General features: G+C 43.6%; 6 protein-coding genes across 8 annotated transcripts; 3 read left to right on the top strand and 3 right to left on the bottom strand.

Annotated features, from left to right (window-relative positions):
* The first annotated feature begins 33,017 nt into the window (after positions 1-33,017).
* On the top strand, positions 33,018-61,901 carry LOC311238361 (integral membrane protein 2B-like). Its single transcript, XM_084326394.1, has 6 exons — positions 33,018-33,221; positions 55,004-55,138; positions 56,353-56,565; positions 57,510-57,620; positions 59,005-59,155; positions 60,860-61,901. The coding sequence occupies exons 1-6, from the start codon at positions 33,135-33,137 to the stop codon at positions 60,946-60,948; spliced, it is 786 nt and encodes a 261-aa protein (XP_084182520.1). The 5' UTR covers positions 33,018-33,134; the 3' UTR covers positions 60,949-61,901.
* A 1,059-nt stretch (positions 61,902-62,960) lies between these two features.
* On the bottom strand, positions 62,961-119,256 carry abi2b (abl-interactor 2b). Of its 3 annotated transcripts, none has more exons than XM_084326368.1 (10): positions 119,120-119,256; positions 102,482-102,649; positions 101,012-101,188; positions 100,169-100,272; positions 91,141-91,287; positions 84,864-84,988; positions 72,118-72,273; positions 69,257-69,343; positions 65,903-66,094; positions 62,961-64,701 (listed from the first exon to the last, which is right to left on the bottom strand). In XM_084326368.1, the coding sequence occupies exons 1-10, from the start codon at positions 119,234-119,236 to the stop codon at positions 64,526-64,528; spliced, it is 1,449 nt and encodes a 482-aa protein (XP_084182494.1). In that variant the 5' UTR covers positions 119,237-119,256; the 3' UTR covers positions 62,961-64,525. The 3 variants fall into 3 exon arrangements, with proteins under 3 accessions (XP_084182494.1, XP_084182495.1, XP_084182496.1); XM_084326369.1 differs by having other exon boundaries at positions 69,257-69,340; XM_084326370.1 differs by lacking the exon at positions 69,257-69,343.
* Positions 119,257-119,404: 148 nt separating this feature from the next.
* On the bottom strand, positions 119,405-170,373 carry cyp20a1 (cytochrome P450, family 20, subfamily A, polypeptide 1). Its single transcript, XM_084317605.1, has 13 exons — positions 170,198-170,373; positions 166,227-166,276; positions 138,304-138,470; positions 136,974-137,119; positions 133,925-134,092; positions 133,140-133,218; positions 132,036-132,148; positions 130,625-130,679; positions 128,906-129,026; positions 125,740-125,851; positions 125,237-125,301; positions 123,032-123,121; positions 119,405-120,213 (listed from the first exon to the last, which is right to left on the bottom strand). The coding sequence occupies exons 1-13, from the start codon at positions 170,267-170,269 to the stop codon at positions 120,063-120,065; spliced, it is 1,389 nt and encodes a 462-aa protein (XP_084173731.1). The 5' UTR covers positions 170,270-170,373; the 3' UTR covers positions 119,405-120,062.
* Positions 170,374-177,093: 6,720 nt separating this feature from the next.
* On the bottom strand, positions 177,094-202,969 carry LOC311230088 (transmembrane protein 237A-like). The gene is made up of 14 exons (XM_084316243.1): positions 202,808-202,969; positions 202,678-202,716; positions 197,266-197,294; positions 196,076-196,089; positions 195,899-195,970; positions 191,846-191,968; positions 191,535-191,628; positions 191,120-191,280; positions 190,013-190,145; positions 187,140-187,331; positions 184,568-184,641; positions 179,645-179,732; positions 178,237-178,358; positions 177,094-177,471 (listed from the first exon to the last, which is right to left on the bottom strand). The coding sequence occupies exons 1-14, from the start codon at positions 202,820-202,822 to the stop codon at positions 177,389-177,391; spliced, it is 1,239 nt and encodes a 412-aa protein (XP_084172369.1). The 5' UTR covers positions 202,823-202,969; the 3' UTR covers positions 177,094-177,388.
* Positions 202,970-205,538: 2,569 nt separating this feature from the next.
* On the top strand, positions 205,539-210,882 carry LOC311230081 (uncharacterized protein). The gene has a single exon (XM_084316231.1). It carries the CDS (start codon positions 205,693-205,695, stop codon positions 207,457-207,459), a length of 1,767 nt encoding a protein of 588 aa, XP_084172357.1. The 5' UTR covers positions 205,539-205,692; the 3' UTR covers positions 207,460-210,882.
* Positions 210,883-224,192: 13,310 nt separating this feature from the next.
* On the top strand, positions 224,193-225,570 carry LOC311227764 (ankyrin repeat domain-containing protein SOWAHC-like; the record flags this gene model as incomplete). Its single annotated transcript, XM_084313549.1, has 2 exons — positions 224,193-224,767; positions 225,414-225,570. 2 exons carry the CDS (start codon positions 224,193-224,195, stop codon positions 225,568-225,570), a joined length of 732 nt encoding a protein of 243 aa, XP_084169675.1.
* Between the last annotated feature and the right edge of the window lie 7,695 nt (positions 225,571-233,265).

Below are 233,265 nucleotides of genomic sequence, written 5' to 3'. Positions count from 1 at the left end.
GACATGTACATGGGTACCTTGGTCGTGTAGTGTATCTTGTAGACCAGGCCCATTGCAAGTTGCTGTACTCTACTCTAAGCCATCCTAGGTTGTCAAAGTGGGCAGTACCATACTGTACTTTTACTGTAAACAGATACTATACTGTACTTCTACTGTAAACAGATACTGTACTTCTACTGTAAACCGATATTATACTGTACTTCTACTGCAAACATATACTATACTGTACTTCTACTGTAAACAGATAATATACTGTACTTATACTGTAAAAAGATACTATAATGCACTTCTACTGTAAACAGATACTATACTGTACTTCTACTGTAAACAGATACTATACTGTACTTCTACTGTAAACAGATACTATACTGTACTTCTACTGTAAAAAGATACTATACTTCTACTGTGCTAAGACCCTATCTTCTACAGTGAAAATATATTACTACTAGGGCTGTCCCCGACTAAGGATTTGGATAGTCAACTATGATTGGCCAAAATGTGCCATTAGTCGACTATTAGTCGGCTATCTAAAAAAAAAAAAAGTATAATATATTTTTGTATCATTCCATTTGGGCTGTGGGGGGGTGCTTAATGTCTGAAGGAGTCGACTGAAGGCTTCTTGTCCTCTGCAAAAGCATGCAATTGGTCCACTGATGGACACATCTTGATATTTGTCTAGTCTAGTGTGTTCATTAGATGGGTGAAATCCTCTTTCAGTGCCTCTGTGCCTGTTTTCTTAGGCAGTTGGCCTCTGGTGTGCGTGCCATTAGCGTTAGCCACGCTTCTAAGAGGTTGGCAGTCGACTACGGCTCCTTTCGACCGATTAGTCGACTATTCGACTAATAGGGGTCAGCCCTAATTACTACCGCTCTTCACTCTAGACGTCTGGTTCCGCTCTCATTTGCTCATGTTGCCCCCCCCCCCCCCAAGTCGCTCTCCGCTCGCTCACCGCTCACCTTCATTTGCGCATCAAGCGTTCCCCGCTCCACAGCCCGCTCAGCATAATTTTTTTGGAGCATGATGTAAATTACCTTGATTTGACAAAACTACAATAGTCTGCACCCCCTGGGCCCCTTAACAATTGTTTGTATTGAACCGTATTGTCTTGTATCCCATTCACGTTAGCATGTAAGCTAACAACAACAGCGTTAGCTTTAGTCTCTCGCTTTTTGTGAGACTAAACTCCGCTCTTGGTGGTACATTGTGTTGATGACTCTGCACCCCCTGGGCCCCTTAACAACTGTTTGTATTGAGCCGTATTGTATCGTACCCATTCTGCAATGTTAAATAACGTTTATCCATTCAACTAGCTGTACTATGCTATGGTAGCTAGCCTAGCCGCAATGCTATGGCCGATCCCATTCACGTTAGCATGTAAGCTAACAACAACAGCGTTAGCTTAGGTCTCTCGCTTTCTTGAGAGACTAAACTCTCTGCTCTTGGTGGTACATTGTGTTGATGTTGGTTTCGTTTCATCAATAAATGAGGCAGAACACAGTGAATGTATCCTTTTTTTTATTGCACTTTGTTTGTTTCTCACTGAAAATAAATGTTGTGTTCGCCCGAGGTCCCGAGGTGATTTAAAGATGGCGGAATCTACTTTGGACTTAGCAGGATGTGTAGTGACGGTTCACCCTTCTCATTGGTTGAAAATGGCCTTCATGCTTGTACATCGCCACCTATTGCTTTGGCATTGTACTACATGTATATTACATCAGTTTCTGGGAGCGGCTCGGAGCGGAGGAGAGCTCTCACTCCGGAGTCGCTCTGACCCATTTTAAAGCCCACTCCATGCTCACTTCAAAATCCACCGCTCCGCTCACATGCTCTGATTACTACACAGGACAGAATGTTGCTTACTGTTTACTCATCAGATATCTCTATACTCTGCGTCCCACAGAGCCCTCTTCACTCGCTGGAGCGACTCAGAGAAAGCAGTCTACACTATCCCTGGGGTGTCCCCGGGTATGATGCAGCTCATCATAGAGTACGCCTACACACGCTTTGTGCTGGTGACAGCAGAGAACGTGGAAGAGCTTCTGGTGGCTGCAGACGAGCTTCTTGTCACTGGCATAGTAGGAGCGTGCTCTGACTTCCTAGAAGGCCAGCTGTCTCTGGAAAACTGTGTTGGCATCTGGATGTTTGCGGACATCTACTACTGCCCTGACCTGAGGCGCAAGGCCCATCTCTTCATCGTGTGCCACTTTGAGGAGATGTTGCATGTCTCACAGGAGTTTGTGAGGCTGTCCCCGCAGCAACTGGTGGACATCATCGAGAGGGATGACCTGAACGTGAAGAGTGAGGAGACGGTGTTCGAGGCCATCCTCCGTTGGATCGACCACTCCCAAGAGGAGCGTAAAGCAGACATCCCTTTGCTGCTGCCCAAGGTAACTAATTGTATTACGGATACACAAACATGGTTGCTAGTGCCTGAGCCACATTATTTTTAATTAAATTTTTATTATTTTACTTTTTCTTGTTTGTCTGTCTCTTGTCAAGGTCATTATGATTCATGTTACTGTTATTATTGTTGTCGTCGCTGTTGTCATTGTTATTATTATTATTATTATTATTATTATTATTATTATTATTATTATTATTATTATTATTATTATTATTATTATTATTATTATTATTATTATTATTATTATTATTATTATTGTACTGTTATGTTCTGTTTTATGTATGAAAATAAAATATAAGAAAAACATTTATAAAAAAAATAAAAAAAAATAATTGTATTAGTGTGCATTACATTAAAACAACACTAGGTTCCCTAGTACAGTGGTTCTCAAACATTTGGGTCCAAACTGTTCCCTAGCAACAGAAACCGTCTACAACCGATGTCTAAGTTGTACCCGCTGTCTGCTTGTCTCTTCCCAGGTTCGCATGGGCTTGATGAGGCCTGACTACTTGCTGAACAACGTCCAGAACAACCCTGTGGTGAGGGACAGCCACGACTGCAGGGCCCTCATCCTCAGCGTCCTGAACCCCCCTGGCTCCGACAGGCTCCCAAACCCCCTGACCCGCCCACGCCGGCCCCAGGAGGTCCTATTGGCCATCGGAGGCCGGGGTAGCATGGAGGCTTACAACATCCGAGCCGGTGGATGGATGGACGTGAGCGTTGAGGGGGAGAGTCCCCGGGCCGCCCACGCCACCGCTTTTCTCCACGGTCTGGTCTACTGTGTCGGCGGCTGTGGCGGTGGGCAGCATCTCAGCAGTGTGCGCAGGTTCAACCCTGTCACTCGCAGCTGGCTGCAGGCGGCTCCCATGCACTCACGCCGCTGTCACCTCAGCATGGTCACGTTGGACGGCTGTATCTATGCCATGGGAGGGGAGGACGGACACGCGCTGAACACCGCCGAGCGCTACGAGCCTGAAACCGACCAGTGGACACTGATCTCACCCATGCTGGAGCGCAGGAGCGGCGCCGGGGCAGCAGCCCTCCAGGGCAAGGTGGGTGGAACTGAGGGACACAGGGTGCTAGATGAACACAAGGAACGTTAGATCAGAAATCATAAATGTCTTTATTGCCAAGTAAGCTTGCACATACAAAAGATGTGTCTGGGTCCTTTGGTGCATCAACATTAACAGACAATTAAAGTAGAATGAAATCAAATGGAATATATAAACTAAATTAGAATATTCTTTCTTATTACAGGTTTACATCTGTGGTGGCTTCAACGGGGAGGAGTGTCTGTTCACAGCTGAGTGCTACAGCCCAGACACCGACCAGTGGACTCTGATCGCCCCCATGAGCAGCAGGCGTGGCGCAGTGGGAGTCGCTGCGTATAGAGGACAAGTCTATGCGGTAGGTGCACACAGAGACAAATGCTTTATACTAGATATTTCTATAGATATGTGTTCTGAAGGTCCAGATTAATACATAGAGTCTGCGTTTATTATTTTGTATAACTTATATATTGTTTATATATATAAGATATATATTTCACGTCATCTGTTTACCTACCAGTATTCATCATTCGCTTATTTGTACATGTTCCATTCTTAACGCCGTAGACAGCGTGAGCGCATGCGCAGGGTTCTTGAAACATGCCTGGGCAAAGTGAGAGAGAGAGCATATTGATCTGTGGGGATGAACAGACTCATTCCACAGGTAACTAAGACAGAGTGTGTGTTATAGAAGAAACGTTTGGTAGCAGTAACAGGACGACAAGCAACGTATCTTGACAGAGAGCTGTACAGCTAATTAGATACCCCATAATATTGTCGAGCCACTATTGGCAAAGTATAGTGACTTGTGCGAGCGAAGTAACGTTGAGAGACTTATACAGTAGTTGAACCCAGCGGCGTTCTGGATTTAACTACCTATTGAAGACTCCATGCGGGTTAGCCTAAGTACACAAGGGCTAACTAGCTATCAACCATGCCAACGGGCTTTTGGACTAATAGCTATTAATCCTGCCATCGGGCGCTAGGAATACAGGAACCCGGTCCGTACGAGACCCTCCTCACCAGCGACGACAGGATTATCCCAAGTTTGTCTGCAGCTCTCTGGAGTAGGAGCTCCAGAGAATTACCGTCTCCACCCGCCATCTTGCTTTCCCCGTGCTGCTCGCTTCTTCTCCCTCCATTCCAAGCATCAATGGTCGAGTACTCGTAGTTCAGGACTATCGTTACCTCTGACATTGTTGCATTGACATTAACGTATTAAAGGAAATCGGTGTTATATAATATGTATGCTTTCTATTACTATTAAAGTGATTGTTCAACTTGTATCACTGTCCCCTCGCAGTTAATAGAGTGTCTGCCATTTTGTGTACCTATAATGTCTGGCTAATTAATATTCTTTCGTAGTGGTTTAATCTAACATTTAAATACAGTCAGGGTTGTGTAGCCCCTTAGCTACAATATGTATCATTTGACTTGCAATGCTTCTGTGATGCCCTCATTTCCCTAAGTGGATTAATACAGTGTCTGCCTACCTGCCTGCCTGCCTGAGCCACACACTAAAACATTCCTCTCATGTGTCCTGTCCTCAGGTGGGAGGGTGCAGGGACCCTGGAAATGCCCTGCGTAGCGCGGAGGCCTACAGCCCCTTGACTGACTCCTGGAGCGCCCTGCCCGTCATGATCACCCCCCACTGCTTCTTTGGCATCGCGGTGCTGGACGACCTGCTCTTCGTGGTCGGAGGCTACAATGACATCAGCAAGGTGGAGCACTACGACCAGAGCAGCGACAGGTGGACTGCAGCCGAGGACATTAAGCTCCAGCGCTGTGGCGTAAGCTGCTGCATAATGCATGGCCTGCCATTTAACATGAGCCAGTACGCTGCCAGAGGAGGAGGAGGAGGAGGAGGAGGAGGAGGAGGAGGAGGAGGAGGAGGAGGAGGAGCAGGAGGAGCAGGAGGAGGATTAGGAGGAGGAGGAGGAGGAGGAAGAGTAGGAGGAGGAGGAGGAGGATTAGGAGGAGGAGGGGGAAGATGAGGAAGAGTTGGAGGAGGAGGAGGAGGAAGAGGAGGAAGATGAGGAGGAGGAGGAGGAGGAGGATGAGGAAGATGAGGAAGAGGAGGAGGGGGAGGAAGAGGAATATGAGGAAGAGGATGAGGAAGAGGAGGAGGAGGCAGCAGGGGATCCATCTAAGAACCTTAAACATTTATTAGACCAAAAGAAATCCTAAGAAATTAATAAATTACTATCAGCCAAAGGTGGTGCATTTCTTTCTTCTAGTAATTCAGACAATATCGGTTTTTAGTTTGTGTAATGTAATGTAATGTAATATCTGTTTTTAGTTTGTGTAATGTAATGTATCTGTTTTTAGTTTGTGTAATGTAATGTAATATCTGTTTTTAGTTTGTGTAATGTAATGTAATATCTGTTTTTAGTTTGTGTAATGTAATGTAATATCTGTTTTTAGTTTGTGTAATGTAATGTAATGTAATATCTGTTTTTAGTTTGTGTAATGTAATATAATACAGGCACGTTGGAACTTTAAATCGGCAGGGGGTGCGGCCTATCTGAGATTTGTTTTTCAGAACGCCGTGTGAGGAACGTTTGTTGTTTAGAATGGCTTTGAAATAAGTTATTTCTAATGACCCTTTAACTGAAAATTACGTGAGACGTGAGGCAAACGAGAAGAACATAATAATTGTTTTATTTTGACTTTTCAAGCCTGAAGAAATAAAAACAAACACACCTCACTTGAACTTCTGAATACCTCACTTGGCTCCATCTCCAAGTCTGTATGACACATTTCTATATATTGGTTAGCTTCAATGTTAGATTGAATGCATCTCCTACAACGACACTGTCGTGCCTAAATTAAGACATTACACAGCTGATACCAATTGTATTACCAATGCACGGCTAATTAAGTGTTTTATATTACATCGGTCCGCGACCCGATGGTTGGGGACCTCTGCTCCGTTATGCACAAGTTTATAGACTTTCGGAGTGCGTATATTATTCAATGAGACTGCCAGCCAGCTTTTGCTCGACGGAGAAATACAATTTCAATTGTGACGAGAGAAGATCATCTCCCGAGTCAGATACAATTGAACACAAACGGTTCCAAAGATATTAATGTTTTGCGGCAAATTTTCACCCCGCAATGGATTTTGGTGCGTCTATGAATTGAAAATGGGGGACCCTGATGTAAACAAGACAAACGTCTTTCTCTGGTCTGCATCCCCTTAATTGTGTGTATTGAGCCGTACTGTATTGTACCCATTCTGCAATCTGTTAAATAAAGTTTTCATTCATTCATTCTCATCTCTCTCATCTGTGCGTCTCCTCTCCGACACCCGAGACAGCAGGGAGCACTGTCAGCCAGCGGCCACTCCCCTCAGACGCAACTGTATTCCACACAGCGAGGAAAATAATACAGTCGGGCAATCTAACAAGAATTAACGTATTTACAAGTGTGTCAGTGTAATGGTGAAGTCAAGTGCTTTGAGCAGGATCAACTTATAACTTATATTGTTACAGTCAGGGGTGCAGTGCTGGGCATACGCGGTCAAACGACGTTTGGGCTTCGTCACTGAGGCAGAAGGGCGGACCTTCCTACAGGCGATATAGGCGGTCGCCTAGAGCGCCACCCAGAGGGGGGCGCCCCCAAAAAAAAAAAAAAAAAAAAAAGTTTATTTATTTTTTATTTATTTATTTTTGTATTTTTTTCTGTGCAGTTTTGGCGCCCCGCTCTAGATCTGCAACCATTATTTTTACATTAAAAAAATTCTAACATAAGGGAAAATGAGCCAAAAATCTAAAACGGTCGGTCGGTCTGAGCCTCAGCTTTAGGTGTTCACAGTCAAAACATGCTAGAGAGCGCTGTGCATTGATGGGTATCGGTCAAGTGTTTATAGAATTGAGCGTTGAGGAAAGAAAGACTAACGTTAGAGAACTATGAAGAGGCAAAAGCCATCCGGCCATCCAGTTTAAAAAGAGAAGAAAAGAAGAAGACGAGAAACGTGCCAAAGTGAAAGGTATGCAATTTTGTACAACTTCCAAGACCTGCCACACCAATAGCTGATGAAGCAAGCAGAGGCACTTGTACACACATTAAACCATGGAGGGCAATCTGATTTGGATGGGAAGGAGCTGGCTCAGGAGTTGGACATTTTGATGTGATTGATGACTTTGCAGCGAGGAAGGCCAGAAGGATTGCACTGTAAATGGAAACCAGTAGGAGCTACAGGCTAACCTTGAAGTGTGATGATAGGGAGTGGAATGTAAATAGTTCTTTAGACAAAGTGAATTTGTAATTTTTTTTTATTTGTTTGTTTATTTAGCATATTATATTTTGATTATATATGTGTAACATATTTTACAATACATAATTTTCTTGTAAAGCAAATTTGCACGTTATTTTATTGTTTGTTATTATTATTATTATTATTATTATTATTATTATTATTATTATTATTATTATTATTATTATTATTATTATTATTATTATTATTATTATTATTATTATTGTGTGTTAGCTAAGTTGTTTATTTGTTTTAATTCTTTAGTGTGCATTTTACATTTATTCTTAGCTCTTGTTCTTGTTTGTAAAAATTATAGGTGCAGTACTTTACTGTATAACTGTTAACCCTTTCACTGCCACACGACGGAGGGTTAACCCTTTACTATCACACAACCGACGGTCGTGAAAGGGTTAACCTTCGGTGTATTGTCGCAGTGAAAAGGGTTAACTGGTTGGTAGCGCGGCGATGTTTTGATTTTGGGGGGGGGGGGGGGGGCGTGAATATTAAAGGCAACCAACTTGTGTTCAGCTTTTCGTTCAGCGTTTCTCTGATTGGCCACACGGCCAATCAATCAATCCACTAGCACACGCCCTTGCGGCAAGAGAGACGCGCGGCAGAAGCGCTGGTCGAACCAGCGGTGTTCTGTTGTGTGACTGTACTAAACTCTTCCACCACATGACCGACATTTGACATACAGTACACCTCCTATCTATGTTGGGATTATGTTTGGTCATGACAAAACAATACAAATCGCTACTGTTAGTAATGCTGCCACCACCCACTTCAATGACAGAGCTCTCATATTTGTGAATGCATAAACTATATCTTAAATTATGGCGATGTGTCTAATATGGCTGTCGCGAAGTCATTGATAAGCGACAGCCATATTAGACACATAGCCATAATTTAAGATATAGTTTATGCATTCGCAAAATATGAGAGCTCTGTCATTGAAGGGCTTCGTTCTACAACGGAGCACGGTCGCTGCTGCTGGAGCTGGACCGAGTAGAGCCGGCGGCGGTGCACGGAAGCCGGGGACAAACCACTGCATCGCCCCGCTGACGTTAAAAACGCGAAATAACGTTACAGCTTACAGTTCCACACTGATGTACAGTGACACCCAGAGTTTCTAGTTACAGTAGTGACGCGTGAATCGAGATAGTCCTAACACTGTAACAGTGTTTATTATTAAGAGTCAGACCATATAGTCCTAACAGTGTTTATAGTCCTAACACAATATGGGCTTTGTTTATACATGTACAGTGACGAGTGAATCTACCGTTGGTTGTTAAAAACGTGAAACATAATAATCAGTCAGCAGCGCTCCACTGCTACCGCAGCCCAACACAAGTGCGTTGGAACAGCAGCCCAACACAACACAAGTTGGTTGCCCGCGCTGCCGCGCTTGCTCCTTGGATTTCATTTGGGATGTGGGACGGCTGCGCTTGCCTGCGCGTGGGGGCGCGGCCAATCAGAGAAAAGCCGAACACAAGTTGGTTGCCTTTAATATTCACGCGGGGGGGGGGGGGGGGGGGGGAGCTCAGACTGACCGACCGTTTTAGATTTTTGGCTCATTTTCCCTCATGTTAGATTTTTTTTTATGTAAAAATAATGGTTGCAGATATAGAGGGGTGCGCCAAAACTGTGCAGAGCAAAAAAAAATATATATATATAAAAAAAATAAAAATAAAATAGAGCGCAGTGGTGAATCTCGCCTAGGGCGCCAAATGTGCTAGGTCCGCCCCTGGCGCATCCTATTATTATGCAAAGTCTATGTGATAAGTGCCGGCCGCGGTATACGGCGCGACAACACAGAAATGACTCATCGGCCCGTATACCCTGGCCGCCGGCACTTATCACCTAGAGACTTTGCATAATAATAGGATACCGACAACCAAATACAAGCCCTGTAGGTGGGGGGTTGCTTGATCTCCCGACTGGAAGGATGAGACAAGTTGTATCATCTGTTCTGTGCGCAACCGAGGGAACATGTATGCGCGTGCGCGGGAGCGCGCGTGCGCGTGGCGTTTGGCCTTGGCCCATATTACGACTGCACCACTGGTTACAGTATATAAAAATACAGTTTTTACTTTTGTGCAGTAACTGAAGCTGCCACTAGGGGGTGCTGCCGCACCCGCCGCACCCCCTGTTCCAACTTGCCTGATGTAATATCTGTTTTTAGTTTGTGTAATGTAATGTAATATCTGTTTTTAGTTTGTGTAATGTAATGTAATATCTGTTTTTAGTTTGTGCAATGCACATAATATGGGAACTTTTATCCATATGGTTGAGCCTGTTAGGAATTGCACCCCCAACCCAAGCAGATTGCAGATCACTCTCTCTATCTATATGGAGGTAAAAAAGAAAATATGGTAAAAATAATTGGCATAAAAAGGGCACTTTTTTATGAGGCACAAAAGGGCAGGTGCTTGTGCACCCATTGGGCTCTATGTGTGCACGTGCTTGCTTGCTGTGCCCTTGAGCAAGGCACCTCAGCTTTAACCGCTCCAGTGTTAGCTGCTCAGGGGCCAGTAGTAGAGTGCCTGACCATAGTGTCTTTATACCATCCTCCTGGAGCGCCTCCACAACACTGTTGGACTGTCGAGCCATGCACTACAGTGGTTCCAGTCCTACCTCTTAGGCAGGACAGAATATGTCTCACTGGGAGGACACAAGTCCAGGCTGCTCGAGGTCACCTGTGGTGTTCCGCAGGGGTCGGTTCTTGGTCCCATTCTATTCATCACCTACATGCTCCCCCTCGGTCGTGTCATCGGCAGACATGGAATGTCTTTCCACTGTTATGCCGATGACACACAACTCTACATAAAAATGGCCCCAAACCCCTCTGCAGCTCTGTCATGCCTCACGACCTGTCTTGGGGAGATAAAGGCATGGATGAACAGCAACTTCCGCCAACTAAACAGCAAGAAAACCGAGGCACTCCTAATTGGCACCCCCCACCAGGTTCAGTCTTCATCCATATCCCATCTCACCTTTGACGGCCAGGTAATCCCCCTCTCCCCCTCAGTCACAAATCTGGGGGTTCGATTTGACCCCCACCTGACCTTCAACACCCACATAAAACACCTCTGCAAGACCTCATTCTATCACCTAAAAAACATATCAAAACTCCGTCCCATTCTAACCCTGTCAGATGCAGAGAAGCTTGTCCATGCCTTTATCTCCTCAAGACTGGACTACTGTAACGGACTCTTCATCGGGATTCCTGGCAAGAGCATCCAAAAGCTGCAATACATCCAGAACAGCGCTGCCAGGATCCTGATGAGAGTCCGTAAACACGATCACATAACCCCCATCCTTCACTCACTACACTGGCTCCCCGTCTCATCCCGGATCAACTACAAAATCCTTACGATCACCCATAACTGCATAAACGGACACGCACCCCTCTACCTTCAGGAACTCATCACTCCACAATCCTTCACCCGCACCCTCAGATAGGTAGCCTGCTCCTTCAGGTCCCCAATACCCGGCTCTGCACCATGGGTGACCGAGCCTTCTGCACGGCTGCACCACGCCTGTGGAACAGCCTCCCCATCCAGCTGAGGGCACCACAGAGCCTGGACTCTTTCAAAGCAGGCCTGAAAACCTATCTGTTCAAAAAGGCCTTTGACTGTTAGCTTTTTATTTAAATTTTATTGCGCTTTGTTTTTAAATTGTCTGTTTATACTATGTTTTTAATTAACTATGTTCTATTTTTATTCTGTATTTTATTTTATTTGTTTTACTAATAACTATTTTATTCTATTTTTTTAACTGTTTTAACCATGTAGTGTAGCACTTTGGGATCCCAGCGAACAAAAAGTGCATTACAAATCCAATCTATTATTATTATTTATTATACCTGTATCACTAGACATATAAATGCATATTAAATCAAATCAAATTGATTTGTGAAGCCCGAAATCACAAGTTAATGTCCCCATGGGCCGGACAAGTCTTCTTTAAACTATTCAAGATGAAACATCCCAATAAATCAAGAACAAAAAACCCACCATGAAATCCAAAATAAATGTAAAGTAATAAATGCAATACTCCCAGACATACCACAGCAAAGGTAAGGAAAAACCTATAGCAATAGGAAAAAAGCACCACAGGCGAGGAGAGAAACCTTAGAAGGGCAGTTCAAAGGGGGATCCCCCTTCTTGGATGTCGGTGATAATAGTGTTGCTATGGATGGGTGGAGAATAAAACAGGCGAATAGTTGGTATGTATGTACATATACGTGTAATAAAACACAAATATGTGCATGCAATAGCAACTGGGGTACATAAGAACATTTTTGAAACATTTAAATATATTACAACTCTGTACATACATGTGATTAGCATTATACTCAGTAGAACAAATGTATATATCTTATACCCAGCTTAATCACTATATTAATATTACTATTGCACTTTCCTGTTACATTTGCACTCAGGTTGGATGCCCCACCTATTTTCATTGTAATATACTTATGCTGTATGATGACAATACATTTCAATGTAATCTAATCTAACTGGTACTATGACCTGAATGATGGTCCTAGAGGTCAGTGATTTGATGCTCTTTTGGTGTTTTGGCGATGGTGGCGTAAGAGAGTCCTGTCTTAACGTAAGAGAGTGCCGTCTTAACAGGTCGTCGGAAATCTCCCATATAGGCAAACTGTGGAGACCTGGTGACTGCATGCGAATGCCCTGTGTATGGGGACATGTCACCCATATAGAAACACACCTCTTCAATCAATATCTGAAATGCAAATAAATAAATAACCTTCTTAATAAATATAATATTTATATTGTAGTGGGTATAGAGACATAATTCTTCCCCATGGTATTGTTTTCATGTGTTGATGGGGCACTGTCACTTTAAGGAGGTTGGTTTTGGGGTTGGGCTGAGAGGAGACGCCCTGTGTGGGGTTTCATTGATAAATGTTTGATTACTACGAGCTGTCAGAAGCTAGCCCGGCATAGTTCTGACAGCTGTCACTTGTGCTACTGCGAAATAAATGACACATCATGAATTCTTTAAAAACGTCTTAATGTTCACACAATTGCTGTGTAATATAATTTTGTATTGCTATTTTAAGTTAATACTGTGTGAGGAATCAACTGGAGTTAAAATATTGATGTTTTGAATATTCTGGTATGGCAAAAATCAAAGATGGCTGCAATTTCTGTATTTATTTCGAATTACGCTTCATAACTTTTATTTTATTGAACCTAGAATGGTGATGTTGGTGCCTGTACCTAGGTTTTCATGAATGAGTAATTGAATACAAATAAAAGAAACATGATTGGAGCATATCTTATATGATATTTCACACAATGAGACAATAAATATGTGGAGAACTAGAGTTAGATATGAGAACTGTAAACAACAGTTGATTGTGAAGAACAAACGATGATTGTGAAGAACGTCCTCATCACAAGAAAGGATCTGTATCTCAGCACCAATGTCAACGCCATGCCAAAGACCCAGTGGCGGCCCGTACATTCTTCTCCATGGGGGGCGCTATACCAAACATTTTGCAAACATGTACCACGCATTGGCGAATATTTAATTAGGTACAACTATCACCATTGCCATCAATCAATATATGATCACAGTCAGTCAAATGCAGCCAATATGCCCTACACAATCAGAGAGAGAGTGAGAGAGAGAGAGAGAGAGAGAGAGAGAGAGAGAGAGAGAGAGAGAGAGAGAGAGAGAGAGAGAGAGAGAGAGAGAGAGAGAGAGAGAGAGAGAGATATCGCAACTCTACCTTGTTGTTAATGTAGCAGGGTGGATTATCCCTGCTTCGTGGGAACGGGTATGCACAGTCACTGGGTAGCGAGACACAGTAGAACTCTGGCTAGCTGCACCTCCGTCTTTGGGTCGGGAGCGTCAACTGGAGGCTGGCAGTGGGAGTGGATGGGGCCTGGGATTTACGAACCTGGTCCGGTACTCTGGTCTTCCTCTCTCTTTCAGGGCGGTCAGCAGTACTCCCCAACACGCTCTCACTTCCCCCAATTACTCCTCTAGCACCCTCCCACACCTAGTGACTGAATTGTAAATAAATAACTTGGTTCCCCCCGCAAGCAGTACCCTCCCTCGTTGACACTAGAAACCTTACAGTGGGAAAGGGAAGGTTGAATAGGAAAGGATTAATAGTATGTACTGTATGTTACCCACACCAAAAGGGTTAATACGGCTCATGAATGGACACACACACAGAATCCCCATCCAATTCTTTACTGTTATTATACTGGTCAGTTACAATGATTTAATGATAATGACTACATAGACCGAAGTCCCACTATAATTCCGTTTGTGAATCAACACCTCCTAAACCCGTATTTTATACACCCACCTCTGGGTTAGTATCAGGGGTAATATACTGCAAGGTGTTTGACTCCTCACCCACGTCTGGGTCGCCCTGTATAATACCTCGGTCAGGCTTTAATTATAAGGCAAGAATAATACCTCCAAAAGGCTTGATCTATAATGCACCCGGTCTGTAACTTCCCCACAGGGAAAGGGTTCATTTGGATGGGAAAAAATTATTAAACACACACACATTATCACACTCAAAGAAAATGAAAAGAAATCAAAAGGGTGGGCCCACAAATACCTTACAAAAGTCCTATCTTAATGCCGGCATATATTGTTTGGGGTTCCCCTTATGAACTGTAGTAGCAACGTTAACTTCGCCCGCAGGCTGCACCACACTGGGTACGGTGTAATAGCCCCGGAGCATATATGCTCATTTGTACTCATCCAAAATGGCGGCCTCGCCGCACCACCGTCGTTCTGAAGGCAAGATGGCTTAGAACGCTCTCGTCGGGGTTGGAGCAGAGGGCAGTGTTGGGCTGAGAGCGTGTGCTGGGTGGTAGCGACCTCTGTCGGTCTCCGAAGGCAGCCGGGTGCAGGTCTGGTTGCCGACAGCCGGAGCGGACGGGTTGTAGAGCTGGTGCTGGGTCGACACGCGGATCTAGCTTGCCTTCACTCACACTGCAGCTAAACTCTGGGTCTCAAACAGCCCTTCTGCTAAACGGGATATATGATAACGCAGGGTGTTTCTAAAACACCGGTCCTCTTCATGCCATGCTGGCGGGACACCTCGCTGGAGGGAATAACTTTAACTTAAGCCCAACTCGGCTATACCGTTCTTGTTCTAGGATAACTCGTGGTATATCACTAGGGATATTCAGGGGAGAAACATGCAAGGCTCCACTACGAGTACATTCATAGGATAACCCGTAATATACTCAAGTTCAATACGGGGCTCTTCCAGACACGACCGAACCGATCCAAGTCCAATGTCGAAGAGGCTGCTTCCTCGCACTTCCGCCCACTTCCTTCTCCGTCTCTCTCGTACGCTCTCTGCCTGCCACCGCCCCCTGCTGGTGCCGCCAACTAGTCACAAGGAAGAGGCTGATATAGTAGGGTCCAGTAATCCTGTTCATAATCCATATTCCAGTGAGTAGAACAAGGAGGGGCGAGCATCATTGTTCGAGAGAATATTAGCGGATACTAATTAGAATGTCTTGGTGTATCAGAGGAGATAAAAAGGCAAGTCAGCACATCTGGACAATAGGCATATTTTCCAGGTTGCTACATTTCCCCCCACTTTGAACTTGCTAAGTCCTCTGCAAGTTAACACCACCAAACACCAACCAACACATGCATGAAAACGGTCCTGAGACCAACAGTTTCACGCATAGATCAACAATCACACACTATGCTAACAGTCTCACACACTCCTTCATGAGTTGGACACACTGTTCGACAAACACACCCTTGAGCACGTAGTCCTGGCGATACCGGGCGGGTAGCCGACCTCTGGTGCTCCTCTGTGGCCGGGTGGGTTCCACCCGGGGAGATTCCACTTCCCCCACCTCCGACTCCGTGTCGAATTCTTCCGTGTCCGTGGGCGGGTCATGGACCACGGCCTCGCCCTCCAGGGCCATCGGTGGACCGCCAGCAGCCTCCTCTTCGACTCAATCTCCGCCGTCTTCCCCATCCTCTCCTGAGGGGGTCGACTCCGCGTCTGACCCGGCGTTCGCTGCCTCTTCAGGGGCGTCCCGCACGGGCCTGGGGTGGTTACACGCCCTAGGATGCGGTTCCCGACGGCAGGGACGTGCACAGGACTTTAGAGGGGCAGGTGCTCAAAGGCTGAAAAGGGCACTACACCTGTGTGTATATATTAACCGAGCGCGCGTAGCGCGCAAGCACAATTTTTAAGGGCCCTTTTCGGGCGGGGGCCCCCTTTTTATGCTTTTTGGGGGGTTTTGGTGATCAAATATTGAATATTAATAATAATCAGTGCAGGAGCTCACTTATCCTTGAAAGACACTTTTATCACTGACCTAAAAGGCCCATACATCTCCATAAATGTTCAGGGGGGAGGGAATAAGTGCTTACCCTACAGACCCCAAGAAGTGCTGTATATTCTGTATTGTTTAATATAAATGCATTTTTTATTCCAATTCCGATTTGTATTTGAGATTCCCAAATCCCATCGGACTTGACTTCTTCGTGTCCCTCAATGAGTGTAATACCAGCATTCAACAGCAGTTTCTATCATCATCATCATCATCACCACCCACGCTATGCATAAAATATATAGGTCCGCGGAGAGGCACGCTGAGGAGGCCGTGCAAACTGCAATGGAATATGGGGCATCTCTCTCTCTTTACCTAATATTTTGATTCTATCCTGACATTTTTCAGTTGGAAGGGCAGTCTATATGCTTAATGGTATAAAAAAAAAAAAAAAAAAAGGGCACTTTTTTGATGAGGCTCAAAAAGGCAGGTGCTCAGGCACCCCTTGGCCTCTATGTGTGCACGTGCCTGACCAGCAGCTCTATAGTATAGGGCTGGTCGGTCAGTCTGTTCACAAAATTGTCTCCACTCTCAAACAGCCACAGGTTTCACACTACGGGGGCTGACATTTGGTATGGAGGGTTGAAGTGTGTATGCGTGTGTGTTAGGGCTGGGCGATTAATTGATTTGATCGATTAATTCGAATGAATGATTTAGGACATATTAAAAAAAAATGAAAATCGGTTTAAAAGGTTAACCCTTTACCATCATCGTGAACCTTCTGTAGTGTGGTAGTGAAGGGGTTAAATAAAGGTTTGAACTGACGGGCTGCGTCCCCTCCAGCAGCGCGCCGGTCAGCCTAAATATTAAAGGCAACCAACTTGTGTCTAGCCACGCCCAATTTGCGTCTAGCCACGCCCCCGCGGCAGCAGCAGAGCGGAGCGGCAGCGGAGCTCTGTCGCGGCAGCATTATGTAGCAGTAATCCCCCCTTTTTTAACATCGACATATCTTGCTGTGGATCCTGCGGTCCGTTGGTGACAAGTTCGATTCCCTTCAATTTTTTTCGAATCGATAGGTAGAATGATGTATCGAAGTTGAACCTAATTCCTTTATTCAACAGCAGCATAACAACAATGTCAACGTAGTCGAATCGATAGGTAGAATGAATGCTCGAGGCAGGAAGTGCTACAGCTACACACAATATCGTCCGGGGGGAACTACTATTCCCAACAACAGTTCTGTGTGAATTATGTACAGTCACTACACAATCAATCAATCAATCATGTACCTCTTGCACGGCTGCGGCGCGGCGGCTGGCGTGGCTGAATAACAGTAGCAGTGATCGCCTGCTGCGTCCATCGCGTGTATATATATACCGTATTAGTATTAGCAATAGCATATAGTATTAATGTGATTGACCAGCGTTAATGTGTGCTAATATGGCTTTAATATGGCGCGTTAATATGAACCAAAGGCATCATCTGTGATTAGTGTTGAATGGGGGTCTACTCTGAACCGCGTCGAACCAAGCGGCGACCGCATGCGCGGTGAGCGCCTGGGCGAAGGAAAAGGAAATGCGCATTACCGTACTGGCGTATGGCGAAGAATGCGGAAGCGCTCTTGCACTCTTCGGCTGGGATTAATATAGACGCGGCCAGGCAGGGCAGCCCCGCCTCTGGATCTCCCGCAAGCGCACCTCATCCGTCATCAGGGTCTGCGGGGAGGGGGAGGGGCGGAGAAGGATGGGGAGGGGCGTGGGGGGGGGGAGAAGGGGGGGGGGGCGGTCTTTTCATGCACTGGTATGCCAACTCTGTCAGTTACCTAACAAGGCAGAAGGGTTAAAAAATTCAATTCAAGGGCGGCTAGGTGGCGCAGTGGGCAAGGCGCTCGCCACCAACGCCGGAGATGCTGGGTTTCGAGCCCAGCTCTCGGCATTGCTACCAGCTTGGCTGGTCGTTCATACTAATACAATTGGCAGTATTAGGGGTGGGAAGCTGGTGGGTGGGGATGGGACGTTGTGGACAGTGACTCCTACAGGTCGGTTGGTGCGCCTGCGCAGTAGAATCAGGAAGCGACGAGGGCGCCGTGTCCCTCCCACGCAGACCCTTGCCGCTGAGAGATCGCGCTGTACAGGTGAAAAGATGCGACGGCTGCCTCCTCGAGTACCGGAGGGGACACGTGATGCAAGGCTTCGTCCACATTGCAGCCGGCTTGTGGGAGGCATGGCCTAACAACGTTCGAGACAGGGGAGGGTAGAATTGGACAATGCGAAATTGGGGACGGGAGAAAAATAGAAAAATGGGGAGAAAAAGTAGATTCAATTCAATTCAATTAACTTTTAAATGCTGTTTTTCATAGAAAAAAAATCGGATCCAATATGTATGGCTTAAAACCAATTTCCGACAATTAGTTAGACTTTAAATAAAAATGTCTTAGGAGCGGCTGGGTGGCGCAACGGACATTGCGCTCATTACCAAAGCAAGAGACACCGGGTTCAAATCCGGCTGTCGGCGTTGCCGCCAGCTTGGGCCAGCCGTCATACTGGCTTAATTGGCAGAGTCAGCGGGTGGAAGTCGATGGGTGGTAATCTGGACGTTGTGGACAGCGACAGAAATCTCCCTTATTTTCAAATCCCAATGTTGACAGCTGTTCTGATCGGCTCCCATTTCTGCGCATATGGAGAAAATGCGATTCTAGGGAGGGGTGTTTTGTTTCAGGTGTTTCTTACACTGGGCTCTGCATATATATAGCCAACCTTTCTCTGCAGATGACCCTGCAACTAATTAATTGTTCCCCCGTGCCTGCTGCGTGTTGCTTAATAACAGCGGAACAGTGCAAAAATGCTTCCGCTTTCGTCACCGCACGCCACTACGGTAAAGCGCCTTTCTTTTCACGCCGCTTAGACAAATGCTATGGCATTTCCGCGTACATTGCAACGAATCACTTGGAACCTCGGCTGTCTTTAACTATGAGTGAACACAACTGTCTTTAACTATGAGTGAACACAACGCAACATTGTAACGTTAACGTGTAATTTACTATGGAATATAGTATATTATCGCGACGATTGTAACGTTAACGTGTACTTCGTGAATATAGTATATTATCGCGACGCGTCGTCAGACTAAACGCTGTTGTGAACACAACACATTGTAACGTTAACGTGTACTTCGCGACGCGTCGTCAGACTAAACAGTGTTGTGAACACAACACATTGTAACGTTAACGTGTACTTTACTATGGAATATCAGAAGAAACTACTCAACCTCGGCTGTCTTTAACTAAACAGTGTTGTGAACACAACACATTGTAACGTTAACGTGTACTTCGCGACGCGTCGTCAGACTAAACAGTGTTGTGAACACAACACATTGTAACGTTAACGTGTACTTTACTATGGAATATCAGAAGAAACTACTCAACCTCGGCTGTCTTTAACTAAACAGTGTTGCGAACACAACACATTGTAACGTTAACGTGTACTTTACTATGGAATATCAGAAGAAACTACTCAACCTCGGCTGTCTTTAACTATGAATGAACACAACACTCTAACTCACCATGTTTAGATAATAAAGTACTCAACCTCTACTTGTCTACTGTCTGACTGAACACAACACTCTAACTAACTTACCATGTTTAGATCAGGGGTTCCCAAACTTTTCAGGCCGGGGCCCAGAAAATAAGGCATCAGAGAGCCGCGGCCCAATGCACATCGTCTGGCTTTTTTTTTTTTTTTTTTTTTGCCAGGCGACCGATTTTTTAAGCCAAATATCACTTCAATCCTATTAAGTTAGTTCAAGTTAGTTATTCATTTATATGTGCTATTTATGAGAGGGCTAACCTGTTGCAAAATAATAATGATAATAATAATAGCCTCATTAAAATACTATTGTTGCTTCGGTTGTTTTCAGCGTTTTATGTGCATAATCTGTTATTTAGTTTGAAATGTTCGTTGAAATAAGTAGATTTTTCGTTTTTGTTTATTTATTAAGTTAATATAAAACCATATAGTCACATTTTAGAATACAATAGAATATAATTTTAGAATACAACTAGAAACACTGTCCTGGCCTGCTTCTAAGTTCAGTGGCCTGACAAAAAAAAGAAAAAAAAAAAAAAAAAAAAAAAAAAAATTTAAATCATCTCGCGGCCCACCCGTGGCTGCTCGCGGCCCACCTTTGGGTCGCGACCCCGACTTTGGGAACCACTGGTTTAGATAATGAAGTACTCAACCTCTACAGCAGGGGTGGCCAACCTTTTTTGAACCAAGATCTACTTTTTTATTTACCACCTAGCCCGAGAGCTACCAGCCAAAATTGTATATTGTAAGCCGTCATTTGAGGCTTTATAAAAGCAGCATAATGAACACAAATCTGTCAGTGCCGAGTCCGACCTCATCTTAAATAACAAACAGCATTGCTTGTTGTAGTTAACAAGGAGAGGAAGAGTTGATTTAGCAATTTTTTTTTTTTTTTTAATAATCAAATTTTATTAATCAAGATCTACTTGAAATCAGCCCGCGATCTACCTGTCGATCGCGATCGACTGGTTGGGCACCACTGCTCTACAGTCTTTAACTATGAGTGAACACAACACTCTAACTTACCATCTTTAGATAATGAAGTATGCAACCTCTACGGTATTTAACTATGAAGGAATTACAACCTTTATTTAATGGTTAATATTTTGATAAAAAGTAATTTACTATATTTGTATGGCATTTACACTTAAAGTAGAAAAACAAAAGTAATCTGTAAAATAATAGTGAATTTCCTGTGAAAAAACATTTATTTTTTACAGTGTACGTTACACACACAAATGCTACAGTCATTATGACACATTTTACAAAGAAAGTCTTGTATGAACTACCAGTAATATAAATAATATTAACAACAAAAATGTGTTCCATCTTCATGTCAGATGATTTTCAAAAAGGAAAATGTACTACGCCTCTGTCGTCTACTCTAAGCCATCCTAGGTTGTCAAAGTGGGCAGGGGTGAGGTGGGTTCTAGACCCATGTTACTGACCAGACACTCTATATCAGTGATGTCTGTTTACTGCAGAGTGGAGGGACTGGGAGACTATGAGCAGTTAGCTCATGTTAGCTCAGTAGTTAGCTTCATGTTAGCTCCATGTTCAATCAATCAATCAATCAATCATGTACAGTTAGCTGCATGTTAGCTCCATGTTAGCTCAGCAGTTAGCTCATGTTGCTCAATCAACCTCGGCGCAGCTGAATAACAATAGGAGTGATCGCCTGCTGCGTCCATCACGTGTATGGTGATTAACCAAATTGAACCAAAGCGCCAAAGCGTGTTAATATGTAACCAAATTGAACCAATAATGTGTTATATGTGTCGAACCAAGGCGGGATCTCATGCGCATGCGCGGGCACCTCACGAGCACGCCGGCGCATGCACCTGAGCGAGCACGCCGCCGGTGCACGCACCTGGGCGAAGGAAAATGAAAGGCGCATTACCGTAGTGGCGTGCGGTGACGAATGCGGAAGCATTTTTGCACTGTTCCGCTGTTATTAAGCAACAGGCGTACCTGCTAGCTAGTATCGAATCGAACTGATCATGTGAACCAAGGACACATTCAGAGATATATGTATATTTGTATGTTGTAGTGATTGTTAATGGTACATAATTCACCCACGGAACTATTGTTAGGAACAAGAGTTCCGCCCGAACATTATAGGAGGTGGCACTTCCTGCCACCACAAGTCAGTCGACTGCACGCAACGTAGCAGTAGCATGTTGTATTTGTGTACCCAATAAATGCTGTTCGCTCTACCTCGAGCTACCGTCTCCGACTCCCCTCTCTCGGCACTACACTGGTGACCCCGACATTGGTCTCGCTGAAGTATCAGGGACCGAACCGAACATGGCAAACGATGCCGTTATTATTCGATTGCCGGAGTTTTGGGAGCATTCTGCGGCGGCGTGGTTCGCTCAAGCAGAGGCGCAGTTCGCCCTACGAGGGGTTGACGACGACGCCGCGAGATATTACCACGTCGTCTCGAGCCTCGGGAGCACTACAGCGGCGAGGACGGTAGGCTTCATAACAGCTCCGCCTGCACGGAATAAATATGAGGCGTTTAAGACGCACCTACTCAGAATATTCGAGTTCTCACAGTCAGAGCGGGCCCGACGCTTGCTGGCTTTACGAGGCTTGGGGGACAGCAAGCCTTCGGAGCACATGGAGATGATGTTAAACCTGCTGGGTGCAGAACGGCCTGATTTCCTGTTTATCGAACTGTTTCTCAGGCACATGCCGCCACACGTGCAGACGGCACTTGCCAATACAGCGGCTACGGATCCCCGTGCTTTGGCAGGAGAGGCAGACCGCTTCTACCTGGCCACTCAACACTTTGCCCCAGGGCTAATAGCCTCGACATGCGGTTACACGCCGCAGGGGGGAGGGGCGAGGAAGATCAGGAGCAGCGCTGCCGCAGGCCTGTGTTATTACCACGCATGTTTCGGCGCGAGGGCGACAAGATGCCGTTCCCCTTGCACTTTCGGCATAACACATAAACGCAGACACCTGCGCCCAGTAGCAGCGGTGAGCGCAGGTATGTCGAACCGGCTGCTTTTCATTAGAGACACACTCTCCGGTTGCAAATTCCTCTGCGACACCGGAGCTCAGAGGAGCGTCCTGCCAGCTACAAAAGAGGACACCGCCGGCGATGATAGCGGTCCACGCCTGACGACCGCCAACGATACCCCTATCCGCACCTACGGTACAAGGACCGTGGAACTGTGTTTTGGGGGCCAGCGGTTCACGTGGGACTGCATCACGGCCGACATTTCGTTCCCACTACTGGGGGCAGATTTCCTGGGTGCACACGGTCTCCTCGTGGACATTAGACATGGCCGCCTAATAAACGCACAGACACGGGCTTCGTTGGCATGTGTCCGCGATGAGGCGACATACGGCGGCCTTCTTACAGCTTTCACCGACCACGAACCCCTCACGTTTTCCGAGTCAAGGGTAGCGGAGCCATGGTCGGCACGACAAGAGCTCACGTACGATTCCGAGTGCGCCGCGAGACACGTCGCCGAGAAGCCCAACGTCGTCATCGGAGCTGTACAGCCGGACCACGACATCACAGGGGCTCGGAACAGGCCTCCGACCACGACATCCAGGCCCTCGGGACTGCAGATTCCAGTCTACGCCTGGAGGACGTCGCGATTGGTCACTCGGGTCCGACGCTGCTGGATGACCTATCCACCGGACACCCTAGCCCACAGGCCCCTGAGGACTGGCGAAGGCTCGCCTTTGAGGTGGGGTACAACCACCACAAGATTGAACCCGCCCACGTAGACATTTCCCAGCCCTTAGAGCTGGCCCTCTCCCCCCGCCGAGGCCGTCCGCCGCTACCCCGGGACCCGCCAACGACGGAGCAAAATAAATAAATTTACAAATAAATTTGATTTGATTTAACCCTGCCAGGCCTCTCTGATCATCCGATTCAGGTCTTTGTGTAGTTCCCAGGGTGCAGTAGAGTTGAACAATTAATCAAAATGTTATTAAAATCACATTATAGTCTAGTGCAATATCCAAATCACAGGAGGTGCAAGCCCTAGCCATATTTTCAGAAAACCCATTTGCATGTTCTTGGTATCTAGGGACATCTATGGACCTCACCTCAGGGAATGTATTACCAGTGTCGGAAATATTGTGTAAATGCTTGAGTAAATTCAATTGTAATGAACCAAAAGAGAATATCAATTATTATTATTCTGTTTTTCTTTCCATCTTTGACAGTGAATAACACCATGCTAACATTGACCAAAAGTGAGAAATTGCCACTGAGCTCATTCAGCACCTTCCTGAAATTAAGTGTACTAATAATCTAAGCAAATTAACAAAGGGTAGATGATTTACAGGTTTTTTTGTAGATACAGTACTGAATTTTTCCATCCGGACACATGCTATTTGAAATATGAATATAGAATAATAATAAACTTTATTTGCACTTTTCTTTTGATCTACTTTTTCTCCCCATTTTTCAATTTTTCTCCCGTCCCCAATTTCGTATTGTCCAATTCTACCCTCCCCTGTCTCGAATGCTGTTAGGCCATGCCTCCCACAAGCCGGCTGCAATGTGGACGAAGCCTTGCATCACGTGTCCCCTCCGGTACACGAGGAGGCAGTCGTCGCATCTTTTTATCTGCACAGCGCGATCTCTCAGCGGCGAGGGTCTGCGTGGGAGGGACATGCCGCCCTCGTCTCTTCCTGATTCTACTGCGCAGGCGCACCAACCGACCTGTAGGAGTCGCTGTCCACAACGTCCCATCCCCATCCACCAGCTTCCCACCCCCTAATACTGCCAATTGTATTAGTATAAACGACCAGCCAAGCTGGTAGCAACGCAGAGAGCTGGGCTCGAACCCAGCATCTCCTGCGTTGGTGGCGAGCGCCTTGCCCACTGCGCCACCTAGCCGCCTGTATAGCACTTTTCATACAGAAGTTGCAGTTCAAAGTGCTTCACAACAGTAAAAAATACAGGCATAAGCGAGCATAAAAAAAAAGATAGAGAGGTAGCAAGCAGGGCTCCAGAGTGCACCCATTTTGGGCAAATATCTTTGGAGTGCGACTTAATATTTTCCCTTGTCGCACTGGTGCACCTCACATTCCAGCAGGTCCGTCTGTCTGTGTGTAGCGTCTCACCCTCCCCCCCCACGGCCATGTGCGCCATGTGCATTCAAATACCCGCTCCGCTCTGACTGGGTAAACAATGATTGATTGGCTCTGACTGGGTAAACAAAGCCATGTTGTGAAACCGGAAACCACGCAGTGCGTGTGTCCTTGTGTGTGTGTTTGTGTGTGTGTGTCCATGCCACACCGCTCACTTCACTTACTTAATACTTACTCAGATGAGGATCCTCTTCCATAATGCACGCGCAATAGCGAATAAATCAAGACCCTACAAGGACTTCGCTTGGATGTGCGAGTAAGCCGATTGTGTTTTTGTTATAACGTTAGTTCCGCATGTTTATATAGGTGTGTCGGCTTTCACTTTCAGTACGTTATGTTTGTAAGCCTGGATGCTAACGTTAGCTAGCTAGTGCAGAACAATGCTCGAGAAGTCGAGGAGCCTTTGCTGTGTGTGTGTGTGTAAGTGTAGGTGTGTGTAGGTGTAGGTGTGTGTGTGTGTCCCGACCCGACTTCTCCTAGTCTCATAAAACGGTGATTCATACTCGTTAGGAAACACCAAGTAGTATTCAAAGTAGGGGTGGACAGTATACGGTATAAACGGTATGAATTTGCGTTACGGTATGGATTTTGACTATACCTTGTAACCGGTAGGCGTGTATCACTTCCGCAACGGATTTAGTCGGATTTCGGTTTCCGGGTTCGCCTGATTGGCCACTAAGCCCACGTGACCCTACGCTAGCACGCCCCCCTTGCCCCGCTTACGCCTGAGAGTCACACACAGCTAGCGGCAGGCAGAGAGCCTTGCTACTACTAGCCGAGTGATGAATGAAGCTGTATCTGTTTCACCTAACAGCACTATTGCTCCGTGATCATAGCTATCCATCTCTAAAGCTAACCACTATTTGTAAAAGCCACAACCACGTTACCATATGTAATAATGTAAATCATTGTGTCGTTGTACATATTGTGTATACACCGTTAGAAGCTAACGTAGCTAACAACATCCCGACACCCAGCTTGTTAGCCAGCATGAATGCCCGATGTAGAAGGCATAGACGCAGGTCGCTTGTTGGCCGGCATGAGTGCCCGATTTGGGGTGGTTCTCTCCTCTTTGTGTGCCTTTGTCCTTGCGGGTGTTCTGCCGGGGGAGCTTGTGGACGCGACAATAGTGGTGGTTGTAGGGTGTTTGAGCTTGTAGCGCTAGTTAGCTCATAGCTACCCAGCTTGTTAGCCAGCATGAATACCCGATTTAAAATGGTTCTCTCCTCCTTGTATACCCTTGTCCTCACAAGTATTCTGCCAGGGAACTTATGGACATGACAATAGTATTTATAAGGTGTTTGATCATTGTGTCATTGTACATATTGTGTATACACCGTTGCGTTAGAAGCTAACGATAGCTATGAGCTAACTAGCGCTACAAGCTCAAACACCCTACAACCACCACTATTGTCGCGTCCACAAGCTCCCCCGGCAGAACACCCGCAAGGACAAAGGCACACAAAGAGGAGAGAACCACCCCAAATCGGGCACTCATGCCGGCCAACAAGCGACCTGCGTCTATGCCTTCTACATCGGGCATTCATGCTGGCTAACAAGCTGGGTGTCGGGATGTTGTTAGCACAACAATAGCTACCAAGCTAAGCTACGTTAGCTTCTAACGGTGTATACACAATATGTACAATGACACAATGATTTACATTATTACATATGGTAACGTGGTTGTGGCTTTTACAAATAGTGGTTAGCTTTAGAGATGGATGGCTATGATCACGGAGCAATAGTGCTGTTAGGTGAAACAGATACAGCTTCATTCATCACTCGGCTAGTAGTAGCAAGGCTCTCTGCCTGCCGCTAGCTGTGTGTGACTCTCAGGCGTAAGCGGGGTAAGGGGGGCGCGCTAGCGTAGGGTCACGTGGGCTTAGTGGCCAATCAGGCGAACCCGGAAACCGAAATCCGACTAAATCCGTTGCGGAAGTGATACTCTAAAATAGCGATGACGTCATGTAACCACAGCGCGACTATTTCACTTGCATTTGCCCCTAAAAATAGATCGAATTAGTCATAGATAATAGATATGTGGGAACTTGAAAAAGTTATTTAGGAGCACAGAGGCTTCGCGCAGTGGGCGTGTCAACACGCAATTGTCATTTCATAATAAACACAAGCAAACTAGCTCTTCCGCCCTGCGTTTGAAGGCTGTATGACAACTTCTCTCGCGAGTCGCACAGTTTCTATGTGTAATGTAAACTCTGCGACGAGTCCAATGGTCTAACATGCTTTGCATCCTCACCATTCTGGAATGCCCACGTCACGCTAAAACCTTATGTAATGTTAACTGTCGATGTAGTAGTAGCCTCAGCAAGCTAACGTTAGCTGGCTCCAGTCCACTTGCAGCTTGTCGATGTAGTAGTAGCCTCAGCAAGCTAACGTTAGCTGGCTCCAGTCCACTAGCAGCATGTCGAAGTAGTAGTAGCATCAGCAAGCTAACGTTAGCCAAAAGGGGATATCTGCAGAGCCACAGAGCCCAGGCGTGGACGGGTTTGAGGCGGGGCTTCGTGGCGTAGACAAGTATTAGTGGCCTGGACAAGTATTTGCACTACTGCGCATGCGGATGAGGGGGAGGGGGGGGCTCTCTCGCTCGCTCCCTCTCTCGTTTACATAGACAGTAATGTTACATCTAGACATTTATGACATACCAGATCTACAAATATACAGCACTGTTTGTGATACAAAAATATAGTAATAATAGAGTATATACATTTGAGGGGGAATACATTTACATTTAGTCATTTAGCTGACGCTTTTATCCAAAGCGACTTACAAGTTCTGTACGACAAGTCATCAGGAAGGGCACAACTCTATCAGCTGAGTAACAATGTTCATAAAGTGTTGAGTGCTACAGTGTAGGTTAGTTTATTAGGACAAGTGCATGACAGTAAGGTTAGTTAGGGTTAGATTTTTTTTATTTTTATTTTTTTATTCAGATAATGGTTGAAGAAGTGCGTCTTTAGTCGACGGCGAAAGATTGGACGGGTTTCGGCTGTCCTAACTGGGGTGGGTAGTTCATTCCACCTTTGTGGGGCAAGGACTGAGAATAGGCGACTTCTCTTTGATGACCCTCCCGGAGCTTGGATAGGAGTAGGAATAAACTGTACATATACAGCACTGTTTAAACCTGGCACACAACATACTTCACATGTCATTTTTCTTTTTGTGGAGACGAAGATGATGAGTACCAGTCTTCTCCTCAGACATATAAAATCAGTTTTTCAATACAAGTACGACTCAAGACACAGAACATTAGTATGCAAAATAAAAAATGAACACAGATTTTGAGTGTGAATGAAAACTTGTAATGAAAAATGTAAATGTATTCCCCCTCAAATGTATATACTCTATTATTACTATATTTTTGTATCACAAACAGTGCTGTATATTTGTAGATCTGGTATGTCATAAATGTCTAGATGTAATGTCGTATATTCCTAATGAATATCTACGGTTAATTACAGCACAATGAGGTTGCTATCTGGAAGGAGGGAAAGATCACAGAGTGATAGAATGGTCTCCTCACCTGACTTAGTCAGATGAGAAATAAGCTTGTATTAGCCAGACAACCAGGAGCTAAGGTCCAAACTCATTTATTTGCAGCGCGGCCAAGAGTTAATGCATTGGTTACATACAGGAAATGTTTTCAGCATAATACATGATTGTACAAAAGGATTTGATGAGGTAAATCCCAATAGCCCAGACACGGTGGCTCTCTACATCAAGACAGTTTTGCACATTAATAGTATTCATGTTATGTTATGAAAATAGACCAATCGTACTCTTTGCCACCACATGACTAAACCTGGGTCTAAGATAAGCATCTTATTCTAGTTATCACAAACCGTGATTATTCCATATACAGTTTACTCACATAGGGACAAAGTTGAAACCATGGTCGGTGGAGAGGTGGAGGCGCAGCCATCAGACCCCCTGGGGACGGTCGTGGCGGGTCTGAGCTGGCCTCCTCTCTTTCTCACCAATACCTTATTTTATACCCCATTATTTCCCCTTGCTTCCATACATGGCGTTTCTCCTTAGATGACCGTGTGGGGGAGGCTGGTCCGCCCCCCCTGACTTCCTTGTTGGTGTCTCCTTCCAGTTTCAACAGCGAGGAGGTCTGATGACTTCAGACCTTTTAAACTTCCCTTAATAGGGCTTGTGTAATCAGGGGTGTAGCTCCAGATTCTGGGCCCCATGAAAGAATGTATTTGTAGGCCCCCAGTGAATGCGAGCGTGCCAGTGGAAATTTTTTGGCAATTTTTTTATTGATGAAAACGCATAATATGGTTTTTTTACCTATACATTCGGATCAGCAGTTCAGCACCTGCACTGTTGGTGGGTGAGCCTAGTAAAGGGTGTCGCATTGCGTTCATCTTCAATGAATGGACCAATGCAATAGTCTACCAAAGCCCCCCCTCTCTCTCTATATATCTCACACACACACACACACACACACACACACACACACACACACACACACACACACACACACACACACACACACACACACACACACTTCAGAAACAAACATAGTATCAATGAGAGCATCAATAATACACCTGAAAGAAAAATAAAAAAAAATGTTGGGCCCCCCCTCAGTGCTGGGCCCTTGGAATCATCCTAAGCTACCCCCCCCCCCCCCAGCTACGCCCCTGTGTGTAATGATCTACTGTAGCATTAACCCAGTACAGTCATTGCTTCTTAGGTTAATACCATTCAGTCTAGGGCTGCACGATTAATCGTTTTTTAATCGAAATCGCGATTTGGAATGATGCAATTATCAAATCGCCAAGCCTGCAATTAAAAAATAAAAATTAAAATTAAAATTATTTTTTTAACCAGGAAGTCCCATTGAGATACAAGATCTCCTTTGCAAGGTAGACCTGGCCAAGATGACAGCAATAACATTTGCAATACATCACACAGCAATAAAATGTGCGATACATCACACAAGAACATAATAAATGTGCATGTATACTACATCACATGTAAACACAAAGCAGAATAGTCTACATGATACTGTAGTAAAAGTGTATAATACAGGGTAATACAGTAATTTTGCAGTTGGGACCCGACTACAGAAAGCAGCAACATTCTTCTTGTAAAAAAAATCTAAAATATGTTATAATCGCATCGCAAATCGCAATCGCAATATCTGTCAGAATAATCGCAATTAGATTATTTCCCAAAATCGTGCAGCCCTAATTCAGTCCACAAGAGCCAGCACCAAACCCCATCTACCAAACTGACACTTTGTATTACTCTATGAAAGGAACCAGCTTTGGCATTCCTAAAATGGTAATCTATTATTGTATAGATTCAACCACATTGGTCTTGTCTCACAGAGGCATCTCCGCTTTCAGCCTCTTGTGCTGTGCTCAACCGTCACATGTCTAGAAGGTGTTTGGTTCCTGGGGGTTTGGAATGGCGCTTCTACAACTGTGTAAACAACCTTATCATTAGAGAGGTTTTGCCTGAAGGTTCCTCCAGAATGTACTCTGAGAGTCCATGTAATGCATGAATTACTATTACCACAGATATTTTCAGTTTTCAGGGTTGATCTAACATTTTGATTATGAAATCTCAGTCAAGGGTACCACAGTAACATTACTGTCTATGTAAACGAGACGAAAGTTAAGTTGAAAATGGGGGACCCTGATGTAAACGAGACGAAAGTTAAGTTGTGTATGTGTGTCGTAAACGAGAGAGGGAGGGAGCGAGAGAGCCCCCCCCCCCCCCCCCCCTCATCCGCATGCGCAGTAGTGCAAATACTTGTCCAGGCCGCGTCTCTACTTTTCGTAGCTCCATTTCTGCAGACCCCTCTCTGATTGGTTGAGCCCATTTCTGCAGACCCCTCTCTGATTGGTTGAGCCCATTTCTGCAGACCCCTCTCTGATTGGCCGAGCGCGCGCATGCGCATGAGCCACGACAAGCTCCTCTAGCTTCGAAACTCCGTTAAGCTCCAGAGAGAGAGGCTGAAAACCCACAGTTCTTGGCCGACGGATGAGAGCCGAATCCCGGATCCGAGTTTTCTGATGAATACCCTAAAACATGGATGTCGCGAACGCAATTTATACGCATGGAAGTATTGATTACGCCATAACGAATCATTAAAAAAATATACCGTTAACTGGAATATGTTGTGTGTGCCTTTACACATATGTTGGATTATGTAATTGGTTTGTCATTAAAAACCAATAATAATCGCTCGCATCGCCGGCTTCGCTGACCAGAGCTCTCTCAGATTCAAAGTTTTAATTGCAGCCTGTGTGAGGATTCGCCTGTCCCTGGACCTTTTTCCTGTGTTTTCCCTGTCTACTCTCTTCACCAGCCCCCACCCTTGGACATCCTTGATCCTCTACCTTCACGCACCTGTTGGGAGTTTGCAATCACCTCGGGAGAGTACATAGGTTGCAGACTCCCCTCCAGTCCTTGTCGGGTCGTTCTGTGTTCTGCATTCTGTGTTCTGGACTCTGTGTTCGTTCTGTATCCTGTATCTATGTTCACTCTGTGTTCTTGGAGTTCTGTACGGTTACCATCCTGTACGTTACCATCTCCTGCCGCGTCTCCGGCGTGAGACGACGTGCCAGCCATCACCACCTGTCGCCGTTTGCCTGGAGTGGGACACCGTCTTCGCTCTCTAATTCTCTACGGGAGGTTTTCCAGTGTTCCCACTCCAGACGTCAAGCCGGCGCGCATCGCTCCCTATTTCCACGGGAGGATGCGTCTCTTCGCCCCGGTCCCCTGGGACCCCTGTGTTCTGCGCTGCCCGTCTGCAGCATCCGAGGAGGATCTCCGTGCCAGGCCCCGCTGTCGGGCCCCTGTTCCCGTGCCAGGCCCCCGCCGTCGGGCCCCTGTCCCCGTGCCAGGCCTCCGCCGTCTGGCCCCTGTTCCCGTGCCAGGCCTCCGCCGTCGGGCCCCTGTCCCCGTGCCAGGCCTCCGCCGTCGGAACCCTGTCCTCATCCCTGTAAGCAGCTCTGGCCCTCGCCCTGTCCAAGGCCTTAACCCTGTTCTCTGTCCCTGTCTCCAGCCCGCCTCTCCGGGCCTCTGTCCCTGTCCCCCTCTCCAGTGCCCCTGGTCCTGACACTTAGCCCTGGTCCTTAGCCCTGGCCCTTAGCCTTAGTCCCTTAGCCTGTTCGCCTCTTAAAGGCACAGTGCCGCATTTTCCATATTTCCTTGACTCTAGTGTTTTTGTGTTCTCCCTTAAAGGGACTGTGCCGCTTTTTGTTTTGTAATAAATAAATGCCCTGTTTTGGCTTACTCTCATACCGGTCTTGTGTTGTGCGATTGGGGTCGGTTACAAACCATAACAGCCTGGAACATACATGTTTCGGAACCAATGTGTAACTAGACAGTTACAATATAACATTTATATTAATTAACCCAGTTAATGCCTTAAGAGTAAGAGTCTGGTGGTCAATGTCACCTCGGATTGCTACGGAAATGTTGTGTCTTACTAATAATAACTAATTCCTTGGTCAATAGAAGTCTCTGTGATACTTTCTGAATATGATTTGGGAACATCAAATGGGCAGGGTTATAATAGAAGAAAGACAGTGTAAACAATATAATTAACTCTGAATATAATGAGGAAAAATAAACAGGATACACAACAAGGTGCATGAGATGAGGTTATATGTAGAACATGGTACAGTAAGTGGGGAGTGCGTCATGGTACAGTTACAGTAAGTGGGGAGTGTAAACACTAAACAGTGATCTAAACAGTTTCTGACAGCTGGGCTGTGTTGAACTTGTCAAGTGAAATAACGTTATGTGAATAAACCGCAAAATAACATAACGTGTTATAATAATATAATGTTATATAACGTTACAATGTACAGTTTCTGACAGCTGGCTGTGTTGTGAAATGTGCATAACATTATGAATAAACCGCGAAGTCACGCGAAATAACGTTATACGCGAATCTGGTAGTACATTTCTTTTTATCTTCTTGATATGATAACATTACATCCGCCTTTTACCGCGTGACGAGCTAAACCAATCAGAGAGGGACTTCGCTCAACCAATCAGAGAGGGGCTTCGCTCAAATGGGCTCAACCAATCAGAGAGGGGTCTGCGGAAATGGAGCTACGAAAAGTAGAGATGCGTCCAGGCCACTAATACTTGTCTACGCCACGAAGCCCCGCCTCAAACCCATCCACGCCTGGTCTCTGCAGATATCCCCTACTCTCTGGCTCTGCAGATATATGCTATTGTGCGGCTCTGCAGATATACCCTACTCCCTCTACGACGTGATCTACCCAGTGAACCACGTGACCCGCCAAAGGTTGTGTTTATCTGCGTCACTGTAATCAGACACTGTCCAAAGGGGGATCTGGTCGCAACAACTGTGATATAACGCCCCGAGGAGATACATTCCGATTAAACACAATGGTGAAAGTCACATTTAACTCGTCGTTCGGTCAAAAGGAGCCGAGTAAGCCATGCACAGACGAGGCTCTCATCCCTACAGAAACGGTGAGTTTTTTTTTGTCAAACTGCTTTTTTGCATCGGACGGATAGGCTACGTGTGAATGTTACAATGATGCACGGAAAGTCCCGTAACCAAGTAACGAAACAAGTGTTAACAACAATAATAATACGTTCTCGCGGACGTCGTGCACCGATTCTTTAAAAAGGATTCCCTCGTTTGTTACCGAGGCCCGACTCATAACATCGGACTTTTACCCTTGTCTCATGCGACGTTCGTTTATGGTCGGAGGTGGGAAGTTGGAAGTGGGGGAAACCTACTTTCTCTCTCGAGCTGCAAGTCGGAAAAACATGGACGCTCACGCTAAACGTTTGTGACGTTTTTCTTACTACAACAACACAAAGACAGTTTACAACTATGTACGATGCAAATGTACTTAATAATAATAATATACGCATAGAACGACTAATAACAACAACATTAACATGTTTTCTTATTGTATAAATGTACACACTCCCTGGTGGTCTAGTCGTGGTTAGGATTCGGCGCTCTCACCGCCGCGGCCCGGGTTCGATCCCCGGTCAGGGAACACGTATTTTTTTTATGATGAATTGAAAATGGGGGACCCTGATCATGATGTAAACAAGACGAAAGTCTTTTTCTGGTCTGCAGCATCCCCGTAGCAATTGTATTTATTGAGCTGTACTGTGCCCATTCTGCAACCTGTTAATAAAGTTTTCAAACAGTCAGTCAAGTTTCTAGTTTCTTTATTAGTTGTCATACAGAAGTACAGAATACTTTTATACAAAATGCTTCTTTCTGTTACGCTCCAGAGAATGTGCTAGACAAGAGGATAAGTATAAAATAAGTATAGCAAGTATAAAACAGAAGTCACGTATGTAGACACAAGTGTTCAGTATGTACATATGTACAATGTTCAATGCAGATGTAATGGAGGTACCGCAGTCTATCCACAGTCACGAGGTACAAGTCGTGAAGTGGCTGTGGATGTTAAGCGGTACTGCAAGTAAACTCACTCCCCAGAGGCATCCAGACCCCCGGAAGTGAATTCACTTCTTGCTTAGTGGTCTGTGATGCCGCCCGCGATGCGGGCGTCCGGGGTTCAACTCCCACTCAGGGCGATCCCTTAACAGGGGTCGAATCGACTAAAAAACACAACGCAGACAAGATCACACCGGCTACATGTGGTGCCGTGACCCGGATGCCCTGGGTGGAGTGAGTTTAGGGGGGTGAGTGTAACGGAGGTACCGCAGTCTATCCACAGTCACGAGGTACAAGTCGTGAAGTGGCTGTGGATGTTAAGCGGTACTGCAAGTAAACTCACTCCCCAGAGGCATCCAGACCCGGAAGCAAGAAGTGAATTCACTTCTTGCTTAGTGGTCTGTGATGCTGCCCACGACGCGGGCGTCCGGGGTTCAACTCCCACTCAGGGCGATCCCTTAACAGGGGTCGAATCGACTAAAAAAACACAACGCAGACAAGATCACACCGGCTACACAGAGTAGAAGTAGAGTAACCATACATTATACTATATAGTGCAAAGCAGAAATGGGATGAGGTACAATTTACAGTAAGGTGTACTGAGGTATGGGTTGTAGTGCAAATTCTTTGCCAATAAATATAAAGTGTGTTTAGGTGTCTAAAGTGTGTAGAGTGGGTGCTGCAGTGAGTTGTTTGTTTAAAGTGAGTGTGTGTCATATCATATCAGACAAGAAACAAAACAAACATTAATGTGGGTGGCCATGTTGAGATTACGTCAAATGACGCTGAGGCTTGAACTGGGGGGAGGGGGGGGGGGGTTGAGAAATCACACCCGAGTTTGATAGGAACCCCGAGATGCGCCGTTTTATTAGACTGTTCTCCTAATAGGAAGTCGGAATTTCCGACCTCACAAGTTGTAATGGAATGCAGCATCGCCCTCGTCTTCCTGCACAGGGACAGGAGGACCGCGACCAGACGCCATTATTGTATATGAGCTTGTTCGTTGTTTCCCCTCTATTTGGAAAACGATACGGTTGTTTTATAAGAAGTCTGCAGTGCTTTTTCTACAAGTTTGCAAATTCAGTCAAAACACATCGAGCTGCAATATTTGCAAAATGGCTGACTGACGCGCTGAACAGAAACAAGGCACTATCAGTGTGTGTGTGTGTTGCCCACATGACTTGGCTACAGTCGACTGATAAGCAGCTGGCCCGTGTTAGGTCTGCGATACAGCGAACACACGTCAAGAACACATCAGCCTTGTATATTAATAAGGCATGAATAAAAGGTAGAAACTGTGAAGCCGTCAAACGGAAACCTCTGGAAAAAGAACCCCGCTTGATATTGCGCTTAGTTTATATATATATATTTCTTGGTCTGATGTATTGGGGTTGGAGTTTAGCATTTCTCCAGACCTCTCTTGGCTGCAGAGCCTGAGGTGTGGTCAGCAGTAGCAACTCCTCCTTCATCCACACTCAACTCCAACAAACAAAATGTAAACAAAGTGCAATACCAAGCAGTGCTCTTTTACCTAGAGGTCTCTGTTTGACGGCATTTAGGCTTGGGCAATATTGAAATCCCCCCTACTAACTATTTTGCTTTTAAGTAAAACAACAATGATATTATAGTCTACAAATGCTTAAATGACTCGTATGTTGCACCTTTCCGGGAGTTTTATTGTTGTTGCTAGCTTGACAGCCCTTTACTACAGAGAGCTAATGTTACAATCTCGGAAGATTCAATCATTTTGATTCCACCTTCCAATCAGAATTGATAAGGTGAGCGGTGATGGACATATAGTGATGTAAAATAACACTTGACCACATGTCTCTGGTCAGTGCATAGAACTATCCTACATGTCTGGTCAGTGTATAGAACTATCCTACATGTCTGGTCAGTGTAGAACTATCCTACATGTCTGGTCAGTGTATAGAACTATCCTACATGTCTGGTCAGTGCATAGAACTATCCTACATCTCTGGTCAGTGTATAGAACTGTCCTACATGTCTGGTCAGTGTAGAACTATCCTACATGTCTGGTCAGTGTATAGAACTATCCTACATGTCTGGTCAGTGCATAGAACTATCCTACATGTCTGGTCAGTGTATAGAACTATCCTACATCTCTGGTCAGTGTATATAACTGTCCTACATGTCTGGTCAGTGTAGAACTATCCTACATGTCTGGTCAGTGCATAGAACTATCCTACATGTCTGGTCAGTGTAGAACTATCCTACATGTCTGGTCAGTGTATAGAACTATCCTACATGTCTGGTCAGTGTAGAACTATCCTACATGTCTGGTCGGTGTATAGAACTATCCTACATGTCTGGTCAGTGCATAGAACTATCCTACATGTCTGGTCAGTGTATAGAACTATCCTACATGTCTGGTCAGTGCATAGAACTATCCTACATGTCTGGTCAGTGCATAGAACTATCCTACATGTCTGGTCAGTGTATAGAACTATCCTACATGTCTGGTCAGTGCATAGAACTATCCTACATGTCTGGTCAGTGCATAGAACTATCCTACATCTCTGGTCAGTGTATAGAACTGTCCTACATGTCTGGTCAGTGTAGAACTATCCTACATGTCTGGTCAGTGTATAGAACTATCCTACATGTCTGGTCAGTGCATAGAACTATCCTACATGTCTGGTCAGTGCATAGAACTATCCTACATCTCTGGTCAGTGTATAGAACTGTCCTACATGTCTGGTCAGTGTAGAACTATCCTACATGTCTGGTCAGTGCATAGAACTATCCTACATCTCTGGTCAGTGTATAGAACTGTCCTACATGTCTGGTCAGTGTAGAACTGTCCTACATGTCTGGTCAGTGTATAGAACTATCCTACATGTCTGGTCAGTGTATAGAACTATCCTACATGTCTGGTCAGTGTATAGAACTATCCCTGTCAGGAACGATGTAACGTTATCTGCGGCTTGGTAAATCGAATCCAGTGTCTTGTGTTTGCTTAAAGGAACACGCCAACCTTTTGGGAAATTAGCTTATTTGCCGTATTCCCCAGAGTCAGACAAGAAGATTAGGTAGGTATCCCTCATCTCTGTACGTGCAGTACAGTGAGAGACTCAGCGTGCTTGCCAGCTTACACGTTATGACTGGAAATGGATACAGACCATTAGCTTACTGTCAAAAATAACAAAATACACTTTCCAACAACTCAAACTGTCTTATTTACATGTTGTGACGTGTGTATTTACAATGTGTTGAAATAACAATATAATACGGGCAGGGGAGGAAACTAACTTTTTGGCTTACCAGCCAACTGGCGAGGATATGATTTTTTTTTTTTTACCAGCCAAACCGATTTTTTGCCAGCCATAAATAAATCGCTAATTGTGATAATTACTTCTTTGTATGTCTTCGTCTAAATTGATTTTCAATCATAGTAATAATCACACCGTGTCTCTACTCTTTAAAATATTATAAGTGTCTCTACTCTTCACAATATTAGCATAAAACATATATTAATCACACCGTCTCTACTCTTCAAAATATTAGGATATCACATATTAACATGAAAGAGGGAACTATTCTGGACTGGGTTGGGCTGAACTGGGCAGTGAAAGATGCTGGGTTGGGCAGGGAAAGTTGGGCTGGTCTAGGTTGGACTGGGCAGTGAAAGAACCAAGCATTTCACTGTAATGTAATAGCTAAATAAAACAACTTGAACTTGACTTGTTACATTTGGACTCTGGTTGGATGCCAAACGTATTCTGGTTAGTGTTGTCACGATACTGGAATTTCGAACTTCGATACGATACCTTGAAAAGTATCGATATTCGATACCATTTTCGATACCACAGGGAAAAAGGTTCAATATTTTTTTTTTTATATATATATAAATGTTGCTTTTGTTGCTGGTTGATTCTCCTCAGCTTCTCTCTGGTACTATAAGAGAAGATAAATATAACACTTTTAAAACCCTTTGTTTATCTTTAGATCACACATTTACAAATAACTGTTCATCTCACTTCAATAATTTTTATTGCAGAACATGGTATTTTCTCAAGCAGACAGATGTAAACACTGTAATCTGTGTTGCATGTACCTGACAAACTGAACTGTTTGTATTACAGTCATATTCAGACTTAACTGAATGCACATGCGTGTGTGTGGACTACTGTACTGTATTTTTGACAACACTAATTCTGGTTGTACTTGTGCTGTACGATGACAATACATTGGAATCGAATCTCATGACAACGCTAGGGGTTCAGCAGGTGTATTCTGAATGACAAGTATGACAACATCACCGTTGTGAAGGGCATATGGGCGAGTGGTGATATGGGGGGAAACCCGGTAATAATTCGGTAATAATAAAATGTTACTCTGCTGCATTTAAGCAAAGCCGCTCAGTATAGTCGTCCACTATGTTGAACGTGCGTTATGGTTAGGGATGGGTACCTTTCACATTTGAACCGGTACCGGTACCTGTGAATCGATACCGGTACCCAACGGTACCTTTTTTCGGTACTTTAGAAAAAAAAAAAAAAAAATTGATAAATTTTTTTTTTTTACTTTTTTCTTTTCATGTCAACGTTCACACGCACAATATATGCTTACCTAGGATTTGACTTGATTCAACAACAAAGCAGTCGGAGCAATGACGAGCCGAAAACTGTCGAAATTTAATTTACCTACCTCAGTCGTAAAAAAAAATCCAAACTTCAAATAACTACAATTTCGACAGTTTTCGGCTTGTCATTGCTCTGACTGCTTTGTTGTTGAATCAAGTCAAATCCTAGGTAAGCATATATTGTGCGTGTGAACGTTGACATGAAAAGAGAAAAGTAAAAAAGTTAAAAAAATTTTTTTTTTTTTTTTTTTTTTTTTTTTTTTTCCGGTTTCTCACTTGATTCGATACTCGGTAGTACCGACGTGTTTCGGTTCGGTACCTCAAAAGTACCGAATTCGGTACCCATCCCTAGTTATGGTAGCTTGTTACATGCTAGGTAGCTAGCCGGCTAATGCTGGTTGACTTGAGTGAGCCTCATGCCCACTTGTCATTCTCATCCGACTCGAAGGAGTAATCTGTCACAGTACCAACGCATGAAAAAGGACACACACTTGATCTCGTTCTGTCATTTGGGCTATCTGTCAATATAATTGACATATGTGCTGCTGCTTTTTCTGACCACTCACCTATTGTTTTCTCCATTAAAATCCCCTGCTCTGCTATTTCCCCTCATGTACCTACAAAACAATCCCGCACGTTTACCTCTGACACTACTGCCCACTTTTCTGAAGCCTTCTCCAGCTCCCCAATTTGTGTCCTAAATGCAAACAGTGTCCCAAATATCGATGACTATCTCTCCATGTTCAATGAGTCATGCACCGATATTTTAAATACTGTAGCACCTTTTAAAACTAAACGCATAAAACCCCTCCCCACACCCTGGCTAAATGAATCCACGCGTACTCTCAGATGTGCATGTAGACGTGCCGAGAGGAAGTGGAGGAAGGACAGGTTGCATGTATCCCTCCAAATCCTACATAGCGCTCTGTCCATCTACCAAACGGCTGTCAAAACTGCAAAAACAGCTTACATTTCCAACTTAGTCATAGCAAATTCAAACAAACCCCAGGCCCTGTTCAAAGTCCTAAACTCCCTCACCAACCCCTGTGCCACCCCCTCTATTGTACCTTCATTAGCCCTATGCGAAGGCTTCCAACACTTCTTCATCAGCAAAGTCTCTGCCCTTAGATCTCTCTCCCCCTTGCCCCCCTTGTCCCCCCTACCCCCCCTCCTCCCCCCCCACCCACTGCCTGCTGTTTTTGACCAGTTTGCCCCGGTCTCCCTCTCCTCCCTCTCTGATGCCATTAAACACCTGCGACCAACAAATTGCCCCTCAGACGCACTCCCCTCACGCATTCTAAAGGAATTACCTGACCCTGTCCTCCTCACATTACTACCACTACTAAACGCTTGCCTCAGCACTGGATGTGTCCCGGCTGCCTTTAACCCTTAGGGGTCACGCTGGAGCTTTGAACCCGTCGGCGGACAACAAAAGAAATTAGAATCCCTCTTAAATGCTCAAAAAGGACATCTTTTCAGAAATCGATAAAAATAGAAAAATTGCCATTTCTAGTGCTTTGACATGTAAGGTATACGTCCCCCAACTTGCTAAACCTAATACGAATTGTAAATACGTTTAATTCTTGCTAGATGGCATGATTGTAATAATCTCCATTTGCGATAAGAACTACAATCGCGTCACGAAACGCACATACATGGACGCGCGCACACACACAATAGCGGCGTGTGCGCTGTGAATAGGTGTTACACTTACACCCCCGCAGAGGCGTGAGACTGGTATCAGAGCCTACCCCCCCATCCAAATTCTAAACATAATAATGTATGAATTATCTGTTGCAATAATATCCACGGGACTCGACTTTTTGCAGTCGTTTCTCCTCTCCTGCGTGAGGAGTCTGAGGACATTCGCGGACATTCTCTCAGATAAAAAAAAAAAGCTTACATACACATACACACACTCTCGCTCTCTCTCAATTCAAATGGGCTTTATTTAACATTAACTACTGTATGGCAGAGTGCGTCTGTGTATACGAGGTATGAATGATCACTGGCTGCTGTGTGACGAGTTTGCTCATCCGCGCTGTCGCGCTATATAAATCCAAGTCATTATTATTATTATTATTAAACACGGACCGCTTTAGTTGACAAAATTACATACATTTCGGGTCATTTCATAATAGCAGTGTGGACCAGCTCTGTAACCAGCTCTGTAACAAGTACAACGCATCTCGCTAGTTGACAGCTTACGCATGCACCCGCGCTGTAGTAAACACGGTGCTTTAGTTGACAGCGTTCGATGCGCTTTGTGAAGGAAAGATGACGTCGCCTCTCTCTCTCTCTCTCTCTCTCTCTCTCTCTCTCTGTCTGTCTGTCTGTCTGTCTGTCTGTCTGTCTGTCTGTCTGTCTGTCTGTCTGTCTGTCTGTCTGTCTGTCTGTCTGTCTGTCTGAGAACCCAGGTTGCTTTCTAACCTATATATATCTCTCTCCCTCTCTCTCTATCTATATCTCCCTATCTCCCTCTCTCTCCCTCCATCTCTCCTCTGTATCTCCCTCTCTGAGACTACTCCCGGTCTGAGTCATGTAAATCACAAATCATGTAAAACCCAGATTCGGCTCAAACAAGGGACTAAACACGTTTCGCAATTATGCCACAACAATGTGGAACGCCCTACCCAAAGCTGTAAAGGAATGTAAATCACTACCCACCTTCAAAAACACTCTCAAAGAACACCTACGGGAGACTGCAATTCAAAACTGGCCCCTACAAATGTCCTAACCCAGTTGTACAATAAAGACCAAGCATGGCTATTCCAATGTACAGCCCCACCCAACCCCACCCCACCTACCCAACCTCCTCCAATGTACAGTTTCCATGTCAAATGTATGTCAGTACTCCAATGTACAGTGTCCCCCCCCCCCCTACCCAACCCCCCCACCTCCAATGTACAGCCCCACCCCACCTACCCAACCTCCCCCAATGCACAGTTTCTATGGCAAATTTGTAATGACTGTACCAGAATGTTTGATAGGACATTGATTGAAAACTATCGTCTCAAATTTGACAATTGATGGCTTATTTTGAAGGTATGAATCTGTAATTTTATATTATGTAACAAAAAAAGGGGGAAATTCTCAGGAGGAGGAGCTATTTAGGTTAGACTATTTGTTGGGGTGTTGCTAATTGGGCAATTCAGTTAATTCTCCTCAGATCATTCATGATGGAACATAACGTGATGAAATCATGATATTGTGATACACAATTATATCTGAATTGGTAATAACAAGCACATAACTCGCATTTCTCAAAATATCTGATATATTGGAGGCTGTCGTGTCACAAGTGTTAATAATCTGGTAGATCCTGATGCCCATTTGGCCCAGTGCAGTTTCTAACAACCCACATGTCTGTTTCCATCAAGGCAGCCTACCTTCTGTAAGAGAATCGGCTGGGTTTTCATGGAAAAGCCATCCATTCTGGCTGCTCAGTCCTGATCCAGCTATAAAGACCACAACATATCTAAAGGCTCACTGTGCATTACACCTCATAGTCCACTGTCCATGTGCCTGACATTTAAGGTGTGTATGTGTGTGTGTTTTGTGTGTGTGTGTGTGTGTGTGTGTGTGTGTGTGTGTGTGTGTGTGTGTGTGTGTGTGTGTGTGTGTGTGTGTGTGTGTGTGTGTGTGTGTGTGTGTGTGTGTGTGTGTGTGTGTGTGTGTGTGTGTGTGTGTGTGTGTGTGTGTGTGTGTGTGTGTGTGTGTGTGTGTGTGTGTGTGTGTGTGTGTGTGTGTGTGTGTGTGTGTGTGTGTGTGTGTGTGTGTGTGTGTGTGTGTGTGTTTTCAAAATATATATCATTTGAATATTCATATAATATGTACACTTAAGTAAACACATTTAGATGGTAAATCAGACTACAGCTTTGCTATTATGGAACGAAATGTAAAATATTGTAATGTAATATATCAACAAGCTTAACAAAATAACTAATACTGTCTCATTCGCTAAATGCATCATGTAAAAGAGTTCAGTTTTATCAAAAGCCTTCTCACTATCTTTTTTTACCCCAGGAGGTGAAGAAATTCAAGCTATTGCGATGCTATAGCAATATAATAGTGCTAGCAATTGTTTTATCATTATAATACTTTTTAAACCGATGTAATACAGTTCTTAGCATAGCTATTGTGTTATTTTGTTAGATGATAGTTTACTTTCTCAGAAATCTAACATTAGCTACTAGCTAGGCTTAGTCTATTCAAAATCATTAGATGTCTGTGGGGGGCGTATTACCCCAAAACAGGAGAGGCATCTTCCCTCAAAGGTCCTATTCTTACACTTTCATGGATGACAGTATGTCGGTTAGTATGTTGGGAGTTGGATGTGTGTCTGAAATCTTATACACCAGAAGGTCTTACAAGAGGGTACTACCAAAGTCTGTCTAGAGAGAAGATGGTTCACTCTGCTTCATTGTTGATAACAGGGACTAACAAGATGAACAAGATCTGTGCCCTATCTCTTTGAATGGGGAGTACTCCATATTTAGTGATAGAAAAATGCCTTTTCCCCCAAAGTAGACCAGCTTCTATGCATGCGCCACCTTCCTTGTGTGATATTCTATTCCAGTTGTCTTTGGTCTTGTTTTCTCTGGTTATGATCATGTTATTAGTGTGTGTGTGTAAAAAAACTAATAATATAATTATTATAAATGTCGCTCTCTCTCTCTCTCTCTCTCTCTTGAAATCTACAGTTACACATTTAGTATGTATTTAGTGAGGTAAATGAGTACAAGACATGTTTCACAGACACACACACACACATACACACACACACATACACAGACAGACAGACACACACACACATTTACATTTACACATTTACACATTACATTTACATCTAGTCTAGTTTGCTTATTTTTTTTTGATATGGTACAGTACTGTAGATACAGACACAGACACACACACACACACACAGAAACACACACAGGCTAGGCCTCCTGCTGGGTCCATTCACTGGAATAACAAAGGAATGACTGGGCCTTTGCTCAGGTGTGAAATGGTGCTAGTGACAATGATCACATTGAATTCTGGGAGTGTAGTTCTCTCATCAGATATCTGAATGAACTTGGATCTAGTTCAAAGTCCTATACTGAAAAGGTGTTAGGATTTTACCAGAATGTTTGATAGGACATTGATTGAAAACTATCGTCTCAAATTTGACAATTGATGGCTTATTTTGAAGGTATGAATCTGTAATTTTATATTATGTAACAAAAAAAAAGGGGGAAATTCTCAGGAGGAGGAGCTATTTAGGTTAGACTTCTAAGGGTTAAGCACGCTGTGGTCCAGCCCCGGATAAAGAAGCCCAACCTCGATCCCTCTGTCTTCGCCAATTTTAGACCCATCTCACAACTACCATTCTTATCAAAAATCCTGGAGCGCATAGTCTACATACAGTTACAATCATTCCTTGAACACAACAACATCCATGACAAATTCCAATCTGGCTTCAAACCACGACACAGCACTGAAACTGCTCTCCTCCGTGTCTTAAATGACCTGATTACAGCTGCTGATGCAGGAAACTCATCCCTACTATTACTCCTTGACCTCTCAGCCGCCTTTGACACGGTAGACCACCACATCCTTATAGCTCGCCTCGAGCATTACGTAGGCCTTAGGGGCCCCGTCTTAGACTGGTTCCGGTCCTACCTGAGTAATAGGACCTTCTCTGTCCAACTCGGTGATCTCACTTCCTCTGTGGCCCCCCTCACCTGCGGGGTGCCCCAAGGCTCGATATTGGGTCCCACTCTCTTCCTCCTATACATACTCCCCCTAGGCCAGATCTTGGCAAAACACAAGATCTCATTCCACTGCTTCGCCGATGACGTGCAGGTTTACCTCCCCTTAAAGCCCACCCAAGGGAAGACATCAATAGAACCACTGCTTGACTGCCTGGCAGAAATCAAGTGCTGGATGTCCGAAAACTCCCTGACATTGAATGAAGGGAAAACCGAGGTCATTGTTTTTAATAGTGCCCCCCCGCCCCCCCTCATTGACGCACTTGGTCCCCTGGGCCCAAACCTCTCCACCTCTGTCAGGAACCTCGGGGTCATCTTCGACAGTAATTTTAAATTCGATAGACAGGTCAGCGCCGTAGTGAAAAATAGCTTTTATCACCTTAGACTCCTGGCGAAGACAAAGGCATACCTCTCCCAAAGTAACCTAGAGACGGTGATACATGCCTTTGTCACAACCCGCCTCGACTACTGCAATGCTCTGTACACTGGCATTGACAAGTCCCTCCTCCGCCGCCTACAACTGGTGCAGAACGCAGCCGCGCGCCTCCTCACCAAAACAAGAAAATACGAACACATCAGCCCAGTTCTGGCCTCGCTCCACTGGCTGCCTATTAGCTTCAGGATCGATTTTAAATTGGCACTAAACGTTTTTAAATCATTAAATGGCACGGCTCCCTCCTATCTGTCCGAGCTCCTGCACCGCCACACCCCCCACCGATCCCTCAGATCAGCTGACCAGATGCTATTGGTGGTACCCAGAACCAGGCTCAAAACTAGGGGAGACAGAGCTTTCTCCACCGCAGCGCCTAGACTGTGGAACAGCCTCCCCCTCAGCGTACGGACTGCCCAGACCGTACAGGCTTTTAAATCACTCTTGAAAACCTACCTGTTCTCCTTGGCCTTCCCCCCTACTTAACTACCACTAGACCCCTGATCCTTCTATCCTCTTTGTTTTACTGTGTCCTACCAGTTTTTATTACTTTCATTGCTTTATTATGTTTTTAATCTTATATCTTGCACCATATTGTTTGTTTTGTTGCTTTCATTGCTTTGCCATGTTTTTTTTATTTCTTTCTTTTAATCTTATACCTTGCCTCACACTAATTTGTTTTTATCAACCTGCTTGTGAAGCACTTTGGTGTCAGCTACCGCTGCCTGGAAATGTGCTATACAAATAAAACTGACTTGACTTGACTTGTTGTTCACCCCCATGTCAGACAGGCCGCACTTATATCCGAAAGCGACGACTCTACATGCAATAATTTTCATCCACTGATGTGTTTTTGTCTAAGTTTGTCTACGTTGTCAAGCTGAAGCCGGTGACAGGAGTCTGTAGGTCCGCGCGCAGTGATCTGTCCACTTCCCCTAGATGGGCGCCATCTTCTAGAAAACGCGTGTTCATTGGAGGAGCTTAGAGCGCAACGATGATGTTAATTGGTTATGGATTATTATGAGGCGCAAATGGGAGGAATCATAAGGGGGGAGTCAGAATTCGGCTTGTGCCAGTGAGCGAATCAGCAGATTGCAGAATGATTTTTTTGGTTTTGTTTACTACTCGCCAGTGTGGCGAGTGCTCTTCATGAATCACTCGCCAAACGTAAAGAATACTCATTTGGCGAGTCAAATGGCCTAATTTCCTCCCCTGAATATGGGGTGTTGTAATTTTCAAGCAGATGCATAGTCTGTTAGTAACTGCCCTCATACAGTCTCGCCACCGCTGACTGTCACGTTAGGTGCAGCCATTTGCATTCTTTTGCTAACGAGTAATAAGAGCTGATAAGTTAGGCTACATGCAGTAACGCTCAGAACGTAGGCTCGCATAATGTTACCTTTTCTGATAGGCTACGACAATGCGGCAAAGCAAGAGAGAAAAGGGATAGACTGACTAGGCTTGGGCGGTATGACTTTTTTCATACCGTTATACCATGATTGCCTAATACCGCGGTGCACGGTATATGACGGTATGACTTTCATTCATCAGCGGGGGGGGGGGGGGGCCGAGCTTCGATTTTAATTCGAAGCTTTGAGGAAAAAAAAGAGAAAAACGTTAGTTTTTTAAATGTGCTCTATAAATAAAGTGGATTGGATTAATTAATTAAGTAGCCCCTTTCGACAAGGTTTCACTCGGCTGCGCTGCCTGGGTGCAGTGGGGCTGCTCTCACAGCCAACGACATGACATTACATAATTATGTTGCAACCTTCGTCTATCAAGCAAACAATTATATTATATTTATATATAATTTATAATTATATCAGACAATGCACCTACAAAAGCAGATGATTACAATTAAATTAGCCAACTTGGTAACACATTAGTCATAGCAGCATAGGCATAGCCTTATTAATGTTTTGTGTGGCGTCGCCGTCGTGTACAACAATACTTAAGTTTTTTAGGTGATTTGACAAAGTTGTTGTAGAGTTGTTATGTGCCATTTTCTTCTGGCATATCTGGCACTCTGCTTTTTGGGCATTGTCTTTGTATATTTTAAAGTGTAACCACACGTCTGATGACTTCGTCGACATGTCTGCTGCACATGTCCTTGTTGTTTTCAACACAGATAATCTCCATGTGCTTGTTGTAGAGGTGGAGTCGAGGTGCCGCTTACTTTCGTTTCATTGGAATGGAGGCGGGAAGGCGCCGCTTTCGTTTCATTGGAATGGAGGCGCAAGATTTGAGGCATTTTTTTTTTTTTTTTTTTTACTTCACTTTTTTTCCCCGAAGCTTGTGCCATATTTTTCAAATAATATTGTGACAAAATAAAAATACACAATTCAAGTGTAAACAATAGATACAGCTAGCTACTTTTATCACAATGTCAGTAGCCTAGCTATATCTATTCTATTGTGATGGAATATAGTAATGCATAATTTATGCACATTTAGTTTATTTCATTTATAAAGGACAGTGTGTAGGCCTACTGACAATCATTTGCAAATGGATGGGTGCACCAGATTTAGCAAGAAGCTATCATTTCCATCTAGTCCTATGTACTGTAACGTTACATAGCTATTTAAATCACAATAGTGTCAGTGATTAGCCTCGCCCTCTAGCTGTATCTATTGTGATCACCAGAGATCATTGTTAGAGAGCTGGTGTGTTTTGGGAAGCACAGTCCTTGTTCCTGACATGGCTTTTGAAGTGATCTTTGCACGTGTTTTTTGCAGGTCCAGTCCACTGGGTATGTTGACAGAATTAGCAAAACACCTTATCGACTGAAGCATAAAAGTCATTAGGATACTGCTCTGCTCTGAATTTAGGGCTTTAATAGTGCGGAATTTCTTCTGACGTTGACGTTAACGTTAACGACGCACCGAAGCAGCCAGACGCTTGGATATTTCTCCGTGTTGTGTGTAACATGCTGTAGCGTCCCCGGTCATGTTCCCGTTGCACCAACGTTCCATATTCTCCCGAACACGGAATTTCAGTCCAGATTAGGGCAAATTCTGCAGCCCAATGTGCTTCACAGTAGTAAAGATGGACATAAAACACAAACTGCTGTGTTGAATGAGTATTATGACCAAGATATATAAAAGAATATCGGCAGATATATTGATATCGGCATATTTCATATTTTACTTCCTAATATCGGTGTCGGCATCACTCCCAAAAATCCACTATCGGTCAGCACAGCTGTATGATATGAGGGGATGTATGCAGGGAACAAAATAAGCACCCGCCAAGCGCCAATGGCGTGTAGATTTAAGGTTTGGCGAGTAAAAATGAGAGGTCTGCCCGCCACCTGGCGTGTAGTTCATATCGATACTCTTATTTTGAAAATCCTGTGCGGGTCTCATTTCCGCCCCAAGCGCAGCTCCAGTCATAATATCTATGACTCCGTCAGCTAGCAACGTTCGGTTCATATGATACTCTTATTTTGAAAAAAACCTGTGGCAACTCGACGAGTCATATCCGCCCAGTCCGTGCTATTGTCTGCGGCGCAGGTCGGTCAAGCAGAGGAGCAGCGCTACACAGCAGTGAGGCTATTTTGCGATCCGAAATAAGTCTGTGGTGTTTTTTTTTCTCTCACAACGGGTTAAATGCATCTAACACGCTTTGCATCGTCGCCATTCCTTTATGCCCACATCGCCCGAAATGAACGTTAAGTTAGCGTAAGCTAACAAGCTAATCCTGATCAGAGGCAGAGCCAGACTGGGGAAAGGGTGTGTGTGCGTGCGTTTGGAAAGACGATGAAGTCAGTCAGGAGTATATTATAGTAAACTGAGGATTACTGAGGATGGACAGATAATGTTGATATTCAAATATAAAAAAGTTTCGAGAGGAGTGGAAGTTTGAAGATGGACTAGACTGTCAATATGATGCAGGGGTGGTGAGTTGAAACAGTGTGAATGAATGAGAACTTTATTTAACAGATTGCAGAATGGGTAAATACAGTACGGCTTCTAATTATTACTTCTAAATTACATGCTATACTATGTTATTTGATACTATCTTGTCTAGCACAGTCTCTGGAGCGTAACAGTAAGAAGCATTTTGTATGAAAGTATTCTGTACTTCTGTATGACAACTATTAAAGAAACTTGAAACTTGAACTTGTTAAGGGGATGCAGTGCAGACCAGAGAAAGACGTTTGTCTTGTTTACATCAGGGTCCCCCATTGTGTGTGTCCCAACCGACCCCACTTCTATGTTTCAATAAATTATTTGCATTTAAAACTATTAACGCTGACTCATTCCTTCAGTCCACTCAAAATTATGCTTATATTCCTTATGTTGTTTATGATATTAATTGAAAATAGCATATGAGAGTATTATAGTAATAATAACGCATGGTGATATACTAAAAAGCTATTTATAATTTTTGGCTGGTAAAAAAGTTTACATCAGGGTCCCCCATTGTGTGTGTGTGTGTCCCAACCGACCCCACTTCTATGTTTCAATAAATTATTTGCATTTAAAACTATTAACGCTGACTCATTCCTTCAGTCCACTCAAAATTATGCTTATATTCCTTATGTTGTTTATGATATTAATTGAAAATAGCATATGAGAGTATTATAGTAATAATAACACATGGCGATATACTAAAAAGCTATTTAGAATTTTTGGCTGGTAAAAAATCTGCCTGGCTGGTAGTTTTTCAAATCTACCAGCCAAATGGCTGGTAAGTCAAAAAGTTAAGTTTGTTCCCTGGATGTATGAACGTATTCCTGTTTACAAACAAAGGTCTCTGACTGTTGACTAGGAGGGAAGGCCATCGCTGGCCAGTTCCTGCCGAGTCTTTCTGATTTGTGGCTCCCTTTGTGGCTCCTCCTGAAACCAGTAAGATCTGTCATCATCAGGAAGAAACTGGCTACAAATTACAACAATATGCCTGAAACAAGTCTAGCAAAACAGGAAAGTGAGATGACAGTAAGGCAGTATAAATGACAGTAAGGGAGTATAGATGACAGTAAGGCACGGGGCGCCCCGGTGGCGCACCACGTATATATATGCTTGTAGCGTTGTAATGTTTTTTGTATTGGATTCTATTATATGTTGTACCACTGTATTGCACATCGTTGCGGGCAAGACCACCCGCATTTCGTTGTATACTCGTATGCCGCGACAAATAAAACTCTTGACTTGACTTGACTTGAGCGTTGCAACATCCTGGGTTCGAATCCGGCCCAGGACATGGACCCAGGACACTCCAATTTACAAACTGTCCTGTCAATAAAATGCACTTAAAAATGCCCTAAAAATATCTTAAAAAAAAAGAAAAAGGCAGTAAGAAGGAAAGTGAGGTGACAGTAAGGCATTATAAAAGAGTGATGTAACGGTAAGGCAGTATAAAGGAAAGTGTGATGACGGTAAGGCAGTATAAAGGACAGTGAGATGGCAGTATAAAGGACAGTGAGATGGCAGTATAAAGGACGGTGAGATGGCAGTATAAAGGAGAGATGGCAGTATCAGGGCTCTACAGTGTGACCATTTTACTCTCATTTGGCCCTAAGAATATGTGTGTGCGAGTGAAGATTACAACCTCAGTCGTGCTTTTTTCTCTCCTCTGCTAATCGTTCAAAAACTACAAGTCCCACATTGCACTCAAGCCAACGGTTGAATATAACAAAAGCAGGATAGCCGGACCAGCACTCTCATGTTCAATAGTTTTAATGGCAGCCTGAATTGGAAACAGACATGTTTCGGAACTAGCCATATCACTGAAGAAGGACATAGTTCCGAAACATGTCTGTTTCCAATTCAGGCTGCCATTAAAACTATTGAACCTGAGAGTGCTGGTCCGGCTATCCTGCTTTTGTTATATTCAACTTTATGGGATTACAGCACCCAGTGTCAGAACTTGAGAGCGCGGTCTAACTTGACAATTTGACTCAAGCCAACGGTCCAATCACAGTAGAGTGACGTGGCTGGTTTCAAGGGAAAGAAAGGAAATGACCAATCGGAAGCTCATTTGCTTTTTACTTTCGGAAAGTCCGCCATTGCGCTACGCGAGACTTTTCCGAGACAGCAACATTAAGTTAATGTAACTTATTCAAGTCTTACCAATGGCAATAGATTTTAGAACACCTAGATTTATCGATAGTAATAGTAATATAACGTTAATGCAACAAAACGAATGCCTTGCTTTGTTAATCATAACGTTGATGCAGTAGCGTATGTCGTTGTGTTGGCTGTAACAGACATGAGAATAACATAACACTGTGTACACATTAAAATTGCGATTATAATCGATTCTCTTAACATTTTCAAATCGATGCAGTTGAATTTCCCCTTAGGATCGATGCATTGCGATGCATTGATTGTTACACCCCTACACCAAAGTCACTGGCCCACTGTGTGTGTGTGTATGTGTGTGTGCTAACTTGGCTAGCGGTTATCAACAGCAGAGGTGGGTGCAAGCGGTGTGACGTAATTGGCAGAATCGACTGTCAATCAATGGTCTACCTGACACGCAAACTCATAAACAATGTTTCTGTACTGGAGGTAGAGCTGCCGCGATTACCGCATTACCGCGGTATTGCTGTTACATCACGGCCACCGCAGAGTAGGCTGAATACCGCATCACCGCTGTTTTTTATAATAATAATAATAATAAAGTACCCTCCTCTCGTTGGGCTTGCGGCTCTGCAGATATACCCTACTCTATCGAGGTTCCAAGCGACCCTATTGGGTACCAGAAAAGTCACGTGAAACATCGCAGACCACTGATTGGTCAGAAGAGAGACGCGTCACACGTTGGGAGCGTCCTGCAGTTTTTTACGTCCTGAATGTCAGCCATTGATCAGAGCTCATCACAATACGGCTAATAACGTTAGCTTTAGCTCCCCGCCGGAGTGGACTACCATCGCTCCTCAGGAGTACTAAACGAGACATAATGATTTTACTGTCTGCAACGAATGTTATAATAAAAGCCCTTCGTTCTATACACTTGTCTGATTGAAAACTTTATTAACAGACCGCAGAATGGGACAACTCAGCACGCTCTGAGCAAAGAAAGGAACTGAGATGGTCCGGTAAATACGCTGATGTTATTGAACGTATAACTATATAATGTTAATGCCACAAAACGAATGCCTTTATTATAAAGTAGTAACTTTATAGTAATAAGAAAGGGTCGGGGGGGGGTAACCACCCCTGCCCGCGACACCGAGTGAACGGCGCACGACCAGAGGGGAAACTTCGAATCCGTGTTTCACTTTCAATAACTAATGCATGCTTGCCGAATCCCAAACAATATTCATGCTGCAAAGTCATCCTCTAAAGATAGACATTTAGACTAGAGGCAGGCTATATGCTATAAAGAGTAGACTACTACTACTAAAAAAAAAAAATGCATTCAAACTTTTATTTTGTATTTTTTGTGTGCGTGCGGTAATAACCGCGGCGGTAGGAAATGTTTTGCAAATTTGTGCGGTAAGGAAAACATCAATACCGCGGCAGCTCTAACTGGAGGTGTACAGTATTTCAATAGGCAACCCTGAAAGGATTATTTTCTAGAAGAGCAACACTAGCCAAAACATAGGCATTGTATGCATAAAGCTAAAGTTAAGTGACTTACTTTTGTAGCAGTAGTTCAATGTCACTGCCTTTTTTATTAGGCCTAGTTGTTGGCTACAACTTTGCCACAGTAGGCATTAATCACTTAATAGTTCAAATGTCTGTCCCATTCCCGTTTGCACATGCAGATACACACACACGCACACAGTGGGCCAGTGACTTTGGTGGTATGTGCTATTGCACAGACGTGTGTCCCGTTCCCATTTGCACACGCACGCACAGTACAAATATACATTTATATATTAAAAAAAAAAATCTTGTTACTTGAAATATTTTCTGTGTGCTCCTAAATGTTTTCATTTAGGAGCACATGTGCTCCTTGGCAAAAAGGTTAGCGTAGAGCCCTGAGTATAGTTAGAGCCATATGAAATCCGTTATATTTCTTTCCAAATTACATTACATTTTTTCCCAAATTCCGTTTTCCGTTTTTAATCTTTCAGATTTCTGTATTTAGCTTTTTATGCTCATTTTACCATCAAATAGTGTCTAATAAGTGGGAATGAATAAATGTCCACACCTTTTTCTTTTTTTTCTATTATGTTTTTGGTAGATTTTTATTTGTACTAACGGGCATTCCGGTAGAGAGAGAGAGGAAGAACGGGAGACAGAGCGGGGGGAAGACATTCGGCAAAGGACGCCGGGTCCGGGAATCGAACCCCGCTGGGCCGCTTCGCAACGCAGCGCGTTACATGGGTCGCCACTTGGGTGTCCAAATGTCCACAATTTAATAAGATATAACAGTCCATTTAATGTTTAAGTGCTGCAACCCAGAAATACAGTTACACAATATTTTTCAAATAATATTGTGACAAAATAAAAATGCACACAAAATAAAAGTAGACATTTCAAGTGTAAACAATAGATACAGCTAGCAGCTACTACTGACCTATTCTATTGTGATGAAATATAGTAATGCATAATTTATGCACCTTTAGTTTATTTCGTTTATAAAGGACAGTGTGTACTGACAAACGTTTGCATTAAACAAATGGATGGGTGCACCAGATTTAGCAAGAAGCTATCATTTCCATCTATAGTCCTATGTATAGCTATTTAATCACAATAGTGTCAGTGATTAGCCTCGCCCTCTAGCTGTATCTATTGTGATCACCAGAGATCATCGTTGGAGAGCTGGTGTGTTTTGGGAAGCACAGTGTTTTGGCTTTTGGAGACTAAGTGATCTTCGCATGTGTTTTTGCGGGTCCAGTCCACAGTATGTTGACAGAATTAGCAAAACACCTTAGTGTGGAATGTCTTAGCTTTTTTGACGACGACACCGAAGCAGCCAGGTGCTTGGACATTGCGGCGTGTTGTGTGTAACATGCTGTAGCTTCCCTGGTCATGTTTGCTTTGCACCATACGTTCCATCTTCTCTCGCAAACGGAATTTCAGTCCAGATTAGGGCAAATTCTGCAATATTCCACGTTTTTACAGTTTATTCCATTTTCATTGGTCAATTCCGCGAATCCGTCCGCGATTCAGTGAACGCCATCTACATAAATACTGCCTGTCCAAATAACCCCTATATTTAAATCTTATTCCTGTGGAAAATTTCTGTCTTTTGAATACATTTTGCAAGCCTAGTACTAGTCCTTATTTCCCAGCCCTGGACAAGTCCATAGACTTGTGAGTGAGTGGCTTGAGAACTGTGCAGCTGGCAAGATGATGTTGGATCTTTACTGTCATGGGTAGCCTAGTGACTAGTCAACGCAGTGTCATGGGTAGCCTAGCCAGGCAGTGTGTAGAGACGATACAAATTTAAGACTAATCAATAAAAAACTAAGTTGTTGTCGGGAGGACAACGCAAAGACGTCAGCCGTGGTGGGCGCCATCTTCGTAATCGACACAATCAGACAGAAGCTACTAACTCTCAGTAGTATCTACTTTTTTTTTTTTTTTTTTTTTTTTTTAGATACATTTTTTAGCGTTTATCGCTTTTTGCTACTGGGCAGTCCAGTAGAGAGAGAGAGAGGAGGAATGGGAGACAGAGTGGGGGAAGACATTCGGCAAATAACGACCCGGGAATCGAACCCGGGTCGGCTGTGCCGCGGCTCAGCGTGTTATGTGGTTCGCCACTGGGGCGCCCCCAGTACCTACTTCTTAAAAATGTATTGGATTAGGAAATTACTTCTATGTTGCGATAACTTCTCTGTATCTTGTTTAAATGTGTTTGTGGGAAATGTCTGTGCTGCAAAAGTATTTTTTTTTTAACCAATTTACCCCCCCCCACCACCACCACCACCACCAATTCATATGGAATTAATTACTTCTTTCATAGTAATACTAATTTATATTAATTTTCCTTCATACCTTTTTTCCCAGTATGGCCGTGAAATGGGTATTCATTCTATTCAAAGTGGTCTTAAAAAGGTATTTTAAAAAGTCTTGAATGTAACTTGTTGAAACGTGCAGGAACCCTGTTGTTGAATAGTTTGTGTGTGTGTTCCAGGACGTGGAGGAGGGTCTGCGGCTGCGTCAGAGACAGTCTAAGCTGGGCTGCTGGTGCATGTGTCTGGGCCTGGGGCTCATGCTATCTGCCGTGGTGGTGGGAGGAGCCTACCTCTACAGGTCCTACATCCTGCAGGTGACGAGAGGAAGCGGTGTTGTCCTTGTTGTTCTTTTGGGGTAACTTTTACAATACCCCCCCCCCCCCCCACTGTCCGATTTATTTTACTTCACTAAAAAACTAAACAATGCTGATTTTTATTTTGCACGTTATCTCACACACATCCAAAAACTCAGTTTTGCACAGATTAATTTAGTTGGACAGTTATTGTGAGTAAATTTGTTTGAATATGGCCGCCAGTGATGTCATCGGGGGCATTGACTCCTTGTGTTTTGTTAATTACAGCGTCTTGAAATTATGTAAATGTAAAAAACGGCAATATCTTGTCTTATAGACTCTGCTACCATGTAATTTCATTGAGCTGTAATTAACACAACAAGGATTCAATGTCCCTACTTCCGAGCTTGTGGACATTATTGCTCAAATTGGTCATGGAAGATATGTGGTCTCTCAACTTTCTTAATGAACGCCAAGATACTGAGATCAGTAGTAGTGTAGTCTGCACTGGGGTTTGTGATGACGTAGCCATATCAGGAATTAGGCGCAGAGTCCACAACCTTTTGTATATATGGACCATCTTTGGTATCACAATACCAGCTCATGCTGGTAAATTTAGTCTGTTTTCTCTTCCACACAGAACAACCAGACTCTCATCCATCCTAAAATTAATTATGGCTGAGAGAATGATTTAAATGGGAATTTAATTCTGGGTCCCCCTTGTATTTGACAGAAAAGTTGCTTTACTACAGAGTAAAATGAGCCCACAGACAGCTTTGTACATATCATCAGGCCAGGGGTAATAGTCCTAAACTACTGAGCATGCTCCAGCTTCCTGGCTTTCAAAGGACTACACTGAGGTGAAAAGGGCAGGGTGTCAGAAAACGCCAGTCAAAGGTTGCCGCGCCAACCAAACGCACACAAGGAGGGGAGGGGCTGAGCTTTTACTCCTGGTTACTCTGTTACTTGGCGAGAGGGATTGGGAAGCTGATTGAGAGACGGATCTAGGTATCAGGAAATTGAAATAACCCGTTCGCTGAGGTTCTACTAAATTGAGTGAGGGTAGAGCTATGTGTCATTATTACTACCAAATTATCACCTTCCACTGCTGATATTTCGGCCCCATTTAGATAATTAATCGGTTATGTGTCAATCTGGTAAATTAGTTTAAGGTTGCTTTACGGTGGAATTTCCTTTTTTAAAAGTATCTCTGTGAATGCCCCACCCCTCCCCAGGAGGGCCAGGTGTATTTCTGTGGCGTGGACTACCGTGAGGAGGACTACATGGTAGAGGAGACCGAGGTGGAGGAGTTTGGCCTGCCGGCCCGCCTGCGCCACATCCAGGAGAGCATCCGCGTGCTGGAGGAGGAGGAGGTGGAGCTCATCAACGTGCCCGTGCCAGAGTTCTCCGACAGCGACCCTGCCGACATCGTCCATGACTTCAACAGGGTGAGGAAGAGGGGTGCCTCAAAGGAAACCTGAAGGCAGAATGCAGCTAAATTGAAGAGTTCACATGTTATTAATCCTGTGCCCCAGTATAATTCTGTCTATTTCTGTGAATATGCACTACTCCTATTTTCTAAGGCTAGAAATAAACAGGCGACCCTCAACTTGGATGTAAAATCCTCCTTAATGAATGGGGCACTGTCTTTGTGGAGCCATGGAATGTTGAGTTCTCACACCAAAATGAAGTTTTTATTGTAGTACTGTGAACTGGTCTGAACTAGAATATAAATCCATTTGGGTGTAAGTGTAAATCTCATGTGGGTTATGGTTGGGGAACTACTCTGAAAGCATAGTTTTACAAGCTACCAATGACTTCATACTAGAAGAAGTTGAACTACAACTGCAAAGCTGCCCTCAACGGAAATACAGTTTGGTTAACTAAAGCTACATGCAAAAATGGCTCAAACTTGCTTTATACTACTTCAAATCCACATATGAAATGTAAAACCAAAGTATAACAAGTATATGCAGTCATATGAATTTAACTACACTATAGTTCCAGTAGTTAACTACACCTCAAAATAGCAAAAGAAAAATTTTAAAGATTTCTTTTTTAGCGTTCATCGCTTTTTACTACTGGGCAGTCCAGTAGAGAGAGAGAGAGAGAGGAGGAGGAACGGGAGACAGAGTGGGGGGAAGACATTCGGCAAATAGCGACGGGTCCGGAAATCGAACCCGGGTCGGCCGTGCCGCGACTCAGCACGTTATGTGGTTCGCCACTGGGGCGCCCTCAAAAACATACTTGACTACAATCACTATTCACATTTTTTTGTTCAGCAAGCTACTGAAAATGTAGCGAAGCTACATTTAATTAGTTTAGTTTATTTATTTAGCACATTATTTAAAACTGACTAAATGTAAGACTGTGTCCATGTGTTTTGATGCAGAGGCTGACTGCTTACCTGGATCTGAGCCTGAACAAGTGCTACGTCATTCCCCTCAACACCTCCATCGTCATGCCCCCCAAAGATTTCCTGGAGCTGCTCGTCAACATTAAGGTGAGCTACGTCACCAAAACAGTCGAAGGTTCAAGGGATAGTTTGGATGAATTAAATGGATTTTTATTTTTATTTTTTGATCCACTTTTTCTCTTTTTTCTCTTTTTTTCCCATCCCAATTCCATTGTGCCAATTCTGTCTTGAACGTTGCTCGCATATGCCCCCCACTGGCTGGTTGTAGGGAGGATAGAAGCCTCGCATCACGTGTCCCCTCCGATACACAAGGAGGCAGCCTGTCTCATCTTTTCACCTGCCAGCGCGGACTCTCATTGGCGAGGTGTAACGTGTGGGAGGCTCACACTACCCCCGCCATTTCCTGTCTCTGCTGTGCAGGCGTCCCCCAACCGACCTGTAGGAGTCGCTGTCCACAACGTCCAGATTACCACCCATCGACTTCCACCCGCTAACTCTGCCAATTGAGTTAGTATGATGGCTGGCCCAAACCGGAGGCAACGCCGACAGCCGGAGTCGAACCCGGTGTCTCTTGCGTTGGTGACGAGCGCAATGTCCGCTGCGCCACCCAGCCGCTTGAATTAAATGGATTTTTAAATGGAATGAAATACTTGTCCGTGTTCTGGCTGGGTTTCTGAGTGAACCGAGAAGCTTCAGACGGGCAGCAAACGGGGCTCAAAGCGAAGGTTTTAATCTACACAACAACATGTAGACAAACGTTTGAACCACAACGGCAAACATTTCTGGCGCTGGATTCTTCTGAATTGGCCCCAGTATAATGTTTACTATGCAGCAGAGCTAATTCCAGACATCATGTCGGTCTGAAGCATAGGAAATGCTGGAGGACCACTGTTTCCTGCTGTGGATGGTTAAAACATGTATCTGCATGTTGTGGTTGTGGATTAAAACCCTTCGAGACCCTGTCTGCTGCCGGTCCAAAGTGTCCCGATTTGCTCAGAACTCTGACCAGCTAATGTCGTTTATGTATGAATTGGCATACACTACTGGCGAGTATTTCATACACAGTTGGTACACATCTTGCCTGTGTATACCAATAAATACAACTTAATTTCCATTGGCTGAAAATGCTTTGCTGAAAACATTGCAGTGAGTGATCTCAAAATACACTTTTGAAGTTATAATTTTGTACAGTAATTATATGAACCAAATATTAGTTAAACCCACTAATAATAATAATGAGTGAAAGACGTCGCATGATAGTTTGATTTTATGAAAGAAAAAAAGGTTAAAAAAAATAATATCTCTATACCATCAAAAGATATCAAAAGAATATTTTGGCTTTATTGCCCAATCTTTGTTTCTAGTTATTGTGGTCATTATGAATACTTGGAACAATGTGTATATTTGTATAGCTAAGTTAATACTCTGGAGCTATTAGCAGAAATGTCAGTCTTTGTGCTCTTTTTTGAAGGCGGGCACCTACCTGCCCCAGTCCTACCTGGTCCACGAGCAGATGGTGGTGACGGAGCGCCTGGACGACTCGGAGGAGCTCGGCTTCTTCATAAACAGCCTGTGCAATGGACGTGAGACCTACAAGCTGGAGCGTCGGAGCGCGGTCCTGGGTCAGTAGGACTGTAGTTACAGGGTTCGCACAAGGTCCTTGGAAGGGCTTAAGCCATATGTCCAGACTAAAAACGATTTTGGTCATTTTAGGCAAAGTATTTGATCGTTTGCACCGTTCTGCCACACGGAACTGCGTTCTGGCAGCCTGAAGACGGTACTTTCTTATACCAGCTCCCAGAGTGCGCAATTCTGAAGACGCCCCCCATTGCGTCACCATCTTTACAAGCGATGCGCGTCTTCTCCTGAACCGATGACGCGACAGCCCACCTCTCCCTTACCCCGCGTGTGAAAACATCACAACAACAATGGCATGTACAGCTATTGAGCTTGATCGGGCTTTTACAGCTTTACATATGCTGTGCTCTCTCCATCTGTTTGAAGCGGAGCGGGGCTCCCCTTAATCCGCATGCAAACCCAGAAAAAAAAAGAAACATGATACAGTCTTATATGGCCTTATTAAACAACAATGGCATCAGAGAGGTTGCATTCGTGTTACAGAAGCTAACGGGAGGCTACTGTGATGCAATACACGATACTAACTAGAGATTAGCGTCACATAGCTGGCCTTTTTCTGAAAACCCAAGCACATATTGTTCCATAGCATACGCCTTCAGTTGATCATGACAAATCATCCTTGACGATTAAAAAGCCTCCATAATTTAGTAAATAAAGCTGTAGCCAGCCAGCTAGCATTGATGCTATTCAAAATGCTATCCACATTAGCTAAATAGCTAACCAACTAAATACAATAGACAGTGGTATCCTGAGGTAACGTTTAATACAGACACGTTTGCTAGTCGAAATGACTGGACACACACAGGGACAAGTTAAACATCAATCAATTAATTTATTCCAACAGGTAGTTTGAGCTGCATGTGAGCCGCGGTCTTTCTCTCCTCTCCTTTGGAAACGAATGACGTTACGTTAGCTCGAAAAGCACGGAACCGGCCGACACAAGTTAAGTTGCTAGCAACAGACACTATAACACTTCCGGTCGTGGGTTTTCAAAATAAAGGAAACGGGAAAGACATTTATTTTGTAAATTTGTGGCATGCACTTATTATCTTGAGACGTTTTTACGGAAACCTTAAAACGAAACAAAAACGAAACGGATCAAATTTTTTTAGTCTGGACAAGGCCTTAAAGTGCTTGATTTTTTACCAAAAAGAGTCGAGGCCTGGAATTCCTTGAAAATAGAATTTATTTTAACAAGGTGTTAAGTCCTTGAAATTCAAATCAACCATTCGCATTGAAAGTTTTGTTCATCCATGATAAAAAAAAAAAATCTGAATCAAGAAATATATTTTTTATTTTAAAGTAACTAATTGTCGGAAATTGGTTTTAAACCATAAATATTGGATCAGATTTTTTTTCTATAAAAACTGCATTTAAATGTGAATTGTATCCTTTTAAATGCCCTTTTAAAATGAAAAATAGTGCTTAGGAAAGTACTTGAAAGTACTTGAATTTAATTTAGCAATGTCTGTGGGAACCCTGGTAGTTAGCAGCTGCTACCATATCCCGGGTCAGTAGGACTGTAGTTGGCAGCTGCTACCATAACCCGGGTCAGTAGGACTGTAGATCATGGGTCAGTAGGACTAATTGGCAGCTGGAACCCCATCCTGCTCACTTGTCAGTCCAATCAGGTTCACGTGATAATTGCAATCTTGGTAATGATTAATAATCTCCTGTCCTCTTTCCAGGTATCCAAAAGCGCGAGGCCCTCAACTGCCGCAAGATCCGTCACTTCGAGAACACGTTTGTGGTGGAGACCCTCATCTGCGAGCCTTAAAGGAGGAGGGGTTTGGCTGCCTGCAGTCCATCCTTGTATAGTTTTAACCCTCTTATCTCCTTTCCCTTCCTAGAACCTCTCTGTACTCTGTAAGTACTGCTGATAGTTGTTGTTGTACAAATCACCCCAAGCATTACTATGTTCAAGGTAATTGACTAGAGGTGCACAGATACCAGGCTAAAATACCCGTTCTTGGTATTGTACTAGCACAATGCTATTTAAAGGGTAATGAAAGGATTATCTAGTAGTTAAATAAGAAAATAAAAGGGGAGGTTGGAATTTGGGTTAGATTACAATTTAAAAATGAACTATGTATAATCAATGTATCTCCCCTCCCCACACACTTTTCTACAGAATAATCTAATGAATTTTCTAAAGTCAAGTACTCAGCTTTGAGTACTCCATTGGTACTCTGTATTGGTGAGTACTCAAAGCTAAGTAATTGGTGAGCAAAAAGTTATCTGTGCACCTCAATGATTTACAAATGTATATTTCACTGTGTAAAAACTAAAAAAGAAACTGCACAGGGGGGGGGGGGGTAACTATGATCTATGTGTTAAGCTTTTTTTTTCTATTTTGTGGGATATTTTCTATGTATCTACTCCTCTGGGGTGTATCGTATAAAACACAAGTGTTTTAACACTGAAACAAGACCGTAATTTACACTCTGTTTAAGGGTATAATAACTACAGTATAGTTATGTTATATTGTACTCAAAAGTGATGATATGCATTCTTAGCATAGGATATGATTTTTTTTGTACCTGCTGTAACTAGTGCACTGCAAAACCAGGTTCAAGTCTCAAAGCCACAGTAACTCCCCGGAAACCAGGTTCAAGTCTCAAGCCACAGTAACTCCCCAAAAACGGAGGCAACGTGGCACTAACTTGTGTATATAGCCTGAAGTATAAAAATGAAACAAGATTACTTCACCAATAAATCTTAATAATTTTATTGTCTTTGTTCTCATGATTTTACAAATATGATAACTTCTGCAATTGAACTTTTTTTAAACTGTGCAACACAATGGCATTCTGGACTGTTTAACTTAACATCTGGGTGGGGGTAGGGGGCAGGGATGTCTGCCGACTCCACTGTGAATCCTGCAGACGAGGACTCTTTTTCCTTCATCTCCATCTGTAACATTGAGAATTCTACTGAGGCAAAGACAAATTAAGAGTCAACTTTGTCAATTGGTACCTTCTCCACTCTACTTTATATCAACTGAAATGCAAGCCGTTGCTGCCCAAGTGGTTAATATTTCCACCCTGCTGCAGTTTCACCCCCATCGGTGTTGTCAGAGTACTACCTCTTTGGCGGTACTCTCAAAGAAAGAGGCAGTCTGACATCAGAGGTGGGGCAGGGTGCATGTGTTTAGTGTCTTTGTCTGTAGTATCCACCTTGTATCTTAATCACCCCCCCCCCTCTCATTGATGGCTCCTCTGGTGGGAGTAAGCTGGAACCCCCCCCCCTCACACGCCTGAGAGCACATCAAGGAGGTGGGGGCAAGAGTTAAGTTAGACAGTCTCTTTGGATGAGGCTGGTGGTAATGACAACCTGGTCATGAATTGTGGGGCTGCTGCCTTGTTTAGAATGAGGTGATCTTACCACTTAGACACCGGTACAGTTTTTTTTTTAGAACAATGGCATGCAAGACTCAGACCCTTTTTATTTTTTTCTTATAGAAAATAAAGATTTCAACATACATACAAGCACTGGGCCCTCAGAAAACCCCCAACAGCCAAGCGTATTGGAATTAGTAACGCTGTACTTATGATCCTGCGTACGGTCAATCACTGCCACAAAGATCAGGCCTGAATCAAGGCGTTTAGAAGTCTATGGGGCTTTTTTTTTTTGTTAAAACCATTTAACACGACTGCTGGCTTTTCATATTCAGTAGCCCTGTTCCGAGGACATAATACATCTTACATTTAATTTCAGTTACTCTACACCGTTTATTTTAACTACAAATGTATGTGCTTTCAATTCAAACTCTTTGAAAAAAGATGATAATTTGTAGTTCAACAATCCATCCCACTCGGGCCAATTTTTATTGCAAATGAAGTGATACCTTTTGAACACCAACACACTTCAATATGGCACAAGCATCTTCAAAATGATCTCGAATGTAATCGTCGACTGGTGAATATAAAAAAAAAAACCAAACCAATAACCACACCATATCTAAAAATATTAAGACATTAATCATCAATATAGCAGACATTTTAACTTTTTTCCCCTTCCTTCAAAACATGCAGTCTGCCACTCAGGAAGCAAAACTCCATCTGGACCCCTTGGTAATAACCCCCCCCCCCCAAAGAAAAATACAAATAAGAGGGGTGGGTAATAAAGAAATGGAGATCTTGGGATGCATTTGAACACCTGCACATGAGACAGTTCTGTGTGTTCTGCCGGGAGGAGAGGTTTAGACTTGATATACTGTTCATTATTCATAAGAGGCTGGAGGCAGTAAGTAACATAAGACTTCAGAATCCAGGTCATTTGTGCAATTCAGGACCCAGCTGTTCCCTCTTCTCTATAGGGGCCGGACGACAATTCTTCCAGTCGGACACACAACCTGGCCAGAGAGAAGTAACATGTAGTGATTAAGTAATGTGCCCTAAATGGGCAAAGTCCTTGACTTGAGGACCGCTAAGTCTTTTACCAAAGTATTTTGCCTTCCCCGGCAAATCCCCAAATGATCAAATTAACGTTAGAAACGGGTAGACTCATCTCTGTTAAAGCAACCTGCAGGGTTTCATTTATATTTCCTCCTGAAGTCTGTGACCCATTTAAATCTAGCTTATGCATTTGTCAGGATTTAAGACATTTTAAATATGTGCTTTTCTTAGTGAATGTCAGCTTTGGCAACTCACCCCCGAGCTACGCAAACCCCAAAACCGCCATGTAGTTATTTTTATATAAAGTTCAGAAACACTACTCTCCTTATGTCGTGTTCACCGAAACAATAGCTATCATCTTTGTATCATACTGTATATATATATATATATATACACATATATATAGAGAGGAATCTTTTGACTGGTAAAATGTCTCTGGAGTGTTGGGAGAAAAGGCGTTCTCTTCTCCAGCCTCTTCATCATCAGGAAGGCCAGGCCCAACAGCCTCATCTACCAGCACCCCACACACTACAAAATAAAAGTCCAAATAAATATCCTTTAAAATAAGGGCGAATTGGTTAAACAAAATGAGAAAATTATAAAACAAAAGTTAAACAAAACCTTGTGGCCTCCATATTTCAGAAACACAAAATTAAATCTCCCAAAACAATAGATCCAACACCGCACAAGTCCTTTTGTCAGTCGGGAACAAAAAGTTATAAAGGAAAAAAAATAGTATATTTAATAGTGGTTGTTGTTACAATGGACCGAGGAGAGCGAGACTGACCGGATTTCAGTTTGTTATTTATTGGAACTTCACCGATTCTTTCGTTCCGTCTCCGTGTGATCATGCTCTGTCTGACCAAAGTCTTTGACCTTTAACCCTTTGCCAGCCCCCTCCCTCCTTCTTCCTCCTCCTTCTCTCGTGCCCTCTCGGGGTGTAGTGAGGGCGGGGCTTCAGTCGGCGTAGTGCATGATGGACTCCACGTAGTTCCCGGGGAAGAGGCCCGTGGTGCCGCACATCACACCTTCGTACCAGCCGTCATCGTTCTTCTTTATCACGTAGATGATGGAGCCCTCCTGGAAGGACAGCTCGTCCTCCTTGTCCCGCGAGTAGTCGTAGATCGCCACCACTGTTGACAGGAGAGGTGGAGGGAAATAGACAGAGACTTCATTTACTTTTCAAATGCCTATAAGTGAAATTGGTGATGCGCGCTGTGTCATAGATGCGAAGCGATGCAGGCGGGGTCTGTGCAGTACTGCCCACAGGCCATGGAGTTACTGTTGTGACCAAGAGGCTCCAAGGGAGGCCACTTAAGCTACAAAAACATGAAACGTCAAACTACATAACCAGTATCTTGCCGTTGATGTGACACGTCAAACTACATAGCCAGTACCGCGCTGTCGTGTCACAAGTCAAAATTGTGCAAAAACTGCTGTTATTGAAGCCTGGCCATGAATAAAACAAAGCCCCTAAATCAATACTGTGGCAGATTAAACCAGCCGGCTGAGCAGAAGCATCACATAACCTAGGAATGACCACCTCGCATCACCTAGGAATCACCACCTCGCATCACCTATGAATCACCACCTCATATAACCTATGAATCACCACCTCACATCACCTAGGAATCACCACCTCACATCACCTATGAATCACCACCTCATATAACCTATGAATCACCACATCACATAACCTAGGAATCACCACCTCACATAACCTAGGAATCACCACCTCACATCACCTATGAATCACCACCTCACATAACCTATGAATCACCACCTCACATCACCTAGGAATCACCACCTCACATCACCTAGGAATCACCACCTCACATCACCTAGGAATCACTACCTCATATATACAGACCACTACAGTCAAAACTACTACTGGTCAAAACAAAAGCTAGTGGTCGGTAACCTCTTCCATTAATTTGTTAGCTAGGCTAGCTCACAGCTGGACAGCTTTCTACTGAACGCACAGAGAGGAAATTGGTATCTACCCTCTTGTCGGACTCTGGAAAAGACAGTAAGCATATTTCCCATAATGTTGGCGTGTTCCTTTAAAAATGAGTGTAAATCCCCTTTAATGCTGGTGACAGAAAGACCCTTCTCCAGGTAGAAGCGACAGAAAGACCTTGACAGAAAGACGGTGTGTTAGGGGTGAATGAGCACCTTTCTCCAGGTAGGAGTGACAGAAAGACGGTGTGTTAGGGGTGAATGAGCACCTTTCTCCAGGTAGGAGTGACAGAAAGACGGTGTGTTAGGGGTGAATGAGCACCTTTCTCCAGGTAGGAGTGACAGAAAGACGGTGTGTTAGGGGTGAATGAGCACCTTTCTCCAGGTAGGTGCGCGGGGCCCATGGGGGATCCTCCTCGGCGTAGGGGTCGCTGTACTCCACCACCGCTGACTCTTCCTCCTCCTCCTCCTCGTCATCCTCATAGTCCTCCGGTGGGGGAGGCGGGGGCGTGGGCTCCTCAAACACGGGCTCCTCGGCAGGCGGAGGGGGAGGGGGCACGTCTGAGACTAAGAGTTGGGATGACGGGACGGGGCGGGGAAGAAAAGGCAGAGTTCACTGAGCTAACAGAACACTGGTGATTAAACTGGAATTCCCATGCGTGCGAGATGGGAGCTGGGAATGCAGGGTCCATGCTTGTTGTGTATAGAAGACGAGACAAGAAGTTGGATTAATACAGATGAGAAATGTTCACAGGGATTTCACGTAGAAATGACAGCGAGAGACTGGATATATGAGGAGCACAAGCCTCGTGCAAAAACATGGCTGCGTGCACATGCACAAACACGTTTAAAAGCATAATGACATCCATGCTTAAAGGGATAACTCGACATTTTGAAATTGAGGCAATTTTGGGGGGTTATCTTCCGTTTTCCATAACCCGTTAATGTCCACGTGGAATTTTATAATTTCCTTTACAGCACGTAAAGTCGTAGCTGAGCTGAGCACAAATCAGTTGACATTTTTTAGATCGATCAATGTAGGAGCCTACAGTGTCCTCATACAAAAACATCCTTTTTTCATACATCATTAATGACTAACGACTATATTTTACATTTATGAAAAGCACCCCACAGAATATTTTCTGTTAAAATGTAGAAACAACATCTTCTGTGAGAACTGTTAAGATGTGGCAAGAAAGAAAAACGTTTCACATATTTATCATAATTGGTTGTATTTGTGTATGTATTTAAACTACAAGGGGTTATATAAAATGGTATAACCATTGGATTGGTACCATTAGATTCAGAAGTTGCATTTTAATAAGTGCTTTGATCCAATGTAAATCTGATACTTAGCATGTCAAATCATTGTTTTGCGTTATTTTATTTAACTTATCCTTGCAGTTGTTTTTTCAACTTTTCAACTTTATCTAAATGATAAATATGTGAAAAAAATAAAAATAAATGTAGGTAGTTTCTACCTCTTAACAATAATTCTGTGTGGCTTTTCCTTAACATGCTAAATATAAATCGGTAGTCATTAATGGGTTAAACTGACATGGTAGTGTTGGTCATCAAAAGCCATGTGTAACACAAGTTATTTAGCAGTATTTTCAACGAGGAATGCGGACATTGACTGAATAGGTCAAACCTCTCGTGGTAACTCCACACCTCCAGCTTCAGCACACACTCCTACACAGAGCCGTCTCTACGCCTCTCCGTCGCAGCCTCCGAGACTCCCCCGCCCCAAGAGGGCAAAGACTTGTACCAAAGCAAGACGTAGACGTCTGCTACCAAATTAAATTGAAAGAAAATGTGGCTATAACGTTGAATTGGGTGCATACAGAGTATCACTAATGACCCCAAATGAGGCTCGTCTGAACATTTAGTAAATGGACTATAGTGCTGTGTCTTTTTTGCGCAAGGAAACCAGACCGCCATGGCTGCATTCGTCGTCGTTTCCATGGAGACCGTGAATAAACAAGGCTGCACAGACACTGTGAAATTAAATGATTTACAAATGTTCGGTTATATTTATAAGAAAAAAATACGACGACAATAATATAATATTATTTATTCAATATATGAAAATAATACGAGTAAAGGTAGCACCGGTTATTTTACTTCCTGTTTGGGCAGAGAAGTTTGACAGCGGGACGTCGTCCAACTCTCTGCGTAGGAGAATGGCTTCAGCATACACAGAAAGCAGCATACACAGAAATATAAGCTGCCAACTTGGAATTCCTGGTAAATATCAATGGGTGCTTGTTGCCAATTAGCATATTCATAGATGCCAAGACATTTTTTTAAACTTTGACCAGTCAGCTGGTTTCTTTTAGCGTTTATCGCTTTTTCTGGTCAAGTATGACCGACAGAGACAGGTTGAATGGGGTATAGATCGGGGGAAAGACACTCTGAGAAAATACGGCGAGTCCGGGAGTCGAACTCGTGTACCCCAGATCCGTGACGCGCACGGTTGTCCCCGACGCCGAAATAGCGTTCGAGGTACGCGGTGAGCTACTGGAGCTCCCGATGCCAAGACATTTTCAGTAGTTTATTGAACAATTTGGTGGAAAACATTACTTATACAAATTGTGAATCAACGTAGAACATGTTAACCATTTGGTTGCCGAAAACGTAGAACTACGTTTCTGTCGCCCAATCGTTGAGTGCCGGAAACGTAGATCTACGTTTTTCTCACGGTATTTATTTTATTCGCAATTGCCATTCATAATTCAGCGGGGCACCTTGTGCATGCTGTACTGAATGTGTCTGAGCTGGCAGACGGTCTTATGCGGCCTCTAACGCCTTCGGGCATTATTGCACCCCGTTAGAAACGGGTTCGTTTTTTTTCTCTACCGAGCTGCGGCGTGGGGGCGGGTCCTAAACACTCTGGCAAAACACACGCTTGCAGGGATAGTTTGGACTACTGACCCCGCCCGCCTGTTGAAGTGCAATGCCCAACAACGTCGGAGACAGGATCGCTGTGGATAACTGGAATGGCGATGAGATAATTTGATAATTTTTCAGAGAACAGGTAAGGATACTAAATATGAAAGCTTGCGTTGATCTGATATTTATTTCTACCGCGATTGACGCTATCAATTGCAGGAGGGGGGGGATAGGGGCCGCGCCGGTCTAAACTACATTGCATGCGGGCACGAGGAAGGATAATAATGATGGTCTAGCGTTGATTTCAGGAAGATCCGATAATCAGGCGAAAAATTACAGCGTGTTTATTGAATTACACAAAAACGCTGTTTTAGCGTCTTTTCCCTGGAATTACTCAGAAGCAACCAAACTATATTAATATTCAAAACGGTATAAAACGGAAATGTACGGATGAAAAAATTATCTTTTTTGCACGTTGACCAGAAGCAACTCACTAAGACTCGACGGCGTTATTAGACCCATAGCTATACTATAAAATATAGGTTTAGCTCTACAAACTACAACTACGTTTACATGGGGTTAATGAACGGCAAGGAAGGGGTCACTTCCCGGAAGTGGCGTGGCACTCAATGTGTTAAGGGTTAAAGATACATCTGGAGTAGATCAAGGTCTCCCTTTAAATGTTGTCCCCATCGTGCCGACTGGCCGCGGAACACGTACAGTATGTGCAGAAGGGGAGGAGCTAAAAGTATGCAGAGGGGGAGGAGCTAAAAGTACATGCAGAGGGGGAGGAGCTAAAAGTACATGCAGAGGGGGAGGAGCTAAACGCCTACTTACTGGTCTCCTGAACCCGCGCCACAAAGCCCATCAGAGGCAGCTGCGGGGTGATCTGCATGGATGGGGGAGGGGGCGCGAGAGGGCCTGCTACCACCAGACAGGACACACACACACACGCCCACACACACACATGTCGGAGAGGAATGGAGAGTGACAGAGCGCAGCAGATAAGGGGACAGGGGACAGACAGACAGATGGACAGAGAGAAAATAGAAAAAAAAGAGTAGACACAAAGATAGGAGAGAGAGAGAGGAGGTCGGGAGTTTAGTCAGTGAAGCCAGTTGCGTTGATAGGAGACGACAGGGCAGAAAAGATATTTTCATAAAAGATGCAGAGGAACGAGAGCAGGGCAATCAGACCATGGGGAGACCTGCACGCCTACTGCAATCTAAACAGAACAAAAGCAGGGCAATCATACCATGGGATGTCCCGCACACCTACTGCAATTTAGGGCCGATCGCAATAGCCCCCCCTTGGCCCTACCTATTTCTGATCCCATTTCCTAGGTAAAGATTTCAACCCCTACCCCGTGTAGCTTAATTTTGAAGGGCCACTATCCAGTCGAGGGCACTCTAAAACGAGGGGTAGGGCCAAGGGAATGGAATTGGGACTGGGCCTTAAACAGAACGAGAGCAGAGCAATCAAACCATGGGACATCCCGCACACGTACTGCAATCTAAACAGAACGAGAGCAGGGCAATCAGACCATGGGGAGATTGAAAATACACTGTACACAGATGACCAGTGTCAGAAGGAGATTATATACGGAGGTGTTCCAAATCACACTGATGACATCAGAAGGAGATTATATATGGAGGTGTTCCAAATCACACTGATGACATCAGAAGGAGATTATATACGGAGGTGTTCCAAATCACACTGATGACATCAGAAGGAGATTATATACGGAGGTGTTCCAAATCACACTGATGACATCAGAAGGAGATTATATACATTTGTGTTCCAAATCACACTGATGACATCAGAAGGAGATTATATATACAGGTGTTTCAAATCACACTGATGACATCAGAAGGAGATTATATGTGACCAGGCACAGACTTGAGGTTTTATAGAGCAAATCTTAAAATGTTCTTTCTTTACATGATATGAAAGTACAAGTTCATACCTTCAAAATAAGCCACCACTTGTACAAATCGGGGGGATACTTTTCAATCTATGTCTTATTAACCAAGATGATACCACAATCGCTTGTTTAGAGCGACGGCGCTTCAAAGGATTGGACTGTTTCTGCAGGGGATCAGAAATGTGGCTTTGTTATTATGATGTGAGAGACAGTTTACAGTCGTTACGTGGTTTGTGTGTATTGTATTGTGTGTGCGCTACCCTCAGTCAGTGACGGAGCCACCTCTCTGCGCCTATCTACTCGTTATGAGCGAGCAGATCATGAAATAGATGCATTCGTTAGAGAAATTCAATAACCTTACAGTTATGCCTTTATTATGCCTTATGAGCACTGCCAGCCAGCCTTTATTAAAAAAAAGAAATCTAAATAAAATACCTGGAAGACTAATGAAAATAAAATACATTTAATTTTAAACAACTTTATTCTTTCTTTGCAGCCCGGTACCAAATGATCCACGGCCAGGTACCGGTCTGCTATAGAGACCTCTCTCTATACTCAGTTATGCGCAAGCTTACAGACTTGCGGAGCACGTACTGGAGTAGATGCCTTATTCTATGCGCATTGCCAGCCAGCCTTTATGCGATGGAGAGATACACTTTCAATTTTGACAGAGAGAAGATAATCTCCCGATTCAGATACAATTGAACACAAACAGTTCCAAAGATATGAATGTTTCTCTGCATATTTTTTCACACCACCAACAAAGTACTGGGCCCATTGTCTCAGAATGGATTTTGGTGCCGGCTGTCATTTCTGTGCGTCTCATCAGACACCCGAGACAGAAACTACTAGCCACTCCCCTCCAACACAACTGTAGTTTTTTCACACAGCGAGGAAAATAATACTGTTGGACAATCTAACAATAATTAACACATTTAAAAGTCGTATTAAGTTTTGCAAATAAGGAAAGAGATGGAGAACATTTCAAAGCACTCAAAGCTCCGGCAAAATCTGACCTAGATCACGCCGCGTCACATATACAGAGGTGTTCCAAATCACACTCAGTCAACACAACAGGTATAGACTAGGGCTGCATGATTAATTGAGTGTTGATTGTTGTGTAGGTTCATAGTTCAACACAGGCGACAGGCGACTTACCACATTCACGCTCCGGGCGATTCAAGATTGCCATCCCAAAAACACAATTCCAAACTGAATTCACACGGTTTAGAAAGAGTTCCAATTATTCTCACAGATTAACACTCCCAAGGGCGGCTAGGTGGTGCAGTGGGCAAGGCGCTCACCACCAATGCAGGAGACGCTGGGTTCGAGCCCAGCTCTCCGCATTGCTATCAGCTTGGCTGGTCGTTCATACTAATACAATTGGCAGTATTAGGTGGTGGGAAGCTGATGGGTGGGGATCGGACGTTGTGGACAGCGACTCCTACAGGTCGGTTGGTGCGCCTGCGCAGCAGAATCAGGAAGCGGCAGGGGCGGCGTGTCCCTCCCACGCAGACCCCCGCCGCTGAGAGATCGCGCTGTGCAGGTGAAAAGATGCGACGGCTGCTTCCTCGAGTACCGGAGGGGACACGTGATGTAAGGCTTGGTCCACATTGCAGCCGGCTTGTGGGAGGCATGGCCTAACAGCGTTCGAGACAGGGGAGGGTAGAATTGGACGATACGAAATTGGGATGGGAGAAAAATAGAAAATGGGAGAAAAAGTAGATAAAAAAAAAAGAAAAAAGATTAACACTCCCATTCTTCGTGTGTGTACCTGGGTTCTGGTTGTAGTGAGGACCTCCGTTTTGCTGGCTCTGGTTGGGCTGCCCGGTGACAGAGGAGGGCCGGCGGTACGGCAGGGAGCCTCCGACCGGTGGATTGTGGGGCTGCTGCTGCGCCGGCCGGTTCATACTGTAGAACTGAGGAGCCCCTGAGAGACAGCAGAGAGCACTTTAACACAGGCAAGAGCACCGAGCTGTAGTCACAGTGTTCTCTAAACAAAACACCAGGGGGCAGTGGAGGGCAGGGGACAGAGCTGTAGTCATGGTGTTCTCTAAACAAAACCAGCAGAGGACTGAGTACCGAGCTGTAGTCATAGTGTTCTCTAAACAAAACCAGCAGAGTACTGAGCTGTAGTCATAGTGTTCTCTAAACAAAACCAGCAGAGTACTGAGCTGTAGTCATAGTGTTCTCTAAACAAAACCAGCAGAGGACTGAGTACCGAGCTGTAGTCATAGTGTTCTCTAAACAAAACCAGCAGAGTACTGAGCTGTAGTCATAGTGTTCTCTAAACAAAACCAGCAGAGGACTGAGCTGTAGTCATAGTGTTCTCTAAACAAAACCAGCAGAGTACCGAGCTGTAGTCATAGTGTTCGCTAAACAAAACCAGCAGAGGACTGAGTACCGAGCTGTTGTCATAGTGTTCTCTAAACAAAACCAGCAGAGGACTGAGTACCGAGCTGTAGTCATAGTGTTCTCTAAAGAAAACCAGCAGAGGACCGAGTACTGAGCTGTAGTCATAGTGTTCTCTAAACAAAACCAGCAGAGGACTGAGCTGTAGTCATAGTGTTCGCTAAACAAAACCAGCAGAGGACCGAGCTGTAGTCAAAGTGTTCGCTAAACAAAACCAGCAGAGTACCGAGCTGTAGTCATAGTGTTCTCTAAACAAAACCAGGAGAGGACCGAGCTGTTGTCATAGTGTTCGCTAAACAAAACCAGGAGAGGACTGAGTACTGAGCTGTAGTCATAGTGTTCTCTAAACAAAACCAGCAGAGGACTGAGCTGTAGTCATAGTGTTCTCTAAAGAAAACCAGCAGAGGACTGAGTACCGAGCTGTAGTCATAGTGTTCTCTAAAGAAAACCAGCAGAGGACTGAGTACCGAGCTGTTGTCATAGTGTTCTCTAAACAAAACCAGGAGAGGACTGAGTACTGAGCTGTAGTCATAGTGTTCTCTAAACAAAACCAGCAGAGGACTGAGCTGTAGTCATAGTGTTCTCTAAAGAAAACCAGCAGAGGACTGAGTACCGAGCTGTAGTCATAGTGTTCTCTAAAGAAAACCAGCAGAGGACTGAGTACCGAGCTGTAGTCATAGTGTTCTCTAAAGAAAACCAGCAGAGGACTGAGTACTGAGCTGTAGTCATAGTGTTCTCTAAACAAAACACCAGGGGGCAGCAGAGGGCATGGGACCGAGCTGTAGTCATAGTGTTCTCTAAAGAAAACCAGGGCCCTCATTTATCAACAATTCTTAGAAAGTGTTCTATTTCCGTTCTTAAGCACAGAATTTAGAATGTGTGTACGCACAGAAATCGGGATTTAGCACACGTGCGTACACGGGTCGTGATAAATACCATTAAGTTCTACGCTCCATGCTCGTGCACGATTTTAAGTATTTGCATATAGCACCGCCCGTAATTAACCATATACGGCAATGGAACACCCCCATGAAATGTAGAAAAGTGGACTAAGCCGAGCGAAGTGTGTTATGGGAGAAATACAAGACATGCTGACAGACATGTACACGTACGGTGATGTCGGATATGATATCTATTAACTTAAAGACCATATTAACTAATAAAGACCGTGCTGGAATATGACTGCCTTTTTCCGTTTTGTTCGATTAATACCCAGGGATTAAAGTTCTCCTAAATTTTATTACAAATCGCGACGGATTTTCCGTCAATGTTCTACCTGCATATGATTTGTAGAGGCATACAATCTATTTTGATGTCGGTATTAGGTAGCCTATATTACAATAATACGAGAGCATATACAAGAACAATGAATCTCACTGCCATGTATGATGTAGCCTATACGCCATGTGTAGCCTGCCTATATGTGATCAATACAAACTTGAACTTGAATTCCATCATGTCTGTGTGCGGGAGCTCACAAGGCTGTTGTCACAATGTAAATAAGAACGTGCACTGAAAAGTTACAGTATGTAGTTGGTTGATTATTTGTATGACAGTCAGTAAACCCTTGCAAAAAGTATCCGTTTTATTTAATGAATTGAAAACATGCAGCATTGCCTTTCCTCCCGGCATGCAGCAACGACATGTATCAGGCAAATGCGCATCGCAACATTGACTGAGTGGAATCCCTTTCTATTCACATAACTGCATTTGTGATGGAGCTTTGACAGCTACAGTAACAGTCTATTGCTCGATCCATCTCCAATATCACGATAGACCGTGCCGGTGGCAAAGACCCGAGGGTGGAGAGGACTTGAATGAATTCCATCATCATATTTATATGTTGTGTCTGTCCACTATGTTTGTTACTTTGTTACCCCCCTCGCCTATCTATGTAAAGCGACCTTGGGTCTCTTGAAAGGCGCTATATAAAATGAAGCCATTATTATTATCACGTCTGTGCGGGAGCTCACAAATAGACTGTTAGTCTCAGTGAAGTTTCAACGGAGGTAATCTATTCTAACCAACAAATTGAAGTAGAAAGTATTTTGTTGTGACCAATCTTATTTGGAAACATGACACAAAATAGTATTTAGCTTTTTATTTTGAAACAATATTTAATCGCGTTTGGAGGTGGGTGTTCTGCGTCTGCCCCCCCCCCCCGTGCCAAACAAGCAGGCCAACCTCTTGTTCGCACGTGAGCACGTTATAATTACACTGTCGCTATTTTACAATGAACTATAATGAATTACGGGTCATACAGAAGTTGAACACGCCAGTGTTGAAACTAATGCACGGAAGCTTATTTCCGCGTTGCAGACTGCAGTCTTCATATTCTACCACCGGGCGCCAGGTACGCATGGCCGGAGCTGTGCGTAAATATTCGCACAAAGTCAAGCACACGTTCAAATTGATAAGTCCCACACTTTGCTTAGAAACGATCGTACACACGGGTTACGCACATATCTGTGCGTACGCAACGTTGATAAATGAGGGCCCAGGAGAGTACTGAGCTGTAGTCATAGTGTTCTCTAAACAAAACCAGGAGAGTACCGAGCTGTAGTCATAGTGTTCTCTAAACAAAACCAGCAGAGTACTGAGTACTGAGCTGTAGTCATAGTGTTCTCTAAACAAAACCAGGAGAGGACTGAGTACTGAGCTGTAGTCATAGTGTTCTCTAAACAAAACACCAGGTGGCAGCAGAGGGCAGGGGACCGAGCTGTAGTCATAGTATTCTCATGTGTCATGCATTTCCTACCCTAAACACAGCTCCTTGGTAACCCTTGTCATTTGATCTGCTGTAACCGGTTATTTCATTACAAAACGATGATGTAATGGACAACTATTCATTGCTTTTAGAATCTATCTGATGCTCAACATTTCTCCCTGGGGCGCCCTCGTGGTGCACCGCATAGTGCCTCGCACACCTACGCGGCCGTCCCGGGTTCGCCTCCCGCTCCCGGGGGATAATTTGTCGCATGTCCTCCCCACTTCCTCTCCCGTTCTCCCTCTCCTCTGTCGGTCGTGTCTGACCATGAAAAAGCTAAAAAAAAAAAAAAAAAAAAAAAAAAAAAAAAACATTTCTCCCTGTTGCGACAGCCTCTAAAAACGTTCTGTAAGCAAAGGTCCCGAGTCTGAAGCCTTGATTACACCCTTTGAACACGGCCCTAATCTGGTTAAATGATTTGGCCTGACCATTGGCTTTATACATCTTTTAAAAAATTATAATAATAACATGGTAGGCTATCACAAAATAACAACAAATAACACCATGACTAGGGTTGGGTACCGTTCACATTTGAACCGGAACATCGATACCGGTACCCAACGGTACCTTTTTTCGGTACTTTAGTCTCTAAAAATGTAATCTACTGTAATCCAAACTTCAAATAATTTATTAGCATAATTTATTTATTAATATATATAATATTGCAGCCAGCGTTGTCTGTATCTAGCTTTGTAAAGTGTAACAACACTTGCGACCGTTTTCGGCTTGCCATTGCCCCGACTGCTTTGTTGTTGAATCAAGTCAAATCCTAGGTAAGCGTGTATTGTGCGTGTGAACGTTGACGTGAACGTGCGGCACACTTCATGAAGAACCCGTAACTAGGGCTGGATGATATTATTTATAGAAAATTATTATGTACATCATCATCATCATCATCATGTCCGGCAGCGTGGCTACATGAGTAGAGCTCCGGACTCATGATCGGAAGATCACCGGTTCGAGCCCCCGACAAGCAAGGCTGCTGTCGGAAAGTGGTGTTGTTGTCCAGCAGGGGGCACTCTGTCCTCTGGACTTGTCGGTAACAATGCCCCTCTTACAGTGATAGGGACACCATACAGCTGCGAGTGCCATCCTTTGGATGAGACGCTAAACCGAGGTCCTGACTGAATTCGGTCGCTAAAGAACCCAGGACGCCTATCGCAAAGATTAGGGGGTTCCCCGACGTTCCTGGCCAAATTCACAATCTGGTCTCTGACATCAAGGCTACCTAATAATCCCTTCCCCTTAATTGACTGATATCAATCCCTGTCTCCTGAGCCGTTCAGCCATTGTGTATTGTGATGTGTGCCTGGTGCCAGTGTATGGTAGCCATTGAGCCTGCGTAGCCCAAGGTTGGGTGCTACCAGTAGTGGTGAAGGAGGCAATTTCCACCCTACATTGTAAAGCACTTTGAGTGTCTAGAAAAGCGCTATATAAATGCAAGTAATTATTATCATCAAATTCATTAAAAATAACACGTCGTCGATGGCCAACATCAGCCTCATGAAAATTATAGAAAGGAGGCGATTACACATTGTTTGCTTCATATCACAGTCGGGCAAATTAACAGAAGCATTTCATATTACCTAAACATTAGTATATCAAAAAGCAGGGTAGCCGGACCAGCACTCACAGGTTCAATGTTTTTTAATGGCACCCTGAATAAATAGCAGACATGTTTCGGACAATGTCCTTCTTCAGTGATATGGCTAGCCAACTGAAGAAGAACATTGTCCGAAACATGTCTGCTATTTATTCAGGCTGCCATTAAAAAACATTGAACCTGTGAGTGCTGGTCCGGCTACCCTGCTTTTTGATATACTGAACTTTATGGGATTACAGCACCCAGTGTGGGAACTTGTGAGCGCAGTCTAACTTGACTATATATATATATATTACCTAAACATAAAATCCAGGCCACTTATTTGTCAAACACTTACCCTGAAGTTGTTGAAATGGTCCAACATCTCAATTTCAATACGAATGGGGAGTGAAAATAAACAATATTACATTCTAATCAAGATGTCCGCCACCAGTAAACACTCATTTTGAGAAGTTTGACCATTTCAACAACTTCGGGGCAAGCGTTTGACAAATAAGTGGCACAGATTTTGTGTTCAGGTGATATAAAATGCGTGAGTAAGTAAATAAAAAATGACATGACATACCTTCGCTCTGGAGATCAAAGGTTCATTACAGTCTATGTTCATTTGCCCGGCTGTGATATGAAGCGAGCAAAGTGTAGCGGTACATATTAGGGGTGGGCATGAGAAATGGTTTCCCAGATCGAGCACTCGCGTGAATTAGTGCTTGAGTAATTGTTTAGGGAAATACATTTTTAGAATGCATCTTAAAAGCGCATGGCTGCAGCAACAACAAGATAGGTCTCAAGCGCAGAGTTCTCTCACACGATTTTATTAATAAATAAAGGATTTCTATTCTATTCCAATAAATATATTACCTCCACTCTGTCTGCAACAGGTCTCTCCACTCATGGAATACTATGTCCGTATCAGTAGTCTATGAACGCTACCCAAAGTGAGCGACATGTTGGCACAATTTGGAAATGTGCAAACACGAACCACTGTTTTTATCTTTTAGATAACGCTATGCTAGCTTTCAACACAACAAAGCTTTCGCAGTACGCTCTCATGCTCCACAGCTGACCAGTGTAGTCTTCCTGCAACAACTCACACCTTGCAGGATTTCAGAGCGGGATTTCGGTTTCAGTGCCACAAACAAGCACTTTGTGATAATAAAATCATTTGAGCACCCTCAAAAACCACTAGAATTCAGTTGAAACGGCGAGTACTTGAGTAATCGATCACTCATGCTCATCCCTAGTACATATACAGCCGGGAACCAGCAACACATGGCCTAGCATAGAGTCTGTAAGGAGTGTAAGGAGTGAAAGGAGGAACATGCCGGAACATCCTTGGGACAAGCATGCATTGAGATGGGAGGAGTCTCTGGTGAGGGGAAGCATGTGATGTGAAACTGGTTCCTTCCACATACATGTGGTGTGAAACCGGTGTATATATCAAATACAACCATTTTCCACCATATCGTTTTGGTTTTTCAGTATTGTGCATGGCAACAATAGGCCAAGATAGGTTCCGTTAGGCTAACTTCTCCATTAAGCCAATTTTCTGTGGAAATTATTGCATTTGATAAATATACATCCTAGATCCAATAGATACATTTTCATGTGCAAATATCAGCTTGACGATAGATGCTTACTGTATAGAAAGGCAAATATCACTTTGATAAGTTCATAAAAGATTGTTAGGCAGAGGGAACCAATGTCACGTCTGGAAGAAATTTCGCACCACAATGGAAAGATGAAAGTCCAGGGAGGAGGATGGAGGGTGGTTGGGTGGCAGTGTACGGAGGAGTCGGTGAGGAGGGATGGGGTGAGTGAGGGGTGGACCACTCACCTTGTGCGGGGTTGCCGAAAGCAGCAGGGCCTGTGCTAATGGGGGCAGAGGCAGGGAGCTGGGGAGGGGGAGGGGGCACGGGCGGGACCTCAACGGGGGGGTTAGGGGCCTGGGGGGGGCCGTCTAGTGCGGTGGTGGGGGGACCAGGGGTGGTGGCAGTGGTGGTGCTGGGGGGAGGTTTAGCCGGGTTAGAGGGAGCAGGGGCTGTACCTGCGGCGTCGGAAGAAGGGGGTGGAGTCAAAGAGGAAAGAAGAAATGGGAAGGAAAGACAGGATATCAGAGGAGAACGCAGTGAAGCCAGATAGAGTCAGAGATCAGAAGAGAAACCGGTCGCTACTTTCAGGCACAGTGAGACCTTACACCCATCTACACGGGAACGAACACAGTTGAGAAGGATAGGCCAATAATGCGTCACAAGCACTGGTGCTAACATCGCTGAAGCCGCTGCATCTTTGACCTTTGAACCCATAGACATGAAGTTTCCGTGTCTTTAATATGAATATTTGTTGGTATAAAACTAGGAAATTACGCCGAGCAACATTACGTGCATTATGATGACTTAGGATGTTACATTTAGTCATTTAGCTGACGCTTGTATCCAAACGCAACTTAAGATAAGATATTCCTTTATCGATACCCTTGGGGAAATTCTTGTAAATTGTGTACAACAAGTCAGCAAGAGGGGTACACCTCTAGCGGCTATAAGTGGTATTGTTTGTCTAACAATGCCGAACTTGAGTGCTACACTTTTGAGTACATAGTATAGATATAGTAGGATCATAGTACAAAATAATAGAAGACAGTAAGATCACCCCACTCTGATATTCGGGCAGTTCAAACCAGCTATGGTCATTTAAACCAGTTAAAATCAAATCCTGTAGAGACAAACAATTTAACTCATGCTTTAGCAGCTACAGTAGTAAGATGTCACCTCTGTGGGTGCTTGGTACACAATGATTATTTACAACTAGGGATGGGAATCGAGAACCGGTTCCCGTTGGGAGCTGGTTCCTAATTGTCAGATTCCTGGAATCGCATGCCTCCGTGACTATCGATTCCTCGTATCGATGCCAAGTTTTTCCGACAGTTGCACATTTTAAAACAATAACGTTAGCGCCACGCATGCAGCCATATCAGACTATTTGATTCCTTGACTAGGAAAACCTAAATGAAAAACGAATGGGCTGGAAATTGCGACCGTTTTGGTTGCATATGCTCCCGAAATGTAATCTGTGCAACCTCAAAATATTATTGGGAACATTTGTGCATTGGCTTGTTTACCGACGTCACATCCGCTACTCTTCTGTCCTGATTAGCCAACGTTAGCTAATGGGTTACAAATATGTGGAACTATGGAAGGAGTAAGCAGACTGCTAAAAAGAAAACCCACGCGGCAGCGAGAGCGGGACCACCTAACAAAAGAAAGTTTTGAGAGGAGTGGTAGTTTGGAGATAGCTGTGTTTCAAGAGACTGTCTACACAGTATGACGCTGGGCTGTAGCGATGAGTTGTTCCGTGTGCCGCAAGTATGTCAAAAAGAAAAACAGAAACTACACATTTATCATAGTAAATCATTGAAGCTGGAATCCATTCGTGACCATGAACAGAGCCAGTGTCCCGGATTCAATCGGAGCCTCTCCTCAAGACCCTCTGTGGCTGGCTAGGCTAACAGCCATTTCAGAGCAGAGGTGGAAACTGAGCTACACTTTCTAACAACCTGCCCACTGTACCAAGATATCAGAGACATATACTTCCCATGAATTGCAAACACCCAAAGAGAGTTTGAAAACATGACAAATAATGTCAATCATGCAAGTATTCCTGCACTACCTGTACTGTACTGATCTCTAGTCTGTACATATACCTGACAAACAAGCACATACCTTTAAATACACTTGAAAGACTGCTCCTGTTTCTAAACGTTATATTAAGTTATCTTTACTTACATGTACACATAGATATACGTGTCATATGTACAGTATATGCGTCTTATCTTTTGAGTTAGTCTATATGTGACACAAAGATGTGTATTTCTTTGGGCCGGTAAGAAATATGCTTGGCGGGTCGATTTTTGTGGCCGAAAAAGGCTGGTATATTTTTTTCTGACATGGGGGCTCAGAAATGTCAAGTTGCATGTTGTTATTCTAACCAGCTTAGTTCTGTTGCATTTCCAATTTATTTATTTCCAGTTCAATTATAAATTTAACAATTTATCAGGAATCTATAAGGGAATCTGATCAATAAGCAGAATCTATAATAGAATCGTATCAATAAAATCTTATCGATTCCCATCCCTATTTACAACAGGCCAGCTTTTTTATCAGCTGTGGCCTGGTCTGCCAGTTATGCAGTAAAAACAGCCCCACTCTGAGTTTCTGCCAGTACAAACCAGCTATCAGAATTGAAACCAGTTCAAATCAGATCCGGCAGATCAGGGGTGCCCAATACGTGGATCACAAAGGCTATGCTGGTAGATCGTGTGTCATTAATAAAAATGCATTTAATATCAGTTTGCCCCTCCTCCCCCTATGGTATCTGCCACTAGACACAGGTGTGACTTGATTGACATAAAGAGCGACCAATCTGTCTAACCCAAAATGCAAAGGGAGCAAGGGGAGCAAGTGAAAGGAAGGGAAGAGCGCTACACAGAGCAGATTGAAAATGTCAGACTTTGCTTTATTCAAGCCGATCGCTACATGCGTGCGCTTTCCGTTTGGAGAGGACACTGAGGTTGATTCCCTGGATTCACACCATTTCACATGAACTTGTCTACACTGGAGGATGAGATCTCGTCACTGCAGAACGACATTCTCTTGAAGTCGTTGGCCCATGGTCGACAATTTTGGAACTTGTACTTTGGAAAGTATCCAAACATGAGGAAATGTGCTGCCTGGCTGCGTTTACATGGACAGTTTATTCCCCTTTTCATTCGGAATTAACGTTAAATCCTATTTAAAGTTATCATGTAAACATCTGAAAATACTTAATTCCGAATGAAAATGGCCATTCCGAAATAAAATCCATTCCGATGTAAGTGGCCGGTTTATTCCGTTTATCATTCCGAATTAAAGCTTTTTCTGTCCATGTAAACGCTTTTTCGGAATTAGTTCCCCCCGGTCTTTCTGCACATGATCGCGCATAGGCTACAGTACACATAGATGATCGCGAACAGGGGCATATATTGTTCCATAGCATACGCCTTCAGTTGATCATGACAAATCCTCTCTTACCTTGACGATTAAAAAGCCTCCATAATTTAGTAAATAAAGCTGTAGCCAGCCAGCTAGTATTGATGCTATACAAAATGCTATCCACAAAATAGCTACATAGCTAACCAACTAAATACAATGGTATCCTGAGGTAACGTTAGATACAACGTTTGCTAGTCGAAATGACTGGACACACACAGGGACAAGTTAAACATCAATCAATTAATTTATTCCAACAGGTAGTTTGAGCTGCATGTGAGCCGCGGTCTTTCTCTCCTCTCCTTTGGAAACGAATGATGATACGTTAGCTAGAAAAAGCACAGAACCGGCCGGCAAAAGTGAAGCTGCTAGCAACAGACACTATAATACTTCCGTCTGGGGATTTCAAAATAAAAGAGCGACGTCTAAAAGCACCGTAAATAGGTTTATTTTGTACATTATCTAACGTTAACACGAACCTAAACTAACTTTAGATTAGTTTAGGTTCGTGTATAGATATATATATTAGATATTGTAAAGAATAAACGTATTTACGGTGCTTTTAGACGTCGCTCTTTTATTTTGAAACCCCCCGCCCGGAAGTAAAAATTATGCTTATTTGTCTGCTTGTTATCAATGGGTTGCTACATACGGGGTACAATGTTACATAGGCTGTGCGTCGATGTTGCAGAAGCATAAAGGCCTGCAACACCTTTGCTTTGTCGATGTTGTGGTGCAGTTGCTTTGAAGTTGCTGTAGCATGTAGAGGCCTTTAACGTTAGCAGAATAGACACACCGAGAGTCTGGTTAATGTTGTTTGGTACGCTAGCACAGTAGCTGAGAATATCGGTCGCAGCTGTTTGTTTACTTCTGGTAAACGTAATGACGTTAACATCCTGTTTACGTTTACCCAATCAGAAGCCTTCCCAGCCCCAAACCTTACGATGACTCGAAAACTCCCGATTAGACAGTGACTTTCATGTAAACACCTTGTCGGAATTAAGATTTGACATGTAAACTCGCATGATTTTTTTTTACATCCGAATGATTTGATTCCGAAGTTATAATTCGGAATTAAAAGTCACCATGTAACCGCAGCCAGTGACTGCATTTTCTGACTCCACTTATTTATGTGAGTCGGCCTTTTCCCACATGAAAATCATTAAGACCAAATACCGTTCCACCATGACTGATGATCATCTGGAGGGTTGCTTGAGACTAGCCATCAGCAGCTGCTGTCCGGGTTATGCAACCCGGGCTCACTCCATTCAGTGCAAGTCATCAGAATAAGGAGACCCAGCCTAAATCTATTGAAATGTATTGTGCTGTGTGTGTGTATTGTGCCGTGTGTTCAACAATGGATAGCTTACTGTTGTTTCAGAACCATGGAGAGCACCGCTGGTTATGTGTTTGGGTGCGTGCGCAGTCACTGTGTCACTTAGTTTAGTTTCTTGTGGTTTTCACAGGGAAGTGAAGGAAAAGTCAACGAGAGAGAGGGGGAGATTGAGAGAGAGGGAGATAGAGATAGAGAGGCGTGTGAGAGATATGGAGAGGAGGGAGGGAGAGAGAGATAGAGGGAAGAGAGAGTGATAGAAACAGGGGGAGGCAGAGAAGAGACAGAGAGTGAGACAGAGATAAAGAGATAGAGGAAGAGATAATAAATACGAGATGGAGAGAGATAAGAAATGGAGAGACAGCAAACAGGTTTTTTGGTGTTATTTCTGGTGGCATGACATTAAAGTTGTTGCTATTTAGCCTCCTCACAAGTTTGAGATTTTTTCTTTTGGTTGGTAGATCATGTTGAGCTGGTCATTTGTCGTGGAAAGTAGCTCACAAGCCAAGAAAGTAGCTGTAGAGATAACAATTTAACTTGCGCTTTAGCAGCCAGTAGGACGTTATCTCTGTGGGTGCTTGGTACATGGATTCTGTTTTATAAAGCCTCATGAATAAAATAAATCAAAACAGCACTTTCACCCTCATTGAATTAATTTGTCGGGAGAAGGCAACATATACACAGACCGGCCAACCGGCCGGCCAACCTTGAGGAAAGGCTTCGAGTTCCACCTTGCAGCACGGAAAATCTAATTGAAGAGTACATTTTGGTTTGGTTGGTCCTTTCCATGAACATTTTAATTCATGAACATTACCACACTTTCAGATAGTTTAGGCTACCATAATCAGTTAGGTTTTAGAGTTGCGTTATAGCAACTCTATACCAGACATCTAAAATAGATCATCTAATTGATTTCAGAAAGTAAACAACGTTTCTCTGCTCTCCGGTGTCTTGCTTGTTTTTTCCACAGGCTTGTTTTGCTTCTAACGTGACTTTTCTGTGTGTAGGTAAGGTGGTGGTGGGGGTGGGGGCGGCATCTTCATCTCTGCTCCCCTGAAATATTTCTCCATTCTGACCTCAGGTCTTCAGTTTGCCGTCTCTCCTCGTCCAGCTGTCCCTATTAAATTAATGTTTATGCTCCTCTTGTATATCTTTGTAAATAGCTACTGTTTTCTAGTCTTTCCCCCATACTTCTCAAACGTTGCCATAGGCCTACAATTGCATTTCCACCGGCTACAAAACACTGATGTTAACATTACAGCTGACGCTAGCTAGACACAACGTGTGCTTCCTCCGTCTCAGGCTGCATTGCACCGAAGGGTTAACGTTAGGAACACTGAACAGCAACGAAGTAGCTACGCAGGAGCAGGAAGCTTGCATTTACCTGGGAAGGCGTTGGGCGGGGCCGGGGTGGGCACGGCGATCGGCAGACCCACACTGCCACTACCGCTGTTCTCTCGGCTGCTGCTGCGACTGCTGCTGGGGTGACTGCCACCGCTGCTCCCACTACTGATGGTAGGCACGCACGGACACACACACACATACGTCAGATTACACACACAAATATATACACACTCAAGGCATAAACATGGGCCTCTGGTCCAACTAACACACTGGTGCAGATCTGATTTCATCACGGTGCTGGATGACTGTTTCAACGCGGTGCTGGATGACTGTTTCAATGCGGTGCTGGACCTGGCTGGATGACTCTGTCCAGACTACCTGTTTCAACACGGTGCTGGATGACCGTTTCAACACGGTGCTGGATGACTCTCATGTAACATCTCCAGTCTCTCCTTCTTCATCTTTCTTTTCTGTTCTCCCAGCTGTTAACAGACTGTTATGCTACCTGTACCCAGCATTCCATTCAGTGGTGTAACAGTTAATAGGGTCCCCTCTCAGGGCACTTTCACACCGTCAGGGCTCTGGTTCAAGCTCCGGCTCCGTTCTGGTCTGGAGCCTCTGAACTAGGGCTGGGCGATAAAACGATAACTATTGCGATATATTTGTCCTCGATATAGATATGAAACGTGGTTGTCGGTTGATAAAACAATTATAATAATTTTGTATTGTGACCTGCAACAGGGCAGCTTTAAAACCAGAGACAGTGGACAGACTTGTCTTTCTTGCAACTTAAAAAGTAATGGCTTTGCTTGTCCAAATGACAATACTGACCAAATTGAGATTTATCCTTCTCTTGTCCATTTATTTAGTTTGCTTTCTAATTTAAAATACAGTTTGAAACCATCTGTACATAGTAGGCTATGTGTGCTAGCAGAGCTAGTCTCCAGTCGCGAGTCACGGTGCAGTGGTTTGTCCACCAAAAAAGCGGCAAAAGAAACTAGCAGAGCCAGAACTGTTCAACTCCCCTGGAGCCACAGCCAGCAGAGAAGCCCGTTTACTTTAGCTTTCAAACCAGCTGCAGCCTGAGAGAGTGAGGGACTGTAACAATAAAGATGGCGGCAACGACAAAGAATTGCTGCAAAATTAACAATTAGTTGTTTAAATAATTAAAACATATTTTTTAATACTAATATCGATAGAGTGATATGAAAAATATTATCGTGATAAAAATGTTGGCCATATCGCCCAGCCCTACTCTGAACCTTGGTGCTTTCTGGCGAAACAGCCCGCGTTTACACTTATTTAAGCAGAACCAACGTTCCACCGTCCTCAGTCATCAAGGGGGGGCGTTACTCAGGCGGAGGTAAACAACCATATGAACACGACAGTGGCGAAATGTGCCATATATAAAACAGCTTCGGAGGTTCGGCATTGCACCATGCTGATCCACTCAACAGGTAGCGATCTCAAGATGAGATCTAATTCAAATGTACCGTCATTATACAGCACAAGTACAATACACTATCAAATGCTCCAGAAATAAAGAAATTAATGAAATAAAAAAGAAAACTTGTGTAACAGAGTTTTGAACATGGGATCATAGGAACCACAGGCAGCTGCACTAACCAGTTGAGCTAAAGCGTCCAACATTAACTGCAACTGACTAATCCATAGTTTACACTTGTCTGCAGTCGTTCAATTTAGGCATTAATAAATCAGATGTCATGCTAATATGTCATGTTTTACAGTAGGACTTACTACTATGATACCCAATAAAAGAAGACATTAGAATAATAGAAGCCTACTTTGATGGAATGATTCATTTTGAACGTATACAGTGTGTGTGTGTGTGTGTGTGTGTGTGTGTATGTGTGATAGCGCACTTAGGCTCACTAAGCCTTTCTCCACGCATATTCTTTTCTGGAGCATTTATCTATCCACTCTGGTTGGATGGTGTATTGTACTTGTGCTGTATAATAACAACACATTGGAATCTAATCAAATTTTGAGATAAGTCGCAAATCGCTTCCTGTTGAACGGATCGATTGTGTGCAATGCCGAACCTCTGCTCTTCGTTTTCGCTTGTCTTGACAGCCTAGAATATGACACGCCCACTGATGATGTCACGGTTTACAACGAAAAACCCAAAAAAATGCCGTTCCAATTTTCCACGTACCGAACCAATTAATCCCGGTGTGAACGCGCCGGGAGATTACGTTCGGGAACCGGCTCCGGCACGGTGTGAAAGACCCATCAACATACTACATAGTGTAGTTGCCGGTAAAAACAAGGGAAAATATATTTTCTGAGACAAAATTATATAAGCAAAAACTATTAAGATTTTTTTTTTATAATTTAACGACTATTGGAATATTAGAAAATCGATGCCCATCTCTAGTTTCAACGCGGTGCTGGATGCCTGTTTCAGCCTGGTGCTGGATGACTGTTTCAACACGGTGCTGGATGACTGTTTCAGCGTGGTGCTGGATGCCTGGTTCAGCCTGGTGCTGGATGACTGTTTCAACACGGTGCTGGATGACTGTTTCAGCATGGTACTGGATGACTGTTTCAGCATGGTACTGGATGACTGTTTCAGCATGGTGCTGGATGCCTGTTTCAGCCTGGTGCTGGATGACTGTTTCAACACTGCTGGATGACTGTTTCAGCGTGGTTCTGGATGACTGTTTTAACACGGTGCTGGATGACTGTTTCAACACGGTGCTGGATGCCTGTTTCAGCATGGTGCTGGATGACTGTTTCAACACGGTGCTGGATGCCTGTTTCAGCATGGTGCTGGATGACTGTTTCAACACGGTGCTGGATGACTGTTTCAGCGTGGTTCTGGATGACTGTTTTAACACGGTGCTGGATGACTGTTTCAACACGGTGCTGGGTGACTGTTTCAACGTGGTGCTGGATGACTGTTTCAACACGGGAACCGGCTCCGGCACGGTGTGAAAGACCCATCAACATACTACATAGTGTAGTTGCCGGTAAAAACAAGGGAAAATATATTTTCTGAGACAAAATTATATAAGCAAAAACTATTAAGATTTTTTTTTTATAATTTAACGACTATTGGAATATTAGAAAATCGATGCCCATCTCTAGTTTCAACGCGGTGCTGGATGCCTGTTTCAGCCTGGTGCTGGATGACTGTTTCAACACGGTGCTGGATGACTGTTTCAGCGTGGTGCTGGATGCCTGGTTCAGCCTGGTGCTGGATGACTGTTTCAACACGGTGCTGGATGACTGTTTCAGCATGGTACTGGATGACTGTTTCAGCATGGTACTGGATGACTGTTTCAGCATGGTGCTGGATGCCTGTTTCAGCCTGGTGCTGGATGACTGTTTCAACACTGCTGGATGACTGTTTCAGCGTGGTTCTGGATGACTGTTTTAACACGGTGCTGGATGACTGTTTCAACACGGTGCTGGATGCCTGTTTCAGCATGGTGCTGGATGACTGTTTCAACACGGTGCTGGATGCCTGTTTCAGCATGGTGCTGGATGACTGTTTCAACACGGTGCTGGATGACTGTTTCAGCGTGGTTCTGGATGACTGTTTTAACACGGTGCTGGATGACTGTTTCAACACGGTGCTGGGTGACTGTTTCAACGTGGTGCTGGATGACTGTTTCAACACGGGAACCGGCTCCGGCACGGTGTGAAAGACCCATCAACATACTACATAGTGTAGTTGCCGGTAAAAACAAGGGAAAATATATTTTCTGAGACAAAATTATATAAGCAAAAACTATTAAGATTTTTTTTTTATAATTTAACGACTATTGGAATATTAGAAAATCGATGCCCATCTCTAGTTTCAACGCGGTGCTGGATGCCTGTTTCAGCCTGGTGCTGGATGACTGTTTCAACACGGTGCTGGATGACTGTTTCAGCGTGGTGCTGGATGCCTGGTTCAGCCTGGTGCTGGATGACTGTTTCAACACGGTGCTGGATGACTGTTTCAGCATGGTACTGGATGACTGTTTCAGCATGGTACTGGATGACTGTTTCAGCATGGTGCTGGATGCCTGTTTCAGCCTGGTGCTGGATGACTGTTTCAACACTGCTGGATGACTGTTTCAGCGTGGTTCTGGATGACTGTTTTAACACGGTGCTGGATGACTGTTTCAACACGGTGCTGGATGCCTGTTTCAGCATGGTGCTGGATGACTGTTTCAACACGGTGCTGGATGCCTGTTTCAGCATGGTGCTGGATGACTGTTTCAACACGGTGCTGGATGACTGTTTCAGCGTGGTTCTGGATGACTGTTTTAACACGGTGCTGGATGACTGTTTCAACACGGTGCTGGGTGACTGTTTCAACGTGGTGCTGGATGACTGTTTCAACACGGTGCTGGATGACTGTTTCAACACGGTGCTGGGTGACTGTTTCAACGTGGTGCTGGATGACTGTTTCAACACGGTGCTGGGTGACTGTTTCAGCGTGGTGCTGGATGACTGTTTTAACACGGTGCTGGATGACTGTTTCAACACGGTGCTGGATGACTGTTTCAGCCTGGTGCTGGATGACTCAGTTTCAACACGGTGCTGGATGACTGTTTCAGCCTGGTGCTGGATGACTCAGTTTCAACACGGTGCTGGATGACTGTCCAGACAGTGCCTGCCCTCTGGAGATCATCTGCCTCAGTCAGGTCTGCGTAGTGGGATGGGGTCAGTTCCCCCAACAACCGGCTCAAGTCGGCTCTGGGCAGAAGCTAGCCTCACTTAAGGTCAGAGCGTATCCATCGTGAGTATGATAATGATATGCCCTTCCAACCAAAGAGTTCAGACCAGTGCATGCCCACCTTTATCAGGCATCAAAGATTGTAAGCAGTCTGGGACACAGTTCAACTCTGTATTGTGTACACAATACTCAGTATTCCCTCTGGCCCCCCTCAAGAGCACTGGATGGGTTTACATGAGTAGCTAATGCCATTGGGGATGACCATGGACAAGCAATAAAAAAGCAAGTCGGAAGCCTCACAAAGACACGTGACACGGAGAACAAGACAGGTGACATATTAGTGATGTTGGACACATGACATAGATATAAACAGCATAAAGCGGGAGGCAGACCGTTGGAGACAGAAGAGGATGCATGTCAGGGAGATGGAGCAGTGATGATAAAAAAGACTGGTGCTGAGAAATGAGTCTGGGCAAAACAACGTGGCCATCGGGCTTTTGACCGTTTTGAAAAGGGACACACGAGGGGGGAAACCACGGCTTCTGTTGTCCATCACAGCAAGGCATCTGTGAATATCTTGCCATAAAGAGTGTATCGTCTTAGGAGAGTAGATGACATTGAGCCGACAGGACTGTGGAGGCTGGCGCTGTCCATTTAAAATGATTATCGCCATAGAAACAGAGCTAAACCCGGAGCTAAATACAACTCTTAATCTCTACCTGGCTTTGCGCAGAGGAGAGGAAACAGGTTGACCAGATCTTTCTAGAAATCGCTAATCTATGTGTATACTAGTACAAGACTTGGAAACCTTCTCTGTACCTACAAGGACCATACCGAGTCTGTTCAACATGTGGGTTCCAAGTCATTCTTGCCTTGATACAAAAATCAAGGCGCCCTTTCTTTTTTTAAATCTTTTACAGAAAAGAAAAGGTTATTTTCTGCCTAGTCATTGGCTTCTTCTTCATAAACCCATGAAAGTCACCACATCTGACTAAAATGTCTATGCTAACATCATGTGTGTCACTTTCTATTGTGATATAATACGGTATCTGAGGAAGAATTCCTCTTCTTCCTTTATAGACACCGTATTAAGACACAATCTTTGAGAGAAAAAACTAAAGATTTTCAGGGAGATAAATGCACCTCAGATTATGGCATTAGTCAGATGTGGTGACTTTCATGGGTTCGTGTGGTATTTAAGACACACTTTCAGATACAATGGGAGCCTATTGGCAGGGGCAAATTCGCAGACATTTCAGTTACAATTTCAGTAACGGTAAATCATTATGAAAAAAGAAGGGCTATCAAGGCAAGAATGATTTGGAACCCTCATGTCAAACAGACTGGTCTGGTCCTTTAAGAAGAATGACTTGGAACCCTCATGTCAACCGGATTGGACCGAGTGACAGGGCAGTTGGTGTTAATTATAGCATCTACAACCTATCAGGACTGGTCATTTTCAAAAAGGGAGAGAGGGAGGCGGGGCATGTTTAGGGCGTGTCCTGGGTCTCAGTTTAGTCGTGTACTGCTGCTGCTCTTTCAGTGAGGAAGAGGAAGAGAGGGAGGAGGACGTTTCAGAGGTGTGGCTGGGAGAGCATACAGGAGAGGGGAGGGTGGGGGGTACCTGTATGTGCGGTTCCTCTGATTAACGGATGCAGTGCGTGCAGGGCTCTGCTGGGGGGGCGCCATGTTGCGTGTCGGGCTCGAGACGTAGTCGTTAGGGACAACGGGCGGGCGGACCGGCTCAAGCGTCCTATAGGGGGAGTGGCGCCTGCGAGGGTCAGGACAGGAAGTTGGGGACAATCCACAGAGAAGTGTGGGGGGTAGGGAGGGAGGGAGGGGGAGATGAAAGGGAGAAGAGTGAAGGAGAGCAAGAAATAAAACAGGTGCAAACTTAAAAATACGAGGGGGGGGGGTGGAACAGATGGGGTCATTAGGGCTCCACAGGTGCTGTCGGCCAATCAGCAGTGTCGTCAAAATGTATGCCGATGATATTCCGTTCTTCAATGGGGTTGAGGAAGATGAGAAAAAACTTGAAGGATGGAAGCTTGACCAGAAAAGATGAACTTGATATGTAAACCACCCCCCCTTTGTGATGTCAGGGTGAGCCAACTCTTGAGCACCAAGAGTGTGTATGTGTTAAAAAAATGTAAATGATAACAGACATAAAAAAGAACAAGAGGTTTAAAGTACCAACACAATTATAAATAAAAAACAAAATCACTAAAAAGATTTATACAAATAAATAAATAATAAAATTGTTTTTTAAAGGATAAAAAGCCCCAGGCTGGTGGACAAGTGTGTGTCATGTAGGTTCAGAGCTGTGTGGTCGACTAGCATGCATCTCAGAGAAGGAGGATACATGCACACACAGGGGCGTAGCTGGGGGGGGGGGGGGTAGCTTAGGATGATTCCAAGGGCCCAGCACTGGGGGGGGGCCCAATTTTTTTTTTTTTTTTTACTTTTTTACTAGACATCACTCAGGTGTATTATTGATGCTCTCATTGATACTATGTTTGTTTCTGAAGTGTGTGTGTGTGTGTGTGTGTGTGTGTGTGTGTGTGTGTGTGTGTGTGTGTGTGTGTGTGTGTGTGTGTGTGTGTGTGTGTGTGTGTGATATATAGAGAGAGAGGGGGGGCTTTGGTAGACTATTGCATTGGTCCATTCATTGAAGATGAACGCAATGCGACATCCTTTACTAGGCTCACCCACCAACAGTGCAGGTGCTGAACTGCTGATCCGAATGTATAGGTAAAAACCATATTATGCGTTTTCATCCAAAAAAAATTGCCAAAAAAAATTCCGCTCGCGCGCTTGCATTCACTGGGGGCCTACAAATACATTCTTTCATGGGGCCCAGAATCTGGAGCTACACCCCTGTGCACACACACACACCATATAGTCTCTCAACACACAAACACACACAGGAAGAGAGATGGAACGGTTCATGTAGAAAAGAAATCCAAAGCGACTTAGATTGTGAACAACATGTCACCAGGACTTCAGCAACACTAAACGCTATACATTTCTAATCTTGGAACAGATAGCAGGGCTTTCCCTAAACAATGGCCCAGCGCCCCCAATAATTATCATTATTATCACAACTATTATAAACTTTGACTTGAGGATCCTTATTTTTTAAATATTTGACCGGAAGTCCAATGATTTTAACACTTTCAATGCCGGAGCTCGGTGCACTTCAATGATAGAGCTCTCATATTTGCTAACGCATAAACTATGTCTTAAATTATGGCTGTGTCTAATCTGGCCGTCGCTTATCAATGACTTGTTTGCAGTCAACATTGTCTAAACGGATTTTTTTTTTAAATCGGTTCATTTCTGTTTTATACCATTTTTAAAAACGCTAGTTTTTTTTAAGTTTCAGGAAAATATAAAGATTCTGTGATAATCGCCCCCTTTACTGGAATACACAAAAAACATTGTATGAATCGTTTTCAAATAAACGCTAGATTATCGATAGTATGTGTACTTCTGCACGCTATAGAAGAGAGCTGAAAAATCGATTCTCTCATTTCCTGATCAGCACACACACACACACACACACACACACACACACACACACACACACACACACACACACACACACACACACACACACACACACACACACACACACACACACACACACACACACACACACACACACACACACACACACACACACACACACACACACACACACATTGATATCTCTGTGAAAAAAGATCCGATTATCCTAAGACTGGTAAAATAGATTCCTTACCTGGGTACTGGAAATATGTATTCCACGCTGTTTTGGGGCTCTGCAATGAATCCGATCCTCTCGGGTGACTTGTCTGATAAGTAAAATGAGGAATTCAAATCGCTAATAAAAAAAAAAAACTAGATATCTCGTCGTTGGCAATGAACGGTCGGCATGAACAAACAGGATATCTCGTCTTTGGCATTGAAAGTGTTAACACTTTCACTGCCACTCACGAGTATTCTCGGAATTATTAATATCTCGTTGAAAGCCACTCACAAGATTTCTCTGATTTTTTTAGCGATCTGAAATCATATTGCATCACGCGAGCCTACCCTAGTATACCCGAGTGCCGCCGGCGATCAGATGTGGAAAAAAGCGCCCCCTATCGTCTCCCAGATGACATAAGGGATTTTGGAATGGACTCAATGAAAATGGATGGGGGGAAAAATCCTGTACTCCACATTTTCCAGTCCACCCATGCAGCCGGAGTACCAGGGTTCATTCAGGGGGCTCTCAGCCCCGCGGAATCATGTGTTACACTGTACACACATTGGATCTATACACTTATCGATTTTTTCGAATGGTGATCAGGAATTGGAATATACCAGTTGGATACCATCTGATGTCAGGTAAGGAATCTATGTCATCAGTGTTAGGATAATCAGACTCATTTTGATGAAGATATACCGGTAGGCTGTTTTGTGAAATGGGCTCTATCGGTTTTACTGAAAAAAATCCATGAGGAAATGAACACGGCTATTATCAGCGCACGCCTCGAATGGGCGTGTGTGTACGTATAATATTGATCATCTAGCGTTTATTTGAAAACGATTCATAAATAGGCAGACAAATATCAACGTTCTGGAATATTCCAGTAAAAGACGATTATCATAGAATGCCCCAGAATGGACTGTTTTTTACCTCAAAACGGGTGCTTTTCAAAATGCTCTCAAACGTAAATGAAGCAATAAAAAACCAATCTGCCTTGACAGCACTGACTGGAAAAGGATTCTTTGATAAGCGACGGGCAGATTAGACACATAGCCATAATTTAAAACATAGATTAGGCGATATTAACGATAACATTAAAGTGGATGGTGTCATTGAAGCGCTAACTCTGGCGCCACCTCGTGGCATAGAAAGTGTTAAACAAGTCACAAACCAATGCAAAGTCAATGGGGTAGAGCTCCTGTCTGTACAAGCCGACTGAGGCTCACCAATCATCATTGGTAGGTGGGGGCTAAGGTTATAAAATGTGAACTATCCCTTTAACCTTTTGAGATGTGAGCTGGAAGTCAGAATCTTTATAGCTCTCTGTGGCCAGAGGTCATTGTGACATCGTCATTAGAATTCTGGATCAGTTTGATCATGCACCTCATTAGGGTTAAACAACCCAGAGGATACTAATTGTATTTATTAAAAAAAGAAGCCCTGCTGTGGAATCTGGATCGGGTATGTGGATCGGTGAAGTCAGGCCAAGTCCAATACCTGAATTACGTCATATCGGAACACGATACCAATCTTGGATCGGACCCATCTCTAAAACGTACCCTTGTGTTTGCTATTTTATTGAAATTGTGTTTTTAAGTTGCAGGAAATTACAGCTAATTTATTGAAAATGTTTTTGCCTCTCAAACAGGGGGCCACAGCCCCCCCTCCGGACCACCCCCTGGTTGAGACTCTGCACCATCTTGTTTGAAAGTCCTGGGAAAAGCCCTGCGTAGGGAGCATAATTGTCAAAGAAGTATCCGACATGCCCACTATATACACTCAGTAGACCTTCAGAGAGATGCACCCCCAGAGCAAAGTTAGACTACCCACAACTCATTATACTGGAGTGAGAGCCGCCTGTGTTCCTCATGCTTTCAGCGAATACATCGAAGGCACAACTTTTATTTTTTCCACCAAATACCATTTGATTTGGCAATGGCATTTTTTCCCTCCCCATTGAACCGCGCCAAACCAAAAACCACGACTGAAAGAATTTCTATATGAACCGAACTGTGATTTTTTTTTGGGAACCGTTCCACCCCTACACAGGACCACATCACAAAATTTGCAGTGAAAACTTGAGGCCAACTTAGAAACAGACGAATCATTGTCTAATATGCAATTGCTTATTGCTTTGTCCTCTTGTTCCACTGTGTGTGTGTGTGTGTGTGTGTGTGTTTTCATGTTCAACGCTAAACAACTGTGCAACCATATACTTAAATAAATAACTTATTTGGAACTTACCCTTGTGTTTGCTATTTTATTGAAAAGAAAATTCAAAAAGTTTTTAAGTTGCAGGAAATGGCTTTCGTTATTGCTACTTTGTTTTGCCACAGCCACCCCCGTATGATTAACTAATCTATCAATCACTGAAACGCTGCCGGTGACCTTTGTGGTACAAGCCCGCCTCAAGTCCCGGCGTTAGAGGAAATGCCAGGGAAAAGGTTGTGGGCGCAGAGATCTGAGAGCTCACCACCCGTCTCAGCCTCGCCACGACGCAGGAGGGCTTCCTAGAGAACTCCCGCCTCCATAACAAGAGAAGAAAAGATCTCGTCTACGGGACGCTGCTATGATTAGACAATGGGACTGAGAAACATCTTTTAAAAAGGGATAGTTGTGATTTTTGGAACCCTGGCCCTATGTCTTACTTATCAATGATGAAGTTGATCAGTAGAGTCCTTTCTCAGCACAATCCATGCTGTTCCTCATACCAGCTCCAGTTAGTTAGTCACAAACCAATGCAAAGTCAATGGGGTCGAGCTCCTGTCTGTACAAGCCAACTGAGACTCACTGATGCCTCTAGTATGAAGTAACTAGTATCAAGAACAGCTTGGATTGTGCTGAGAAAAGACCTGCCAATCAACATCATCATCATTGGTAGGTAGGGGCTAAGGTTATTAAATCATTTATAAACTATCCCTTTAACCTTTTGAGATGTGAGCTGGAAGTCAGAATATTTATAGCTCTCTGTGGCCAGAGGTCATTGTGACATCGTCATTCGAACTCTGAATCAGTTTGATCATGCACCTCATAGGATTAAACAACCCAGAGGATATTAATTGTATTTACAAAAAAAAAAAAAAAAAAAGATAAGATGCACCTGTTTGATATTAGACTAAAAGACGTTTCCCCTCATACTAGAATATGATGTGCAACCAAGGTTGTATTACCTGTATTTCTTACACAGTGGCTTTCTCTAATGGTGACAAATCTCAGCCAAACCAAATAGCCTGTTGGGTAAATGTAACAGATGATAAGTTCAGGTGTAGCGGTACATAAAAACCACGGTTCGGTACGTACCTCGGTTTTGAAGTCACGGTTCGTTACGGGTTTTGGTACAGTGGGGGAAAGTTTGGCTTTGCATGTTCCACTCAGGGGTGATGTACTGTAGTGTGCAATAACTGTTAAGTAGGGCTGTCAATGAATATTCTATATTCAAATTAATAATCGACTTGTAAAAAAAAATATATATATATATATATACACACACACACAGTATATAAATAAATATTATGAAAAGATAGTGAAAAAAACAGCCCCCGGTGGGCGTGGGCCTAAATGTGCTGCATGACGGATAGGAGACACGCAACGTCATTGAGCTGAAGAACGTGCCAACAAATGAACAACAACAACAACAACCACGACCACCGGTCGCAAAGACAGTGATTTGCACTCGGAGCATCTCAAGCCCCGGTTGGAAATACTTCGGATTTTGATTAACTTGTGGAACCTCGAGACAGTTTTATGCAAGCTATTTACTACAGCTGGCCTACCTTCTTTTTTATGCTAATGTTATTTTGGGAGTTCTAGTGTCAAGAATGTAAGTAGCCTACTTTTCTGTTTATTGTAAATACCTCAGGGTAAAACGTTATTGAATAGAGACACCTTGTTCGGAGGCGCGTTGCTGTATATGAATGTCCGTTCTATATGCCGGAAACTATCATTAATTTGATCTCAGAGAGGCCGCCCCTTCTCAATCTAGCACCAATTCCACCTCACACACTGAGAGAGAGAGGGTGTGCGTGTGCGTGTGTTCGCCACACTATGAAGCTATGCTAAATTACAGGTAATCTCTCAGTGTTGTGCGTGGGCTGAACGACCATTCGGCCCTTTGCGCAAATTATATTTTGGGAAGGGGTGAACTTGGGAGTTTTGAAAAAAATTCTGCACATGTGTTCCGTTGGTGGTTAACGTACCGTTGCATTTGTTCGGTACACAGCACATACTGAACCGAAGGTCTGAAACGGTTCGGTACAGATACGTGTACCGACAAATGGTATCATTCCTTTTTAACTAACCGTACACAGCGGGTCAGTGTTAACGGCACTCTTTCAGAATCTAGAACCCTGAGCACTGGAGCTCCCCAGGGTATATAGTAAGTTCCCTGTGCTTTTTACCTAGTTGAGCGGACTGTACGCGCCTACGCGGACTGGACTCCGCGGAGGTCCGCTGGACTCTTTGAGCTTTCATAGTCGAGCGGACCTCCGCGGACCAATTTCCTACATGTCTTCCTACGGAGATAACATAGACTATGTTATCTCCATTTCCAATATTTCGAAATAAAACTGGCAGTTTTACACACTTCATTTAGAAAAGCCATTCTCTTTTGTGAGTGAAAAAGCGAGTGGTCAGAGTAAAATGCAGATCGGCGTCACATTAAATGCAGGTCGACGTCAACCAAAACGCAGAGCAGCGTTTTGTGTGACACCAAGTCAGCAGTGCGGACTTCCGCGCATTAGAAAATAGGAGCTTCGCACTTGGAGTCCGCTTTGGGTACGCTTTGAGTCTGCTCTGTGTACGGTCCGCTCGACTATGGGAGCACCTTTAGAGTTCATGGTGTAGATCAAAAATGTATGTTACTTTTTTACCAATTAGATTAGAGAGTCTCATCAGATACGGTATTACAGCTTGGTTTGGTAACCCGTCTGTACAACTAAAGTCCAAACTGGTCCGTCTGATGCAGACTGCATGGACTACTCTAAGGCTAGCCAATAGAATTGTCTCGGACCCCTCCCATGTCTTACATGCCGAGTATGAGCTACTGCCCTCTGGGAGGAGGTTTAGAATTCCACGCTCTAGACTAAATAGGTTTAAAAACTCCTTTATCCCAATCTCAGTTAAACTTTTAAATAGTGCCAGATAAATAGCAGGCAATTATCGAATAACTGATATTTGGCTGTTATATAATCGATAACCAATATTTGGTTATACTATTCTATATATGTCATATGTGGTGTTGCCAGACATCCTGCTTTGCAGGTACCTTACTGTATCTTTTACATTGTGTCATGTCTGTATGTATGGGTCTGTGGCTGTAGTGTGGGTGTAAGCCCAAGACAAATTTCCCAGCTGATGGGACAATAAAGTGACTCTTGACACCCCTAGCAGTTGGTATTGCTACATCCTTAAAAAATTGGTTTTAAGTTTAGTGCACACGAATCAACACGTTTTGTTTCCACATCAATGTACATGTGCCAGAGTTACAGCTAATGAGCAAATTCATCTGTAGTCCCTGCCTAACATGCAGGTATTTTGATGTTGGAGGAAACCCACACAAACAAGGGGAGAGAGCAATGCATGCAAACTCCACACAGAAAGGCCCTCCTGCTGGGGTCTGAACCCAGGACCTTCTTGCTGTGAGGCTGCAGTGCTCGTTACTGTGCCACTGTGCTGCCTGTGGTGCTATAAAAAAGGTGCTATAGATAACATTCTAGATGTTGCACTAGAGCGCCAGCTTGTAATTTAGCATCAGGTGCATTCCACGTGGGGAAATGGGAAGTAGGGAGGGGATACGTGCACACGACAATGTTAATTTTGAACCCGCAAAATATTTTTTTAACACGTTGGGCACTAAACCCAAGATAAGTCGGGTTAACTCCCCAGCGGTTGGGCGCTAGACCCGAGATATCTCGGGTTTTGGTCGTTTATTCTTTTTTCCGATATTTGTATTCATTATCCATCCAGGGAGCCTGGTGTTATCATAGGGAATGAGTCTGAGATCGCAAAAGTGCAATACCGGCCGCATCCTACCAGGCGGCGGTATCGAGCACCCTTTGAAACCTTGTGTCTTGGGCTGTGCGTCGATTATATGGGTCCGGGTCGGCTATTTTTCTCCGGGCAGGACGCGCGGTTATAACGCTTGGATTGAGAAGAATCAAATACTCCCGATGCATGTTGTGTGGTGGATTATGTTGGCGACACGATGGACATCAATACTTGGAATGGCGATCAGATAATTGGAATATTCATTTTGGGGTACATGCTAGTCAAGGTAAGGGCTATATGATATCAATCTTGCATTGATCCAAGCATGTCTTCATTGTGATCCGAGCGTATGTGTGTAACGTTAGTCCACAACGTATTCCGTTGGTGACGATCAAAGCATCAAAAACCGACCCCCCCCCCCCCCTTTCATGCATTCATAATTAAACATAATAACTATGATATAGATTTGATTTGAGAATAGTAGCTAGTCCAGGCAAGAAATGGCAACGCTTTTAGTAGAATACACACATATGGCTATTACTCAGCCTTTCGGGAATTACCCCAGACCACGCTATAACTATACTTATATTCACCACGGTATAACACGGGAACGTATGGATGGAAAATTTCATTCTTTTTCACATATTGAACGATAGATATTTGATGTCAAATGGGCCATAGTATTGTATCCATAGCTATAATATAGAATAGAATATAGCCCTGCAAACAAGGTGACGAAGTCCTATGTTTTAATGCTTGGCCTAGCTACCACGGGCCCAGACTAGTCCATGGCGCCGAATGTGTTAAGGGGCTGATGAAACAAAGAAAGCAGTCGCCTCTCTAAAAGGGGCTTGCTGCTACACTCCTGAAGCCACAAACGTCCCAGGATACTCCCTGCCGACACACCGGCCTGAGGTGGTGCTTTACGTACCCAAGCGTCCCCTTCCCCGACATGGGCGGGCTGGGGGGCTTCTGTGTGGGGGGGTTGGTGCGAGGGAGCCCGCCTGCCCCGGCCTTCATGTTCTGAGCGCTGGCCTGCAGGACACAGAGGTCGAGACCAAGTTACCATCAACCGCACCGGATGCCACGGCGAGAGAACAGCATCACGACACAAGTCCAAGTGTTAACTAGGTCTTTATCACAGTCTCAGTGTTGTAAACAAACACTGCATGATATTCTGCATCACAACAATTCCATGGCTGCAAAAACAAAACAATACAAATGAAAACCAAACACACATACACACACAACAACTCTGTTCCCTAAGAAGTTCCCTTCGTTTTGTAAGAGCTTTTTTAAGATTCTTACCTTAAACCTTAGCAACCACTAAGGTTCATTTTAAGAGGTAAATAAGGCAAGCGGAAAGAGGGGGAGAAGAGGAAAGCAGAGGATTAGTGTAGAAAACGAGGAGAAAACATTTACACATGCAAGTGATTTAACAGCCCGCCACGTTCAAGCAATAACAGCCAAATGACATGATTGAAACCTAAGGGATTCCTTTAAGAGCCACACCTGTCTTTGTTGTGTCAGACAGCCAACACCTATATTTATTTTACTACTACCTCATCTTTATTCAAAGAAAGGCCTGATCCTCGTCATTGTTGAAACCACAAAACTGCCTGACTGAATTTGAATAGGCTTTTCCAATATGGCCTGCAGCCATGAGTCAAACATTATGCACTTATGACTACAGGTGAAACAAGGCAGGCCTTTTACACCACATTGCAACAAATCCAGCTAATCGTTGCTCAATAACAAGCGCGGTGCAGCCTACCTTGACTCCGTGGCCCATGTCATCCAGTAGACTGTAGTCGATGGGTTTACGAATGTAGCGCACAGGCCTCTCGGGATTGGCCGGGGCGATGATCTTGTGCGTCCGGGAAGTGTTCTTATTGGTGGTGAGGATGCCAATCTCCCGTCTGGCTACTTTTTCTTTGTGGATGTCTACCGTCTGAGGGGGAGTCGCAGAAAGGGTGGTGGGAGGGTTTCTTCAAGTTAGCTGCATTTTATGTATACGTGTCGACATAGCCAATAAGACATTATATTTCAAGTTAAGCTGTACCATCTAGATGTGCATGTAGGTGCATCCTGGTGCATCTACATGGACAAAGAGCAAAACAGTCCTCTTGAAACAAATATTATGGTTAAATCTGAAAGAGTCTAGGGGCAATAAAGGATCACTCCCTACCTGTGAGATGTAGCTGGTGGAGAACTCCCTACCTGTGAGATGTAGCTGGGGGAGAACTCCCTACCTGTGAGATGTAGCTGGGGGAGAACTCCCTACCTGTGAGATGTAGCTGATTGAGAACTCCCTACCTGTGAGATGTAGCGGATGGAGGACTCCCTACCTGTGAGATGTGGTTGATGGAGAACTCCCTACCTGTGAGATGTAGCGGATGGAGGACTCCCTACCTGTGAGATGTAGCGGATTGAGAACTCCCTACCTGTGAGATGTAGCGGATGGAGGACTCCCTACCTGTGAGATGTAGCGGATGGAGAACTCCCTACCTGTGAGATGTAGCGGATGGAGGACTCCCTACCTGTGAGATGTAGCGGATGGAGGACTCCCTACCTGTGAGATGTGGTTGATGGAGGACTCCCTACCTGTGAGATGTGGTTGATGGAGGACTCCCTACCTGTGAGATGTAGCGGATGGAGAACTCCCTACCTGTGAGATGTAGCGGATGGAGGACTCCCTACCTGTGAGATGTAGCGGATGGAGGACTCCCTACCTGTGAGATGTAGCGGATGGAGGACTCCCTACCTGTGAGATGTGGTTGATGGAGGACTCCCTACCTGTGAGATGTGGTTGATGGAGGACTCCCTACCTGTGAGATGTGGTTGATGGAGGACTCCCTACCTGTGAGATGTGGTTGATGGAGGACTCCCTACCTGTGAGATGTAGCTGATTGAGAACTCCCTACCTGTGAGATGTAGCGGATGGAGGACTCCCTACCTGTGAGATGTGGTTGATGGAGGACTCCCTACCTGTGAGATGTGGTTGATGGAGGACTCCCTACCTGTGAGATGTGGTTGATGGAGGACTCCCTACCTGTGAGATGTGGTTGATGGAGGACTCCCTACCTGTGAGATGTGGTTGATGGAGGACTCCCTACCTGTGAGATGTGGTTGATGGAGGACTCCCTACCTGTGAGATGTGGTTGATGGAGGACTCCCTACCTGTGAGATGTGGTTGATGGAGGACTCCCTACCTGTGAGATGTGGTTGATGGAGGACTCCCTACCTGTGAGATGTGGTTGATGGAGGACTCCATGCGGCGGAGCTGTGAGGCCTGAATGTCCAGCATCTGGAGGACATTGTTGGCCAGGGTGTTGATCAGGTAGGCAACACTGGCCAGGGACTGGGTGGTGTAGTTCTTCGTCTCCTCCAGCGCCCTGTGTTTGTCTGGTGACTGAAGGGGAACAGAGGACAAAACACTCACAGTTACACCATGGAACGTTTGTATGAAACTTTTGTAAACAAACACTTCATGATAAGCTGTAAGCAATTTGGCCGCAGGAAACGCGTGGCAAAGACCAGTGATGTAGACTAAGGACAGCTGGGTAAGTGTTGCGTCAGTTGTAAGGCTGAGCCCGAACGTTCGTTTGTTACGTTGGCATTCGAAATCAACATTTGAATCTTTTATTAAAAAAATTAAAAAGATTATTCATTCTGTTTAAAGTTTAAACCAATGGGGTTTTTCTTCACAGTTGCAGATAAAGATTAGGCTACACTAATATTATAGTAAGTATTAAAACTGATTATATAGTTATATTCATTAGAAAGTTGATTTTATTGATTTAGTTGGGGTGAGGCTTCTCCCTGGGCTGGGTCTGGGTCTGGAAAGTTGATTTAATAAAGAAAAATACTAATTTAATCAGATTAATCACTTTATTCAAATTGAGGATGTAGTTTGAGGATATTTATAAAAAAAAAAAATTTAATTAATTAAAAAAGAAACAAAGGTTCGAACGTTCATTCGAAAAACCCTGACGAAGTTCGAATCCCAAAAACAGGCTTTGGGGACAGCCTTAGTCAGTTGTATGCATGGTGTACAAGTAATACATGATGTACAAGTGATAATGGCTTTTCAAAGTTGTACAATATGACCTTTGATTGTAGCACAACCATTTAGTCAATTGATGCGAGATTTGGTGTGAGGCATTGGCACACCAATATGCATCATTGGGGCAAGTTTCACGTCTCTTGTGGTTTTTGTGAATATCGCCACCATGTGGCTGAATGACACCAAACTTTGCACACCTCTTCCCCATCATGGATAGGGATGGGTACCGAATTCGGTACTTTTGAGGCACCGAACCGAAACACGTCGGTACTACCGAACCATCTTTTCATGTCAACGTTCACAATATATGCTTACCTAGGATTTGACTTGATTCAACAACAAAGCAGTCGGAGCAATGACAAGCCGAAAACTGTCGAAATTTTAAGTTTGGATTTTTTTTTTACGACTGAGGTAGGTAAATAAGATTTCTTGAGACTAAAGTACAGAAAAAAGGTACCGTTGGGTACCGGTATCGATTCACAGGTACCGGTACCGGTTCAAATGTGAAAGGTACCCATCCCTAATCATGGAGCGCACACACGTGTGTGACGTTTGGTGCAAATCTGACAAAGAATTTAAGAGTAACACTTCACTGTCTGTTTACAACAAGTTTTTCCAGAATTTGACTGGATGTGGTGAGTCACGTGGTTTGGCCTGGCGACCTGCACAATTACACCATGAAAGACGTTTGTCCGTATATGCCACTCAGCAGGTTTTATGAGGATCACTTGGACAACCTGGGAGTAGAACTGGGCGATTAATCGAGTTTCAATTTAAATCAGGATTTTATCTTCCCACGATAATTGAGATAAAGCCATTATTGTGCCGCATGCCGTGGTGCTCTGATTTTGTGTCGTAAATTAGTGTTGTCAAAAATATCGATTTTTCGATACATATCGATTCTGAATATTTAAAACAGTTTCAATACTAATTTCCCACAATATCGATACTTTCTGCACTATCGATTAAAAAAAATCTCTCAAGAGTCACCTTTTATTTTACAAAAAGTGATGTTTGGTGAAAGTTAGATTTGCACTTTACTAATCCCAATAGCGAAATTCATTCTTGTTTGATGATCAAGAGGCACCTTTTATTTGTTTTAAGTGAAGTTTGGTGAAAAACCAAGTTATTGCACTATTAATCCCAATAGGGACATTCATCTTTGTTTGATCAAGAGTAACTTTATATATATATTATTATTATTATTATAATTTTTTTTTTTAAATGAAGATTGGTGAAAGTTAGGTTTGCACTTCAATCCAAATAGGGAAATTCATCTTGGTTTGATATTTTCTTGTGTCAAAAGGTGAGGAGAATCGACCAGCAACAAAAGCTAAATTAAAAAAATAAAAAGAAAGAAATTTACATTTTAAGATTAAAATCTTTTCCCTGTGGTATCGAAAATGGTATCGAATATCGATACTTTTCAAGGTATCGTATCGAAGTTAGAAATTCCAGTATCGTGACAACACTATCGTAAATGCAGCGCACCCTTCTTTCACAGCAGTGCGCTCCACTCCTCCCCCCTCAAGCCCAAACCGTAGCTTCAGCAGCTCGTGTTCAGAGGGAGGAGGGAGCCACGGCACATTTCTCCAGTCATTTCTAAACATCTTTGGTAAATTAAATTGTAGAAGAGATGACAGAGAGGCCTTTGGTCGAGAAGAAAGGTAAAACAAATTCAGTCGTAGACATATGATGTTCTGAGGGCGGCTACGTGGTGCAGTGGGCAAGGCGCTCACCACGAATACTGGAGATGCTGGGTTCGCCTGTTCGAGCCCAGCGCGCCACATTGCTTTCAGTTTAGCTGGTTGTCCGTACTAATACACATTGGCAGTATTAGGGGGTGGGAAACTGATGGGTTGGGATCGGGCGTTGTGGACAGCGACTCCTACAGGTCGGTTGGTGCGCCTGCGCAGTAGAATCAGGAAGCGATGGGGGCGGCGCCCCTCCAAAGCGCAGACCCCTGACGCTGAAAGATTGCGCCGCGCAGGTGGAAAGATGCGACTGCTGTTACCTCGAGTATCGGAGGGGACTCGTGCTATGTATGACTTAGTCCACATTGCAGCCGGCTTGTGGGAGGCAAGAAACAGCGTTCGAGACAACGGAGGGTTGAATTGGATGATACGAAATTGGGATGGGAGAAAAATAGAAAATGGGAGAAAAAGTGGATAAAAAGAAAAAGACATATGATGTTCTCATATCAATGAGTAATCGTGTTTAATAATCGTGATGAGATTATGACAAAAGTGGGGAGTACTTGGGGGGGGGGGGGGGTCCTATATGGAGAACATGGTACAGTTGCAGACCAAGGGTAATTGTATGTGTTTACAGAATGTTGTGTAAGTCGTACAAGTTATGGCTTTTCAAAGTTTGACTTTGAGCCTTTGATATATATATAGCACCACCATCAGGCCAATTGGTGTGATATTTGTTGTGACGCATTGGTACAACAATATTTAGTATCATTGTGGCAAATTGCATGTCTCCATCATGTACTGTTGTGGCAAACACAATATCAACCCACTTCATTGTTTTTAGGCACTACATTCTAGTCATCAGTACTCCTACAGTACTATGACTCATACTAACTGCTGAATGGCATGGTAGTGATGCACCAATCTGTCTTTAGGCACTAGATTTGAGTCATCAGGAGTTAGTGCATGCAGATGGTTGCAAGTCTACTAAATTCCCGATAAAAAGGGGGATATTTTAACGAAAGTATTGCCTTATTATGTGTATTTGCGCCAAAAAACAAGACATGTTATTATGAGCAAACATGTTTTATTTTTAATTGGGCACAATTACCAAAATTCTCGAGCTTATCTTCCTGTGGAAAACTACTAGAACATTATCAGAATTTTTCACCGGAAAGTTTCTATCTGCAACCCTAGAGAAAATGACAGTGCCAGGAGGTCAGACTGTGGGCATAGCTGCACACACAAACAGGAACTTCAAAGGATGCTGGATCAGCTAATTCTTGTACAAAAGGGGAAACAGGGTTTTCCAGGAGATGGACACATCCTTCCTGTCTTTGCAGCCAATTATGACATCCAATGATGTACGTACAATTATCAGACCTGCTTTTACAGACGATGAATCCCTTCCATTCTACCAGATAGGCACAAACCCTTCCATTTTTTAAACAGTACTTCCGAGTACCGTCTAATGTTTAATGATGCTAGTGGCTGATACCAGGTTACCCTCTCACATAATCACTGCCACCTCAAGTGAATAGTTAACTCACATAGACTGTATTAGCCTGTGTATAGCCTGTGCATAGACTGTTAACCTTATGTAAATATATTCTTTCCACCCTGCAATATTCAGGCTGTATTTTTATCAGTCATTCTGGACAATTAATTGGACCTCTCTGGACAATTAATTGGACCTATATCTGGCTTTTTCAAATGTCAAACAGAAATGTTAGTGCTCCCATCAATTAAAATAAATGTATTTAGTTTGATACATTTGTTGATTTAGAATAGTAGTCTTTATGTTTAATCTACTTAAAATCTGTAATGCCGTCAAACGTGACCTTGAGGCAAAAGAGCCTCACTTGGTGTTGTGCTTTGTTTATGTCATTTGTTTTGATCTGATGTGTTGGTTGGAGTTTATAGTTTAATAACATATTACACTGTGAATTTCTCCAGACCTCTCTTGGCAGAGCCTGAGAAACCCCTCCCCTCTATCCCCTACATTTACATTTAGTCATTTAGCTGACGCTTTTATCCAAAGCGACTTACCAGTTTTGTACGACAAGTCAGCACAGGAAGGGTACAACTCTATCAGCTGAGTAACAATGTTTATCAAAGTGAACCTAAACCTGTTCAGATGAGGACCGGTGCTACTCAGATTTGGATCATATAGTCATTAAAAAGAAAATAACTAAGAAGTACTGGAGCACACAGATCATCTTTATTTAATAGGGTGCAAAAAGTCACTAACGAAAATAGTCTGTTTCTGACGCCATGTATCACTCTTGACTAGAGCCATATGAAATCCGTTTTATTTTTTTCCAAAATCCATTTTATTCTTTTCCAAATTCAGTTTTTTCCGTTTTAATATTTCAAAATTCTGTATTTTGCTTTGTACGCTCATTTTACCATCAGAAATAGTGTCTAATAAGTGGGAATGAATAAATGTCCACAATTTAATAAGATATAACAGTCCATTTAATAGGGCTGTCTTAAATACTTCGAAGCTTCGTTCGATGGGCATGGGATTCGAATATGAAAATAAAATTTGATTATTAAAAAATATAAAAATATAAATGATATATATATTTTTTTTTGCAAAATCAACTCTGCCTCTCTTTGTTAATTACAACAAGCAATGCTGTTTGTTATTTAAGATGAGGTCGGACTCGGCACTGACAGATTTGTGTTCATTGTGCTGCTTTTATAAAGCCTCAAATGACGGCTTACAATATTTCATGAAAGCAAAGTGTTTTGTTTGTCTAAGATTTAAAAAGGTTTAAACTTTACAGCACTGACAAAGTTGAACAAAGTGCTGTACAAGTCCCACAACATTAAAAAAAAATAATAATATTATATATATATATATTTACAGTCAATTCCATTTTTATTGCTCAATTCCACGATTGCGGATTTCATATGGCTCTAGAAGACACGTTTGTGTTGAAACATTAGTGATTTTTTTCACTCTATTAAATATTTTTCTAAAGATGATCTGTGTGCTCCAGACAGTACCTTTCTTTATGACCGAATTGGCTGTTGGCATTGGCCTCCCGAACTGGACCATCCGTAAGCTCAGAGCGGCATCAGAATTCCTGTTCTTTTAGTCAGAGAATCACCCTTTCTTTTTTTTAAACTTTGACCAGTCAGCTGGTTCTTTTTAGCGTTTATCGCTTTTTCATCGCATTCATACTTGGTCAAGTTCGACCGACAGAAGCAGGCTGAAAGGGTTCAGATGGGGGGGAAGACACTCTGGGAAAGGCACGGCTGCCGTCCGGGATTCGAACGCGCTCAGCCCCAGATCCGTGACGAGCACGGTTGTCCACGGCGCTGAAATAGCACTCGCGGTACGTGGTGAGCTACTGGAGCTCCCCGAGAATCACCCTTTCACAGCGAACCAGTCCAGCTACTCTAATCAAGCAGTGGGAGCAGTAAGCGTTCTAATGTTCACAACCGTAGTTAATGGTATCAAGCTAACTGGCTATTAGAGATGGGCGTGAGCAACGAATGCTATTTTTAGAACAAACCAAAAATCACATGGCAGCAGCAATAACGAAATATTGCGCAGAGTCACACACACACACACACACACGGATACATGCTATCGATTTTATTATGTCTCGCTCCACAGACATAATGCACAGAAAATCGAGGACCCTCAAAAAAAACAGTCGAGTTCAGTTGAAACATCCCTACTCACTATACTTGCTAATTGACACCTGGTGACAGTGAAAATATGGTAAGACTTTGTCAGATCACAACTTGCTTTGCATCGAATCGTATAACGGAACGTAGGCCAAATGCGTCCACATTTTTATAGGATTCTATCACATTTTCATAACAATAGCACCCTGCGCCGTTTTCATTGAGGTTTCTTACAAATTAACGATGCTTTATCTTGTCCTTTATATGCCGATTATCATTAGAATCTTAAATTGTACCATATGTCCCCCTTTAGACAACATATGTAACGCTACCAGCGCACTTTTGTTAAGATAATTAGTTGGCCATTCTCGGTCGCTATACCGAGGTCGCAGTAATAGTTTAACGCTGTTCAGATCACGTCAGAGAATATAGACACATCCCAGTGACCTGCGACCTGTGCTAACGCTCTTGGGAAATGCAGTGTTGTAGTTCTCAACATTTTCAGCCTTTAATTTTAAACCAATGCTGCCATCTACTGACAACAAAAAAGTGTTGTCTAATCGTCACCTTGAGTTGAGAGCTACTTCCGTATACAGCGCCGCCCCAAACCCATTCTAGAGATTCCCACTTTTTGCTGGGAGTGGGGCGTGGCCGTATTTGGTCCCAGACAATAAGAGTGGCTGCAATTGGTCACCGTGACGTTAGAGTTGTATGGCATGGAATTGTATAACATCGTATCACATCAAATCGTATCACATTGGATTGTACCGAATCTCGTATCCAGATACATAACGGATCGAGATGCACACCCTCCTCCTTTCATTTTCAAACATTCATTTTGAAAATCAGTGTTTCTCAGACAAGGACATCAAATCATGAGAACTTTCAGAAAACCTATAGCTATCATTTACCCTCCACATCAAAACCTATAGCTATCATTTACCCTCCACATCAAAACCTATAGCTATCATTTACCCTCCACATCAAAACCTATAGCCATCATTTACCCTCCACATCAAAACATATAGCTATCATTTACCCTCCACTCCACATCAAAACCTATAGCTAATAGCTTTTTTTTTTATCCACTTTTTCTCCCATTTTCTATATTTTCTCCCATCCAATTTCGTATCATCCAATTCAACCCTCCCCTGTCACGAACGCTGTTTCTTGCCTCCCACAAGCCGGCTGCAATGTGGACTAAGTCATACATAGCACAAGTCCCCTCCGGTACTTGAGGTAACAGCAGTCGCATCTTTTCACCTGCGCAGCTCGATCTCTCAGTGGCGAGGAGTAACGCGTGGGAGGCTCACGCTGCCCCCGACACTTCCTGATTCTACTGCGCAGGCGCACCAACCGACCTGTAGGAGTCGCTGTCCACAACGCCCGATCCCCACCCATCAGTTTCCCACCCCCTAATACGGCCAATGTGTATTAGTATGAACGACCAGCGCCTTGCCCACTACGCCACGTAGCCGCCCACCTATAGCTAATAGCTATAATTTATTTACCCTCCACATCAAAACATATAGCCATCATTTACCCTCCACATCAAAACCTATAGCTAATAGCTATCATTTATTTACCCTCCACATCAAAACATATAGCTATCAGTTACCCTCCACATCAAAACCCATAGCTATCATTTACCCTCCACATCAAAACATATAGCTAATATATAATTTACCCTCCACATCAAAACCCATAGCTATCATTTACCCTCCACATCAAAACCTATAGCTATCATTTACCCTCCACATCAAACCCCAATGCCCCATAGTAGGGGTGTGTAAAGGTACCCGTATCGAACCTAACCGTTTCAGTGTGTACCGTATAGGGGTGGGACGATACATCGATCCAGATCGATACATCGATGTAATTATCAACAATCGAATCGGATCGATGCAATGTAATAAGATCGATTGATATCGATACTCTTATTTTGAAAATCCTGTGGCGAGTCTCATATCCGCCCAAGAACAACAGCAGTAGCTCCGTGTGTGTAGACGTTACAGCATAGCATTCTCCCTTTCTGTGTGTGTGTGTACGCACGTCTTTGGAAAGACCAGATGAGGTCAGAGGAGTTTGATGTTTAAATGTTATTTAAACAAACAATATAATACATAATAAATGTAGGCCTATACATGATCATGCAACATCAACAAATTGTTGTAGGAACGGTTTGGGAGAGGGAGGTAGGGAGGGGTTTTAGGTTGAGTTTTGAGTTCCAAAAAATGGAGCTTAAAGTTTAAAGCTCAATATATCAAAACGTGGCACTTTACAGTGAACAGGAGGTCTATTTGTATTAAAAACAATAGATTGATTTTCCTTTAAATGTCTGGAAGAGCTCAAAAATACAAATGTCAAATGATATTTTCGTTACCTTTTTTTAGTTGATCTAAATGTTACTGATTGTGTTAAATGGGCATATGATATCATCTCATATCGATTGCAGGCACCTGAATCTAATCTAATCGTATTGTATCGTGAGAGACTTTGTGATATCGGCAAATATCGTATCGTTGTCCAAAGAATCGATATCGTATCATGATGAAACTGGTGATTCCCACCCCTAGTACCGTACCGTACCGAACAGCTGTGTAGTGTACCGAACGAATACAACGGTATGTTAACCACTAACGACCGCCCACCGGGGGCTGTTTTTTTCACAATCTAATATAATTATTATTTTTAAATTATTTTACAAGTCGATTATTAATTTCAATATAGAATATTCGTTGACAACCCTACAAGTACAATTAGTTACTGCACACTACATCACCCCTCAGAGTGGAACATGGAAAGCCAAACTTTCCCCCACTGTACCGAAAACCCATACCGAACCTCGACTTCAAAACCGAGGTACGTACCGCACCGTGGTTTTTTTGTACCGTTACACCCCTACCCCATAGCTATCATTTACCCTCCACATCAAAGCCCATTAGCCTATAGCCATCATTTACCCTCCACATCAAAAACATATAGCTATCACTTATCCTCCAGAACGTTGCGCATTAGCCGGGCTGTTTGCGATGACGAGATATTGTGGAATGAGAGAAAAATGTCAATCTGTAGATATTTTCCTCTTAGTATCGTTTCTATCACTATTGACGCAAAAACACAACACAGTAGTTTACATCAAGCTGCAATAAAAAGAGATCCTGAGGTGAGAGATGTTTTCTGTGTTGCATGTGTGCGTGTGTGTGTGCTCACGTGCCTTTCATTTGTATTTAGTTCACACTCAGGAATGGATTATCAAAACGTTGTCATGAAGTATGGTCATTTTGTTGAGACATATGTTTTATTGAATTTACAGAAAACGTACCATATTGTGATATATCGTTATTGACTTGAGTCTTGAGATATGAAATTTCCCATATTGCAATAGTAGATATATCGCACAGCCCTATTGTGCATTCGCTGATTATTTGCTGATGATTAAAACTGAAGCTTCAAAGCTAGGGCTGCCGCGGTTACCGCATTATCGCGATCACGTCACGCCCACCGCAGAGTCAAGCTGAATACCGCATAACCGGCTGTTTAAATTTTTGTTTTATAATTATTATTATTATTATAGTTGTGTATAGCCTATTTTCTTCACACCATGAGTTCGAAGGTTTCCACTCGCAGTTGCACAGTTAACATTCTGATCGAACCCCAGAACTTGTTTTGCTGCTACGGGAAGTTTTCGCTTTGAATCTGCTAAAAACATGGATCTTGTAGCAAAACCCAATCGAAGGGCATTCGGATTAGGGCTGCGCCATTAATTGTAAAAATACCGCGATCTCGATTCATAGACCTATGCAATCTTATTTCTAAATGACGCCGATTCTGATATATTTGTATTTGCATCAAAATGGAGATCAATTGCATTAAAAATACTCGCTCCTATTATTATTCTTCCTCACTCACACAGCGCTCACTGCCGCTGCCCTCCCCACAACGCTGCTGCCCTCCCCACAATGCCCCTCCCCCCCAGGCTACTCAGCTGAGTAAACAGCTGAGCTCATACACAACACGGCACGTGTCGAACGAGCAAGACAAAACATTTTCAAGCTAAAGAAAAAAGAAAGAAATTAGCGACACTGAAGAAAATCCCGGTGGTGAGGGAGAGTGATGTATATCAACTACTGTGCTTATACCGAAAAAAGGAGCACATTCCAGTGTATGGAACTTTTTCGGGTTTACATTTTTTTTATCCACTTTTTCTCCCATTTTCTATATTTTCTCCCATCCCAATTTCGTATCATCCAATTCAACCCTCCCCTGTCACGGACGCTGTTTCTTGCCTCCCACAAGCCGGCTGCAATGTGGACTAAGTCATACATAGCACAAGTCCCCTCCGGTACTTGAGGTAACAGCAGTCGCATCTTTTCACCTGCGCAGCTCGATCTCTCAGTGGCGAGGAGTAACGCATGGGAGGCTCACGCTGCCCCCGACACTTCCTGATTCTACTGCGCAGGTGCACCAACCGACCTGTAGGAGTCGCTGTCCACAACGCCCGATCCCCACCCATCAGTTTCCCACCCCCTAATACGGCCAATGTGTATTAGTACGGACGACCAGCTAAACTGAAAGCAAATGTGAAGCGCTGGGCTCGAACTGACGAGCATTTTGTGGCGAGCGCCTTGCCCACTACGCCACGTAGCCGCCCTTTTTTCGGGTTTAATTAAACCCGACGATGGTGTACAAGGAGGAGTCCTACTTTGCAAGCAATGCTTTGGCACCATCGCAGCAACGCAAGGTAACACGACCAACCTCTACAACCACCTCAAATGTCACCATAAAGTCGAATATGATTTAGCAATGAAGGACAACCACATCACAAAATCCCAGCCGTCAGACCACACAAGCCTCAATAACGCAAACGTTATACAGTAGTACATCATCATATCCATCAAGTCAATCAACACCGTTCAAAACGAGGGGTTTAAGAAAATGATCAAGACGCTAGACAAGTGCTACTTAATACTTTTCAAATGTTGCATTGTCTGCTCTGTACACCCAGTGTCGAATGACAGTCGAGACAGAACTGCGTGATGATGTGATGAGGTTTTATTTGTATTATTATTTATTCTAAAGCTGTAACTGAACATTCTATTTCAGGTTAAAACCATAATTGAACATTCTAAAACCCTAAGGGAACATCCTATTTCACTCTGAACATTCTAAAGCCATAACCGAACATTCATTACTGATGAAGCAATCACACCTAAGTTTATTCATACATTTTACATTCTAGTTTTTTTTATGTTCAGCAGCATTTAAGTGAATCACTTTGATTAAGTGTTCTAAAATAAGAGGAAAAGAGACTAGTTATTTTGTATTACAAGATACTTTTAGCACTCAAGCACTTTGTTATACCGTAAGTTAAGATATAAGTTATGTAAGTGCAATAAATGTTTTTATAAAATAAAAATAAAAAATAATCGTGAGAGAATCGTGATCTCAATTCTTGGGGAGGAAAATCGTGATTCACATTTTAGCAAGAATCGCCCAGGCCTAATTCGGATGCCGTAAAATGCTGCCGTTTTGATCCCGAAAGACGGAGTGGTCACGGTTAGTGAGGACAGGTCAGTTCTGGTTCTGTTCTGGAGCATTAAATATGCCATATTGTTTGTGTGTGTGTGTGTGCTGAGCGCAGTTGCCTAACGTTAGCACGTTAGCTCAGTTTATTTGCTGGGTATATAAACTCGGTCTGTAACAGGTTGGTAGAATAAGCTAAAATGTACTCCTGGGCCATGTTATGGTATGTGTTGAAGGATAGCCAGCTACACATAACGTTAGGGATTAAACTGTTGGCTATCTAATGTAACGATAGGGCTGAGTGAGCAGTTTAACTCTTGATTAAGCCCTGGGTAATAACCGGATCCATCACTAGCTTTAGCTGGTGTTAATTCGCTGGCCACTGGGTTGAACAAACGATTCCATGACATTATTATCCGTGATGCAGATAGATAGGACACAGTCAATTAATTCCTAGTTGGTTATTGAACCAAGCGTTTGGTTAACGTTAGCTACCGCAAGTCGCGACCAGCAGTTTCAAGAACAGGCTAAACAGCCAGCTGTTTTCAACCAATATTCCTGCTGCAAAGTCGTCCTCTTTAATGACAAGTAACACTGGAATAAAGATAGACATTTAACATTAGACTAGAGGCTATAAAGAATAGACTACTACAGAAATAAATGCATTCGAAAAGTTTATTTAGGAACCAATTATTTTAACAGTACATTTAAAAAATATTATTATTGCGGTTACCGCGGCGGTTTGAATGGCTTCGCTAATTTGTGCGGTAAGGAAAAAATCAATACCGCGGCAGCCCTATTCAAAGCCCAAGATATGGGCCTTGATATGAGATATTTTTCACCATCAGAGAGAACAACAACTTTCTGTGTCTATATCATTGAGAAAATCAAGTTGCTTTGCTTTGATTTCTGTGACATCCAATATCAGTGCAGTGTCATAGTGCAATAATGGATAACTCTGATGTAATAATAGATCAGATCAATACTCTGATGTAATAACATGTGTGAGGGGGGGGGGGGGTTCGATTAGTAGTCAAATAGTTCCCAGTGAACGAATAGCTTGTGAGTTTTGCCCATCCCTGATGTAATAATAGATCAGATTAATAATCTGTGATGCAATAATTGTTGATCAGATCAGTACTCTGTGATGTGATGTAATGATGGATCCGATCAGTACTCTGTGTCGGCTGATATTTACAGTTTAAGATGCAGAATTGGCATCTGCAGTGGAAATGTATCCTTGCCAGTTTGTGACTGTGCATCCCTAATTAATCTAAGTGAAAATCTGAATCCGACAGCTGTCAAGAAAATCCTGCAGGGTAAGAACAAAGCAGGGCAGCCTGCCAGGCCGGCTAACAAGCTGTGACCATCCAGAGAGCTGGGATCCCACTTACACACACAGCAACCTGTTCAACCTGATCAGCCATTATTCATCAAGTGTGTGATTATGTCAGATTTCGGTTGCATGTCTCGTCAAAACCATGCCTCCCTGGCAACAGTCGTTCGGAATAAAAACTCCTGCTAGGCTTGAGAGAGGTTTGAAAAGGTCTCTCTCAACAGAGTACACAAGCACTTGTTCACTTCCACAACAAGTTTGATTACAAGGGAAAGGCGTATGATCACGAATAGGTACAGACTACACATCATGATCCGAATAGGATACTACACAAGGCATTCCACACAGTGACAATAACATGATGAGACTATGTAAAACCCTGGCACATAGAACAGTGCAAGTATGCATAACGGACGTCCATAGGACCATGTCTCAAATCAACCCAGATCACTGTTACAGCACTTTGCTTAGCCTGCTTGAAGCAAGCTGGGCAGCCCCCCATGCTGCAGACTAGGGATGGAACAGTTTGTGTAAAATATCCGAATATCGTTCAGTTCTACCGCCACGGTTTGGGGCACCTAGAGACCGTTGGAGTTACTGGTACTGTAGGTCACCTACCCAACCTCCTCCAATGTACAGTTTCTTCCCCCTCAAATGTATATACTCTCTTTGTAAACTCTTTTTGTACTCATAATCAGTACTGTATATTTGTAGATCTGGTATGTCATAAATGTCTAGATGTAACAGTACTGTCTATCCGTATGTCATGTATGTCATATATGTTATGATGAATTGAAAATGGGGGACCCTTTCTGCGATCTGTTAATAAAATTTTCAATCAATCCTGGGTTTACTTTGGTACTGTGTGGAATGCTTTGCTGTAGCCTAATGCATCACTCCTGGGTTTACTTTGGTACTGTGTGGAACGCTTTGCTGTAGCCTAATGCTTACTTTGGTACTGTGTGGAACGCTTTGCTAGCCTAATGCTTACTTTGGTACTGTGTGGAAAGCTTTGCTGTAGCCTAATGCATCACTCCTGGCCTGGGTTTACTTTGCTACTGTGTGGAATGCTTTGCTGTAGCCTAATGCATCACTCCTGGGTTTACTTTGGTACTGTGTGGAATGCTTTGCTGTAGCCTAATGCATCACTCCTGGGTTTACTTTGGTACTGTGTGGAACCCTTTACATCACTCCTGCAGTGTGTATGGAGTGTTTTTTTAATTGGCCTTTTACTATTTCCATTTACTGTCATACAACACTAAGAATAAGGAATACTACAGTCAGTTAACATTAGTAATTCATACCGGCTGCAGCATTTAAATCCAAAATCTGTTGGGGACCTTTTTGTTTGTCCATGAGGCGAGGTGGTGAGTGCAGCTGTGTCAGTAAGTTTGTCTCGAAAATTACAATTAGGCCACTGGTAACGTTAAGTGAACAAGACAAGCTAATATCATAATATTCTCCAGCATCGCTTAAGTCTGCTGTTTTGGCGCATTACAGATTTAGTTTTGTCTACAATAGAGATGGATTAAACAGCGACTGAGTGTGAGAATTGTGCTGCGCAATTTAACATTATGAGTCAGTTCACATCGCTCCGGTCTGTTGCAACAGATAGATAGATCGGGGAAGGCAAAAACAAGTATTCAACGTATTTATTTACAACCTCTCTATGCATATTCAAACAGGTCAAAATCCATAATCAAATCTGTAAATGTTGTTATTTATAGCAAACTATATGCAGCCTGATGCGGTCACGTTTGTTATTTCAGTGCATAACCTCGAGCCACAACATTATTTCCTCTCAAGTTTACTTCAGCAACAGGTCATTTCCAAACTTGGAACAGACACCGAATTGTCAAAGAATGATCCAACAGGAGGCTACACAGAGGGATGGACTCCAGAGCAGAGTTACCAGACTGCCCAAAACTCTTGATTACACCAGAAAAAAAGATTTTTCCTGACACCCACCCAATGCACCCATATGAAAGCCACCTATAATGAACAAATTATTAATGGACAGAAAGTAGGCCTATGTGTTCCTTATGCTTTCAGCTAATGCATTGAAGGCAAAACTAATTTTATGAAAACAAATTTTGATCAAATACTATTTGAATTAGCGAAGGAATTCTTTCTCCCCGCTGAAACATATCGAAGCATGGCCCCAAAAGCGTGATATGAACCGTGATTTATGTGAACGTTCCAAATCTAACGCATACACTCTGAACCCATTGCCTATACTGGAGTCTAGGCTCTGTTACCAATACTGAACAAAACCCTTTTCCCAGTATATATATATATATATATATCCCTCACCTATACCTCTGGCCAGTATGGCTTACTTACTACTATAGTGCTTTTTATACCTGTATCACTGTACATAATACTATAACAACATAATAACAATGTACATACATCTGATTAGCATTATTACTCACTCAGTAGTAGTACTCGTTTATTATACACTCCTGTACATTGTACTTTACTGTTACATTTGCATCTCTGGTTAGATGCAAACTTATTTTCGTTGCACTGTATGACCACGACAATACATTTGAATTGAATCTAATCGAATAAATATGCCCACATTTTTTTTTATTGAAACAACAGACCATGATTTAAAATATGCGCGAGGAGGTGCAATGATTAGCATGCGCCCCTTTTCAGGAGAACCCCTTCCCTTTGAGCTGAACATCACGAACCGTGGCTGATGATTGATTGAAAACTTTATTAACAGATTGCAGAATGGGTACAATACAGTACAGCCCAGTACACACAATTGTTAAGGGGATGCAGACCAGAGAAAGACTTTCGTCTTGTTTACATCAGGGTCCCCCATTTTCAATTCATCATAACATATATGACATACACGACATACAGATAGACAGTACTGCTACATCTATACATTTATGATACCAGATTTGCAAATACAGTACCGTTTGTGATACAAAAAGAGTCCAGAAAAGAGAGTATAATACATTTGACGTAGAATGATGACATAGAGCTGTCATGATGGCTATTAACTTATGTCAACGAAAAGCGTATCAACAAGACGATTTGCCTCGATAACAAACAACACGCCCCGCATCCCGACTGAACGAATGATCGATTTGCTGCTGCAGCACCAACTGATTGATCGCATTGATTCCACGGTGCTGTCTGTCGCCCCACAGCTGGCCGCTGCTTCGCGGTGTGGACGGCTGGGGACGCCGAGCGGAGCCTCTGGTAGCTCGGCTCGGCTAGAGGCTAACGCTAGTCGTGATGGATGTGGAAGAAGTGACACACAAGCAGCAGCGTTTTGTCGAACATACAAACCCGTGTTATGTCAAACCGCGTGAACAAGTTGAGAGGTAATACGTGTTCCGACGTTAACTTGTCGTTTGACGTGTTGGGAAAGCGGTTAAAATTCGGTGCGTAAATGCGGGTTGTTTTCGCTTTAGCATAGTAGGCTAACATGACAGAGAAACCAACACTAGCATCAACCCGCAGCCGCAGCTATAACGTTAGCAGAGCGGTTAGCCTAGCATCACTTCGCCCACCGTCCTCCTCCAGTACCTGCCGCCTGTGATGTTTTGTTCCAACAATATAACGTCCCATTTTCACACACACGATAATTACCTGAACATAGTTGCTTTCACAATACTCCGCGACTCTTTCCAAATTGGTGAAACTGTCTAGTAAAGCACTACGCCCGGCTGGAATCTCCTCTTCCAAAAGCATTTGTAACTCCGCCATTTTTCACATCTTTAGCAATGTGTGTGTTGGCTCAGTAGCGCCTCTGCGGACTTGTACAGGTACTGCAGCAGGGCTCCCCCGTCATGAACTCATGCAGAGGCGGTGTAGGTAAAATTGCACGTACGCTATTACTATTATTGCTTTATAAACAATTTGATACAACCGAGAAACGATTACATCATTTATTTATACATATTCAACATCGTTTGCAGCATAACAATCATGTTTTTTTTTTTCAATGAAATGTCCCAACATTAAAATAATTTGATCACGAAAAGAAGTCTCAGGCCATCAGGAATGTTAGTGGTAAAAATAAGTACACAACGGTTTATAACCATAATAAAACCTTAAAAATATTTGACATCTCAATAGGCTACACGTTTGGTAGCCAGGAGTGCTTGACCTCTCCAATATTACTTTTATTTCATAGTCCAACACACACCCCAAGGAGAAAGGGTCTTAGGAGCCTGAAAAGCCAGAATACCAAGTTTATCCCCGCAGGTGGAACCTTTTTAACAAGTGCAAATGTGGCCCTTGTTTGCGCAAGGCCAAAATGTGCTTTAAGGTTTACAAACAGTCCAGACCGAGGACACATTAAACTAATCTAGATGCTTTCATACAAGGGTACTGCATGATCCTATCATGCTCTGTGGCTGGTATGAAAACGCTGAGCAGGCCCAGTTTTTGATCAAGACAGTAAGAGGAAAAGATCTAAGTGACTAAGTGAAAGAGGGTTCATTATCGTGGCACAGATGGCAGCAGCTTCAGTCACAAAGAACATATCTATCCTGACGTGAGTGGTCTCTTCCAGGATGACGACGCAATTCTAGCCTCTTCCACTGACGGTGATCCAGGTGTCGTCTTTGGGCGTGGACACCAGTTCAGACTTGACCTCCACCGCTTGGCCGTCCAACTGCTGCAGCTTCAGCTCTCGAACCAGCGTGCTGAGGAGGACAGTGGCGACGGTGTACGCGAACCTGAGGGGGAGATCAAACCGCCAATTAAGAATGAAGAGAATTGCACTAGGAATCCTCTCCTGAGATGAGATAACGGCGTCCATATAGACACGGGCTGCTTTTAAAAAAGGGACGTAGCCAACTATGTATCGTTTCAATCATTTTACATGACATGCTTGAATCCGTGGAACATGTTTGTTAAGTTTGTTTGGCAGAGAAACACGTCTAAATAAATTTTTTATAATTTACTTTCAATCTTAAGAAGTAAGAAAGACAGACTGGTCAGCAACACCGGGGCCCCGCAGGGGACAGTCCTCTCTCCCTTCCTCTTCACTGTCTACAGTACACCAACGACTTCCACTATCTGTCAGAGTCCTGCCACCTTCATAAGTTTTCTGATGACTCTGCGATAGTGGGATGTATAAAGGACGGTGACGAGATGGAATACCGGGAACTGGTAGTGGACTTTGTCACATGGTGCGATAAAAACCACCTGCAGCTAAATGTGGCGAAGACCAAGGAACTGGTTGTGGAGCTGGGGAGGCGGAGGAGTGCACCTGTGACCCCCGTTTCCATCAGGAGAGTTGATGTGGACATGGTTGAGGTGTACAAATACCTTGGTGTGCACATCGACAACAAACATGAACGGGTCAAAACATGCAGAGGCACTGTACAAGAAGGGCCAGAGCCGACTCTACTTCCTCAGAAGGCTGAGATCCTTCAATGTCTGTACAAGGATGTTGAGGATCTTCTATGAGTCGGTGGTGGCGGGCGCCTTCTTGTACGCTGTGACCTGCTGGGGCAGCGGACTGAGAGCAGGGGACACAAACATGCTGGATAGCTGGTCAGGAAGGCCAGTAGCGTGGTTGGGGTGGAGCTGGACTCCCTAGCGAGGGTGGCGGAGAGGAGGAGCCTTGCTAAGCTCCAGGCCATCAGGGAAAACCCCTCCCACCCACTATACACAGACTTGGCGGACAGGAGGAGCAGGTTCAGTGCCAGACTCACACTACCTAAATGCAGCACTGAACGGCACAGGAAGTCCTTCATTCCAACAGCCATCAGACTATACAATGCATCACTGAGCACAGAGTGGCAGTTACCATCTTCCTGGACTTAGTTTGAAACAGTACTGTGCAATATTACACCTACTGTAGACCTCAGTATATTTTTACTGTATTTATTTACTGTATATTTTATTCCATTTTTATTCTATTTTACTCTACTCTTATCTTAGGCAACTTGATTTGATTTGTTTTATTATTCTTATTCGTGACCTGTTCTGTCTAAATGTTTAAATGTTGAGCGATTTGCAGTGTCAAATTTCCCACGGGATAATAAAAGTATTTCTATTCTATTCTACTTTCATTCTTTTCTGGTAATTAACTGTTTCTAAATGAATAATTTTCTTCCCTACCTGGCTACCCCACAAGGTGAACAACCTTTACAACCCGGGCAGTACATGAGGCAAGCAGTGTTCCTAAATCATCAGAAATCGGGGACCCCAATGATTCATTTGAGATGCAGCTCATTACTGTTTGTCAATCATTTCTATTTATAAATATATAATGTGATCCCTCCTGTGCCCCCTGTCATGTGATCGTGTGCTCCTCTTCAGCGATGGGGTCATGCACCAAAGATTTCTCATAAATGTTCTGCTATCCACGCTACATTATGTACAATGATTTCATATTAAACAATCCTTTCTTTATCACTTTGATTTGTGAAGTCTCTGTTAGGTTAACATCACTCAACACAAGTGACTGGAAATGAATGTCAAAAGTCACACAAAAAGGTCACTGTTGTTTTCCCATCAATGACCTTTGACATCTGGAGATTCCAGGAAGAATAAGATGGTGAGCTGAACATGGCTCAGAAAATCCCCCTTATTTTAAATGTACCTGGACAAACCATACACTCTCTGAATGGCCCAGGTCTCTGCTTCTTAGGTCTAACAGTGAGGTCAAGCTTTACCAAAATAAATTGTCTCACCTAAATGAAAGGGCTACTATGAATACTCACATCACATGTGAACGCAATTGGACTCTTTGAATCAACAAGAGTCTCAGCTTTACAGATACATTCATGCAACTCCAATACTATTTAGGAACCACAGCCTACAGAAATAAGGCAAAGTGACAATGACAGTGGTAGTCTGGTAATCTGAAGCTTCCTGATTCCGGCTCCTGGACACTTAACCCCCAACTGCTCCCGATGAGCAGGTTGGCACCTTGGATGGTCGCCTCTGCCAGCGATGTGTGAATGAGAGGAATAAGTTGTAAAGCACTTTGGATAAAAGCAATATATAAATGTAAAAATAAATTCCATGTGGAAATCACATCTTTGTACAAAACTGCACGGCTTTGTTGTGTGGTACCGACATCATTTGATTAAGTCCCTTTATTCGTATGGTATCATGAAATAACTGGTATCTATGGATTTCTCAAAATTAAATCTATTTATTTCTATTTCACTCTAGCTTTAGGGTGGGAAGCCGGTGGGGGTATGAGTCCTGGTCATTGCTACAACGACCTCTACTGGTCGGTCGGGGTGCCTGTTCAGCAGGGAGGGGATCTGGGGGATAGCGTGAAACTTGTGCGCGCGTTACGCTCTTTGCTGTCTGGTGAAAAGAAGTGGCTGGTGACTCCACATGTATCAGAGGAGGCAACCGGTAGTCTACACCCTCCCCAGACCAATAGTAGGGTAGTCTACACCCTCCCCAGACCAACAGTAGGGTAGCACAATGACCAGGGGCAGGGGGGAATTGGCTTAATGACTAAATTGGTGGATGGGGGAAAAGGCAAAAACATTTCCAAATGTTGTGGCAGAAGTTCCCCGTTACCTCAGCTCTGGGCACGCCTGGCTTCCTGAGAATCCAAGCAAAGAAAAGCTTTTCCTGGCCGATTCCTCTTCAAATCGATCCGGGTCAAACCTGAGAGCATATAGTGAAGGGAGTCAAAACACTAAGACCATAGATTATAATACCTAGTATCCATGCAAAGAGCACAAGTAGCAAAAGTATTGGAACATTCAACTGAAATTGGTTGTTTTGGCTGTATACCCATTTCAAATGCAAAGCTACGAATAAGTCAGCTGGGTTCTTTTAGCTGTACCTCCATTTAAAATGCAAAGTTACAGATAATCAGCTGGTTCCTTTTAGCTGTATACCCATTTCAAATGCAAAGCTACAGATAAGTCAGCTAGTTTCAAGTTGACAATCACACCAAATCTTGCGTTCTCAAATTGATCAGCTGTCACTATAACACAGAAGTTGTGTCACGACTGACCGCCATTGGTTGACAAATAAGCCAAGCCTTCAGAAGGGCTCAAAGGCTAAAAGGAGTGTTATTTTGCTAAATAGTTCAGACACTGTTCGTTTTGGCTATGTATATATCAGCAAACACAACATCTAACTCAACACCAGGGCTGCTCCATTATGGCAAGAATCATAATCACCATTATTTTGATTGATATTGATATCACAATTATTAAACACGATTACTCATTGATTTGAGAACATCGTATGACGACGACAATTAGTTTTACCTTTCTTCTCGACCAAAGGATGCCTTTCTGTCATCTTCTACAAGTTACCAAAGACGTTTAAAAATAACTGGAGAAACGTGATGTGGCTCCCTCCTCCCTCTCAACACGAGCTGAAACTACTGTTTGGGCATGTGGGGGGGGGGGGGGGGGGGGGGGGGGGGGCGGAGCACACCGCTGTGAAGGAAGGGTGCGCTGCATTTACAAATGTATTACATATTTTGTAATTGTGATTAAGGATTAAGTATTCCTTTTTTATATTATTATCATCCACATTCAAGAAAACCATCATACCAGTATGTTATTGAAATCTCTTTCAACTAGTGCTGCTGCAAGGCGCATCGTTCAAATAGTGCTGCGGAAAGGTGCATCGCTTAACTATTGCTGCTGCAAGGTGCATCGCTCAACTATTGCTGCTGCAAGGCGCATCGCTCAACATCCTTCACCTAGTGCTGTGGCAAGGTGCATCCTTCACCTAGTGGTGGCAAGGTGCATCATTCACCTAGTGCTGTGGCAAGGTGCATCCTTCACCTAGTGCTGTGGCAAGGTGCATCCTTCACCTAGTGCTGTGGCAAGGTGCATCATTCACCTAGTGCTGTGGCAAGGTGCATCATTCACATAGTGCTGTGGCAAGGTGCATCCTTCACCTAGTGCTGTGGCAAGGTGCATCATTCACATAGTGCTGTGGCAAGGTGCATCATTCACCTAATGCTGTGGCAAGGTGCATCATTCACATAGTGCTGTGGCAAGGTGCATCCTTCAACTAGTGCTGTGGCAAGGTGCATCCTTCAACTAGTGCTGTGGCAAGGTGCATCATTCACATAGTGCTGTGGCAAGGTGCATCATTCACCTAATGCTGTGGCAAGGTGCATCCTTCAACTAGTGCTGTGGCAAGGTGCATCCTTCAACTAGTGCTGTGGCAAGGTGCATCATTCACCTAGTGCTGTGGCAAGGTGCATCATTCACCTAATGCTGTGGCAAGGTGCATCCTTCAACTAATGCTGTGGCAAGGTGCATCCTTCAACTAGTGCTGTGGCAAGGTGCATCCTTCACATAGTGCTGTGGCAAGGTGCATCATTCACCTAATGCTGTGGCAAGGTGCATCCTTCAACTAGTGATGTGGCAAGGTGCATCGCTCAACTATGGCTGCTGCAAGGTGCATCATTCAACTAATGCTGTGGCAAGGTGCATCCTTCAACTAGTGCCCTGGCAAGGTGCACCATTCCCCCAAGTGTAGTGAAAATTGGACCAGTGGTGTCTGAAATATCACAAGATAGGCAAATCAGTAATTTTGTAAATGCCAGAACACAGTGGGAATATTAATCATTCATCTTCAAAATCGAGCCAGTGGTGTCCGAGACATCACCTGTGATGGTACAGTATATGTATGGATTGACCAACCAACACCAATTAATTCAATCAGGTCGCTCGCTTGCAATGTCATCGCATGGGGGGACAATAAACCAATCAAAGCAGTTGTAAAATGTCAGTAATTCAAGCCCACCTGTAGGGAAGGCTCCAGGTGCTGGCATCTTGAAGGACGACTCCCAAAGCATAGATGACAAGAGTCTGAAATACCATGAGAACAAGACATTACTCAAGAGATCTGACCGAAGATCTGATCTAACACCATGAGAACAAGACACTGATCAGAGATGTTATCTAACACCATGAGAACAAGACATTACTCAGATCTGATCTAACACCATGAGAACAAGACATTACTTGAGAGATCTGATCTAACACCATGAGAACAAGACATTACTCAGATCTGATCTAACACCATGAGAACAAGACATTACTCAGATCTGATCTAACACCATGAGAACAAGACATTACTCAATTACTTAGTAGCTAAAGTAGGAAACCACAATATAAAATAATGAATGGTGAAATTACCGCCTTAAAAATTAAATACTTATCACATAATGGTACTGCTATGTTTATCGCAAATATATAGAGAGAGAGAGAGAGAGAGAGAGAGTGTGTGTGCAGGTAACCAGATACCTCTTTGGGGATAACATGCTGATCGACTTTCCCCTCCACTTCCTGAAGCTGGGCGGCGACGGGGGTGAGCTTGGCTGTCCTTACCGTCTCATTCAGAACCTGCTGGCAATATCTGGCCAAGGACGGAAATATGATCAGAGCAAAGCTATATCACGCAAATCCACGTTTTTTTTTAGTTCAGATCGTAATGTAAAATATTTCTCTTCCTACCTGGAGAGGACAAACCAGAAATCGAATTGTAATTCCTTCAAGGACGGGGAGTTTAAACGTGTACTCGAGCCTCGCCCACTGGCTGACAAGCAGCTAGGTGGCTAATGCCATTCTCTTCCGAATCAGTGCTCTGCTTTTGGTAGTTTGGTAGTTTTGGGGATATTGTACTCTCTCCTGTCCGTTGGTGCATGTGTGCGTTTGTTCGCACCAGCCACAGTTCCTACACATCTGATACAATTTGGACAGAACTATACACATAGGTTGACAGGAGGCCACCTGAATCTTCTAATATTTTTATAATTGGTCAACAACAAGTATTCTATTTTAATTAATTTATATCATTGTCAATCAATATTCAGGATGAAGTTACACCTTTTGAACACATGAGGAAGATACACTGCTCTGAAACTCCGGCAATCAGCACTCTGGCACCAGTATACACCATGGAAATGCCAGAATGCCCTGCTCTACCAGCAGTCTGTTGTAATTCCATCATTTATTTTCTTTGTTGAAAAAACCCTTGCCTGTGCTTCAACTCTGCCTATTTTATAAACCTATGAATTTTGTTCAATATTGTGCTGTCTGAGGAGTCTTATGTTCGCAGGTTAAGTATTTAATGTTTACTATTGCCCATTAGGCCAATGTCACCTTCTTATCAACCAGAAAATAAGAAACTCATATTATGAGTGGATACATCTAGTGATCTATGACAAAAAACATTACTGTTTTCGGCAAAATCTCTTTGTTGCGACAACATTGTGTTCGCTAAAAGCAGAAATAGAGGAGGCTACAGCGTTCAAATGCTGGGGAAGCGAAGCTGTATGAAGGTGCTCTTTAGTCCAAGGAGAGGGAAATGCATCAAAAACAGAAGAAGTGAATCCAAGGCACTCTTTAACCATCAGCTGTTGATGAGAGGTTCGGATAATAATCTGGTTAGGAAACAGAAAAGATCAATCTCCACTAGAGGTCAGTAAATATACCAATATAAGATGCGTCAAATTATAATACATAAGAGCATAATGTCTGTCACATGTATTGTCTGCAGTACATATACACACAAATTATATACACAATAATTTTTTCAAAATAAAACTACAAAAAATAAACCATAAATGGAGTCATTATGGCCAATTTCTGAGCCCTTTTCTGGATAAACGCCCTCACCCACATTGACCCCCCCCCCCCTCACACACTGATTTTACTTGAGGCATGTAGGGTTTGAGAATGTGAAACTGTCACGCCGTGTCACAGTAATGAAACATGCTGGCTTGTTTTTATTGTTCTATCATGAACTAGTCTTTTATTAAAGCTTTTTCTTATATTTTTTTCTTACTTTTGGAAGATTAGCTTTAAGATAATATATTCCTTTATTGATCCCCTTGGGGAAACTCAGGGTAAGTTTAACTTTATGTAAGCTAAGTCGTGTTGGGTTTATAGTATTTACAATGCTGGTCTCTCCACAAAGCACATCACTTTCTCACTACACTGTCAATCTCCGGGAAATAAACAAATAATGATTGTACTTGTTTTAAAAGTGAAAAACAAATACTTGTGACGAGTTAACACCGCTGTAGAAGTAGAATTGGATCTGACAAATTAACAGACAATGTTTGACGATATTGGCAGTTTTTAAAATATCTGTATTGGCCGATATTGAACATTGGTCAGATGACATTACCATCTTCCGCAGCCTTTACTGGGCTAGAAAAATATGGTATCACATAAGGAATCCACTGATACCAGTCTCTTCATGCTAGCTTACAGTACCTGGAAAGACGGTAAATAGTTCACTTTTTAATGGAAAAAATACTGCAATATTTTATATCCAAAAGTTAGAAATATTCATGTTTTAGAAAAACTCAGTTTTTAGGGTAATGTTAGTAAACCTAGCTGTCATCAACGATCATTATATCAGCCATCGACCGCTTGACTAAAAAAATCTAGTATCGGCATTGGCCTTTGAAAACCCCATATCACCCGACTACCAGTGTTGTAGTACTCGAGGCTCGAGTCATGGACTGATTTTCAGGACTCATGACTCGACTCGGACTCGAGCATTGGCTGCATTCAGACTTGGAAGGTGCAGACGAGGACTCTGACTTGTTCATTGATAAACAGTTATTTTTAGGCCCTAATCATTTGGCATACGATATTGATGGCTAGTGCATTTGTTTGGCTATTGTGTCACAAAGTAAATGAACTCCTTTTGAAATGGTGACCGCTGTGTCATTTATGTTTAATGTAGACCTTTTTTATTTGTATGTCAGCTCTTTGACTGCCAGAGTGGCGTGGACTCAACCTCAATGACTTGGACTTGGACTAGGGTAATGGGGACTCGACTCGGGCTCTTCTTTGGTGACTCAGACTTGGACTCAAACACTGGGGACTCGAGACTCGACTCGGATTTAGTGACTCGACTACAACACTGCCGACTACTAGTTTCTTCCATGTGAAGCGTCACACGGTTGAGCGGTGTCTTCAGAACAGGCTTGTCTGGTGACACAGGAGTCAGTATTTTCCCCATTGTGAGACACGAACGAGACACAAGTAACTTCATGTGACATTGTGACTTGTGTAACTCGGTTCTCTGATTAGCACGAGTCTCACCGGATCAGGCCTTCTTGCTATGGAAGCGAGGAAGTGGTGAGTTTGTTTCAAATGATGACTGATGCGGTGTCTGTCCCAATATATTGGGAGGGGAGGGTTATTTTCGTTGTTGACGCATGCATCATCAATGTCAGCCAATCAGAGCTGGCATAATGTAACTAGAGCTGAGTGATGAGCTCACGCAGGAGGCATTTGCCATAGAGACACTCACTCATGCTAATCAAGGGAATGGCGTTACGCCAACACTTTGGGTTATGTAGGTAACCTAAAAGATATGCCCAGCAACCCTCACCCTGACCCTTGCTGGCCCAGGATCAGATCGTGCTGGAACCTTCTCTCCAGGTCTCACCTGAGCTGAGGGATCTTGTCCAGGGAGATGGGATCAGAACCAAGCACCTCCTGAAGCTCCTGAAACAACTTGTCCTGGACCTCTTCCGAGGTGGATAAGAAGTGGACCGCCCAGATACACACTGTCCCAAAAAAAGGAAAGATAACTACATTGATCTCTATTCTACGTGTAATATTTAATCATTTGGGAGGAGGACCATGTACACGCAACCACATACAAACAATGTGGAATAAGCCAAAAAAAGGAAGACATTTAGACTAAATGGTAAATGTTCCATTCAGTGTTCAATGTAAATGTAAAAAGACTAGCGGGCTCAATTGTACAGCTAGAATGAAGATGGAGGGATCATTGGAAATAAGACATCTTGAGGAGTTTGTAGGTAACAGCCATTTAATGCTATCTTATCAGCAGGTTTCGTAAGTACCAACCATTTAATGCTAGTTTATCAGCATGTTTCGTAGGGAGCAGCCATTTAATACTAGCTTATCAGCAAGTTTCGTAGGGAGCAGCCATAAAATTCTAGCTCATCAGCAAAAGAAGAATTGTGCTCCAAAGCATGTCATTTAATTAGGGATGCTCGATATTGGCTTTTTTACTGATACCGATATACCGATATTGTCCAACTCTTAATTTCCGATACCGATATCAACCGATACCGATATATGCAGGGTTCTCCCCCCCCCCCCCAAAAAATGGAATAATTTCAGGTAATTAACATTACACATCTCTTGTTGTGGAATTAACACAACATTATGCATACTTTTGACAATAAATAAAATCAGAATTTGTTCTTACTTGCCTGGGTAAATAAAGGTTATAGAAAAGTAAAAAAAATTATAATAATTTTTTTTAAACAGATACCGATATTTTCCGATATCACATTTTAATGCCGATATCGGCCGATAATATCGGTAGGCCGATAATATCGGACATCCCTACATTTAATGGGTACGTTTTAAATAGCACTGCTCTTCTTTGTTGCTTATTCCACATTATTTGTATGTGGTTGAGTGTACGTGGTCCTCATTCCAAATTATTAAAATATTACACCTGCCGTAAAGAAGCAATAATGAAAAATATTCAACAAGAATTTATTTTTGTAACCATGAAAAGTGGCCACTGATGAGAAATCTCCATTTTGATATCAGTTGTGTGTATGTAATAACTTTTATTTTCATATTGATAAAAAAAATAGAAGCTGCAGTGCAGTGGGAGTAGATTGTGTACAGACAGGCTTCTTGTTTGTAAACACAATGTGTTAGAGCCAATCAGCAATACCTGCCGAATCACGTGACTGAGTTAGGCCTACCCCCTACCTGCGCAAGCTGCTGCGCAAAAAAAGAAAAATACAATGTTGCTCTATGGAGAAACCATGGCACTCCCCTGACTAAAAGTATAACAGGGCTCTATGGAGAAACCATGACACTCCCCTGACAAAAATGTGTTTCAAATGAAAACGTCTGGATGTCATTTTGCCAAATCAACACGGCTGTAAGTGTGAATCTTTCAACTTTTACATATCTAGTTGGATTGATTGTTTAGATCACTAGCATGGCTAACAAATGCAAATATATTGTAGTCTGCCCCGCTGTTCTGACCAGGATTACATTCCTTTTTGCACACTGAGTCTGATATGGTCAAGAAACCCGTCTATATGCTTTGGAACAGCAGAGACTAAACATGTGACAGGCGTGTTTGACGTGGAGAAACATTACTCACAGTTTGCCGTGATGACAGAACCGGCTAAGGTGAAAACCATGCTGTCCTCCATGATCTGAAATGAGTCATTACAAATATCATTCATATCGAAACATATTCGACCCAATTTACAATAGTACGACTTAATTTCTGTCAGGAATCACTCGTGTCATTAGTCTAACCATTTATTGTAATAGCAGAATAAATGGCAATACAGTAAGTCTTGGTGGTACCGTACGGTTCCACCTTACTGTACATGCAAATACAACGCAAGACGAAATAAATATAGGTTTATCTTAACAATGAATATGAAATACACTGCTATGAATGCTCTGTGGCATATAGATATTGAATAATCTACATTTAAATGTCAACAGTACACTGTTGAAACCAAACTCACTAACATGTCTTCATGCCAGTTTGGCTAGTTATCAACTGTCAAACTGAAGAGAGTAAAGCGAGACCAACCTGACGAGACAATATTTGTTAGGGGTGCTTCCTGTTCCAAGAGAGGTTAAAGGTAGAATCTGTGGTGTGGCTGGGTAGTGTAATAATAATAATAATAATAATAATAATAATAATAATAATAATAATAATAATAATAATAATAATAAATCAAATTTCTATAGCGCCTTTCAGGAAACCCAAGGTCGCTTCACAATCTAGAGGGCTAGGGAAAGGGGGCCCTCTTGATTGTGTAGAGGTCTAAGCACTCGCCTACCACCGCAGAGACCTGGGTTAAATTCTCTGCAGCGGTACCTCCGGCTTGTAGCATGGAAAAATCATACAACATACTAGTATGTATCATGGAGAATTCATACAATATAGTAGCATGGATAAATCATACAACATAGTATGTAGCATGGATAAATCCTACAATATAGTATGCATCATGGAGAATTCATACAATATAGTATGTAGCATGGATAAATCATACAACATAGTATGTAGCATGGATAAATCCTACAATATAGTATGTAGCATGGAGAATTCATACAATATAGTATGTAACGTGGAGAATTTTTAAGTAGGAAATGTCAGTAGGTAGAGGTGCACTGATCTCACGATCGATTTAGATTCTTGGGGTCACGATTTAAATTCAAAATCATAGATTTGATTCTAGAATCTAGATTGTTGTTTTGAGTTCATTTTCCAATTCAGTAATCCCATTAAAATGTTTAATAATAAACCGATTTTTGGAATTTGTGATGAATCAGTAGAAGATAGAAATGCGATGATTCCTGTGTGAATAGATTTTTTCCCCCACCCCTAGCAAATTGACTGCAGTGCATTTATATAGCGCTTTTATCCAAAGTAATTTACAACTTATGCCTCACATTCACACGCTGCCGGGAGGAGTCGGAATAGAATCGGGAACCTTCAGATTACCAAACGATGACCTCCTGTCATTTACCAGCAGGCAGTAGGTTACCTGTCTCTCCGTCAGGTTGGACTGGAGCAAAGTGTCCACAAAGACGGTGTGGTTGCTCTGGGACCTCCTCTCCTTGGCCACAGACAGCAGCACTGACTCCATCTCTGACAGAGCTGAACACAATGAGCAGATAGCATGAGGAATGAAGCACCATTCATTCCCTGCCAGGCGGTCAGATGGGGAAAGTCCCCATGGCCTTCCATGACTATGGTACTGGAGTTAGAGCAACACGGCTACATTACGGGAAATGCTCTTACCGTCTTCTCCAGAGTCAGACAAGAAGATAGATACCAATTTCCTCTCTGTGCGTTCAGTAGAAAGCTATCCAGCTGCAAGCTAGCCTAGCTTAGCACAAACTAATGGAAGTGGATACGGAACAGCTAGTCTAGTTGTTGGCTAAAAACACCTCTCCCGGAGTTTTGCGCTAGGCTAGCTGGTCCTTATGCGCTTCCATTAATTTGTGCTAAGCTAGGCTAGCTTGCAGCTGGATAGCTTTCTACTGAAAGCACAGAAAGGAAACTGGTATCTATCTTCTTGTCTGACTCTGGAGAAGACAGTAAGCGTATTTCCCATAATGTTGGCGTGTTCCTTTAATATGTTTATTATCGGTTACAAACCAGTGAAACCACAGGTGAGAAGTATGTTTGTATGGATAGTGAAATACATGGCAGAGGATCGTTTTCTGTGAGTTATGTTCATTAAAGGTAGAATCTGTGATGCTGTCAAACAGCAATCTCTAAGCTAAACAGACCCGCTTGGTATTGCACTATGTTTACATTTTCTGTTTTGGTCTGATGTGTGGATTGGAGTTTAATAACATATTATACTGTGAATTTCTCCAGACCTCTCTTGGCAGAGCCTGAGGTGTGGCCAGCAATAGCAACCCCTCCCCCAACTCAACTCCAACCCACACATCAGACCAAATAAAAATCTAAACAAGGTGCAATACCAAGCGTGGCTCTTTTGCCTAGAGGTCGCTGTTTCACAGCATTACAGATTCTACCTTTAAAGCCCAAACACGTTCTCAGTTCCTTCTTGACCACTATCGGTGTCGCACCTCGTCCAGATGGTACAGATGATAAGAACACGTGTGTTCTCACTCACCGCTCTCATACTGGCCTTTCCTGCTGGAGCTCTTCTCCATTGAGCCGTCCAGGTAACCCTTCCCAATCTCTGACCAGATCTGGTGGACCAAAGAGATTGACCGCATGCAAAAGTCAAATACAATAAACTAAAGAGACAAGAGCTGTTGATATAATGACTGATGGTATTTGATTTATTGTCAAGCCCATGCTTGCGGCTGCCCTACATTTATGGAAACAGAATGCCGCGCAGAGGCCGGTGAGCTTGTCAAAATTAATGGGGATTTTGCAACAGCTGTTAAGTGTAAGGACAAGACTTAGACATAACATTTGCCTTTTGTAAATCAGCCAATTATAATCAATTGATATAATTGATTATAATTGGCTGATTTACAAAAGGCAAATTTCGATACAGCAATATCGTGCAACTGGAATATTTAATCTGTTTAGATCGTAATAGTTTACACAGTAATGGTGACATATGATCATTTCTGCTGCATGTCTGTCCTGCTATATACAACTCAGATCAAAGGGTTAGTTCAGCCCTATTTAAACCCTTATTTACCAATGATGCTGTTGACAAGCTGACTGAGGCTCAATTAAATCTACTTAGTGTGCACTGTGGAGTAAATATCAGTGAGACTCAGTCAGCTTGTACAGACCGGAGCTCGACCCCATTGCTGAGAAAGGACTGTGCCGATCAACATTGGTGAGAAAGGACTGTGCCGATCAACATGGGTGAGTAAGAAACAGGGCTAGGGCTCCAGAAAACAGAACCATCCCTTTTAAGATGAATCAGTATCTCACCGCGCTGTGGTTCTTGCGGAAGCGGGTGACCTCAGTGTCGTCCCTGAATCGCTCCCCCAGGGCCAGCTGGGTGATGGTCTTCATGGCCAGGCCCAGCAGGTGGGCATACAGAGGAGTGTGCTGGGCCTCAGGGAACGACCTCCACTTTGCAACCAACTCCTCCACCAGCTAAGAGAGAGAGAGAGAGAGAGAGAGAGGGAGAGAGGAGGGGAAGAGATTGCTGGGATTTTAGGACTGAATCTGATTGGGCCCGAACTGACCAGCCATTCATAGTAACCTTTTTTTATAATAATAATTTATAATAATAATTTAGGACCTGCTCCGAGGTCATCATTTGGCACACATGCGAACCATGCATACAATGCGTATCTGCGATTAACCCATCCCGTCGTCCTTCCCCCCCAAGGGCAGCCGGGAGCAGACAGGCGCCACGTGAGCCGCGCCAGGGGACCAATCCAAGTGCTCCTGTCCGTCTTCGTCAAGGACGCCACAGCGTTAGCGATCTTGTTGTTGTGCATGTTTTTCCATTGGGTTTTATCTTATCGGGGGGGGAAACCCTTGCGAGCACGGGGAGAACATGCAAACTCCACACAGAAAGGCCTGGGAGATACCCCACCTGGGTAACTGGCATCATGGAAACCTGGTCCCCAAGCGGGATTCGAACCCTGGACCTTCTTGCTGTGAGGCGACAGTGTTAACCACTACACCACCGTGCCGCATTGGTTTTTGCTACCGGGCAGTCCGGTAGAGAGAGAGAGAGGAAGAATGGGAGATAGATGGGGGAAGACATTGGGCAAAGGTCGCCGGGTCCGGGAGTCAAACCCGGGACGGCCGTGTTGCACTGCAGCGCAGTTACATGGTGCGCCACTCGGGCGCCCCATGGCACTACTTTAGTGCCTCTGGCTTTGATGAAGTCGGGTTTCGACTATGCAACTTTTCTTTCTATTTTTATTTTTTATATTTCTTTTTTTTGGGCGGGGGGCAACACTGTTCCCTCTGAATCCTCTCCCCCAGAAGTTATTCTCTAGTGCAGTCAGTGACATGCAGTGTCACAAGCTTTACTCTTGTTGAATAGTCTTGGTTTAATAGTCTTACAGAATGCTCCTAGGCTGCAGGCTCAGGATGCGCTTAAAGATGCACTGAGACTAAATGAGGACCACGTGGAATAACCACGTAATTCAGGGTTCCTGCAGGTTTCAACAAGTTCAATTTAAGACTTTTTAACACCCCTTTGAATGGAATTGAATACCCATTTCACGGCCGTACTGGCAAAAAAGTATGAAGTATGAAAAAAATTATGAAATGTAATTCTATACGAATTGTTGGGGGGGGGGGGGGGGCTATTGCCATGCTGCTTAGTTTACAGACAACACATTTAAATGTGATACAGAGAAGTTATCGCAACATAGAAGTATTTAAGACCTTTTTAAGACATTTTAAGGCCCGATTCTGATTATTAAATTGAATGCGTGGGATATGATGGATTCACTGTGAGTGATTCATTGTGTAAACACGATAACTTGCCTTTAATCAGAATATTTTCAAGTTGCTGCCGTCAGGCCCAGGAGAGGAAGAACCCTAATAACGTGGGTGCCCCGTGACCTTTACTCTAGTGCCACCATCAGGTCAAACCTTACATTTTCAAATGAGCGCATCTCCTGATCCGTGTTGATATTCTGGGATCCTCATGAACAACACATTTGCCATAAGGAACTATGAAGTCCACCATATTAGATTGTCCGCTATTTTCATAATTTCTGGAAAAACACTTTCCCAAAAATGTTCACCTGATTCTCACCAAACTTGCTGTGTGGAATCTGGGGACTAACATCTTTAATTATTAATTATTAAAAGAAAGATTATTCATTTAAGTCATTAAAGGTGCTATAGATAACATTTATCCAATCAGGTGCGTTACACATGGGGAAATGGAAAGTAGGGAGGGGATACATGCCTGCAACATGTAAACAACAACATTCATTTTGGACATTGAAATTCTTTTTAATTATAAATGATTTAATCAATATTTTTTGGGGGGGGAAAAGCAATACTTTTATTCTGCACCTTTCTAAAAGCTCTGTGGATGTACATGTATATATATATTTTTTTTTAATTATTACTCTAAATAAAAATGTTATCTATAGCACCTTGAATTGAGAATTGATAAGCAATTGGTAAACAGGAAGTGATGCGTTACTTGTGAGCGTATTGTCCGATTTGCACCAAACATAATAAACATGTTTGCCTTACAAAAGCAAGGAGGCCTGTGAAGTTCTGTGTAAAATGTTAACTACTCAACAGCATGTCCCGTCATGATGATATTTGAAATATGTTGTTACTTTAGGATATCCTAGCGTTGAGACATATGACCAAGTATATGACCACCACTTTCCTCAAAAACAAATCTGTTTCCTGCTCCTCCCAGGCCATTCGCATGATTCATGTGTGGCATCTAGTGACCACCATTTTTAAAAGTCATATAAAAACAGTTAGTAGGCCAAACCGTTTGACCAGATTAGGGGCGTGGTCAAAAGGTGCATTAAGGATTCTGACCATTTTGCTGATATTCCCGCTGTCTGCCACCCACAGCATATGTCTAGTTTAGTGGTGGAGTCTACATGGTCCTCACCCCATCAGGCCAGCAATGACCAACATTTTAAACTCAGCCGCCAGGTTGCAGGCTTATTCCACATAATTGTGTGGTTGAGTCTACACTAGGGGTGAGAATCGCCAGATGCTCCACGATACCATGTAATCACGATACTAGAGTTATGATATTGTAATATTGAGATGTATTGTGATTTATTACCCTTTTTCAAGTGTAAATTATGTCATATATGCTATATATCGATTTTCTCTCCAACCCCTACAGTCCTCATTTAAAATGTGCATTTTGAAGCTGCAATTGGATCTGATCAAAGCACAGTGACCCATACAGGACACCATAGCAGCTTCTCTGGTGAGTTCATCCTACTGCAAACGCAAAGACACAGAGGAACACTATGAAGAAGACTCGTATGTCTCTGCACCCACATTATACAACACAAACCTCAAGCATTAGAGGGAAGTTGTGCTTCAACGTGTCGTTGATGGCGCTCTCATACACCTTCTTCCTCATCAGGGCTTCTGTGGCTCCGCCTCCCATCCCCGAATTGTAACCTAGCAACGACTTCAGCATCGTCTCAGAGGAGTCCACTGAAAACAGCAACAAGAAGATAATGGCGTTTTGTATAAAGGGTTACACTAGAGGTTTAATAATTATGTAATTAATTATATGTTCTGACTCAAAAATAGTAAAACTATACATGTTTCCATTATCAAAGTCAAAGTTAAGTTTATTGTCATTTTTCCATTGACATGGAAGCACGAGATACAATACTCAGGTCTCAGTTACAGCCATTTGATGCTAGATATACACTAAATAAATAAATAAAATACTGATCCTCATGACAGACATACAAACTGATTCAATAAAAATCCAGTAGAAACTAATAGAAAACTGACAACGAAATAGTCCTAAAGAAATGTATACTTAGCTAACCCAGTGCTTGAAATTAACATTAGCCACTTTTTTTCTATAAATAAATAAGAGAAAAGGTGGCAGAGATTACATTAATTGATACAATTCTGAATCACCAGTGACTTAAGAACTTTCTTTTTCAAATAAGAGTGACCAGTCCACTCTCCTTTTTCACATTACTGTGACAGTATGAAGGCTGAGAGGGAGACAGAGTAGGGGAGACACAGGAGAGAAGGTTCTTTATTGAGACAGTAGGAAGGCTGAGAGGGAGACAGAGTAGGGAAGACATACTGTAGAATGTTCTTTATTGAGACAGTAGGAAGGCTGAGAGGGAGACAGAGTAGGGGAGACACAGGACAGAAGGTTCTTTATTGAGACAGTAGGAAGGCTGAGAGGGAGACAGAGTAGGGGAGACACAGGAAAGAAGGTTCTTTATTGAGACAGTATGAAAACTGAGAGGGAGACAGAGTAGGGGAGACACAGGAAAGAAGGTTCTTTATTGAGACAGTATGAAAACTGAGAGGGAGACAGAGTAGAGGAGACACAGGAAAGAAGGTTCTTTATTGAGACAGTAGGAAGGCTGAGAGGGAGACAGAGTAGGGGAGACACAGGAGAGAATGTTTTTTATTGAGACAATAGGAAGGCTGAGAGGGAAACAGAGTAGGGGAGACACAGGAGAGAATGTTCTTTATTGAGACAGTAGGAAGGCTGAGAGGGAGACAGAGTAGAGGAGACACAGGAGAGAAGGTTCTTTATTGAGACAGTAGGAAGGCGGTAGGAAGGAATGTGGTTCCAGATACAAGTGGGGCCTTAGCCTCTACACTATCTCTGGTTACACGTCCTTTCCCAGCAAACTCACTGGTCCGATTGGGGTTGATGTGGTGCTGCAGCTGGTCCATGGACCCCAGGCTGACCACCGGCCGACCGCCGAACCAAAAGGACGCCACAGGCCCGAAGTCCTGGTGAAGACCGACGAGGAACTCATGCAGACTGCCCCTGTTCACAATGTCCTGCAGGTTCCCATCCCTGCAAAAGAAGAAGAAGAACAAGTAGTCTTTAATTGTCATGCAGATTTAACACACACACATGCGATGGGCGACCCACAGGAACACACACACACACATGCACTGAGTCGCTGATGAAATGTTCTCTGCACTTCCCATCCCATCATCCTTCCCCCCAAGGGCATCCGGGAGCAGACAAGGGCTGCAGCGTGCGCCGCGCCCGGGGACCAATCCATGTGCTCCTGTCCGTCTTCGTCAGGGACGTAACAGCGTTAGCGATCTGCTGTGCATGTTTTTCCATTGGGTTTATCTTATCGGGAGGGGGAACCCTTGCGAGCACGGGGAGAACATGCAAACTCCACACAGAAAGGCCGGGAGATACCCCACCTGGGTAACTGGCAACACGGCAACCTGGTCCCCAAGCGGGAATCGAACCCAGGACATTCTAGCTGTGAGGCGACAGTGTTAACCACTACACCATGGTGTCGCCTCTACAAGTTAAGATAATGATCTGAAGAATGCACCACCCATGCTAACTTACTACCTACCTTACTCTACTAACATTCTACTAACACAGATATGGATCCAGGCACTAACCAGGGGCCTCGTTCATAAAGCTCTCGTAGGCACAAAAGAGTGCGTACGTCACTCCTGATCAAACCTCAGGATTTATGTGTAGGCTAATATATTTTACAGATAATATGATTCACCATAAGCTGTGCTACACAGAAATAGGCTGCTGTTGGCGTTTGTGTCTGAATCAGAAAATCAATGGCACAATTGTGTGCAGTCGAAAAACGTGTACATTATTAAAGGCTATAGGCTATTTATAAATCGCTGTGTATAATTGATAAATAAAATACTCTGACAATCTGTATGGTAGGCTACATCATCCATTTAGGGCTATGTTTAAACTGATGCTGTGTTCAATGCCTCAGTCAGGCATAGTTTATATTGATTCTATATCCATAAATAAAATATATCAATCATGGTTCATATATTGTCATTGAGCTTCACAACTGTTCCATATAATGTCATGTTCATGGTTTGGTATGAAGGCAAACAATTCCAATGTGTAATGATGCTTTATTGGTACTACTGTTGGATTATGTGGAGGATGAAGGAGTTCAGAGAGAGAGAGAGTCTTCAGGGACCAATGATCTATTGACAAGACCTACTGACCAATGGCCTACTGACAAGACCTACTAAACAATACCAACTGGCCAATGACCTACTGACAAGACCTACTAACCATTGACCTACTGACAAGACCTACTGGCCAATGACCTACTGACAAGACCTACTAACCATTGACCTACTGACAAGACCTACTGACTAATGACTTACTGACAAGACCTACTAACCATTGACCTACTGACAAGACCTACTGACTAATGACTTACTGACAAGACCTACTGACCAATGACCTACTGACAAGACCTACTGACTAATGACTTACTGACAAGACCTACTGACCAATGACCTACTGACAAGACCTACTGACTAATGACCTACTGACAAGACCTACTGACTAATGACTTACTGACAAGACCTACTGACCAATGACCTACTGACGAGACCTACTGGCCAATGACTTCTAGGGGTAGTTATTGACCAGAAATTAACATGGAAACAACATGTTAACTATATTCAAGGAAAAATATCTAAGTCAGTAGCAATATTGTATAAATGTAACTAAGGATATATTAAACTACAAAGCCTTGCACATCATTTACTGTTCACTTATACTTCCTTACATATCTTATCTGTGTGGAATTATGGGGGTCGACATTTAAAAAGACAGTAAATCCAATAGTCTTACTGCAAAAGCAGGCCATTCGGAACCTTTTCAAGGCTGGTTACTATGAACACACAAATCCATTGTTTATAAAGTCTCATATTATGAAATGTAATGATTTGGTTTATTATAAAACTATGCAAATAATGTACAGAGCTAAAGTAAAGTTACTCCCAGACAGGGTGCAAAGGTTTTTTTCAATACATGAAAGAAAATATGATTTGAGAGATATTTGTAAATTTACTGTTCAAAAAGCTAAGAAAGGGATTAAAAGGAGGTGTATTTCTATTATTGGGGTTAAGTTATTTTTGAAAACTACAAGGGTGAATAATACGTTTTTTTTTTGCTATTTTCTTTTAGAATACTGTTTGAGTCTTAACTTTGTTAAGAATATAGGACAGGCATATATAAGCATTATGCTTCAGTCTGTACCTTTTCAGTCACTGTAAAATCAAATATTGTTAAATGATGGTGTATATATATTGTGTGAGATGACTGAATAAAACGACTACTACTACTACTTACTGACAAGACCTACTGACCAATGACCTACTGACAAGACCTACTGGCCAATGACCTACTGACCAATGACCTACTGACAAGACCTACTGACAAGATCTACTGGCCAATGACCTACTGACAAGACCTACTGACCAATGACCTACTGACAAGACCTACTGGCCAATGACCTACTGACCAATGACCTACTGACAAGATCTACTGGCCAATGACCTACTGACGAGACCTACTGGCCAATGACCTACTGACCAATGACCTACTGACAAGATCTACTGGCCAATGACCTACTGACAAGACCTACTGACCAATGACCTACTGACAAGACCTACTGACAAGACCTACTGGCCAATGACCTACTGACCAATGACCTACTGACAAGACCTACTGACAAGACCTACTGGCCAATGACCTACTGACAAGACCTACTGACCAATGACCTACTGACAAGACCTACTGACCAATGACCTACTGACAAGACCTACTGACAAGACCTACTGACCAATGACCTACTGACCAATGACGACGAGTGGCTCATGAGCCGCTTCCAACTACCGGCTGTCCTGTTGGACCTCTGTTCTGTTGGACCTCTGTACTGTTGGACCTCTGTGCTGTTGGACCTCTGTTCTGTTGGACCTCTGTTCTGTTGGACCTCTGTACTGTTGGACCTCTGTGCCGCACAGGGCACTGCCACAGTCCACACCTCTGAGCTACTGTATGTAATATTCTGCCACTCAGATGCCTTTCTGGCATTGGTGATGCACCCGTTGTACAGACACTGTGTCCACCAAACAATATTTTTAATCTCTGCGATCGAATCCAGCTGGATTTGGCTTGGTCACTAGTATGAACACAATTGGCAGTGTTCGCGGGTGGGAAGCCGGTGGGGTATGTGTCCAGGTTGTTCCAAACAGTGACACCTACTGGTCGGTCGGGACACCTGTTCAGCAAGGATGGGATCTGGGGGAAATAGCATGAACCTCAGCACGCCTAAGAAAGGAGACCTCAGCCAATGCCACAACTACAGAGGAATCATGCTTTTATCAGTGCCAGGAAAAATCTTCAACAGAATCCTCCTCGAACGAATAAAGAAAGCGGTGGATCCGCAGCTAAGAGACCAGCAGGCAGGCTTCCGGCCCAATAGATCATGTGTGGACCAGATTGCAACCCTCCGAATCATAGTCGAGCAATCATTGGAATGGAACTCTCCACTATACATCAACTTCGTAGACTATGAGAAGGCATTTGACAGCCTCCACAGAAACACCCTCTGGAAACTGCTTCGACACTACGGCATACCAGAAAAGCTTGTCAACATCATGAGGAACTCCTATGAAGGTATGACCTGCAGAGTCATACACAGCGGACAGCTCACACGAAGCTTCCAAGTGAAGACCGGAGTAAGGCAAGGTGGTATCCTGTCCCCTTTCCTCTTCCTCCTGGCCATCGACTGGATATTGAAGACCACAACAGCACAGAGGAGAAACGGGATCCAGTGGACACTCACAACACAACTGGACGACCTAGACTTCGCAGACGACCTTGCCCTACTATCCCACAGTCGACAACAGATGCAGGAGAAGACTAACATACTGGCAGACACCTCAACACAACTAGGCCTCAACATCCACCAAGGAAAGACCAAAATACTCAAGATCAACACAAACAACAAAGACCCAGTAAACCTGGACGGAACAGCACTTGAGGAAGTAGAATCCTTCACCTACCTAGGTAGCATCATAGATAAGAAGGGTGGCATGGAGGCAGATGTCAGAGCAAGAATCAGCAAGGCAAGGGCCTCATACATCCAACTAAAGAACATCTGGAGCTCCAAGGTTATCAGTCAGCAGACAAAGATCAGACTATTCAAATCCAACATCAAGCCAGTACTCTTATACGGATCAGAGACGTGGAGGACAACCAAGATCACAATGACTAGAGTGCAGTGCAGTCATTCATCAACAGATGCCAAGTCAAGTCAAGTCAAGAGTTTTAATTGTCACGGCATACAGGTATTAGGGGTGGGAATCACCAGTTTCATCATGATACGATATGATATCGATTCTTTGGACAACGATACGATATTTGCCGATATCACAAAGTCTCTCACGATACAATACGATACGATTAGATTCAGGTGCCTGCGATCGATATGAGATGATATCATATGCCCATTTAACACAATCGGTAACATTTAGATCAACAAAAAAAAGGTAATGAAAATATCATTTGACATTTGTATTTTTGAGCTCTTCCAGACATTTAAAGGAAAATCAATCTATTGTTTTTAATACAAATAGACCTCCTGTTCACTGTAAAGTGCCACGTTTTTATATATTGAGCTTTAAACTTTAAGCTACATTTTTTGGAACTCAAAACTCACAACCTCCCTCTCCCAAACCGTTCCTACAACAATTTGTTGATGTTGCATGATCATGTATAGGCCTACATTTATTATGTATTATATTGTTTATGTTTAAATAACATTTAAACATCAAACTCCTCTGACCTCATCTTGTCTTTCCAAAGACGCGCGCACACACACACACACACAGAAAGGGAGAATGCTATGCTGTAACATCTACACACACGGAGCTACTGCTGTTGTTCTTGGGCAGATATGAGACTCGCCACAGGATTTTCAAAATAAGAGTATCGATATGAATCGATCTTATTACATCGCATCGATCCGATTCGATTGTTGATAATTACATCGATGTATCGATCTGGATCGATGTATCGTCCCACCCCTAACAGGTATACAATGAAATGCGGGTGGTCTTGCCCGCAACGATGTGCAATACAGTGGTACATATAATAGAATCAAAAGAAGGAAACAACATTGTGCAGTAACAGGTAGCAGGTAACATGGAGTGACATCTCGGTATCTGTACATAGTTATTTACAGAGCATATGGGACATGCTAGTTAGTCTAGCATGCTAGTATGCCTGAGGCGGATCCTGAACATCCACTGGCCAGATACCATCAGCAACAATGATCTCTGGCAGAGAACGGGCGAACAACCAGTGGAAGAACAAATCAAGAGAAGAAAGTGGGGATGGATCGGCCACACACTACGCAAACCAAACACCAGCACCACCAGACAGGCCCTTAGATGGAACCCCCAAGGCAAAAGGAAGAGAGGCCGGCCCAAGAACACCTGGCGCAGGGACTTGGAGACAGACATCACACAGAGCGGACTGACATGGAAACAGCTGGAAAGCAAAGCACAGGACAGAGGACCCTGGCGAACTGTTGTCGACGGCCTATGCTCCCCCAAAAGGAGCGATAGGCGTAAGTAAGTAAGTCAGCACGCGTTACGTTCCCCCAGTGAAACTCCTCGCTGAAAATAAAGACAATTTTTTTTTATAATATATTTCACAATCTCTGGCGGCTACGTGGCGTAGTGGGCAAGGCGCTCGCCATGAATGCTGGAGACGCTGGGCTCGCCTGTTCGAGCCCAGCGCTCCACATTGCTTTCAGTTTAGCTGGTCGTTCATACTAATACACATTGGCCGTATTAGGGGGTGGGAAACTGATGGGTGGGGATCGGGCGTTGTGGACAGCGACTCCTACAGGTCGGTTGGTGCGCCTGCGCAGTAGAATCAGGAAGTGTCAGGGGCAGCGTGAGCCTCCCACGCGTTACTCCTCGCCACTGAGAGATCGAGCTGCGCAGGTGAAAAGATGCGACTGCTGTTACCTCAAGTACCGGAGGGGACTTGTGCTATGTATGACTTAGTCCACATTGCAGCTGGCTTGTGGGAGGCAATAAACAGCGTTCGTGACAGGGGAGGGTTGAATTGGATGATACGAAATTGGGATGGGAGAAAATATAGAAAATGGGCGAAAAAGTGGACCAAAAAAAATATCTATTTCACAATCTCTGAAATGAATTTCTTTTCTTTTCCTTCTCTGCCGCAATATTCTCTATTCGGGCTGTATCGATTTCTGTGAATTGGGGGGTTTCACCGGCCATTTATAAGCATTTATGGGTGTGGGACAAGACATGCGCTGACATGATCAAAGTTTCGAGTTGATGGTGATTTATAATGAGGACCAGAACACCACCCAAATCACTATCCAGGCCCTAACCAGAACACCACCCAAATCACTATCCAGGCCCTAACCAGAACACCACCCAAATCACTATCCAGGCCCTAACCAGAACACCACCCATATCAAGAACTCCAATATGTTACTTTCATGACCTATTCAAGTTAAATTAATATTAGTGAACATGAGCTACTTTCCCCTAAAGCCAGGAAGCAGATAAGTAGGACTCAAACTTGTGATGTCATCAGGTATAAAGTCTGACAATGTATTATTTAAAGGTTAATACATTTAACGCTTTAGGCTACACGTGGCTCTTATCTTATGGCGCTTTTCCACTGCATGGTACCTACTCAACTCGACTCTGCCTTTTCAGATTTTCATTGCCGAAATTTGCGGATGGTACCTGGTACTGGGTACTTTTTTTAGTACCTGCTCTGTCGAGGTTCCAAGCGGGTAAAGCAGGGACTAAAAAGTGACATGAAACACTGATTGTTCAGAAGAGAGAGTCTAGGGGTCTTCAATTAAGTTTGGCCGAGGGCCAAATTTCTTCCAAGCCATTGTATGGGGGGGGGGGGGGGGGGGGGGGGCGGGAAACAAAAACAATGGCTAATTTAATATATTGATTGTGAAAACATTTTAACTCTTGGCAGAGGCAGATAATGGACAAAATAAACGAGCTGCATAGGTGGCCTAATAAACTGTAAACGACATACACATTTGCACTGAACATTATACCTTTGTCTGTTTGCCATTTTATTATAAAACCAGAGACAAGCGCCTCTCTCTTATCGGCCTATCTTACATTACGCACAACCAATGTGTCTATCTGACGGCCCTTTCTGTGGAGCGCACTGGACTATTGAGAAACAATAGGAATTTTCCATTGGTTCTCCCAGTCCATGTGACCATTTCTAGCATTTCCATTGGCTATAGTGACAGACATAGATATATGATAAATGGATAGATACAGCGGATTAGATGCAGTCCAGAGAAAACAACCAATCTAGATATTTCAAGATTCTATGCTTTACATCCGCGCATTGAGATGCACTACATTTTTAGATGACAATCGATTCCGATACAATAAAGCAAGTCTTTATCACAAACAAATCCAAAGATATTTAATGTTTTACAAAACATGTCTACTGTTGCGCCCGTCTTTAGAGGGTTAAAAGCCTAATAGTATTTTTTATTTAGTTAATAAATGTCTCGTTGTAATTCCTTATATACCTAATGTAGCGCATCTTCTTGAAGCAGATTCAGCTTTTTTTGCTCTGATTTGACTTCAGTTTAATTGCATTGTTACTGTTCACATGTGTGGTGCCGTCACAGTCATATATAAGTAAAGATAAAGTTTGAATGACTTACTGAACTGGTGTTTTAATTTCACACCACACTGCTTGTTTGCTATTTCAGCACCAGGCGCTGTCCACTGACTTTTTTCATGTTGAGCAAGCACTACATTGCACCTCGCTGCCTACATGTTATTCACTCTCAACATGGATAAAACAACGTATAATAAGCATTCTTTAGGTGGTGGTAGTTTCTCTATTTGGACATTATAGCTAACATATAGCCTAGCCTAGTTGGTCTGATAAAAAAAAAATTATAATAAAAAAAAAAAAAAAAAAAATTATATATATATTCTGAAGGGCCAGATATTATTGCTGGCGGGCCTATTGCCGACCTCAGCGTCATCACTATGTCATTATTGTGCTACACGGGGAGCGTTCTGCACAGAAACTCAAACACGCCATCTTTAAATGTTATGTTAAGTTATGTTTTTGTAGGTTTTTATTGATTTTTGCTACCGGGCAGTCCGGTAGAGAGAGAGAGAGAGAGAGAGAGAGAGGAGGAATGGGAGATAGACCGGGGAAGACATTCGGCAAAGATCACCGGGTCCGGGAGTCGAACCCGGGTCGGCCGTGTTGCACCGTAGTGCTGTATGCGGTGCGCCACTCGGGCGCCCCAAAAACCTGCCATCTTTAAATAGTCTCACGACTACTAAACATTAGTATTATTTGTTTTCAGCGAGAAAAAAGTGCAATAAACAAAAAGATATACATTCAGTGTATTCTGCCTCATTTATTGATGAAACAAAACCAACAGCAACACAATTTACCACCAAGAACAAAGAGTTTAGTCTCAGAAAAAGATTGCTAATTTTGTTAGCTTATATGCTAATGTGACTGGGATTTCCCATTATAACCGTTAGCATTGCGGCTAGCGTACATTAGCTAAGGCACTGGTTTCATAGTTAGCTTCGATATGTGTGTGTGCGTGCGTGCGTGCGTGTGTGCGTGCGTGTGTGTGTGTGTGTGTGGCGTTGAAGGTGACGTCACGGCGCCCTATGACGACCAGCTACACTGACGGGGGGGGTATTACCTGCAGTGGAGAACGAACAAAGTACCAGGTACCAAAAGCGGGTAGAGTCAAGTTGCGTCGAGTAGGTACCATGAGGCAGAGGTAGCCAGACTCATCACTGGATTGAAAAGCTCCAAAGCTAAGAATGTGTATGGCCTCAGCTCTGATTTAATATAATTTTTTTTAAACATAAAGATTCCATGGTCTGCCCCATCACTCATTTAGTCAACCTATCAATCAAGCACCCAGTTGTCCAATCAGGCTGGAAGGTGGCCGCGGTGACCCCAATCTTTAAATCTGGAAAAAAAACTGAAATGGCAAACTATCGTCCAATCAGTATTTTTATTTTTTTTTACTTACATTTTATTAACATTTATATACATACAACACTTAGACAATACTTACAACGACATCAATCACATACAATATCCTGACCTGGGTCCCTTGAATTTCAATGACAAGGCTGCGTCCAGCCACCCAGACCCCCATAAGAGGGACCCCCCCCTCCCGCCCTCCACCCCGAGAAATAGGACTCCCCCACATCCCAGGTCTGCCCCACACGGGGCCGAGCACTCAGCGACACGGGTTCCTTGAATTAAATGGGCCAGGCTCAGTAGAGGAGAGAGGGGAGGTACTCCCCCCCCCCACGAGGCTTTGATTGATTGATTGAAAAGTTTATTAACAGATTGCAGAATGGGTACAGTACAGTACAGCTCTATACATACAATTGTTAAGGGGATGCAGACCAGAGAAAGACTTTCGTCTTGTTTACATCAGGGTCCCCCATTTTCAATTCATCATAACATATATGACATACATGACATACAGATAGACAGTACTTGCTACATCTATACATTTATGACATATCAGATTTGCAAATACAGTACTGTTTGTGATACAAAAGTGTCCAGAAAAGGAGTGTATATACATTTGGCGTAGAAACTGTACATTGGAGGAGGTTGGATGGGTGGGGTGGGGTTGGGTGGGTTGGGTGAGGGCTGTACATTGGAGGTGGGGGGGGGGGGTTGGGTAGGGGACACACACACATTTTACACTGTACATTGGAATACTGACAAAGCCTTACTTGGTCATTTACTGTACAACTAGGTTAGGACATTTGTAGGGGCCAGTTTCTAATTGCAGTCCCCTGTAGGTGTTTTTTGAGAGTGTTTTTGAAAGTGGGTAGTGATTCACATTCCTTTACAGCTTTAGGTAGGGCGTTCCACATTGATGTGGCATAGTTGCGAAACGTGTTTAGTCCCTTGTTTGAGCCGAATCTGGGTTTTACATGATTTGTGGAGCTCCCTCTGGTGTTGTGATCGTGGTATTCACTGACCTTTGGGAAGTATTTTGACATGTACATGGGTACCTTGGTCACGTAGTGTATCTTGTAGACCAGGCCCATTGCAAGTTGCTGTACTCTGTTGTCTACTCTAAGCCATCCTAGGTTGTCAAAGTGGGCAGGGGTGAGGTGAGCCCGCTACCCTCCCATGTCACCAAGCACCCCACCCCACGCACAACGACCCCACAACATACAAGACCCCCACTCTCCCGGGCCAAACCGCGGAAACGATGCCCCCCCCCCCCCCCCCCCCCCCCCCCCCCAACAGTCCCCTCCCACTGAGTCAAGCCCGTAGGACTCCCCCATATCCCAGGTCCGCTACGCGCGGAGCTTGAGCACTCAGCTACACGGGTCCCTTGAATTAATTGGGCCAGGCCCAGTAGAGGGGAGGACAGGGGACTTCCCCCCCACCGAGCCAAGCCCGCTACCTCCCATGTCGCAAAGAACCCCAAACCCACGCACACCGACCCCACAACACACAGGACCCCACTGGGCAAAGCCCAGCCGCTCTGACCCCCATAAGAGAAACCCCTCCCTCCCGCCATCCTCCCTGATAAACAGAACACCCCCATATCCCTGGTCCACCATGCACGGGGCCGAGCACCCAGAGCCCCCACCCGCCCCCGCCCGACCGCCAGGCCCCCGGCCCACGAGAACCCCAAGCCAAGGTCCGCAGAAGGCCAAAGCACCACGCCTCAATGGCCCCCCGACCCCCCGCGACCCCAAGCCCGGTGCCCCCCCGGCCCGGTGACCAGACCGCCCGGGCCATGGTGGCCGGGGGCCCCAGGGAACCCCACCCTACCCATACCGACCCCACAACACGTAAGGCCCCCCTCTCCCGGGTCGAACCGCCGGAACGATGGCCCCTCCCCCCGACTGAACTAAGCCCGCCCACTTTTTTTTTTAATCCACTTTTTCTCCTCTTTTTCTACTCTCATCCCAATTTCGCTGTGCCAATTCTCCCCTCTCCTGTCTTGAACGTTGCTCGCATATGCCCCCCACTGGCCGGTTGTAGGGAGGATAGAAGCCTTGCATCACGTGTCCCCTCCGATACACGAGGAGGCAGCCTGTCACATCTTTTCACCTGCCAGCGCGGACTCTCATTGGCGAGGTGTAACGTGTGGGAGGCTCACACTACCCCCGCCATTTCCTGTCTCTGCTGTGCAGGCGTCCCCCAACCGACCTGTAGGAGTCGCTGTCCACAACGTCCAGATTACCACCCATCGACTTCCACCCGCTAACTCTGCCAATTGAGTTAGTATGACGGCCGGCCCAAGCCGGAGGCAATGTCGACAGCCGGATTCGAACCCGGTGTCACTTGCGTTGGTGACGAGCGCAATGTCCGCTGCGCCACCCAGCCGCCTTTAAGCCCGCCCACTTCTGTACCTCTCATGTCACCGATATCACTATGTACATTTATAGCAACCGCTATTCTAACATGACTTACAAAATAAAAATTTAAACAAAATAGGCCATATAATTAGCACTTCCCAGTTTTGCCCCCGTTGGCGAGTTGGAGGGGAATCAGCTCTCCTAGGGAGAGCCCCCCCCCCTAGTGGCAGAGTTATCCCCAATGGAGATTCTCCCAACCCCTATTATTGTCCAAATTTGTTTTGAATTTTTGTCCTTCACAGATAATCATGTGCACATTCAAAGCAACTGCTATTCTAACATAACTCAAAGAAAAAAAGACGACATTTGGTGCTCCCATGGTGTTAGAGGATCTTAATCGTATCCCTCTGTTCCCCGTTGGAAGGGTGAGGAGTAATGGCTCTTCTAGTGAGAGGGCTCCCCCTAGTGGCGAAGTGCGCACTATATAAGTCCAACATTCGTTCTGTGGACGGCCTCAGAGCTCCCGGTCAATGTTCTGAATTTGTCTTTCTTATGCTCATGTTTATTTGTATTGTGTGTCACGTGTAATCCTGTAGTTCCTTCATACCAGTCCATCGTGTATTATTCCACAATATGTTTCCTAATCAGCGTGTCCCTTTTTAGATACAATTTCAAATCGTTTGTCTATAACGTGTGTAACTGAGGGGTACAATTCCCTGACTGTATTACTAGATATGATACTTACTACCACTACCTTTGTACTTAATATTCGGCCACCCAGTACACGGCATAAATATATTATCATGAACACTCTCACGTAGATGAAACGGATCCAACACAAATGTACGAATTAGAAACAGGTCTTTATTTCCTACACAGCGATGGTGTGTAGAATAAGCACTTAATCACTTAATTACATTTATGAATTGAAATAGTATGCACTTTTATGGCAAGGAGTATTCGTCGGTATATCAATAGATAATGTCCAATCTCTGAAGGCGCAGGTGGTAAATATACGACCTGGAATAGTTAAGGAATAACAGCAATGATACTTTAATGATTATAGGCTGGATACACTAGAGGGGGTTAATCCGGTCGCTTGTAAGCCGACAGGAGTAGGAGGGGGGGGGGGGGTAGAATCCAGCTGCCTCGTCCGGCCAAGGGTATCCCAGGAGAACCCACTGTAGTGCCGTTCAATGCGCCGGCGATCCTTGGACCACAGATGAAAGCAGGTGGACTCTTTGTGGGCCGGCTCTCTCCGGTCCACGGGGGAGAGATGTGGAGAGACCTCGTCTTGCAGAGCGTCTCCTCACCTGGCGTCCTCTCCAGGGGGGGGGGTTCCAACACACGGTAGTGTCGGGGGTCTTTATCCATAGAATAATCAAAGTATCCAAAGCATAATCCGTGCCTGGGAAGGCGGGCTGTCGTCGGTAGAATAATCCGGTATACAGGTCCACTCGCTCGTCGGCTCTGGGGCTCCTCGGGTGCAGCTTCACATAGGGTCACCCACCCTGGGTAAGCAGCCAGTTCTCTGCCCGAAACGATGGGGTACTGACTACGGTAGTATTCTCACCGCACGAAGCACAATATATTAACAGACTATTATTAGCTTAATAGACTACGTCCAACTCGACGATATAGTGCCAAATATGACTATTCAAATATTAATATACACGATGTCTCAATACCGATGGTAGGCCGAACTTGGCCTTACTCCCACACGTGGCATCGCGGGGAGGCTTTACGTCTGTGACTCTATTGGAGGGTAAGAAACTGGACTGAAAAGAAAGTCCTACTTTAGTAGCGCAGTATATATACGCACTATGAACAAATAGTCCCATTAGTGGTGCGGTAGCCAAATTCCTACGCGGAACTAGGACTTGTTCGTACATGTCGAGCGGTACGTTTGAACTGGGTCTGAGGGGTATGGCAGCCTGGCACCAAGGTCTCGACCAATAGTAGAATGGAGACTATTATGGGATGTTCAGTAGGCTAGAATGGATATTCAATGCATATTGTACAAGGAATATACAAGGGATATCAGGGAATATTAGAGAATATACAAATACAATTAAATATATATATATAAATAAATATATATATTCGGTTTAATCTGGCCCTTCACAACAGCCACCCCCTGAATAGGTCCCAGACCTAATCAGTTAAACGGAGACAGATTAATCGCGTTGTCTATTTACACATAAGGGTTTGCTGTAGGGGTCAGTCAACTTCACAAAGTCATAGGGTTGTAGGGTCATGGTCATCATCGATTGTGTCTGGGAGTCGAGGCAGTTCTATGAGCCTTGCCACGGGACGGGTGTAAGTGCGACCCTGGACGAGCACTTCAGCTGCTCGGACCTTGCCGTCGGCACCGGTGATCACTTTGCTTACGCGGCCGGCCGGCCACATAGCTCTGGGCAGTGATTGATCAATAATCATGACGACTGTTCCTTCTGTCAAATTGTCTCTCTCCTTTACCCACTTCTGGCGGGTCTGTAGAGACGGTAGGTAGTGCAGTAGGAAACTGTTCCAAAACTTGTCGGCTAATACTTGGCTGTACCTCCACATTCGTCGGCCGTTCGCTTCTTCAGGCCGGTACATTGTCTGGGGTAATGCAGGATCTAGCCGCCCCATCAGGAGTGTGTTGGGGGTAACTGGGTCGATATCCGCCACATCACTGGAGACATATCCGAGGGGCTTCGAGTTAAGTACTCCCTCAATCTCCGTGAGGACTGTCATTAGGACTTCTTCCGCCACAGTCTGGGCCCCAAGTACTGCGTACAGGGCTGTCTTTATGGAGCGCACTTCTCGTTCCCAAGTGCCACCGAAGTGGGGTGCGTTTGGGGGGTTGAATTGGAAATCAACCTGTGCTGGAGCGAGGTGGGTCTTAAGTTCTGGGCCCATAGCTTGGAAGCTCTCTCTCAGCTCTCTTTCGCCGCCTTTAAAGTTTGTCCCATGATCGGACAATAGGGTAGACGGTCTTCCTTTCCGTGATATGAATCTACGGAAGGCCATAAGGAATGAGTCTGTGCTCATGGTCGGGAGAAGCTCGATGTGTATCGCTCTGGTGGTCATGCATTTGAATACAATACCCCACCGCTTCTCGGTTCCTCTTCCTTTCTTTATGTGCAGCGGGCCAAAGCAGTCCATACCCGTTGAGTGGAATGGCTTGTCACCGATTCGGAGGCGACATGGAGGAAGGTCAGCCATCCTTGGTATGCTGGGCTGCGCGCGCCACTTGCGGCAGTCTAGACATGTTCGTTGGAAGCGTCGTACCGCCTCTCTTCCTTGTAGGATCCAGTAACGACGTCTGATTTCCGCGAAGACTCTTTCTGCTCCTGCGTGATGTACATCCTCATCGTATTTCTTTATAATCAGCTCTGTGACCTTGTGTCGGCTGTTCAATACGATCGGGTATTTAATGTCATCCGGTAGATTGGGGGCTCTGCGTAGGCGACCACCCACTCTGATGAGGGTGTGAGCGTCGCTCTCGGGGGCCAGGTGAATTAATCTGCTGTCGGATGGGACGGGCTTTCCTCCCTGTAGACAGGCCAATTCATCGGGGAACGAGTCTCTCTGGGCTCGCTGCAGTAGAAGCAATTCTGCTTCCTCGTAGTTAGCCGCTGACATATCAGCGGGGGACTTGCACTCCGGGTGGTACCGCAGGAATGTTCTTTGTTGTGCACTCTCTATGGACGTGCAATCGTTTATGTTAGGGTCGGTGGAGGCTACGGTGCTCAATCCACAGAACACAGACTTCTTAATTTCCACCTCCTCTGGACTTGCTTCCCTCGGGATAGGCATGGGCCACTGTCCTTCCGGGAGTCTTAGGAATGCGGGGCCGTCACTGTAGACATTGCGACGGGTGAGGTCATCCAGGGGCATCCCCCGGGTGATGACGTCAGCTGGGTTCTGTTTTGTATCAACGTAGCGCCACTCTGTTTCTCCGGTTAACTCTTCGGTTAAGTCTTGAATCTCGGTGACTCTGACTCCCACGAAGACTTTGTACTTGCATGAGTCCGATTTGATCCAGGCGAGTACCGTCGTGGAATCTGACCACAGGATTGTTCTAGACACCGGTATGGTGAGCTCACGTTGGATGAGCGTGGCTAGGTGCGCTCCGGCTAGGGCTGCGCAGAGCTCTAGACGTGGGATAGATTGTTGCTTGCGTGGGGCTATTCTCGAGCGGGCGAGGACAAATGCTGTGTAGATCTCTTCGTCCGCTGCTGGGTCCTCTGCTACATGTTTCTGTAGTGCAAATGTCGCACAGCAGGGGCTGCACGTCGTTCCGAAGGGGAGGACTTCCCATTGGTAGATGGCTGGGTGCTCATCTCCTGGCTTCTCTCTCCATAGGAACCGTAACAGGGGCTTGTCCGCCTCTACTAATCTCACCTGCAGGAACATTCCTTTAATGTCCCCGCTGATGGCCACCTTTTCCTGGCGGAAGCGGAGTAGAACGCCGAGTAGGGAGGGGCCGAGTGTGGGACCGGGCAGTAACTCTTTATTCAGATTTTGGGATCCGATCTGGTAGCTGCAGTTAAATACTATGCGGTCTTTACCGTTGTGATGGACCTTGTGGTGGGGCACGTACCACGATTCAGTGGTCTGGTCAGCCTCTTTAATGTCCATCTTTGTGACGTGTCCCGCTGTGATGAGCTTCTCAATCTCAGCGCGGTATACACTCTCTTGGGCGGGGTTCTTGGCTAAGCGCCGCTCCGTGTTCAGCAGGTACCGTTCTATGGCGTCTGTCTTGGCGTGGAAAGTAGGCATTCCTTCTCGCCGCAGGAGTGGCGTGGCGTATCTCAACACGCCGTTGACCGGGACTCTCTTGGTCCCTGTCTCGAGGAGGTGAATGGCGTAAATGTCATCTTTAGAGCGAATGTCTTTCTTTCCATTCTTAAAGGGCATTTGTTCCAAGCTCCATAGCCGCTCTACGTGTTGCAGGAGTGCGGTTTCTCCCTCTGTGACTCGGGAGTGGAGACATCTAGTGGCTGTACTTCGGTTGAGAGATTTGGCGAGCGGGCCTTGGAGAGTCCATCCCAAACGGGTCTCGACTGCTGCAGGACAGCCTCGGGGTCCGGTATGAACCCGGTCTATCGGGACAATGAGGTCTGCATGGTCGGAGCCTATCAACAGGGTCGGCATAGCATTGTCTATGAGCGGGATCGGTAACTTGCGCAGATGTGCATATTTCTCCATCAGCTTGGCGACGGGGTATGTGTACCGCGACAGTCCTATTTCTTGGCTGGTGAAAGCGTCTGCAATCTGGTACCGTCGCTCAGGCTGGCCGCTTGCTGCGATAGAGAATGAGACATTCTCGCCCTTTATCGTCTTCAAATCTCGTCTTATTGTCCGAATTGTCATTTGGGTTTCGCTTCCCCGCAGCCCTAGCTGGGCCGCAGCGGAGGCGAGCAGCAGGGTCTTCTCTGACCCGTCATCGAGGACGGCGTAAGTGTCCAGGACTTTATTCTGGTAGCTTAGTGTCACACGCACTACTTTTAGGAGTACTCGGGCTCCACTGCTGCTGGCGGGATCGATGTACATGACGCTCGCTTTGCGGCTGGATGGTGCAGGTGAAGGGCGCCGTCTGTTACTGTCGTGAAGTATGTCCAGATGGGCTCCATCGCACTTGGTGCACCTTTTCTTTAAGCGGCATTCGGCTGCCATGTGTGAGCGCGCACAGCGAAAACAGCGCTTGTTGGACTTTATCCATTGACCTGCTTCCTCCGCGTTCAGCTTGGGGAAGGAGTCACATTGCGCTAGCCAGTGTTCTTTCTCACAGTAGGGGCACACTATCTTCCACTTCTCCGTTCTGGAGGGGGTACTGTGGCTCCTGCTGCTCGGTACTGACTCCGATTGGTGCATCACAGTCACCGATCTTCTTCCATCATTTAGTCGTCTGGTTCCTTCTCTGGAGCCAGGGGTGCTCCGTCCGAATGTATCTAGCCGTAGGCTGCTGACTTCTCTCGCCAGGAAGTCTGCTAGATCGAGGAGGTTCGGTTCGGGGCCATTCGGGTCTCTGTGGTCCCTCTGCCGCCTAAAGCGCTCCTGACGAGCGGGCGGCAGCTTCTCCAGAATCCTTTCCACATTTGAGTTGGCGTAAAGTTCATACTTCCCCTTCTCTCTTTGCGCTCCCAACATCCCTACCAGGGACTGCACTCTGATGGACAGGTCGTCCAGTGCTCGATTGTCTATTGCTGGGGGTAAGCGGTCGATGTGTCGGATCTCCTGGATCACGTAATCCCATATGCGCCCATACCTCTGGTCCAATGCTACCAGCGCTGCTGTGTATGGGGTGGTGGAAGTCGCGTAGGCGAGCGCTATATTATGTGCGCGGGGCACCTTTAAGTGCTGCAGTAGGATGGCGTATTTGTGGCGTTCATCCAATACATCCACCAACATGGTCTCCAGACACATGCAGAGTTCTGTATACTGGGCCCGGTTCTCTTGGGTGAAGTCGGGTACCATAGGCGTGCCAATGTATGACGCTGACTGTGGATACATCGGCGAGCGTTGGGGGAGAGGCCTCCTAGGCGAGTCTCCTCCCGCTCCTTGGTATGGGCTGGTACCGGCAGTGTACCATGGCCCGCTTGTCCAGGTGCTGTTCCTCGGTGCGGGTCGTGCGTCGTGCTCACCCGTGTATAGAGTCGGGGGTCTGTAGCGCAGCTCCGCGGGAGTATAGCCTGGGCTGTACCGGACCTCCTGGTCCGGTAGAGTACTGTGCTGTCTTCGGGCGCGGTTCTCCTCCTCTTCCTCTTCGTCTTCAGTTAGGTCATCCAGTGCTTGTAGTCTCTGGTTTAGCCTCTCCACAGGATATGCTGCTCCTTCCCGGTTGCTAGGTCTCGCTTGGACCGGTGGGGGGAGGTGGTCTGTGGGGGGTATAGACCTCGTCTGTTGGTCAAGTTCAGGGTTGTTTACTCGGCTAGGGGATGCCGCCCTGGAGGTGTGTCTAGACGAGTTCCTGGAGCCTCTGGCGGAGGGAGAGGGTGTTGTCCGTCTGATCAGCTGTTCTATTAGTTGCGCTTGCTGTCTGTCGCGCTCTGCGTCCCGTAGAGCACCAGCAGCTGCTCGCTGGCTGTCTGCTCGGTCTCGGGCCACATTCTCTTCCATCTGAATGCGTCTTATTTCCAGGCGTATGTGCTCTTGTTCGCTTCGCTGCTGGATCTGCAGTCGGTCGCGTTCAGCAGCGGCGTTCAGGCTGATGAGGAAGGCCTGCTGTAGGGTCCTCTCTGCCTCGCTGGGAGAAGGCGGTTGTATAGGGGAGCCTTCCCTCGGGGTACTCCTTGCGGAGCCTTGGAGTTCTATCTCCACGGTGCTCTCCCCGTCTTCTTCCGTGCCGAGTTCTCTCTCGGTAGCGTTGTATTCCTCCCGGGACTCATCGGGGACTACTTCTTCAGTACTGGCGGGGTGTGAAGTCATGTCTGGTTCCCACTGGTCCCCACCGTGAACTTGGTCAGTTACATTAGAGCCCGTAGGGGCCTCTATGGTCGGGGTAGTCTGGGCGTTGGGGTTAGACATACTTTTACTTTCTAGTTTTACCGCGTTTACTGTTAGTAGAAGACTAGGTTGTTGACTGACAGCGTAAGCCTCTAAGTACTGAGGGAGCCGTCGTTCGCGCTGCGGGCGTTGGTTAGGAGGATCGTTTCGTGGAGTGTTCATCATAGGCCATTTCAATATTAATAACACTATATTAATATTACACTAATTACCCTCCGGCTCGAAGGACCAATTGTAACTGAGGGGTACAATTCCCTGACTGTATTACTAGATATGATACTTACTACCACTACCTTTGTACTTAATATTCGGCCACCCAGTACACGGCATAAATATATTATCATGAACACTCTCACGTAGATGAAACGGATCCAACACAAATGTACGAATTAGAAACAGGTCTTTATTTCCTACACAGCGATGGTGTGTAGAATAAGCACTTAATCACTTAATTACATTTATGAATTGAAATAGTATGCACTTTTATGGCAAGGAGTATTCGTCGGTATATCAATAGATAATGTCCAATCTCTGAAGGCGCAGGTGGTAAATATACGACCTGGAATAGTTAAGGAATAACAGCAATGATACTTTAATGATTATAGGCTGGATACACTAGAGGGGGTTAATCCGGTCGCTTGTAAGCCGACAGGAGTAGGAGGGGGGGGGGGGGGGTAGAATCCAGCTGCCTCGTCCGGCCAAGGGTATCCCAGGAGAACCCACTGTAGTGCCGTTCAATGCGCCGGCGATCCTTGGACCACAGATGAAAGCAGGTGGACTCTTTGTGGGCCGGCTCTCTCCGGTCCACGGGGGAGAGATGTGGAGAGACCTCGTCTTGCAGAGCGTCTCCTCACCTGGCGTCCTCTCCAGGGGGGGGGGGTTCCAACACACGGTAGTGTCGGGGGTCTTTATCCATAGAATAATCAAAGTATCCAAAGCATAATCCGTGCCTGGGAAGGCGGGCTGTCGTCGGTAGAATAATCCGGTATACAGGTCCACTCGCTCGTCGGCTCTGGGGCTCCTCGGGTGCAGCTTCACATAGGGTCACCCACCCTGGGTAAGCAGCCAGTTCTCTGCCCGAAACGATGGGGTACTGACTACGGTAGTATTCTCACCGCACGAAGCACTATATATTAACAGACTATTATTAGCTTAATAGACTACGTCCAACTCGACGATATAGTGCCAAATATGACTATTCAAATATTAATATACACGATGTCTCAATACCGATGGTAGGCCGAACTTGGCCTTCCTCCCACACGTGGCATCGCGGGGAGGCTTTACGTCTGTGACTCTATTGGAGGGTAAGAAACTGGACTGAAAAGAAAGTCCTACTTTAGTAGCGCAGTATATATACGCACTATGAACAAATAGTCCCATTAGTGGTGCGGTAGCCAAATTCCTACGCGGAACTAGGACTTGTTCGTACATGTCGAGCGGTACGTTTGAACTGGGTCTGAGGGGTATGGCAGCCTGGCACCAAGGTCTCGACCAATAGTAGAATGGAGACTATTATGGGATGTTCAGTAGGCTAGAATGGATATTCAATGCATATTGTACAAGGAATATACAAGGGATATCAGGGAATATTAGAGAATATACAAATACAATTAAATATATATATATAAATAAATATATATATTCGGTTTAATCTGGCCCTTCACAACAACGTGTGTATTGTAAATCATAGTGTTAATTATTCTAAATTCTGGTGTTAATAGTTTTATACTTCTTCGGGTAACTGTTCCATTATCTTTCCTGTTGCATCTATTCTCATCCCCAGGTCCCCCGTATGTTTGTATTGGGTACTCTTCCACGTTGATTTTGTCTTGCATCTTTCCTTGGATCACCGTGGCCCTTCATGCCCCTTTCTCGTGTCCCTTTGTCGTTCTTCATAGTTAATCTGCTTTGAATCGGTTCATGTCCCCTCTTTTCCTCCTCCCATCCTCTCCTCGTCCTCGTCTCTCGGTTCTGGTCCACCTGCGTGCCCTCTCCATCCTCTGCGTCAGCGTAGGCCTAGGCCGTATGCCTCTCTCCTTCCCCTCCTGGCACCTTCCATCCTCTCCGCGCTGTGTCCCTCGCCGCCTCCTGCACGTTGTTGGGACCTGGTTCCTCTCTTTTTCTGAATTTTCTTTATTTCTACATAGCTCCGACGCTTCATTGCCACCTCCGTTGGATTTTTCAGTGTTACATTGTATGCTCTGCATTGCTCCTAATCCAATCTGCGTGGTGGCCTGGTTAGCCTCTATGTTAGCTTGTAAGCTAGTTTGTATGTTAGCCTGCAGCTTCTCTGCACTGACATTCAGCGTCCCGCTAGCTTGTTCTACCTGTTGCATCATTGCCTCGTGTTGAGTCTTTTCCATCGGTGTATTTACTTCATCTGGGGTTGCTTTTCTTTCATTTGTCCTTGTGTTCATTCTTCCTTCTTTCTTTTGTCCTCGAATCTTCACTTTTTATTTCGTTTTGAATTGTTTTACTTCCTTTTTTTGATATTCATTGACCGGGAGCTCTTTCATGTGGCAGTCCCCAATCAGTATTTTACCTATTCTATCAAAAGTAGCAATGGAATGGGTTGTCAGATTGCTTGTAGAACATCAAAGCAGGGTGTTTCCGCACCCACCACTCTACTAAAACCGTCATGAATTTGTTTTTAGAGAAAGTCAAAGGCCTGTTAGACAATAAAACATATGTGGGTGCTGTCTTACTAGACCTAAAAAGGGCCTTTGACACCGTTGACCACCAAGTCCTACTATCCAGGCTAACTAGTTTTAATTTATCTAAAGATGCCTTACTGTGGTTTAAATCGTACCTATCCAACAGGAGACAACATGTCACTGTCAATAGTGTAAAATCTCCCAGTCTTCTTTGTAATGCGGGTGTCCCACAGGGTTCAGTCCTCGGACCAATTCTATTCTCCCTGTTTATCAACAGTCTTCCAAACATCTGTCAGAACACCCAGATGTATGGGGATGATGCGGCCATCTTCACTGAGGCCAAAAACCTCAGGGAGGTCTCCCATGTCCTCAAATCTGCAATGTCAAACATTCAGAACTGACGGACTGAATCTTATTGAATGCCAAAAAACTGTTTGTATGATGTTCAGCAAACGTCCCCAAAATGTAACACACTCCAGTGTATTCTTAAACGGTGAAGAGCTTGATATCGTGACCGAGTTCAAATACCTTGGGGCCACTTGGACCTTTAAGAGTCACATAAAATAATGTCAAACTCAATCAAATCTGAAACAATCGGACAGAGGATGCAGCTAGGCTGTTCCTAGTGTCGATGATTTTCTCACGTATAGAATACTGTCTAACTAGCTGGTCTCTAGCTGGCGACACACTATCAAAATCATAGAGTCTCTGTACAAGAAAACCCTGAGTCTTTTTTAATTATTTTTTTATCTACTTTTTCTCCCCATTTTCTATTTTTCTCCCTTCCCCAATTTCGTATTGTCCAATTCTACCCTCCCCTATCTCGAACGCTGTTAGGCCATGCCTCCCACAAGCCGGCTGCAGTGAGGACGAAGCCTTGCATCACGTGTCCCCTCCGGTACTCGAGGAGGCAGCCGTCGCATCTTTTCACCTGCACAGCGCGTTCTCTCAGCGGCGAGGGTCTGCGTGGGAGGGACACACCGCCCCCGTCGCTTCCTGATTCTACTGCGCAGGCGCACCAACCGACCTGTAGGAGTCGCTGTCCACAACGTCCAATCCCCACCCACCAGCTTCCCACCCCCTAATACTGCCAATTGTATTAGTATGAACGACCAGCCAAGCTGGTAGCAACGCCAAGAGCTGGGCTCCAACCAGTGGCGGACTGGCCATCGGGACGTTCGGGACGAATCCCGATGGGCCGGAACCAAAGTGGGCTGGTCCAAAAAAATAAAAATAAAAAAAAATAAAAAAATATTACTTTTTTTTTTACTTTTTTTTTTTTTACTTTTTTTTTGGGTCAGTGTGTGGGCCAGTGTGTGGGCCACTAATGTGGGCCGGTGTGTGGGCCAGTGTGTGGGCCAGTGTGTGGGCCAGTGTGTGGGCCACTAATGTGGGCCGGTGTGTGGGCCAGTGTGTGGGCCAGTGTGTGGGCCAGTGTGTGAGTCGGTGTGTGGGCCACTAATGTGGGCCAGTGTGTGGGCCGGTGTGTGGGCCAGTGTGTGGGCCGGTGTGTGGGCCACTAATGTGGGCCAGTGTGTGGGCCAGTGTGTGGGCCAGTGTGTGGGCCAGTGTGTGAGTCGGTGTGTGGGCCACTAATGTGGGCCAGTGTGTGGGCCGGTGTGTGGGCCAGTGTGTGGGCCGGTGTGTGGGCCTGTGTGTGAGTCGGTGTGTGGGCCACTAATGTGGGCCAGTGTGTGGGCCGGTGTGTGGGCCAGTATGTGGGACGGTGTGTGGGCCGGTGTGTGGGCCAGTATGTGGGACGGTGTGTGAGTCGGTGTGTGGGCCACTAATGTGGGCCAGTGTGTGGGCCGGTGTGTGGGCCAGTATGTGGGACGGTGTGTGGGCCGGTGTGTGGGCCAGTATGTGGGCCAGTCTGTGGGCCGGTGTGTGGGCCAGTGTGTGAGTCGGTGTGTGGGCCACTAATGTGGGCCAGTGTGTGGGCCGGTGTGTGGGCCAGTGTGTGGGCCAGTATGTGGGCCAGTCTGTGGGCCGGTGTGTGGGCCGGTGTGTGAGTCGGTGTGTGGGCCACTAATGTGGGCCAGTGTGTGTGCCGGTGTGTGGGCCAGTATGTAGGCCGGTGTGTGGGCCGGTGTGTGGGCCGGTGTGTGGGCCAGTGTGTGGACCAGTGTGTGGGCCGGTGTGTGGGCCGGTGTAGTGTGTGGGCCGGTGTAGTGTGTGGGCCGGTGTGTGGGCCATTATGTGGGCCGGTGTGTGGGCCAGTGTGTGGGCCGGCAATAAAACAATAAACAAGTTGCATAAACTAAATCAGATTAAAAATGATCACAGTTCTGGTTTGCCTTAAGATGCAGTTTAAGATGGGTCTTGAACATGGAGTATGTAGGGCACTCTCTAATCACAACTGGTAGGCTATTCCAGTAGTTACCACTTTTAACAGAGAACACAGTTTTTGCAATGGTAGTATACCGAAAAGGCACCTTACAGTCCCCTCTACTGATGGCCCTGGTGGTAATGCCAGTGTCTGCTTTCTGTTGGATGAACTCATTCAATGGGGGAGGGGCAAGTCCATGCAGAACCTTGTACATGAAGCAAGTATATTTGAAAAATTGGAAATTCTCGAAACTTATCTAAAACATTATAGTGATGAAATGAAATTGGTTTCCTATCAAATACTTTTATGGCTTTTTTGTAGAGTAATTCTATTGGTGTAAGAGTAGTGACATATGAAAGAGACCAGTTGATAAAACAGTACTCGATGTGTGAGAAAATCATTGAATGCAGAAACATCCTTGCAGCATTAACTGGCAGGCAGGGCCTGATCTGCCTGAAGTTTTCGATGTTAAACTTGACTGTGTTTGTCACTTTCTTCACATTACTTTTTGAAGGTCAATGTAGAGTCCAATGTGACCCCAAGATACTTGAATTAATGTACAATGTCCAGCTCCGCCTCTCCCAGAAACACATTAGAGTGAGTGACCTCTACTGGTGACTTTGTGAACATCATACACACTGTTTTCTTGGTGTTAAGTGAAAGACATGCTTTTGTTAGCCAGTCTTGAATGAGACATGAGACATCAGTGAATGAGATTCACGTTTCCTCCCAACCGCGAGTAGGCCTAGAAGCGCAGAAATGGAGAATGCAAAAAAGAAAGGGTGGAGCTGAAAAAGCTAGAATTGCTAGTAAAAGACGCAGAACAATGTTCTAAAATTACAGACATGTTTAGTAGAGGAAGGGCTGGCGTTAGAGTAGCTGCTGCTGCTAATGATGATGAAGTTCAAGTGGAAGGAACCAACAGTAACATGACAGGTGCGTGCAGTAGCCTAGTGCATATTCTACTGTTGGTGTGTGCCGGTTCATGAGGGCTAGCTAGCCTATACTAGTTCTTGCAGTGATTTCAGTCATTCTATTACAAGACAATGTGCTTTCCGTATTCCTGATTCCTTACAGCACGTGGACGTAAATAGTCGTGACTCGTGACGTTTTTTCTCTGACTAAAAGTTTAGTTAGCAATGTTAGGACTAGTGCCCACCACAGCATCAGAAGCTAAAGTGCTAACCTAGAGAGCCAATCAGAACCTAGGACGGGCTGCAAATTAATTGGCTACTAATATTATAATAGTAAATACTCAAATAAAATACTATTATGTTCCCTTTCAAATGTTCATGTTGATATAATATTGGTAATCTAATTGATTGAATTGATTAGTTGCCATTTTACATGCTTAAATAAGATGTACCTTAGAATTCCCAACAGTTAGCCATGTTCTCGATTAGTCTCATCTACATGTTTGTAGATAACCACAGCTAACTAGCTTAAGCTAACAACTAGGTCAACTACTACCCCGTAGTTAAACAAATGTGATTGCATATAACAGCTAACTGCTACAGCTAAGTTGGTAGTTAGCCTATTCCATTAATGTTGAATGTATTTATGAAGGTTGTTGATGGTGGTTGGCGCTGAATAGCAGACATGATTCCGTCAGTCTGCCACAGGGAAGCTGTGTTTGCTGATGCTGCTCACGACCACCAGTAGCGTATGACTGTGTGAGTGTGAATGCTTGATGGTTTCTGTGAAGCGCTTTGTGGAACAATGCTGATATACAGTTAAGAATGAGTAATTCGCTTTTGGTTTTTAAGAAAATAGTTTGTAAAGCTATTTTTGAAAACTACAAGGGTGAATAATACTGTTTTTTTTTGCTATTTTCTTTTAGAATACTGTTTGAGTCTTAATTTTTTTAATTTTCGTTAAGAATATAGGACAGGCATAGGCTATATAAGCATTGCTTCAGTCTGTACCTTTTCAGTCACTGTAAAATCAAATATTGTTAAATGATGGTGTATATTGTATTGTGTGAGATGATGACTGAATAAACTACTACTACTACTACTACTACTACTACTACTACTACTACTACTACTACTACTACTACTACTACTACTACTTTGGGTGTTTTCAAAAGGCTGAAAAACGCCATTATTCAAGCCATTATTATTGATTGCTGATGTTCTTCTTATGCAGTTGACTCTGAGGAAAGAGAGAGCGCCCAGTCCAGCACAGCTGACCCTGAGGGGAGAGAGAGTGCCCAGTCCAGCACAGCTGACCCTGAGGGGAGAGAGGGAGCCCAGTCCAGACAGACAGACAGACACACAGAGAGAGACAGAGAGAGAGAGACACAGAGAGAGAGACACAGAGAGAGACACACAGAGAGAGGGAGAGACACAGAGAGAGAGAGACACACACACACACACAGAGACACATACACACAGAGAGAGAGAGAGAGAGAGAGAGAGAGAGAGAGAGAGAGAGAGAGAGAGAGAGAGAGAGAGAGAGAGAGAGAGAGAGAGAGAGAGAGAGAGAGAGAGAGAGAGAGAAAACAAGCTCTTGGAATGGGTGTCTGGGAGGAAGTGGGGGGTCTTTCGATGTTGATTAAACGGCAAGCAACTAATGTCATGAGTGCCAAATTAAAGGACAATAAATCCAATCTAACTGAAATTGTGTAGCACAGACCTTTTCTATGGATCAAAACCTCAATATTATTATGGTGTAGTTAATACTTCATGTATCCTTAATCCCTAGGCTAATGAGGCACTAAGATGTTAGTAAAAAAAAAAAAAACATATGCCAATGACAGGAAGTAACGGTATATGTATGTGTGTGTCTGTGTGTGTGTGTGTGTGTGTGCACTGTGCATGAGTGCACATCTAGGGGCGGTGTGTAGATTTGGTCTCCCTGATGTTGACTCCTTAGCCACAGCCTTGGGTTGTTTAATACTGGACAAGTGTTTCATAACGGCCGTTGTGTGGGCCGGTTTCGGGGCCGGTGCGTGGGCCGGTGTGTGGGCTGGTGCGTCTGAATGTCCCGGGCTGAATTTGTGTCCCAGTCCGCCACTGGCTCCAACCCATCATCTCCTGCGTTGGTGGCGAGCGCCTTGCCCACTGCGCCACCTAGCCGCCTAAAACCCTGAAAGTCTTTGACAGAAAACCTCAAACCTTCCATCTCTGTAACATCGTGGAAAAACACAAGTTCCTAGAGAACCTAATCAAATTTTTTTTTTTGTGTTTTTTTTTTTTTTAATGTCTATCATACTGGTCCTGTACGGCATACCACCATTAGATGACCACATTAGACAGTTATCCAACAGTACCACCAGGGCCTCTGCTAGGGGGAACTGCGTGATCCCCTACAGGCTGTGATCCCCTACAGGCTGTGATCCCCTACACGCACACAACCTTTGGTTTTATCAATAAAGGGTGGACATTTTTGGAACAGTCTGCCACCTGAAATCAGAGAATGCCCCACACTCAGCACCTTTAAAACACAACTAAAGGAATGGCTGGCGACAAACCAAACATGCACACACTAATAGTTCAGCAGTATCTTTTAAGGATAGCAGTGAATTAATGACTGTAATATTATATATTTTATATTTGTATTTTATATTATATAATATATATATATGTATTCTATTAACGTGTTATTGTGATTTGTTGTGACATGTATTTGTACTAGTCATTTTTGTTATAATCAAATGTTTTTAGATGTTTTATGATTCCAGGTAAGTAACATCTCTTAGCCTCGTAAGGGACAACAGATGGAAACTAGCCTTGGCTATAATCTGGCTTGTTTACCAACTTTTCTTTGTAATACATTGTTGTAATGCATAGGAGTTTTGTTCATTAACTTGCACTGTCCCTTCACAAATAAACATATCAAATCAAATCAAATCAAATTGCTGAAGAGGAAAATGGTAAATACTTACTTGTCATCTGTTGGGTTGAGGCCTGGGACACCCGAGGCACATCTTGATGACTGAAAACATGAAGTTGGTCATATTAGGTTTATGCCTTACCTACAATTTTCACACAAACCAGGATTTTTACATCAAAACATTTACCTGTTTATCTTCTCACTCAAAAAAGGACTTTGAAAGCAACGTCATGTTTCACTTGAGTAATTCCTGTTTGTATGATGTGTGATGTGTATTTTTCAGTGATTTCTAGAGTGTGTCTGGACAGGTGCAGCTAATCAATTCAGGCCTCAAGGGGGTCGCATGCAGATATATACAGGAAGGAACCTCAGCGTGTCCGTGAGGCTTGTGTCTCGAAAACCATTTGTCCAATCAACTTCACACCTGGTGGGTGTGTCGCCGAGGACCCAAGGGAGTGCAGTGTCGGATTTGGTGCCATTTGGCCAGATGGTGGCACTATGAGAAAAGACTTTACATTCTGGCCTGTAACTTTTGAACTCCCGGAAACAAAATAATTTTCCCCTGGATTCTGTGGGTCCAGGTGAATCTATCCAGTTAAACCATTTGGCCAGATGGTAGCACTATAATAACAATGAACTTTACGCATATCTCGAAAAACGCTCAGTCAATTGGCTTCACACTTGGCGGGTGTATTGTTGAAGACCCAAAGGAGTGCAGTGTCGGATTTGGTGCCATTTGGCCAGATGGTGGCGCTATAACAACAAACTTTACGTTTGGCGGGTGTATTGCTGAGGACCCAGTGTCGAGTGTGAAGCCGATCAGATTCTTGAGAATGCTGCTAGCAGCCATACCGCGGGTCTCCACAACACTGCAAGCAGCCATACCGCGGGTCTCCACAACACTGCTTGCAGCCATTTCCGGGGGGTATCATTTAACTTCAAGTTTCAAGTTCAAGTTTCTTTATTAGTCGTCATACAGAAGTACAGAATACTTTTATATAAAATGCTTCTTTCTGTTTTGCTCCAGAGATTGTGCTAGATAAAAATAGATAAGTATAAAGTATAGTAAGTATAAAATAGAAGTCAAGTACGTATACAAAAGTGTTATACACAATGTACAATGCAGAGTAGAAAAGTAACTGAGTTACAATACAATATACTATACAGTACAATGCAGAAATGGGATGAGGTACAATTTACAGTAAGGTGTAATGAGGTATGGGTTGTAGTGCAAATTCTTTACCAATCAATATAAAGTGTGTTTAGGTGTCTAAAGTGGGTGCTGCAGTGAGTTGTTTGTTTAAAGTGAGTGGATATATCCTAGGATATATAACTTGTAGGATATAATCTTTACTTTATAATCTTTTCGCACACATCTATTTTTAGTCGCAAGTGAAATGCTGCATTATGTTCTGTAAAAAAAAAAAAAAAAAAAAACATATTGGCCAACATATATACGCCAATACCGATATGTCTATGACAGACATATTAATCGGTCTGGCTCAAATGATAATACACTCAATTGGTTTTGAAAGTGGTACTACAGAAAACTGCTTCTACACACACCCCCATACATGCACACACCATTTAACCACGCCCACTTTCATAACTTGTTAACGCTAGTCATGGGAGGCAACATTGGACTTCATTGATGTAGGTTAGCCCTGCCCCCTTTGATAAATAGTTAACTGCTTGTAGAGATTTGTAGGAGGCATCATTGGACTCAGCAGAGTTCAGCTCTAGAGATGCCCTTAACACTATGGGTGCCGGCCAGAAATCCAGAAAATGACTGTGGATTGCCAGCGCTATTTGTCTATGGAGAAATTCCCCTTCTTTGCAGGGCTATAACTTTTTAAATTCTATTGCTACATTGCCATTATTAGGGCCCATTCAAAGTCCTATATGTATTGTTCATTGTGTAGCAACGTTAAACTTTTTCATTCACATATTCATAGTAAAGTATGGTCTAATGTATAAGTATGTTTTCATCTCTTTCTGCAGCTTTCTCCAGAACGTGATATATAGCCCCAAATGCATTATATTGATGATGAAATACAGTTTGATGGCAATCGGGGCGATATAAAAAATTTCAATTGGACGTACTTCTAGAATGATCTACGTATGATCTGATGATGACCGGATGGGCGGGGGATCGTTTATAATTCCGTGGGCAGCGTTATATCATTCATCTAGTGTGGGTGATATGTTCATCATAACAGTTTATATGGAATACGATCAAAAATAACGCTGAATCTTACCGTATCCTCCTCGCGCCGTTGGGCGATGTTATGGTATGTAGAAATATCGGGTCCATTTCCAGCTTGTAATAATAGTATATATGTCCAAATCATGTTGTTTATCGAGTTATTGGCAATCGATCGCTATGTATTGTGTCGAGATCGAGTCCCGTGAGCCAAACAGAGTGCCCGGAAGTAATATGGTCGACCAGCACAACCTCCATAGCACTTCCTGTTTGGCGATTGCGCCGATCGGCCACCAGATGGCGCTCCTGAACCGCCAGAGAGCTCAGTGGGTCCTCCTGGTGGATCTCAGGCCAGCGGAGGGGAAATATGAATCCGATCGCAGATTTTTGAAATATTGATATAAGGACGCTGTACAGCGTCCTCCGGCAACTTGAGCATGGCCGGGAATGACGCTTTAAAGCGTTTTCCGGCAGTCAAAGTGTTAAGGTACTACATAGCCTATACTACAATTACATAGGCTCCATTATTCTAAAGCCAGACTAGCGGAGGTTTGCCCCAATGTAAACAACCGATCATGCAATCGCTGTAGCCATGCCCCTTACAACCTAAACCATATATGTTTTATTTCTGCCCAAAACTGCATGATTCTGAGATACATCCCCCATCACCAACTTTCTGGTTGGAGGACATGATGTTGTTTATTATGGTGGAGCAAATAAAGTTTACACTCAACCCCCAGAGAGATTTACTGCCAGATGGCGACCCCTTCTAACCTACCCATCCTCATTACGTCTCCTCAGCATCCCTTTCCCCTCTTCTCTCTCGCCGCTCTTTCTTCCGACTTTTTTGTGGGGTGGGGGGTAAATTAATGAATTCATTCAATCTTTATTTCCACTCAACAATTCATTGAGGATAAGCCCTGATTTTCAATGAAATCGAGCAAAAACACAATGGAATATGTACAATCAATTAAAACAACTGCAGATTATGGTGGTACAGTCTGTGGTTAAGGATTTAACCTGACCAAAGGAGACCAAAGTATTGAGTTTTAGAGTTTGTTGTATGATGTTCCCTGTGTCAGGAGCACAGAAGCAAAACGCAGACTTCCCAAGTTCAGTACAGACAACAAGTGTGAGCCAATCATGTACCATAAAGGTGCTAAGTGTGTACTCTTTTTGTCAATCACTGAATTGAAAGTGGGGGACCCTGATGTAAACAAGACAAACGTCTTTCTCTGGTCTGCATTCCCTTAACAATTGTGTGTATTGAGCCGTGCTGTATTGTACCCATTCTGCAATCTGATAAATAACGTTTTCATTTATTCATACTAATGTGGGAGGGCGTTGGGGTTGTTGTGTGTTATTATTATTATTGTTGTTGTTGTTTGTTTACAGTTGAAAATGATGCTGACAATTGTGTTAACCTCGATGCTACTGCACAACGGGAGGGTCGCTGCTAATCACGAATGACGTGCTTGTTATTTTAGGATTTCAATAAAGAGAGGATTTTCTTTCTTTTAACACACACACACACACACACTTGTTCACATGGACACACGTAAAACACACTCTAGCATCTACATGTAGCACAACTCTCTACACAGTTATTTATCAATATTTCCTTTACAGTTCAATACTCCAAGTCTCCAACAATCAAAACATTTCTAATTGTATTGAGAACGCTGTGTTACCAACTTGCAGACTTCTGCAAGACTTCTGCAGACTGCAACTTGCAGACCAACCTTGCAGACGTAAATTTGGACAACTTTAATGGCAAGCAAACAACCAGCTGGTCAACTTATATTCTTGCAGCGACTTACCGGGTACAAATAGAGGACTGCGCCGACTAACATTATGACAAACGTGACAGCAAATATAGCAAAGTCCAGCATGGTTGCTTCTTGTAAAAATTACGTTTCGCTAATTCATAAAGACATTTGATCACACAGTGCTTCGCTTCCCAATGGGCAGATATAACATCCGAACGTGACCACGTCTACAGGAGCAGGAGGATCGTTTATCTGCGTTCAACTACAAAGCCAGCAGCGAGCGACTCCACTGGAAGACCAGAATAATGAATCCCAGAGAGCATAGATGACATCAAGGCATGCATGGAGCAGACCATAGATATACCAGACCGCCTCCTCCTCCTCAGTCACTGTGTAGGATGTAACTAGAAAGGTGCGCTCAGTGGAGCACAAATCTCCGCCAGTTGGCAAGCCCTAATAATAATAAATATATAGCCACAAGCGGGGGTTCGAGCCAACATGGATCATTAACCTCTTAAGCCTGATACCAGTATGAGAATGACATCACGCCATAAATCCATCTCTACAGAATGTATGAATTAATGTTTTGCGTTTTTTCTTCTTCAAATGTAGCCAATAGTAAAGACCCTAACCCTGTCAAAACAGCAGTCAAAGTCTATATTTTCAGCACTACGGTTGTGTGTTCTATGTGATCTGGGAGTGGTGGAAGATGAATATCATTTTGTTTTTTATTGCCCTTTGTACACCGATTTGAGGAGGGTTTTATATTTGAGAAAATTCAAATTGAAAATCCGGATTTGTTTTGGCAGTCTGAGAGTTGTATGTTGAGTTGTTTTTTTGTGGAGGACATCTTCAGTTTTGCAGGATTTTTGGAGAAAGCATGGCACTTGAGACAAAACACACTATATCCTATATAATTGCATATGAATTCCTCTTGTTTCTTTGTTTACATATACATTGCTTACACAGCTTGTGTTATATTACGTTTTATTGTATTTTTTTGTGGCCATCTTGGTTAAAAACATCAATCAATCAATCAATCAATCAATCAATCAATCAACTACATTTGTTTACCAAAGTAAAGTGTTATTAGTGAAATATGAATTAGAAATCTCAGGGCATCGAGTCGTAAAAAGGCAAAGATTGACACAAGGATTTGGCGCAACCTAACTTGAGTGTAGTCTTTTGAGAGAAGAGACCCAGGGCTTTCAATGGGCTTTCGAATAAAAAAACAAAATTACATTTCCCAGCTCACGCCAGTCCATCAATCATATGACTTATTTGTCAGCTTTTTCCTCTTTATTTTTGGGATATCTCATGGCTGGAACAAACCTGAACATTATTGCCATAAATTAGAACGCAGTTAGTTTATCTACCTTTCTGTGAACGTCTAGCAAAAACGGTGTTGCAATCTGATAAGAAATGGCGGAGAAATGTACATTATAAAAAAGTAACTGTACTTACAGTAGATTTCATTCACGGTTTTTGCTGCACACCTGGTGATACTAAATCCAGATTGAACTCTGCCATTGGAAAGGGGAGATTTGGCCTGATCCATAGATGTGCGACTTGGCCATAATAAGGTAATTTATAGGCCTGATATTCTATATTATATAATCATGTTTCAAATTGCATGTGTCCGGATGGCAGAATTCAGTACTGTATCTAATCATTTTCCCTTTATTAATTTGCTTAGATTTTTTTGTACACGTGATCTCAAGAAGGTGCTGAATGAGCTCAGTGGCAATTTTTTGCATTGTGCTATTCACCGTCAAAGATGAAAAATTATATTCTCCTTTTGTTCATAAACATTTTGTCAAGCCTAGTAACAGACACACTATTTCTGACACTGGGAATACATTCCCTGAGATCCATAGATGTCCCTAGATACCAAGAACATGCAAATGGCTCTTTTTCTTATCCACGTTTTCTCCTCTTTTTCTATTTTTCTCCCATCCCAATTTCGCTGTGCCAATTCTCTCCTCCCCTGTCTTGAACGTTGCTCGCATATGCCGGTTGTAGGGAGGATAGAAGCCTTGCATCACGTGTCCCCTCCGATACACGAGGAGGCAGCCTGTCGCATCTTTTCACCTGCCAGCGCGGACTCTCATTCATGGCGAGGTGTAACGTGTGTGAGGCTCACACTACCCCCGCCATTTCCTGTCTCTGCTGTGCAGGCGTCCCCCAACCGACCTGTAGGAGTCGCTGTCCACAACGTCCAGATTACCACCCATCGACTTCCACCCGCTAACTCTGCCAATTGAGTCAGTATGACGGCCGGCCCAAGCCGGAGGCAACGCAGACAAACATGCAAATAGCTCTTGTAGAAGTGGAGAAATCTTCCATTTACTTAGGTACGTATTTTTAGGCAGATTTTCAGAAAATAGGGCTCGGGTTTAAGAGGTTAAGATTTCGAAGCTTACAATGATTAACTGGTCCCTAACTCTATTGGATGTGATTTATCTTGAGATATCCACAGCCCGGGTGATTGGGGTGGGGCAGGCTGGAATTGACCTATGGTTCGCAGCAGCTGAGAAGGTAAAGACCGCAGTGTGCGGCTGAGCGGGGTTGAGGTGCGTGTTCGGGTGAGTCCGGCGGTCTCTTGGGAGGGGGAGGAGGAAATGTTTTGTCTGTCTTGTCTTTTGTCTTGTCATCTTGAGTTTAGCTGGGGATATTATGGGGGGGCAGCTATTTAACTATTTCTTCACTGTTTGGCCACTTTTACACGGTCTCTGTGAGTCTATGGAACACCTCTACAGGTTTTTGTTTTTTCATAAAGGTTCATTGCTCTGTTTTCGGGTCGTGTTCTCAAAAAATGGTCCTTGTGGTGGATTGGAGATGTACGTTTTATTAATATAGGGTCACACGGCCGGGAATCGGGGCTGAACACTGGGAAAGACCATTTATTAGATAGTACCCCTTGGAATTAAAATTTAGAAGGTTGAACTCTGTTTTGTTTTCTTTTCTCTTGTCTGTATAATTGTTAGTCTGTATTATTATTATTGTTTTTGTTATTTTCTTGTGAAGTTCTATGTACTGTGATTGTGGTTAATGTGTTGTCTTGTTTTATGTGAATAATAATAAAAAATTTGATCAAAAAAAAAAAGAGGTTAAGATTTCAAAATAGCTTTACACACATTCAAGATTCAAGATTGTTTATTGTCATATGCACAGTTAAACAGACAGTTTGCCATACAATGAAAATCTTACTTTGCTAGTCTGCCCTTCACACAAAATCACACAATACTTAACTTAAACTTAAACAAGCAAGTGCTAGAAAATAAAGTAAAAATAGATAAATATATATATACAAGGCACAGTGAGTAACATTGCACGTTCCGATCAGTACTATTTACATATAAATGGAGGTGACAGTGGGTCACAGCAGCAGTTATAAAGTGCCTTTAGTGATTCATAGTTCGGGGGAAGGGTGACTGTGTGTTCACAGCAGTAATCAGGTCAGAGTGTCTGCCAAGGTCAGTGGCGGCCGGCCGATAGTGGGCGCTAGAGCGCCGCCCTCCCTGGTTAAAAGAAGAAGAAGAAAGAATTATTTGCGAGGAGGAAGCAGCCTATTCATCCCCCAGCCGGGCCGGCGCCTAGCCCCCTCCACTCCGTTTTCATGGGCGCTCATTTCTGCTCCGCCGTAATTGCCCATCTCACAGGGCAAAATGCAAATACGTATAAATAAATACGTACGTACAACATAGCGCTGTCAAATACGATACCAGAGGGCACTCGCTCGAGTGCCCGATGTAGTCACTATTGGCTGAGAGTGGCACGTGACATTGCGTCCCCAGACGTTGGGCTCTGGCTCTGCAGATATTATGCTATTCGAGGTGCTACTAGGAAATAGTAGCTGTCGGAAATTGATAATAATCACAAGATACTGTACATTCAGACAGTGTTGGATCTAATTAAATAGATTTATATGGACACTTTTATGGAAAGTTCAAGCCTCGAGTCTGGACCACAAAGCTTCTCGAAGGGTAGGCTATAGCCTACTCTGTCTTAGCTGGTTCGACAACAAACAACAACACGCTATAATGGCTAGCTGGATGCAGTCTGGACAGTGGACATATACATCAACAGTCTGGGACAGTGGATATATACATCAACAGTCTGGGACAGTGGATATACACTTTATCAAGCCCTCCTGGACCGCGTTTTTCAACTAAACAAAGTGAGTTGCGGTCTCTCTCTCTCTCTTGCTCTCTCTCGCTCTCTCTCTCTCTCTCTCTCTCTCTCTCAACACAGTTGAACTATAACTAATTAATTTCGCCGAGGGTGATGCATAATGAATGAATGGTAACTTGTTTAAAATGACAAGATATACATATGTGTTCATTATTGGATTGATCAGAGAGAGAGTGGAGTTTCTTTTGGATTTAAAAGAAGTGGATTATGGCTTGTTCAATATCTCGCCCAGTCTATGTTTGAATGAATTAATGAATGAATGAAAACTTTATTTAACAGATTGCAGAATGGGTACAATACAGTACGGCTCAATACATACAATTGTTAAGGGGATGCAGACCAGAGAAAGACGTTTGTCTTGTTTACATCAGGGTCCCCCATTTTCAATTCATATCGATAGTTTAATAGCTAGCCTTGGCTTGTTTAACAATATGCAAAATATGTGTACAGCCCTGTACTCATACTGAAGTTATTATTGGTATATACTACACATACTACTAGGTCTGATTGTGTAATGAATCGATTCCACGTCGCGCTGTGTGTGAGTGAGAGAGAGAGAGAGAGAGAAGGAGAGATAGAGGGGGATACTAATTAATTCCGCCCCCCCCCAAGGAGGAATTCACCAGCCGCCACTGGCCAAGGTGTGTGTGGGGGGAGGGGGGGCTAGGTGGAGGTGCTGGCATTCATGAGCCTGATGGCCTGTGGGTAGAAACTGTTTGTCAGTCTCGTAGTTCTGGCTTTCAGATTCCTATATCACCTGCCTGATGGCAGGAGGTTGAAGAGTCTGTGTTGGGGGTGTGTACTTAATTATGTTATGTGCTCTCCTGGTGGCCCTGGTAGAGTAAATGTCCTGTAGTGAGGGGAAGGCTGCTCCAGAGATGTACTCGCTGGAGTGCCTTCCTCTCCTTAGCAGTGCAGTTTCCATACCAGACCGTGATTGAGCTAGTAAGGACACTCTCAACCGTACTTGAAGTTGCTGAGAATTTTCAACAATCGCAACATATATGCTGCAAGTTTTGTGTTATGCCACGCTAATTTATTTTCCATTTGTAGAGGCCCCTAGTGGTCGAGTTCAATTAAACGTTCAGACTATGTGTCAGGTATGTATGTGGACATACCTTACAAGTTTTGTGATGATTGGCCCAATGGTTGTTGACTTTGGTCTATTTATGTGCTAAGCCATGCCTTTTTGATGTTCATTGGTCTATTTATGTGCTAAGCCATGCCTTTTTGAAGTTCATTGGTCAATATCTTCAAAACAAAAAAAAGATATCAACAAGCCTTATTCAACTCTTGGTAAACCTGATCCACTAATGATCCACAGAAAATATGGTAGCAATCAGACCAGATGTCAAGAATGTTTCATAAAATTCAACATGGCAGAAAATACAATATGGCAGAGGTTATGGGTCCTTGAGGCCAATGGACCCGTCTCAAAACCCTGCCCTCTTTTCTTGATCCTCCAATCACAGCTGTCGCTTACCTCTGACTTCCTCGTACAAACAAAGTTTGTACGAGGAAGTCCGAGGTAAGCGACAGCTGTGATTGGAGGATCAAGAAAAGGGGCAGGGTTTGAGACAGGTCGTGTCAATCGGACTTACGGTGTAGGAGTTAGGATGTTTAAAAGTTCAAAATGTTTACCTTTAATTATAGCGCCCCCATCAGGCTGATCCGGGCAATATTCCAGGAGTCATGTTCCTGGTCGCGTCTAGTTTTTTACCAACAAACTTGCATTTTCCGCGATCTGATTGGCCACTGACGTTTCTGTTTCTGGTCATGTGACATCTGCGCCAATCGCGTGACGCCTGTTTCTGCGCCTATTTCCGCCTCTAACAGCCTGCAAACTACCTAATGCCTAGTTCTATCACTGGTTTAGCTTAGGCGACTCTTTCGAAGTTGGTTATGGTTAGAGTTTGGAATCAGGGCTGGTGTTCTATCGCCCTGCTCTAAGACAAACTCTAACCTTAACCAACTTCGAAAGAGTGCCTAAGCTTAACCAGTGATAGAAACAGGCGTCACACGATTGGCGCAGATGTCACATGACCAGAAACGTCAGTGGCCAATCAGATCGCGGAAAAATGCAAGTTTGTTGGTAAAAGACTACACGCGTTGCAATGTGTGATCTCTCTCTCTCACACACGCACACCTCAGCTTGTGCTGCCTGGCAGAGATAATAATGAGGGGTGGAGGAAAAGTAACTAATTGTACTTTTACTCAGGTGCTGAACTTGAGTACATTTCGGAGGTGTTTGTATTTTTCTGCAGTTTTTCCATTTGACAGATAATCTGTAATGTAATGTGACCTCGTCCCTTGTGTTGCACTTTGTTTTACTTTTTCTTTTGTCTGATGTGTGGGTTGGAGTTGAGTGGGGATAGTGGAGGGGTTGCTACTGCTGGCCACACCTGAGGCTCTGCCAAGAGGTCTGGAGAAATGCACAGTATAAGTGAGTATACTGCTACTATTTATTATATATATAGTATAGAGAAGCGGGCTTGTGACTAAAAAGAACATCTCTGCTCAGTAAATAAAAATATATATGTATATATTAATATATATATTAATTTTGATACTAGATGAAGTTTAATATTTTACTATATGCATGTCTTTTTAATGGAGGCCTGTTCCCCAGAGTACTATTCTATGAGGTTGATTATACTCTAAACTTGGCCCAGAACATGGTCTGTTCATACAAATCCATCAAACCTCTTCAACATAATAAAGAAGCACAACACCATAATGAAGAAATAGTTTTTTTTATTTAAAAACAAAAATATATACAATAACATTAATAGAAATACAAAAATAAGCCAACACAGTGAGTATATTTACAATGGTGTTCAATGACAATAAAATATAGTACAGAAATATGTGCCAAATGAAACAGTAAAGTAACAAATGAAACAGTAAAGTAACAAATGAAACAGCACAGTAACTAATGAAACAGTACAGTAACAAATGAAACAGTACAGTAACAAATGAAACAGTACAGTAACAAATGAAACAGCACAGTAACAAATGAAACAGCACAGTGACAAATGAAACAGCCATCTATCTCAATCTAGACAGATGAGAGATGGAAATGTCTGTTTTTTCCTCTGGTTTGGGTTCAATCTCCATGGCCATTAGGTACCCTGAAAAGAGGCAAAGAGACTTTTAGCATATAGCCTACTGTGTATATATACATATTAGTGCTGTCAGGCGATTAAAAAAAATCTAATTAATTACAGGATTTGTAATTAATTAATCTAATTAATCGCATTTTAATCGCATAACCATTTTAGGCCTGATATTCTATAATCATATTTCAAATGGCATGTGTCCGGATGGCAGAATTCAGTACTATCTACAAGACCTTCCGTTTAATCATCTTCCATTTATTCATTTGCTTAGATTTTTCAGGTCTGGTCAATTTTAGCATGGTGTTATTCACAGTCAAAGATTTTTTATATATATATTCTCATTTGGTTCATTACAATTGACTCAAGCCTAGTAACAGACACATTATTTCTGACACTGGGAATACATTCCCTGATATCCATAGATGTCCCTAGAATCAGATACCAAGAACATGCAAATATGAATATAGCTCCTGTCTGTACACACACGGAAATCTACTTTATGTACAATGTAAAGGAGTACATTTCTGTGAGCCTCAGTCAGCTTGTACAGACAGGAGCTTGACCCCATTGACTTTGCATTAGTTTGTGGCTAACTATCCAGAGCTAGTATGAGGAACAGCATGGATTGTAATGAGAAAGGACTCTACCGATCAACATCATTGGTAAGTCAGAAATATCAGAACTATCCCTTTCTAGAAAACAGTATTCTCTCATTAGCGGTACTCCATGAGGGAAAGTATGTAGGCCTGTGTTGCTGTATTTCTGCCTCCCTCTCACCCTCTGTGTAGTCCATCTCAGGCCTGGTGGAGATGAAGATCCATGCCAGCCCCACCAGCAGAGCCACCACCAGGTTGACTGTCACCCAGGGATGCAGGATCTGGTGCTCCGAGCCTGGGGGCCTACAGGGGCAATGGAAATCTTAATTAGGGACGCAATGATACAACTTTCTCCCCCGATACGGACACCTGGGCTTCTTTGGATACCAAGTACTGATCCGATCCATTACTTTTAATGTACAGTATAGACTAGGGCTGGCGATAAAACGATAACGATAACTATCGCGATAAATTATTTCCTCGAAATAAACATGAAACGTGGTCGCAAAGTTTCGATATATCGATTTTCCAAGCTTGGATATCAGCACACAAACTAACAACCAATCAGTGAAGGAGATGGCCGACAGTGAAGGAGACCCGCGGTGCACCTCTGGGTAGAGAGGTAGGACTCTAGTAGTAAACAAGGCTGGCTAGGATAACTAGCTTGCACAGCGCTATATTATATATTTACGTGCCGAGTATGTGTGTGGCGTGAATTCTGAGGCCACGTTTATAGTAGTGTGGGGTATACAGTGGACGTCGTTTCAATATATTGTGGCGGAAGAGAGTATTTTAGTGTCATATTTATTACATTGTCTCATGAGATACTCCGCTTGTCGGCTAACTGCTAACGTGCGCGGACTGATGACGACATCAACTCGACTCGACTCCTCGAGACATTCGCTTAGAAACAACAGGCTGGCTAGGATAACTAGCTTGCACGGCACTGTTTTATATATTTACGTGCCGAGTATGTGTGTGGCGTGAATTCTGAGGCCACGTTTATAGTAGTGTGGGGTATACAGTGGACGTCGTTTCAATATATTGTGGCGGAAGAGAGTATTTTAGTGTCATATTTATTACATTGTCATGAGATATTCCGCTTGTCGGCTAACTGCTAACGTGCGCGGACTGATGACGACATCAACTCGACTCGAGACATTCGCAGCAGCATAAGAAGTTAATTAAACTTGACAGACATTATATCGACGATAATTATCGATATCGAATTATATGAAAATAATTTTATAATTTTATCGCGATAACGTTTTTGGTCATATCGCCCAGCCAGACTTGGACTGTCATAATGGGATCATTGGACAAAGATAATTGAGATATAATACATTTGAACATGTTAACATGTTAGATACGTTTCTTGGTATCAGAAAATCTCTGATACCGATATCCTATTTTAGCCTGGTATCAGAACGATATCCATCCATTCTCATTACATCCCTGATTGTTGTGGTCACTCATTTGTACTGACAAAGCCTAAATACCGTTGCACCATTTAAAAATGAGAACGATTATATTTTTGCCATATCGCCCCCCCCCCCCCCCCCCCCCCACCCCCCACCCCATGAGCTCACCATAGAGTCCCGTTAGAGCTGTGGTAGAGGTTGATGCGGTCACTCGTCATCTGTTGACTGAGCGAGAGGATCAACGCTGCAAAGTACACTGCATCAGGAATGGAGGGAGGGTGGAGGAGAGGAAGGGAGAGAGAGACAAGAGACAGAGTTTAAAGGGATAGTTCCAATTCCTTTACATTAAAAAAGTCTCGTTTTTACTATTCGCCATTACTAATCTTAACTAAGTGTATAACGTTGTGTGTTTTAGCCAATATCAGCTTACCTTACTAAACGCCATTCAAATGGCCATTGATGTTGAAAAGGGGTGGGAAATACTGCATGCGACTTGAAAGTTGTTTGGAAGTTGCGGCATATAAGCCTTCAGAAAACCTCAGAGTTGGGGCGGCTGGGTGGCGCAGCGGACTAAGCGCTCGTCACCAACGCGAGACACTGGTATCGAATCCAGCCGTCAGCGTTGCCTCCGGCCTGGCCGGCCGTCATACTGGCTCAATTGGCAGAGTCAGCGGGAGGGAAACCGGTGGGTGGTAATCTGGTTGTTGTAAACAGCGACTCCTACAGGTCGGTCAGGGCGTCTGCACAGCGAGGAAGGGAGATGGTGAGGGTAGTGTGAGCCTCCCACACGTTACACCTCGCCAATGAAAGTCCGCGCTGGCAGGTGAAAAGAAGTGGCTGGCTGACTCCGCATGTATCGGAGGGGACATGCGATAGTATCTATCAACCCTCCCTAGACCGGGGGGGCCGAGATTCGATTTTAATTCGAAGCTTCGAGAAAAATAATTAATGTTGTGGGACTTGTACAGCACGTTGTTCAACCTTGTTGTTTTTAAATGTGCTCTATAAATAAAGTGGATTGGATTAATTAATTAAATTAATAATGAGTCGGGAGCTGCGCTGCCTGGGCGGCTGCTCTCCGTTACACAGCCAACACATTACATTTAGGGATGTCCCGATCACATTTTTTTGCTCCCGATCCGATCCCGATCATGTGATTTTGAGTATCTACCGATACCGATCTTTCCCGATCCGATAAAAAAAAGAAAATTATAAAAACAAATTTTTTTTTTATTTATTTTTTTTTTCATCCCAATTTCTCCCATTACATTCACCCTGAATGTTGACATTATCGAGGTGAAAAGTTAACTTCATTCAAGCGAGGCATTGCAACCGGAGTAATCTAAAAACTCTGCCTCCAACCTGCTGCTTCATGAGAGCAATGGCGCCATCGTCTGTAAAAATCAAGTGACTGCAAGTTCTGCAACTAGTTATGTCCCTCATCCTTGACATAAATCATTTGATGTATAATTAAATCAAAGGAAATGCGTTTGTTTTGGCAAAATTCTTCTGCTCTGTGTGACAATAAATAAATGAATGATGATATGCAATTTAAAACCAAAACTAGGCCTCAGTATGAGTTTAAGACGTGAACATGGCCATGTTTGTTGAATGTAAAAAATTTAAAAAAAATCCAGAATTTTAATTGTTTTGCCCCCGATCCCGATCTTCTGAAAATCACGTGATCGGCCCCCGATCCCGATCACGTGATCGGATCGGGACATCCCTAATTACATTACATAATTATGTTGCAACCTTCGTCTATAAAGCAAACAATTATATAAATATTTATATGTAGTTAATAGAAACAAAGGCAGAATTCAACTTAATTTTTTTATTAACTCATTGGGCGCCAATGACGACAAAAGTCGGGTTATCTGGCCGATGGTTGAGCGCCAATCACGAGAAAAGTCGGGTTTTAATCGTTATTTCTTTTATTTGCTATATCCATTCATTTTTCATCCATTCAGCCTGATGTTATCATTGGGAATGGGTCTGAGCTCGCAAAAGGCCAATACTGCCGCCTAACGCCTTCTGGCCAGTATTGCACATCATTGAAATCCCTCCCCCTTGGGCTGTACGCTGATCTAAAGTCCGGTCCAGGTTTTCCTTCTCGGTCATGCAGTATCGTTATAACACATGGACTGGGGAGACTGGGAGCAGTGTGCATTATGCGCTTTGGACATATAACGTTGGATCAATAAACGCGATCAATATTTGGAACGGCGATCAGGAATTGGATTCATCTTTTTGCAGTACATCAGATGTGAGGTAAGGACTATGTTACCAATCTTGGGTTAATCCGATGTTTCTTTCGTAACGATCACGCATGTGTGTGTGTGTGTGTGTGCGTGCTGTTGGCGGCTTGGCGCTGACCAAAGCACGGAGGGGCGACTTTTCAGCCCCCGCTTCCGTTTGTGCATGAGGACACATATAATCCAGATAATCTAGCGTTTATTTCAAAACTATTCATAAATCAAGCGACAAATGGCACGATTTCTAAGGAAATGCATTGAAGCACGGTTTGCTCGAGTTTCTTGAGATTAGACAGAACGCTCTGGAACTATACTCATATTCACCACGGTATAAAAACGGAAATGTATGTATGAAAAAATTATCTGTTCTTTGCATGTTGACTGGAAAAAACTCTGACAATCGACGTGTTTATTAGATCCATAGCTATAATATTTCATATAGTTTTAGCACTCGCAAACACGGCATTCTCCCCATTGCATTACAGCGATGGCGTTCTAACCAGAAGGTAAACAGCAACCCCTAGAGGTTGTTTGTAGAGCTAAATCTATATTTTATATTATTGCTATGTGTCCATTGTCATTGTCAATTGACAGTATAAACCTTCCCTTCAATATGCCATAAAGAAATAATTTTTTCATCAATACGTTCCCGTTTTATAGCGTTGTGAATATGAACTTTATATCGGAATGGTCTGGGTTAATTCCTGCAAAGCTAGTTATAGGGCGCTAAGCTAATAACGTTAAATCGATGGCGTTTCGGCCCTACACAAGCTAGAGTTAAAAATCTAAATGCATATGATCGGTATCATGTTCCACCATGAATGCATGAAAGGGGGGGGGGTGGGTGAAGTCATTTCTGATTATTGATTACTAGGGCTGACCCCTATTAATCGATTAGTCGACTAATAGGTTGAAAGGAGCCGTAGTCGACTGGCCAACCTCTTAGTCGAATATAATAAAAAAGAATAAAAAAAAAAAAAAAAAAAAATTAATATATATATATATTTTTTATCATTCTTTCCAAAAGAAAAGAGGCCTAGAAGCGTGGCTAACGCTAATGGAACGCATACCAGAGGCTAACTGCCTACGAAAACAGGCACAGAGGCACTGAAAGAGGATTTCACCCATCTAATGAACACACTAGACTAGACAAATATCAAGATGTATCCATCAGTGGACCAATTGCATGCTTTTGCAGAGCACAAGAAGCCTTCAGTCGACTCCTTCAGACATTAAGCACCCCCCACAGCCCAAATGGAATGATAAAAAAGTTAAAAAAAAATAATAAAAAAAAGAAAGTTTAAAAATATTATATATATATATATATATATATATATATATATATATATATATATTTTTTTTTAAGTCTGCAAATTTTGGCCAATCCTAGTCGGGGACAGCCCTATTGATTACCAATAACGGCATTCGTTATTGCAACATCATATGCTGACCGGGTGGATGGCTATGAGAACAAGGCCCGATCAGGCTGAAATTTACATCAAATTGCTCTTACCGTTGGCCGGTTGGATTCCGAAAAGAATTTCCCAGTTATTTGATCGCCATCTGGTAGATCGGTATGTCCATTGGCTGATGCTATATTCCTTTACTGCATACTGAATTCGGCGTCGCAAAAAGTATTCCAGGCGATCTGGTGAAGCCATAGCTTTAGGCTAACAGAAAAGCTAACCCGGAGCGGGGAAAAAAATGACAGCCGGTCTGCAACAGGGGAAACTGCATTCTCGAGACATCACCAATACCAGGATCTGGCCGGTACTGCACTTTCGGAGTCCCAATATGCCTTTTCCAGCCAAAATACAGCTATGTGACATTGAGTAGGATATTAAAATGGAATAAAAGCAAAAGCGAGTTTGGTTGGCCTTCAAAGGATGGCGCCCAATCACGTATATATACGTGGTTGGCCAGGAATGTGTTAACAAAGAGAGGCAGAGTTGATTTAGCAGGAAAAATAAATAAATAAAAATAGAATTATTTCTTTTTATTTTTTTAATATATTCGAATTTTATTTTCCCATTCAAATCCCATGCCCATTGAACGAAGCTTCGAAGTATTTAAGACAGCCCTAGCTTGCATTAGAGTAATACAGTAACGTTAGCGAAGGTAAATAATACAGTGATGGTACAGTTTCCCAATGGTAAATTACCTACACCCTTTTCAAAATCAATGGCAATGTGAAAGGTAGGCTGACATCTACCAAAACATACACTTTATGCACCTATGCATACAAAATGTGGTAATGGTGAGAAGTCAGAATTAGACTGTAATGGTCTTTTATGTGGTATGAAATACTTGGCAGTAGTGTAATCGATGCATAACCATTAGCTTACTTACAGAGTCCCATCGTCAGAGTTCTGGACAGGCAGCAAACAGGGTCTCAAAACTAAATAGTTTTAATCCACACCACGACATGCCAACAGAAGTTCTAACCTTAGTTAACATACGCAGTTACTGTATGCAGTTACTAGGCACGGGGGCAGGTTCCAAGACATCATGTCAGTCCTTAAGCACAGGAAATGCTGGAGGAACACTGGTTTCTGCTGTGGATGGTTCAAACCTGTCAGCATGTCGAGTCTTTTTTTTTGTCTCATGACCTTGTTTGCTGCCCGTCTGAAGCCTCCCAGTTCGCTCGGAACCTGGACAGAACTCCAACCACATAAGTAAGTAAGCTAATGGTTACTCATCGATTACACAACTGGCAAGAATTTCATACCACTTCCAAACTGTCCCTTCAAGTAACACCAATCAGATGCTGCCCACCCCCCCAGACTTGGTTGATCAGAACTGGGTTTGACGATGAGGAAATGAGACGTCAACTCACAGAATGAGGCCAGGGCCACTGGATCCAGAGTGGCAAACTCTCTCAGGGCCACGGTGCCCTTGGCCAGGTTCAGCCTGAGTAGAGAACAAGACGAGTGACACTTAATGTTATTATTTACACTCAGCCACGGTGCCCTTGGACATATAGATCACTGTGAACGTATTACAATGAGCTGATGACTAATTCCATGTATTTCAAAACATGAAAACTACGGCAATGAAAAACAACCCGAGTCTGGTGATCATTAGCTTGTCATTCTGATATATGTGTATCCTGCCTGTTGTTTTGACTCAGATAGTGTATTGTGCCTATTTCAGTTTTCAGGGCATTTGTATAGCTTAGTTTAAAGACTGAAGCCACCTGCAGCATATTCCAAGCGACCTACAGTATTCTCCAAGCGACCTACAGCATTCTCCAAGCCACCTGCAGAATTATCCAAGCTACCTACAGCATTCTCCAAGCCAACTGCAGAATTATCCAAGCCACCTGCAGAATTATCCAAGCTACCTACAGCATTCTCCAAGCCACCTGCAGCATTCTCCAAGCCACCTGCAGAATTCCCAAAGCTACTGTACCTGCAACATTCTCCAAGCTACCTGCAGCATTCTCCAAGCTACCTGCAACATTCTCCAAGCTACCTGCAGCATTCTCCAAGCCACCTGCAGCATTCCCCCTGCCTCTCCCCAAGCACACATTTGTTTTTCTACATGGTCATTTAAATATTTCTCAGAGAGCTGCACTGGCTTCCCATTGCCACAATAATTCACTTCAAGGTTTGTGACCTGGCATACCGTGCAGCGAGGGCAATTTATTTAGATGATCAGCATCTGCGGATGACTGCCTCCACGGAGCCCGTTAACAAAAAGTGGAGTAACTTTACACACACACGTTCGGATCGATATGAAGACATGGTTGGATCAACGCAAGATTGATATCATATAGCCCTTACCTTGACTAGGATGTACCCCAAAAAGAATATTCCAATTATCTGATCGCGATTCCAAGTATTGATGTCCATCGTGTCGCCAACATAATCCACCACACATCATGCATCGGGAGCATTTGATCCTTCTCACTCTGACCGTTATAACTGCTAAGCTTGCCCAAAATCGACGCACATGCCAAGATACAAGGTTTTAAAGGGTGCTCGATACCGCCACCTGGGAGGATATGGCCGGTACTGCACCCTGGGCGTCGCAGTATGCCTTCTACCGGCAACATACACCCAACATACACCCTGACATTGAATAGGATATTAAAATCGAATATCGAAATATCAAATAACGTATATACGTGGTTGGCGTTCAACGGTTGTCCGCCAAACACGTATATAAATGTGGTTGGCGTCCATTGAGTTAAGGTAGATTAAAAAAATAGATAAAATAAAGAAATATACGATTAATCGCAAGTTAACTATGGACAATCATGCGATTAATCAGATTAAATATTTTAATTGATTGACAGCACTAGTAAAAACATGCGACGGATCAATGTAGCCCGGCCACGTCTATGCCTTCTACAACGCTGTTCGGTTTCCGGGTTCCTTTGATTGGCCGCTGAAGCACGCCCCCCCGAGTGACACGCGAACAGCCAGCCTTCACCGAGCTCTAGTTCTAACCCAGGGGTTCCCAAACTTTTCAGGCCAGGACCCAGAAAATAAGGCGTCAGAGAGCCGCGGCCCAATGCACATCGTCAGGCTTTTTTTTTTGCCAGGTGGCCGATTTTTTAAGCCAAATATCACTTAAATCCTATTAAGTTAGTTCAAGTTAGTTATTCATTTATATGTGCTATTTATGAGAGGGCTAACTTGTTGCAAAATAATAATGATAATAATAATAGCCTCATTAAAATACTATTGTTGCTTCGGTTGTTTTCAGCGTTTTATGTGCATAATCTGTTATTTAGTTTGAAATGTTCGTTGAAATAAGTAGATTTTTTGTTTATAATATAATATAAAACCATATAGTCACATTTTAGAATACAATAGAATAGAATTTTAGAATACAACAAGAAACACTGTCCTGGCCTGCTTCTAAGTTCAGTGGCCTGACAAAAAAGAATAAAAAATTAATCATCTCGCGGCCCACCTTTGGGTCGCGACCCCGACTTTGGGAACCACTGCCAACTCGATGGAGATCAACCCCGAGGTTGGAAAATCACGTAGATTTCGTAAATATTTACCAGTTTCTCATACGGTTAATGATTCAGAAACAATCATTGCTCATCTCCGTGTGTTTATGTCGTTGCAGATGCTCAACAAGGTGGGTTTGATACGCAGTCATGGCGGCGAAAGTGTCTTTATTATTTTGATTAGTTAACGTTATCATTAGCAGGTAAGTTATGAAGTCATTGTTTATCATAAAACCAACAGCATGACTGGCTCGTCTATTCTGTGCTAGATCAAGACACTATTTCAATAATGGATGACGGTGAAAGCATACACGCCACCGAGAACAGTTAGTACTCTGTAGATATAACGTCAGCTAGCGAGGTTGCACACCTATATCTTCTACTTTCATAAATTGTTTCGAGTCTCTTTCCCTTCCAGACTGTGGGGTTTACCTCCTCCTACCTATCGAAGGCAGACACCGTGCTGATGGCCAGCAGCAGGTAGAGGAGTGACTGCGAGGGGTAGGCCAGGCTCTGGTACTGCTGGAGGAGGTTGGACAGAGTGGTGAGCTGCTGGCCGGCGAGCACATACACCACCACGATGTTCCAGAGTGCGTAGCCTGCCAGCAGGCCATGGCAGAACAGACCCAGCACCCTGCACAGGAACCAGTGAAGACCAGGGTTTTATTTACATGTCCCAACACTACAAATCAACAATAAAATATTTTTACATCTAAATCAACAAATATATCAAACAAAATACATTAATTGAAAATAAAATCTAAAAAATTATGTTATTATTATAAAAAAAAATTAAAAAATAATATAATTGCCACTTGTGAGATTGACACAAGGGGGAGCGCTAGCTTTCTTTATTATTTGGCCAGGAGGACATGGTTATTGCCCAATGTCGATTATATGAAAATGCCAGATATCTACTAGTCACTAGCTCCCAGATAAAACATTTTTAGATGATCAGCATGATGCCTGCCTCCACGGAGCCCATTAACAAAATATTATTTATAATTCAACTAATTCTGGCCTTTTAGTGAGAAAACGCGATTCCTAGTATAATTATAATGTTAGCAAGTGCAAACCTAGCTGTCATCAACCAGCTAAGCTAGCTAGCTCATATAATAATAAGAATTAGTTAGGGTGACCATCCAAAAAAGAAGACACTGTGCCCCCAGCCTCAAGATACTTAAATGATACTCGAAGTTTACTCAAAGATGCCTTATAATTTTTATATATTTAAAGTATGCCTCCTCTGTAATGGATAGAAAATTATTCTTTATATTATTTTAAATAACAAAATAATCTCTCTCTATAACCAAAGTTAATCAACATGCTTTATTATACCTAAAGTAATCTCTGACAAATCTCACGAAAATTACTTAAAAATCAATCTATAACAAAATAATAGCTCTTTTCAAGTCTTACTGGACAAAATAAATAACTAAAAAAATATGAATTAATGTTCTAAATAATGCCTCTTCTGTATTAGAAAATCCAGCTTTAAAAAATATATCTTTGTATCTTTTCAATGTAATGTAAATTATAAAACAGTAACCTCACAAAGATACTAATTTAAACGTGCACTATGCAGTTTTGGATTTGTTTACATTTGCATAACTTGCAATTAGTGTATAAAACAAATGTATTACACACATAATCCTTAGAATGATTGTATCATAAGCATCTTATATCATCATAAATCAAACCAAAACATAATTTGAGGCATCAAAATAGTTTTAAATGATTTTCTTTCGCCCTCTGTATAGCTGCATACTTCAATCAATTCGGTCAACTTTGCCATCAAACTCTCGCCTCGCACAGCTTTATTTAAAATGTTTTCTGTGTCCATGTGAGCTTTGAGATCTCCGGCACCTTTATTAGACACAGAAACATAATGGTCAAGCTTTACACGTGTTGCACTCCGCCTCCCATTTGTCTCGCCCGGGATGGTAATTTTCTCTGCAGTTCATCTGTAATGTACATTTTTGCTTTGGCATTGTGAGCAGAATCAATTCTGGGCCGTTCTGTCCACTTCCTCCTCTGTTTGTGTGTGCGCGTAGTATAGCCGCCCACAAAGCAGTCTTATCTGGGAATACGTCACACGCAACAGAGTACCGTAGTATTCGGTGCAACGCGCCAGTCAATTTAAAGGTCTCATATTTTGCTTTATTTTTAACTTTTTGGGCAATTTTACACAATTCCTGTGGGTCTATGGAACACATCTGTACGTTTTTTTTCAATCAAATTCATTGTTTTGTATTTTTAATCAAGAACTTTGGTGCGCCACTTTCTGCCCTTCCAAATTCCAAGCCGTTTTTGGCTGGATAATGTATTTTGTACATTATCTAACGTTAACACGAACCTAAACTAACGTTACAACTAACCTAAAGTTAGTTTAGGTTTGTGTTAACGTTAGATAATGTAGAAAATAAACGTTTTCCGCTGCTATAAACGTCGCACTTTCATTTTGAAAACCCCAGAAAGGAAGTCATTATATTTGTTTTACCATCCTGTTCTGTGTTAGCTCCGGTTAGCTCCGAGCGTGCAGTAGTTAGTATTATATTATCAATACCAGCCATTGGATTACTGTTTTCTAAATTGGGGAGGCTTTTAATCGTCAAGGTAAGAGGATTTTAAGTCATGGTATCCATAAACTTCAATCGGTTCGGATCCTTTGAAGGAATGAGAATATCAACAAACACGGCTTCACGTTGAAACCACTGACTGTGCCCAGAGACTCGAGTGGTTAGGCAAAAAATTGTTCAGAGTATATTTGCTTATAAAACGTAATTGTCTATAATTCAATTATTTTTTATTTCTCCACGTGGTGAATACACAGGTCACAACATGTTTACAGGAACGTTTTGGAGTTGTATTTGGTGACTGTAAGACCCTGTAGGGAACATCAGGCTCCGCCCCCCCCCCACTTCCAGTGATGAAGCTAAGCTACACTAACGGAGCGACTGTTCCCAAAGCTAAATGCACGCACAGAGACAAAAAAGGTATGTATCTTCTTGTCTAACTCTAGGGAAGATGTTAAATAAGCAAATTTCCCAAAATGTTGGAGTTTTCCTTTAAAGCTTGAGATTCTCCCCTCTGTTGCAGAGTTTAAAACCTTGATCTCCAACCTTTGTCACTCAAGTTGTACGTGTTTTAATTGATTAGTTATCCTTGCTTTTTGCCTCGCCTTGTTGTCTTATTGTTATGATTTTATATGCTTTTTCTTGTGCTTATTTCTGTATGTACACTCAACGTGACTGTAAATGAGGGAAACCTCAGTTGCCTTTCGAGTTTAAATAAAGGTTTAAAATAACAACTGACCTGAAGCCTCCGTGCACCCTCATAGACACGTCCTTGGTGGTCCAGAGAGGTTGACTGGGCTGGAAGTCCATGAAGTTGTCAGTGAGATCGCAGGTCCTCCTCCTCCCCGAGCGCTCCGCCGCCTGGAAGCGTTCTGGACGTCCACAAACACGCACATTAAAAGGGGACGTACGGAAATGGGTTTTGCTTTGTATGAATCATGAGTCAGTCTGCAATGTACTCCTTGCAGTTTTGGCTAGAGTTTGGCCTAAACATGTTGTTCAGAATTGCTTATTGCGCGATGATGTCACAATGGGAACAACAGGAGCAATGAATTCGCTTTGATTAATCAATCCGCTTTTCAGAGCCAGGAACACTGCCTACCTAATGTGCTGCTCGGTTTGTAAATGTTTTTTACTCTTGGGTGTGTGGGGCAGCCAGGCATGGAAGGAAATAATTTATAGAAAATGTGGTGTGTTGCTACAGTCACCAGAAATGTGTGTTCAACACAACTCCCTTGAAGAGGTACAAGAAAATCATATGTCCCCCTTAATCACGATAGTGACAGAAGGTCAAGATTATTTTTTTTAACATATTATCCACATCATATTCAAGTCCAAGCACTGCTCACAAGTTCCTGGCAAATGTTTCTTTCAAAGGTTTAAAATATATACACATTTTTATTTCAGCAAACCTAACCCTATTACTTTAAAGGGACACACAATGAATGGAAGCGGATATAGACAACTAGCCTAGTTTAAAACTCCGGGAGAGGTGGTTTTGCCAACAGCTGGGCTAGCTGGTCCTCATCCGCTTTCATTCATTTGTGCTAAACTAGGCTAGATTGCAGCCGGATAGCTTTCTACTGAACGCACAGAGAGGAAATTGGTATCTATCTTCTTGTCTGACTCTGGAGAAGACGATAAGCACATTTCCCATGATGTTGGTGTGTGGTGGTGGTGGTTCCTTTAAAACACATTCGAGAACTAATTTGGACATGGAATGCGGTCACATTTATTTGGCTATTATTGTGAGGAATTCTATCTGTGGTTTGAAATTATACATGGGGTTAAATGTTGATATCGGCAGACAGATGGCAGACCCGTCTTGCCTCAAGCAGCTACTCACTGTCTCTCTCTACAAATAGCTTCCCCACTGCCTGGCTCTGTCCCCGAGGGGCCGTGAACAAGGCATGCTGGGGGATACCGGGCTGCTGGGCATCCGTGATGATGTCATCCTCTTCCACGTTCAGCTCATCGGGAAGTTGGAACTCTGTAACTCTTGGCTTCCTGAAGTGAAAGAGAATGGTGTTAAAGGAGAGAGAGAGAGAGAGAGAGAGAGAGAGAGAGAGAGAGAGAGAGAGAGAGAGAGAGAGAGAGAGAGAGAGAGACAGAGACAGAGTTAAATTGCTTTATAATATAATTATATTGTGTAGCATGTAAATATATTTGTCAGCTGAATTTGATTGTGATTCTAACACGACATATATATATGAACAGTGTGATGATCTCTCTCTCCATTGGCTAACAAAAGAGTTTCTCACTTCTTCTTCTTGGGTTTTTTCACCACGTCCTCTCCATCGGTGAGTATCTCTGCGCCGTCTTCATTCACTAGGTCTACCTGGTCGTCTTCAGCATCTGAAAACACACACAACCATTATTTTGTGCTAAGCTAGGCTAGCTTGTAGACGGATAGCTTTCTACTAAACACAGAGGAAATCAGTATCCGTCTTCTTGTCTGACTCTGGAGAAGACGGTAAGCGCATTTCCCATAATGTCGCGTGTTCCTTTAAGTAATAAGTCACTTTCCATCTATTGCCACCTCTGCCTTCTCACTCTCCGAGACCGTGTTTACCGGTGCTTTGCATTTTCTTCTTCCTCCTCCGCCTCTGCGGGGCGCCACCGTCGTCGGCAGGGTCGGGGGTCAGCGGCTCCCTGCTCTCAGACACCCTTCGACCGTCCATCTCCACCCCTGGGTCTGGACACGGAACAGGCAGAGTGAGCTAAGGAGAGACGCGGTACATCTATACAGACCAATGCTGGTGATGGACCCTCTGGGTCAATATCAGGCTAAAATCTACACTCACTGCACACACATCCACATGTACACACTCACTTTAAACAAACAGTGTCACTGTCCAGCGACACCCAAACTAATGGTCTAAGTCTATATCATTCATGGTTGGTACAGTGTATTGGCTGATGCTAAAAGTGGTGTCGGTGCATCCCTAGAGACAAGAGGCTTGTCGGATGTCTAAAATGCCCTGATGTCAAAGTCAAGTGTATTTGTACAGCCCATTAAATGTATAGTCCATGTATTTATGTGTGTGTGTTTGTGTGTTTACAGTCAGGTCCATAAATATTTGGACATCAACACAATCTTCCTAATTCTGGCTCTGTGCACCACCACAATGGAATTTAAATGAAACAATCAAGGTATGAGGGCCGACGGTCTACTCTACTGGTTAAAGTTGCTTACTCGTGAGTAGTACGTTCATTGATAAAGAAAAATAATGTCCACAGCCGCTCCGGTGTAAAACAAAGATATCCAAATGGTTTATTTCTCTTCCACAGCGAAGTCTTTCTTTACAGAAGTGATCCTAAAGCTATTTTCCTAAACTAAAACTTGTTTGGCTGTTTACTGCCGCGAAATATTCACGTCACTACTACAAGGTAAGAAAACTGTATTTTCCCAGTCTCCAAAATCACAGCCGACTCGACACATGACAAAATTCCTCCACACCTGAAAGCCGTAAATCAACTTGCCGGCTCTTTCCACAGCAATCTTATCTGTTCAGTACTGCTCAGCACTGTTTCAAGATGCACAAAGAGCTCTTCTTCTTCTTTAGAATTTCCGGCAGTGTAGACGCAACATGGCATATTACTGCCCTCCTCAGTTCCATACTACGCCCACAATTTAGGCCTTAAAACATAAAAAAAAAAAAAAAAAATAATAATAATAATAATAAATAAAATAACACTATATCCTCTGATACAACTCTGACTTGTGCAGAAATGTCAGCACCGACTCTGATCAGCTGGTGGTTCTCATTATCCACGCCAAAGAAAGATTTAAGAGAGAAGGAAGAGACTCCCAATTCTGATAACCTTTTATAAAAGATTTCCCTTTCTTTCCTATACCTTTCGATGTCATAATAATAATAATAATAATAATAATAATAAATCAAATTTATATAGTGCCTTTCATAGAACCCAAGGTCGCTTTACAATCAGGACAAAAAATAGGGCAAGGAAAGTAGGGGGGGAGGGGGAAGAGGGGATGAGGGAAAGTAGGGGATAATGGACCTAATTTAATCTAAAACTAACTGATGGGGAAAGCCTTGGTGAAGAGGTGTGTTTTTAGAGCGGATTTGAAGGTGTCCAGGGTTGGGGCGTTGCAGATTTGGGGGGGGAGAGAGTTCCAGAGGGTAGGGGACGCCACGCTGAAGGCTCTGTCCCCAAAAGTCCGTAACCTGGTGCGAGGGATGGAGAGGAGACCTAGATCAGAGGATCGTATGTTCCGGGATGGAGTGTACTGGTGGAGGAGATCAGACAGGTACCGGGGGGCGAGGGCATGGAGGGATTTGTAGGTGAGGAGCAGGAGTTTGAAGGTGATGCGGAACCTGACTGGAAGCCAGTGGAGATGGATGAGGGTGGGGGTGATGTGCTGCCAGGGCTTGGTGTGAGTGAGAACCCTGGCAGCTGGACATACTGGAGCCTGTCCAGGGCTTTGCTGGGTACCCCGAACAGGACTCCATTACAATAGTCCAACCGGGAGGTGACAAATGAGTGGATCAGGGTCTCCGCCACAGAGTCAAACGTTCTAGAACATTTGTGTATCTATATATATATATTCAACAATTCTCTCATATACTGTGACATCACAAATGTTCTAGAATGTTTGATTATGAGATCATACTGTGACATCACAAATGTTCTAGAATGTTCCATTATGACAAATAAGACTGTTCAATGACTTTATCTAAATCCAATCAATATTCCTAATGCCGTTTTAATGTAAGGTTATAAAAATAAACATTCATATAATACAATAACCTAAATATACAGCTAAGCCCATTGTATTCTGAAATGTAGACTTTAACAGTGTAGGCAACTTAAGCCAATAGAAATAAGGTATAACTCAAGAGTGCTTTGGCTCCTATATAAGGTGTGCTTTAAGTGCAGACTTTCAGCTTCAATTTGAGGGTATTTACATCCAGGTCAGGTCAACAGTGTTAGAATTACAAGATAGAGAGATAGATAGATACTTTATTCATCCCCTTGGGGAAATTCAGGTATCCGGTAGCTCAGTGCAGTTGACGGACAATAAAAAGCCATAAAAAGGACAACCAATACAACAAACAATGAAAGTCAGCGCTGAAGTTTAAAAAGTTCCAATAAATACATAGTGAGCACTATTGCACAGTGTAAAAAAAAAAATATATATATATATATAAATATAAAATTGCACATTGTCCAATGGGGGAGGGCAGCCTGCAGCCCAGGTCATGAGACAGAGAGATAGAGGGGGGGGGGGGGGGGGGGCCGTGGCATCATATGGTGTTGAACAGTCTGATGGCTGTGGGGACAAAGGACCCCCTGTACCGCTCAGTCCGCGAGCGCAACGATATGAGCCGTCCACTGCGACTGCTCCTCTGTCCTGCCAGGGTGTGGTGGAGAGGGTGGCTGTCATTGTTCATCATGGCCTGCAGCTTACTCCGTGTGCGCCTCTCCACCACAACCCCCAGTGAGTCCACACTCCTGCCAAGGACTGAACCAGCCTTCTTTACCAGCTTGTCCAGCCGCTTGGTGTTCTTGACTGACATGTTGCCTCCCCAGCGGATTGCAGCATAGAAAATAATGCTTGCCACCACTGACTGATTGGGCCAGCAGCTTATATATGTGCCCCGCCCCCCCTTTTTTAAGGGACCAAAGGTAATGGACAATTGGCTGCTCAGCTGTTCCATGGCCAGGTGTGTGTTCATTTACAAGGAGCAGATAAAAGGTCTAGAGTACATTTCAAGTGTGGCATTTGCATTTGGAATCTGCTGCTGTCAACTCTCAATATGAGGTGCAAAGAGCTGTCACTATCAGAGTATCAGTGAAGCAAGCCTTCATTAGGCTGAAAAATATAAACAAACATCCTATGAACAGATGAAACAAAGATCAACCAGAATGATGAGAAGAGAGTGGAGAAGGAAAGGAACTGCTCATGATCCAAAGCATACAGTGAAGCATGGTGGTGGTAGTGTTATGGTGTGGGCATGTATGGCCGCCAATGGAACTGGTTCCCTTGTATTATTTGATGATGCGACTGCTGACTAGAGCAGCAGGATACATTCTGAAGTGTTCCATGGAATATTATCTGCTCATATTCAGCCAAATGCTTAAGAACTCATTGGACGACGCTTCACAGTGCAGATGGACAATGAATGACCCATAGCATACTGCAAAAGCAACCAACGAGTTTTTTAAGGCAAAGAAGTGGAATGTTATGCAACAGCCAAGTCAATCACCTGAGCTTGCTGAAGGGAAAATGCCCCAAGAACAAGCAGGAACTAAAGACCGTTGCAGTAGAGGCCTGGAAGAGCATCACTGTGGACGAAACCCAGCGTATGGTGATGCAAATGATTTGCAACAAAGTATTAAAAGTGACTATTTGATTTATGATTGTTAGTTTGTTCAATTACTTTTGATCCCTTAAAGGGGGGCACATTTAGAAACTGTTATAATTCCTACACTGTCAAACTGATTTGGATGTAAATACCCTCAAATTAAAGCTGAAAGTCTGCACTTAAAGCACATCTTAATTTCAGGTCCAGAAAGTGGTGTACAGAACTAACATTTAGAAAATGTTGTCAATGTCCAAATATGTATGGACCTGACTGCATGCGTTTGCGTTACCCACTCTCTACATCATCGACTTCATTTGGCTGCTTCTTTGACTTCTTCTTCTTGCCTTTGGGCACTGGTGAATCATCTGGATGAGGTCACAAAAGAAAACAAGAAGAAGATTGATTCAAAGCAGTTAGTATGCCACTAGAAAAGGTATGGAGAATTAAACTTTTATCTTATCCCAACTTACCACTGGTGTCTTGACTTCAGATGTGCACACACCACACAGTGAGAGGAAACACAAGACAGAAATGTTCACAGTTTAGTGAAATAGTTCTCAAAATGGGATCCGGAGAGACCCAGGGGTCTTCGAGGGAGTTCCTGGGGGTCCCTCATAAAATATTTCCACTCACCAAAAGGTAGGGCTGGGGGATTAAATCGAGTTTAAATTTCAAATTTGGCTTCCCAAAAGCATGAAAAAAAGATAAAACGATTATTGTGCCGCATGCTGTGTTGCTCTCATTTTGTCTTGTGTTGTAAATGCAGCGCACCCTTCCGACACAGCGGCGTACTCTGCCCCCTCAAGTCCAAACGGTAGTTTCAGCTCGTGTTGAGAGGGAGGAGGGAGCCACGGCACGTTTCTCCTGTTATTTTTAAATGTCTTTGGTAACTTGTAGAAGATGACATAAAGGTAACTTCGAGAAGAAAAGTCAAACAAATCCAGTCGTTGTCATATGATGTTCTCAAATCAATGAGTAATCGTGTTTAATAATTGTGATTTCAATATCAATCAAAATAATCGTGATTATGATTTTTGCCATAATCGAGCAGCCCTACCCAGCCCAGTGAGAGGAGAATGTATAAGAATGACTATTCTGATCATAGTTTTCACTCTCTCCACTGTTATCTCCCCACCTACAGTATGGAATTCTGGACATAATCATATGCAACAACCAAACATTTCTCAGACGGGGATCTCCGAGACAAAGTCTTAACAAACAGGGGTCCGCAGCCTAATGGGTATCAATTTGGGCAATCATCCTTGACACAAAAAAGGTTTGAGAACTGGTTTAGTGTACAAATGGTTGAAGGAACATGTCAATATTATGGGAAATGCGCGAAATGAGTCAAACAAGAAGATAGATACCAGTTATATCTCTGTGCGTTCAGTAGAAAGCTATCCGGCTGCAAGATAGCCTAGTTTAGCACAAATTAATGGAAGTAAGATACGGACCACTAGTCTAGCTTAAAACTCTGGGAGAGGTGTTTTTGGCCAACAGCTATTCTAGCTGGTCCGTATCCATATCATTCTACTGCACGCACAGAGAGGAACTCGGTGTCTATCTTGTCCGACTCTGGAGAAGACAGTAAGTGCATTTCCCATAATTTTGGCATGTTCCTTAAAATGACAGTTCCATATCCAAACACTCATTCACTCACCTTGGCATTGGAGGCAGTGTCCGCTGTCTCTAGACAAGACAGGAGAGATTCAAGAGGTTTATTCATCACATACATTACATACATAAGACATATAGTGAAATGAAGTGGCCATGCCCGCTTCGATTGTGCAAAAAATACAAATAGAATAAAATAGAATAGAAATAAAATAGACATGATAAAAGTACTAAGATAAAATACAAAAGGTAATGAGTCCTATGTACACTACTATACAATATACAGTTATACTCTATGTCACTATGCTATCCTAACTACACTATACAAAAACATCCAGTTATGTTTTTTTTCTTTTCTTTAAAGTGGCCTTTTTTCCTTTCCTTTTTTTTGTATCTACTTTTTCTCCTCCTGTTTTTCTGTATTTTCCTCCCATCCCAATTTAGTCGTTATGCCAATTCCCCCCTCCCCTTCCTGGTCATTGCGCGCATGTGCCCCCCACTGGTCGGTCTAGGGCAGTGATTCCCAACCTGGGGTCCGCGGACCCCTGGGGGTCCGCCAGGGGGCGCAGGGGGTCCGCCAGACCACAGATGATTTGAGGTCTTTAAAAAAAAAAAAAAAATTGAGAAATATTTAATTAGCATATTTTTATCATCAGAAGCATGAATAGTCTCTCCACTACAATAAAAAATAAAGATAAATAAATAAACATCTAGACATGATTTTTGAACGTTAACAGTAGGCTACCGGGTAGCCGCTAAAACGCGAATCAGTTGACTATCATTTTCTGTAGCTAGCCTAGCACGCTAGTTAACTTTCTCGGCTCGTCTGCAGTCAGCCGCCAGAGGCGAAAATGTGTGACAAACGAAAAGGAGATGACGGCAGCTCATCTGCAAAAGCAGTTAGGACCTACAGCAATCGCGAAAATTACATCACCATGGGCTTCACTGAGGGACCAGACAAACGACCTGAGTGTGTGATTTGTGGAGAAAAGTTGGCAAACTCGAGCCTGAAGCCCAGCAAGCTGAAGAGACATCAGGCGTCTAAGCACCCAGAAACCGTTGGGAAGGATCCAGACTTTTTTCGGAGGAAAGAACAGTCTCTCAAGGCGAACAAGCCTGTTGATGTTAGAGTAGCGTGGAGCAGGGGTGGCAGTGATTTACAGAAGGCTACCGAAGCCTCCTTTGAGTGTTCGCTTTTAATTGCAAAAGCAAAGAAACCGCACAATATTGGCGAGCAGCTCATCAAACCAGCCTGCATCAAAATGGTTTAGAAACTGTGCGGCCCACAGGTGGCGGATAAACTAAAATCAGTACCACTCTCGAACAATGTAGTGAAAGACCGAATTGATAAGATGTCAAGTGATTGCGAGCAGCAGCTGTCAGAAAAGCTTAGAAAGGGTCCATTTGCCATACAACTTGATGAAACTACAACTGTCGCAGACGAGGCTGTGCTCATCGTTTATGTGCAATATATCGAAAATGAGGATCTGAAGCAGGACATTCTCATGTCAGTCAACCTTACTACCACCACTCGAGGTGAGGATATTTTTACTGCAGTGGATTCTTACTTCATTCAACATAAATGCAAACCGTTCACCATTAGGGCCTGATTTGAGAGGATGAATACAGGATTTGAATATTGGCCAAAATTTTGAAATACATATGGTGCAAGATTAGATTTGTTGATTGAAGGCACAAGTCAAAGAAGCATAGTGGGTCTAATTATGATGCATATGCCTGTGTATAAGCAGTTTGTTATTAAAATGACAAAAAAGGTATTAAACCCAGCTAGGACAGATTCTCTCTGCTACTGATTGGAATTTCCTGTCTCATATTTAGTTTAATTTGTTGCATTGATTTGTTCCATAAATGCAAACCGTTCACCATTAGGGACTGATTTGAGAGGATGAATACAGGATTTGAATATTGGCCAAACATTTTGAAATGCATATGGTGCAAGATGAGATTTGTTGATTGAAGGCACAAGTTAAAGAAGCATAGTGGGTCTAATTGTGATGCATATGCCTGTGTATAAGCAGTTTGTTATTAAAATGAAAAAAAAAAAAAAATTATGGTATCTTATTAGGAGGGGGTCCGCGAATTTCATCAGAGATGTTTGGGGGTCCCTGGGGGGAAAAAGGTTGGGAACCACTGGTCTAGGGAGCCCTGAAGTCTATCACATGCTTCCTCCGATACATAGGAGACAGCCAGCAGCCTCTTTTCACCAGACAGCGCGGACTCTCATTGGTGAAGTGTAACGTGTGGGAGGTCACACTACCTTCACCATTCCCCACCCTCGCTGTGCAGGCGCCCTGACCGACCTGTAGGAGTCGCTGTTTACAACGACCAGATTACCACCCACCGGCTTCCCTCCAGCTGACAGCCGGATTCGATACCAGTGTCTCTTGCGATGGTGACGAGCGCTTAGTCCTCTGCGACACCCAGCTGCAACTATAGTCAATGAACAGCAATCTCACATAGCCCCCCTTCTGACTGTCAAGGTGAGAAAGGGTGTTGTGCAGTTCCTGGGATACTGTGTCGTCACCAGTGGACCCTTTTGTCCTGTATGCAAACTGCAATGGGTCCATGGTACATATATGTAATCCTTGGCCAGCCTCTCAAAGCATTTCATGACCACAGAGGTGAGTGCCACTGGTCTGTAGTCATTTAGGCCTGCTGGGGAGGAGTTTTTGGTACAGGGATTATAGTGGACTGGACACCTTGAAGCAGGCAAGGTAGCAGGCAGGGACAGGTTGAATATAGTGGTAAACACTGGGGCTAGCTGGTTAGCACAGGACTTAAGTATTCGTCCTGTTAGTGTTATCCCATCTCGGCCTGCAGCTTTCCTAGTGTTCACCCCCATAAACACTCTCCTCACGCTGTGTTCCATCACCGAGAGAGTGTGTTTCTCCCACGCGGAGAAACCCCCCCGCCGCGGCAGCCGGGACGTCAATGACGTCGCTAGCCGGTGAGCTAACGCCGCCAATGCCTGCCCCAAACCGTGTGTAAAAGGAGTTGAGTTTGTTCGCTAGGGAGGCATCGGCACTCACGATTGAGGAGGGGCTGACCTTGTAATCAGTTATTGTTCATAATCCCCACCATAAGCCTCCTGTGTCATTCTGGGCCATCTGTGTCTCCAACTTGTTCCCATATCTCTGTTTTGCAGCCTTCACTTCCTTACGCAACCTGTAAGCTGCTGCCTTATACTCGTCCAGATGCATGGCCCGAGTTGTAAGCAGCAGTGCGAGCATTCAGGGCAACTCGGATGGTGTTGTCAACCCACGGTTTCTGGTTTGGAAAAACCTGAACCATCTTTGTGGGGACGATACTGTTAGCTAGCGTTGCTATAAAGCTAACAACAACATCAGCAAACTCACTGATGTCACTGGAACTTGATTGGAGCATGTCCCAGTCGACGTCATCCAGTGCGTCCTGTAACATGGCCTCTGATTGCTCGGACCACCGCGTCACTTCTCGCGTCACTACAGCCTGTCGTGCTCTGTGTTTGTATCCAGGCATCAGGAAAATGGCGTTGTGGTCAGATTTCCCAAACGGAGTGGTCGGGAGAGCTTTGTAACCCTGCTTGAATGGAGTATAGCAGTGGTCCAGTGTTTTCCCTCCCCTGGTGGTGCATGTAATGTGCTGATAGAAGTTTGGCATAACCTTTTTTAGATTTGCCTTATTGAAGTCACCAGCCACCACCATGGCCGCGTCTGGATACTTGATTTGGTATTGGTTTAACGTGACCTGGAGGTCCGCTAGTGCTTTGGCGGTATCCGCTTGAGGTGGAATGTATACTGCTGTGATGATGGTCGCAGAGTTAACCCTTTCACTACCACACTACAGAAGGTTAACCCTTTCACTACCACACTACATACAGTTAACCTTCTGTATTGTTGCAGTGAAAGGGTTAACCATTTGGTAGTGTGGTAGTGAAAGGGTTAAGAGAAAACCACAGGACAACATCTGTGTTCAAATACATTTGAGGGCTGTGCTCTCAGGGCAAAAGCCAATGGCGATAGACAATCTTCCAAAATACCAACAACTATAAAAGTGCCCCTGTGAAAATAAGCATGACAGCAAACAAACAAATACCGGTAGATATTAATTAGTGATGTGGGGTGACAATGGTATCAGATGATATAGGCTTTAAAAAGCACAGTCTGTATCAGTCCGATTGTATTTTTTTTTACTGATGAAAACAAAACAATAGGGCTCGCTTGCATACATTATTTTATCATTTAATGATTATTCGAAAATTCAAAAACCGATGGCCATCCCTAGTAGCAGCCGATACGGGAGGGAATAATCAGACATCCGTAGCGGCCTAAAAACATATTGGGTGCATCACTATTATTAGTGAAATTGGACTGAATGGGACACACACACACACACACACCGACACCACCCACACAATTACACAATCACATAAAAAACGACATTTCCCCTGTTAAATTTACTGTACCTTGTTCCACACACCAGTTGACGGAATAAGCGTTATTAAGAAGAAAAGAAGCTCACTTTGGACAGCAGAGTGGTAACTACCATCGCTTTTCCAGACATTCCACCACAGAATCAAGTGAGGGACAAGGTTCGACAAGCTGTCTTAATCCTAGAGCTAAATCTGCAGGTCTACATACATCTGCCAGAATGGTGGATTACTGAGGGCGTAGGTCACTCAACTAAGACCTTTTGAACCACTGGGACTAGGGGGTATAGCCGTATAGTTTTTGTATGGCAGTGTTCAACTCGGGATTTAGTAGGCAAGTGTCCCCCTTAAAAGTCACCATGTAACCGCAGCCAATGTGTCCCATTATAGTTCCGAATGACAGAGGGAAGCGTTTACCCATCTACCCACATCCTCTTGCTTGAGAACAGACTTGAGTAGTTGCTTTGAGATAGTTTGGAGCAGTTTGATTGATTGATTGATTGAAAACTTTATTAACAGATTGCAGAATGGGTACAGTACAGTACAGCTCAATACACACAATTGTTAAGGGGATGCAGACCAGAGAAAGACTTTCGTCTTGTTTACATCAGGGTCCCCCATTTTCAATTCATCAGGACATATATGACATGCATGACATACAGATAGACAGTACTGCTACATCTATACATTTATGACATACCAGATTTGCAATTACAGTACTGTTTGTGATACAAAAAGAGTCCATGAGGTGCAAGCATAGTCGTAGTACCCCTGAATGAGTGCTCCTGCCAGAGTCTTCAGTGACAACTAGACAGGGATTACTACTGTTTTTTTGTTTTTTTCTTATTTGTATTGTATTACTAATTACATTTTGTATTTGTATTATGTTGTATTGTTTTCTTGTGAGGACCCCAAGAAGACATTCGTTTGGCAGCTAGTGGCAAGGAGTGTTCGAGTAGTGTGTCGTTAGTTAACGTTACTCTAGTCTAGTCAGATTTGCTCAATCTAACGTTATTTCATCTGATTTACCTGCTGCGGGAGAGGGGGGAGATCCCTCCGTCGTATGCTCTGTGAAGATTAAAAACGTCAAAAGATAATAAACGTTAACTTATCATGTATTGAGTAAATAATCAATTACACTTTGTGTGAACGTCGTTACCTTTGAGTCGTCCATGGTCTTCAAACTAGTCCCCCCCTCGGGCCCCCCAACAATGATCTTATAAAAAGGTTATAATAATCCAATAAAGCAGGTTCGCTGTCTAAGTTATTAGACCACGGCTAACGTTATAAAGTGCTAGATAGCTAACTTGTTAGACATCTAAAACGTCTGATAATACCAGTTGCCATGCTGTGTTGTTAGTGTAGTGCAGAGCCGTGTAGCAACAGCTGTGTTCCGGTAGCGGCTACAAAAATACCACTTCTGGTTGGGGGTTTTCAAAATAAAAGACCGATTATACAGACGTCTGAAACGAGTAGGGTATATCTGCAACGCCGCAAGCTCAACGTCTGGGTTTGATTGATTGATTGAAAACTTTATTAACAGATTGCAGAATGGGTACAGTACAGTACAGCTCAATACATACAATTGTTAAGGGGATGCAGACCAGAGAAAGACTTTCGTCTTGTTTACATCAGGGTCCCCCATTTTCAATTCATCGTAACATATATGACATGCATGACATACAGATAGACAGTACTGCTACATCTATACATTTATGACATACCAGATTTGCAATTACAGTACTGTTTGTGATACAAAAAGAGTCCAGAAAAAAGAGTATATACATTTGACGTAGAAACTGTACATTGGATTGGGTAGGTGGGGGTGGGGGGGGGGCTGTACATTGGAGGTGGTTGGGTGGGTGGGTTGGGTAGGAGTGGGGGGAGGTTGGGTAGGAGGGGTGGGTGGGGGACACTGTACAACTGTACAAACAAAACTGTACATTGGATTATTGACAAGACCATACTTGGTAATTTACTGTACATTGGAGGGGGTTGTGTTCGGACATTTACAGGGGCCAGTTTCGAGTTGCAGTCTCCCTTAGGTGTTTTTTTAGAGTGTTTTTGAAAGTGGGTAGTGATTCACATTCCTTTACAGCTTTGGGTAGGGCGTTCCACATTGATGTGGCATAATTGATGTGGGCGGGGCTTCGGGGCTTGTACTCTGTTTGAGGCGGAACTTCGGGGCTTGTACTCTGTTTGAGGCGGGGCTTCGGGGCTTGTACTCTGTTTGACTGTGCGTGGGCGGGGCGTCGGGTCTTGTACCTTGTCTTGTTTCCTGTAAAACCCGGAAGTAGTCAGTTTGTGCTGTTTATTTTCAACCCTAACCCTAACCTTAACCCTAACCTTAACCTTAACCCTAACCCTAACCTTAACCCTAACCCTAACCTGCAACACGGAACACAGAAATGCAAATGCTGTCGAGTCCTCACTGCTTGTAAAAATAAACAGCACAAACTGACTACTGCACAGTCAAACAGAGTACAAGCCCGAATGCACAGTCAAACAGAGTACAAGCCCCGAAGTCCCACCTCAAACAGAGTACAAGCCCCGAAGCCCCGCCCAGTCGTTGGGCTTGCGGCTCTGCAGATATACCCTATTGTCTGAAACACGTGCAAGTTATCTTAAGTGGAAAGGTGACATGCATTATAAATGTAATTTTTCAGTCTCTAGCATTGTATTATAGTAATAGGAGTTAGTATCAATGTGTTTTTGTGTCTAAATACCATATTGGCGGATTGCTCTGATTCAGCTCAGGCACACACCCCCGAACGGGAGAGGGAGAGAGTGACAGTCTGCGACTGTCTACCAGTCGCAGACTGTGTGGACTGACTGTCACTCAAAGTGCTTATGGGCGGAGCCAGGCCATAACAGCCTGAAATCTTGAGGCTGAAAAATGATGGTTTTGAGTACTTGATTAGAAATATAAAACAATGCATTAAAAAAAAAAAAAAACTTACAGATGTCTTCAATAGACTCACAGGAATTGTGTAAAGTTGCCCAAATAGTGCTAGGAATAGCAATGCATGTCCCCTTTAAGTGGTTGCCAATGGTAACTTACAGGCAGAGGCAGCCATACTTTCAACACAGTTAAGACACGTTAACCTGGTCAAGCGGGAATCTAACCCAGGACCTTCTAGATGTGAGGCGACAAATGTAGCAGTACTGTCTATCTGTATGTCATATATGTCCTGATGAATTTAAAATGGGGGACCCTGATGTAAACAAGACGAAAGTCTTTCTCTGGTCTGCATCCCCTTAACAATTGTGTGTATTGAGCTGTACTGTATTGTACCCATTCTGCTATCTGTTAATAAAGTTTTCAATCAATCAATCAATCAATCAAACAGTGTTAACCACTACACCACCACCGTGCCACTATGAGGATTATTATGATTACAGTAGGGAAATTGTAAACAATGAAAGTAGTAGGTAGGTATAAATTGAGTGTAGGCAAAGGCAATGGAGTCAGAGTTTATGACTGATTTTGAACATTTATTTTGAAAATAAATCCTGACCGGACGTCAAAAAGATTATATTGCTCGGTTCATCGCAGGCTCAACGCTAGGAAAAGCATGCCATTTTGGCTCCAACAGCAGGCTTACCCTATACACGTATAGGTGTATTTGGTCCCAAAATGGCGCTTCGAGGTCTACAGTTTCCTACACTTCGGTTGCTAGGAGGCGGCGAACGCCTCGAAGCATAGAAATAAAACGCACAGATAGTTTGTGCCCTCCGCCATACCATGTCATCGTCTGCCCAATTATTGCGTCCAGTGTCCTGTATAGTGCCAAAGCGGCTCTATAACATCTAATTCTATGGCGTCTGCCCTCACACAATCTTCTATACATTTCGTTTCTGCTCTATCATCACGGCCCGAACGCGGGAGAAGGGATACGCTTCTTTGGGGGGGAGCAAAGCACGACATGGGATGTCGTGGGACGGACGTGCGCTATGTGTTAGTTAAACGATCGATACTAACATAGTTGGTTATATTTCATAGAAGCCTATTTTCACATTTAATGAACCCGGAAAGCAATCACAATGGCGACAGAGTGCACGCAAGAAGCGATCCTGCGGTTTCTAACGGAGAGAGGAGGTCGAGTGAAAAACACGGATTTAATGGACCATTTTAAGTCCATATTCCCGGACGAACGGGAAAGGAAAGCCGTCGTCAGGGAGAAGTTCAAGAGCTACGTTGACAGCGTCGCATTCGTGAAGACGGGGGAGAATGGAGTTAAATTTGTTTGCGTGAGGAAAAGTTGTCGATATTCTATGAAGGATGTTGCGAAAGAACGCAGCGGGACATCATGGGCAGGTACGGTGACGGTAGTCTCAGGGAAACAAGAGAGAGTTGGTTCTGACCGAGGCGAATCGGTGAGTGCGGGCAGAACCGAGATAGTTCGAGTTATTAACAACAACGAAACTGTACTAATGGGTCCTCCGCCACCACAGAGATCTCCCGCCGGGTCTGTAACCTCTACACGCGGTGGTGGTGGTGCGGCACCACAACACATACCTGCCGTCTCAGGTTACGGAAATGACCGTGTCAGCCAGGTGAGAAACTCGCTTGTTGTTTCCTCAGAGTCCATTTTGGCAGACAAAACAGAGACTATAATCGACTGTCCGAAGTTTGTAGTTCAGAAGGTTGGAGACAACAACACGAGTGAATTCGACATGGGAAATGTAATGGGTTTAAAAAGTGAGAAGAAGAGACTGAGCATTCTGAGGACTAATAACCCGGTGCCTGACATTCCACACATTGCTGTGATTGAAGCCTCCCCTCTACCGGCAGCTGCAGATGGATCTATGTTCACCCTACCTGGATGTCAAAACCCAGGACAGGTAGACTCATGCGTTAGACTATGTCCCGAAGACCCAGTTGACAGACACATAGAGAGTGAGCCTGTCTCATTAAGTGTACCACATGGGAGCCACGAAGCCAACCAAAGCAATGAAAACGACGTGAACGTGCACCGAACCTCAAGAGGATCACAGCACAGTTCACTGTCAGGCCACCTGGATGATGGAGCAGACGATGGGCAATTTGATTCACGCAGTTTATCCGGGAGTGAGGGCAACACTTCGCCTAAAGGCAGCCGTAAAGACGTCATTGAGCACATGATGAACATGTCGCCCCAGGTGCGGCGCAGCATGGTGTTGAGAAACTCCATTTACCTGTCCGGCAGGTACGACGACCGGACGAGAGGGGACAGCGACGCAGCCTCGCTGGCCTCCTCCAACGCCGACGAGGACCGGGCCATCGTCACATTGGACCCGTTGGAGCATGAGTGGATGATGTGCGCCTCTGACGGCGAGTGGGCCGGCCTACACAACCTCCTGTCCTGCGAGCCCAGTCTGATCTCGAAGAAGGATTTCATCACCGGCTTCACCTGCCTCCACTGGGCCGCCAAGCAAGGAAAGCCAGAACTTTTGGCACTGATAGTTAATTTTGCCAAACAGCACGCCACGCCCATCAATATCAACGCCCGCTCCAGTGCCGGCTACACGCCTCTTCACTTGGCCGCCATGCACAACCACGCGGACGTCGTGAAGCTGCTGGTTGGCGCCTATGATGCCGACGTGGACATCAGAGACTACAACGGGAAGAGGGCCTCTCAGTATCTGGCCGATAGTGTGACCGTGGACATACGAGACATCATCGGCGCACACGGGGACTCGGACTCGGAGAACACGGACGTAGGCGACGGGGGCCGCTGGAGGTTCTCAAGGGTCCTCCATTCGAAGCGTAAATCTTTGATAGCGAAAGGCTCATTTAAATCCAGACCCAAGTCTAATCTTTTTGGGTGAGGTACCCGCCAAAAAAAAAGAGAAAATATGTGACTGACGGGAACCTAGATGGTCTGACTCTTGAAATGTGCTGCTGTGCTAACATCAGTATTATTCACCCTAGTTGAGGTCTGATGTCCAGAAGAGATGGTCATCTCTAGAATAGGGCTGGGCGATATAACGATAACGATAATTATCGCGATATATTTTAATAATCGATATCGGCGGGGTGGGTATAAATTTTTTTTGTGTGACCTGCAACAGGGCAGTTTTAAAACCAGAGACAGTGGACAGACTTGTCTTTCTTGCCTGCAACTTAAAGTAATGGCTTTGCTTGTCCAAATGACAATACTGACCAAATTGAGATTTTTTTTTCTCTTGTCCATTTATTTTGTTTGCTTTCTAATTTAAAATACAGTTTGAAACCGTCTGTATACACAGTAGGCTATGTGTGCTAGCAGAGCTAGACTCCAGTCACAAGTCACGGTGCACATGTGCGGTGGTTTGTCGTCCACCAAAAAAGCGCCAAAAGAAACTAGCAGAGCCAGAACTGTTCAACTCCCCTGGAGCCACAGCCAGCAGAGAAGCCGGTTTACTTTCTCTTTCAAATCAGCTGCAGCCTGAGAACTGGAGTGTGAGGGGATGTAACACTAAAGATGGCGGCAACAACAAAGAATGGCTGCAAAATAAACATACATCTGTTGTTAATTTTTTATTTTTTTTATACTTATAACAATATCGATAATATCGAATATTGAGTGATATGATATTGTTATCGATATCGTTATCGTGATATCATTTTTGGCCATATCGCCCAGCCCTACTCTAGAATACAAGCCTTGTCTTTTGTAATTGTTCAGATTAGGATTACTCCAATCGCATGCCTTCAATGTCTTGTGTTACACCTCAATTTAATAAGTAATAATCTCCAAAATGTGTAATATCCAGGGTTCCCACAGGGTCTTAAAGGGGAACTTCACCAAAAACAATACTGATGTATTTTGCACATAATCTCACACGCATCCAAACATGGTGAACAGTTTTGCACACATTCATTTAGTTAAAAAGTTATTGAGAGTAAATGTGTTTGAATATGGCCACCGGACACCGGTGATGTCATCAGGCACATTGAATGCTTGTGTTGTGTTAAAGTTACAGTGTAAAATTAGGATCTTGGATTACCCCTTTACCCTCTGCCCTATCTCATCCCTCCTTGTCCGAGGGAAGCAACAGTTGCGATTGGAGGATCAAGAAAAGAGGACGGGGCTTGAGACAGATCAATTGTAGGCATGACAGTGGAAGACAAGGATAGCCATAATCATGCCCATTTAATAGTCAAAAGTGATGCTGATCACTAAAGGCTATGTTTGTTCACAGTTCATCAGATACCTATTTCTGTTTGAAAAAGTAACCTGGCCCTGGTTCAAAAAGTAACCTGGCCTCAATGGTCCAAACTTGTATGGCAACATTTGTGATTGTAGATTGGCCAACGTCCCTGACGGCGACGCTAGTCTCACATAGTGATACTTCTCGCCACACCATGTTAGCACTGTGCCAACACTGGAGAGGGGTCTGGCTGAACCAAATATCATTCGAAAAAACGCTCCGACTTGTTTGTATTTCTTTAAACCAATCACAATCACCCTGGGTGGCGCTAAGCCTGGGATGCAGTGATGGTGGCCTTGCAAAATAGTGTTGCAGATAGCGGAAGGCGAGGAGAATTCTGACTGAAATAGTCGACCAATGGCGTGCTTATGTTATACCCACAGTCTATATCCTGTAAATCAGACTACCCTGACACTAAAGCCTCTTGTCTATAATCTGGATCACTGTAGGGAGATTTCTGTGTCACAAGCTTGCTGCCTGAGGGCTGAGGCCAAGTAGCCTGTGACATTCAGTACTCTGAGGTATCCACGTAACAGATTCAGCATGCTGCTTCCAGTCATTTGAAACAGATTTTACTAGAAGATTCTAGAGAGAGGGCTTATTTTGCCAAACGTTTGAAATGTTCTGTAAACTGATTTTCTCTCAGCTGATCATCCTATATTATCAAGACTAAGAGTACGGTACACACTTTGAATACATGGCACCCGGCCTCAAATGTATTTTTTGCAAACAAACTTTGACATTCTTTACAAAGAGATGTGCGCTCGCGCGGCTGGGTGGCGCAGCGGACATTTCGCTCGTCACCAACGCAAGAGACACCGGGTTCGACTCCGGCTGTCGGCGCTGCCTCCAGCTTGGGCCAGCCGTCATACTAATTTAATTGGCAGAATTAGCGGGTGGAAGTCGATGGGTGGTAATCTGGACGCTGTGGACAGCGACTCCTACAGGTCGGTTGGGGACGCCTGCACAGCAGAGACAGGAAATGGCGGGGGTAGTGTGAGCCTCCCACACGTTACACCTCGCCAATGAGAGTCCGCGCTGGCAGGTGAAAAGATGTGACAGGCTGCCTCCTCGTGTACCGGAGGGGACACGTGATGCAAGGCTTCTATCCTCCATACAACCGGCCAGTGGGGGGCATATGCGAGCAACGTTCAAGACAGGGAGGGGAGAATTGGCACAGTGAATTGGGATGGGAGAAAAATAGAAAAAGAGGAGAAAAAGTGGATAAAAAAAAAGAGATTTACTACGCTCGCTAACCATATTATGTGCCACACCTGATATGTATGAGTACGTGTGGTGGTGTGCCTGCTTACTGAGCATGGGATCTGGGGCACCCTTGTTGCACCTTCAAGGTACAATTTCAAATATAACTGTTATTGTCGGCTCATTTGCACCTTTCTATAATTTACTATGCACTTTTTATTTGTACATCTGACTATTGTGTAAAATTTTCACAAAAGGCTACAACAGTAGGCTATCATTTAGGCCTTAATAAATCAGCTGACATTTAATTTTTTTAGTGTTACTGGGTTGGATAGGGTAGTTACCATTCTATTATAATTGTAACAGAAATATACAAAGTAAAGAAACATTTAAATGTCAATCACTAATGCCAGCAATTGTTGCAGCAGTTGATTCTAGTATTCATAGTATACACTTCTGTGGGCCATCTTCTTGTACGTTTGAGTATCTCCGAATCAGTTATCATAAAATGTGCCTAATCTTACTATCACTACGTATTTACTATTTACTATATTTACCATGTTTTTCTTCCTGGATCCTTGGCCAATTGTTTACATTGATTTCTCAGTTGAACTACTCTGGTACAAACTAGCTCTAGCTTGAAATATTGTTTACAAATTATAATCTGTTACATAGTATGTTGAACTGCAATTTGTAAACGTAAAGGGCTGGAACCTGAAAACTATACTGGTGTGTATTATTATATTTACATGGGTACTGAAACTACACTACCTTAATGGTGCTTGCAAGATGTGATTTATGCAAAGATTGATTTAACAGACTTGAATCTGATAAATAAAAGTCACTACTTGTAAACTATGCCTGACCTCTTTCTGTTGTGTACATTAAGCCTTTATTATACTTATGACATTAATATGCGACTTATGCAAAGATTAGTTTAACAGACACTGGCTTGTTTATTTCTTTTTTTTTCTTTTTTTCAAAACTTTGTTTATTGAAGTTTATCGTTGCAATATGAGATGAGCACAAGGTCAAACTGTACACATATATGCCAGACGTATTGCACATATCTACATATAAGTAGTCAAAATATAGGTCTGTTGAATGTAGACAATATACATATTGCACAAAGCTACGTATAATTAGTCAAAATATAGGTCTGTTGAATATAAACATACCTATTGCACAAAGCTATGTATAAAGTATAAATAGACAGAATATAGGTCTGTTGAATGTAAATAATATACATATTGCACAAAGCTACGTATAAGTAGTCAAAGTATAGGTCTGTTGAATATATAGACTACAGCGAGTACACCACAAAATAAATATAGATATTGTTTCGGACATACAGTCAATTAAACAGATATGTACACTCAGGACAAGGACTGTACAGCAGAAATAGAGGAATGGAACAAATATTTTTTAAGTGTCAGGTAAACATCACGTTACACCTGCACATGTAGATAGTTCAATCGACTGGACAGTGCTAGGCTAGAAGTGAGCATTATTTATGGGGGGTCGGTTGAACCTTGTTCCCCAACATAAGTAAAGAAACGACCCCATGTTTTATAAAATCTTATGACACACCTTATTTTCTCCATCTTAAGGAAGTGCAAAATATCCCTGAGCCACATAGAGTGAGATGGAGGAGTGGGTGACTTCCAATGCAGTAAAATGAGACGTCTAGCCAGGAGAGTAACAAATGCCACCAGGTCAGCTTTATATCGTGGCAGAGACGGGGTAGTAGGGGAGACCGAGACACCAAAGCAAGCATTTATGGCAGTCGGGCTGATTGGGATCTCAATACTATTTGAGATAGTTTCAAATATTTCAGACCAAAAATTATGTAGGGAAGGGCAAGACCAAAACAGGTGTAGCAGGGGCACAGTGGCATCTATCACAGGTGGGATCAATGTTGCCATAGATCTTGGCTAGCCTGACTTTAGTCAAGTGTGAACGGTGAACAATTTTACATTGGATCAGTCCGTGCCTGGCACAAATTGAAGAGGAGTGGACCCGGTGTAGAATATCCTCCCACAGGTCTTCACCCAGGTCCTCCTCCCATCTCTTCCTGATCTTTCCTAATGAGGTAGGGCGCAGTGAGGAAATCAAGCCGTACAGGACAGATATAATACCCTTTGTGACCAGTGTAGGCTTTAGTAAAGTGTCAATAGGAGTGGCTTCTGGAAGTTTGGGGAACTGTGGGTTGACATTACGTACAAAACTGCGGACTTGCAAGTATCTAAAGAAATGTGACCTTGAAAGAGAGAACTTGTCAGACAGTTGTTCAAATGATGCAAAAATATTTTCTATATATAAATCTCTGAACGTTCTAATACCAAGAGGGGACCAGGAGATCAAAGCTCTATCCATCACAGAGGGGGGGGGGGGGGGGGGGGGGCAGGGTTAGCTGTAATTGGAGCTAGTAAAGAAAAAGATTGTAAACCAAAATGTCATCTAAACTGATTCCATATCCTAAGTGTTGATTTGACAATCATATTTTTAGAGTAGGGAGAGGTGGGAAAAAGTAGAGGTGCGTGAGCAAGAGCAGCCAGTGAGGCAGGGCTGGAAGAAGAGGATTCCAAAAGCAACCATACAGGAGATGAAGGTGTGTCTTCAAACCTTGCCCAATGTTGTAGTGCTCTAAAGTTGACTGCCCAATAATATAATTTAAAATTGGGCAGAGCCATCCCTCCCAGAGGTTTTGGTCTTTGTAGGAGGGCTTTACCGAGCCTAGGGACTCTCCTATTCCAGATGAACTGCGACACCAAACTGTCAATTTTCTGGAAAAATGCTTGTGTGAGAAAGATGGGTAAACATTGAAAAAGGTATGAGAATTTTGGCAGGGAGTTCATTTGAACTGAGTTGACTTGCGCAGTTAAGGACAGGGGTAATAGCGACCATCGTTCAAAGTCTTTATGCAGTTTGCTTAACAAAGGGGGGAAGTTACATTTAAATAAATCCTTAAATTTGTCTGTCAAACGAATGCCAAGATATGTGAAGCCAAGTGGGGAAATTTTAAAGGGCAAAGTATGCAAGGGGTAATTTCGACCTTCAGCATTCAGAGGGAATAGCTCACTTTTATCTAAGTTTAGTTTATATCCTGATATTTCACCGAATGAACTGAAAACGTCAAGGGCAGCTGGAATAGAGACAGAGAGATTCGATACATATAAAAGCAAGTAATCCGCATAAAGTGAAGTCTTCTGTTCGATGCCAAACTTATGAATACCAGTTATGTTAGGATTTGATCTGAGAGCAATGGCCAATGGTTCTATTGCGATATTAAATAATAAAGGACTCAAATTGCAGCCTTGCCGAGTAGAGAGAAAGAGAGGAAAATATTCAGAATGTGTGTTGTTGGTTCTGACTGAGGCTATAGGGGAGGTATAAAGCAGTTTCACCCAAGTGATAAATGTTTTACCCAAGCCAAATCTCTCCATGGTGTAAAATAGGTAGCTCCACTCCACCCGGTCAAAAGCCTTCTCGGCATCTAGTGAGATCACAGCTTCTGATATTGAGGAAGAAGAGGGATTATACATGACATTAAGAAGCCGCCTAGTATTAAAAGAAGAGTACAGTTTTTTTATGAATCCAGTCTGATCTGGGGAAATAATAGAGGGTAGTACAGATTCTAAACGCATAAATAGTAGTTTGGAAAGAAGCTTTAAATCCACGGATAGCAAACTTATAGGACGGTAGCTCCCACATAAGAGAGGGTCTCTGTTCTTCAAGATTAAGGAAATTGTAAATTGTGGCCTGAGTAAGTGTATGGGGCAATTTAAAAGAGCAGAAGGATTCATTGTACATATCAATAAGAAGTGGCGCCAATTTACCAAAAAACTTCCTATAGAATTCGATTGGGTAACCATCGGGGCCTGGGCATTTACCTGCCTGCATGTTGTGAGCAGCCTCTTCAATCTCCTCTATTGTGATAGGCTCCTCCTTGTTTGTATTTCTTTAAACCAATCACAATCGTCCCGGGCAGCACTAAGCCACAGAATGCAGCAACGGTGCCTTTGCAAAATATTGTCGCAGATATAGCGAAAGGGGAGGAGAACTCCCACATGGCATGCTGTGTTATTTTTAAACCTAGCCGCATTTTCGGAGACGCTCTCTGATTGGCCACTGACTGACGCTCTCTGATTGGCCACTGACATGTTTGCCCAATCGCGTGACGAGCTGTGTCTTTGCCCATTTCCGCGTCGAACAGCCTGCAAACTACCTGGCGTTCTATCGCCATGCTCTAAGACAAACTCTAACCTTAACCAACTTCGAAAGAGTGCCTAAGCTTAACCGTCGAAAGAACTTGCCGTCACGCTCTAAGACAAACTCTAACCTTAACCAACTTCGAAAGAGTGCCTAAGCTTAACCAGTGTAGAAACAGGCGTCGGCCAATCAGAGAGCGTCTCCGAAAAATGCGGCTGAATGAATGAATGAATGAAAACTTTATTTAACAGATTGCAGAATGGGTACAATACAGTACGGCTCAATACATACAATTGTTAAGGGGATGCAGACCTGAGAAAGACGTTTGTCTTGTTTCCATCAGGGTCCCCCATTTTCAATTCATATAGACATATATGACATACATGACATACAGATAGTCAGTACTGCTACATCTATACATTTATGTTTAGATAGGTTTAAAAATAACGCTGGCATGCTTATAGACCACCGCAACACTTCCGGGATTCTGAAATCATGGGAGAGAGCGGGGGGAGAAAATGAATGAATGTGGATGAGAGCCTTGACATTAAGTGGTTGTAGCTACGGCTGTGGGGGTGCGGGAGACATAGACTTTTATACGCCTGAGTCTCCTGAACATGGAAAGACCAATTCCAAGTCGATCGGCACTTTCTCGGCCGAGGCGAGCTATAGTAATTTTTCCGTACCTACTCGGAGTAGGCTACTCCCGAACTACGCATGTGCAGATTGCCCACAGAGTCTAGGTTCATCAATCTGCGCATGCGTAGTTAGGGAGTCGGTGCGAAAAAGTGACTATAGCTCGGCAGAGAAATTGCCGATCGACTTGGAATTGGTCGCTCCGTGTTCAGGAGACTCGGGTGTATACAAGTCTATGGATCATGTCTCCAGCACCCCCACAGCCGTAGCTACAAACAACCACTTAATGTCAAGGCTCTCATCCAGACCAGGCTGCAGAAACAAATTAGTGGGGGGGCATAAAATGTTCTTGGGGGGGCACAATGGTTTTTCAACACAGGTTCCCTTTTATACGTTTCAGCTGGGACAACGGCACTGTGGCTTGCTTGGCGCTGCCCACGTTGCTGAACTAAACAGCAGAGAGGCAATTGAAAAATCTAATTTCTCTCTATCTTAAGAACATTCACTTATACAAAAACAGACTGAACGGATATATATAACAGACCTGCTGGGGCAGCGGACTGAGAGCAGGGGACACAAACAGGCTGGATAAGATGGTCAGGAAGGCCAGTAGCTTGGTTGGGGTGGAGCTGGACTCTAGCGAGGGTGGCGGAGAGGAGGAACCTTGCTTAGCTCCAGGCCATCAGGGAAAACCCCTCCCACCCACTATACACAGACTTGGCTGACAGTAGGAGCATGTTATAGGCTCACACTACCTAAATGCAGCACTGAACGGCACAGGAAGTCCTTCATTCCGACAGCCATCAGACTATACAATGCATCACTGTGCCTCACTGCATCACTGAGCACAGAGTGACAGTTACCATCTTCCTGGACTCTTACTTTTTAAACAACACTGCAATATTACACCTAATGTAGACTTCAGTATATTTTTACTGTATTTATTTACTGTATATTTTATTCTATTTTTATTCTATTTCATTTTATTCTATTCTTAGGCCATTTGTTTTGTTATTCTTATTTGTGACTTGTTCTGTCTAAATGTTTAATGTTGAGTGATTTGCAGTCAAATTTCCCTCAGGATAATACATTTTTTTCTTTTTTTTTTTTTTGGTCTTTTTCGCCCTCCATTTTCCTCCGATTTTCTCCCATCCCAATGTTAGTCGTATGCCAATTCCCAGTCCCTTCCTGATCGCTGCGCACTTACCCCCCACAGTCAGATCATCTGGGAGAGTGGAGGCTACCACGTGCTTCCTCCGACACACGTCCAGCCAATCACCGCTTCTTTTCACCTGGCAGCGCGGATTCTCATTGAGAGGGCGTAGCGTGTGGGAGGACAACACTATCCCCCTCACGTCCAATCCGCGCTTAGCAGGCGCCCCGACCGAACTGTAGGAGTCGCTGTTTACAACGACCCGGACCCACCCCGCCAGCTTCTCCCACCCTCTGATACAGCCAATTGTATCAGTGCAGACGGCCAGCCAAGCTGGTGACAACCCCGGAGCTGTGAGCTGGATTCGAACAGGCAAATCCAGCTCAGCTCCGGGGCTGGTGACGAACGCAATCTCCGCTCGGCCACCTAACCGCCCCTAATACATTTCTATTCTATTCTATTCTATATATTTGAAAAGTCTCCATTTATTCAACACTTCTGAATTCACTGACAAACTGAACTGAACTGACAAAAATAAGGTGGATAAAAAAGCAAACAAAATTCCTCCACAGGCTACTCACCATCAGTAGTAGAGCGGCAAGCAGCGTTTGGGGACAGAGTGAAATCTTCTTAAAACACTGCCCCTCTCCACTCATTCCTGAACTTTTTTGTTAAGTCCTTCTCAAAAGCCAACTGAATTAAATTGGCCTTGCGTCGATGAAGCATACTAAGGCGATGTTCTGTAAAGACGTTCTTGAGGGTAGAAAACGAATTCTCAGTGCCGTGCTAGCTTCAGTAGTGTTGTTGTTGACATCAGTGCCCACTAGGGCTGTCCCCGACTAAGGATTTGGATAGTCGACTTTTATTTAATTTTTTTACCAGGGTGGGCACAGCTGACTCAGTGGGCGGGGCCGGCCCCCTAATGCCCGCCCATGGCGCCGGGTCTGCTCTCATCCACATTCATTAATTTCCAACCCCCCCACTCTCCTCCATGAGCTCAATGTAACGCGGAAATGCAGTGGTCTAGTCCAGTGGTTCCCAAAGTCGGGGTCGCGACCCAAAGGTGGGCCGCGAGATGATTTAATTTTATTTTTATTTTTTAATAAAAAAAATAAAATAAAAAATTGCCACTGAACTTAGAAGCAGGCCAGGACAGTGTTTCTAGTTGTATTCTAAAATTCTATTCTATTCTAAAATGTGACTATATGGTTTTATATTAACTTAACACTTTGGCTGCCGGAAGACGTTTTTAGGCGTCCTTCCCCGCCATGCTCAAGTTGCCGAAGACGCCGTAACTCGTCTTTGATATCAATATTTCAAAAATCTGTGATCGAAATCATATTTTCTTTCCGGAGCCCTGAGATGTACTGGTGAGCTCCCATCAACTGTTTAACGGTTCGAGAGCGCCATCTGGTGGCCGATCGTATCCTATGACTCCATCTCAACACACTGGATGATCAATCGCTCGCCCTAACTCAATAAACAACGTTATTTGGACGTATATAGTATTATACAACCTGAAAATGGTTCATCTGGATAAACATCCCATAATCGAAAACGGTCTACACCATGCTGATCGTCCAACGGCGCGAGGAAGATACGGTAAGATTCAGCGTTATTTTTGAACGTGTTCGATATAAACTGCTCTGATGAACATATGACCCACACTAGATGAATGATATAACGCTGCCCACGGAATTATAAACGATCCCCCGCCCATCCGGTCAATATCAGATGATACGTAGAAACTTCTAGAAGTACGTCCAATTGAAATTCTTTATATCGCGCCGATTGCCATCAAACTGTATTTCATCATCAATATAATGCATTTGGGGCTATAGATCACGTTCTGGAGAAAGCTGCAGAAAGAGATGAAAACATACTTATACATTAGACCATATTTTACTATGAATATGTGAATGAAAAAGTTTAACGTTGCTACACAATGAACAATACATATAGGACTTTGAATGGGCCATAATAATGGCAATTTAGCAATAGAATTTAAAAGGTTATAGCCCTGAAAAATCTACTTATTTCAACGAACATTTCAAACTAAATAACAGATTATGCACATAAAACGCTGAAAACAACCGAAGCAACAATAGTATTTTAATGAGGCTATTATTATTATCATTATTATTTTGCAACAAGTTAGCCCTCTCATAAATAGCACATATAAATGAATAACTAACTTGAACTAACTTAATAGGATTGAAGTGATATTTGGCTTAAAAAATCGGTCGCCTGGCAAAAAAAAGAAAAGAAAAAGAAGCCTGACGATGTGCATTGGGCCGCGGCTCTCTGACGCCTTATTTTCTGAGTCCCGGCCTGAAAAGTTTGGGAACCCCTGAGTCTAGTCTACTCTCTATATACCCACAGTCTACTCCTGTGAGTCAGACAGCAAGACCAACGGCTTCTCAGTTACAATGGGTGACAATATTGTCACAAGGAAAGATGAAATTACATACCTGGGTTCCATCCTAGAGGCAAATCTTTCCTGTGACAAAATGGCATCCAATGTGATCAAAAAAGTCAACCAACGAACTAGATTCCTGTACCGGATCTCCTCTCTGGTAAACAAGAATACCCTGAAGACTCTGGCAGGAGCACTCATTCAAGGGTACTACGACTATGCTTGCACCTCATGGTACCAAAGCACCTCAAAGGCGCTAAAAACAAAATGACAAACATCACAAAACAAACTGGTCAGACTACTGCTTGACCTTACTCCTAGAACCCACCTCACCCCTGCCCACTTTGACAACCTAGGATGGCTTAGAGTAGAAGACAGAGTACAGCAACTTGCAATGGGCCTGGTCTACAAGATACACTACACGACCAAGGTACCAGTGGAGGTTTCTCTATGACAACACGTGAAATACAAATTCACTCATAATTCATAATTATTATTAATTTACATATATACACATATATATATTATTTTTTTAAATTATTATTATTATTATTTTTTTTATTATAAATGTTTTCCTCTGTAAAAAAATGCCAGTGAATTTCTTTTTTTCAAAAAATTGCCAAAATTGACCGCTCTGAGCAGGCCTGCACTGCAGTAATTATTCGTGCAGAATATCTGCACAGGTTGACCAGGGTTAAATAAATAATAAATAATAGCGAATCAAAATAGGCTATTAACTTCATCTAAGCACGGTCTGTGCAGTTAAACTCTTGCCATTGAATGGATAACAAGGCTGTCAATCATATGATAGTCCATCAGTGAGCTGGATGCAATCCTACCTTGAGGGGAGGGAACAGATGGTGGAGGTAAACGGTACCCTATCCCCCCCCCTCACAGTGAGCTGTGGTGTTCCACAAGGAAGCATACTAGGACCGCTACTGTTCCTAATTTATGCAAATGACATGTCGTCAGCTTGTGACTGCAACTTGTTCCTGTTTGCGGACGACTCAGCCCTGCTGGTCTCTGACAAGAACAAGTTACAGGTTGAAAAAACCCTCAGCTCGGAACTAGGCAGAATCTGCATATGGCTCGCTGATAACAAACTATCATTACACATGGGCAAAACAGAGTCCATTCTCTTCGGTTCAAATAACAAACTCAGCAAGACCGACGGCTTCTCAGTTACAGTGGGTGACAATATTGTCACAAGGAAAGATGAAATTACCTACCTGGGTTCCATCCTAGAGGCTAATCTCTCCTGTGACAAAATGGCATCCAATGTAATAAAAAAAGTCAACCAACGAACTCGATTCTTGTACCGGATCTCCTCTCTGGTAAACAAGAATACCCTGAAGACTCTGGCAGGAGCACTCATTCAGGGGTACTACGACTATGCTTGCACCTCATGGTACCAAAGCACCTCAAAGGCGCTAAAAACAAAATTACAAACATCTCAAAACAAACTGGTCAGACTACTGCTTGACCTTACTCCTAGAACCCACCTCACCCCTGCCCACTTTGACAACCTAGGATGGCTTAGAGTAGACGACAGAGTACAGCAACTTGCAATGGGCCTGGTCTACAAGATACACTACACGACCAAGGTACCCATGTACATGTCAAAATACTTCCCAAAGGTCAGTGAATACCACGATCACAACACCAGAGGGAGCTCCACAAATCATGTTAAACCCAGATTCGGCTCAAATAAGGGACTAAACACGTTTCGCAATTATGCCACATCAATGTGGAACGCCCTACCCAAAGCTGTAAAGGAATGTGGATCACTACCCACTTTCAAAACCTCTCTCAAGGGACACCTACGGGAGACTGCAATTCAACACTGGCCCCTGTAAATATCCTAACCCAACCCCCTCCAATGTACAGTCATTTACCTAGTATGGTTTTGTCAATAGTCCAATGTACAATTTTGTTTGTTTGTACAGTGTCTCCCCCCCCCCCCCCCCCCCTCAATGTACAGTTTTGCTTGTATATACAGTGTGCCCCCCCCCCCCCCCCAACCACCTCCAATGTAGATTACCCAGTATGGTTGTCAATATCCCAGTGTACCCAACCCCCCCCCCCACCCAACCTCCTCCAATGTACAGTTTCTACGTCAAATGTATATACTCCCTTTTCCTGACTCCTTCTGTATCACAAACAGTACTGTATTTGCAAATCTGGTATGTCATAAATGTATAGATGTAGCAGTACTGACTATCTGTATGTCATGTATGTCATATATGTCCAGATGAATTGAAAATGGGGGACCCTGATGTAAACAAGACGAAAGTCTTTCTCTGGTCTGCATCGCCTTAACAATTGTGTGTATTGAGCTGTACTGTATTGTACCCATTCTGCAATCTGTTAATAAAGTTTTCAATCAATCAATCAATCAATCAATCATTCAATCCACCAATCAGCTAATGGTTTCTCTTTTGCTGCTCTGCGGCTCTGCAGCTAGCATGATTGACAGCCTTGTGGCCCAATCAGATAATGGTTTCTCTTGTGCTGTACTGCGGCTCTGCAGTGAGCTTGTTTTCAAAATAATTTTTATCTCAGTTTAACACTTTGATCGCCGAAGACGCTGGGCAGCGTCTTTCCCCGCCATGCTTATGGCGCTGGACAGCGTCTTTGATATCAATATTTCAAAAATCTGTGATCGAAATCATATTTCTCCGCCGGAGACATTATATGTACTGGTGAGCCCCTCTCAACTCTCCAACGGTTCAAGAGCGCCATCTGGTGGCCGATCGGCCGATCGCCCAAACAGGAAGTGATGCGGATGAAGTGGTGCTCACCCATATTTCGTCCGGGCACTCGCTATCGTTAGCGAGACTCCATCTTGACACACTGGATATCGATCGATTGCAAATAACTCGATAAACAACATAATTTGGACGTATATACTATTATACAACCTGGAAATGGATCGGATATTTCTACATCCCATAATAGGAATATTTCAGTTCCACGCTCATCGTCCAACGGCGCGAGGAAGATACGGTAAGATCCAGCGTTATTTTTCAACGTGTTCTTTACTAACTGCTCTAATGATCATATCACCCACACTAGATGAATGATATAACGTTGGCCACGGAATTATAAACAACCCCCCGCCCATCCGGTCAACATCAGATCATACTTAGTAACTCCTAGAAGCACGTCCAGTTGACATTTTTTATCTCGCACAGATTCCTATCAAACTGTATTTCATCATCAATATAATGCATTTGGGGCTATAAATCAAGTTCTGGAGAAAGCTGCAGAAAACGATAAAAACATACTTATACTTTAGACCATATTTTAGTATGAATATGTGAATGAAAAAGTATAACGTTGCTACACCCTGAACAATAGATATAGGACGTTGAATCGGCCATAGTAATGTCAATTTAGCAATACAATTAAAAAGGTTATAGCCCTGCAAAGAAGGGGAACTTCTCCATATTAAATAGGGCTGGCGAGGGATGGTAAATTATGAATTTAACCCCGGCGATCAAAGTGTTAAGAAGATAACTTGTTGGAGCTAACGTAGCTAAAGGGCTACCACCGCAGCTATCAGGCCCAGGGTGGAGTGTTTTGTTATTGTTCATGAACTTATTGTGCATCGTTTGATGATATATATATACACCTGCGATAAAAGCTAAACGTGACAACAACAACAACGTCATCGCCTCGCGGGCACTTTGAATTCTCTAGTACTGTAGATAGCGTTGCAATGGAGGAAGGAGATATTGTCGACTAGCTTGCTTGCTAGCTAACGTTACGCAAGTCTTGTGAATGTCTAAACAGGGCTGATGGCATTGATGAAGATGATATCAATAACAACAATGCCTCTCCATGGCCCTATCTGGAATGAATGAATGGAAAAGATGACGTTGTGGGATGCATGCAGCAGGCGCGGCTCATCTAAGGTAAGGGACAATAATAATGTTGTTGAAACTGCCGCAGTGCAGTTGTAACGTTATGCAAGTCTTGTGAATGTCTAAACAAACGGCTTTGTTTGATTGATTGATTGAAAACTTTATTAATGACGCAATGAAGCATATAGCACTAGTTAGAGGGGAAATTCGGATTCCTCTTGGATTCATTCATTGAGCAGAACTGCAATTCGCTCAGCTGCAGAAACGTTGAGGAGACAATACCCACAGGACTTGGAGGAGAACTTTGTTTTCACTGTCTGTCTATTGTCTACACATTCTGCCGTGAATTGAATTGAATTGAATTGTACAACTTTATTAACAGATTGCAGAATGGGTACAGTACAGTACGGCTCAATACATACAATTGTTAAGGGGATGCAGACCAGACACTGTACATTGGAGGAGGTTGGGTAGGGGGGACGACGACTGTACATTGGAGGTGGGGGTGGGGGACATACACTGTACAACTGTACAAACAAAACTGTACATTAGAATATTGACAACCATACTTGGTCATTTACTGTACATTGAGGGGGTTGTGTTAGGACATTTACAGGGGCCAGTCATAGCATACTGTGTTGTTTTTTGATGGGCCCGAGCCATACTGTACATGGTCTGCTTGGTTTGATCAGGGGCCGCCGAGCCACTGTATACTGTACATGGTCTGCTTGGTTTGATCGGGCCGCCGAGCCACTGTATACTGTACATGGTCTGCTTGGTTTGATTTAGGGGAGTGGTCTGCCCTGCGGGGGGGCCCCGACATATTGCGCAACGCCACTGCATACCATTGACTCAGAATGGTCTGTTTTATTGAAATCGTCACAGCAGTATAGTTTGTTTATACTTCAGAAGGATGATATTTAAACATGGTCCCCAAAATGAATGGAAGCGAATGAGGAGCCTGACACCTGGGAGGAATGGGGGTGTTGCAGCGTTGGGGATGTTTAAAAAATATAATTTAATATATAATATAATAATTTGTGCTTCACCTAAAAATTTGGTCAGCAGCCTCCACTGCAAGGTACCCATGTACATGTCAAAATACTTCCCAAAGGTCAGTGAATACCACGACCACAACACCAGAGGGAGCTCCACAAATCATGTTAAACCTTTTGTACACCTTTTGTACACATAAACAGTACTGTATATTTGTAGATCTGGTATGTCAGAAATGTCTAGATGCAACAGTACTGTCTACCTGTATGTCATATATGTTATGATGAATTGAAAATGGGGGACCCTGATGTAAACAAGACGAAAGTCTTTCTCTGGTCTGCATCCCCTCAACAATTGTGTGTATTGAGCTGTACTGTATTGTACCCATTCTGCAATCTGTTAATACAAATTTCAATCAATCAATCAATCAAATGAATGTATCTCTACTACATCATAGTAATTCATAGTATATATGGCCGGTCAGGGTGTTTTCGTCTCAAGGCATGATAACTTCCTGGATTCCCTTGAGTGCCTTTTACATACATGCCAGAGTGTCTATTCAGGATAGGTAGACTTGAATGAAAAGCCTAATTTGATGTCATCTTGGAAATGTCTTCAGTAGTAGAACCTTTGAACCTTCCTGTATCTCTGATGTAATCACAATCAACTGTTGTCAAGGGCTTTGACAATTAAAGGATCCATAGTTTGAGTTTAAGGCAAAAAAACAAACATTCATAGCCTGATGATGAAAACAAGCTGACAATACAACTGAAATCTACCTTGTGTTGCACTATTGAGTAGATTTCAGTTGTCTTCTTCAGTCAGCTTGTACAGACAGGAGCTTGACCCCTTTGACTTTGCATTGGTTTGTGGTTTGTGTGCAAGTATGAGGAGCAGCATGGATTGTAGAAAGGCCTCCAATGCCGACGAGGACCGGGCCATTGTCCCATTGGAGCATGAGTGGATGATGTGCGCCTCTCACGGCGAGTGGGCCGGCCTACACGACCTCCTGTCCTGCGAGCCCAGTCTGATCTCGAAGAAGGATTTAATCACCGGCTTCACCTGCCTCCACTGGGCTGCCAAGCAAGGAAAGCCAGAACTTTTGGCACTGATAGTTAATTTCGCCAAACAGCACGCCACGCCCATCAATATCAACGCCCGCTCCAGTGCCGGCTACACGCCTCTCCACTTGGCCGCCTTGCACAACCACGCGGACGTCGTGAAGCTGCTGGTGGGCGCCTATGATGCCGACGTGGACATCAGAGACTACAACGGGAAGAGGGCCTCTCAGTATCTGGCCGATAGTGTGACCGTGGACATGCGAGACATCATCGGCGCACACGGGGACTCGGACTCGGAGAACACGGACCTAGGCGACGGGGGCCGCTGGAGGTTCTCAAAGGTCTTCCATTCGACGCGTAAATCTTTCACGGCGAAAGGCTCATTTAAATCCAGACCCAAGTAAGTATAATCTTTTTGGGTGAGGTACCCGCCAAAAAAGAAAGAGAAAATATGTGACTGACGGGAACCTAGATGGTCTGACTCTTGAAATGTGCTGCTGTGCTAACATCAGTATTATTCACCCTAGTTGAGGTCTGATGTCCAGAAGAGATGGTCATCTAGAACAGTGGTTCCCAAAGTGGGGGTCGCCGTGGGGGGTCGCGAGATGATTTCCAGAATGTATTGATTTCATAAAATATATATAAATTTTTTTGTCTTGCAGTCAGGCCACTGAACTTACAGTAGAAGCAGGCCAGGCCAGTGTTTCTAGTTGCAGTATAGTTAGATAACCTAGGTGGGGAACACCAATTTTTGTATTTATTTATTTATTTATTTATTTATTTATTTATTTATTTATTTATTTATTTATTTATTTATTTATTTATTTATTTATTTAAAATACAGAGACAGTGCATATTAAGGAAAATGTTACTGTAAATATGCCAGTTTAGCCAGGTTGGCTAATTTTCAACTGTAGTCTCTGGGGCAGGTGACATGAGCACTACAATAATTAAGACGGTACAATAATAGGTTACAATACACGGAAAAGGCTGCCTGACTAAAATATATATATTGCAAATATTTAACTTTTTGTGTTTTTTTTTAGGACCGTAGACATACGAGACATCATCGGCGCACACGGGGACTCGGACTCGGAGAACACGGACGTAGGCGACGAGGGCCGCTGGAGGTTCTCAAAGGTCTTCCATTCGACGCGTAAATCTTTCATGGCGAAAGGCTCATTTAAATCCAGACCCAAGTAAGTATAATCTTTTTGGGTGAGGTACCCGCCAAAAAAGAAAGAGAAAATATGTGACTGACGGGAACCTAGATGGTCTGACTCTTGAAATGTGCTGCTGTGCTAACATCAGTATTATTCACCCTAGTTGAGGTCTGATGTCCAGAAGAGATGGTCATCTAGAACAGTGGTTCCCAAAGTGGGGGTCGCCGTGGGGGGTCGCGAGATGATTTCCAGAATGTATTGATTTCATAAAATATATATATTTTTTTTGTCTTGCAGTCAGGCCACTGAACTTACAGTAGAAGCAGGCCAGGCCAGTGTTTCTAGTTGCAGTATAGTTAGATAACCTAGGTGGGGAACACCAATTTTTGTATTTATTTATCTATTTATTTATTTATTTATTTATTTATTTATTTATTTATTTATTTATTTATTTATTTATTTATTTATTTATTTATTTATTTATTTATTTATTTATTTAAAATACAGAGACAGTGCATATTAAGGAAAATTTTACTGTAAATATGCCAGTTTAGCCAGGTTGGCTAATTTTCAACTGTAGTCTCTGGGGCAGGTGACATGAGCACTACAATAATTAAGACGGTACAATAATAGGTTACAATACACGGAAAAGGCTGCCTGACTAAAATATATATATTGCAAATATTTAACTTTTTGTGTTTTTTTTTTAACTACATTTGTGATGCCATCACACACACTGGCATTTAAAGGGTAGAAATTCCACCAGAATGCAGGAAATTAAGTCTTTGTAACAAAGTGGGCTCACTAAGGCTATATTTCGCACAATATTTCCTGGCCTGAATGATTTCCCCAGTCTGGCCCTGGTTAAAAGCCTCCAATGCTTATTAGTGCGTGTGCGTTTGAACATTTGCATGTTTCAACCATATACATAAAAAAAGAAAGAAATTCACTTTTTTATACCACCCCTATAATAGTGGGGGTTGTGGCTCTCTGACACCGTTATTTCGGGGGTCGCGGCCTGAAAACTTTGGGAACCCCTGATCTAGAATACAAGCCTTGTCTTTTGTAATTGTTCAGATTAGAATTACTCCAATTGCATGCCTTCAATGTCTTGTGTTACTGTTGTAAATTCCCCACTATTTGTCATACTGTGTGTATTATTATTTCCATTCAGGCACTACTTTGGACAGCCCAGGGGTATTCTTAGTCCTAGTCAGGCATCTCTCTGGATAGCCCATTGTCCTTAGTCTGGTAATTAAATACAGGTGGTGAATTGCCTGTGTTGTGCCGAATTCGGACTCCCTGCCAGAATCCGACCCCCCCTCGGATGAACGCGCATACTCTATCAGCCTACCCAGCATGTACGTACATTGTTAGAACTCAACTCGTTATTGGCGCATACACTATCAGATTTCTGTCATAAAACGATAAAGCGGACAGAAATACGGGAAAGTTTTGATTATATTTAAAAGGCTTTGACATTGTAAAACGAAGGAACACCCATTATGAAAAATCGTTGACGAGATATTGTTGCGTCGATTAGTCATAAAAAAAATAAAAATAAAATATTATAATTTTTTTTTTTTTTTTTTTTTTGCACTACCTATCTTTGTGAAAGTGGCTTCTCAGCTCTGGTCCAGCCAGCTGAAGACTTCTTAGCTTAACATAACAGACCAACAGTAAGTTTGGGGGAACTAATGGGATAACTGGGGATGTTGTTTGGTCCTGACAAGAGTCTCAAAGCAACTCTGAGGTCATGCTCAACAATGTCCAATCTGTTCCTCTGCTCTCTCTTCAGCTGGACCAGAGCCGAGAAGCCACTTTCACAAAGATAGGTAGTGAAAAAAAAAAAAATTATATCTATTTTTTTATTGTAATTTTTTTTAATATAATTGTTTTTCGATTAGTCGACTAATCGAAAAAATAATCAACAGATTAGTCGACTACCAAAATAGTCATTAGTTGCAGCCCTACCCACACGATATATGCTACCTGTATCCAGAGCAGCATTAGGTGCTGTGTATGCTTTTCATTCATTTAAGACACATTTATTGTGAGGCGGCTGGGTGGCATAGTGGAGATTGCGCTCGTTACCAATGCAAGAGACTCCGGTATTGAATCCCAGTCTCAGCATTGCCTTCGGCTTGGACCGGCCGTCGTACTGGCTCATTGGCGGGTGGAAGTCGATGGGTGGGGATTGGACGTTGTGGACAGCGACCCCTACAGGTCGGTTGGGAGACGCCTGCACAGCAGAGACAGGAAATGGCGGGGGTAGTGTGAGCCTCCCATGCGTTGCACCTCGCCAATGAGAGTCCGCGCTGTCTGGTGAAAAGATGCGACAGGCTGCCTCCTCGTGTGCCGGAGCGTGATGCAAGGCTTCTATCCTCTCTACAACCGACCAGTGGGTGGCATAGTCGAGCAACGTTCAAGACAGGGGAGGGGAGAATTGGATACACGAAATTGGGATGGGAGAAAAATTGGAAAAAAGTGGATAAAAAAAATACATTTATTGCAAGGGATTTGTATTGGGGCTGGGCGATTCTTGCTAAAATGTGAATCACGATTTTTCTCACGATTCTTATATTTTTCAATAAAATCATTTAAAAAGTAAAGTAAAAAGTTTAAAAAAAAATAATATTTTTTTAAATTTTTATTAAAAAACAATCGTCGGGCGGCTGAGTGGGCGCAGTGGGCAAGGCGCTCGCCACTAACGCAGGATATGCTGGTATCGAGCCCAGCTCTCTGCGTTGCTACCGGCTTGGCCGGTCGTCATACTAACACAATTGGCAGTGTTAGAGGGTGGGAAAGCCGGTGGGTGGGGATTGGACGTTGTGGACAGCGACTCCTTCAGGTCGGTTGGGTGACGCCGGTGCGGCGGAAACAGGAAGTATCGGGGGCAGCATGAGCCTCCCACGCGTTACTCCTCGCCACAGAGCTCGAGCTGCTGCGGTGAAAAGATGCGACAGGCTGCCTCCTCGTGTACCGGAGGGGACACGTGATGCAAGGCTTCTATCCTCTCTACAACCGACCAGTGGGAGGCATAGTCTAGCAACGTTCAAGACAGGGGAGGGAAGAATTGGAAATATGAAATTGGGATGGGAGAAAAATAGAAAATGGGTAGAAAAAGTGGAGAAAAAAATTAAAAAAAATCGTCATAACCTAGAAATGAGATTGCATAGGTCTATAGGTCTATGAATCGAGATCGCGATTTTTTTTCCGATTAATTGCCCAGCCCTAATTTGTATACTTATAAACTCAACAAATAACCTCTGTTCTGTTTGCAATGCGTTTTTAATTCTTTCTTATACAGTAGGAAGGGGGAAGAACGCTATATCGTGGGTGTTCCTATGACTTGTATTCTGCTTACAGCTTCGAAACTCCACTTACTTCGTTTTACAATGTTAAATATAATCAAAACGTTCCCGTATTTCTGTCCGCTTTATTGTTTTATGACAGCAATCTATGCGCCAATAATAACGAGTTGAGTTCTAACAAAGTACGTATTACATGCTGGGTAGGCTGATAGAGTATGCACGTTCATCCGAGGGGGGGTCAGATTCTGGCAGGGAGTCAGAATTCGGCACAACAATGTTGTGCAAGTTATCAACAGCCTCCAAAATGTAGTGCCTGTGGTTTATGCTAGATAAATGTCATATGTATCATGCATTGTGTGTTGTTGGGATGTTGTGACTTATGTGTATGATTATGACTTGGGGTTTGCTGCTTTGTGTTGTGTTTGGTTCGTGCCGCTAATTGAGCTAATGCTAGCCAGCTAGTTATGCTATATGGCATATTTCCATTGGCATGTCAGCACTAGCGTTGGCTCGGTTGGCCGCATGGACTGAGCATGGCACACAGGGTAGCAACTAGTCGTGGTCATGCATATGGGTCACCTAGCTGCCTAATGCAGGCAGTGTATAGTGCATGATACATATGACCTTTACCTCTGCTAATTATGTATTCTGCTAATTCCTTGTTCTCTGCTTATGTGTTGCAGAAAACCACTCGCTCAATCACTCTGAAATACCACTCACTCAATCTCTCACTGTTTCATCCAGCCTTACAACCTAGATGGAAATCACTCTGAGATATCACTGATTCCCTCATTGTTTCATCCAGCCTTACAACCTGGATGAAAATCACTCTGAAATACCATCACTCTGAGAAACCTCATCCTCTGATCCTTGATACAACATTAAAGTACAAAGGACTGTTCTCTGTCTGTGTCCACTCTCTGTCCGGGGTGTGCCGTTCTGGATGAAGTGGCTCCAGCAAACGTTACAAACATTATATCTTCAATAGTTACACCTCAATTTAATAATCTCCTAAATTTGTAATATACAGGGTTCCCACAGGGTATTTTTTTTTTTTAAACTTTATTTTTTAGCGTTTATCGCTTTTCTGGTCAAGCATGACCGACAGAAACAGGTTGAAATGGGATGTAGAGCAGGGGAAGACATTCTGAGAGATGACGGCGGGTCCGGGAATCGAACTCGTGTCCCCCAGATCCGTGACGAGCACGGTTTTCCCCGACGCAGAAATAGCGCCGAGATATGCGGTGAGCTACGGGAGCTCCCTCCCACAGGGTCTTAAAGGGGAACTTCACCAAAAACAATACTGATGTATTTTGCACATAATCTCACACGCATCCAAACACAGTGAACAGTTTTGCACACATTCATTTAGTTAAAAAGTTATTGAGAGTAAATGTGTTTGAATATGGCCACCAGTTATGTCATCAGGCACATTGAATGCTTGTGTTGTGTTAAAGTTACAGTGTAAAATTAGGATCTTGGATTACCACTTTACCCTCTGCCCTATCTCATCCCTCTTTGTCCGAGGGAATTGCAACAGTTGCGATTGGAGGATCAAGAAAAGAGGGCGGTGCTTGAGACAGATCAATTATACGCATTGGCAGTGGAAGATAGCCATAATCATGCCCATTCAATAGTCTAAGTGATGCTGATCACTAAAGGCTATAGGTTTGTTCACAGTTCATCAGATACCTGTTTCTGTTTGAAAAAGTAACCTGGCCCTGGTTCAAAAAGTAACCTGGCCTCAATGGTCCAAACTTGTATGGCAACATTTGTGATTGTAGATTGGCCAACGTCCCCAACACTAGTCTCACGTAGTGATACCTCTCGCCACACCATGTTAGCACTGTGCCAACACTGGAGAGGGGTCTGGCTGAACCGAATATCATTAGTAGTACTGTACTAGTACAAACTAGCTCTAGCTTGAAATATTGTTTACAAATTATATTCTGTTACATAGTATGTTGAACTGCAATTTGTAAACGTAAAGGGCTGAACCTGAAAAGTATACTGGTATGTAGGGATGTCCGATATTATCGGCCTACCGATATTATCGGCCTATATTGGCATTAAAATGTGATATCGGAAAATATCGGTATTGGTTTAATTTTTTTTTTTTTTCTTTTTTACATTTCTATAACCTTTATTTACCCAGGCAAGCAAGTAAGAACAAATTCGGATTTTATTTATTGTCAAAAGTATGCATAATGTTGTGTTAATTCGACAACAAGAGATATGTAATGTTAATTACCTGAAATTATTCAGTTTTTTGGGGGGGGAAACCCTGCATATATCGGTATTGGTTGGTATCGGTTGATATCGGAAATTAAGAGTTGGACAATATCGGTATCGGTAAAAAAGCCAATATCGAGCATCCCTACTGGTGTGTATTATTATATTTACATGGGTACTGAAACTACACTACCTTAATGGTGCTTGCAAGATGTGATTCATGCAAAGATTGATTTAACAGACTTGAATCTGATAAATAAAAGTCACTACTCGTAAACTGTGCCTGACCTCTTTCTGTCATTTGTACATTAAGCCTTTATTATACTTTTATGACATTAATGTGCGACTTATGCAAAGATTGGTTTAACAGACACTCTGGCTTGTTTGTATTTCTTTCAACCAATCACAATCGTCCCGGGCAGCACTAAGCCACAGGATGCAGCGACGGTGCCTTTGCAAAATAGTGTTGCAGATATAGCGGAAGGGGTGGAGAACTCCGACATGGCATGCTTAATACCCACAGTCTACATCCTGTGAGTCAGACTATCATGAATGTATCTCTACTACATCATAGTAATCCATATAGTATATATGGCCGGTCAGGGTGTTTTCTTCTCAAGGCATTGATTTCATTTATAGTTTATACATGATAACTTCCTGGATTCTCTGAGTGCCTTTTACATACATGCCAGAGTGTCTTGTCAGGATAGGTAGAATGAAAAGCCTAATCTGATGTCATCTTGGAAATGTCTTCAGTAGTAGAACCTTTGAACCTTCCTGTGTCTCTGATGTAATCACAATCAACTGTTGTCGAGGGCTTTGACAATTAAAGGATCCATAGTTTGAGTTTAAGGCAAAGAAAACAAACATTCATAGCCTGATGATGAAAACAAGCTGATAAGACAACTGAAAACGACCTTGTGTTGCACTGTTGAGTAGATTTCAGTTGTCTTCTTCAGTCAGCGTGTACAGACAGGAGCTTGACCCCTTTGACTTTGCATTGGTTTGTGTGCAAGTATGAGGAGATGCATGGATTGTAGAAACGACTCTACAAATCAACAACATCATTGATGAGTAGGGCTAGGGGTCCAAAAATGTGAACTACCCCTTTAAAGGAGAATACTGAACCACTCAGTTATTCAATTTCTACATACATTATTCCGATGGCCTCCTGGACAATGCATTCTGTACATTAATTTGAGTACAACTTTGAGTACAATTGCACTAACAATCCTGATAAGATTCTAATTTGTTAAATCACATCAATGCACAGCTTGGAGCTTATTCGCTGCCATTTACTGGGAAACAAGTTTGTTTCAACTTGTTGATTCAACTAAAATAAGCCAATGCAAAAAAACTTGCTCGGAAATATCAGCAACAACATATGATTATTTACAGTGTATATGGGAGAAAATACATATAGAAATACACCAAAAAAGCTCTCAATACAATATTATTGTCACAATGCATAAATCATAGTAGATATTAAAAGAAATCTTCATTTTTGTGTGTGATTTGATACTGGGATACATTCTCAATGTCTTTAGAATCTCACAAAAAAAGACACAAAGGCTCCAGCCACAAATACAATACTAACTAAACTAACTAACTAAAGTAACAACACTAACTAAATAAATCAGTAACTCAACTGTATTTCATAACAGCATTTTTCAACTTTTTCTTAAAAGTTAATTTGTTGTTTGTCATTATCTTCACAGGTATACAATTCCAGTTTGCAGCAGCTCTATACATTACGGCTCTAGCCACAATTACAATACTAACTAAACTAACTAACTAAACTAACAATACTAACTAAATAAATCAGTAACTCAACTGTATTTCATTATTCATAACAGCATTTTCAACTTTTTTTTTTAAAGTAAATTTGTTGCTGATCATCATTATCTTCACAGGTACAATTCCAGTTTGCAGCAGCTCTATACATTACGGTTCTCTTAAGTGCATTTGTTCTTGGTAGAGGTAGAGTAAAATGAAGACCCACGTGTGTCTGGTGACATAGCCATGTCTAGTAGTATTGGTGGGTTGTAGTTCTGACCACAAAGACTTAGGTTTACCAATTTTATAAATATTAAACAAAAATGTTACAAGGCTGCATGCCAGCTTCTGATCCACTCTAAGCCAAGACAGAGCGGCATGCATTCCCTCAACACTGCTCCTCACAGAGCAGC

This window comes from Notolepis coatsorum (assembly GCF_963971535.1).
Source record: "Notolepis coatsorum genome assembly, chromosome: 1".
NCBI classification, from domain to species: domain Eukaryota; kingdom Metazoa; phylum Chordata; class Actinopteri; order Aulopiformes; family Paralepididae; genus Notolepis; species Notolepis coatsorum.
This window is presented reverse-complemented; position numbering and strand designations above follow the sequence as displayed.

Bases quoted from the DNA above. Each gene is read 5' to 3' on its own strand.
- abi2b (XM_084326368.1), bottom strand. From the start codon at position 119,236: ATGGCGGAGTTACAAATGCTTTTGGAAGAGGAGATTCCAGCCGGGCGT. The intron at 102,650-119,119 runs GTAATTATCGTG...GTTCCCCTTCAG, and splicing joins GTGAAAGCAACTATGTTCAG to TCACCAGACAAACACAGGGC. The intron at 84,989-91,140 runs GTACCCCCCACC...GCCTACCATCAG, and splicing joins CAGAGGAACCGCACATACAG to TAGTGGGAGCAGCGGTGGCA.
- LOC311230088 (XM_084316243.1), bottom strand. The intron at 191,629-191,845 runs GTAAACACGGTC...GTGTGTTTTCAG, and splicing joins GAAGAAAATGCAAAGCACCG to ATGCTGAAGACGACCAGGTA. The intron at 184,642-187,139 runs GTAGGAGGAGGT...TTCTCTACTCAG, and splicing joins ACGGTGTCTGCCTTCGATAG to GCTGAACCTGGCCAAGGGCA.
- LOC311238361 (XM_084326394.1), top strand. From the start codon at position 33,135: ATGGTGAAAGTCACATTTAACTCGTCGTTCGGTCAAAAGGAGCCGAGT. The intron at 33,222-55,003 runs GTGAGTTTTTTT...TGTGTGTTCCAG, and splicing joins CTCTCATCCCTACAGAAACG to GACGTGGAGGAGGGTCTGCG. The intron at 55,139-56,352 runs GTGACGAGAGGA...ACCCCTCCCCAG, and splicing joins ACAGGTCCTACATCCTGCAG to GAGGGCCAGGTGTATTTCTG.
- cyp20a1 (XM_084317605.1), bottom strand. From the start codon at position 170,269: ATGCTGGACTTTGCTATATTTGCTGTCACGTTTGTCATAATGTTAGTC. The intron at 137,120-138,303 runs GTGAGTTTGCTG...TGCTGTTTTCAG, and splicing joins CATCAACCCCAATCGGACCA to TGGACTCCTCTGAGACGATG. The intron at 133,219-133,924 runs GTGAGATACTGA...TTGGTCCACCAG, and splicing joins TCCGCAAGAACCACAGCGCG to ATCTGGTCAGAGATTGGGAA.
- LOC311230081 (XM_084316231.1), top strand. From the start codon at position 205,693: ATGGCGACAGAGTGCACGCAAGAAGCGATCCTGCGGTTTCTAACGGAG.